The sequence below is a fragment of the Pelecanus crispus genome, chromosome 7 (genome assembly GCF_030463565.1).
Source record: "Pelecanus crispus isolate bPelCri1 chromosome 7, bPelCri1.pri, whole genome shotgun sequence".
In the NCBI taxonomy this organism is placed as follows: domain Eukaryota; kingdom Metazoa; phylum Chordata; class Aves; order Pelecaniformes; family Pelecanidae; genus Pelecanus; species Pelecanus crispus.
This window is the reverse complement of record NC_134649.1, coordinates 29,863,553-30,151,910: the sequence shown is the minus strand read 5'-3', so window position 1 is coordinate 30,151,910 and position 288,358 is coordinate 29,863,553. Positions and strand designations below refer to the sequence as shown.

The window sequence follows — 288,358 nt, the reverse complement described above, 5'->3', positions numbered from 1 at the left end:
TAATATGTTCAAACAGGATTTTTTTTTCCTTTTGAACATTTTTTTGTTATTTTCCTCCTCTTCTTATTCCCTTGCCTATTCTGTTAGTCAAAAATAAGAATTAGAGTATTTCCTGATTCAGTCTAATGTAGGCATTACGGTTCTGTACCTGGGCTGAAGTTTCTGTAGTATGACGCACAATCTTTCAGAGCAGCAGTCCTCAAACTGGCAATAGCCAAATGTATGGAAGACATTTTTATACTGTGTTTAATTTCTTTAAACTATTCCTCTCTTCATCCAGGAAAGACAGTTTAAAAAAAAATCTTCTTTAATGTATTTTAGTACTGTGTCAATCAACCTTTTATTGCTTTTCAAATTATCTTTAAAACTTGTACCAAAAAAAAAAATTTTAGTAGCTAAATAATTGCAGATTATCTTAGTATCTTCCTGCTTTTCTGACAGAGCAGTAGAGGTCACCAACATTAGGTCTTGGACCTACGCATAACACATCTTAAATATAACACTTTTTTGTTCTTTTACTGTTTTGTTCAATGCTTGAATTCAGTTTTGAGCCTGCACTCTACACTCAAAGCTGCAGTTTGTACCACAGACTTGCTAAGAAAAAGGGGACACGTCTCTGCTTAATATAACACAAAGTCACTGCATATATATAATGTCCTGGCATGCATGTAATTGCCTGTAGCTTTCTAATGATAAAGGCAGTTTCACGTGAGAAAAATCTGCACTGATCCTAGTCCCGATTTACATTTTACTTCATTAAAACAAAAAATTGATCAGCATAGATAAAACTCCCTGATCAATGATCCTAGCTCTTTTTTTTTTTTTTTTTTTTTTTAAATAGCTTCCATTTTGGTGCACTGCAGTACAGACTTTTGGTTTAACTGGCTGAATTGATATTCTGAGCAGCAAGTAAGGCAGGATGACAGAGCATCAGCACAGCTACTCCTATTAGTGCTCAGGGAGCTTACTTGCAATTTCCCACTCTGTCCAAGACAGAGTGAAGTCACGAACCACTGCTGTCCTAGGATACTATGGAAAATATTCCAAATTATGTATACTGTTTTACACATACTTCAAGAAAAGCATGATATTTTTCTGTGTTTAGTCACTATCAGGATTGAATGGTTTGAGGTACAGAATTTGAAGTTGCAGTCTGAACACAGTACATGTACTGATCACAATTTACTTTGAAAAAAATAAAACTATTACACAGAAAATGTTACTCTTTTTAAAGGACTGATGTCTGTCTTATTTTTAGTACTTGGATTTTTTTTGCACAGCCATAACACAGTATGCCATTGAAATAGACTTCTACATTTCAGGATCCTGCATGTGCTAATAATTCAAAATATATTTTTTTTAAAGAAATAACACAGAATAGATGGTAAGGGGCTCTAAATAAAATGCACTGATTCCTCAAACTGTAAGGCTGTCGTTATCATGAGGCAGAGTGCTTTATTTTATATGGTTTTTAAAAAAAAAAAAAAAGGCAGAAAGCTCCTGTGGCACGCATGTATGGTTTTACAGTGCATGCTAATGTGACCAGATCAGATTAAACAGGAGGATATTTTGCGTGCTTCTCCTGTATGGGTTTTAGATTTCTGGAAGGCATGACAGAATCACAAATACAACAAAAACATCCCAGCCCTGCAATAATTTTTTTGTCTTTTCATTATAATCAACATTGTTCTTACATAAACAGAGCAAGAGAGGGAGAGCAAGCTGTATCTTTGCAAAAGGTAATCATGAAGTAATTTGTAGGAGAGACGTCTGTTGCATTTGCTGTCAAATGTATAATTAGTTAGCGAAGCTAGAGAAATATTTGGTTCTCTTCACGTTGAAAGCCCAGCCGCCACAGCCTGCGCTCTGCTGTAGGGGTGCAGTGGATTTGTTGCTGCCCTCGGTCCCCTTGCCCCCCTTCGTACCCAACCTTTCGTTCCCCCCCTCTTCCTTCTCAAATGATGGTGATAGGACTTGACAGTCCTTGTCCTTGAAGGTTTCTCCCGTTTCTGAGTAAGTGGCATATTCCTGGTAGCTTGCCATCTTCCGTTTTTGTCATTATCCCAAGGGAAGTATTAAAATCACAAACAACAACATGGTGGTTCAGTCCATTTTTCTTTCAGAGAAACATTCTCTTCCCTTACTGTGCCTGCTGTTTGCTTTCCTTCTTTAGCAATCTTAAACTGCAGGCTATAAACATCCTCTTGCACTCTGGCAGCGAGATGCTCTGGCAGAAACCTCAGCTCCCTCCCCACCTGCCTGCCGGGATGGTACAGTCTGCAGAGGGACTCCTGTAATGTAGCTCAGCTTATCAATCCCTTACAGATGCCGAACGGTGATTACTCCGCTGTGTAATTGAAATCATTTTGGATTTGTGATGATATCTTAGCCAAGTAAGTAGCGACAGCCACAGCATGAGAATAATAATAATAAAAAAAAAAAAAAAAAAAAAAATCTTTCCCCTTTCTGTTCTGAGCTTGTTTATTTGGCAATTTGCTTCTCGTGAAGGCGCAAGCTGATGAGAAAATGGTGTGGAGACTGGGTCTGAGTGATGCGTTAGATTTTGGTTCATGCCCTGTGAATCTCTGGAAAGGTAATGCTGCAACTTCGGTGGATTATTCTGTAAGGTCAAACAGAAACTGCATAGCTAAAAGGCACTCTTGCATCAGAAATCATTCACTGAGATTTTGTAGGTTGAAAATTCAGTATGAGCTTGTTGTTTTTTGAACGTATGGGCTTGATTTTTATTAAATCTGTTATTTAGTGATGAGGACAACACGTGGATGAGCTTTTGCTTTTATCATTGCTGGTAAGAATCAGATGTGCCTTTTTTCTTTCAGAAGCGAAGTGCAGAAAAGACACAAAAATGTGAGCAGTGCAGCTTGACTTTTTTTTGTAACTTTAACTAATGTTCTCTTATGGTAGGCAAAGACATTTCTTGTTAGGAAAATATGTAATCCTCAACTGAGTTTGTTTATAGAGCTGCTTATAGTTTTTCAGTGTGTATGTTTGAAAGTAAAGGGCACACAGATTAAAAGAACCCAAACATTGCCTTTCTGTTGAAATGGATTAGAAAATGCTGTTAAAGGAACAGGGAATTTTATGTAATTTCTTCTAAGCATGCATGAGGTTTCCTGTGGTAAGGTGGGGAAAGGCTTTCTGTGCTGTATGGTACAATAACTAAAAATTCTGACAGATAGATTTTTTTTTTTTAATTTTTTTTTTTTTTTAAAAGAAGAATCGGCTCCAAATCCCTGAATGCTGCATGGAAAAGCTTTTGGCTGTTCATGAAACATACAACGCTTAACAGAAAACATAAGATTACAGGAGTCATTTCCTATTATGTAAAGGGAGATTCTGTGCGTTTGATCCCTGCCTGCGGCGCTGGCAGCTCATCTGCCCGGTGGTCCCGGGCAGCAGTCGAACTCTTCCCCAACCTCTGATTTACTGACTTTAAGTTGTCCTATGCAAGCTGGGGCAGTTGCTTGTGCGTTGCACATCGTTTTGGAGGACTAATGAGACGATGGCTGTAGGCAGTCCTGGAGCACTTTAGCAGCCAGGAGCAGATGCTTAGCCGGGTACTTCCCATACCTTCTGGAAGGTAAGTATTGAAGTTCCTAAAAGGGAATGTGTATTCTTTCATGGTAAAACTGTTCATTTACCGTTCACATGCATCCCAAGAGCTGCATGCTTATTAGGACTTCTGGTCATTTGACCTCCTGATTACATTCTGTTAGGGACTCTGCTAAAGGATTGCAGAGATATTACACAAATTAGGATGTCTGAAAGATAGCTGACACACTTAATATGGAAAAATTGCACTTTTGTTGATGGGATTTGTGGTTAATATTAGATATATGCAGTATGCGATTGATAATGAGGGCTTGTTGTTAGTCTTTGCTTAGTAAAAGGAGATTACAGATCTACTTCATAGTCCACATTTTTTTTTTAATGTTGAGATGCATTCCTGATTAGCATTTAATTTGTGAGAGGTCATCCATATGCATGACTAGCTCTTGTACCTTGCTCTGAAATAACTGTTTGACTCAGGTATCCAGCAGGTCTTTGATCACATACAGCTTTTACTTTGTTCATGTTCCTCTCATTTTAATTGAAATTGCTGCCTGTGAAGTGTTTCGTATTTTCCCTGTAGAGCTGGTAAAATGAATAAGTTTGTGAATACAGCAGTAAAATAAGGCTTGTAGATAAGTTGTGTATAGTAATGCAGCATTAATATTTTTTCCCTTTTTTTTGTGTGTGTGCCCCCTTTCTCATCCTTTTTGTATATCTATATTCATTTCTGTGAAGAATTGATTTTGGCCCAGCACATCAATGGTAAATCTACTTGCATTTTCACAGAAAAGGTCATTTTTTCTTGTCTGTTGCAAATTGAAACTGAATGATATTTCTCATGATTTCTGCATATATAAAAAGGTTTCATGCATGTATATTAACACAGCTTGGAAGAGTTTCATGCTTCTCAGTAGGATTACAGGTTACAGAAGACACGGTAATGATGAACTAGGTGTCATACTGTTCTTTTAAGAGCTTCCATGAAGTGACTTTTGTGAGTGCTTTTTTCTTTTAAATTTCATACCATGTATCTAGGAAACAGTTTTAAAGGATTATTTTTTCCCCTTTTCTCTTCCCCCAGCATTTAAAATATACAGCTCATGTTTTGCAGTGCTGTTGAATTTGGGATGAAAACATTTTTTTAATAATACTAAAAAAAAATATTCCCGTCTGAATACTGACAATGTGAGCATACATTCTGCTAATACATAAGAATGTTACAAGTGTTTTCCCTTTTTTATTTTCATCCTGCAGTTCATATTTTCAAATGTCAGTTGTGTGTGTCATAGTTCTTGTTACGTTTTGAAATAAATGTAGAAGTCATGACCTTGTAACTATCTCTCACACTCACTGAAACCCCATTATATACTGCAGTAGGACTCCAGCAGCTGATAGTTCTGTAAATTGAACCCACCTCCTTTTAATAAACATAAATACTTTCATAGGTTGGACTTAAAATAATGTTTTGAAGGAAAGAAAGTGGTATATTTGATTCACCTGACTGTGGAACCTTGTAGAGAATAAGCTTGCCTTTTGCCAGATTTTTCATTATGTTTTCAAGGAGAGACAAAGAAGGATATTACAGTTCACTGGAATTTAGCAAGTATTGCTGTGCCTTTCTGGCTGATTGTTGAAAGTGAACAAAATTTAATTACACTCATATTATACATTATCTGATCGACTGAAAAAACCTCCACGATTCAAATTACACCTTTATGAATAATTTTAATAAGTCAATTGAAAAAGGGGTTAAAAAAAAAAGATAAGGATGATTATGATTAAATCACCTGCTCCTAGAGAGGTGTTTTTGTTTAACTTATATATTGAAATGTGTTGCTAAAGCTTAAGACGGCTTCTCTCGTGCTTTTATTAAGGTTCTTTTCTTGTTGAGCTAAGGTAGCAATGAATCTACTCTGAATGGAGGCTCCCTGTCAGTATGGCACAGTTGCAAATCGAGCAACAGAGAAATCTGTGTGACCGGGATAGTTCTGCTGCCTCTGCAGCACCTGCAGTCCAGGCGTTGTGCTTATGATTAGGAAACCTCAGCTTGGATTCAACTTGCCAGGGCTTTATTATGCACAGCAGGGATGCTCAAGACTGTAAGACTGTTTAGAATTTATCCTTGTATATCACCTATAGATACATTGTGTTCCAAGATAATATATCCTTAGTGCAACGGTTGCATAATAGAACAATATTTCTTCCTAGATAGGTTATGTTTTGTATGCTAGATTTTTTAATATGCAAGTATATATGAATAAAGGATATATAGGCTTATATAGGTTATAAAAATATATAGGCTTTGATTTTATACATAAAGCAATGAAGATAATCAATAGTATTTTATTGTAATTTTTATTTTAAAGTTCGGTGCCCTTTTGTACAAAGCATAAACATCATAAACATATGGTACAATTTTAAGAGCTGCTGGTTTTTTTGTTTGAAGTTTTACTGGCTTTACTCATGTCTAGGGGGAAAAGCATGCTTTTTATGTTGATACAAGATCTTGTTTTGTGTATTAAACTGGATATTTACAATTGCAGAAAAAGAATAAATTTATAATAAAAGGGTTGGGAATGAAGCATATTTTAAAATAGCCCAATAATAGGAAAATAGTTCTAAGAGGCTGGCATCACTATAAAATGCAGGACATGTTCCTTCATAACAGTGGAGATTAGTGAAATATGAAGACTCAGAAGTGATGTGTGATGCCTGCTTAAATATCAGACTTTGCATAGTTGAGAAATGGTAACCAAGTTACAAAAGACTTCCCTTCTACCACATCGTATATGAACAAGTTCATCCTGTTGGTAGTATGTTTTCCCTTGCTTTTTAAAGTAGGCATTGCACAGCTAAAGCATATAAGGATTGTGCACCAGGCTATCAGAGATATCCTAGAAGCAGTTCATGTGAAAACCTAGAAGGGGACCCGCAGTAATAATTGTGATTTATTTGAAAGAGTTTGTGCATTTTTTACCTATTGTCTCCTTTCCACACATGGCGAAGTTGAAATGGATGGAAAAGCTAGCTGATTTCAGAGTCATAGAATCACAGACTAGTTGAGAAATAGAAATCGTCCAGTCCAACCCCGACCCTGTCCAAAGTGGAGTCACCTATAGCAGATTGCTCGGAGCTATGCCCAGTCACGTTTTGAGTATCTCCAAGGATGAAGACTCCACAACCTCTCTGGGCAACCTGTGCCAGTGTTTGACCACCCTCACAGTTTTCTCATCTTTAAATGGAATTTTCTATGTTTCTTTGCTCTCATTGCCTTTTTGCCTTTCAGCTGGCACCATGGAGAAGAGTGGCTCCATGTTCTTTACTCCCTCCCATCAGGTGTTTATACACATTGATAAGGTCACTGCTGAGCTTTCTCTTGTCCAGGCTGAACAGTCCCAGTTTTCTCAACCTCCAACTGACATGTCAGGTGCTCCAGTCCTTTTATCATCTTTGTGTCCCTTCATTGGACTTGCTCCAGCAAGTCCGTGTCTTTCTTGTACGAGGACCCCAGCACTGGACATGGCACTCCAGATGCCCTCAGCAGCGCTGAGTGGAGGGGAACGCTCACCTCCCCTCCATGCTGGCAGTGCTCTGTCTAATGCAGCCCAGGAGGCTGTTTGCCGCCTTTGCTGTGAGGACATGTTGCTGGCTCATGGTCAACTTTGGGTCCACCAGGAATCCCAGGGCCTTTTCTGCAGAGCTGCTTTCCAGCCAGTTGGCCCCCAGCCTGCCCTGCCTGGGATTATTCCTCCCCAGGGGCAGAAGTTTACACTTTCCTTTGCTGGCCATCCTGAGGTTCCTGTCATCCCATTGCTCCAGCCCACCAAGGTCCCTCTGAAAGGCAACTCAACCATCTGGTGTTACCAACCACACCTCCCCATTTTGTATCACCTGTGAACTTGCAAAGGGTGCACTCAGTTGTATCATCCAGGTCATTAATAAAGACATTTGGCTGTTGCATTGCAAGAAGTCAATTGGAAGGAGAGGATTAGACCTGGAACTGCAGTTTCAAGATTTAGCCCAGAACTGAAGCACCGTGTTACTAAAAAATGCCAAAATATGGTCAATATCTTGGATATGCTTACAATTAAGAGTGTGGAAGTTGCAATATTGGGGTCCAATCCTAGATGCACTTTGGTATGTATATAAACCTTTTTGAGGATGAAAAAGGAAAATCAATGATTTACATTTACTAAAAGCTTACTTTATATCTAAAGAATGAAGATTCACAACTGATGAAGTAATTTCAATTGATAATTTTGTTCGCTGCATTTCAGTTGAAGTGAGTTAAAAATAAAACTTTATGAAATGAATTAAAAATATAATGAGTTTTTGTCAAATCTTGCTGAAAAATCTATCACAAAAAATGAGGAAATGGGATAGGGAGGATGCTTATCTGTTACCTGTTGGCCAAAGAGATATTTCAGTACAGTCATCTCCTGTCCAGTTCACTGGCCTTCCTAGCTCCTGACCTCTGGAAATTAGTTAGGCATTTGAAGTCAATGACACTCCACACTTCATGTGAGAAGATTTTTACTTAGACAAGAACTGTCTTCAGTATGATAAGTTATCTTCCATGCTTTTACTTGGATTGTGCTCTGTAGTACAATTCAGTGCAAACTTTGTACCTCAGTTTAGGATGAGATACAGCATTTTAAATGTCTTCAAGGATTCCTCCCTCTATATACCCCAGTCAAAGTCTGGTAAGACAATTTCTACCTTGCTAGAGACAACAGTCAGCTTACCACAATTTTAAAGTAGTGGTTAAACTGCCCACTGGGTTGGTTTAACAGTTGTTTTAGGTGAAAGCTAAGTCCCTCTGCATACTACCATAGCGCTGTCAATTTATAATAGAATGGGAATTTTATACTGGCTTTTAAATGTAAGGTCAGATAGAGTCAGTCTTAAGCGTTCTGGGAAAAGTGTAAGTAGAAATACCTCAAACTTTCTCCATTAGCCAGCAGGCTAATTGAAGCTGATCCAGCATATGAAGAACCGCAAGTGTAGGCTCATGCTGACCAGGAGTAAGAGCTTGCTGTGAGGCGAACATCCTCTATCCAGGAGAGCTGAGTCAGCCAGCTGTCACAGGTGAGGCAGGAAATGACAACCCATACTGGATTTGGATACTGGGGTTTATTCAAGATCCAGCAAGTTTAGAGCTTTTACCCTGCTTGATCTCTTACACACAGGCTGTCCTAGGCATCCCCTGGCATTTGTCTCCATGCATCTCTCAGAACTCCAGGCTTATCTCCCCTTACTTCCAGGGTCTTTTTTCCAGTCTTCACTTTTTATCACAGGTGCCCTTCTTTTCTCTGAGACCATTTCTTTGGGGAGCACTTTTGTTCAGCCTCTTCCTTCTGGAACTCGAGGGCCTCAGTCTTCCAAATCTCAGTAATTGTCTTTGCGCAGAAGCACAATACGTGGTCAGCCTCTGTCTCATGTCTCTTCATTAATTGGATGTCCCAGTGTTATTCAGTCCAGGTATTATCAAAATTTGCAACCAGCCCATTCAGGTTGCAGCCAGCAAGAAGCAGGCTTATGCATGAGAGTCAAACAGTTTTGGATATGTTTACACCCTCTCACACATCCAATTATCTGCTGCATTCTGCATTTAAGCCATTTTTCACCTACAATTGTAGCATGCTTCTCTACAAATAGGAATGGTGAGGACCTCCATTCCTGTTGCCTTTATTGCCTCAGGCCATTGCCTTTCAAAAGCAGACATTGCCATCCACAGTCTTTGTTGCAGTAGGTTTCTGTGCATTAGTGGACCTTGAGAAAAGAGTTACACTTTACAGAAGTACTGTGACTGTTTATTTTGGCATGTACAATATATATTGTTTGTCTTACAGGATGGATGAATATATTGTGATGGTCATGCTCAGCATCTAACTAACCTTGACACAAACACTGATGCTGATGAAGCACAATAAAAATACCCTGCTACAATTACGACTTGTCTTTCAGAATGGTACACTTTGTGTCACATAGGTAATTAGAAGAGAACAGTGTTCCCAATAAACTGTTCCAGCCTCCTTGGGAAATGTGTGATCCCAAATATCAGGAGGCAGCATTGATTTGTGTCCTTTGTGAGTCAGTTTAGGAAGAAACTGTTGTCCTGGCTGAGGACAACTATTTAACTTTACACTGCATGCTTCCTATGTTCCTTTCCTCTGTTTGAATTATAATGAAGATTTTGCATGTTGTTCTAAAAATATATCAAATTATGTTTGATATTAAGGGACTAGTGAAATGCAGTTGCAATGGAATAATGATTTCGTGTTGCTGTTCACAATGAAATGAGACTGTCATCCTCCCTCCCCTCAGTACTTAAAGGAATACCTATTTATGAATAGTTTAGCTAACTTGGGAAGTTCGAAGAACAATTGCACACAGCTTCTTAGGTGCAATGTAAATTGTTGCATTACCTACCCAAGGAGGGCATTTGCATTACGGTAGGACTAGTTGCTTCTGTAATGCTGTAGTGGTAAATTGTTGTGCAGAGAACTGCAGGATAAAATGGTAGTACTAAATCAGCATTACTGAATAAGATGGCAGAAAATGCCATGAAAACAAACTATTGGAGCAGGAAGATTACAGAAGTAATGATATGACTAATTTCCATGCAGTATACCTTCCATCTTTCCGTATAGACTTGGGGGCAAACTCTTAGTTTTGCAGGTTATTTTCTTTGGTTCATACTAAATGTTTGGTGCTTCTCTCATCCCCACACTGCATTATTTTGCATTGGGCAGGACAGAGCTCCTTGTCACTGAGTGGCAAAGCAGAGGGGGCTGCCTTACGTGTCTTGGATTGACCTGAAAGAATGTGAAAGGACTGCCCTAATATTTCTCTTGCAGCATCAAGAAATCTCTTTCAGGGCATAGGGGTTTTGAGTTGATATTTTATTACTAAGCATATGTGGGGAGCTGTTGGTCCCCGGGGCACTCAATTTACGTGTATGCACCACTATTTGCAGAATCTTCTGTTCATTTGATTTTAAATCATATAATCATAGAATGCTTTGTGTTGGAAGGGACCTCCAAAGATCATCTAGCCCAACTCCCCTGCAGTGAGCAGGGATGTCTTTAACTAGATCAGGTTGCTCAGAGCCCCATCCAACCTGACCTTGAAAATTCTTGTTTTGGTTCATCAAAAATAGTATTGGGTATTTCTGTCTGTTCTATGTGGTGCTTAGAGATAAGTATAGAAAGTGGAGGTGTGAAATTTATTTACATGTTTGGGCTGAAATGGGAAGACAAAAGAGGGGAGTATATCTTTTCCAGGAATATGTGATGGAACAATGTGTGACATAGATAGAAACCACTGGGGTCTATGTCACGTGAAGTTCTTTCAATATGCAGGTGGGACCTGGCTTGTACCCAAGTTAGGGGGGGAAGCTTGGGTGGGCCAGGTGCTGTCTGTGGCTGGTAACAGACTTGACCTTGGTGAAGGGACAGTATAGAGACAAATTGTGCTCAGACTGTTAAAAAAGGTACTTTTTGCTGCAAAGATTGAATTCCTGCCTATTTCTCTGGTTATCTTCTTAGGAATCTTAATATAACTGTTAGTTTTCAGAAACTGTAGTTACTCTGCCATTCCCTACCTTGTTATGGATCCTCCCTCCTCTCCAAAACAATGTTTACAAAACAGTAAAAAAAGAACCGACAAGCTGAAGAGGGGACATACAAAATCTGCAATGCAGAAATAGGATTATATGTTTATCTGACTTCTCATGTAGACAGATGATTAATATAGTACCAGCCACAGGGTTTATAGCTTGGTATATCATTAAGGTTCCCTGTAACTCTAATGTGAAAAGATAATAAATTATGTGTCCTCTTTCCTGCCCTTGTCCTCCTTTTTCTAATTTAGAAATACACTTAAAAGTTTTAATCTGAAAACATGATTCTGATACCAGAACTGAAGATGGAAAGAAATGAAAAAGAAAATGGAAGACATCTGAAGTGTTTTTTCTTGAACCTTTTGAAGCATTGAAATTGAGTGCATGAGGTCTTCACATACAAGCCTCATTTACATATCTTCTTTTGGATTAAGGAGGTATCTCTAAAAATATTCCTAGGAAAGTATTTTGGTGTTTTGGGGTTTTTTTTCCCCCCACTTGTTAGAGAAAACTAGAATACAATTTCTTAATTGGGTCCCATTTCCTTCTAAGGAAATCTTGTTCCCCTCCTTTATGTTATCTGGAGCAGGTGAAAGCTGCAGATACAGGACATGTTATTTTTAAAGTTTTTGTTATCAATAAGGTAAGTAACAGTACTTTTGGAGCTTTAATTGCCAAACCCTGAGAGACAGATAATTACAATATTTAAAACTGAGTAAGAATGCTGTGAAAGAACAAATGATAAAGTACCTAGAAATATGGATACATGTTTTTCCTTTGAAATAAGGCACTTTATATTGGGAGACAGTACCACTGATCTCACTCCCGAGGTCCTCTTGCTTGTGATCAATGGGAATCAAAGCAAATTAGGGTCTGTGACTGTGTATAAAGTCTCTGTGCTGGATTTATTACATGAAGTGAAATATAGTGCTTCACTCTACTCTTTTTAGGCAGAAGCATGACCCAGGGGTTGTGACACTGGCGTAAAAATTGAAGTGGTGTGCTCACTGCTGAAACTAGTAACACAGAAACTGGAAATTCTGCAAAAGATTTTTCTGCTAATTAGGACAGTTTTCATTTTGAATCTTGCTTGAGAAGAGTTCTGACCATTGCTGGATTAGGAAAGGGATAAATCCTTCAACACAGAAAAGACAATACATATGTGTGTGTGTGTGTATATGTATATGTGTGTGTGTATGCATGTATAAAGGCACCCCAAATATAGAGAAGTTGCTATAAAATCCTTTTTGTTGTTTAGTTTACTATGTTGTTTAATTCCATTCAAAGTTATTCTTTCAGTGGTTCACTTGAAAACAATATAAATTTTGTACTCCCTCCCACACACAAGATCCACTCCCTTCCTCAGTAATTCTTGTTTGACCTTACAACTAGTTCTCTAGAAGCTTTCATACCAGCTGCCAGATATTTCTTTTTAGGAGTTACCCTCAGTGCTAGCAACACATTACAATGTTGGTCTGCTTTTTGCATTTGTTTGTAGTGAACACAGAGCCTCAAAGCTTGAGGTCTTAGTTAATTCAAAATTTTATATGGATTTGACTTTCTCTCCCATGGCTCTGCCTTTTTATAGCAACCAAGTCCCACTACAGTAATGAAAAGACAAATATGGGAACACTTGTGATTGCTTGAGATAAAAATTTCTTGGGAGCTATGGGATTCATTCCTGCAAAAGACTGGACAGACCATGGAATGAACCTCTTACTCCATTAAGTCACACAACACAAAACATCTATGGTGATGCCATAAGGGCTTGATGAAACTGTTTTTAATTCACTTTAGGAAGGAAGAGGGAGCGTATCCTACTCTTTAAATCTGTGAGGTGAACAAACCCAATATAAGTCTAGAAATAGGGACTCTCCCCCAAACCTATTATTATATGACTTAAAGATTGTTCAGTTTCCATGGGAAAGGCAGAAGGTGTGATATTCTGTGCTTGCCCATGAGAACCAGTCTTATAATGAAAAAATACGCAGACCAGTGACACTGGTTTGGAGGTTTTTTGAGCTGCTTAGAGGATAGAAAAATTCTTGATATAATTAAGGTATTTCTGAGGGTCTCTGTTACTGGTGGCAAATTCTTCTGTCTGTCTTGCTGCAAACTAAAGTCTTGACCCTAGAAAGCCTCACAGTTGTTTACTACTAGAGTTTATGACTGCCGCTATATGACTCTGTGATGCTGGTGTTGGAAGAAGGCTTTTATGGTACAGCTCTTTGGTCCTTGTGTACAGGCATGACAGTAGTTGTGAGGATCTTACCCAGGGAGTACAGTAAATACATAAACAACTAGAGACAGGAAGATAAACCAACTAAAAAGCCTGTAAGTCAGATTTTAAAATCTCTTACGTGCATTCTCACAATGTGTACGGAATACTACAGCTGCTATCAATCTGTCCTTCATATATCGATACAATCTGCATGTCCCAAAAGCCTTCAGCAATGACTTGCCTCCCTTGAGCCTCATCATCAAAGCCCAGCAAGGTTGATTTTAGCTCTTCATCTCTCTTAAATGTATACCCATAGGAGAAATGTAATTTGCTGTGTGTCTTTGCAAGACTTTTTGAGATGAGTTATTGAGAATTGAGGTCATGCTAGTTCAGCCCAGCAGCTGAGTCCCTGTGCTTGGTTTTCTCCATAACCAGTGTCTCCCTAGAAATCTTTGTCTCAGATTTTTTGCTTGACTGAGTCGCACAGTCTTTCCCCTTTTTTCAGACTGATGGTTGTGTTGGTTGTTGTCGCTTGTTGATCTTCAGCATCATCAGCTTTCATTAGCATTTTTGAACAAAGGAATGAATCAGGATAAATCACAACTAATAGAAATATAGGAACAGATGATCATTTTGCAAAGCTGAACTCTCTGAAAGGAGATTACGTATTTAAATTGAACAAATACAACTTCATAAATAAACTAAATTAAACATCATCTAATTTTACTTCTGAAGCCAAGTAATTTTAATCCATACTCAGCTTCTCATATAAATATTTCCCAACTCAGTTTTATTCTTTGAAGCATTCTTATTCATATTTAAAAACCAAAAATGTGCCAAATTGAACCACAGTTGTGTATGCTGAATAAATGTAAAAGCTTGGGTCTATTACATAATAATCTGAGAGTTGGCAAAAGGAAGTGATTGCTTTTGTGAGTGTCCAAGTAGTAGTGTAAAAATGTTTTTGAGGACTTAAAGCTATCTGACTGATGGCATGCCTGAAAAATCCTTTTCATAAATCCCTTATGTATAGTTCAAAAGGAAGCAGTAGATGATTAGAAATCTATATACTTCCCTAGGGAAAATCAATGCAAAAACTCTGGTGGTGCAAGTATTGCACAGATGGTGTGCATTTTGAACAAATTCTTGTTCATAGATGGGAGAGTTGCTTCTACTGCATAACTAATTCTTAGAATTGGGAGCCTTACACCCCAAATATGTTACTTCGTGTTTGGAAAGGCACTTTAACAGTCATCTTATTAGACAAGAAGGAAGCTTTTTAAAAAATACATGGTAATAAGGTTCAAGAATTCTTGTTAAATGTTTCAAACAGTGGCCACAAAGCTGGAATACAATTTTAGTCCACCCTATGTTCAGTCTAAAAACCATGATCAAAACCCATTCTCCAGAAATAGACTTAAATGCAGCTCTTTCTTCCATGTTCATGAAATTGTTACATATAGGTTGCAGATCTGACCTGTCCAATTACTTCAGTGGCTGAAAGTAGTTGACAGTGGTTTGCAAAAATACTTAATTTCCAAGTAAATCAGATTTAAAATTATAAAAAACTTTTTGTTGTCTAATATCTTGAAGTTCAAAAAAGACAAGAATACTGAAGCAAATGTCTACAGTTTTTTTCTGGTTCTAATATTAACCCTTTTATTTATGTTGTAACACAGTAATTCCAACAGTAGAAAAAAATCTTACATGTAAGATTTCTTTTCATACTAAAATCACTAATATTGATAGTTTTAGTAAAAATATAATTTTATTACTGCACTTAGATTTTTATGGTAATAGCCAAATATAACTTTCCCCAATATTTTAATTGAGAATTTGCTGCTTGTAGTAACAACAGAGTAGAGCTTGCTAACTCTCTTCAGTGATTTAGAAGCATTGTAGATTAATGAGTATTGTGGGAAAAATGCACAGTTAAGAAATATTTGATGCACACTGAAGTTTTTAGTTTCACTAATGAAAATGGCTTTGTTCTAACTGTTTAGGACTAAAGTCTGTAGCAGCCTTGATGCAGAGACCCCCTGTTAGAAATGCAGCCGTCAAGAGTCCTAGGACTTTTTTGCTGTATATTTAAACTGCTGTGCCAAATGATGTGAGCAAGAGCACTACAAGGACGCTCTCACTCATGCAAGCTGTATGTACAGTGAAGGTCTTGCTGGCAATAAAGCTGTTTGCAATCTGGTTTTTGCAAGTACTGCTGAAGGGAGGTGCGGGGCCCAGTAGAAGAGATGCCATAGGCAGGCCACTGCTAGTGGTCATCTTGAAAGCCCAGTGGTACAGAATGAACATGAATTACTGAATTTCTTCCTCAACTGAAGTGCAAAGCAGCCATCAACAGCACGAGGAAATGAAGGCTGGTTTTATTGGGTCTTCCTTCACAAATGGGAGTTCTGGACAGGTCTCCTGGCTAGGAATTTTCTTGCATGGCAAACAAAAAATATGATCCTGTTGGTTTCTAAATGCGTACAGTTTAATCTGAAATAAAATAAAATTGCTACTTCTCAAATTAAATGTGCAGCCAGTATATTTTGTTTGTTTGATATAAAAGAAGATTTGTGATGATGGTATGAACATTGCTGCATTAGTGCTGCTCTGTATTTTCAGGATGTCCTTGAGTATGTTTGCAATGATGAAGAGATAATAGGAGAGAGAATTTCATTAGTAGAATGCAGCAAAAGAGTGGTTCAAGAGCTAGATGAAGACATTTTGCAAGTGAAATATTTTCATAGTCCTGCATGTTAGAAATACCAGTAATGCACAAGTACTTGTCCCTAAATATCTATCAATACACTGTTGATAGGCGTATGCTCTTCAGGGTGGGAACAATGAGAGAGGTCAGGTACAATCATATATATTTAAAAAACATTAAATGAAAACTGTTAGTATTTTCTGCAAATAGTAGTTACTAGATTTTGACAATTCTTGCAAAGCCTGATGCATAATATTTGGCAGAATAGCTTTGGTATTTTTTGGTAGTACATCCTCCTGCAGAGAAAGAAACATAAAAGCATAATTTAATGCAATTTTTCAAAACAATATTTTGACTCTTGTCCTGTGGATTGTAATAGTTCTCTCCCCATTGAACTCCTGGATGCATTCCAATCTTTATGAATATACCTGTTATTTTGGACATGATTACATTCTATCCTTCGTCTCAACTATCTGTTAATTGTAACAATGGATTTTTATGTATTCAGATCTTCTAAACATATTGCTTACAATTAAAAAAGACTGATCTATCCCCCCCCCATTTTTTGAATAGACAAAATACAATCTGATCTTTAGTGGTTCAGCCACCATTACACATAATGAATGTATTAATGTCTTAAAAATTTGTACTTCTCAAATAGCGTTTTTTATTGGATAGTTTGACAAGGATTTGATATTTCAGTAACTAAGGCATGGAAAGTATGGTGCTGCCTAGCATTCAGACTAAAATCTTACTTGGTCTAAAACATTAAATATTCTCTTATGCACAATATATTAAAATTTTTATTAAAATCTGTGTGCATGAATCATTCACAGTAACACAAGGTAATGTACTTGGTTCCAGCTCAAAATAACCTGATTCCAGCAATCTTTCTAATCAAGGGGAAGTAGTCTGGTATGATGCTGCAGAATTGTTTGCTAGTGTTGTGCAAAGAGTATTTTTAACTGTGTGTTGTCAGGAGTTAGTGGGGTTACTGTAATAAATCTAACAAAACAGAGCTTGACAAAATTCAATCACAGCAGTTCATGCTGTGTACCATTCTCTGCAAAGGAACTGGCAAGCATGGTGTTGAGTGAGATTGCCTGGTGCCCTTTTACTGGGATACATGTGCATGAAAACCAACAGAACTGAATTTCAGGATTAATGTGAGTATCGGTTCTGCTAGTGGAAATGCTAGTAACTGAATGCCTGTGACTTCTCATGTTATGACTAAGAATTGTCACCAGTAGATTTCTCTAGAGAGAAATATTTAATAGCAGTCCTCAAGAGGCTATGTAATTTGCCCTGCTTGCTGTCTAGAGAAAATGTTTCCAAAGCTGTGTAAAAGTGGAAGTCCTAAATATAGTGAGTCAGTATCTTTTTCTTGAAAGATTGCATTAATCCCATGGCCTCCCCAAAACATCCTCTAGTTCTGAGGTACATTATCTTAGATTTTGAAAAATAATATATGCTACATATGGTTACCTATCATTGACATCAGTTGGCAGTGTCCTACATAGTAATTAGGACCACAACCAGTAAAATATTCAGAGGTTAAAGAAAAAGAAAGTACCTGAATTAATTAGAATTGCTTATTTTTTTATAAATTTTTTTATTAGGTCTATTTAAAGTATTTCAGCCTTTATTTTCAGGTATATACAACTAAGTTATTTGCTAACTGTTTGTTATGACATGTTTTTTTCAATCACATCTGTTTTATAGGGTTTTAACCTAAATTACTTCTTTCTAGTGGAGCTACTCTAGATGAGGCAGCCCACATATATGCATCAGGTGCATCATGGCTAAAATAGCCAAAATAATTGAGTGAAAAATTTACAGGTTATCCATTATAAAATCCGTATTAAGAAACTGGATGAACAGAGAGGGAAATAACTCGGCCTGTATTTTAGGCATGTCTCTAGACTAAAGAGAAATAACGGGTTTTGGTTGACACAGCTGGGTTTCATTTCATGTGCTTCCTAGAAAACTCTGTTGTAATGTCTTTCTCAGTTAACAGATGCAAGAGACTTCCATTGCAGAGTTCTCATAATAATTATTTTATTAAAGTTTGTAAAGTGACTGTTTTTTGAATGGATGGTGCTTGCATATTTGAATATTGTTACAAACCCCACTATGCTGTTTTTGAGAAGCGTAATTTGAGTGTGTGACACATGCAGTCTGTATGTTAAATAAGTATTGCACGTAAATACATATCAAGAAATATGAAGAGGCAGGCTTATGTGGGGCCAAGAACACAGCAAAGACCTGGGTAGTACAGGATGTGAAGACAGGATAAAAACACAGAACCACCAGACTTTAGAGTATTAAGAGAGGGAATGGCAGGTGAAGTCATTGCTACTTATTGAAATAAATAGAGCCTATGTCTTGAGAAGCATTTGGAATTATTAGAAGTTTCTGTTTTATTGTACACTTTGTTTCAGGTACTGAAGGACTCTCTAGTCTCCCTTTTCCTTTTAAAGCAGTTGATTGAAACTTTTTTTGTAAGATTGAACTGTGATGAGTAACTTAGACATCTGCTTATAGGTATCACTTCTTTGCATCTGAAGATACTCCAAAGCTCTACACACATTTTGAAATCAGTGCAAGCCTTTTCATGTATCTGCTCTTGGCTTTTTCCTTTTTCTGAATATTTTGAGATATGTAGACTTTTCCTAGTAATAGAAGAATCTCTAATTATTTTTAAAACATACATAAGTTGGCTATCAGATATCTCTTTTACAGTTATTTCTTTTTAATAATATTTTCTGCAGAAAATAGTGTAACTACCACATGCATTTCTGCAATGGAAAAAAGCCTGTGGAAAGCAAAACAAGCAAATGGTAACGGACTATTAGTCAGATCATTCTCCAGATGAGACATTTAATTTCATGCAAATCTAGGACTGTAGTCTATATAAAGTATGTGGTCATAATACGTCTGTTGTGGTGTTCATTTTTTAAATGTGCAAACATCATTAATATAATCTAAAAGCTTTATGTGGTTTTTTTAATACTTTGAAATGCCATTACTTTTCTTTCTTCTTTTCATTTGAACGTTCAGCAGTGATGCCTGTCTGGACAGGTATATGCTTTCAGAAGACCATTCTCATTTGTCTTTATCACTTAGTCCATGAAACACAGAAGCTATTTGCAATTTATGATTATCTCTATTGGTCCCTCTTGGTTTCATGCTAAGAATACAGTCTATTACAGAGGTAGCAGATGAATCTTTTTTCTTTTCTTTGACCTTAATTTTATTTATGTTCTGTGGAAAAACCCTGGGCTGCTTCAGTTCAATCAGACATATCTTATCATGAGTTCAGCCAATGCGGTAATACATGTTTTTTCCAGCATTGCATTTCATCTCATGTTTTATTGTTCTTCTTAGTTTCCTTTTTTTTTTTTTTTTAAATTCTCTCTCCTTTGCATGTTTGTAAAATTTAACTAGAAATTTAATTTTAAAATATGGAAAAATTGTCAGGATCGAAGTTAAAGGTACGTGTTTTATATGGCCAGTAGATGACAGACAAAAGGGAAAGCCTAGAGTACATGTTGGAGACAGAACTGGGTATTCTATAAAGCTAATTTTTTAAATTTTTTTTTTTAGAAGTATGTATTTATGTAAGCAGGCTACTTTTGAAAATGAGCTGAAGAAAGCATGTACAAATACAGGTAATAGCTTATGATGGCTTGAGAGATCATTTATAAGGTAATATCAATTAACTGTGCTTTGGTAACACCTTCTATATCTTAGTATGTGTTCCTGAAGCCATACTACTTTTTTGGAAGGTCACAGAATCATGATTCCTCTTTGACTTTAATCATTCCAGTATAATAGGTTTTTACTCAGCTGTTGGACATGATGAGGATTAAAGCTTAGTATTTGAAAATAAACATCTTGGGCCAGCTAACCTTAAAATTGTTGAGCTTTCTATCTGCCAGGAGATGTGCTGTTCTAAAACCCTGCTTAGACCATGGGTGAGTGCATTGGATTAGACCCTGCAAAAGATGCAATAGATTTCATCGTCAACTCTACTGGCATTTGTTCCCTTTTGAGCACTCAGTTTTGCGCTCTTAACATTCCCAGAACATTTTTGTGTGTGTGTGTATATTTATATGTATTTATATATGTGTAAAAGATTTTTTTTTTTTTAAAGGAATGCCTACTGAATTGCCTAACCGGGTTTGAATTGTGAATGGTTTAGTGGAGGTTAATTTAAACATTAATTAGATAAAACATAATGAAGGAGTAAGTAAAAACTTTCTTAGCAACAATGGCAAAGTGGCGTAAGTCTATCATGTACCATTGTTGTGCCTTTTTTTTTTTGAGACAAAGGAATGAGGTTATAAACAGGAGCGTTTCTCCTATACTGGCTTCAGTGCTGCTGTCATCTGAACGTATTTTAAGGACTATGAAGGAGCACTTCAGGCACATGTTTTGTGTTCTAAATCTGCAGTTGTTTTTATACATATATTTGTATGCAAGTTTGTATTTGTCCAGGAGTGTTTTTCAAGGTAGCCATGGGACTACTCTGTCTACAAAGGTTGAGAATTTTTTTTCATGCAAACCTTTTGACAGGTTTTGTAGGGAAGAACATGTACATGAAAATACAAAAATAGTCATGCAGTTATTTGTAGCAGTTTAAAAGACTGACAAAAATGGCTTTGAGAGAAGAGATTAATTTTTTTAAAGAAGGATACTTTAAAAGGTATTGGCAGTTTCTTTTCTCGTTTCAGTATTTGTCGTCCCACTCTGTGACAGTTGCTGCTCAGCATTTTTCTTCCTCTGCTTAGTCTTGACGAACAGTGGTGGTTTGTTTGGGTTGTTTGTTTTTTTTTTTTTAAACTCCTGTTGGGCTTGAGCTGAAAACAGTTGGTACTTATGAATATCATTAAAGCTGGTGGGGGAAGAAGCAGGTAATGCCGTCTATTTGTTTCGAGCTCTGATCTTATTATATATTTTTTCACAAGATTAGGGTCAACTATATCCTCAGTGCAGGGGTAAAAGGCTAATTAGGCAAATATGTCTTTCATTAGGGATGGGTAAACCAGTCTGGAAAATTTAAACACAGTAACAAAGAGTGCTCCAAACTGAAGCTAAGCAGAAGTCTTCTAAATTGAAACCAAATCTAAAGGAGCTGTTCTGCTTAAATTAACATTCTGAAGCTCCATCCAGATTTTACCTGTTGACAATCATATTGTCATCTTTCAACTCATGTAAGAACATTAGCAACATTTTAATAGTAGTTCTGTTTCTTTTGTATCTTTTATCTGTGGTTCATTCCCAGTGTGTTAGATTGTAGCTGACATAACAGAACTGTTCTTTCATATAAACACATGGCTAAACAAGTCGTTTTACAAGCAAAGCAATTTCCAAAATCAGGCTAGCTACAAATCTTGTGCTATGTCCCTAAATTCTTATGCCAGATTGTCCCCATTCCATTGCAGATATTGTTGTGTGCTTCCCCTGTCCTCTTTTGCATTTATGTTCATCTCTGTCTCTAAGCCACCCTCATGATATCCATATCTTACTGTGGTACGTGCACAGCTCCCTTTCCCCTCTCCTTTCACTGTGCAACACCACCACCTGTCCCTTCTCACCTTCCTTGACTGCTGTCAGGACCAATGGTTGCCTCTGCTGTTGACGTGTAAGGACTGACCATTGGGTAAGCTAAGAAGAACTGCCAAGTTACAACTTTTCCATCAGTATCTGTGCTAATGAGGTTTCCTCCTTCTAATCAGACCCAGAGAGATACTCAAATACTCAGGAAAGTTGTAGGACCTAAATACGTGTGACTTATCTCTCCTCCATCAAATTGGTTGTAACTGGCAAGTGAATTCAAAATTTGTCAGGGGAGATGGGGATAGGCAACAATACAAAAGCCTTATCTCCTGGGAAGAGCACGCTACACCATAAGGAAAAGTATTTTAATAAAATTATGGAGAAGGAAACTTGTTCTATGAGTATAACCTCTAATTTTGGCAGTGCATTTATAATAAAAACTGCAAGAACACCAAGCATCTTCTATGATAAAGTGTCAGTACTGTATTTCAGAAGGTCTATACTTTGTTGTGGTGTGTTAAATGCAGAAGTGTATAATGCTTTCAGATACTTATTCATACCATGTATGTTATAATTCACCTGTTAAAAATGGGAAATATCCTAAATTATGCCAGTTATAGTAGGCCAAAAATAATTTAATTATTAAATTAAAGCACAATTACTTCTGTTATAGTATCAATGAGTAAAATAATTACTTATGAAACATTTTTGCAGCAGATGACCAAAATGTTTTATTGCTCAATACCAATCATTGGATTAGGAAAATGGATTACAACTGCGAGTAATGAGTTCTTAAAGCCCCTGAATGATATGATTTCTGTAAGTGTCTGCTTGATGTCATTAACCTTAAGCATTCTGAGAAATAACTGACTCCATAAGATTTGCCTTTACCTAATATTTTGTACTGAATTTACTCTGTGTATTTATTAATATACATGTGAGATTTAACTGGAAGTCACTTAAAGGAATATGCTTGGTTTCGAAAAAGATGTAGGAACTAAAGAATTGCTATACTTGAGCAGATTACAAATCTGCTTAGACCTGTGTTTACACAGTCCTATTCATCAAGTGAAGAGTGATCTTGTAAAATAATAGCATGAAAAATGCAAAGATTGTGTGTTTAAATGAGAGCATTACTTAGTATTTAACACAATCCTTACCTTATGTTTTCTTGCCAACAGTACCACTTTTTAAGGTTTTGCTTGTAGTGGTCTCTCACTCAGTGGAACTTTAGCTCTGAAATCAGAGTGCAGCTGCCATTCCGAAGCCTTTGAATTAAGTCTCAGTGCTAGTCACTGGAGTGCTGTATTCTTTTCCAGTGAACCTGTGGAGAGTTCACCATAGAACTAGTACAGGAAAATTTATTTATTTCAATTTTATCTGTCTAAAATAACAACTAAGCCAGCAATAAATTATGAGTGAGATGTAGTACTTCCCCTGCCCTGACCTAGAAGGTTAGAAATTTTTTTCTCAGATCTAAAATGACACATTTTAACTTCAGTATTGGTCCAACTGGAAAACCAATTGTGTAGGCGTAAGTTCTCTTGCTGGGTGTCTGTTTTAAGGCACATGGTGAAAAATATGCCATCTGGCAACGGGAAAGAAAAGCCTTAAGAATGGGGTTGGTATTTGTCCTGGTTTCAGCTGGGATAGAGTTAGTTTTCTTGCTAGTAGCTGGCATAGTGCTGTGTTTTGGATTTAGTAGGAGAATAATGTTGGTAACACACTGATGTTTTAGTTGTTGCTAAGTAGTGCTTACACTAAATCAAGGACTTTTCAGCTTCTCATGCTCAACTGACTGAGAAGGCTGGAGATGCACAAGAAGTTGGGAGGGGACACAGCTGGGACAGCTGACCCAAACTGACCAAAGGGATATTCCACACCATATGATGTCAGGCTCAGTATATAAACTGGAGGAAAGCTGGCCGGGGGGGGCCACTGCTCGGGGACTGGCTGGGCATCAGTCAGCGGGTGGTGAGCAATTGCATCGCGCATCACTTGCTTTCTATATTCTTTTTATTATTATTGTTATTACTACTACTATTACTATTTTTTTTTATTTTATTATTAAACTGTTCTTATCTCAACCCACGAGTTTTCTCACTTTTACTCTTCCAGTTCTCTCCCCCATCCCACTGCTGGGGGAGTGAGCGAGCGGCTGCGTGGTGCTCAGTTGCCGGCTGGGGTTAAACCACAACAGTAATTAAATTGTTAACAATGATAGTTTTGGGTAATTGTCTAAGTGGTAAATGATCTGCAGTACCATCAAGCATGGTATATAATTATAACTCTCTTTACATATCTTTCCAGTTTGGTGTATTTTCCTTTCAAAGTACTTTTGCTGAATAGATGAACAATATAGCACTGAAAAATAAGCCTTTAGGGGCTGGCTTGTAATTGCACGTCAGCTTCAGTGGGCTAACTCACAAACCGGCCATGGGAAAGGTTGCCATGTGTATCCTGCTTTTAGACCAGCCTGGTACTGCTGTGTTGATTTGTGGGTGGTTTTGGTTCCAGTGCCTCACAGAGTGAGGTCAGCCATGGGCAGCTTGGCTTGGAATGAAGACTCTTGTTTTCCGTGTGCTTAACATCTCCTGTGACTCTGCGAATGGAAGGCTGCAACTTTAACTGCCAGATAGCAGAAAAAGGAAACATCAGTGTGCTAGCATGTTCCTCTTCTCTGATACCCACTGTCTGTATCAACTACATTACACCCACAGATACAGCAATTAGGTAGAGAAAATAAAAAGTATGAGTGACACTGTGAGGAAGACAAAACCCCGTGTCATCTAGACTACTGCAGCCTTTTCAAAAAATTTATTCTGGACTTCTGTGAAGAAGGTTATCAGGTAATTCAAAGCAAAAATGGGCATTTGACAGCAACATAAGAAGCGCAGAAGATGGATGGGCTTGCAGGACCTCAGTTTTTTTTTTCAAGAGATATGGAGTAAAGAGAGATCTGTTGAGATGAGTGCTGCAGGGACAGATGCCTCCTATCTACCTTGTTGTCTCAGCCCTTGGTTCTTGCCACTTACTGCAGCTGTGTAGCAGACACCAAAATGATCACACTTTTGCTTCAGGGTTTACCAAACATTTCTCACGAGAGACCTTGTCCTAAGGGGGGGGGGGGGGGGGGGGAAATCCCCATTTGCAGATTTCTGTTTCTGACTCCTGAGGTTTGCTGTTGGCCTGGATTAATTTCTAGTCTTTGTTGTCCTGTTAGTCAGATATTCTTTGTGCAGCTGAGTGGGAAAGAATGGGAATGAGTCTTTGAATAACTTCCCAGATTTGTGTGAGAAACCTAAATGAAGGGAAATATGCTCTTTCTGATGTTTTGTTTTGTGCAAGAGCTGTACTAAAATGAACATAGGGTGAGAAATGCATGTCCTACTTCTGGTTATTGATTTAATCTGTAATGTTGTTCTATTTGTGCCCTTTTTTCATGGTTCTGTTTTGTGGTGTGTGTTTGAAAGGTTTCGACTCCTGACAAGATGATGTATTATTTTTCTGTCTAGCTGGCTAGCTTCTCTTCCCAACTTCTTTTCAACTTTACCCTCAAATCAAATATTGCTGCTTCCAAATTTCAGCCTAGATTACCTGGTGGTAGTGGAATTAATAGTAACGGAATTTTAAAATTTTTTTTAGGATCTTCTGTCTGATGGTTTATTAAAGAGACTAAAAATGTACAGTGAACTCTATGCAGATTTTATGTAAAGAAAGGGACTGAGCTGAACAGATAAGATCTTATTTGGATGCCATCAGACTGGGTTTAAATTCTGGACTTTTCTGATGGACAAACGGAAGTCAATGTAGCAGGAAGAAAGATAGTGAAAAGAAATAAAATGGTCGCCTGTCTTCTCATCAAAAGATATTGAATTGCTTCAGTTTACAATACAATATTTTTAAAGTACTCAGAAACAGAACTGTTTGCCAGATCAGTATGATTAGATTTGGAATTACTGACCTTTCCCACATAAAGACTATTTGTTGTCTTTGCAAACTTACTGGTGGAATATTTTTGTGAAGACTGGTGTAATTTATGAGGGTTCTTGAGGTTTCAGTCTTTAGAACTGTTTTCTCCTGAGTGATTTCTGTTCTCTTCTTAAATTTCTAAAGATTCCTCAGGTGAGGCATTCCTGACAGAGGAGTTAGCAGATGGTATAACTTTTTACTGTAGTTACTTTTCTGCACCTATGGATATATAATGACACATTTGAGTAGGTGGTTTAATATTTGTGTCTTGTTTCTTTTGGGTTCTAAATGTAATGGTCTTATTTTAGCCATGACTTCACACTTTGATTTTTCCAAAATTAATTTAAAATTTTGTTTGTTTGTTTGTTTGTTTTGGCTTTTTTTGTTTTCTGAGCAGTGTGAAAATCTCATCACAGAGTTCATATAGGAGATAAAATCATAGAATGCTTTGGGTTGGAAGGGGCCTTTGAAGATCACCTAGTCCGACCCCCCTGCCATGGGCAAGGACATCTTTCACTAGATCAGGTTGCTCAAAGCCCCATCCAACCTGACTTTGAACAATTCCAGTTATGGGGCATCCACAACTACTCTGGGCAAACTGTTCCAGAGTCTCGCCATCCTCACTGTAAAAAATTTTTTCCATATGTCCAATCTAAACGTACCCTCTTTCAGTTTAAAACCACTGCCCCTTGTCCTGTCACTGCAGGCCTTGGTAAAAAGTCTTTCTCGATCTTTCTTATAAACTCCCTTTATATATTGAAAGGGCACAGTAAGGTGTCCCTGGAGCCAGAATATGCTACTTATTTGAAATGTAGAAGCAATATTCACAGGCATAAAACCCCCACTTTTAATTTTAAAAGTGGATACAGCCTACATTACAGTGCAGGGGAGTACAGGAATCATGATAGTTTTTCATACTGTACCAATCAGTATGCCCCATGTGGACATTGTAAATTATCAAAATACTGTGTGAAAGAGAAGCGTGTAAAATCTATTTGGTTATTCTTTCAGTAAATCTACCTCTTTGAGTACTGGCAACAATTCCTTGAAGTTATGGTGTCTATGGTTACGATTTCCTTGGAACAATAAACAATGGTGACTGAATGGCTTTTCCAGCCAGAAACAAGATATATTATTGTGCATTCATTTCCTTATTAGTAAGGCAGTTTCAAAGATTGAAACTCAATGCTATGTTAAAGTTGCAAAAAATAGAAATAAAAGGTATGTTTTATGTTTATTCCTATAAGAACTATGCTCTCAATGGCAAACACCTGGAATAGGTGTCCCCTACATACAGGAATTGAAGTATCATTTTCTTGATTGAAAATATAAACAATTTAAATGAAGCTAAAATGGGATGTGGGTTGTGAATTGTGGAAGACCAGTTTTAGGCTTGTGTGCACTCAGGCGTGGTAAGTCTTGCTGGCCTAGCCCTTTTACATAAAGAATGTCTAAGCTGTTACGGATGCTTAGTACATTCTAAACTGGATGAACAGGATGTAGTAAACAGATTACAGCAATGTTTATTGGTTATTCACTCTGATGTGGGAAGTAAAGGAACCATTAAATAGTGTATAAATAGGGTAAAATGAAGAGGTGCTGTGCAGCGTTGAACAGTTTGCAAGTTAACTGAGCAATAACTCCAGAGATTTCTCTAAGGAGAAGAAAAAAACAGTCAGCTTTGCTTAAGTAAGGTTGAGATAAATATGCTTTCAGTTTGGAAGGTATGTTTTCAGCGAGAAGGATTAAATGGATTTGGCAGTTCCTTTGAGTTTGACATTGATATTGTAATGAGCTTTAAATAGCGGAGTCCCAACACCTCCTGCTCCCTATGCCAATGAGGTCAGCCCCAGGGTCAGACTGAATACCAGGGAGGTTGGCTTCCTCAGGCCCTGAGGGATATGTCCCCAGGTGACACTCAGTCTCTTGAAAATCTGTCAGTTCATCATAAATCACTTGAACTGCTACTAGCTGAACAGAAAGCACAGATTACGCCATTACCATCTGTTAGAAGCCTCCTGCTGCCTCATGGCTGAGGCTTGAGATATTCTATCATTCTATGATTCTATGAAGATGTGGAGCAGGTTAGCAGGCAAGATGATATAGCAGAAGATGGTGAGAAGATCCTCTTCTGCTCAGTGTGAAAAGCAGGTGACCTGACCACACAGTCCTTGTGCCATTTCAGTGACCTCCCGTTTCTCTGCTGTAACAGTGTAATTTCTTAACAGCAAGTGCAACTTTCTCATTATATATTTGCACCATTTTCTTCCAGAGCACCCAAAATAATTTTAATTTCTGCAGTAAGAATGTGGTGGGTTGCATTCTTTTTGTCTGAGCAAAGCCAGCTGAGCACTTGAAAATATAGAAGCAGAACTGGACTGGTACCTACAGTGTTTAAAAAGATATCCAAAAAAATCATCATGCTTGTCATATTTCAAGGACATACAAGACCTTGACATTTCTGCAGTGAGATCATTGTGTCTGACATGTTTGCATATTTTCATCAAGAATGTAGGCAGAATCAAACAGAAAAGAGAAATACGATGAAAATACTTAAAACCAAATAAAGTAAATGCAAAATCATTCAAGTTAGTGTAGGGAACAAACCTAAATGAAAACAGTTATTCTCAAAAAACTTCGAGCTAAGCATGAACCAGGCATTTTTATTCTGAAACAAATCCAAATCATTGCTATTATTCAGGAACAGTAATTCTGGAATAGTAAGTTCAGATCATCTCCAGTGTGGTGAGATAGAGGTAGCTCTGAAGGCCTATGCTCCCAAGTTAAGGATCAGCAGTAACAGGTAGATGTAACATACAGGGAAGTTTTTCAGCAAGAACCTCCAGATGGTCAAAACCATGATTTTTCATACTAAGGTGGGAAGTGACAGTTTCACCTTTGCTGTCTGTTTTCTTCCTGGTAGTACAGGATATGAAGGGCCAAATGTGACAAATTTTGGGGTCTGTTTTCTAAACAGTGTAGGCACAAGCTCAGTGTTGGAAAAAAATCCACTGTTAAATTGGTATCTATCAATGATGAGCGATCTAGATGCAGTTCTGCATTTCACTTTTAACATGTAAGCTTATTGTGTAAATATGTTCTGAGTTTGCTGAGGATGCAACAGAGCACAGTTTTATTTTGTTTCTCTTCTAAATTAGAGGCAAATTACTGGACTAGAGCCTAAGTAAGAAATTCTGAATCCTGTGACTAGAACCAAAAATTTGTCCCATGACCAACGTAACTACTTTTCAAGTCATGTGTTAGGATATTTTTTGTGTTGTTTTAATAGAGATTATTTTTACCCAGACAAACTCAATAGTTTGCAAAATAATAGTTTTCTGTTGTGGATTAAAAATAGCAGATCTTTTCAGCACATTTTTAATCTTTTTCTCTGGGCTAAAATGTTCCTTTAATGAAGAAAAGTCCACCCCAGTGCATATTAGAATTGGGAAGAGGGTTTCTTCAGGCCATTGTAAGAGAATTTATGTCACTTTGCCTCTGTGGAAGTGATACAGGCCTGTATGAATTGTCTTGAACTGCTTCTCATGTTGAGCTTGTGATTCAAAGATGAGAGTATCTTTATTCCTGTTCAACACTGTCTTTTCTTATTTTTTGTCCTTTTTGTGCATAAGATTAAATATAAAAAACATTAATACTGTTCACTGATGCTTGCAAAAGCTTTCTGTATCAAAGTCACCGACTCATAATTTATAAATAAATTTATTTACAAATGTTTTATGTTTAAGTGTTCTTGATAATGGTAAAGCTTCTACTTTTCTAAAATACTTTCCACTGTGCATGTTATAAGCAAATGTATTACTTCAATTTTACCATGTCTTAAGCTGTCTACAAATCATTTTCACAAATGTACAAAAATATAAAATGCTCTACAAACAGTGAAGTGAATTTTTGAGAATTGCTAGCTTGTATTTTTATAATATTTGTAAGTATTACAATTTTTGTCTTTCTACTGGAGACCTTTATTTTGAGGTTTTCAAAATTATTTTAAAAAAACATTGGTCAGCATTTTATTTTCTATTTTCTATTTCTATTCTATTTTCTATTACTAAGATGCTCATGCAACTAATACAAATATGGATTACATTTAATCTGGGGGGATAAATAGGAGCAAAATAAACTATATTATTATTATTACCAACATACTGAATTTTTAGTCATTAATATGGAATGGTTGGCTTCATATTAATCTCAAATCTCAGCAAGAAATGATCATCTTGCGCATTTCTGAATTCCACCTGGTGAAGTGCGAATTAACTCAGTTGTTAGAGTGTACTTACTGAAACCTTATTACACACACTGCTTAGTCTTAAATTCAGACTGAGTAGCAATCACTAGCAGAAGAGATTGGTGGGTTTTTTACAGATGCACAATCGTGTCTTATCTTCATACATGTATGTTTTCCTAGAGTCAGTCTGAAATTTGAAGAATGACTTTGTACTGTTTCATACTTAGAAGATGTAATGTTTGAATTGTGTGTTAGGTATATATAGTTTAGGTTCTGCTGGACCAATAATATTCAAATTTTCAGGCTGCTGAGTGGCCTCCACCTTCCACTGAAGCAAATGATTTGATGCAAGATGAGACACTGGCGAGGAATGAAGAATAAATCTCTCCTCCTACTAATTTGCATTAATGTGTCACTGGGGCAGAATATTTTCCCCCGACCCATTATCTGTTTCTCAGGTCACTTGTAAACAAGAAATAGTTTGAAAAGTGGCTCTGGAGAAAGCATTCTGGGATTTTGGCATTTGTGGCCTAGTGCTACCATGATACAGTAGTGCTTGAATAACTATTTGTCTGTATGAAACGTTCACACATTTATGAAGTAGTGCCTATATTGGTATATACTTTTTTAACCTGAGAGATTTTGTCATTTGGATAAGGGCAAATAATCTGTTTCTTTATTTCCCTGCTTCATCTTCTGAAAAATCTGTGGGTAGATGTGTGTTTTAGTAGTCTGAAGGGAGAGTTCTGAAGGTTACATTTAGCTTTAGAAACTGCTTTGCACTGATGGTTGTTATGCAAGCTCTTCTTATCCTTACAGGATACATGAATTCAGATGAACAGTCTGTGAAAATAGTGTAGTCTTTGTGATCTCTCTGGCCTTTGGTGCTCTGAGGAAAAAGAAGAGAAAAATTTTTATTTTGATGACTTCTGTTTAATGATTTTAGTGATATGCCTGAATTTCAAGGAAATGCAATCATTTATTAAACAGCAATCACCCTGAATCTGTAAAATATAAAGAACCATGGTAGGGACACTACAAGTCTTGGTTATACCTGATCTGGCAACTAAAGAGCAAAATGTCCCAGTACTTCCATGCAAAGACTGAGGAAAGCTTAAGCAGTGTGTTCAAAGAAGCAGTTGTACTGTACTTGCTAAAGGGTAAGCAGCCATTAGGCTCCCTGATCAACTAAATATAAATATTTTAAATAGAACAGTTGCACCACTCAAATAACTGTGAAACTTGTTTTTCCAGAAATTACATACATTGAGACGTGTAATTACCAGTACTATAACCAGTTGTAAGTTCTCTTTTGCTAAGTGATCTATTAAAAAGTTTGCCTTAGTTTTTTATTCTGTGTAGGTTTGGGGTTCTTTTTCTCATTAAAACGGTCAGGATTTCTTTCTTAGAATGCAACTGGCACTTCATACCAAAACCAAAGCAGATATAAAAAAATGCAGACTTACTTTTCTGTGTTCGTTTAGCTGAACAGACTGCATAAAGCTGTTTAAGTTTATTAGGATATACTTGTTTGCAAGTTAGCATTATAGGGCTGTCATGTTTTAACCCCAGCCAGCAACTAAGCCCCACACAGCCACTCACTTGCTCCCCCCCAGGTGGGATGAGGGAGAGAATCAGAAGAGTAAAAGTGAGATGACTTGTGGGTTGAGATAAAGACAGTTTAGTAGGTAAAGCAACAGCTGCACACACAAGCAAAGCAAAACAAGGAATTCATTCGCTCCTTCCCATCGGCAGGCAGGTGTTCAGCCATCTCCAGGAAAGCTGGGTTCCATCATGTGTAACAGTTACTTGTTTGGGAAGACAAAACACCACCACTCTGAACATCCCCCCCCCTTCCTTCTTCTTCCCCCAGCTTTATATGCTGAGCATGACATCATATGGTGTGGAATATCCCTTTGGTCAGCTGGGGTCAGCTGTCCCAGCTGTGTCCCCTCCCAACTTCTTGTGCACCCCCAGCCTACTCGCTGGTGGGGTGGTGTGAGGAGCAGAAAGGGCCTTGACTGTGTGTAAGCACTGCTCAGCAATAACGAAAACATCTCTGTATTTATCAAGGCTGTTTTCAGCACAAATCTAAAACATAGCCCCATACTGGCTACTGTGAAGAAAGTTAACCCTATCCTGGCCAAAACCAGCACAAGGGCTTATTGGCTTTGTAAGCTGCATGTCTTCTACAGTTGCTAAAAGCTTTGAGAGGAATCAAAGCTTTCAACAGCTTGCATAGCTCCTGCTATTCTTGTAAATCTAGGTTAGATGGGCTGTGCATTATATGCTGGTCTTCTGACTTCTCAGGTGCTGGTACAGGAGGATTTCTATCAGATGTCTTATGTATCTTCGATTCTTACGTGTTCAACCCAGATGAGCCCTGCTTGTGTTTGGATTATGAAAATAGAGTCTCACTTTGAATTTTCTGGTATACAAGTATATTTTTTATATATATATGTACATGTGGCGCTGATTCTGTAGCTGGGATCAGAGTATAACAGTTTTAATATGTAAATTACGGGAACTTCCTACTTAACTCATTTTGGAGAACATCTGTTATCTGGGATTACTAGTCCTTCTTAAATGAGAGGAGGATATTTTTAAAGCCGTGTTTGTGTTTTGGTCAAACATTTGGGACATTCTTATTATAGTTTGTATATTTTCATTGTCATAATTACAGAAAAACTATGGTGGGGAATGAATTCAGACTGTGAGAACCATCTGAGCACAAAATACACAAATGCAATATTTAAATCCTGTTATCTTGGTTTAGGCGATCTAACATAGAGTGTAATTAAATGGTAATTTTACTGAGTTTGAAAGGGGTTTTGCAACTAAGGCTTCTGCTGTTCTACCTACTTAAAAAGCAGATGAATTACTTAAAAAGACTGTGTGGTTCTTCTGAAAGAAAAAAAAAAACTTTTACAGAGCCTTAAAAAGTAGAAAATACTTACTTTTAAAACTTTCTTCTCAAGCAGAAAATATGTTCTTGTATTAAGGAAGGGTTTGTCATGACACATGCATTTGGATAAATTTAGACTAATAAAGTTGCTTGAGAGAATGTTTGATTTGATACTAACCAAACTGTATTATGGACATTGTCCAATCTTACAGATAAAAGAAATGTGCATAGATTATAGAGACGATGAAATAGATTCAGTTTGTTCCCATTTTATTCCTTTGTCTTATTCTGGCTTGAAAATTGCTAACAGCCAGTGATTAATAAAACAATGAAGATATTGTTGGGTCAAATTTTGGGGTCTGCCCCTTGATGGGTTCAAATTAATACATCTCTAGAAATCAATGGAGCAAGACTGTTTTGTCTTGCTTATGCACCTAAGTTTATGGAAAAAAAAAAAATTCTTGCCATGCCGTATTTTCCTGTAACATATATTGGCTCAGTACTTAATTGGCACAGGGAGAAGGGGAGAATACTGCTGCCTGGCTTTCTGCATGTTTTCAAACTACAGCAAAGAAGTTGCTGTTGCTAAAGGAGGCCATTTAGTGAATACCTCCTCATACCACTGACTTTGGGGGCATCATTCATGATGTGAGATATATTCAACCTGCATAAAGGTGTAGGGTTTTAAACATTTTTGTTTGTACGTTAGTTTGTATTATAATGATAGTCAATGCTGTATTATAGGTTTTTGCAATTGTCTTTAAAATCTGGAGACATAATGGCTGTCTTGCAGTTACCTTTGGGGGCAGTAACTTGACACCTTCATAAAATATTACTGCTCAGTTGCTATCTATGTATCTAAAAATGTGCTGCAGTGGTGTGTCTTAGACACTGCTGCAATAGCACAAAAAATCTGTGGAGTTGAGTTTGTTTTTACCTTTCTGTAGATGAGGTCGATTTTCCTTTAGATGTGCAGATTTTGTAGCACATTGTTTAGGAGAGATGTCTCTGAAATACTGAGGTACAATGGAGATTTGTTTATTAAATGCAGAGCCAGGAGGTGATTTTTCATAAGGTCACTAGCTCATGTGGTGCCTACCTAGTAGCTTTTTTCATAATTTGTAGTTCTTGCACCTTTTTCAACTCTGCTTGTAGAGAATTGGTGTAAGCAAAATTGTTCAGAAGTTGAGAAATGGAAGATCTCGTGTAAAGGTCACCTCTGAAACTGTAATGGATGCAATCATATTGATTTCATCAAAACCACTTTTTTATTTCAGGCTTTTGGTAGACAGTTTTTCTTTAAAAATCCTAGTTTCTTTGAAATGTTCTTTTAAATGAGCTGGCTTATTCTTAAATTTGAAACCACATTGCTAAATTTATGGAAATACAGGTAAAGGTGGCCTCCATTTTCTATTACGCTTTGCCAAATTCATTGCTTCTCAGTTTTGTGATTCATTTAGTTCTTATTTCTCCTGCATATTTTTTGAATGACATCACAGATTTTAAAATGTTGCTGAAAATGGCCTTCTAATTTCCTTCCATCATCTCCATTCTTCTTTATTCGTTCCTTGAAATTATACTCTCCTTTAACCTTGTGGTGCTATTCTTACAGATTTCCTGCACGCTGCTTGGACAAGAAACAATATTCTATTTGTTACCAAAGTTATCTAGGACAGTAACTTAAATTTATGTACAGAAAAATGTGCATATATCTGGCTAATGAAGAGATTTTTATACTATAATGCGAAGATAACATTCAATTACTCTGAGCTTCATGCAAATTTTAGAGCAGCGGCAAAAGGGGCTTTCCTAAAGTAGTATCTTGGAATGGTCTTGCATAGGCATTTCCTACCCTGTGAACCAAGCTTCCGTCATTTCGTTTCTATAATTTTTAAGCACCCCCCTGTGTAGATTTTTGGCTTTTTGAATTGATCACAGTAGTAATAAATAAATAAATACTCCCCATCCCAATTGACTTTTTTTTCTCTATAGATGTAGATAAAACAATTTCAGAGTTGTTCAGGATGGAAAGTATAATAAAGGTAACGTAAATAAGTTACTTTAGGAATGAAATTTCCACTCCTCTGCTCAGGTTGAGAAAAGCTATTAGTAAACGCTTATGTTCTTGAAAATGGGAATTACATTAAAAAGTGTTTATTTGTATAAATGTTATAGTGCCAACAGTGTTTGCTTTGAAGTGACGTTTACCTTTTGCCTGTGTGGGAGCTACTACTGATGTACTCTTTCCCCCTGCTTTACTCCAAGCACTCATTGTTCATATGTGTGGACACAGTTGCATTTTTGGCTGACTGTGCTTAGTGCACTATGTACTTTTGCAGGTCACAGTGCCATTTGGGCTTTGAATAATTGTGTAATGCATTTATTGGTTACTTTTTGTCTGCTCTAAATAAGCTCCATAGTATGCTGTACAATATGTGCAAATCCTTGATAAATCAAAGAGCTACTTTTCAGCAAAACCAGTTAGAAATGAACTGTAAGTTTGGCTGTGTACCGCTGGAGTGAATGGAGCTTCTTATGGATGCATGGAAATGTGTTGCTGAGCTAACTGCTTTGATTAACAGAATAGCTGTAATTTTAGAAATTGGGCTGGAGCGTAAGTAGCTATAAGACAGAATTGTAAGTATATTTCAGGATACACCTGGATTTTTAAAGCTTAGTCAAATCACTGCAGAACACTTGCAGGACACCAGTAAAAGATGTGCTTAAAATGTGTATTTTAATTCTGCCATTTAAAAGGCAGACTTGCTATAACATTCTGGATTTATAAGAACATGAAAACCAGCAATTTATTACAGTTTCAGTGCTTGCTTGCTCAAGTTCTTGTTTGGACATGAAATACGAATAAAAGTCCATGATTTTTAAATAGGTATTTAGACTGAGTCCTAACAAATAAATCTTTATCATATTCATCACTTTGACTTAAGAAACGAGTCATCTTACTAACAGCAATTTCTTCTCAGTACTTACGAAAAAAATTTTATGGATGTTGCACATACTGCCTTCTTGTTCAGGTATAATTTTGTTTTATTTTGGATTGTTTGTGTGCCTCAAATATACTTTTTTAACAGCTTGTACAGTGCCGTATTTTGTTTCTGTAATATTTTTAAGTGTTTTAATTACCTAAATTTTAACAATTTATTTTAATAGTTGGATGAAACTATCTCTAGCTTTTTTTTTTTTTTTTGAGTCTCTTTTTACACTCACAAAACCAAGAACCTGGGACTGTTTGTTCTTCACCTCAACTGTGCTGTTATGGAGGGTCTGTACATGTGAAATACTGCTTTAAATTCTGATCAGTCAAGAACCCATTAACTCATAGAATTTGATCTTCTAAGATAAAAGTCCAACAATGCTTATTTTTAAATACAACATTATAATTCTTCTAGACTGTAGTGCACATATTTATGAGGCCTATAGGAGAAAATGTTATGCTTTACAGGTACAAAGACCTGTAATGTAAAGGAATCAGCAGGTAATTTCATCACTTTTTCATAGTGTGACAGTGATAAACATAATTTGCACCATTAAAATATAGTAACTTCTACTGAGATAAATAGAGGATAATTAAAAAAAGCTGCACTAAAAGCTTGCTTTCTTTCAGATATTTTATAATGCTTTTTTTTCTAATCACAATTCTGTCTTTTATTGATGGGATAGAAAGTTTATCTGTGAGAAGTTAATGGGTTTTGAAATCTTAGCGTTTAGTATTAAAACAGTATGATGTGATTGTTCTGTAGAACCAAACCTTTTCTGGGCTTATGCAGATGCACTCATCAGTTTGTTGTTCAGGTGCATTCTAACGTGAGGAGAAACAAGGACTAAATGATGGGTGTTCAGAACAGATGTATAACCAATATGAACTTTATGTGTGTGTGTGTATGTATACACATCTATATATCTATCTATATATTCTCTCTCTGATAAAAAAATTGTGGGTTTTTTAATGTGGATTACTACTCATTTATTTTTGTGTGGACATTTTTTAAAATTGAAGCTACTGAGAACTTTCTTTCCCTTTTCTCTTTTCCTTTATTTCCCCCTAGCTTGAAGTTGAGAACAGTAGTGAAATATATTTGTATTCATCATGGAAAAAACCTGTTACAGTTCAATTCAGGCAGGTTTTACAAAAATAGAGAGCTAGGCTTACACATGGTATCAAAACCTCTGAAGAGAAGCTGAGAAATAGGAACAATGACTTAGCTGCCTCCCCTCTTTTGTAATGTTCTAGTGGTTGAAGTATTCAGAGTGAGGGAGGCTGGGATTCAGTTTCGTCTCTTCTCCCAAGTAACAAGCAATAGGACAAGAGGAAGTGGCCTCAGGTTGCACCAGGGGAAGTTTAGGTTGGATATTAGGAAACATTTCTTCACGGGTAGTATTGTCAAGCATTGGAACAGGCCGCCTGGGGAAGTGGTTGAGTTGCCATCCCTGGACATACTTAAAAGATGTGTAGATGTGGTGCTTAGGGACATGGTTTAGTGGTGGACTTGGCAGTGCTAGGTTAATGGTTGCACTCAATGATCTTAAAGGTCTTTTCCAACGTAAATGATTCTGTGATCTTCTGCTTGATCACATTTAATCCACTACCTCTTACTTTCCACAATACTTCCATAATAGATAACTTGCATGGTATTCTGGGTTTGGTGTGAAGACTTTCTTTGCTACTGCTTTTCCATTTCATATAAAATACTTAAAAATAAATAAATAAAAAAAAAATGGAGGCAGTGGTTGGAACTCTAATAGCTTCCTGTCTTTTCAGTAGCATTTCCTAATAGTGGCTTTTAAAAGTCATTATTTCTGGTTTAAGTGCTTCTAACTTGAGTGGATCTTGTTTTGCTTAATTTTGCACATGCTTACATTTGTTTTCTGAGTAAAGAACTGTCTTCGCTCTGGCTCACTAGCCTGAGGTGTGCACAAAGCCCAGGCTTTATTTTCTTGAGTAGGCATGGTGCATTAAAAAATTAGGAACACAGGAACTGACAGGGCAAATGAATGCTGCGGTCCACTTTCTTTGCTGTCTTCTATTGCAAATGAGTGAATTCTGCAAGAGACAGTTTAAATGATCTGGAATGGAAGACTGTAGAAATGTAATTTTATTTTTCAAGATTTGTTAATTACAGAAAGCAATTACCTACTTTTGTTCCCTCCTCCGTGTTTTATCTTGTTCTGTGCTGTGCGTTTTGCATTCAAGAGTTCAGTGCTTGTCTTGCCTGCCTTCCTCAAGACAGTGTGCAGTCAGCTAGGAAAGGGGAGAGGGAACGGAAGGGGGGGTGGGGGGGAGAGAGAAATCTATAGGGGGTGGAGAGAAAGTGCTCCCCTTACAGGAAAGGTGTGTCTTTCCTAACACATGTTCAGACCACTCTGGAGTTAGTCTTAGGTAAGTACATCATATCATGGTCATTTGTGCCGCCTTGTTGTAACGGGTAGCTGTGTCTCACTTGCATAATTTATCTCTTGGTTCAGTAATACAATCCCAGTGGTTGGAGAATTTCAGGTATGGGAGACTAATGCTTTTAATGATAACTTTCTCGCTATACTTTGCTATCCATCAGGATAGTTTTATGCTGTCGAAACAATATTTTGTTTTCTGAGGGAGGGTACACAAGTGGTGTGTATAGTAAGTAGGAACTTGAGTTACTTTTACGTCGTAAGGCAGATATGTGGGCTTCTAAGAGAGAGAATGTCCATTATTAGTTTGCACAGCCAGAAGGCAAATGATAATTGCTTCAAAAACATCCCCTATGTTTTAATTTTAGAAAGTATGACAATAGAAATGATTCATTATAATAGAACCATGTATGTAAAAGGAAAACTAAACTATTACTGGTTTTGCAGGATTGTGCAGTGATGATGTTGTACCTGAAATATTAATCAACTGCTTATATTTTCATTAACAGTTGTCACATAGTATACTTTTTAGCTCATTACAAATGCAATGTTTTGGGATGAATTTCACAGATAACAGTAAATGTTCAATATGACATGAAATTGAAAGAAAATACTTGGAAAGCAAAAAAGCAGCTTACTAATGAACTTTATCCAATAATGACTGTACTCTGTATAGATTTCTATATTGAAAGTTTACATCCTTTCTATTTAAACATAGTCTTTTTAAATTGCATTCAGGACCAGATTTTGCCTTGTCAGAATTTCATATGCACTTGTGTTTCATTCTTTTCTTACTTTCAGACCCGTATAATAGCTGTGAATGTTATTTGTCTTTAACTTGAGCTTAGACACCAATAAACACAATATTCAAATATTTATTTTGGAGGTTATAATATTTGTTTCTGAACTAACTAAACATGTTAAATGAGTAAAATTAGACTAAATATTTGAGTAGAACATGTAATGCATCGTATTCCTGCTCCTTATTGGAAGTAGGGATAGAGGAAAATAGATTACAGAATTATTTTTTATAAAATACAGCAACTTTTTGCAAGTTGTCATGTTTTATGTAATCAAATTTTGCTTATACTTGAATTTTGAATAGATTCACAGTGAAGTTTTAGCTGAAATTCAAATGGTGCAGAATGCCTGGATAGGGTGATATATTTGGATTTGCAAACGCTTATATGAAATGTATAACTTCCCTGAAAGGAATTAGCTGAAAAGGGATTCTCAAAAAGACTTTTTTTTTTTTTTCTAAGGATTCAAGTTACATCTGAAATATTGGCAGGCAGTCCTCCACTCATCAATTGAGCTAGAAATGTATCGAAGACCAAAGCTTTTTTCATCCCCTCTGAGAGAGACAATCCATACTTTTTAAAATGTTCATATGTGGGCAATTCTGTGAAACTGAATTCTGCCTGAAAATACCCAAAGTTGGCAAAGCATGGTTATGTAACTAGTATTGCATAAGAATGCATTTAATGATATTCTAATAAGAGTTTACTTTCATTACTGTTTCTTTAGGAGAAAAGGTTGCAGGGATGTGACTAATTACCCTCCTTCTTTAAGGTTATCAGGTGTCCTAATTTTCAAGGAGTGTCCTTGCTAACAGGGACAATCCTGGAATCTTGGAGGCTTTATTGAAAATGGGGCAATGTTCTAATTTCAGAAAAATCCCATGTCAACCAGATACCTGAGCAACTCCAGAGCCTCACGTGGACTCTGAGGACACCGCATCTGTCTCGGGTAGTACCAGTGCTGGATGCCTCTCATCTTATGAGAAAAAGATGTGAAATATAGAGCTGCTCCAGCAGGCAGCTATCCCATTTCTGGGGATGAGCACTAGTGCAGATAAAAAAATCTTCCTGGTCTTAGATGCAAAGGAAATAAATTGTGTTTTCTGTTTTGAAGTGTGTTCAGTTTTTCCTTTCTGTAACTTCCCTGTAGCTGCAAAGCTAATAACTAGTCATGAGAATGGGCCAGCCAAATCGGGTTCATTGTCCCTTTCCACTTGAATGGAAAGACCAGGCAGCAAATGTTGGAGCATTGGAAAGAATTTGCACAGAGGTTGAAGCTAAATGTAAAGGAGGAACAGCTCACTGTACTCCATGTTCTCAGACAGTTGTCAAAAGAAAAAAGTGGGTTTAAGAAGCATTCAGATTTGTTTGACTACTTTGTTATCTCTGTACTCAAACTCAGAATATTTTATATATATTTTAAAATAAGGAGGTCCTGAGATTATGTAAGAGGTGACCCAAGTACAACATAGAGAAATCTCTGCCTTCTGGAGGAAAGATTGAAACCTGAATTTACTCTGTATTCTCAATGTGTGCTAAGGCACCTCTGATTGCAAATGTATCCAAAGGTTCCTTCTATGGAAGAGATCATTGTGATACCTCAGTTCTGCCCATCTAAAATAGGTATGCATGTAAGGTCCTTATTGGATTTCACGGAAGTTTCCTATACTTGAGAAAATCCTGTGTAATTGTGTATTTTATTTGAATAAAAACTTTCTAGTTTTTCTAGCACAGAGACCTTAATAAGTTTGAGGACCTAAACAGGAAACTGTTAAACTCCTTCACTCTCCTCACAATTCTGGTGAGTGATTGCTCCATAGTCTCTATGGCATCTAGGACTTCTGCATATTGGGTTCCACAGTTGCCTAGGTATGCAACTCTTTCATAAATGTAAATGGCTTAGTAGGGTATTTAAATACACAGTCATCACATTTGGCCTTGTAATCTAATGTGTAAACTAAATAGGAAACTGCATGCATTTTTCATGTCTGGTGGTGTGTCAGGACACATGGGAAAACTTCCCTTTATTGGGTTTGGGGTTTTAAAACGTATCACAAACGCATATATGCTGTTTGTCTTTGTATTACAGTGACAACTGTTTTTAAAAATAAACAGTTATACTTACTGTAGCTTTATTTTGTAACAGTATAAATACTTGGTGACAATTGATCAACACCTGAATGACTTTAAAAGAATGTAGTTTTTTATTTACAACAGCTGACTCTTACCTGGGTAAGTGACAGTTCTAGTATTTCATTACTTCTCCTTCTGTCATTTTGCAGTATAAAATTTCATGCATCTGCCATCTCAGTTTCTTTTCTTTGTTGGAAAGATTTTGTGTACTCCCACTTCTTGTAATTAGAATAATGATGCAAAATTTTCTCAAGGTTAAGAAAACTGCTGGAACCACAGAATAGAACATGAGCAAGCTTTAATTGCCTAGTTTCTTAAGTGAAGATATGAAACTTCCAAAGAATTATGATAGTCTTTTGTGGGGAAGGTATACTGTTAGTATCAAGGGAAATGTCAGTTTTTAACAGTTGCTGATAATTAAGGGCCGAGGTTTCAGCCAAGGTGAAGGAATGATTTTGCTTAAGTGTTGGAGCCCACTTGCACCAGTAACACCATTGTGGAACAGTTTGTAAGCTATTTAATGTTGTAAAAATCCACTGAAAAGAGCGTTTGCATTTTCTTTATTAATTAAATAGGGAACATTTCAATGATAATGCATCATGTGGATTAAGTCCTACAGTTCTCATTGCTGCTAATGGGATTTTTAAGTGTTGCAAAATCCATATCCATCATAATGGAAAATTTGTTTCAGAGTGCCTTATAAAGCTATTCAGTCATTATTTCTGAAACTTTGTTTGGAGAACTTTAAGTTGCCCAAATCCAATCTTAATTGGATTTGCCTTTAAAAGACTACTGCTCTGAACTTCACAGCCCAGTCATTTAATCTGAATATACATACGTATTTGGTTGGCAGGTTGTGAAGGCCTGTATCAATACTAGTCTTTCCTTATCTTCTCTATTGGGTCACAGCTATCTGGAAGAGGTTTAAGGGCTTCTCCTGCTCTCTTTAGACACGTTCATGAGTCCTTAATTCTCCAGTTTTCCTGCTTGTCTATCTTCCTTGACACATGGTATGACAGCAGTGGCTCCACTGGTGCCACTGACAGAGTCCCCGTCTTCCCTTTACCACAAACTACATCTCTGAGGGTGCTTACAGAGTTGCATCACTCCTCCTGCCCAACTGCTGAGTATGAGACAATGCTGTAGGACATTTAAGAATTACATTAACATCCTTTCCTGTGCTAAGAGATGATACCACTTGTTATCTGTGCTGCCAACTGCTTCCGTGTTGCTTTTTCTAGATGTGTCCTGATTTTATTTTGATTAAACATCAGAGGGACTGAATTCATGCAAAAGTTCCCTCTTTGTTAACATTGTGGCTCCACTGAAGTACTAATTGATTTGGTCCTTTGTTTTTCCATCACTTTACACGATTCCTACCTACCTCTTAGTACACATTCAGACCTTTCCCCCAGCAGTGCCCTTCTGGATAAATTTCAGTCTTTGGAAAGTTAGTTGAGTTAATAATCTCTGAATGCTGCTCTGATTTGCTTTTGTTTGTCTGTATATGCCTTTACCAAAGCCTCATTTTTCAAATTGTATTTATGAAACTAATAATCTGATAGTGTCTTTCTTTGACCCTAAATGTTCATGTTCAGTTTTAGGTATTGCATTCTCTTGTATACTATAAAACTTCCAATACAGCAGAAATCAATATTGCTCTGAGTATTTTTGGGAATTATGCAACCTGCTAAAGCTAGTAAACAGATTTTTTTTTTCCCCCCTGACAATCAAAATTAATTCTTTTTAGCAAGGCTGGCTTGGTATCGTTGTGAATGGAGATTTGGAAATGTATCAAACTCCTTCACTGATGGGAATTAAGTCCCTTAATTCCAATATTTTGTGGACTGAAGGAAAACAGTTTTTAAAAGAATCTCTCTTATGTGGCTAATCCTATATGTAAGAAATTTAATTAATCTTTATTTGCAGCCTTTGACCTTGAGGTTCAAATGTGTTTCTGCAAACGCACTCTAGGTCTAGTTTTTTGAGCAAATGGATGTGCTTCATTATATGTAAAATGTTTTTTGGTTTCCCCCTGGTGCCAATTATGAAAATTTATCCTTGATTCTGAAAATGACATTTTGTTCCCAATGACTTTGGCAAATTATATCCAAACTCTTCATTTATTCTCAGCAGTATTGTATAAGTGATGGCATTGTATAAGCAATGAACACAATTTAGTATGGAGGTAGAGCTTAAATGTTATGTCTATGATACTTGAGCCAAAATCTGGTCATTAAACTTTTTAATAACTGTCACCTCCACTCTTTTTAACTTCCTCCCTCTGTTTAAAACTTGTGAAATTGCATCTGGAGTGCTGTAACCGGTCTCAGACTCCCCAGTAGAGGACAGATACTGACAACTGGACGAAGTCCAGTTGAAGGGCCACCAAGGTAGGGAGTGAATGGCATACAAGCAGAGTCTGAGTGAGCTGGGGTTGTTCAGTCTGGAGAAGAGATGGCTTAGGTGGATTTAGTTTTGTTTCTTTCTTCAGTTACCCAGTGGAGAGTTATAAAAGAAGGCAGAGCCAGACTCATCTCCGAGGTACACAGGAAAAGGATATGAGGTAATAGATATAAGCTGCAGTAAGGGAAATTCTGGTTAAATATAAAGAACTTTCTCACCAGGAGGATGTTCCAACATGGGAACAGTGGCCCAGACAGGGGTGGGAATCTCCATCCTTGGGGATAGTCAGATCTCAGGTGGGCATGACCCTGAGCAAGCTATTCCACATTTGAAGGTGGCAGTGAGTTGGACTAGATGACCTTCAAAGATCCTTTCCAACCTAAATTATCCTATGGTTTTGTTAAGAAGGTAAAAAAAAAAGAGAGAGAGATGTTTGATTTGAAGTTAATTTTCAAAGCAGAAATGCATGGAAGTCTGAGCCTGCATTTTTGTGAGTCACATACAACTCTTAGTCTAATGGGACCTCTATGAGTGTTGTGCTGTGGAGTCAGTGGATCCTCTGGCAGTCTTGGAACACTGATTTGAAATGGCAGTTCATGCTTAACATTTATTGTGGGAGGTTGTGCTTTCAGTGTGGCCAACTTGCCATCCTTTTTGATGTTTTTACATTTTACATGACAGATTTGTGATTTTCTGTTGTTCTCTCTAATTGATTCCAGCAAGTGGAATTCATACAGGTAAGAGTGGAAGATGCAGAAACAGGGGAGGAGGAGTGAAAGCAGCACAATCTTGTCCTGTGTAAGGAATTTAAAAAATGTTACAGGTGTAGTCCCCAAGTTTTTCCATTTTAGAAATTATTATGGAGTTGCTTGCAACAGTGATAAGTGACCTGCCCCACATTTCTAGATGAGTTTTCCATTTACTGTGTGAAATTATATAAAAGTTAGGGTAATAAGGAAAAAATGTTGACTTAATCTTGACTGCTTGAGTCCATGTACTTCCTGCTATGCAAGAAGTTTGACACTTGTTTCTGCAGTGTTATTACAGTGCTTCTTAATGTTTCTGTTGTTAAAGCACCCTTCCTTGGAAGTGTCACCTTCCATTAGGTGAGTTATGCTACAGTGGGATTAATGAGGGATGCACCATAAGAAAGTAAGCAATACATCTGATAATCATTTTGATAATGGCCTGTATCTGAGGGGGAACTGCAGAAAAAGAAGAAAAGGAGCTATGATAAAACTCATACTCAGTTAACATGAAGGTGGCACTTCTAAAATGCAGGGTGGGCTGATTAAGGTTACAGGGATAAAAACTAGTAGGTGACTACTACTCCCTCCCGTGTTAAAAGGACAATTGCTAGGGGAAGTCTCACTATAACTTTGTGGCCTTACAGATGTCTGTCTTCATCCTTCAGAGGCCTTAGTGGATAGGATCAGTCAGAGCAGAGGTAGAGATCAGCCAACTTAGGTCAGAGTGGGACCAGAGTGCAGGTTGGTTCTGAAGCTAGAGATCTGACAGTCAAAAGACTTCTGTCCTAATGTCAGGGTGTAAAAAAAAAAAGGGGGGGGGGGGGAGGATTAAAATAAATAATTGTTTACAGAGGCAGCTTGCTGTGAGAGTGAGATACTCCTTCAGACAGGAGGTTTCCAAGACTTCTAGGATATAATTGTTAAAGGGAATTTTAGCTGGATAAAGCCTGACAGATTTGAACTGCATTAACAGCAGTTGCTGACTTATCTTCCTGTTAAGTATCTGTGATGCGCTATGTTGGGGTTACTCTTTTTCTGACAAGATTTTTTTAAAATGAGTCTTTCAGTACACTCCTTTCATTACCAGTGTAGTATTTGCAAATGTATGTTACATAATGGTCCTTCCTTCTGTAAAGGTTGAAAAGCCTAAAATACTGCTGTTCCTGCTAGATAAGTAATTTGATTTTGAAGTTTTGATCCTTATTTGAAGGGCTATTTTTGTAGTGTTCCTTTTCAATATTTTATTCTGATAGAGGATTTGCAGGTACATGTTTACTTATAGTTCTGATGCCTAATGTATAAGCTAAGATGTTGCAGAACACTTGTTCACAAATGGAAGTTTTCTTGATGCAAAGTTGCTGGTTAATGCACTGCTAAACAAATGATCTCTTGTCTAAAGTGTCTTGGAAGGTTAATTCTGGGAGAGAATTTTAAAAAGTCTCTTCCCTGTAACAGGGAGGCATAGCTCTCAGGCCATAATCCAAAAAGGAAATCTATGTAATTCAAGTAAGAATCTGGGGATAAGACACAGAAGGTCATGAACATCAGTAATGCTGAGTGAATTATTTAGGATGGCATGGGAAATGAAAAGATTATAGAGATAAGAAGTAGAACTAGAGTTTGAAATGTGTCTACATCAGCAAGTCATTTGCTGCATTAGAAGCAGATCAATAGCTTGAAGCAATCAGTGTTGAGGCCTCTATATCTATGCAGGTTTTACGTTGGACTAGACCTAATCTGAGCCTTTGAACTGAAAGTACTCACTACATGTGAATGGAAGCTTTCCAAAGACCTGTGATTGTTTCAGATCTGTATGTGTTGAATGCTTTTGGTGTGAACCTGCAGCGGGGCTTCCGCTTTGTTTCCTCCAAAAGAAATTTAGTTCATGAGCACCAAAGCTGTTCTGCAAACTGACCTAACAAACAATAAAAAGGGATGGTTGTAGGAGTTGCTTCAAAACTGCAGTGTTGCTCAAAACCAAAATGTGAATGTAGGGCATAGCAATGTCATCTGGCTGTGGAGCGTGTTGTAAAAATACATCATCTTATCCTCTGATGGAGAAGCAGAGGTCCTTCTCTCTTAAAGTAGAATGTATCAAAATGAACTATATTGGGTTAAATCCATTTTCTTTGTAGTTGATGGTAAAGCTTCAGCTGATGTAAATGGGAGTAGAATTAGGCCAACACTGATCACTTAAGGGAAATCAAAATCTAGGCTAGAGAAAAGGCAAAGATCAACTCTGTACAGATACAGAAATAGTTTCTGTGTGTTATTCCACTGGTGACTCTTGTGTGCTTTAGTATGAGTTGGAGGGCTCGTTTCTAGGGCAAATGTCACTTAAATCATTGTACCAAGTTTTAACACCAAGTTAGTGGTTATGAGCTGGTAGGATGCAGCTGTTGTGCAGTTCTAGCTGCAGCACAGCATTTCTGTCTGTGGACATTTTGCTTTTAGGCATTGTTAGACTGGCAAAGCATTGCCTGTAATGGTATGTTTTGATAAGCCCTTTTTGACCACTAAAATTTTAGTCTTTGTGTACTATTCTTCAGACTCTTACAACAACTTGTGAGTTGGAAGGAAATACCTTCCAATTTGTACTGCTGCGATACTGAATAGCTTAAGTGAAAGTAGACTGAAAGACTTCAGAAAATGGATATATCACCAATATTATTTTACTTTTTACTATGCCATCCGTGATAACAATGTTCAGATCTCTACAGGAGGATGCCCGCTGTAATCCACGTATCTGTTTTTTCCTGTACTATGAATAGCAATGCCAGTTTGGTTTGCTGTATCTCTGTGCTAGGATTTCATTCGGGTGCATGAAATGTCTCATGCAATGGAAATATAGTTCTGGTTATAATGTGACTCTGGGAAAAAAATCTGTCAAAAGGAATGACAAATCCACCAGTGTCTCTTGTGCAATTAAAATGGCAACTTATCTTTGTGTGATTGATGTTTCTTCCTTTCAAAGTGGTGAACTATTCTGAAAAGCAAAAGCTCGCATCTTTAGGTCCTCTGGCTTCTGTGCATCTCTGATTTGGGTGCGTGTTTATACTGATATAACCCTGGGGATGTTTTAATCATAAGAGAATAAGCGCTTTGCAATTCCGGCATGACTTCCTGTCTACTCTGAACTGCATCCTCAATTATATTAATCTGACTGTTGCCTATTTAAGCATTGTACTATGTCTTCAATGACAGTGGGGTAAACAGATGCAGCAAATAAGCTGTCGTTCCTGTGTGCTCGCAAATGGCAGATCAGGTCAACCAGAGAAACAGATAAACAGGAGAATACACACAGATTTTCTTGTGTCCTTGCCTTTTGACTGTGATGTATAATGAAGAGCATGGGTACGCAGAGTGCTACAAGAATGTTTTTTCAGTCTGTTAAAATGAGGTGTATGTGCTTTTGGCAGTCACAGGAAGACACTGGGGAACTGCAGGTTTGAAAAATGGTTAAATAAGTTTAGATGATAGATGTACATATTTATTACTTTTATTATTTCTTGAAGGTCACTTGAGTTGCTGTTACAGAAATGGAAATGGGTCTGTTCTCTCATTGCATTTCCATAGGTGCAGAATCCCAAGTGCTAAAAATAATTTTTGACAATGGGAATTTAGGTATTTTTTTAAATGGTTATGCTAGAACTTGGTAAGTTTTGTTCTTGCAAGAAGTTAGAAAAAGCAAGGTAAACACCATGTTATTAAGGAACACATCTGAGGAAGTATTTTCTGTTCATTTCCAAAGAAGGCAAAACAATAGACACATGAACATATGTGAATAAAGCTGTGTTTATTTAAAATGCTCACCTATAAAAACTTGACATTGATTTACATAGAGAGCACCAGGTTTAAATCGGCTGTAGCAAGAGGTAGTATCTTGTTAATCCACAACCTGGCTGAGCTGCTCACTGAAATCAAGAACAGACTGGATATGCATTTTGCAGTAGCATGTGGGTTAGGTGCATGCAAATCAGAGACATGGGTCATGGTTTGATTAGTTTTGCTTAATTTTCTAAGCTTGTGTTTTTATTTTTAGGGGTTGTATTCAAACGTGAAGATTGTTGTTGGCGAATTGACAGTTTACTTTTATTATTCTAGAGATTGTGCTGGGGAGTGCTATCCCCATAAGATTTCCCATTTGAAAAACAGATTCAGAGATTCCTTATTATTAGAAGTATAGTAATTTTAAGTCTCTTTTGTGTCAATTATTTCAGATGGGTCCACAAAACATAACTAAGAAAAACAAATCTGTTGTCAGGAGGTGTGAATTTGCTTCTCTTGGAGATGTATAGGAGTTGACTAGTATGAAGACCTTGGAAACAACTGGATTACATTTTTTGTTTGCTTGCAGATTTCAGGTATTAAAACCATGTGGGGGTTTTGAGTCAAACAGTGCTCTAAGATTAATCACAGAACCCCCGATGTTTAAGACTTTATTGTATTAAATTGTTACACCTTGTACACAACGCGCTACAGATGTGATTAATAATATTACTGATTTTAGCTACATTACAGATGTGTTCAACACTAGTGTTGATCTTTGCAGAACTTGTGACAAAATATGGGTAGTTCCTTGTTACCACTTCTACCTGTAGAGGGAGAATTTTATTGGTTCATTTGTAGACGTATCCACATCTGTAACATGTAATACATTTCTTTTGGAATCCTTTACTTGCCAAATATTTGTGGACCTGGTGTCAGATTAAGCGACTTGGCTTTCTAGCAAATCTGTGACAATCATTTGTGATGGGTGAATTTCAAAAGTTTAGTTGTGAAATGAAGAATTCAGGGACTTATCAAAATCATTTTGGTTTAGAAGTGGGAACCAAAATACTGTAGTAACCAACTGATTTTTCTGTAGCAGCATTTATCCCTGAAAAAATTAAGAGCCCAACAAACCAAGAAAGCAATGTACTGTGGTACTAGATGTAGCTTAAAAAATGGGAGTAAACAATCTATCTTGGCATTTTGGGGGGTATTTCTTCCAAATGTCTCAAGATACTTCTTCCAAAAATTCCCTTTTAGGCATTTATTGATACTCTGATAAGAAATGACCACAAAACTTTATTTCTTTTTCAAGTAATCACTTTGTAGTCAAAAGCCAGAACATTCTGTGTTGGATCACTTTTTGAGAGGTATACTCAACAGAGTATCATTTTCTTCCCAGAAAATTTATTTAGATGAAGAAAGGTGAAGGAAAAATATGCTAAATTTCTTAAGATCTCAGTATCCCTAGAGTAGTTCTACTAACAAAAACAGTTGTTGGTTTTACTCTTCGTTTTCAGATCTGCTTGGAATCTGAAGTTAAAGGTGTCATTTCTGGTGAATGCATAATTAACAGCACTTTAACTACTTTAAACAGAATGTTTCAATCTGAAATTTTTAATGGTGCATTTTGTCTGAGTTATTTTGGTGGAAGTCATTACACACGTACACACCCACACACCCCAAACCCAGTTTTGGTCTCTTCAAAAGTAGTCATGTAGTTTGCTAAAGATTGTAGAATTTGGATTGTTTCACAAAGTGTTAGTGCCTGTAGTCTTCTGATGTGGAAGAATCTGTGGGAACATAGGGACTTTGGGTTCAGTTCCCTGTTCATTTTATTTAATTCAAGAATTGAGCAGAAGTCTCTCAGCTGTCTAGTGAATATTCTAATTGTTAGTCTATAGAATTATTTTCACACTTGATTTTGCTGACCATCAAATATATGGTGGGTTTGGGGTTTTTTCCCCTATAAAGTAGAACAGTTTTAACTTGAGAGACTCAGATCATGGCATTATGGTCTGCATGATCAGGTGTAGACCTCAGCTGGGAAATAACAGTGCAGTTTGATATTTTCAGCCCACTGCTGTCCACTTATTAGCATTGCTGGCAGAAAGGAGCAGCAGGTAGCGTGGAAGGCCCCTGTTTGGTAGCATCAGAGATTTATGCTAAGCTACAGTTGCAGGGTAATTGCAGACAAATGGTGCAGTTTGATTGAGTGACGTAAAACTAAGATGCTTATCTAACAGCTAGGTAATACTGAAAAAGGCAGTGCTCTATGAAGCTGTGGGAAGAGGCGTTTGCTGCTCCATTTGTGCTGTGCTGATATGTGGGAAGTTAAACTACAAAAAAAGAGTAGTTTTTTTACTTTACCTCCCCAAATAGACTCATTGTTTATCTTGCAGAATATATACAGTGTCAGTAAATTATATATTTAAGTTTAATAACAATATAGTTGTCCAGTACTCATTTACAATTGAAAAATGTACACAAAGAAATGCAAATTGACCTAATGCCAACACCATAGAAGACTGACAAATTAACTACTGAATTCTTTACACCACATGTGTGTAAAGAAAAAAAGGGGAAAAAAAAGGAAAAGAAAATTAAAAAGAAAAAAAAAAAAGAAAAAAGGGGGGGAAGGCCAAAAATAAAAAAAAAATCCAGGTCTTAATACAACATCCAGAAAGTTGGCACCTGTTATGTAGTTTGTGAATAAATGGTGGTCATATTCCAAAATGGAAGATTTCACTGAGAATGCTTGCTGCCAGCCTCTTACAAAAAAGACCTTTTCAACTCAATTGTCTCTGCTTATCCCCATCACCGTGGTTAAGAGATGAGGAGGGAGTTGTTCCCAAAACAGACAAGTAATTTGCTGGAAATAAATTTTAGATCAACACATTTGATTACAAGGAGAAATCAAGCTGAGCTAGTGCACTTCGTGCAACACAGGTCTGTGTTCTCTGCAAGAGACACGGTTAAAATCAGCAAACAATCATGCTCTGTAGCAGCTGAGACATCCAGATGGTCTCAGTTTATCCCTCATTAAAACACATTTCAGTGTTCCAATCTTTAGATAAAGATAGGCTTGAATAGCTGTGGCGAGGCCTATATCCTAAAAGAAGGGTCGCAAGCGTTTAGATAGTTACAGAAAATACATCTCAAAGCAACCCGGTGTCTTGGTGGTATACCAGTTTGCGTAGCAAAACGAGGCAGCTTGCGAATTGGGAAGCTAGGCAGGTCGGAGAGATGCATGGAAAAGCCCAAGTGCAGGTCCTTCCAGCACTGTTTGTGTACAATAGTCTCTTGCCTGTCTTGCATTGGTGTAAGTGGACGTCAAACTGAAGTTACTGACTTTTTGCTTTTCTGCAGATATTAGGGTTCTCTGATTTTGTTGATCGCCTAGGGCTTGATATCACTGATTTAATTTCTTGCAAGTGAAAGCAGCACTGCACTATGATGATAAAAGTGAGTGCTGCAGCATGTGTACTTTGTATTAATCGTATTCATACTAGCCCCAAGAGAGTGTTTGTGAATGATTTTGTCTGTACCTTCTCCTTCTGCTATTACTTGAAGGAAGCAGCAGAAGAAAAGCAGCTGGAACAATCCGATCCATGTGTGTCAGATGGCCACAGAGTGCCATGATACTCATCTCTAACTTTCCATCTTCCCTCATTTGCCAGAGAATTAATGAGGACCCCAGTTGTGCTGAAATTTGAGTATCTGCTGAAGGGCTTTGCTGGATAGGAGTCTATGTATCCTGCAGCTAATTATGTCATTAATTAATCTATTATCTATTGATGACTGGCAAGAGAGTTACTGAGAATGATTCAGAACCTACATAGAAATTCTTCAAGTATTTATTTCCTGTATTTTGATAACTCCTTATTACTGCTGTGTAGACATGATAAATCCTTGTATAGAGTTATAGTTAAGGTATTCTTAAAGAAAATTCATCTTTCTTACTTGTTCTTTTGATTTTTTTCCATATATGCAGATAGCTACTGTAGTTTAAGAGATGCGGAGTGGGAAGATTAATCTCTCTTCCCCCTTGCAGCTCCTGAAGAAGCTGCAGCTTTATAGTTTCAAAAGAGAACATTTTATTTTTAAGTTGCTATTAATAGAACAGAAAATTAAAAGCTCATCATCGTTAGGATGAGATCCCGATTGAACTTGACAAGGAAGAAGATATTTAATAAAAGTACCAGGCATGGTGATGGCTTTAAAATAAATCTGTGTGTTAATAGCTAAATTATGAGGCAATAATCTGACGGTCTATTTAAAAATGCGTTTGTAGGGCAATTTTTAGGATGACCCCATACATAATGTATGGTTGTTAGTATGTCCTGTCCTACTGCTTATATTTTTTGGCTAATTGTATGATTTTAAGGTTGGGCAACAACATTCTACAAAGCTGTGATCACTTTTTATCCATCAATTGATGTCTGCTGCTGTTTTATCAGCTTATTTTTCTGAGCCACCAGCTAGGATAATGTGCTTGAGGGAAAATTATACCCCACATCAGTGGTTTTGTTACAGCATGTTGTACATTATTGGTAATTTGAATGCACCCAGATAAAAATAGAAAGGTTAAGTAGTTTTCCAAATGTTGCTTCTGTGAAGCAGAGAGTAGTGTCTGTACCATATACATTTTTGAGGGAAGAGGGATATTTTTTTTTCCCTTTCCCAGTTTAGCTTGCTAAAAGTAATGCTTTTCTTAAAGCTGAATGTAAAGAAGAATTTGCTTTTGAAATTTCTCTCCCCAAACTCTTTTTATTCCTTCTGATGAATTTTTAGGATTAATGAGCCTGGTATGTGTCAGCTTTTGTATACATATGCATGTCCAGAAAGTGCCTTCTCATGGGACACGTGTTATGGTTTTTTTGCCAGTTAGAAGGAGTTGCAATCAAATGGTGATGATTGCCCTCTGCTACCATCTCCTCAGTCTGTCAACTCTAATGTAGTAGGTTTAGTTTGCTCATTTATTTTTCTTCCAGGGGTGTTAAATGTTTCTGATCTTTCTCAGGTGTTTTCAGTAGAAAGGAGCAATGCCATTTTTGTAGCTGATACATTTATACAGTGTGTATCTGTGATTTCTGTAAAACTAGCATGTAGTTTCTCTTCCAAATCAATTTCTTGATTCTCTGTATATGAGAATAATCCATGCAGGGAGCTCCTAGCAAAAAATTTGTATTTTGATAGAGTTGACTGATGTGCATACACTTTTAATCCTTTGTGAATGTCCTATTTAAAATCACTGCAGAACATCACTGTATGTCTTTCAGCTAATGCCCACTGAGATTTAAAACCTCCTTTTTGGCTGCTCTCTTTCTTAAGAGTGACCTTGGCTCACAATTTCTATTGTACAACTGAGTCCTGTGGGGATTTTTTTTTTCTCTCTCATTCTTTCACATGGGTTTACATGGTGCTGACTTATCTCTCCAGTAGCTCTGCTTCTATTTCATTGGCGTTAAGATGTTCATAGTTACAAATCACTGTGGAGAACATATGTTTAGATTGGATTTTCTTATAGATGAAAAATTTCATGGTAATGTTAGATTCTATCTTATATGAATGCTTCCCTTTCTTCTCCCCTGATTAAAGAGAAGAATAATCACATGCAGTTTTTGTGGCAGGTGGTAGAAATAAGCCTGCTAATGACCTGCCATGCAAGCTAGGAGAGATGTAGGGGCTCTTGGCCTTGCTTTTGGGAGGGGGATGGACTAGATGACTGTTCACTCTCTTCCAGCTCCATTGTCTGTGCTCTTGAAAACCTGAAAAGAGACTCTAACCAAATCATAGTTTCAACTGCAGTATATTGTTCTAGTTTTATGTTATTTGAGAAATCTGTGCATGCTCACAGCTGAGGGTGTTTGCCTTTGAAGATGGAATTCTGTTAAGGTTTGGCTCTATATTTAGTAGCAAAGATAGGTAATTTAACCTTTTAAAAGAGAAATTTTATAAAGCTGGGCATTTTGGTGTGACTATAAACTTATTTATGTGGATTTTTTTTTTGAGCACATTACAAATATATGTTTTTGAAGAAAGATAGCTTTTGTATTCTACCATGTAACTTGTTTTCTGTAAGATGTAGAAAAGCTAAAGGATTATTTTTCTGATAGAACCATTTTGTGGTTCTATCCAGGCAAAGTGGAAATGGTCTCTTGCCTTGAAATATACAGACAACAACAAAATCTGTCTTTGGTGGTCCTTATAGCACCAAACACAGCTGTTCATTATAATTTGGTCTCTTTGCTCTCATTTTAGAGAACTGCATCCCATCTCAAGAACAGAATAGCCTGATCTTACGTAAAAATCCTCTTTTGGCTTTTTTTTTTTTAAAGAAAAAGGTACAAAAGATCTTTTTACTGTCAAGAAAAAGAAAATATATATTTGTTCAGAAAAACAGATTATAGCATGCAGTTTTCCTTTACAGCCATTTTGGCAATAGTGCATATGAAAAATGTGCATGTTTCAATTCCACTTGTATATATTTCTATTCACTTATTAAATAGCAATAATGTTGTGGGTTTTTTAATAACAGATGATTTTCTTTCATATTTTGTGTTCTTCCTGTTTCATTATTCTGCTTATAGTTCTTATGCATGGAAGCTGGATTTTCTGAATCTTATTAACAACCAATGGTGCTGCCCTAAAAGCTTCAGTATTAGTTTCATGGCTTTATATCTTTACTGGTATAATAAGATGCCTCTGATAGTGAAACCAAGGGGGCAGAAGATAGGGCTGTAAATGCAGACAGCAATGTAAGTTTGTTTGGGGTCATTTTTTGGTTTGTGGTGGTTCCCCCCCCACCCCACCGCGGCCCAGCTGTTTGTCATGGAGATCTGTATCATGCTCCAGCATTTCATCTGCTGAACGGTCATATGCCAACTGCTGACTGACAATAACGATGTATGACTTAAGCTGCCACTGTGTTTTCTTGTACTCCACACTGGCTGCCTCTGCTGCTAGCAAAGGATTTTTTTTTTTTTTTCCTTGAGTAACCCCTGAAAAATATAAGGAGGGAGTACCTTCCCCTGCAAAAATGGATTTTGCTGCTATCAGTTTTGAAGCCCTCTTAGGTAAAAGGCACTATTGTATGTGTAAGGCTGAAATAGAGCATTTTTGGCTAAATACAGCAATGTGATTCCATTTTTGTATGGCTGTGCTGTGGCTCTCCTGTCTTTTGGCTAAAAGTCGTTAATATGCTCTGATTTTCTTCTTTTAAAGAGTGACATGGCCAACAGTAGTCAGCCAGTCTTTTTTAGTGCTAATGTTTGGTTGATTTATATGATAAGTGCTGACAGAAGAACAGAAAAAAACAGCATAGCAAGTCCATTTTTTTTTTGGGGGGGGGGGGGGGGGGGGGGGGGGTTGGGTTCTTTTCCCTGAGTGGTTTCCCTTGGGTTGCTATGTAGAATGTTGAATGTCTGTCTTAGGGATGTGAGCATCAACGCTGATCATACTGTAGTAGTTTGAAATTAGATGTTAAAATAGGAAAGGTCTTTTCCATGAAAAAGGTTAGGATTTAATCTTGTCCATAAATTGTATGTGTTGTGCAGTATTTTCAGTAGGTTCTAGAACAAACTGTTAGTTCCTAAGTAATCATCCATACCAGGAATATTGCTATTTAAACAGCCATTTTTAGTAAAATAGTCAGCCGCTGGATTTTCACATGCTGGATGCAGTTTCTATCTTCTTGTCCTTTTAAGAAGCACTAACTTTTCATCAGGTACAAAAAACATTGACCGGTATATCATGTTTGCTGACGTAGGTTCATTTTTTTATTCTGGTTTCATTGTTGCAATTTGAGCTGATGTGAAGAAGTGCCAGTTGACCAAGCAAGATTTGGTTTGGGCCTTTTAACCTCTGTAGTTCAGGACAGGACACAACAAAATGCATTTTGCTGCAGCTGACTAGTTATGGATTTCCTCAATTTTTATTCTCACTGTTATGCTATAGATCCATACTTACGAAAAACATGGTACCTGTCAAGTTTTACTAAAAGTAATCCATCAAAATTATATTTCACATTAATGAATGCTCTTCCACGGTGCTTCCTCAGGAGTATAGATATGCTCTTTTTGATTCCATCTAAAGCAAGAAAAGGCCTCCATTTATCTCCAGCTTATTTAAAAAATAATAAAATTCTGACCTCCTCTAAGTATTTGAGTATCTGTTATGACAAAATTCTAACCAGTACTGGAAATATTTCTGCTGCCATTTAAGAACTCTCAGAACAATTAGTGGGTCGATGCAGCCCCCAAGGTAAGTGTCAGGAGGGCAGACGTGCATTGGCAGAAGAATAACGCAATGCACTTCCAGAGTTTGGTTTTCTGAAATTTACAGGCCAAAGAAGGATTGTGGGTAAAAAGTGTAGCTTATTGATTAAAAGGCTGATAGATGGTTCAGACTTAGATAAGATTTGCTTCATTACTCTCAATTTTTAAGATAAAAGTTTCTGTAAAGTATTGTTCAAAAATCTGAGAAATGAAGGTGAAATGAGGTTAGGATATACAGGTACTTATCAGGAGAAATGGCAGTTTCTACCATAGTATTAAAACTTTGAGTTAGTCTTAAGATATGAGGATTAGATAGAGAGGCCAGTTAATATTTCTATAATGAAATGATTAGTAATGGACTAAAACCAGAAAAATTAGGAACCAAATTCAGTGTCCCTTCTGAATAGAGACTGAACAAAAGTCCAAAAATTTTTGGTAGTGTGGGGTAGAGTAGGACTGTCAGCGGTATTTAATCAGTCTCTATCAAGCTGAAGATCCTATTTGTTGTAAGGAGCTAGATAACCTATTTCTTTTAAGATGTTCTGGAGAATTTGCTGATTAAAATGAGATATAATCATATATACCAGGCACATAGACTGTAAAAGCACAGACTTCTCAAAATCCCTTGAAATTGCTTGCTTCAAGCTGATGTCTTCTCAGCGGTAAAGGTCACACAGTAATTCAAATTCTAGATATAAGAAATATGTAAAATGCATGAACAAAGGACAAATGTAGAATGCCCGTCTTTTTTGTGTTTATGTGTCCCTTCCAACTTGAGATATTCTATGATTCAATAATTTGCTTTGAATGAAGCTAGTAAAGAAAAAAATCTGAATTGGAGTTTAGTGAGTTTGGGCTTTTTTTTGTATAGGGTTTTTCCTCCTTGTCCCCTCGGTTGATACTGTAATGGACTATAACACAACATTAATTTAAAAAGGGGGGGGGGGGGGAGCGTTTTAAAAAAAAAAAAAAAAAAAAAGGCACCTCAGCCCAGTTGAAGAAATCTTGAAAATTTTGTCCTGGAGATGATGCCGATGAGCTTGTACCTGATCAGTAGATCTCTCTACTACATCACTGGATAATGCATCTTTTGTGTGTTTTCTGCTAAAGAAAGGCTTTTTTTTTTTTTTTTCCCCTCCCTCCCACCTCCACATTGCTCTGTAACTGATGCAATAATGTGTGCTGGATCCTGGGTCTGTGCTGGGATATGTTCCTTAGCTGATCAGCTATTGCTTTTAGTGCATTTAACTTAGATTTTTTTCACATCTACTTTATTTAATGACATCTGAATATCTGAAGTCTGAATATCCTTAGCTTTTTTCTAGCTGTGTTTTCAATTAAATTGATAACATAGTTTGGAAGTTGGCCTTCCTTAGAACAACTGTGCTGTGTTAGTCTCTGTATAAAATCAATGCAGCTGTACATGAAAACATGAATGTTCTAAAGCATATATATGTGTAGAATGGGTCTTTGTTCAGTGCCAAAAGTACAACCCTGAAGAATAGGAATATGTGTTGTGTAGGAAGGTAGTGAATAAAAGAAACCCAATAACTGCTTTGCAATGTGGAATTAGAGTCTTGGGAGAATAAATAGCTAATGAAAAATAACCTTTCATTTTATCACTGAAAATAAACCAAAATAAATTAATGTTAGTATGAGCAAGGAATGAGAGAGGGTTCTTAAATCTTGTGGCTAGTACAAACTTTATTGGAAAACCTCTTTGCATAGGAGATCACTTTTCAGTAAGCATCTCTAATGATGTGTAGGGCTCTATACCAGTTGGAGCCGGTAGTGCTGGTTAGCCCTCTGGTCACATACAGCAGTACCTGAAGTAGGCAGGTGTTGATGGTGTTGCATAGCAAAGCCAGGAATATGTTGTAACTCAGACAAGTGCTCAGTGATGAGAGATAATAAACATGATTTGGTTTCTTATCGCAGTCTGTCTACTACCAGCATTCATAACGAGTGAAATTCTGCTGTCAGAGAAGGAAGGATTTCATCTGCAGGACCTGATCCAATCACCTAAAAGTCGATAGAGTAATTTCATTGACTTTAACGGGACTGGATTCCTTTAATAGTATTTTTGTTCTTGTCAGTAGTTCATTTGGCTTTGTTGTAACCATTTACATGAGTAATGGTGGAAAACAAACTTTGTATCAAGTTATAGACTGAATAACTGTGCACTGTAACAGGGCACCAGAGGCAGTTTTACTTCACAATTGTTTTAAATTTCCTTCAGTATACTGGTACAGCATGGAAAAAAACCAACCTACAGCAAATTTGTGAAGGAGTTTGATTCTGTTTGGCAGAGGTCCTACGTAAATAGGCTTATTGTGTAACTGAAATGAATGATATTTTGTGCCCCCTTTAATAAAGATTTATTTTGTGGCAGTGCCTTTTTTGTCTCCAGATAATCAACAGTATCTTACAGGAGGCATGGAATAATTTTTATTTATCCTACCTGATAGCAAAACTGGTACAAGAAGTCCAAGCTGACTAGAGGCATGGATTCGCACTGAAAGGACTGAAACAATTGTTACTTTAGGGATTATAATAAATAGTCACCCGTGATTTCTTTTTTTTAAAAAAAAAAAAAAATCATCTTGCAATCTTTTTAAAATAATACCTTAACTTTATTGTCTTTATGTCATCCATTATCAGGGGTAATATATTTCTGTATTAGAACAACAACCGAATAAAGCATCATAGAAGAAATTATAATTTTTTGTAGATGGAATGTACAAATGTCTCGTTCCTGTGTGCTCATCATGAATGAATTATGTATGAGGTAACTTAATGCAACTTGAAATTCATTAAGAAGTGTAGTGATGAAGTCAGGAATATTTTCAGACAATACTTAGGTACAAAGCTCAGTTTCCCTTTCTTTATCTACTCTCAGCTTCCTGGTATTAAACAAAAATTTCACAGTTGTGAAGGTGCCAACCTGCTTTTATGGAAATGGTGTTTTGTCTTAGTTCCATCTGCATCTTGTGCATTCCTGATAATTAAACTTCAAAGTCAGTATTTGTTTTCAGAGAGTGTGAGTTTGAGTATCTTTGGGTGCATTTCATCAGCTTTGTTGGCTGCTTGGATTGACAATCCATTTCTCATTCTGGTCTGTGAAAATTATATTCACAAATGGATGGACATTTTGTGTTTGACATGGAAAGAACAAGAAATTGTAAAAGGTGGTACAATGGGGCCATACTTGATTTATTTTGCTCATCTGGAGACTTCTACAGACCAGGTTTTGGATTTCTTTCTCAACTGTTTTCACCTTGCAAAGGGCTGCCATGAGTTTTTTATCCTCCGAAATGTGTTATCAGCCTGTTGCTACCTCACATCAAGGTTTGAATAACTGTAGTCTCAAAAAAACCCTCTTGAGCGATTTTACTCAGACTCCAAGGAAAGTTCCCTTAAATCTGCTTCCAATCCTGTTTTATCAAGGAACGGTATCTCTAATGCAATGAATATAGATAAATCTGGTTAAATACCTACTGCTCTCTAGAATGTGACACTTCCAGGGTTTTTTTTTCTCCCCCTTGCTTTGGGGGTTCTCTATAGGTCCCAAGGGACCAGCTAGTATTACATCTACAGCCAAATAATGATCCAAGTGGGACAGTAATGCTACATACAGAAGGCTGGGAACTACTAATTCCCTTATTTTAATTCAGGGGGAATGAGATCTGTATGCCTTCTTCCCAGCTGCATGATGAGTGAGTAGCAACTGGGCTTTGCTGGTCTCTCTGCCCTGGCTGTTCCTCTGCAAACCCATTAAGAAGTGATTACCTTTTCATCCTTCCTCCTGTAATGCAAGCAATTCCTTCATCGTGAGATTTTGAGATCAAAGTTAGCATAATCTTAGATGACAATTTAGGAAAACAGTCAGATTATGAATATATCCTGAATTTTTGGAGTCATCATGCATCCATTATTTGTCCAAACCTTTAAGGACTGTGAAATGCAAGTCTTGTGATTCTGACCTGGTGAAATCCGATTTGCTACCTTGCTGCTAGTTTTTCTGCCAATAGAAGTCCAGACGAAATCAGACACCAGAATAGATGGTGATGATATCTACTTACAAATCATTCTAGCACACTGTGAAAACATTTACAAGCTTCCAAGATGAGACTTTTCCTGATTAGCAAAATCAAAGAATAGTTTTCCCAGCAGGCCTGCAGTTAGCTCATCCAAATTGCTTCTGTTTTAATTGGCATGCATTTCCTTTAAGCAGCTGGAAGATGAAAAACATTTGGCTTGGGCTCTACAGGAATGGAAGCCTGTTCCCCAAGATGCAGCCACTCTGGGGGAGAAAAACCCCAAACACCCAACCAACAAATAATTTGAGTTTGCAGTGCACTTGTACGACAAAAATCCATGACATCTTTGACAAACAAAATCCCAGATCAAGGTGAAGACTTGTATTCTGCCTTGTTAATGAGAAAAATAAGGATAATATTTTACTCGGGTTTTCTAGTAGGTGAAGTCTTTTGCAACGTGAAGTGAATCTAGATGGTCTGCTATTTTGTCTTTTTGTCCATAGCATACTGTTGTTTTCAAACTGCACTTTAGGAAATTTTTTACACAAATTTCTTGTTTCTACAGCTGGTTTCAGAAGCATCGGTAAGAATAAATAAAAAGAAATAACCTTCATTAAAAGTTACTGCTTTTGTCTGGAAGAACAATGTAACATTGTGTGTGAAATTAGTTTTCAGTTACTGGAGATTTTTATTTCTCTTTTGCTGAACATGTGTGTGTGGAGGACTGGTTTCCCTATAAATTATTGTCATAGGGAATGGTGAGACCAAATATGTGTAACTGAGGATGAAATGATTGTGTGCTAGAATGGTGTCAAACGCTGTGCTCTTGGTTTTTGGGGATGGTGGCTTTTTGTGGCCTAGGAGGCATTTGGTTATAAATTAAAGCCATTGAAGTACACTGTAGGTGATGGTTTGTGGACTGAAAGAGATTGAGCATACCTTGGGTTAAAGAGGTTGAGAAATTTTGGCCTGGAGGCCCTGAGGGACCTAGGACTCCTGAAAAGAAAGGGAGAAGTCCTTGAGCTCCCTGGCTATTTCCCACCCTTGGCGCAGTGCACCTGCTGCTGCTGAAATTTGTGGTTTGCTCAGCCTTGTTCCCTTCGCCTGCTGGAGATGTTATTCCTCAGATAGCTTAGGTCATAGCAGTGGGATTTGTTTCAAGTGCCATTGGATATCTTTTTGTGAACTAGTTATACAGACCTGCCCTATAACCAGCAGGCACCCCTAGCTTGAAATGTAGTTCACCTAATTTAGATGTCCATATTAGAAAGAGATCAGTCTTAGTTTAGAAGTGCCTGTTTCTCTGCAGAGAGTGTCTGGATCTGCAACTCCTGTGAGGCAAAAGAACAGCTGCATGGTAGATCTGAATCGAATCGGTGAGGGTTTTTCACTGATATTGTTCCTGAATAATATCAGCTGTTCATTTTGATTGAAAATGAACAGGTATCACCTGCTTTTTTAAAATCAGGGTTTCTTGGTAGTTCACCTATAATACATCCACATCCTGAAAATATCAAGTGTTTTGAGTGTGTGTTGTAAAATAATCCCTTCCCTAACCTCCTCCCCCCAAAAAACAGCAAACAAAAAAACCCCACCCAAACCTAGTGCAACACTTGGATTTCTTGTAAAGGAGACTTTAAATTTCACCCCCTTCTAGTAATTTGATCTATTGTGGAGATGCAAAGCCTGTAGCCCCACTGATGAGGGAATATTGCCATATACAAGTCTCAAGTTTTCTATTCCTCAGCTTTTGTTAAAGGAATATTAACCACTCGGGAAGGGTGAGGTGGTCATGTGTCAGTCATGCTAACCTGGTATGCACTCTGGCAAGGTTCCTGGACTTTTCATAAAAGAGATTCAAGGATCAAATGAAGCCTGTGTATCTCATTCCATGGGATGAGAGAGATGCATTATCAGTGAATAATATTAGTCGTGCTTTCTGCTTTCTATACTTTACCATCTGCCTTTCAAAAACTTGAGATGGTGTTTGCGTGGAGTGGTAACATTAGGTGAATCATGAAGAGCACAAACTCAGAGTGATTTGTTTTTGCACTGAAGGAAGTGTAAACTTCATATTTGTTGTTTATTGATTAATATTTAATTGAAGGTGTAATAAAAAATTAAGCAGGCAAATGACTCAAACATGCTAAAAAGCAACAACACTGTCTTGCCGTTGCTGCCAAATGACAATGAATTTCTAAGAATAGAAGCAAATATGTTAATGTGTGGTGATGGCACAGTGAGTCAAAAGAGATGCTTTGATTGAGAGTGGTGGACACATCCCACAGAAAAATAACACAGAAAACATCTTTGACACTGAGTTTAGTACTCTTTGCATCACTAATGAAATTGGTAGGTGGTTCTCCTCAGAAAATACTATAGTCATTGTTTTTTCACTGTGGTGTTATGGAACAGTTTAAGACTAATTTTATTTTATTAGAGGAATGTTTAAAAAGCCCATAGGACCAGCAAGGCTCTATAAAATCTCTGTTAGGTGAATAGGGTATTTTGTTTGTTTGTTTGTTTTTTGACATCATGGCTGTGTTCAAGATCTTGAAGTGTACTTATCTTAGGAATAGATTCTTTTTTTCCCGCTGGAAGTAAATAGCAGTCTGTAATTTTAGCTGTTCATTATTATTATTATTGATGCTTCATTTTTTCACAACATTCTTCTGGGTATTCTTTTTCATGATCAAATCTGAGTCTGCTTTTTGATGAAACCAGGAAGAGTCTGAAATGCTGATTTTAGGAAAGGGGGCGATATCATCAGTGGAGGTTGTGGTGATTCAGTGCCTCTTGGGATGAAGTGTGTTTTACTAGACATCTGTGATGTTTCTATCCTGCAATTCTTTCAAAATGATCTACAGGCTGATGTTATATCTATTCAGAATACTGATCCATCCTGTTCAAAAACAGGTAAAGGAACAGTGAGTAAGGTCTTTTCTGCATGCTATACATAGGGAATTAATCTAGAAGTGAATTGGTACTGCAAACACTGTCCTGCATGCAAGCATGGAAAGTTGAGTGTTGCTGCCAGAGCAGAGTATCTCCTCCTTGTCTATTGCTTGGCAAATAAAGGCCCTTTTTAATTACTACTTCCAGTTTCTCTTTATTGCTCGCTGTAAGCTGCATTTTGTGCTGAAATTCTTCTCTTCTTGTCAACTTGGAAAAGCAATATGTGAAATCAAGTTTGGCAGTTGCTAGCACTAGAATATTGTATTGGGTCTGGCTGAGATGGAGTTAGTTTTCCCCATAGCAGCCCTCGTGGTGCTGTGCTTTGTATGGGTAGCTAGAAAGGTGTTGGTAACACAGCAGTGTTTCGGTAGAATCGGTAGGCTGTCCAACATTTTCCCCCCATCACAAGCAGGCTGGGGGTGGGCAAGATCTTGGGAGGGGACATAGCCAGGACAGCTGACCCAAACTGACCACAGGGATATTCCATACCATATGATGTCGGCTCAGCAATAAAAGCTAAAAGAAAGGAGGAGGAAGGGAGGACATTCGTTATTTACGTTTGTCTTCTGGAGCAACTGCTACGTGTACCGAAGCCCTGCTTCCCATGAAGTGGCTGCACATCACCTGCTGATGGGAAGTACAGAATAAAAAATTTGGTTCTTTTTTTTTTTTTTTTTTAAACTAAGCTGCCTTTATCTTTACGCATGAGGTTTTTTGGGGGTTTTCCCATCTCATTTTCTCCCCACCTGTCCTGCTGAGGAGGGGAGTGATAGAGCGGCTTGGTGGCACCTGGCATCCAGCCAAGGTCAAACCCACCACGAATCTATGTCAATAAATAGGGCGCGTAGAAGAAGCATGTAGCAGTTGACTGCTATTTTAATTGCATTCTGTAATATTGTAGTGAAACTTTGGTACTTCCCTTTTTTTTTGTTCCTCGACAAAAATCAAGTAATGTTGAGATTTTAATCTGTGAATAAGAGGGCTGGTACAGGTTCAGTTTGTCTAATTGAGTAAGGTATATTAGACAGCTCCAAAGCAGATAATGTCACTGTGGGCAAAGAGGAATTAATGCATGCAGGGGGCCTGATCTTTATTGCATGCAGAGCAATGGCAACGCAGTTAGATCAGTGGAAACACCAAGCCTCTGTGTTATGTTTACTGCATGTGGGCAGGAGGTCAAAATTGTTGCACAAATATAAAATTGGGACATGAAACACTTTGGGATCCTTTTTATGTGTGTACTCGTTTCTGCTGTGTATTACTGTACCTAGAAAGTTCAAAATATGCACTTTGACTATGACAGGTTTGTCAATCATTAGGCTGGTGGTGTGCTCTTTTAAAGATCTTTTTTGTTGTGAGAAAACTATTCTGAGACCTATAGATTAGACAGCGTGCATGCACCAACCTGCTTGAGGCAAAAAAGAAACCTTTAATCTCTGTTAAAACTCTGTGTGCCAAATATAATAGCTGGTTTCAGCAGTATTTAAACCAACTTCATTAGAATACGGGAAGAGGAAACAGGTTTTAAAGGCTGGTTTTAGCAAGTAATCAACTGTCTCCCAGATGGTCCAAATAGGACTTGTTCAACACTGCACATGGTTAAAAAAAGAAAAGAGAGAGAGAGAAAAAAAACCAACATCCCCCTGTGTGCATGTGTATTTGTGTGTGTCCATTGGTTCCAAGATCGCACGGTTTTAGCTGTCAAGGCGAAGCTGTGCCGGCTGTTGGTGAGTGGGCTTGCAGGCAGTGCTGAAGGAAAGCAACCCAACAGCTGCCTTACTTACATGAGACATAGCTGTGGCTGTTCAAAACACTCAAGTGTTTTATCTCTTTTCTGGGGCATGCTTACTTTCACAGAAGGCAGGCTGCAAGATGTAATGTATTTAAATGTATTCTGAATTTGTAATGGTGGCTTTAGTTTTTCCACAAGTTTTACTGTCCTTGCACTGAAAAAGAGTTTTACTTTAACCCATTATGGCAACTAGTAGTGTTTAGCTGATTTTTGTTACCTTTATCAGACAGTCTTTGTTCTTGTCAGATGAAAGATTGATATGGCTGTATGAACCAGAGCACATACTGAAGGTGCATCTAGCATGCTGGACCAGTCGCTTATTTATTAATATTCATGAGCCATCTCATTTAGCGGATGCTCTTGGGACTTGATTAAAGTAAGCAACCCTACTATTGGTGCTTTAGCTGTAGAGAGCTTTTTCTAAGACGGAGCTAGCGTTATTGTCGATGCTAGCTCTGACTACCTGCAGCATTTTACAGGACATCTGTATAGTGTTTCTGCATAGCTTTTCTTAAATGACAGGTCAAACTGCAGTGATAGAATAAATTCGAAATCATCTTTGTAAAGTGTTATTGCTCACACTTGTAATGAGTCCTCTCTGTTTGTTCCCAAAGGTCCAGAGGAAGAAATGACCATGTAGATTCTACAGCTTGGGTGCAGCATAATGGGAAATGGTGAATGGAGTGGAGCTGGTCTGCAGCCTTGAAAGCAGCCGTTTTGCGGACCACTAGTCAGTCAGGGACACCTTGCACACCAGAGGCATTCTTCACATCGCTTGCTGGACACACACTGGATTCTTTTTAATTTATTAGGTTGGAATTCAAGATTCCTTTCCTTCAGTTTTTAAACAGTTTTAGGATTGTATCAACTGTAACAAGTGGAGCAATATAATCAGCAACAATGGGTGACATGACAAATAGTGATTTTTATTCCAAGAACCAAAGAAATGAGGCCAACCATGCAGGAGAGTTTGGGTGCACACTGCAAGAACTGCGCTCCCTCATGGAACTTCGAGGAACAGAAGCAGTAGTAAAAATTAAAGAGACATATGGGGAAACAGAGGGGCTCTGCAGACATCTGAAGACATCACCAACAGAAGGTAAGCATATTTCTCTTCAGTTGAATCAGGGCACTTTGTATAAGTACTCTCCAGATAGTGAAAGAAAGAGGTTTTGTTTCAAGCGTGAACACAATTCTCATGGCACTGCCATTATTCTCAACAATAATAAAACAAAAGAAGAGTCTTCAGAGAAAGAAGTTAAAAAGTCTAGCTATAGCTAAACTAGCATGAGAATAAAAGAGGTGCTATTTATTCAAACAGATAAATGCATTAATTCTTCCTTGAAAGGCAGACAGAAAAATCAGCACCTGTTTTATGGTATTATAAAGAGGCTTTAACATTTATGCTCTTGGGGGTAAGAAGGTGCAGACTAGTTGCTTCAGAAGAATTTCTAGGTATTTAGACATCTTGCGAATATGAAATGACCTTTTGAGATACACATTATGTTTCTTTGTAGATCACTGTGTAATATATATATTGTGTGGTTACTAATCTTGACTTACTGTATTACCATAGATAGTTTTGCTTATCAATATAGAACTGTATCAATGTTTTTATTAGTTGGACTTCTTTCGTATGTAAAGTTAAACTCCTTACTTTCTTATGTTTAATAATACCAATCATAACTTTTCAATATCTATTCTTCTAAGCATTTTTGGAGTTCTCTACCTGGTCATTAGTCTAGTTTTCAACACTCATCCCATAGAACATTGACAAGGGTGAGATGTTTCCCTCTCCACATGCAATTTTTCTGTTCACCAATTCTTTCTCTTTTAGTGCAAGTAAAATTTATTTAATTCTAAGAATTGTATTTTCATCACTGTATTTTAATCTCCAAGGAATATTAACGCTTTTTAAAATTACAGTCTTTGAGTAAAGTGGCCAAGATGTTAATTTTTTTTCTTTTTCAAGAAGATAGAAGTGTTGGCTTTATTCCATTCTCTGCTTTTTTAAATGAATCATTTAGTTACTTCCTCTGTTTAAATGCTTGAAAGTCTTGAATTATTGGTGTAACCATAAACATGTCAATTGTAGTGTCACATAGTGTGATATTATAAATTACGCTAGTTGAAGAGTCCCAAAGGAGCAGCTATCAATGCCTTGTCTTCAAGTAAGTTCTTCATGGTCCTACACTTTATAGTATACAGTCTCAGTATTGTTTAAATATTATAAACTATAAAGCTGTGAACAGTACCTTCTCAGCAAAGGATTATTAAGCTAATTCTGTATTAAAATGAGCAGTAAACTCCCAATAGTGCTTCAGCATTCATGTGCAGTCTTGTATTCTAGAGTAACTAGTGTCAAATGGAACATTTTGTAACAGATCTCTCCCCTTCTCTAGTATTGCCCAAATATCTGATCTTTTAGACAGGACCTCTTTTCCAACCTGGAGTTTGCTTCCAGTAGAAGTGCTGAGGTAGGAAAATGAGACCATGCCACTTGTCTGGGATTTCCAGATGTCCGTCAGCCTTTCAGAGAGTGGCCTAATAGCTCTTGCACACGAGAGAGTCAATTCTTCAGAGAATATGCAGCAATTCTGACACATCCCCGATATATCTGGGGAATTCCAGACAGAAGTGCAGGATCTCTATATTTACATTGCAGAATAAATACTGATTTATAAATATCCCACTAGGGATTCAGCATCTTAAATACCCCTCAGCAGTTTATAGAATGTCAAAGCTGAAGTCCCAGTCTGGGTGAGCCGAGATCACTTCAGTGACTCGAGTAAAGTTTTGCCAACTCATTCTAGCAGTTACTTGGTCAATGTGAACTTCAAAGGAGATGTTAATTGCATTATCTGTTCAATTTGTGACATCAGGGAAACTTAATTCCTTATATTGGAACAGAGTGTATGGATCCAACTAGTGTGGCATGCTGACTCCAGCAGTAATCTATATCTGATACTTCAGATAAGGTAACTTTCCTCTAAGCCTTACATGCACTTCATCGCTTGTGCATTAGGGAAAAACAGTTCCCGCTTCAAATGGCAATCAGCATAGCCTTGGAATCATGAAGACTCTGCTGAGTTTTAATTTTAAATTAGATCACATAATAGGATTTCCCAGTCACACTAAGTTTTCATCTTATTTTTAATTGTTTTGCTTGGAAAAATCATTTTAGGAGGGAGTCTCTCTGAAATATGTCACATCAAACTCAGAAATTTTCATTTGAAAGAAAGTATCCATAAAATTCAACAGAAAAACTTTAAAGGCTTATGTCAAATATAAGCATATGTTTAGACCTAAGTCCCTAGCCATTGCTTTTTTTTGTGTCCAAATGCAGTGAAAAAAGGTTAAACTGCAGTGAAGAGAATATTCTTGAAGATGTGACTATTCTTAGAGGAAAGAAACATAATAGTTTCTTATACGGAAATGGAATTTTAACATGAAGTAGACATGATTTACAAAAAAATTATTGACATACATAGTGGAGGCTCCCATAGAGTTTTATCTTTTGGTTTTTTTAGCAAACCATGGGTTCCCTATGGAATATCTTTATGAAATCCCATAATTTGCCACTATGCCTGAAAATCTCTTTTCCAACAAGCCTTTTTTTTTGGTGAAGCAAGTTAACTGAACTTCCGCTATTTTTTATAGTTTGGAGTGCTGCACATTTTACAGTTTTATGAGGAATAACAGAATAAGCATTACTGCAGGGCACTTCTTTCAGTAAATCCAATAAACTCTTGGCTGAGCGAGAGTCCTGGGTGACTATGAATGAAACAGCAAAAAGGACTTGACTGTAGAATTTGGTTCTTCCCAGGCTTCTAAGCTCTTTCAGAATTTATTTTCATAAGGTCTTTGTCATTTTGTGGGGTATGGCTTAAGTAGTTACTGGAACAGAGGAAGAAAATGTATCCTGGAAGCAAGCACGTTATAATTTGGTAAAATGTGGTCTAATCTGAATTTACTGGCTTACTCAATATTTAGAAAATAAGAAGTAGCAATTCATTTCCCATGTTAATTTTTGATGTACCACCTATGGACTGGTAGAATCAATCGCTTATACTAAAAATGCCTTTTTGAAGCTCTGTTTTAAAGGGCTTGAACTCCTCAAGGTAAGACATTTTATGCATAACTCAAATGTTACTTATACTGTTGTGAAGATACACTTACCGGTGTTTTCTGAACTCAATGTATTAATGTGGAGCTTCAAAAGTCTACTCAGTGTTGAGTAGAATAATACTTGCATGATGAATGGATTAATAACATTATTATGGATTACAAGGCTTCAGTCTCCTTTTTAAATTTTCTTTGATTGCTTTTCTAACTATAGATGCAGTGTGGATCCCAGCTCAGTAATGCCTGAGGGATTTCCTGCATTAAAATGGTTATATTATAATGAAAAGCTACCATTTAAGTGCCCATAAAAAGAACGTCCCCAAAATCTATGGAAATACTCTATATGGCAAAATACGAATATGTGTCTTCTTGAATTTTCTTTAAAAATACTTTTATTCAGATTAGTTTCACTTTCATTATTCTAGTCATACAGAAAATAAGCAGGGTCTAGCTCTGTCATTTTGCAAAACAATGCTGAATCCCCCACTGGGCAGAGCGGTGATGACAGTTGTATAATTTTCCATGCAGTCTGAGTCTCTGAGGCCCACTCGAGCATTAGTGATACCTTATAAAGGACAGCTGGTAAAATGTGAGGAGTTAGTTGGATGAATACCAAATGAGACTGGAATCCACTCTTTCCAATGCTTAACTGTATTTTACCCACAATTTTATGTAGTATGCACCAATTTACAGTAAGTTTTTAATCTACATTCCCTTTATATTACAAAAATGTTTATTCCTTATAAGAAAATGTTAGTGAATTAACTTAGATGATTTCTTGCTTAAAATACTTGGATGCAGTAATTTCCAACGTGCGCGAAAAGTGAAGCTGTGTATAATGATGCTTCTTTCATTTTTATGCAAAGAAAAAGCTTTTCCCTTGGTGATACCTGTGTGATCAGGCCTGAAACAGCAGCTCCAAAAGATGTCATCCATTGGTGATAGTTACAGCACTATAGGAGAAGTTTTTCTGTTGGTGTTTAGTAGATACCCAATAGGCCAAGCTTCTAGAAATGGTCTGGTGGCGTGCAAGAACATTTCAGATGTGACATTATTCCTTGAGCCAGTGGAACCTACGTTTAATATGAAAAATGCAAGTTTGGGGTTTTTTTTAGCTGTAGTTCTTTTAGGGTACTGTAAAAAGGCTTCATGGTAAGAGAAAGTATCAATTAGGAGTTAAGTGATAATATTTCTAGTGTAGAAGTTGACTTTTGAATCATCATAACTGCCCTTAGTTAAGATAGATGAAAGATAAGTTATGCTCTCTTTTCAAATGCATGTTTGTTATGTAGGAGATATGGACTGAGTATCAATTAAGCCAACTGTGTAGGTGTATTTATTTTTCATTATTACAATCTAAAAAGCCTTTTACAATTTTAACTATGAGGTAAAAGATGAAGAAAGACTGAATACAACAAAATTAACCAGTTGCTTTTAGTACTCACTAGTTTTGGTTCCTCAAGCTTGCTTCTATAAAAATACACCTTTAATAACTTAATAGTTTTGAAACTAATCTTGCTAGTACATACTGAATTTCAGTTAGATGCACCACTATGTTGTTACATGTTAAATTAGCTACAGATATGTAAAGAATTTAGAAACAAATTGTGAAAGGAATGAAAGATACTTGATTCACACAAATACAAATGAAATAATGGATTGCCAGAGATTGAAATCTATAAAACCACACTGTCAAAAATAGATTATGAAAGTAAAGAAATTGGTAATAGTAATTTTAGCTGCTGTCAATACACTTATTCATGCATAAACCATCAAATATTATGTATAAGTTTGAGATTTTCTTAAATTATTTTAAATGCAATGTTCGGATAAATATTACTCTACTCATGAAATTATTTTTTAAAAGCTGTGTTGCCAGCTCTCCTAAAGTAGCTTTTAAGAATTTGGTTATGAGGCTGAGCTGAAGCACTGTGGAAATCTTCAAAGCAGCATCTTAAAAGCACTGTAAAAGAAGACCCGCTCATCCTCTCTACAGATTGCCATGCTGTCTAATTCCTCATCCTTATTTGTGGTTCAAAACATAACTTGTAGTTCAGGCCAATTTGCCAACACACCCAGGCCAGAAGCCAAACTCCAAGTACACATCTAGTCCTTATTTGTACATGTTCTCTCCACATGGAAGGATTGGTTTAAACAATGAAAACAGCCTTCCCCATGAAAGTAGCCTTCAGTATTGTCAAGACGAAGACCTCTAAGGGTTGCATTTTGCAACGCTTTTTCCCTACCTTGCTTGGGAAAAAGCACCACCAACAAACTTTAACCTCATATTTCACCTAGTTACTCATGCAGCGTGAAGCACGGTTGAGCTGGTAAGAACTTGTGATAACATTTTTCTGTAGTCACTTCAATAAACACTTGTTGCCTTTGCTGGCCTGCTCAGGTCCCCACAAAACCCCTCTGAATGCCCCTGCTTGCTCCCGGGGAGCTGTGCTTAGCCAAGTTACTGACTGCTTCAGTGAGAGGCTGGTTAGCTAAGAAGGAAGGTGGGTTCTGGACGCTCCTTCGTTTTGAAGTTGCAGTTGCTGATCCCCTGACAGGTACCACAGATGGATTTGTACTGCCTTTACCTTTGGGGGCATGCCTGGAAAAGCCACGATGGTGCTTGCCCCGCTGGGACCAGTGGGAAGCACAGGAAGGGGGACACAGTGTGCACCCAGGGGCCTCCCCTTCTGCTCCTTCCCCGTCTGCACCAGAGGGCTCCTCCTGCCCCTGCTCTCTTACTGCAGGGAAAAGTGCTGATGCAATTATTATTTATCTGGCTCTTTGCAGCTCTGTTCTGTGGGGAAATGCTGGGTCTGACCCAAGTTCACATTAAACACCGTTGTCACAGTAGGTCTTTAAAGATTGTGAACAGATGGAAAAAATCTAGGCAAAATGGTTGTGTGTTAATAACTCATGTGAGGCAAGGAGTTTTGCTTTGGCATACAGTACTGTCTCAAAGTCCTACATAATGTGCCTGTTAAAGTTGTAATGCTTGGCCTTAGTGAGGTTGAAGTTGGCTCTTATATTTCTGTATTTGACATGTGTATCCGCACAGTGCCATGCAGATGTGCTGGTTCAGGGATTTCTGCACCACACTCCTGGGACCCATGCAAACTCAGGGGTTAGATGAAACGGTTCTGTACATCTGACATTCCTGCTGTCCACAGTATGTTATATATCCATAAAATAATATCTACATGTTTAATGACTTGAGAGGAGTGCATGGAGCATTCTTGGCAACTGCAGTTATTTTTCTTATCTAATATTTCTATTGTTTGTGTAATGGAACAGCAAACATTCTTCCAAAGGTTACCCAAACATAAGCATCTCAAATGAATGGCTTAGATTTTTCTAAGTGATAAGTACAATTTCATTGCTCGTTTTGTTACTGGGTTTTGGCATGTCGTGCCACTCGCTGATTTACTTTGGCTTTGTTCATTTACTTGTAGAAAACTAGAGAAATATTGCATGATGCATTTTCCCTATGAAGCTTTTAAAATAAATATAAGCTAGATCACCTGCTCCTTTGAGAATCCTAAATTGCTTGCAAAAAGCTTCTCTGTGAGTAACCAGCATTGCTTTAAAGTAAGGTTGGGAAAGGAAGAAAACAAGTGAATGCTTTCTGTCTGTTGTTTTAGAGATTTTCTGAGGCCAGTGCTGATTTATTTTTGTGATTACCTAAGAGGTCATCTTCCTTTCAATGATTATCTTACTTTAGCAGGTGGAACACTTCTAGAAAGGAAGCTATTTTCTTGCAAACTGAATTCCCCTTCCCTTTAAGACAGTACATTAAATACATGCAGGCAATGTTTACTGACTACAGACATACATTCTGCTGTTGCACCTCAGATTTCGATGAACAGAATAATAAATGGGTGTGAGGTTTTGCACAGGTCTAATGTTGTTCATTGTAATTAGCCCAGTTACCAGTGTGTTGTAAGTCAAAAGAAAGACTGGCCCAGCAACTTTAAGTAATTCTTTCCTTCTTTCTGAAGAGGTTATCGTAGGTTAACATTTGCCATAATGTATTGTGCCATCAGGGTTTCTCCTTGACCTAAATACAGTGATGCAATGCAGTATGCCAATCCCTTTTTACAAAATAGTAAGTGATGGAAAGTGTTGCCATTATAAGGTGCAGTTGATAAATGTGTAATCCCATTCTTAGAAATAGTGGTTTCAGTTTGTTGGCATAACTAGCTCATTTATTGTGTGAAAAAAGATGAGGCCAGATCTTTAACATAATAGCAACAGTGTACATAATGATGGGGGAAGTAATTTTTAGATTTCATAAACTCTGGCAGTTACGTCAGTTGTCGAAATTGCAAAGTAGGATTACGTTAGTGGTGCTCCCTTAGAAAAAGGCTATTAGTCCTTCGCTTGGAGGATCAAAAAGGTATTCTGTTGTGTGTGCTTTCATGCACATGTATAAAAGTGGCTTCTGCGCTGGGAAAGGAAAAGCTGTATGTTTTATCAATAATGGTAAAGAAAGACCTGAACGGAGGAGAGAAGCATGGAGTTGGCTGCTGAGCTATGTTGCAGCCTTTCAGCCTTTCCTTTACAAAGCATGTCTATTTTCTGTGGAGCCTACGTAAAAGTAACAGTACTGCAGAGAAAAAGAGTCCTGTAATGAATACATTGCTTCTATTGTATTGCGGGGCTTAGAAATCCATAAATATATATAGTGTGTCAGCCTTGAGTGAGAGCTGATTTATCTTCATTTTGTTCTTGTTTTGAAAAAGCTGCAGGAAGAAAGCAAAGTCCATTATACCAAATGAATAATCCAATTGATGTAGCCAGTTTGCCCTTGATGAAATTAAGCTTTGTCTTTGCAGTATTTCAGAGAGAGTGAAGAGGTTTTTTTGCCTTATTTTGTCAGTGTCCTATGAAAGTAAACAGTTGACATGCAGTGGTTTTATCCTTTTGTGATTGGCCCTGCTAGAGAAAACATAAGAGCACAGCCCTTAATCAGTTATCTCGGCTGACACACGTAGGGGTGCAAAAAGTGCTCCCTTTAAAATGCCACCTTAAAATTTAAAGATAAAAAAATTACCTGCGTCTGTTAGGCATTCCCAAACTTTTTGCCAAGTGTCCTTGCTAGCAGCAATGCTGCTTCCAGCTGAACCATGGTGTCATGGTTTAGCCCCAGCCAGCAACTAAGCACCATGCAGCCGCTCGCTCACTCCCCCTGCCCCAGTGGGATGGGGGAGAGAATCGGAGGAGTAAGAGTGAGAAACACTCCTGGGTTGAGATAAGAACAGTTTAATAATTGAAATAAAGTAAAATAGTAATGATAATAGTAACAATATTATAATAATAATAATATACAAAGCAAGTGATGCACAATGCAATTGCTCACCACCCGCCGACCGATAGCCAGACAGTTCCCGAGCAGCGATCGCTGCTCCCTGGCCAACCCCCCTCAGTTTATATACTGAGCATGACGTCATATGGTATGGAATAGCCCTTTGGTCAGTTTGGATCAACTATTCTGGCTGTGCCCCCTCCCAGTTTCTTGTGTACCTGGCAGAGCATGGGAAGCTGAAAAGTCCTTGGCTAGCATAAGCAGTACTTAGCAACAACTAAAAACATCAGCATGTTATCAACATTCTTCTCATGCTAAATCCAAACCGCAGCACTATGCCAGCTACTAGGAAGAAAATTAACTCTATCCCAGCTGAAACCAGGACACATGGGAATTGGAAAACTGCTACTAAAGTCTTTGTATAGACCATCTGTGTATTGGACAGATGATGACAATGCTGTTCCTCACGATAATTGAAATTTTGAAATTTTTTTTTTATTCAGCATTGCATTTATATTTTTTCATGAACAAGGGTTCTGTTATTTGTTGGAAGACAAAAGGTTTTTGGATAAAGTATTGAAAAGTCTTGTCAGTGGGGCAGCGGCTTTCAATATGCAAGTCTAACTTAAGTAGCCTTGCAAGTGCAGTTAACATGACTAAATGATTGGTTGTTTTGATGGTAACTAGTATGAACAGACTTGGGATAAGAACAGTGTCAGATGCAGTAATGATTTCCTGCCTCCTGTCCCCTTTTGCAATTGCTACTTACCCTTCAAATCTAGACTGATCAAATTTACTGTTTCCATCTGTTTTGCAAGAAGTCAAAGGCTGATAGTGTTTGACATGCCTGTTATTTATAAAGGTGAGGTGAGTGGAAAATAAAGCTGAAGATGTATTTTTGGCAGTCAACTCACTGTGCTTCCAACGCAAACATAACTGCATTTCGTCAATACTGATTTCCTTTAATGTGATGCATTCATAATTTCTGACTTGCCTTCTAAGTATCTCTAGAAATTATTTCTACCCTATCTCCAGTAATGTTTTCCACATCTGTCTAGGTGTTCTAGAAAATATGTTTGCAGTTGCAGATCGCAAAAAGTTTAAGGACAAAGGTCTCCCCACACGTCTTGAAAAATTGACGATCACCTCTGACATAAAGAACCTATTTTCACTGATAATAGATGACATAGTCTGACATAGCTTGTAGCATAGTATAGTAACTTTCTTGTTAACTTTTAAAGAAAAAAAATTCCTTTCTGAATGCTCATTAGGAATCCCATTCCTTGCCCTTGCCTTGGAGCTGGTAAAGCGATGCATTTTAATGTCCCGTCCCTTATTGCCAGCCCAGAACTTGGCAACACAACCACGGATTATATTAAATGCAGAGTATTTCTGTTGCATAATAGAAATAGCTGGGTGTATGTAGCTGCTATTTCTGTAACAATAGCATCTACTAGCCCTTGTTTCCTCTTTGCTTTCAAATGAAATTCTTTAGGGACTGCAGATAGTCTTTTCCTGTGTGGATTGTGAGCTGAGTCAGTTCTGTTAAAAGACTTGAAAACCTGAGCTTCCATGGGTTGTGCTACTCCTTTGATTATTCCTTTTGCATTTTATGTCAATCTCTCCTCCCCACCACTTCCCACAGAGGAACCGTCTTTTTCAGTATGAGGGCAGTTAAGTATAGTCCTCTAAGGTACAAAAAGACTGAAAAAAATAATACTAGGAAGGAAAATGGACCAAATCTATAGAGTAGTTTAAAAGCTGTCATGATTCTTTTTTCTGATTAGCATTGGAGGTGAGGGAAAATAGGGAATAGCCCACTTCTTTACAGGTGTGCTTGAAAGGAGAGCTTGCCCTTGAAGTAGTTACAAAAGAATAAGAGGAGAATTTTCTTAATGCATTCAGTAAGTATCCTATTAACTGCAGCAGAATTTCACTTTGACTTCATAAATGAGGGCATAGCTCCTCAGATGCTATAGGCTGAATACTATTTGTTCAGGATCATATCAACATTAATGCAGGAAGACAAATGTATGGTCATGCTCTAAAATTACAGTGCAACTATTAAGTTATAATCTTAGCACTTAGCATAAGCATTATTCTAGGCATTTCAGTTAATTCTTTGCTTAAACAATACAACAAATCTACTTGTACTTTTTTCACAATTTTTTCTAGCAGTTTCAAGTGGCAAATTGCAGCACCATGAGTTCCCTTGTGCTTGCCTCACTTTAGCCGTGTGTTGGCCACCACCCTTTCCCAGGCACAGGGTCTGAATTTTAAAGGAATGATGATTGCTTTCTGAGCCACTGGTGGGTTGTTTTTTGGGTTTTTTTGGTTGGTTGGTTTTTTTAATCACACCCTGAAGTGGTTTTGCATTATTTAAAAAAAAAAAAAAAAAAAGACCCAAACCCAAAACCTAAAGTGGTAGAGAATTGTTGCATTACATCATCATTCTGCTTTGCCAGTAGGGTCATGACTTTTGCATGGTTTTGCATGCATAGCAAAGGTCATCAAGTTTGACATTTGTAGTCTTGACGCACCACAGCCAAAATATGTGCCTCTTCTTGAATTATAGTCCTGCAGCTGACTTTTAGCCCATGAAAACCTTGGAGTACATAAAGATGATTGTCTTGGTGAAAATCACTCCTGTTAGTAAGTGATAATTGATTAAAAGGGTAAAACAGCAGTGAAGTCTGGCCAAAGTCAGAACCTATTATCTTCACTATGCAGATTGTCTAGTGTTTGCTTAAAGAAAAACCTCAAAAAAACCTTTGAAGCCACCCGTTTCCTACAAAAGTATGGTGTAAATTTGGAAAGCTATTCAAGTGTTAAGGTGTGCTCACCTGCTGACTTTGTACACATCTCTTGTGATGACGGTGAAGTCCTTGGGCTTTTCCTTTGTTCTATTGTTTTCTCAAGTCAGTGAGTTTGTGCAGTTGTGTTCCGCAGGTGCAAGGGCAGTCTGACAGAGCTGACCCTGTCTCTTGGTTCATTAACGTACATCGAGTAGATGTGAAACTAACTGCAGAACAGCGTGCTTGGTTAAGAGCTCAGAACAATTGCTTTTCAGACTTAAGAAATAGTATGCTGAAGGAAACCATAAAGCAAATTATTGGTGATTACCAGCATCAAACAGGAGTGATACAGTGCTACATGAGGCTATACATGAATGCTGTAGCTGGCCCTAGGAAGTTAAATTTGCTTGTTTCTGGTGCTGACTCTGGTGCTGGCCTTGTCAGTCACTGATGTTTCAAAGCTATAGGTGCTGAGGGACTCTACAAATAGATTTTAAAAATTTACAAGATAGCTAAGGAAAAAGGTATAAATATGTTATTGGTTTTGTTCCCAAGGAAGTCTCTGTGGTTGTATTACACCTTCTGCTACTTCGCCTGCTTATAAACATGAAAGCTAATCTGCTCCAGCCCACAAAGTAAAAACCATAACCTGAAACTACAGAGTGAACTGTCATCCAAACCCGTCATGGACACTGGACCATAAGATGGATATGAATAGTACATTGTATTACCAGAGAAATGAAAACAGTTTTAGCTGAGTAAGTGTATTGACTGTGCAAAGATCAGTTCTGTTTTCTTCAATGAGTTGTTCCTGATGGTTTGTTTTTGTTTAATGCTATAGCATAGCTGAAGTCATTTGCTTAAATATGAAATATCAGATGGGAGAAGTCATTAAGCTCAAATTGTCTTATTGACTTTTTTAAAGTGACCTGTCAGTAGAGGACAAAGAATACACCCAGTTCATTAACATGTGTGTGCACTGCTACTCCAAAATACTGTATACAAGCTGAGAATAAGCCTGTGTTAATCATAGAATCATTTAGGTTGGAAAAGACCTTTAAGATCATCCAGTCCAGCCATTAACCTAGCACTACCAAGTCCACCACTAAACCAATTAAGGGTTTCTTTCATGTTAATAATTTTTATAATTTCATAATAATTTCATGTTTCATGTTGGTTGCTGTATTATTTTTTAATGAAAGTAAAAACTAGGACTCATTAAGGTTGGAAAGGATCTCTAAGATCATCAGTCCAACTGTCAACCCAACACCACCATGCCCACTAAACCATGTCCCAGTGGGGGATATGTTTGTATTGAATGTTAAATAAATGTCTTGGAAGAAACAGATATTTTTTGCCTTCAACCCTGAAGAGTGTGCATGGTAAACGATCTGGAGAGTTTGAAATGATTTAAAAATAACTGTTTACAACAATAACTGTTTCAGCATTACCAACATGCAAAGACTCTTAAGGTGAAATCAGTGGTGGTGGTTTTTTGTCCCCCAAACCTAGATGTTATTTTTAATTCCTGATATTAATCCTGTTTAACAGGGATATCAGTGTGGCATATTTTGCGATGAGATGCTGGCAGTGCTTTCTGCTGCCCCACTTTTCCAGGGGTATTGATGCTGACATTAACATTGCCGCAGCTAGCAGCTTAAAATTATGGAGAAAAAAATATATTGGTTCTTGCTATGCAGTGGTAATCAATACCATTTCCTGGATGTAAAAATCTTTGCATCTCTTCTGTTCTGCTCTTCTCTCCTGTAAACCTTCCCATGCTCAGCAGCTGCTACAAGGGACACCTCACCTTGCTATATGGACGTGAAACGTCCCTTCAGGGATGATGCCAGCCGTGCTCTTACGAGCTACTTGCAGCCACTGTTTACTGTGCAAGGGTGACTGCTGGCATCCTTCCCTGGAGAATCAATGGAGCGCTTTTGCAAGCCTGTCATCTTTTCTATCTAGTCGTGTTCATGTAGTGACAGCAAACTGAATTTTAAATGAGGTAGTTAAAATTAATGCCCTGAGTCTGGGACCCAGTTTGGAATCCTCTAGATTTCTTGTTTGATCAGGTCACTATTTGGTCATGATTTAGTGAGACCTTCCTCCTCTCTTACTATTATTTTGAGCAGTTTAACTTGCACTGTTGCTTAAAAGTCCTGAATTTTATTTGGGGGATTTCTTCAGTCTTCCTACGTGTCTTAGAGAATTCAGTTGCATGAGGTTGCCATGATACCTTTAAGAAGAAATTTTCACCAGCTTCATTTGATTTTGGGAGGCAGAAGGAAGGGAATAGGCTTAAGCCTGTTTTCATTTGAGACATTTTGAAAAAGTTCATTCTATTGTTAAAAACTGATAGCATGTCTTATCTGCCTGGGACTGTCCATGAAAGTTGTGGTAGCTTGTTGGATTAACAAGTGACTGCTGGTGGCTGACTGGAATAAAATTATGCTTCTTGCTGATGTTGCAATGTAAGCAAAATCCCTAGCATATGTGTAGTTATACAGGCAAAGTGACCTTTGACTGGTACATCTTGTCTGCTGGGGGAACAGGTTTAAGCTCCATTTGCTGAAGCTGCTGTCTCTCATACCAGAAGAATTCCCCTCCAAAAGAGGGATTCCCAGTGTAGCAGTATTACATTATTTCAGTCATTAGTTAGAGGTTTTCCCCTCCATTTGTTAGGTATATATTTTACAATTATCTCTTTCAATACTTTTACTACAGTAGAAAACAGGGGGAAAAAATAAAAATCTCCAAAATTAATTCCTGTATGCACAGGAGCTTTCTGAAAAGTTACTTAGTTTTACTCCAGAAAGAGGGTCAGATCTTCATGAGAAGGGGCCTGCAAGCCACCTGGGGAGAGAAGAGGGCACGGAGAGCAGAGCCTCAGGAAGCTGGTCACAGATTCTCGCTTCTGAGCTCTCAATTGTTAGGAAAATACAATGCATGTTAGCAGACATGCATGTTCAGTTTAGCACACCTGCCATGAGAAAATGGCATTCTAGCAGATTATAAGTAGCAAACATTAATAAATTTCCTCATACATATGTAATCTCTAGAAGGCATTTATTTGTACTACAAATTATCCATGTTTTCTTGTGTTACTGAATAATTACGTATGTTGGTATGAGTGGTCAATAATGATAGAAATGTTGCCCGGATAAATTTAAGTAATCTAGTTATCCAAATGCGATTATTTCAAGACAAAGCAAAACATTAAACTACATGTACAAAAACTGATTGGAAATGGATTTCCTGAAATTCTGCTCGCCCCCCCCCGCCCCCCCCCCCCGCCATGTGTTCAAGCTTGCAGGCAAGGTCGTGTATCCATTCATTTGCTACATATAAGTAGCAGCATTTATTCTGGGAAATCTCTAGTGAGGTATGGAGAACTGAAAGGAGCTATAAACCCTTTCTGCATTCTCCAATATGTAAGACTTATATGGCTATGCAAATGTATGCCCTGCTATGAATATCTGTATTTTTCCATATTTAAAATTCAGCCTACTGTTCCCATTTGTGGACTTTTCTGTATCTTAATTTATGCTTATAGACAATCTGAAAAAATTAATGCCAAAGTTGTATTCTGTCATGGTTTCATACCAAACCATTCTTTGTTCCAATTTCTTCACCTGCTTCCATCATCCTTTGACTTTATCACTTTTTTCCTGATACATATTTCCTTTATTGCTCATTTGATTTTTGTTCTAGATCTGATATTTTTTTTCTATTCTACTGCTTCCTGGAGGTCTTTCTCAAAGATCTCTACTTTTGAATTGGTTGTGAAATCATCCTTGTGGCCTCAGGCAGTTCCTCTTTTATGAAGAGAGATACCTCTTCTAACCAAATTCTTTGAGAAGAGGTCATGTGTTGGCCATTTATCCTATTTGAACTTGGGCCTTTTGGAAGAATTATATCTTTTTTATCTGCTTAGGTTGCTCCACATAATAGTGGTGATCAATTTAATATTACTTGTACAACTGGTTGATTATGACTGCATTAAGTATTAAATCTTGGCAGCAGATTTAATGTTGACTATTAAAGGGAAATACTTCAGCATGACTCTGAATTAGTATATTTGAGATATTAAATACAGTTGATGCAATTGAGCTAGGTGTATTGAATGAGTAACTAGATGGTCTTCTGTAAATGCATATAAGTTTCCAGTTGAAACTATTTTAAGACCAGCATTTATCTTCAAACTTGGCTTGTGGCTTTTAAAAAAAAAAAAAAATTACACAGTGATTTTCATACCATTTAAAATTGTATCAGTTTTTGGTTTTGGATCTTTGAAAAACAAAACCAAATTAAAGTTGCTCTTGTTGGAAGGGCTTTCAAGAAAAATGCTTTTGCAAAAAGTGAATTTTTAAAGCTTCTGCCACTTTTCACTGCATGAGATAATTAATGCTAAAACTTACAGGCTGAAGTTCAGTATTTTAAATGACAGGAAATATTGGCTACTTGTGTTTGTGTTTTCAGACACACAAAAATTGTTTTTTGTTAAGTTCTGTCTCCTGACTTAATCCTTACTTCGTTCAAGTCAATGATGAAATTTCTATTTCCTCCTTAAACAAGATAATTTAAATTTTGAGGTTTGGGCATATCACAAGAATTTTAAATACTTTCTAGTAAAGGTATTATTAATTTAACATCCAGTGTATTTATGACAAAGTAATTTTAACTGATAAAGTTTTATAATATTGCTAAAATTAATGGATTTTGGTGCTTTGACTCCTTAATCTAGTCTAAGAAATCAAGATGTAATTATTTTAAAACAATTAGTTGTCAAAAGACTTTAATATCATGATCATTGTTTTTGGTAGGAAATGTTGAAGGTGATAAGGTATAATAATATGAGCAGATACTCTTCTATCTAAAATATCTTTGTTTAAAGACAACTGTTTCCTACTTAAGGCTTCATTATACTTATTGAAAAGTGCTCAAGATAGTTTTGGTTTTGAGCACTAGGAGGAACTCTGGAATAGCAACTTATAGAACTTTAGTTAATTGTACTGAGTTCAATGTGTAAATTAAGCCAGATAGTGCTTCTGCTAGTCAACAGACACATACTCATAAATGAGTTCTTTACAAATCCAAGTTTATAGTGAGAACTTTATTTCTGCCTGAACATCAATGCTCTTACTTTCCCATTCAGTGTCCAACATCATAAAAGACTAATTGTATGTAATCTTCAAAAATTTATAAGCATAAAATTAAAGAAAAAAACCAACAGCTTTAAAGTTGCCAAATGTGTTTAAAAATACCACAGTCTGTAGAACATTGGAAATGTTCTAAAGACCAGGAAACTAGAGAAGAAAGTGTTAGGAAGTGAAAGTACAGTAGCACCCTCTAGTATGTCAGTAATCTAAGGATTCAGACACATTTCTATTCAGCATGAACTGCATGAGAGTCTATAGCACGTGTTGGCGAGAGTAAAGACTAGATAATAGTCTAGCAATGAAGTGTTAGGCTCAGTACAAAATAACCTTACTGAAAAGCCAAACACTGGTTTATTCAATAATCCAACAACTCATTGAAGGGAGTTGGCAAGCAAAGCTAATTAATAAGCATGTCCATGTCTCTTCAGAGGTGAACACAAGATGTTCTATTTAATATTGAGTCAGTATGTGCAAGTAAGGTGAGCTGGCAGGCAAAATTAATTAATACATTCATTCAGTTTATCAAAGGCTACAGTCTTCTTATATAGCTCATGCTGAGCTGGGAGATATTTAACAGGAAAGGTAATGGCAAATTTTACACTGCACCAGTTTTTGTTTCTATTTGGCTGTTATTTTACACTGGGTAAAGGGAGCCCAGTTCATGCAAAAAGAGTCCACCATTAGCATGATCTTCTCTGCAGTAGGTATAATTAATGTAGGAAATTTTGGGGGGGGGGGGGGGGGTTCTTTTGCTTTTTTGGCTTAACGCTTAAGACAAAATTGCATTCCCAGATATAGTCTATTAAGCATATGGAGCTAACTGTGGATTTGTAACTACTATCAACATTATGATAGCAGGGTCCTTAATAGTCTGTAGACTTCCGGAACAAAACATGGTCCAGTAATAAATGCTCTTCTTAATAGGCAATGGTATTGCCCAACATTTATTCAGAATAACTCTTCTGTACAACAGGGCTAGGTCCAAAGGTGCCAGTGGCTCACTAGGAAGGAGAGAAAGAGTTTGCTTTTCAAGAAAGGCTTATCTGTCAAATAAGAAGATGAAATAGGCCTAAACCTTTACATACAACTGTGTTTATCATCAAAAGACACAATACTGCCTGAAGTAACTATGTGAGAGTTTGTCGCTTGGATCTACTTTTTTGCTGGGAATCTGTTGCAATTATTGCTTGAGTCTGCTGTTCATACTCATCCTTCTGGGCTGTATACTCAGAGTTTCGCTCTAACCCTTTTGGAAGGAGGGAAAATACAGAAGTTTCAGTCTACAGAAACACTTACTCAGCAATGTAACCTTTCTATAAATCTGAATCAGCAACTGATAAATGCCACCTTGACATCACCTGAAGAGCTGACAACTTTATTTCAGTTATTTTAATAAAAGAATCCTAAATGACCAAGTTGCCTAAATAAAGTGCTGAGAGTGCTAGGCTAGTAGACTTACAGGAAAATTTTTAGCTATGGGTTAATTGTAGCAAAAAGTATGTCTGACAAGGTTAAAATGGATTTTCCTCAGTGTCACAGTAACTTAGTTGTGTGTGCTCTACTCACTGCAATTTAATGTGGTATCAACTGTCCTTGCAAATCGTTTCAAATATGTATTTTTTCTTCAATTCAGGTGTGTATGTTTAGAGGTCCATGTTTATATTGAGTGAAAATTTAATCTTTCACTCTGAATATCTTCTGTAAACGCTGATAATGCTATTAATTTTGTGTATATGATGTTACAGTATCTGGCTCTGAAAAGTAACATTTTAAAGTGAGTATGATCACAGTTACTCCTTTCTTTCCCTCCATCTTTTGGCAAAAAAACCCTCCGAATCTTCATAGGCAGCAATAATACTCTTGGAAAATAAAATTATGCTTAAGAATCTTAGGAGCTTCTGGGAACCAAAATTGAAAAGAAATTTTATTAAAGCATATGTTAAGAAAAAAAAAAAACCAAACAAAAATAGAAAACAGACCACGTTACCATTTCCAACTAACTAAAAACCTGGAAGTTATTTTATTTCAAAGCTTGCACAAGGATGAGGGAGACAGAACCTATGAAGGAAAGAATGGATTCCCAAACTATTTTCTTTAATATAAAACATGAACCACAGCTCTTCTAAAGGACATGGGATATTTAGAAGCCTGTGTTAACAAAGTTAGACACATTTGAGGAATACCATGTGTTGTGGTTTAACCCCAGTCGGCAACTAAACACTACACAGCTGCTCACTCACCCTCCCCCCCACCTGGTGGGATGGGGGAGAGAATTGGGGTGGGGGGGGGTGTGTGTGTGTGTAAAACCCATGGGTTGAGGTAAAGGCAGTTTAACAGGACAGCAGAGGAAGAGAAAATAATGACAAAAGAATATACAAAACAAGTGATGCACAATGCAGTTGCTCACCACCCGCTGACATCAATTTCCATGATAAGAAAGAGTTCTGAATGTGACCCGTGAATTAGATCACATCTGAGTGGGAATTCAAACTTTTGAACCATGATTTTCCATATCTAAATTTCAGAGCTCTGGCTAGTATAGAGCATAATGGCATTAATTCTGAAATATAATGTTTTGAGAAAGATCAAGTAGAAGTAGTGTTTGAATACTTGATGAATGGGAGCTGTCCTGCATTACTGAATAACTTAATGATGGCTGTCTGAGACTGCTTTATTTCCATGTGCACTTGTATTGACCTGTAAAATAGAAGTTAGGCTCATTTACAAAATTCATAGCAGTCCACATGCAAGTAACCTGCTTTAAATTTCAGAGGAACGTGTTATCTTTGAAATAATCCAAGTTCTCAAACTGGTCTGAATACAGTTCGGGGTAGTGTTTGGCCTAGCTGGGTAGGAACAAGCATAGATCTACGTATGGATATTTCTTCTTGTCATAGACAGAAGGGGGGACTGTCTGCCATTTAGAGATCAGATTTTCATCATGTGGGATCAATAGGGATGGGGCACTTGTATTGGTAAGATCTGCAAAAATCCACTTCAAGTATAGGCTTTTGGAAATACTTTTTTTTAAGGTCACACACTAGTCTAATGCATTGAATCTGAAAAGACTTCAAAGGGAAAATGGTCAAATTATGTATCTGCATGACCGTATGACATTGGTTCCAAGATGTTGTCATTTTTACTTTGTGGTTTTGTAGGGAGTAAGAAAAGTGCTGGAAAACTTTGAAGTTTTCCAGCTTTCATAGATGCTAATTGTGTTGCAGTGAACAAACTCAGCAATGTGGTGATTAGGAATTACTCTCAAGAGACTTCCCTGGAAGAAATATCTTATATTTTGACTATTTTGTTCAGACCATATTGGAAATTATTTTTTTTCATCTGTTGTTTCAAAACTAAAAGCAGTTTTACTTCCTTCTTTATTCCAAGTAACTGTTTAGTTGCTGTGCATTCTAAATTACGGATTTATGAAGGGAACTCTACTGAGTTTCAGGAACTGTATATTTAAATGTACTGTTTTTCTAGCCATCAGCTGCCTCTGTTCAGCCAAAATTACACATGATATGGTGCCCTCCACTTCTGTCCATTGTCTTGCATGTAAGAAGACGGTGGCAAGCCATTGTGGTTTTCACTTTAAATGTTGCCAGCTGAAATTCTAAATGGTGAATTATAGATAAGTGCACCTGAGAGGGCTGAGGTGACCGTTCCCAGAATTTTGTGATGAAAAAGATGCCTGAAAAAAATTGTGCCTTTAATAATTTAGAAGTCTTGGTTTGGCATGGGGTGTTTTTAACATCAATATTATTACTTTATGTCAGAGTATGTCTAAGGCAACTACAACTTGAATACACCTGAGGAAGCTGTAGTACTCTCTTGGAAGAAGACAAATTATTTTTGTGTAGTCTTTTCAGAATACCCACCTATTGCAGCTGGTTGCTTCTTGAAAACAGAGAGAGATTATATAAGGTGTGTGATACAACAGGGATTGCTCTTGAATCAGGTATTTCAGTGTTGAACAGTAAAATATTTTTAGTGCCACTCAAGATTGTCTATAGCTGTTTTGTTTGAGCATTCTTCTATTTTGTTAGTCAAGCAGTGACTAGTTATATTCCTCCAATAATATTGGATTTGAGGAGATCAGAATTTGAAGTAATTTATACACAAACATATATGTTATGTTCATGGCTTAAAGTCAGATATTGGGTTCTATTGAAGGTACAATAGAATTGTCATGTTCTCTGTTAAACTAATAAAGTCATTTATGTTAGGTATATGAAACATAAATGTTGCTTTCTTTCACACAAATTTTTAAGTTGTTCAGTAATAAGAGAAGATTCGTAGGTTTACATTTTACTGCAAAATATGGAAGTATTTTTAAGAAACCCTCTTAGCAGCATTGGAAATGAGTAGGTAATATAACCCTGGTGTATTATTACTAAACCTTGTGTATTTTTATTATAAGCTATGGTACCTGCAGGAAAGGTGAAATTTTTTGCATCCCATATTCAGCATCATCATAGTTACCAGCAACCTAACAGGATATTACTGCCAGATGGAAGTACTGTTTCTGTTCTTGTCATAGAACTTGCTCCAGAAGTTTTAATTCTGCAAACATGCGTGTAAGACATAAAATTCTTAATTCTGATGAAACGTGTAATAATATTCTGCTTTGTTTTGTGATGTATTCCCCAATTCCTAGTTATTTATAGGTAAAAGGCAAAGCGGTAGGCCAACAACATGGTAAAAATGTGACTAGAGTTACAGATTCTAGTGCATGACATGGATGCTTGTGTTTTCTATGCTTCATAATAAAAAAGATTATTTCTTTAATTCATTTCCAGGAGCAATTTACACTTACTGTTATTCTAGTAAAAAACCCCTCTGCCCTTAGCTTCAAATTTTGTGCAAAATTCCAGCTGGAAGCTTTTTATGTAGAAAACCAATTGATCTTTGTGTATTAGAATTCTTATTACATTTGACAGTAACAATGTTCTCTTTATTAATTTCCTTGTTGTACCTTTTGATTTATAGCCCTTCATAAATTCTCATTTTAAAATAACCTATGATCTGCCTCTGATCTGGTACTTTAAGTTTTCCAATGCTGATACTAAAATGTGGGCTAAAATAATAGAAAATTTCAGTTGTAATCCTGAATCACAGTAAATGGAATTGTTGAGAGATCAATACTGAATATGCAGCAGAATATTTACTGAGGGGATTATTTTTTCAGGATTTTAATATTCTAGGACAGCGTAATTTTTGTTTCCTTTCAGCACCTTTGTTCAAGTGTTTCCATTGAAGGACAATCTTCAGAACAAGTAGTGAGAGTTTAAGGCCAAGATCCATGCAGTTTAGATCCTCTCTTCACAGCGTAGGGTATTTAGGGCAGTATGAGGCATTTGTACTTAATCTAGCACAAGACCTATGACTCCATTGCAGGCTACAAAACTCATCAAAGAAGCAGAAGTACTTGAACAGTTAACCTTTGAGTCTATTGCCATGCCATGCTGCTATAAATACCTGAACTAGTTAAAGAAAGGCAGCTCAGGTGTACTGTGTTGGAGCATTCCTGTGACTGCAGTAAATATTGATGTAGTCTAGAGCATTTGACAAGTGGAAGAAAGGCACTAACCGAGTACCTTCATGAAGGAACTTACCTGTTGCCACTAGTCTTCATCTAAAATAGTTAAATAGCTTTTTATTGATGCTTAAGTGTAACAGAAGGGTTTAGTTTTGGATGTTAAATGAACAAAACAAATGCAGAGTCCCAAAAAGGAAGCAGAAGTCCAGGTGAGCCTCAAAAAGTCCTGCCCAAGAATGAAAACAGCTGTGGGGAGGGTCTCTTGCACATGTTGAGGAAGAGGGCTGAGTATCTAATGAGGAGGCACTCCATCATAGCACTGTTTCACAGATACTCGTGAAGGGAAAAATGTGGTAGAATTGGGCCTCAAAGAAGAGATGTTTGCTTAGGGGAATTGAACATTGCAAATGGTGAAGGAGATACTTTTTTCTTACAGACTTCTCTTGATAGTTACATAGGAAAAAGCAGCTATCTCTGAAGCTGGACAGTATTTTAAAACTTGACTGCTTCGGCTGACTATTCACAGCATTCAAGGCATTTTTCTGCAACAGCTATAGGGGAATAGAAGAGAACAGTTTTATTTCACTCCCCCCAAACCTTACCAACAGAGGAGGAAAAATTAGAAATTGCTTGAAGCAGAGACTGAGATTCTTATAAATCTAATAAAGTGGTGGGGAGAAAGTGATGTTTAAATTTATCTCCTTTTAGCAACACCTGTTATTGTATGGTAACACTATGGTACTCTGTGAATACTATATCAGTACCTTTGATTCAACAGATGCAAAGCTCTTCTGGAGATTTCCACATATGGCTTTGCTAAGGACGAATTCTCAACTCCTCCCTCTCCCTCCTTCTCTCTGCTTTCCATTAGGATTTTTAGGGCAGAGTACACGATCTATTTTGCAGGTCTTTTGTGCCACCATTTAGCTCCACAGAGGCAACATCCCAAACATTGATACAGTTGTAATTAAAATACCACAACACCATATATAGTGAGTAGACTTACAAAAAACAAAGCAAAAGCCCAGATAGTGAGAAATAAGATCTGACTTGCAAAATTAAAACTGTTGACGGCATCAGTTGTCCTGAATGCGTTTTACCTTCTCCCCTAAAGTAACTAACCAACTACCTAGAGAAGTAAGCTGAATGTCATCTTGAATATTTACCAATTTTCTTCTAACCTGGAATAAGAGGACAACAAGGGAAAAACCTGTGCCTGAGGACAAAACTTGCCTGTTGTCATGAGTTAACAGTTAACTGGTGAAAGAACGTTCGAATACTTAGAAATCATGCTATATTTGGAATTTATTCTGTGCAGTGGCAAGGTCAATGCCTCATTCCGTGTGCAGAACGCAGAAGTACCAGGGTGTTTTACCATAGGTCACAGCTGAACATATTCAGGAGGCTTGGTAGCACAGTTCCCCTGAATGCCAGGTAAGGAAGATAGACCTTGTAAATTGAGCTGGGTTTCTGAAGAGGAAAGAGATGCTGTGTGTAGAAGTCAGTGGTTATTTCAAGGCCTCTGGGGAAAGCATTTACATAGTTATTCTAACAGAGGCTTCAGAGATCCTGCTTTAAAAAAACCAAGCAATCTAACCCCCCTGCCAAAACCAAAAAAACAACCATGAAAAACCAAAAAGGTGCTGCTAGTAAACGGTTTAAGAAGGCTGCTTGTGCCTGGAAACGTTGGGGCTGATCACAGGCATGCTTTGCTCCTGTTTCCAACTCCTCATGGTGCATGTGCATTTTACCTTAGAATTTGGTTATTCCAGAGCACGAAGCAAGGCAATGTGTTAGGGGATTATCAAAATAACTGGCAATTCATGTGTATAAATGATAGCATCTGTTGAAAAAACATTGAAGTTTTGTAGATGTGCATATCTATTATGGATAGACTTTTCTGAAAAGCAGTGCAGCATAACATGTAACTGTATGGAAATTGCTCTTAAGAATATGGGTTGCTGCCTGCAACTTTCTTTCAACCATGGTACTTTATTCTGCTTTTTAGAATAGCAGCTTCACAAATTGAAGTGCAATTAAAAATTCATGATAGTGAAATGTGTTCACTCAAATTTGCATTTGGGCATTCTTTAGCATTTATCTTATTTATATTAATGGATAATAAATGTGAAACAGAATGCTTTTACTCTTAGCTGATTCAAAATTTTCTGTCATGGAATAAAATGCTGATCATCTACATCACAGAGCAGTTATGGAGCGGGTTTTATGGTATAACCTATAGGTATTTGAAGGGATTGCTGTGCAAGTAAGCTTTGTGAATCCTTTTCATAGTTTCAAAGATTTCTATGGAACTACTTCTACGCATTTCATAATGATAAAAAGAAGTGAATAACCCTCCTACCCTGTCTTTTGACACTGCTGTATTTCTTTAACATTTGAATCCTAATTTATACTGCAACATACTTCTTGATTCACTTGTTCATTTGGCAATCTCAAATGAAGCCAAAGGATTTTGAAATTAATTTAACTTTATATTATTAGAATGTTAAAAGTAAAATAATGAATAAATGAATTTCTTAAATTAAGTTCCATCTTCATAACAGGTTGATGAACCCAGACATAACACTATGAGTTAGGAAGTCTTGTTGACCCAGTATTTCCTAAACTGTAATGCTGCTAATATGAATATTCTTACATATATCTGACATAATATTTGTGCATTTGTGATAAATAATTTGCTAGTTGGTTAGATGAGAGAGAGCTATTAAGACAACTAGTTTAAAAAAAAGAAACAACCTACTCATTAGGTATCATCCCACCAGTTTCCTTAGTGAAATAATGATTTTAATGTGGGGAGCCATGTCAGTCCTGGGGAGTGGCACTGTTCTGCCAAAACCAAGATCCTTGAGGTGAAAAGACATCCATTTTCCCAAGATGGGCCTTTTAATGGAAGGAAAGAAAAGTCAGCTGCTGTGGGCAGAGACAGACTGAGAATGTCTTTTCCAGGCACCCATACACCTAGATATTGTTGGGATATTGAAAAATCATCTGATTATATAATCATCAAGTTTAATGACAAAGAATTTTCATATAATTCTTAGCATGCTTTGACTTCTAATTTGGTAAAATATACTAAAGTTCTTGCAACACTGTTGAGTCAGTAGCCCAAGTACCTGTGTAGTTTTGAAAATATCAGTATTGTCTGATAGTTATTTGTAATGCTGAATTTATAAAATTGGGCTTCATCTCATGTTACCTTAACAGGACAAGCTTGATACTGAATGTCTTTTCTCCTGAGTCTTCATAAATTTTATACTCTGAAGGTTACACAGTTATTGGTGAAAGTGAATTCAAAAAGTTGCTTATGAGCAGTTGACTTATAAATAAAACATAGCTAGAGAGTGCAGTCCTGGCATGCACATTACATAAGCTAAAAGGCAGACGGACACTTCTGTATTTTTGGTGAGGCCTTGTTTGCTTGTTTTGGTGCGGACTTATTGCAGAATAACAGGTACTATAAAAATCTGGTAGGAAAAGCAAAATTTGATTTAAATTGTTTTACTTGATAGCATAATGGACTCATGCTCTTACAGATTACTTACTACTCATTAATCTCTTTGAACAGCAAAGCACATAAATACAATTGCCTCTTCCTCAGTGTGATTTACATTTACAGCTTTAGATCATGGGGTTGGATAGATAGAAACATCTCCATTGTAGGGGGAGCTGGTAGAGCTCTAAGCAAAGCCCCAAGGGCCTAGGGAGTTCTGGTGCATCCTTCACCTCACTGCACCCATTTCAATGTTTGTTTCCTGCTCCAAGGCTCTGTAGTCAGTTCAAATACTAACAAGTGTCTTTGTGCCAAAGGCAGCATGGCATTCACAGTACAGAACCATGAATTTTTTTCAAAACTCTGAGGTTGTTACTGTGACTATTTCTTAGATCTCTCAAATTGTATTGGGCACAACACAACACCCTACAGTGTTGAGGAAGTTTAACACGTGCAAGATCACAGGCTGTATGTGGTTCGTATTAGGCATGCCTTGTGAGGCCTTCAGAAAGTTTTTAAGCATTTACTTAATTTAAAGCATATCATAGAATGCTTTGGGTTGGAAGGGACCTTTAAAGGTCATCTAGCCCAACCCCCCTGCAGTGAGCAGGGACAGCTTTAACTAGATCAGGTTGCTCAGAGCCCCAGCCAACCTGACCTTGAATGTTGCCAGGGATGGGGCCTCCACTATCTCTCTGGGCAACCTGTTCCAGTGCTTGCCCGCCCTCATTGAAAAAAATTTTTTTCTTATGTCTAGTCTAAATCTATTCTTCTTTAGTTTAAATCCATTATTCCTTGTTACTGAATTTGCTTAAATCCAAGCATATGCTCCAATAGTTCAATTTGGAATTGGATTCTCCATATATAGAGCTAGACTGGGTGTTAAGTAAAAAGAAGGCTGTGTGTTAACTGGCTCTGTTCTGGAAAAGAATTAATTAGAGCCTGAGAAATGTTTCATCTGTCATTTTGTTAAAGTCTTGCATGCTCTGTACTACGAGCAAGGACACAAAATCAAGACTCTATTCATCCTCTTTTGTTACATGGTGATGTTGCTTAGTGTACAGGGAGTTTTGCTATTATGCTTTGACTACAACAAATGAAAACTCCAAAGCTCTCCTGTCAAGCTGTTTGAAGTGTATATACCTTTAAAGCTAGGAATGGGAGTATTTAAAAAAATATTTATTGTTTGACATCGGAAAAAGTGAAAATGAAGCTGCATACGCAAGTTTTTAAAAGGTAATGGAAGGGATTCAGAATGTTGTGAGGTCCCAGTAATCTTTTGTGACCATTCTACAAAGCTATATAGAAAATGTGATGCCCAAGAACGTCATTAAATTTAAATTTTTAATCATTTAGTACGTAGTTTATTCCTTGGTAATATGCAGTTCGTTAGAACTTTGACATTACATTGAAAATTACTGATTTAATTTTGTCAGCTTGACTTAGTTTTCTGTTCCATATTTGCAATTGGTGTTAAAGGTTACACCTTACAAGACACTCTGGATTCCTGAAATCACATTAGTGACAAGTTATTTAATCAACAGTACTATTAAAATGTGTTAGAAAATAATGTTGTGCCACTGCAGTTGTGAGAGAGTTGGTAGTGTTAAAGACACCATGCAGTAGAGTAGCTATTAAAAAAAGCTGTAAGTCTAAAAAGGGCAGTGGGATGCTAAAAATGTAGGATGATGGAAATCAAAGAAAGGCACTAGGTGCTTGCTGCATTTGTGGCAGCTACATCTACTAATGATCTTAATTGTTGCTGTATAAAATACTGTGTACCACAGATCCTCTGATCTCCACACTCAGACTTCTCCATCTAGCCAGGTTCTAGATATGTATTTAGCTGCTGCTTTGCTTACTGCTAGTCATGTTCACTTGTTCTGTACTTTGACATCTTAGACCTACCCAGGAAGAAGTGCACTGTTGAAACACTTTTTCCTAAAAAACAGATATGAATATGAAGAATCTTCAGTGTGTTCTTCATTTTTTTAATCTGCTCTTTTGAGCATGTGAAACTTTTTGCGCTGTAGAAATCGCGCTGACTGTTGTATGCACCAAAACAGAGCACATCCTGGGTAGCAAAAGAAAAATTGAGAAGTTTCTTGTTGGTAGCTCAGATCTCAATTATCCTTCCCAGTAGACTACGCCCATGTGAGAACAGAAACATTTTATTTTTCACTAGCACTGTTTTGTGCATGTAAAACAGAGGAATAGATAGAAAATTCTGATAGTGTTTATAAAGCTGCCTGGCCAATTGATACTCACTGAGAGGTTGTTACGAAGAACCCTTAATGGCTTCATTGCAAGATTAAGTAAAGAGACAGCCTTCTAGTCTGCATTCTTAGAGGTACATTCACAACTTTCAGAAGCAATCAAAACCCTGGCCTAGATGCTTTAAAGAGTATTTGATAACTTATTATGTATTCAGCTTCCATGTGGTGCTTCATATGTTTGTTGTTTGTCTGTCTCATGACATTTGTGGGATAAAGGTGACAGTGAACATGGAAATTATCGTAAATACTGTGCATATTTGAATGGGAAGAGCAAATGAATGGCACTGGATAGCAATGTTTATTGTGTCAAGTCTTTGGGATGTCATTTGTATGTAACTACTTCTAATTAGTGCCATTCAAACCAACTAAAATGACTCCAAAGCAGATGTCGGTTGTTGCAAGGGATGAGCCTGGATACTTGTCATTTTGCACAGTCAGCTGGCACTTACAGCGCTGACAATGCTTTAATATTAGACATGGAGGAAAGGTTTCAGTAGTGGTGCTTACAGTAATTTTTAATAGGGAACATTTCTCTTAAACTGTAATTAGGAAACTGCTGCTTCTCAGATGAGAGTCACCATTCCCTTGGGTCTTAGTTACTCCTGATGAATAGTAATAGCTTACAGTTCCTCCTTCCATGTCATGTCTAGAAAATGGGCGCCATGCTTCATCCTCATTGTGAGAAGTGTTAGAGAATGAGATAACATCAGATATTGGTCTAAGAAGGGAGGACTCTTACACTTGAAATTTTGGGATTTGCTTTTTCTTTGAGAATACATGCTGAAAACCATAAATAACATAAATTAATGACTACCACAGCCTAAATTCTGGTGATATCTAACTTAGAATCATTCAGCAATAATTTTGCTTTTGATTTGATTGCAATTTATAAACATAATCCAAGAGTGATATAGCTTATGTAAATTGACATCCAAATAGCAAGGCTTCACTTTGTAATGATATTCCCCCCACCCTCTAAAATCGCCTTTTGTTCAATTAAGACTCTCCAGGAGGCTGACACTTTTCTGTGGCTGAAACAGCAGCTGTACTGCAGTGATGAACCTCAGAAAAAGCTAAACATCTCTGTGATTGCTGTGAATCTTGGCAGAACAATGGAAAAGATCCTCTTGGTATTCCTAAGAAAACAGCCTTCTAGCTTTTATAGCAATTTTCTCAGTGATCACCATAATACTCTGCAGTGGGGGTTTTGATTTTAAAACTACTAATTTTGAATGTTTCCCTAATGTAATTTAACTTGCTCTTTTTCACAGAGGTATTTAAAGCCATGCTCAGAGGCTACATTTCCCAAGATAGTGATGAGAATAGCCTAAATAAGATTAAAACTTTACATACTTGCTCCTATTAAGTGAACTCTAGCTATTATGGGGACAGACTAGGTGTAGATGCCAGGCTGTGATCCCAAAGGCCAGTGGGTTTAACCTCCCTGCCTCATCTATCCTTTCCCTTGTTTATTAAGTAGGTTGCAGTGGCGGTACATTCCAGGTATTCTGATGTTCCAGAGTCAGGCTGATTTCTGATTAATTCTTCTATGCTGCAGTCTTCTTATACTCATATTGAAGGATGGACTCTTGAAACACAAGTTGATGTGATAACATTAATAGTACTGAGAAGCACAGGTTTACAAGGATGACTTCCATAAGAAGAAGGGGTGGAGTAACTGAGATGTTAACATGTCAGAAAATAATGAGACTTTTGCTTTGTGTCAAAGGAGTTTCCTTGATTTCAAAGGAGCTATGCCAGTTCCTAAAAGTCTGTTTCCGAATGGTTGCAGTCTGATTCAAAACCTGTTTCAGTTTGCGCTCAGGCACTTCCCTAGTCTCTTCTGGCCATGCTGAAAATAGATTCCTGTTTAAGATGCTTAACTAGCATCCACCAAAGGTTGGTGGAAAGTAGAAGACAATAAATTAAAGAACAACAAAGTTTTACCTTTAGTATGCAGTGTTGAGTAGTTATGTGACACATTCCTCAATTCTAGACAGATGGCTTAGGAAAGTTCAAAAAAAGATTCAGTGGCAAAGTGGTCTTGAAGAGAGGTTAACGCTAATAAGCGCTAAGTCTACTGTTACAGAGTTCTCCACGATGCTGAAAATGCTGTCCTGATGTGCATTTAAGAGTGCTGTCCTATCAGCACAGTGAAGGACTCTGTGGTTACTTCAGGTGAACATTTAGAACTGAAGGAGTTTGGAGACATTGTTTGGAGACATTGTCTCCTGAACTGGTGGGACTTTTCATGCTCACATAGAGACACTTAGCTTTGTGCTAGTTTGGGTTCTTAGTATGTCTGTTTCTTAATAAGTGGTAGCAATTACTGGTTTGAGTTCTGTTCCTCTGTACAAAGTAATTTAAAAATAAATTTAAAAATTAATATATGACATTCTGTAACCACTGTGTATAGCACAGTGGTTATAGAATTTGGATGAATAATGATTTTTAAATAGGAAAAATTGCAGAATCCATGCAGTAGATGGAAATTTGTCTGAGATGCTCTTTCAAAAATAACTGTTGGGTTAAACGTAGACAAAGAAGACATTTTGTGGTAGTCGTGTTAGATTTAGACATGAGGATTGTGTCTCCTGCTGGCACGTGGACTTTGAACTCCATAGGGAAACTTCAAGTAGCTTCAGGAATAAGCTATTTACATAGCTTAGCAGTAATCCTTGCATCCTCTATGCTGAAGTCAGTGCTCACTTGAAAGGGGTCGCTTGAACAATCCAACTATTAGATGGTTAAAGAATTCTGGGCATTTTGAAGCATATGAGTGTGCAAGAGTAGTCATTTATAAACTAGAGTGCAATATCATTTTCCCAAGAGGCAATAAATCCTCACACTTCAGATGATAGACCTATTTCTACTTAATGAGGAAAAATTCACTCCTGGCTTAACCTCAGTGAAGTTATTTTTTCTGACAATAAATTTGGCCCAATATGTCAATAGAAACTTAACTTAGTCGTGTTCATAGAGATTAACTCAACAGCATCTTATGTATGCCCAGAATAATTAGTTTACTGTCTCTTGAGGTTTATTTAATTAATTTAGAGTGCTTTCCATTTAGAAGATACTTACTGCAGAAACAGGACTGTTGCAGATAAGAAGCTATAACTACTCCCTCAACCTTGTGCTTGACTTGTTGGAAATAAAGTACTTGGGGCAAGGAAAGTCATGTCATTTTGTTAGATCTGCTCTCTCTGAGCCTTTTTTATAGAATCCCAGCAACCTGGAATGGTTTGGTGCCTTAAAATAATATTCAAATACATGTTTTTTACATTTGAATAGTACTGTGCTTCCTCTGATCAGCTAAGAACCATTGCAATACTTTTTGAAATTTGTTACAGCTGCAGAGAAGATAACTTATTTATAGGAAAGTCTTTTAGATCTGCAGTCAGATGCTGAATTTTTAAAGGGAGGGTATGTGTCAGAAGCTAAATAATTAAGATCCATGCCTTCTCAGCATTTTATTTCAAATATTAAATATTACATAAGAGATTTTTCCCTGTAGAAATCAAGCCTTTAAAGTGGTGCAGGCTTGGCCAGAAAATCACTGTATTGTACAGTTAAATTGATACATCTTGAATCCTACAAATAGTTCAAAAAAGTTCTTAAAATATTTCAGCATTCTACGTACTGGTTCAAATTGTCCCTATTTAGAAATGCGGTGCTACATTGTGATTTTGACATAAACTCACCCTTTCTGAAACCCCAGACAGTGATCATTCTAAAGCTCCGGGTCAATTTTAAGCAGACGCTGGTGTTTGGATTAACACAGGTAGAGCCCAGGCTGGGGCTTGCCATAGTTAGCTCACATAAAACCTGGGGAGCATGTATCTGTGCATTGCCAACATGAGGAAACAGATAAGTCGCCAGATGAAATGCAGCCATTCAGTTCCTTCTGTTGTAAACCGCTGTCCTCCACTGGAAGGAATTCAAACTGCACAAATTCTTCTCAAGACCTATACTGCAAGTCCTTTGCTTGGAGAGTTTGTTGGCAAAGTGCTCTATCCTTACATCTTGCATGAATTTCTTAATGTGGTCATCATGTTTAAAAACCTGAAGCTTTGAATACTTACAAGTAGTTTCCTAAAATTTTGCTGGAATTTAAATAGATTCATTAAACCTGTATGACACAATGCCTCAGGAAATGGCTGTGCCAAAGTTTTCTTCTCTAGCAAAACCTGTACAACTACAGGAACCAGCACAAATTTCCACACAGCTCAGGTTCCAGTCCTGTCTTTGTTTACCAGGTCTGCAGCCCAGCTGTAATGCTATATGACTGCAGAGGCATCACAAGCTTATGAATATACTGGAAGTGAAGACTGCCATTATCTTCTGTCTCTCCTCATCAGAACTGCAGTTTGTTACCTGCTTGCCAGTTTTTCTTAAGCAAAAGACTTAGTAATCTCTGGTTTCCGTGAGAAATCATGAGATAAGTCTTTGGTACGTTGGTATAGAGGCTGGAGCTAGTAACATTCTCCTCTGACCGTGACCTGCTTTAACTTCCATAGGCTGTGCATAGACTCAGGCTGCTATCTCAGTAGGGTGGAAAACCAAGGCATCAGGTTCAGCTGATTAATTACTTTCACTTAAAATTGTCCCTATCCTTTTGCATCCTTTCCAAAGGGATGTGGGGGTATTTGCATGGAGTTGGTGTCTGGCTCCCAGCTGGAGCTACTTTCCTGCTTCCACCTCCCAGCTCAAGCTGTGATTCTTTCCCCTTATGCAGGTATTAAACTCCCCAGTGGTCCTCTTAAACCTTCCACATGTTTTGGTATTCTTCGGAGTTTCTATCAGCTAGACCTCTAACCTGGAAACTCAGTACCACATTCAATATATAAGCAGTTATTTTTAAGTCGAGCAAATGCTGACCTGTCAGTGATATACATACTTCTGATGACTTTGGGTTTTCTCCCCAATTTATGTTCATAGGAATATAAATGGATGTGCAGAGAAAGATCACGTTCACATAATTTGAAAACTTCCTTCTGGTATTGGGAGGGTTTTGGTTTTGAAAGTCTGTATATATGTGTGTATGTATGTGCTGTGTGATTATTTGCCAGGATTTACTTCACATGGCAGTTTTAAGAGCAATGAAGTGTTGACAAGCTATTTCTTATTATTTGCAAGTTATTTATCGCTAATTATAACCAATGCAGATGAAATGATTGGTTGACAGTGTATCAAGGTTAATGCTGAGCAAATCCCAAAGAGCTTACTGCAATTACCTAGAGTATAGGTGCACTGTCATTCTTGACTCTGGCCAATCCTACACTGTCACAGTCTTTGTCCATCATTCCCTTCTCTTGGGAATCAATTTTATATCCAGGGGAACTGCCTGGTGTACGAGACAGATCTCTGTAGTAGGAGGAACCTGTTTTTCACTGAGTTTTCAGCACACTTAGGATTATGAACCATCAAAGGAACTTGCATGAACCAAGACAATATTTTAATAACAGCCTGTGCCTGTTCTGCAGAGGCTGGAGCAGCTTTGGAGAGTATTTCCGTCACTCCAGGAATCAGGTATAACTTACCTGCTTGTATATTCAAGGATCATTTTCCATCCTTCTATCAGCTGTTTGGGGTTGAATGAAGGGGATGAATATACAGCAATATCCTCAATAATGATAAAAGCCTTTCAAGTGCAAGTACTGTAGGGTGTTCTGGAAGCAAGGAGTCAGTTTAGACACCTCAAGGGATGCTAGTTCAACACCAGCTCCCATAGGGCCCCTGTGCTATTGTGGCTGCCCTCCTGGCCGCTCGCCTCACTGGAAAGCTGATCAGCACAGAAAGCGTGATCCAGCCCACATGTGGCCTTGCAGACTAGCAAAAGTGCCTGTAACCTGCAACAGATCCCTTGCTGGCTCTACAAGGATTCCAGTCCAGTTTGTCGGGTGCTGCACAAACATAGCTGTGCAGCAGTAGACCTGCCTCTCTGGTTAAACGTAACTCCCTCTTCACCTGCATGTCCCTGGCATTCTCAGAGCACTTTCTGTCTTTGCATCTGCTGTACATTGCAACTCTTCATACCCGTTTACTCCCATGATCATAGTGTTAGTCCTTAGGTTTGTAAATCAAAGCTTATAAGTAAGTTTCTTATATCTTGTATTTTTAATGGAAATGTTGAACTCAAATTGGATGATAAAAACACCATTTATAAGTAACATCTGTATGAGGACTTACGAACTCATGCCTGTTATAGGGCGTTTGTTTTCCCTATAAATAATGTCTTTTTATTTCTTCATTTCTGTTTCCTTTATTTTTCCTTGTGGCCTTCACCACAGCTATCTGTTCCAAGAACCCAAGAGATTATATGCAGGAATATTTGCTTTTTACTGTTTTACTACATCTTGTATTTCTACAAGATTTTGTGGCAGTAACATCTGCTGTAGCATATTCCTAGAAATTTGAGCCCCCATTTCAAGACTTTATTGAGGTTTATGAGTGTTCAGGCGCTACAGAATTTGGCCTTTCTCCCTTCAAGGTTTGATACCCACAGTTAGTGCTGTGAAGCCAAATAAAAGCTGATATCAATCTGAGTTTTGACAAAAATATTTCAAATCCTTTTCATTGGCTGTAATGGTAAATGAGCCAAGGAGAAGTATTTGGTGGTTCTCATAGTCATTTTCAATTTGTTGTGTACTTAAGACAACTTGTCCACTGACTTAATTGAAAGGAGTAAGATGAGCTGGGTCAGAATTGGTTTATATACTCAAAGATTGCAGTGATTATGTGTTGGTTCTCTGTATGCCACAGAGTTACAGCTGCAGAACTCTGCATCCTCATTTTTAGGATCTACAAGATTTTACTGTTCAGCTTGTAAAAATCTTAGGAAATGAGATTTTTTTTCCTGAGCCTACAACTTTTAAAACCCTATGCAAGGGAAGTTGCAATGTCTTGCAAAAATCTTCCCAGACATTGGGACTAAACCTGAATGGTAAGGAATATTTGAAATGAACTTTACACTACAGATCTTTAAAGTTAGAAGTGTTTCTTAGGGTTTTTATTATAACCCATTTGCTTAATTTAACTTTTGAGCCAATTTTTTTAAGCAGCGCAATTAGACAAAATAGATGGATAATTTCTTTGTCAGTTGCAGTTTTTTGCCTTGCATGTATATATATATTTATACAAAACTGTGTAATTACCTTTATTGAAAAAGAAAATAAAGTTAATGGTTTAGAAATTAGCCTAATCATGCAGGACAGTTTGGTAACCTGTAAGTGCATCTTGTGTTTTCTGAAGTTGCCTTTATTGGGATCTGTAAGGGTATAATTGAAATAGCATTGAAAAATCCTTGAGGCATTGTACCTCAAGGCAGATCTGTTGCTCTATGACTTGTTCCTACTGCTTATGATATGTGGATTCTCAAAATAAATTGTAAGGCTTATTCTTTAATTGTAACTGTGTAGATGATGTCATTTACTCATTTATGTAAGAGTTCTGAATCTGATCTAATTTTAAGTATTATTCATAATAATATGGATACATATTATTGGATATATATTATTTGGATATATATGAAGTCCGCAAAGGCTTGTATGACTTCTTTCAATGGTTTGACATTTACATGAAACCTTTGGATGAGGCAACCTGGGCTGACATGCTTGGTTTGTTTGTATTCAGCTCAGCCCTTCTTTTATGTCAAACAAATATCTGAAGAGTGGGAATCTGGGGCAACACTTCTGCAGTGCTAGCCTCATTTTGGTATCTACGGTCCATTCTTAGGTCCATGTGCACCCTGAAGGGAGAGCAAGGAGACAGTCTATCTTGGCATAAGCTGTATTTTTGGCAAAATTTGTATTCAGACTCCTCTGAAAAATTATCTAGGAACAGAGACACTACAGGCCGGATCATACCTGAAGTTCTAGTTAAACTGATTTGCTTAAAATTGAGCATAAAAATGTCAGCATGTAATAGTCAACTAAAAGGGAAGATAAACAGGAGTCTGTTTGCTTTCTTATGGTTTAGACCAGACTGTGATTTTTTTTTTTTTTTTTTTTTTTTTTTTTTTTTTTGGTGCAGAAGTATTTAATTAAATCTAAATATAATCATCGCTGTGGCATCTTCCAGCTTTTTTATGTTGCAAACTGCCCAGAATGGTTGGGATTCATACATTTTATTAGTTTGCTGATAATAAAAAAAATTTGGAAGGCCAGGTCACTTGTAGCATTTCAAGAAAAAGAAATACTGCCACTTGCTTTTGAAACATTTTTCTTCCTGGCTTAGAGTTTTTATCTGTTGCAAAAGTGAGTGTGAGCTATGAGCAGGAGCAGTCAATCTGCTAAATAGCAGAATAATTAGAAATCTGCATTAGAACTGAAATGAGAATTACCCTGAGATGTAAATTAATGTAAAAACCCTACGACATTTAGAATGCTTCCACAATTACTTAAATCCCTGTCTCCATGTATGTTACTTTCTCAGCATCAGATCCAAAAGTCAGTGGTTATTTATTTTCAGACATTATTTAAAGATAATGCTTTTGTACTTATCATTCCTAGAGGTCTGGTTTTTTACAGATCAGAAGATTATAGCATGAAGAGATCAAAAACCAAAAAAGACCTTTAATGTGTTCTTTCAACTGTATGTAATTTTAGAAATAACTGGAAGGTAGATCACATTTAATTTTCTGAAAGTTTCAAAAGCAGTTATATCCTTTCTATCCAACAAACCCTCAACAACAGAAGTGCCAAACTGAATCCAACATGTCCACGAAAATAGTATCTTTACTGATCCTTAATTTTGTGTTGCATGTTAGAAATGCGAGCTTTAAAAATCATGCAGACGTGTCCTTTTCATAGTTGTCCATTAATTCTAAACAGACTCTGTTACATTTCTGCGTTAAATCAGTTTGCTGGCAATGAACCATAGAAGCTGTGTGCTGGGAAAAAAATTGTATCTACCGGTGTAAGCCATATAGGGCAGTTCCATTCTCCGGAGATGTGTTTCTACCAGAGTCTGTTCCTTTATTTTAAAGATACCGTATCTTTTTGTGCAAGTATAATTTAAAAAAGGAAAAAAAAGTTACATGCACTTAGGTGGGTTTTGCCATATACACACAGCTTTTGAGTCTAACCCAGAGCTCTGTATCTCAGCTTTGTGTTTCATGTTTCTAGTCAGTGTTCGCATTTATAGTTTACACCTTCCCTTGCATCATCACTGTGGTATCCCTGACATGTTTTCTACATTTATGTATATTCTTTCTGTCTCTGTATACATAAAGGGATAATTATGTGAAAGATATGTGTGAGTTAAGCAAATAAACAGTTTTGATCTATGTTTTGACATTTATTGTACAAACTTTATGTAATCCATGTAGATTAGTTACTTCATTTTTTTACAGAAGGTTTTACAAAAACTTCCTGAGATTTGTGAAAATCCAAACATTTGAAACATATAGGCATGGAAGGGTCAAGAAGTATTCTGCTGTTAATAGTTTGAGCATTATGTTATGCAAACATTAGAAATGTAAAAGCAAAAAGTATGTGGCTGCATTTTCTGTGAGGATAAACAATCCTTGCTGTGAGGATAACCAGAACTTTTTGACCATCACTGGGTTTTGTACAGACCATAAGCATGTAAAGCTATGGGTGCCACTGTAGTGCTACAAATTAATACTTTTAATTTCAGTAATTTTCATAGCACTGATACTATGTGAGATAGGTGCTTGTAAACATACACTGAAGACTTTTATGTTGATGCTAAAAGTATTGTTTAGCAGTTTAGATGCTTTAAGCTGTGACTATTGCCACCCTCTCTAGTTCCCAGCTACTTGTTGCCACTGTTTTTTCAGTGTCAGCACAGCTGTTTGTGTAACTGTGCTAGGAAGTAGATCTGGAAAAATGCCTAGTTGGCTTAGCAGCTGACCTTAGGGTGGGCAGGGGAAAAGAGGTATTTTACACTTGGCTTTTGTACCACTATTGTATGTGAATTTCGGGGAAAATGAATGAACTTAGATATCCATAATCACTTGTATATAGTATGGCATATGCCAAATTGAGATGTAAATTGCTTTATTTTTTGGTATGTTGGTGTTTTGCTGGTCTTCAATCATAATTCAAATCCCCAGTATGCCAGATAGTGGACTAATGTCTAGTCATAATTTGTAAACCCTGAGTGGACATAGGAGAGGGAGAGAATAAGAGAAGCTCAGATGATATCACACAGATCACAGATTATTAACAGTTATTGGGAAAAAAACAACCTAATGACCATGCATGGTTTTCAGGTAAATAAATATGTTCCAGAAAGCATCCTGTGTTATCATTCCTGCTTCCAGACACCTTGCTTAATCTATCTGAAGGCCAATTCCAGACAGAATTTTACTATTGAAACAAATCCTCATGGTCTACTGGAGAACAAGAACACTTGGTCCTATATTTTATACCACTAGGAAAATTATACCACAGAGTTTCCAGAAATACAGTACAATATTAAAGGAGTTTCTTTCTGAAGACCAAATATCCAGTCAGTTACATATCAGTGATGTGGTATGTGAAGAGCAAAGTAGCTTGCAAACAGCTTAATTACCTGCCTGTTTGCAATTTGTTATTTTCTCCTAATACTTGTATGATTCAAATACTTCTTGCTGTGCACTTTTCCCCCTTTAAGTGCTTGTAAGGCAAAAGCTTGGCTGTACTATTTTTTTCCTACACATAAATGAAATTGTGAATTGAGAAAGTGCTTTTGAAGCCAGAAAAATTGAATTGTAGATACCACTTCTCTTTGTTTTTAAAGAGCAAGAACAGTGATCTGATTGCTTGATGTTCCTTCTTTGTGCCCCGGGAATCTCTCTGCTGTCCCTCTCCATATAGAGACATCCCTCCATGATTAACTCTCTGTCACTCAGCTCAGTTCTCTGACAGCAGAATGAGTGCAGAGTAGCAGAGTGAGTCATGGCTGTAGAAAGCCATTTCAAGGACAAGCCAAGGGTGTTGAAGGCAGCAGCTTGATAAAGCCAGGATTCAGGACCAGTTCAACTGTTTTGAGCCTCAAAGAATTTGACTTTAAGAAGCTGAGGCCTCGGTAGTTGAAGCCAGGCTCTCTTAAAATCAACAAAAGCACAATCTTTAGATGTAGTTTCCTGTTGAAATTTTGTAGTTAGGTCCTATGATGTTGCACAAAGCAGCATTACATAAAGCACAGCAGATGCAGTCTGGATTCAGGTGCAGGGGGAAAGCGTGTAACAAAAGCCAGTGTGGAGTGCCATAGTAGAGGAAAACAGCTTAAAGATATTATACAGAAAAAGACTTTCCAAGTGGGGAGCTGACATGGAGCCTTAATAACTGCCTCAGCCTGGCATTGACTATTTTTAATGTTTAAGAAGATTTTAAATAAGATTTACAACTTGGCATCTGGTTTCTGTGATGTGTCAGTCCTAGCAAGTGCAGAGTGCTTCTCTGTCGGGGAGGAAGTGTGTCTCTGCCCGCGCATGTGCAGGGAAGGGGGCACCTTAGCAGCAAGAGACGTGGCAGGAATCAGCACTCGGCAGCAGCTTGGGCTCTGAACTGTCTGCTTACGCCTGCAGCAAAACTGCGACTTACCCCAGAAGTGGGATCAGGTTCTAAATTAAGTGTTTATAAAGTAAAGCAGTACTGGAAAAATCTGCATCTTCACTGCGGTTGGAAATACATGATGACGGCATGTATACAGCTCTCATTCTTTGATGGTTAACCACTAGGCTGGGACACCACAGGTGTCAGCACTGGTTACCTGTCTGCACGGGCATGTAAAGGATCCTGCTGGGGCCTATACAGCTATTGCTGAAGCCCGAGGTCCTGTGGCTTTACCGTCATTTGTTACGTGATTAGGGTTAGATGAGTTCAGTGCTGCTGATGTGGGCTATGTGTATGCTGAAGTCAGAGGCATTAAGTGCCTAATGCTGCAGCCAGGCAGAACAAAGTCCTTACTAGAGAGGGAACAAGAGAATCCAGCAATGAATACACTTTCAAGGCATCATTTTTTGCCGAAGTTGTTCTGTATTGGTTCTGGTTAGATGTTGATTGCTTTAGTTGCTTGTCCTGGTTTCAGCTGGGATAGAGTTAATTCTCTTCCTAGTAGCTGGCATAGTGCTGTGGTTTGGATTTAGTAGGAGAAGAATGTTGATAACACACTGATGGTTTAGTTGTTGCTAAGTACTGCTTATGCTAGTCAAGGACTTTTCAGCTTCCCATGCTCTGCCAGGTACACAAGAAACTGGGAGGGGGCACAGCCAGAATAGTTGATCCAAACTGACCAAAGGGCTATTCCATACCATATGACGTCATGCTCAGTATATAAACTGGGGGGAGTTGGCTGGGGAGCAGCGATCGCTGCTTGGGAACTGTCTGGGTATCGGTCGGCAGGTGGTGAGCAATTGCAATGTGCATCACTTGCTTTGTATTACTCTTATTATTATATTGTTATTATATATATTATTACTACTATTTTACTTTCTTTCAATTATTAAACTGTTCTTATCTCAACCCAGGAGTGTTTCTCACTCTTACTCCTCTGATTCTCCCCCCCATCCCATCGGGGTAGGGGGAGTGAGCGGGTGGCTGCGTGGTGCTTAGTTGCTGGCTGGGGTTAAACCACAACATTGCTGTATTTGGTTAGTTATAGAACATTGTTACTAAATAATTTTGTATTCATAAGATAAAAGCATATTTGGTGGACTGGATTGATGGTTTTGCATCAGTTAATGATATCACCTGTCTTCTTCCACCACTAGCAGAGGAAGCATTTCACATTTTACAGATCTAGTGTTTTGATATGGGTGAGGACGAGAGGACACATAAGCTCTATGAAGCATTCTCATGCATATGTTTTCATTAGTGCAGATGATGGTCTTTGTGTGCATCATCCTGACTGCATGTAAGAAGAGTGCAGTAGATAGTTATCTATAGATGAAGAGCCTATGTTTTTGTAGTATTAGAATTATAACAAATGAACAAACTGGATGAATTAAAGATCATTTTCAAGACCCAGAACCTTTCATCTCAGTTCACTGTGAGCAAATTCAGCATGACTCAGGATTACTGTTTCATGGCAAATCAGTCCAGTCCAGAAGTAGGGGGAAAGGTGAGGGGATCAAACATAATTGGTACCCTTCTTCAATGAATTGCTCAGATACCAAGATCTGAATGAAATTGTAATATCTTCTCACTTACCAGACAGGACTAATAGGTCAGAGTTTGGTAGGTGAGTGTAAAAGGAGCTTGAATTACCCATCCTGGGCTGTATCAGTCCTCTGATGCTTGGCAGGTAGTGAACTTCATATGCGCTAAGCGTAATTGCAGATAAAGGCTGTGACACAAACAAAGCTCAGGAAGTTAAAAGATTAATGCTGCTGGAGTCTTTTTATGTTGTGCAAGCCTGTTTCCATAATAACAGGAATTGTTCATTTATCCAGTAAGTTCTAAAATCTTGAAGGTACATAAATGGAAAGCAGTATTGGTACTTGGTATTAATAGTCTCATGTAATGCCTTTTGAAGTTTTTTGTTGGCTGCTATTTTTCATAATCATTAAACAAATAGGGTATTTTTCTTAAGATTTTTAAAGTCTTGCAACACAAGCAATATCTTGTTTTCTTAAAAGGGCTTTTCTTCAGTGTCATTCATAAGCCTGCGAAGTACATAGTATTCTGTGGCCATCTTTGAAGACATCAATTCTGACCATACGTAGATATTGCTACGTGCTAATCCCCCCAAATTTTACTTACTTTGTGCTCATGCTTCTCTTTTTTAAAAGCAAGCAAGCAAGCAACCACCCCACCAAACAGGTGTGTAACGTTGAATAACAGTTGTGGCCTCAGAGGATAGACAATTTCTGTAAAGTGATTAAGAAGTTTCAAGGAGAGAGTGAGTGTATGCTGAGTAGTAGAAACTTGAGAGGGAAGAAGGAAGAGATACCTGATATTTATCAGTGGCATTGGTTTCTTTGAGATAAAATTAAGGGGAAAATAAGAAATGTGGAAAAGGATTCACAGGGAAGAGGGAAGATCTGTTAAGGTGAGCTTCAGGAAGAGCAGTAGACATAGGAGATACATAGGGAGACAGGGAAAAAGATAAATATGTTTAACAGAAGGGATAGCAGAATTAGGGCAATATAAAAAAAAGTCTGCCTTTTGGAGTCCTCAATATTTCAGCATGACCATTCAGTTCATCTCTGCTTATCATTTACATAACCTGTAAAAACAAATGCATGCTCAAGATGTCTGCCAGAATTACTTTATCCTTAGCTGTGTTATTTCAAGGTGTTTGCACTTTCTGTATTAATAAAAATTGTTTTGTCATATACTAGTATGTTATCAGTGCTATTTAAACTGATAATGTTCTCTAACATTGAAAGTGTGTCTGATTTTTTTGTCTTTTGTCTCTTGTTTAGTGTTAATGTGTGTCGTGCTTAAGGGATGTATTAATGAACCTTTTTTTTACCCTGCAATGACAATCCTCTAGGCCCAGTCTCTTCATTAATGAATAATAATGGAACAGAGTAGGCAGTTGGGTCATTTTATCCTTTAAGTGCGATGAACAGTCCTGAAGAGAATGCTGCATTGCAGCTATAAGCAAAATGTTAGTACAGATGACAAAATACTTTTGAATTATAGTCTGCATTTCTGGAACATTCTGGGTTTTAGGAAGATTGCCAGTTTCCCAAAACATTTTTCTTAGGAAATGAATCTTTTTTTTTTTTGCTACTTAAGACAGACTTGTTCCAATGCCTTCTATTCTACAAACTTGGAAACCTGAGCTTCAATAAAAATATAAAGTCACTTGTCATGCTGTGTTCAACAGCCATTGAAAAGGACTTGGGAAGGCTTCTGTTTCATAATATTTGTAAAGCAGTTGGCTAGTACTAATTTGCATAAAATTTTGGACACTGACCTTACCATAAATTTGGACTGATTTTCCCCAAAACATCTTGTGTGAGGCAGGAACCATACAAGAAAAATAAGCTGACCAGTTAAGGTACTATATAAAGGAAAGCCTACTCTGCTACCTAAACAAAGCATATGAAAACCAGAATAAGATTTCCAATTGAAGTTACTAATGGGACAAACTAACACCTCTAGGTTAAGTCATGTAAAAGTTTTAAATGCTCCTTTTCTTGGGGTGAGCATAACTGGGATGACTTCATTTTTTTCTATCTCTTTCAGTGTAAAGAATGTAATTAAGTCCCTACATAGTGGTTATCTAAGTCTGTGCCTCTGTGTTACACGATAAAAGGTCTTTGAGTGTCTAGAATTCTGCTCTGTTTTCATACAACAAGAAAGTTGGGTTTAGTTGCTTTTCTTTAATCTCTTTTTGCTTCTTTTCTGTTTCTTGGTCTTTTTGTTTCTCTACTTGCAAGAATTTGTTTCTAATTTGACAAATAAATTACTGTGTTCTTTTGTTGCATGATGTGTGGCTTCAACTCCAAATTCCATATTACCATAGCTGTGGGATGAGGAGGTACATGTCTGTAGCAGCAGCTTTGGGAAGCTGAGGTGAAAGTGGTCTAAATCAAATATGAAGACAGGCTGAGAGAGTTGGGGTTGTTCAGCCTGGAGAAGAGAGGGCTCTGAGAAAGACCTTACAGCAGCCGTCCAGTACCTGAAGGGGGCCCACAAGAAAGCTGGAGAGCGACTTTGTAAAAAGGCATGTAGGACATAGGACAAGGGGTAATGGCTTTAAACTGAAAGAGGGTAGATTTAGATTAGATATAAGAAAGAAATTCTTCACTATGAGGGTGGTGAGGCACTGGAACAGGTTGCCCAGAGAAGTTGTGGATGCCCCCTCCCTGGAAGTGTTCAAGGCCAACAGGTTGGGTTGGGTAGGGCTTTGAGCAACCTGGTCTATTGGAAGGTGTCCCTGCCCATGGCAGGGGGCTGGAACTAGATGATCTTTAAGGTCCCTTCCAACCCAAACCATTCTGTGATTTACCTATTCTCAGCCTGTGGATTTATTCTGGAACATCTGTTCCTGATTAACCATTATGGATTAACTCTTTGTATGGATGTTCTTACTTTGGATTAAGAGTACCTCTTCCCAGTTGAGCTGAATTAACCAAAGCAATGAATTAATGGGCTGCAAGTAAAACAAAATGGCTGGCACAATATAAAAATAGGTAACTGCTGTGCAAGGAAAATGGTTAAGCCATTGTCCTGGTTTTGGCTGGGATAGAGTTAATTTTCTTCCTAGTAACTGACATAGTGCTGTGTTTTGGATTTAGTAGGAGAAGAATGCTGATAACACACTGATGTTTTTAGTTGTTGCTAAGTACTGCTTATGCTAGTCAAGGACTTTTCAGCTTCCCATGCTCTGCCAGGTACACAAGAAACTGGGAGGGGGCACAGTCAGAATAGTTGATCCAAACTGACCAAAGGGCTATTCCATACCATATGACGTCATGCTCAGTATATAAACTGGGGGGGGGTTGGCCGGGGAGCAGTGATCGCTGCTCGGGAACTGTCTGGGTATCGGTCGGCGGGTGGTGAGCAATTGCAATGTGCATCACTTGCTTTGTATATTGTTATTATCATTATTATATTGTTATTATTATCATTACTATTTTACTTTATTTGAATTATTAAACTGTTCTTATCTCAACCCAGGAGTGTTTCTCACTCTTACTCCTCCGATTCTCTCCCCCATCCCATCGGGGTAGGGGGAGTGAGCGAGCGGCTGCATGGTGCTTAGTTGCTGGCTGGGGCTAAACCACGACAGCCATAAATTGGTTATATGACTTTGAATTTGAGATCTCATTTTAAATAACAACTTAAGCTTCCACATGGATAATGAAGGTTAATTAATTACTGTAGGGGTTATTTTGGGGGCATTAAGAAAACATGATTTTTGTTTATTCACTGAAGGATGGTTGTTAATATGAATTTGGTGCTTCTATTATGATACAATATAATATTTTGATTTCTGCTAATGTGTCTAACACAAATTCATAAGTATTGTTACATGAACACACTTCTGCTAGAGCTTTGATGCAGAACTGCCTTATTACATTCTCTTGAATATGCACTTGCCAAAAGACACACAATGTTTTCAACTTCTGAAACCACAGAACACAAATTAAAAAGATGGAAGAAGTAATTCTTAACATAAGAACGCTTAGATATTAGGACCAAATAAGTGAATGGATTTGAATACAAATCCTTCCCCACTTTTGTCACCTTGAATAGAGCTTCTTTATAGTTGAGCAATTTTCCGTGGCTTTTTGGATTGCTGGAACTCCATATAGAATCCCTAGTATCCCTAAAGTGTTTCCTACTTCTGTCATTAGTGACAACTGGGTTTTGGATCTGAAGTCTCATCCTTTCAGGAGTCTCCCAGGGTGAGCTCTTGCTACATGCTTGCTGTTTCTGTCTCATGCTTGCCTCTGCTACCTTGCATTCCCACAGGTTTGAGCTAACCAAGAGCAGTAGCTCTAGTTATTTAGATGCACCTGCCCAACTGAAAGGGTTTCCATTTCACCCCAGTGATGAAATGCAAGATGTGAGGCAGGTCAGACTCAGTTTTCTGCAGCATATACAATGAAAGCTATGTACTCAATAAAGAGTGAAAAACAGACTAGTGAGATACACTATTCACCTGTGGAGAAAACTTAACAGAAAACCTTGGTTAAGTCTTACATGTTCTAGAATATATTAAGATTGGATTTTGAAGTGGGACTGCTTTGATGTGCATAAAAATCTATGGTGTCCTTGACTGGTTCTGACTTGCACTTACTACAGCTGGTGACTAGGAGCACCTTCCTTGAGGTACTTACTTTATAATTTAATTTAGTATCTGATTTGCACTGGAAAAGAATCTGAAGAACTTCAGTAGTGATTATTGCATTCAGATTTGGTTAGTTATGTTGAGAGCTAGTCAACGTGATTGACAATATGTGCTTCATATTAGAGAGAGTCTATTCTTTGGGGCTTTTTAGTGTGCTAAAATAGGAGAGGTCTGTGGGTGTTGTGCTCCTGACAGAGTTCTGTTGCATGTGGGTATAAGAATAAAATAATGCTATATTCTACAGTACATCTTGGGATTGCTTTGGTTGCAGTTTATATTTTCTAATCGTTCAAAGTAAAACAGGATCAAGAAAATGTCACTTTTCATAGTATTAAAAAAGGCATCTGTTGCTATTACCCCATTTTTATTGTGCTCTGTATAAGGCTGAGAACTCTTTGGAGGAATAACTTTACATCTGTTCCAATAGTGCCATCATTCCCACTAGACACTGCTACTGCTCTACTCTGCTGCTCTTTTACACCTAGGTAGTTTTTGTGGACTGAATTAACTAATTACCAGAAGACTGGAAATTCTTGAGATTTTCTTCGCCATCTTTTCTCCACTAATCTGGAAAATGGGGCAACGAGGAGCTTGTTTGACTAGCTAAATGATCAGTGCCCAGTGAATCTGAACTTTGACTGTATATCTATGTTCAGCTATGAGATATTCACTGTAATAATACTCATGTTGGCACCTTTGGATGAAATTTTACAGCTTCTTTCACGTTTATTTTTCCTCCAAGTCTTTGTGGTATTTAAGTCCACAGGAAAGGCAGGTAATGATCTAAAGGATGGGTCCTGCTTGTTTGTGAAGAGGATGGAGCAAATGGCTAACGCTGAGTGCAACAGTGTTACGCAGGTAAAAGTGAGCACAGCAGCGTGTGTACTGTGTTAGGGGTTTCAAAGGTTTAATTATTTGAATGCTCCCGAGCAGTGGGATGTAGTCCATTGGGTGCTCAAAAAGCATCTTATTATCTTACTGTCTCCTCACAAGCTGAGCACTGTGGTTTTAGGTGACATCATTGTCACTTGCAGGAGCGATAGTGACATTTAATGTTGCCTCTGATGGCATAATGATCATAGCACTTTGTTTTCTTCAGCATTCTCACTTATTTTTTTAGATACCTTGAATACGCTCCTGAATAAACAGCAGCATAAGATACACTATAGCAAATGCTGTGCCTCTTGGCAAAGGCATCGCTTGAAGTGAGTACAGTTGCTGTGTAGTTGACAAGCTGACATTACTCACAGGAAAAGCAGATGACACTGACAAAGATAGCAATGAAATTAAGAAGAGTTGCCAAGCAGCAGCATTTGGAGGTAACATCTCAGAAAAAATGCAGCTCATTGCTATCGTTTATTTGTTGTTTTTTCTTAAGTGAGGGTGGGAAAGAATCATGCTATGGAAGCAGATTCGACAAAGTGGGTTTTGGTATTTTCATTTTGACTCTCTTATAGACATCACAAAAATGTGTCTCTTTTCAGAACATAAGATTTCTTCTTTTGTTATTTATTTTAATATAAAAGATTGAAACATTTAAATAAGGAATTAGCTACCTTAACCTACAAATTCCTGGCCTCATCTAGGAAAAAAGCCTCTTTTCCATGCTGTTGTTGTTATGAGAACATATGTTGCTATGCTGTGTTACTTTTAACCTTTTCAATAGGCCCCATCAAATAAATATGAGCTATAGACCCTTGGAACTGCTTATACTAAAGAACTGATTGCAGTGACAAATAATAATAGTAAAGATCCTTCATATAAAAAGAGAGATGCATGGCACTTTCAGGATCCTGCATAAAAGCCTCATGCTGTACTGACTTAGAAGTCTCTCTAATGTGTCTTCACCTGCGTAATGTCTTCTTCTCTCAGCCCATGCTTTCCCAGTTGCACATGCTTTATTCCTTGGGCATTTGCTTTCTCAGATTACTGTGACTGTCATCCTGAGTGGACATGCTCTGTGGAATCAAACAGAAAATCATGAGAAGTCTTTAGCAAGTCTAGGCCGTGTCAGCCTAAAAGTACATTATAGTGCGGAGAAGCCAGCTGAGGCTCTCCTTAGTATATATTCAGCTGTATTGAATTTTAGTCAGATGGCCTTAGTTTCTGGGACATTTCATTGACATGTATATCCTTTGAACATAGTGTTTTACTTGCAAAACTTCAAGTGACATGAAGTTGTACTGTGATAAGAAATGGGAAAAAAGTTGAAGGCATTTTATCATTATAAACAGTAGACAGTCTAACAGCTATTTTTGTAATTGTGAATTTCTTTGTTGTGGTGTTACTCAGCAGCAGGAGTCCCCACGCTCAGTGTCACCGGTCACACTCACTTGCTATTGATGGTAAGTATAGGCCTGTGCACAGGTGGACATGTGGCTCCACCCTTCTTTTCTCTCTCTTGTGCCAGGAGAGGATCCCAAGCATAGCCTTCATGTTATTCCCTGCTGTACTGCTTGCCCATGGCTAACTCTGGTCCTGCTGGTGGATCAGTGGTGGCTATCTGTTTGGCTGCACTTTCTCCAGGACTTAGTGGAGCGCCTGCACACATGGAGCTCCCAGCCGGCAGGAGGTGCCTTCATGCAGGCATTTATTTGAGCCATATAATCAGAGCCTCCCTATGGACCCTATGGCAGTGTTTCTGCTGGGGGACTTGTGTTTCCCCAGGCTGTGCTGCATCCACACAGACAGACAGAAGCTGCCTCTGTAGCAACCAGAGTGGTTTGCTTGTCAGCAGCACTACTCAAACCGTGGTTTGGGAACAAAGAATCACAGATTGATTTCAGCGTCTTTTTTCCCTCCCCATCCTCTGTGGTTGCCATTAGCAATACATATGAAGTGATGAATTTCTTTGTAGGGTCCAGTGAGTGTGATGGTAAGTGGTTAGGAAGGTGTGCTAATGAAGGAAGGCTTTCCACTTTGACTTTATTATGTGCTCATTTATCCCTTGTTCTTTTCATTGATTAAGACCTTGGATCTCCTCAATTAAAGTTACGTAGTTGCTCTTCTTTGCCATTACCCGATTCGTATGTTAGTGCTTTTCAAGCCTGATTCTACAGAATAGCCAGCATGTGTCTTAAGCTGTAGTCAGGGTTGGTTGATTTGATTTAAATATTAAGGGCAAGAAAAAGCTTTCACATTATCTGGAACAATGATATTATAACTCAGCACTGTAACAGCATGGTTTTGCTACTATTTCCCTCATACTGTCCATCAACTTCACTGAAATGGTCAGATCTTATACATCTATGTTTCAATAGGAAATCGGAGCTTTGTGGGTAATACATAATCCTGTGCAGAGGGCATTTGTACAGTCTACTCTACATCATAATCTTACCTTCTGTGGGAGTGAAATCCTAGCTTTGTTTAAATAACCAGAAAAGATGGTTGAAGAAACTGTCTCAAGGCTTTGACTGCCTTTTCAATTACATGCCTATATTTTTCTGGAGAAAGTGGGGAGGGAGGAAAGAACCATTACATTCCTCTGTTCCCTCTTTGCCTCTTCCAGAAAGCCCCAGTACCAGTCAACTGCTGAGGATATGTGATGCCGAACAAACCCAAAGTACCTAGCATCTGTGGGGTATCCCACTGGCTTGGGGTTGGTTGGCTTAGCTGCAGTAAAAACCTTCCATAACTTTGAGGTTAACTGTCTCTTAATGCTAGGTGAAGATCTGCACTGTTGCTGCACTGTTGTTTATATATAATGTAACAAGGAATTTTTAATGACTTCTTTATTATCTGGTTGGTAATGGGTGGGAGTTGGATGATGGATATACGTACTAGATTATTAGTATTTATTAGTAATGCTGCCCTGAATCTGTAATGACTTTATTGTACTTGATACTACATCAAGATAGAACAAAAGGAAAACATCTCCAGGAGCCTGTGGTATGCAAGATGAGACATCTGAAAATAGTGTAATGATTATTGAGTGGAGTAAGATCTCAAGAAATAATTTCTGGTGGGATGATTATCTTCCCTCTCAAGAGCTGTACTCCCACTGACAGCAGTACATCTATAAAAAAGAAATCCCAATTCTTCTTTCTTCATACTGGACCTTCAACTCTCATTGAATGCTTTGTTATCAGTCTTTGCAGAAAGATTTTATTGTCTGTTTAGGCAAGAAAAATATTAGTCATCTGTTACGATGCATATCTTGCCTTTAATATTTGATGTCTTGTCTGTTGCCTTGATGTTAGCTCATGATTATGCACTGCACATAGTCCAAGTCCAGTCTTAGATTATTATGAAATTGTAGCATGTCTTTCAGATGAGTGGCTTTTTTCTGGGCTATGCTTACAATCACTGTTGCGAACCATTTCTGGTTCTGCTGTTATTAGTCGTCTTATGTAAAGTATTTGTTTCCTGGTTAATAGCTTGTTTTCAGATCAATTTTACTTTAAAAAGAAATTAGAAGAAGATAGAAGAAATAAACCCAAAATGGCTAGATGGGGAAATTAAGCGAACATGTCGTGAAGCATTCAGTGCTTCTTGACAGTAATAAATCCTGCATGATATCTTGCAGCTGAGTGTAAATCAGGAATCCCAGGAGGTGTGAATTTACTCCCCTGAACTGCCACCAAACTGTCTGGGGCAAGAACTTCAGCCTTTTGCTGCCTTATAAAATGGAGATAAAGTTGCTGATGCATTTCTATAGCTAGAAAGAGAATGAGAGAAACTTGTTGTAGAAATGCAAGCTGTTCCTAACATTTACATTAGATGCATCAGTCTATGAGAAAGAATGTTAAGCTCCTCAGTTACTTTATTTTTAAAAAAGTCATGGATTTAGAGATGTATTTATGTACTTTGTGTGACTTCAGAGTGATAGTTTTGATTGCAACCTATAACAGGGAAGGTTTATGTAAGGGTTTTTGTAGAAAGCTTGCTGTTTTTCAGACACTGAAGGGTGGTCCCTGTACCGTGGGGTGGCAGCTAAAGCCACAGCAGAACTCAAGAGGGCAGGACACCATGACTTGGCCAGTTGTTGCTGTTAGATGTGAGGAAGAAGGATGATTAATGAGGAAATGGAGGGGGAGTTAATTAATTTCCTGGTTCTACCACTTCTGTGCCCCTCTTTTCTGTGTGTTGGTTATTTAGATGTGGCTGCAAAGCATTTGACTCAAGGAGGTTCTAAATCCTGCAAAGGTCCGTTGGCAGCACTGCCAAATGGACTCGTAGAAATAGTAGCACCAACAACGTAAAGCTTACAGGACATGTGCTAGATGATTTGTAATTCCAAAGGCTTTTAATTTTTGGACAAATTTCTTAAAATTTATGTAAACAAATGTAAGCAAGTGATATTAATGAAAACATGTAATGAGATTCATTACACTTTACAGACAGCTTTGTTGTTCTGAGATTAGAAGGAAATTATTATTTGTTGAGGTTCATTCTCTAGTGAAATTCAAATCCAGCTTGCTGAAACTAGTAAATGCTCTCATTAAATATTCTCCTACTGACAGACTGGATTCTCTTAATTGGTTTTATTTTAATATGGCCTAAACAGAATTTTAATGTAATGCATCCAGAAGTTTTTCAAGCAGCATGCATGATAAAACTGGGAGGCCACAGAGGCATACGTTCTAGGTGTGAATGTTTGGTGTGTGTTTTAGTTTAAAAAAAAAAAAAATTCATCTTGTGTCAGTAAAACAGGTAGTTTATTGCAACGTATATTTATGTGGCATACCTGGTACTGAAGGAGGTGTTTGTTTTACTTAGATACCCTTTAAACAAGTGTCATGAAGACTTCATGACCTAATGAAGACTGGTGTTGGATTACATGATAGTGTGCTTGATGACATCATTATACATAATGGACAGAATAGACCTTCCTTAGCATTTGATCAAAACCCTAACAGTAATCACAGTTTACTGTGCATGTCTCCTTGCCTTCTCCAATTTCTTAGGTGGGGACAGTTTCCTAAGGCAGATCTCGGCAACTGAATCTGTTAGTTACTAGCTATTCATTTGAATTGAAAATTTTACTTTTTCAGCTCTTTCACTCGCTAGATAGGTAATACTTCTTAGATTGAAGTGGAAGAAAAAAAGGCCTGCTGTCATTTCTAGCTTTTTCAAGAGAGAAAAGCAAAATAGTGCACAGAAATTTGCTTCCAAAGCCAAAGAATAAAATCCCACTAAAAATGCTGAATGAGATTGTGGGTATGAATTTTCTATATTACAACAGCAGTAACTGGGCTAATATTTCTAATTCATGTTACGAAGTTCTGAGAATCTGTGTGAGAGCTATGGAAGTTGGTGGGTCTGGGCAAGTTATGCTAAAGCATTATGTAGCAGTAGTAATGGCAGGGATTGTTTCATAGTTAAATGTGAAATAAATGGAATTGGTAAAACAAGGCAAAGAAAATGAAATAATTGCCAAGGTGATACTTTGTGGTGTTTTACTTTCTGGTTTCTGTGAAGACCTAGGTAATGTGATGCTAGAAATGTTCGTCATTTGAGAACAGAGTTTGAGACTAGGGTGATAGGAGCTCATGAGATAAAATACAGGTTTGTGTTCTCACAGGAAGAATTTATGCGTGTCATATCTAATTGTCATTAGAGTTCACTAATCAAAACTGTTGGTTTACCACTATGCCTTAATTTCAACAGCAGTTCAGCATCACTGTGAAGCCTTTACTTCCCTTGCTGAACAATTTTATTTGCTTTTGAAGTTACATATGCTGTGATTTTTAAATTACATTGCTTACAGTTTTTGCTATTTGAAATTTTTATCTACTTTTCTGGATGCATCAGAAAATGTACAGAAGAAAGTTATTAAGTAATGAATGGTTTATTTGCACAATTAGTGCAACATTCTTCATCTAACAATTTAAGCAGATGTGCTTAAACATTCTCTTAAAAGTTTTTATAATGGTTTTAATGGTTTTTTTAAATTGTTGCTTTAGTAGTGATGTGCTTTTGCTATTTTTGCAGCATCAAAATAGTTCTCTGTTTGTCATGCTCCATTTGGTGGCAGTGGAGATGACTGTCAGAGAAATACAATTTTCCAGGAAGCATTAATTGAAATGATGTTTTCATATTCAGCATGTATTAACTGACAGATGTAGATAAGGAACAGAGAAAATTCACTAAGTGGCAGTTCTCCAGTTTTTTAATCTTTTTCTCCCTCCAAAAAAGCAACAATTAAACCAATTTCTGTATAAAAGCATGCCAGATGAAATCAGAAATGCATTTAATATACTGCGCAACATTGTACAAAATGTTTCCTATGCAGTCACTTTCGTTCTCCCACAAATTTCAAACAAATATTCAGGAAAATTTTTGGAAACTGAAACCTTGAGAAATTATTCAAGTGCTGGAAGCATCAATAATAAATTTTTGCAATATTTCCTAAATCTGTGCATACTATTTGTATATAAATTTAACCCAAATCTGCATAATCATTCTAAAACACTTGGGTCAAGCAAAGAAGTGTTGTGCAGCTTCAACATAGAAAAGTACTTAAAAAAAAATTCATGCTTGTGTGGACACATGCACACAAAACCAGCCAGTCTGTGGCTTATTGGCATACAGAGTATAACACAGAAGGCTTCTTTTGCCAGTAACATATGAAGTCTGAAGTAATATTGAACTGGTATCTCCATTCATTTTTTTTTAGTCCACACTGGTTCTTCTTCACTTCCTTAGATGCTTTATATCTTCATATAGAAATAATACTTCAAATTACTTTTGTTTGCAATGTTCTTTCATTATTGTCACTCATAGGACTCAATACTTAAATTAAGGGACAAACGAGAAATAAAATATTCAGGAATAGTAGTGAAGTCAGTATGTGGAATATGGAAAAAAAAAAAAATCTAGCAGCAGGAAAGCCATCTCCTGGTTAAAAGTACTGGTGAGGACAGACGTCCACTTCCAGATCTTGCTGTGCTAATTGACGTTTTTACCATCTGTACTGCTTGTCAGCATGCACTAGCTGGGAAGCAGCATCCCGCAGATCTGCCAGTGGGACAGAAAGTGTGAGTGACCTCTAATCCACTTCAAGCAGCTAAGTTAGGCTTGGCGAAAACACCTTTAGGACTATTTAAAGTAATGCCTCTGAATAAAGCAGATTATTTGAAAAAGATAAGGAGTGCCCCCATTATACCTTCTGCTGGCAATAGTATTGAGAACTAATTGAAGTTTTTGCAAAACAAACATCTTGCGTTGCCTCAGCTTCTCAATCACATTTCCCTTAGCTTTGTATAAGCATTTCCCTATCCCTTTGTATAACTTTGGCTTCTCGATGTATTTTATTGTCCCTTTCTGACTTTATCTCTACAGTAATGCTTGGGACTATTATGTGATTTCACCTATTGGTCTGTAGATTTCTTCATTCCATCCTTTCCTTTCTCTCTCTGTAAATATAGGAGTTTGTTACTTTCTGGCATTCAGTGGGAGAAAAAAAAAATATTGCTGAACAGGGTTTTTTTGAGTGATGGCCAGATTCAGGAGAAGGTAAATTTTTTCATTTGAACTGAACATTGAATTTCATTTTCCAGCATTTCTAAATGATTTAGAAGAAAATACGTTTGATAATTAAAGATGAATATGCTCTTATTTTTAGGTGAGACTGACTTGGTTATAGAAAAGAATAAAATCACACACGCAATTTACCCTTGTCTATTTATGGGTCTTAAGGAAGATAATATTTATTACAAAAAATGAAAGAGCACAATTAAATAAAATTTGTCTAAATTCCAGTGTAGGTTACTTAGACTATAGTTGGGAAGATAATGGTGACCACAGATGCTTTAAACTCGGTGTCATGGTTTAGCCCCAGCCAGCAACTAAGCACCACGCAGCCGCTCGCTCACTCCTCCTGCCCCGGTGGGATGGGGGAGAGAATCGGAGGAGTAAGAGTGAGAAACACTCCTGGGTTGAGATAAGAACAGTTTAATAATTCAAATAAAGTAAAATAGTAACGATAATAATAACAATATAATAATGATAATAATAATAACAATATACAAAGCAAGTGATGCACAATGCAATTGCTCACCACCCACTGACCCATACCTAGACAGTCCCTGAGCAGCGATCACTGCCCCCCAGCCAACCTCCCCCAGTTTATATACTGAGCATGATGTCATATGGTATGGAATAGCCCTTTGGTCAGTTTGGATCAACTATTCTGGCTGTGACCCTTCCCAGCTTCTTGTGCACCTGGCAGAGCATGGGAAGCTGAAAAGTCCTTGACTAGCATAAGCAGTACTTAGCAACAACTAAAACATCAGTGTGCTATCAACATTCTTCTCATGCTAAATCCAAAACACAGCACTGTGCCTGCTACTAGGAAGAAAATTAACTCTATCCCAGCAGAAACCAGGACACTCAGTCTAGTCCTCAACCTTAGAGTGTCGAAATGAACAACTTCTATGTTAGAGAAAAAGCAACTCTTTGAGTTCCACTATGTCTCTTTGCTTCGGAGGCTTCTCGGTAGGTGCATGTATTTATATGTGCATTATGATCAGTAACATAGAACAGGATATGCATGCTTTTTATGGCTTCCTGACAGTAAAGTATATAGCATAATTTCGAAGTTGTGAATTCATCATGTCTAGGTAAATAGAATTGGGATTTTTGAGAAATACTGTGGCTGTTTTCCTGTACTATTTCAGCCATCCCTTTCATGCTGTTGAGTACCCAGTCAGCTGCTTACCTGTTGGAGCTGGCCCACCACTGTGCACATATGTTCTGTATTGGAAAATAGACATTTTTCAGACATTTTTTCCTTCCACTTTCCAATGTGCTTTTGAGTTTTTTTCTGTTTCAGAGTTTTGTATTGCTGCTTGTAGATGCATTATATGAACATTTCTGTCCCAAATCCCTACATTATCCATGCTGTCAATGTACTTTCCTCTTTATGTATGAAGTCACTGCTGTATTTGGAGTAGGTTGTGTTTTGGTGGACTAGTGCAAATTGTGCATGCCATTTGGAGTGAAAATCCTTCCTTGTATTGAAGGGCTTTGCAGCCCGCTGAAAGCTAATCAAACTGCATTTGTTTGGTCTCTGCTAAAGGATTGTCCCTGTGTCGGACCCCATCAGTGGTTAGTGACTCCCCTGATCTCTCACATGCATTGTCATAAATTCTGTGATCTGCATTGGTTCACAAAAGGGCAGCTACCCAAATGGATCATACCTTGCAATTCATATTTCATAGCGGAAAGCGTTTCCCCCACATTGGAAGCTGACTGGGAGCTCACGGAGGAGCTGAGACGTTTGACATGTTATTGTTTGAATCACGAAGAATAACACAGACAAACATCATAATAGCTGGAACTTGTCTGTTACAGTGTCACTAAGTACTAGGTACTGAAAATTAAATGAAGTGAGGTAATCATAACTACAGCATGCCTTTATCTGGGAGAGAAGGATAGAGTTTCTTAGAAGCTGAAGGTGAAATGAAAGTTTGATGAGTTAACCAAGAGCCAGAAGCTACCCAACAGCTGTAATTATATACCTTAAGTGAAAGATGAGTCAGTGTCTTTGCCTGTACTGTGGCAGGATTGATACGCTCAGAAAAGCATTGCTTTGGTCTTGAGGAAATTACACTTGGGCCTGGTGCTTTCACCCGAGAGGTGACTTCCTGGCACATGCACACTGCACAGTTGCGCCAGTCCTGAATGAATGAGACATAACACCGAGTACCATTAGCACATTAGGATCATGATTTCCTTTGCTTGGCATCTTGAAGATGCTATTAATAGGGCTTTCCATTCCTGAAGTATCCTATAGGTGCTGATATGCTTTGGGGGAGGCAAAGGCTTACCCTAAACTGCGTGAGGAGAGGAATACCTAAAGCGTGGGATCGATCATTACCTCTTGCTCTTTTGCAGGCACTTTTGTAGCTCTCCGAGGTCAACTCTCAGTTTAAGTATTTTCATTGTGTCATGTTAGTGTGAATAAGCATGAATAACTTTATGTTGCTGATCACATTCAAAACCTACAGTTTTGTAGATGTTCCAACTGATGTCAAATATTATTTGACAGATATATGTAACCGCTTATTTTATTGCAGTTCTTTATGCTGCTGAGAGTGGTGTATGGGCAGTTATTCTACCCTAACACTTGCAAGTCTTGTCTTTTTTTTTTTTTTTTCCTTTGTGAAAAGGCGCTGGACATGCATACATTAATGTAATTAAAAAATAGGAAAAAAACCACCTAAGTGTGGTTGTTCAGTGCAACCCCACATTCTTACACTGTATCCTTAAATTGAAATGTTCTTAAGTTGAAGTATCATGCCAAATACATGCATTTTTATTATCGATTTAAGGAACCATATTGTTTCCTTTTTACTTTCTTTGCATATATATATCCTGTCACTTTGGCTGTCTTTTCCCAGTTAACAAAAATTTGATGCAGTTCATTCCAGTGATTGTGTGGCAGTACCTATGCAGCAAGAGAGGTTGCTCTGAAGTAGAATATTACATGCTTTATTGATTTATCCTTGGAGATCATCAACCTGAGGTCATGACAAAGACACGTATGCTGCTTCTACCAATATTACCAAAAACTGCCAACAGCTATTCCAACTTCATCTCAAATGTAATTTATTTGTGCTTTATGGTCTATTTTCAGAAGTCATTGCATACATGTATGTATGTATCTATATACATATGTCTTATTAAAGTAAACCTGCTAATTCAAAGACTTTTTTATGATTAAAACTGGCAGGAATTAGTACTAAAGAGAGTCCATAAGGATTCTGTTCAGAACATAAGGACAAATCATCTTCCAAAAGCAAAATGTAAGTGGAAAATGTACCTATTTCTTAATATGCCATAGGTGGTACAGCTTGTAGTTGTTCTTGGAGAAATAATTTATAGAAATGCAGATATAAGGGGGCATTTTCTATTTTACTGCAATTTTAATTTATTTTATTTTATTTTATTTACAGGATTAGCTGGCACTGCTGCAGACCTAGAAAAAAGAAAGCTTATTTTTGGAAAAAATTTTATACCTCCAAAGAAGCCAAAAACATTCTTACAGCTAGTCTGGGAAGCGTTGCAGGATGTGACTCTTATAATCTTGGAAATTGCAGCCATCATATCTTTGGGGCTTTCGTTTTATCAGCCACCTGGAGAAGGGAATGAAGGTAAAAACTTTGTATAGAAATAATATGTGTAAATTTAAGTAAAACAAGTCCTATATCTCAAATTAATTCCATCTCCACCCTCCAGAAGGTCACTAACAGAAAATTTCCATGTGGTTTGTTCCTATTGCCATTACATCTGGTACTGACATATTTTCTGTATGTTTGACATTTCTTTATACAAATAGCTGAACCTCGTTACATGTGCTAAACAACTTAAAGAAAAATCATAATATTCTTATAAAATTGGAGTATTTTTGTTTCTGTTTTCACCTTTGAGCTTGTGTTTGGTGTTTGTTTATTCATCTTTTCTTGTTGTTTACCACATTATAGAGGAGAAATATGTAATTGCTTATAGAAATAATGGATCCTATACACATAAACATGGACTTGAACTTTGTGAAATTTTTAGTGATATAGCTAAGGCTAGTGAGCCTGGTTTTAAAGGGAATATTAGATGCTAAGTCATGTTACTTATAAACTATATACTGCAGAAACCTTCTGTGATATCTGTAGAAAGCTTTAACACCCTGTCCCCTCTTTTCTTTTTTTTTTTTTTCCCCCTTTGGAAAGTGCTTTTGAATTAACATGCTTAAAATATTCATTCCTCTACATAAATGCAAGATTTCCATTTCTGGCAACTGATCCAGATTCCTGCCCCCCCTGCCTTATAAAGCTGGATAAAACATGCTGTGTGAAGTGACGTGAATAGCTTGGCAAATGTATGAAGAATGTCTTCCTCTAAATATAGCCTTGAAATGCTTTTTACGTTTGCTTCAGTTTCCTTTGGCTACTTTCCTTGAAGACCCTTCCTCCTTCCTTTTCCATTCACAAGCAGAATAAGCACGTAGCTATGCATAGCTCTTGTAGCATATTTATGATTCTTTAATCCTTTATATATATATAATCAGGAATCTTTCATTGCTTTCTCACTGAACTTTGAATACATGACTATTGATTCAGCAGGTGTCTGATTTAGGCATGAAAAGATACAGGAGTAATTTTTCTTTTTAACTGAAGAAAACATTACTTATTTCATTACTTCATATAACTGGACGTAGTAGAATACCTTGGGGACATTGTAAACTATGAACGATGCTTTACAAAATTAGGATTTAGTTCTGCAAACTTTTCTTAGGCATAAAACTGCAGACTATCCTCTTTTTTTTAATTTATTTTGGGGGAAAGGAATTTTGAAAATAGGATTGCTACAGGTTTTAGGAAGAGGGGAGTTATGTTATCAGAAGATTTTTTTTTAGAATTTTCTTCTTATTATTTTGATACTGCATTTAAAATGTTTCTTTTCCTATGGTAAGGTATGACACATCTGAGATTCTGAGATAATCTGAAAAGCTCAGCAGAACAGCCTGGGAAAAAGTGTTTGTGTTTTCCCACCACAGTGCAGTATTTTATTCAATGATCACTATTTTCCCTATGTTTTTAGAATTGTTTTCCTGGAAGGTTTTGCCATGTTTTACACAGGGAGAATAAATCAAGTTAGTGAATATCTTTTAATCCAACTTTTTGAACACATTGTAAAGGTCCTTTACATAATTTTTGAGTTCGTTCTTTGAGCAGCTGTATAAACATGGGAGATTATCTTCAATTTAAAATTAGTATATTCTAAACTGCTGCAAAGGATACCTATAGTTTATTGGTAGATGTCCTTTTTTAAAGAGTCATGTCAGTTTTTCAATGTTTATATTAAGCTTGATTTTGCCATTGGTGAAGTGGGGTGTAGTCATACTTGAAGTTGGTTTGATGGTTTTGCTTAACCTTTGGTAACCAATAATAAAATAAAATTATATGTAGACTAATGTTGACTGAAATGCAAATGAACTTTTTATGAAGAAACAAATATGCTGTTTTGCATACACTTAAGCCATTTAGTGAACAATTTAAACTATTTCTTGAATTGAAGATGAATCAGATTCAGACCCAACATAGGCCTCTCTGAGGAGGCCGTAGTTCTTTGAAAGAGCAGCAACTCACATGCTTTCTGTCATGTGAAATGTCTGCTTATCTGTCTAAATCTCATATTCATTATAAATTGCTTTAGATTGGTCCATCTATGCATTGCTGTTGTAAAAGAGAATATGGGAAAAAAATGATATATTATGTAACGTCCTCACAGCAGTCTGCGTTATTCCTGATCTCATTTTCTTGAGGTGAGGGGGCAATATTGTCTGTGGGATGTAATAGGGAATCCCTACCCCATGACTGGGATAAATGACAAATGCTCCTTTGGGAAGCATAAAAACCTGTATTTTCCTTTTCTGACTCTTTACAGAATGAAAATTATTCATTGAAATTTATATTTATTTGCAAGTTTTATGTTTTTTCTTGAATATATTTTCTTCTGAAAATAGAGCCTAATATTAGGAAGGGGAGCTGGCATTTCTTGCTAACTGTCTGCTCTTGAACTTGCCCAACTCCTCCACAGCCTATTTCAAAAGTTTCTCAGACAGTTTCTGGACGAACTTAGTAGTTGTGCTGTCCAGCCCCCTGGATGATGCCTTTGTGGGGAGCAGGTGAGAGGCAGTGCCACTCCCCAGTCCTCAGATCTCTCCTAGATCTCTTCATGGTAGCAGTGTGGAGCGGCTGCGGTGCTTGCTCACAACCGCTGAAGCTTGGTCTATGGGCTGACTAGCTAATCCTCAGCTTTGCTGAAAGTTTTAGAAAGAATTTCTCTTTCTAGGTGATGCTTTCTTACCATTTTGTTTGTTTGTTTGTTTTTATCTGTCCCTAAAAGTTGTTGGTATTTGCTTTTCCTGATCAATGGCAATGTGAAGTATAAAGGTGGTGACATTCAAGTTTGTCTACAGCTCAGCAAAAAGTCCCTTGTGTAAGAGGACACTACTTTTTGATACACGGTTGGTTTATAGCATATAGATAGCCTCCTCTCCTGAATTCTATTTTTATTTTTTGTTTTTCAAATTGAAATGCATTTTCATTTTGAAAATGAATCAACAAGACTGTTCTCCTTCCCACACTGGTTTGCCCAGTCATCACTGCTGAACTCATCATCTGAACTCATCAACTTATTACCGTTCAGAAGGACCTTCCAGAGCCTAAAAACAATTGTAAACATAAATTCAGTACTGTTGCAATGTAAAAGACTTAAAGAAAAAAAAAAAAAAGATGGAACCTTTATGAGCAGACAGGTGTGAGACACTGTTGGTAAGTGGGATGGCAAGGGGAGATGATTGAGAACAGCCAATTCCAACGCTGGTTCAGGGTGTACATAGTGTTTCTTATCACAGTGGAGTTTGTACTGTGAATTGGCCTTACGTAGCGTAGGGTAATTGTGCTGATTCTTTGGTCATGGCTAAAGGTGCCTGTAATCATCTTACGGCTTTTTGATGACTTTGAGATCTGTGAGTAGGACAGGACCGTGAACAGGGCATGAGCCTTTCTGTTGGAGACAGAACTACAGAGAGGCCTGGGATTTAAAGCGAGGTGAAAGGGGATGTTTCCACAGAAATAACTTTGTTAACAGCAGAAACATTAGCATTAGCCAAATGCTTTTTTTCCCTTTGCTCAGAAAGGCCTTGGTCTATGTTCAGGAGCAACTTGAATGAGAAGTCTGGCCGGGGAGTTGTAGCTGAAGCCATAAAATGTGATATGTCTTCAGAAGTATCAGAGAAGGGTTTGGACAGGCTGGAGTCTACAGTGAGAGCTGGCTGTCTTTTATTTTCTATTATTGTCAAATACACAAAGAAAGCTAAATAAGAGATGACAGTTGTGTAGTGCAAGTTCATTAGCAGCCACCAAAGTGGGGTGGAAGAGCGTATGAAAAAGCCAGTGGAAAGCAAGGCTGTGATTTGATTTAGCCTCTTCAGTCTTTATTGGGAGTGGAGCCTTGTGGATTTTACCCAGTCGTAACGAGTGGTCGTGCTGTGCTGACTCGCATTGCACAGTAAACCCAGACATTTGGTATGTCGGGGCTCTGCCAGGCTTTGTGGCAATGCCTCTTCCCTGAGCCATGTACCTTGCAGCAATGGGGAGTGAGAGTAACAGCTGAGGGAAAAACTGGATTTCTCTCATGCCGGACATTTTGATATTCAGCATTTTTTAAAAAAATACTAACTTTACATCAAAGCTCAAATAAGAAAGGGATAATGGAAGTAAAATTTTGCAGAATGTTTAAAACTGGCCAATTGTTTTCTTTTTGATTGACACAGTACTGTCTTGCAATATTTCATTTGCTTATTGCTTAGGACTAACTTGAAAAGCTGTGACTTTGAAAAGCTGTGTCTAGAATGGACAGTCTTTCTTTGTAGGAATAAGGGATAACACAAACATAAGAGACTTTAAGACATGGTGTCGGGGAAATACCACCTTGCGTATTTTTTTAATCAAGCGTACGTATACGCTGCCTTTATATTTGATATATTTATATGTGCCTTTCACATATACTAAACTTTTATATACCAATGACCTTATTAGTTAATATAAGAAGTTAAAGTCATCTTTATTTTTTTAGAATGAAGACACCTCTTTGGACACTTGAAACCTACTTCAGTTTTTGAAGCTGTATCAGAATTAGCATTTAACAGGTTTCTGCAGTTTAAGTGTAAAATATTGTTTCTCCTGATGCTTTTGAAGGAGGAGTGCATGATAAAATCCACACATCCAAAATTAGAGTTCAGTAATTGCTTCAGGAACCTTGTCTAAGGGTATAGTCTAATGTATGTATATGTTAGTGCGTTTTGCTGTATTAGGCAGTTACAAGCTCAGAAGTTCATTTTCTATGTGTATTCCTAGAATGGCTGTTATTTCCCATTTTAAGCTATGAATGTTGATACATTGCCAAGTTTAAGTCCTTTGACTGTAGCATAATTGCATTTCCAAACATCTGTAACACAGTTTGGTATTGAGAAAAGTAAGTAGATTATTATCTTCTGAGTTGCATTCAGTTTACACTATTGGAAACAGTTGACATTTCTGCAGTTTTGAAGTATCAGTAGCGACCTTTCTCAACCAGTCTTAACTGGAAGAAGTAGTAATCTACTGCTGATAGTACACGAAGTTTTTGTTCTACTGCAATTCTTCATTTAAGATGTGGGTGAATCTTGGAAAACATGATTTCATTTTCTGCTGCAATCACAAAATCTGATCTACACGAATTACTAGATTATAGTGTAGTTTGCTTTTATTGCTTCTCCAGAAGCCACTTCAGTTTCTGTATTTTCATATTTCTTAGCAAGAGTGAAAGTTTCAAGAATTTTGTTCTCAGAAGCTATGCTAGAGTTGTTTTTATGATCTGCTTTGCTTTCCTTTTTACCATCTGACAGGCCATTAGGAGCAATTGAGAACTTCTGCATAAATTATTGTCAGCCCTGTGGCAATTACTGCTTTCATTACTGATCCACACAGAATAATTTTTCCACTCTTTCAAAAAAGTGCAAAACTGCTGCTGCATTTTAGCAAATGTATTTTGAGAGAAAATTGCCAGTGCAGATGTAGTCTCTGCTACAGTGATGATCGCATAGGGATGAGACTTAGGCAAGTTAAAAATACTTCATTCCTCAGAAAGAAATCCTTCTGTGTCCTGGGTTAATAGATTACAGACTCTGTTCCCTGAACAAAGAGAATACTGAGCCTATGATATGTAAAGAGTTTTTAATGAATATGTGGGATGCTGGCTTAATTTTTTGTTGTTGTTGTTGTTACATAGATGAGAAAGAGTCTTGGGACCGTATTTGAAATATTTGTCTTTCTGTATCACTGCATGGTGACATCATTTTTGTATACAGTTCATAAGGTATTGTGTCCAGTTTTTAAAGACAGTATATGAATAGAAAAAGTTGCTTCATGAGATCAAGTACCTGGACTGTGGTCTCAAATCATCACATTGCTTGTGGAAATGAAACAACCTTTGGAAAAGAGAGCTTAGACTCAAGTGAGAAACCCACCAAGGGAGTGAGAAGTAGCAGTGCTTCTCTGTCACTCCTAGATCTTTGCATCATTTTGGCTGTACCTCTGAAGTAATCTCCCACATATTGTTTTGTTCTGGTTTGTTTGTTTGTTTGTTTGTTTTTAAACTTTTTCCCCTTAGATCTCTGCTGAAACAGTTAGTTCTTCTTGCAGGAATGACTTAATTGCAATTTGTAATTCTTCTGTGTCTTTCTGAAGCCATCTTCATACAGTCTGCCCTGCAATTCAGAGGAAATCAGCAGCGTTGCCCAGCTTTGGTGCATCCCCATCTATACCATTGTTGAACTGCTTAAAAATTTTCAGTCTTCTGCTAACACCCTCACTAGGAATTTCTGAGTCTGCTTGAATCCTCTCCCTTGGTACTATCTTTCAGGCCTTATATCACGTGTCTCTTATTACCCGGTTGCAAAAAACACTAACATCAACACCTGACAATCATTTACTGTTTACATGAATGTAACAAACCTTTTAACTTTTTCTTCCTTGAATTCGATTTCCTTATGTGGATTACAAAGGGGGAAAAAAGTAGCCTGAGGTAAGATGTTTTAACATCCCAGTGTTCAGTGTGAAGCCGCAGGCATGATGTTTGTTTTCAAGTGTACAGATCTCTGCAGTGTAGTGGGGGGAAAAAGGAAAAGTCTTTTTGGTTGAGGCAGCCTCTTGGTAAAATTCCCAAGGCAAAGCTGTATATTGAAGACAAAGTTAAATGATCAGTTACATTGCTTAATACTGCTCAGCAGAGGTTTGGCTGGATTAGCCTTCCTCTTACTCATGCAACAAGTTAATGAACAGGAAAAAATACAGAAACAGGGAATGGTCCCCTGAAATTTGGTCCTCCCAAGCCACTTGCATTAAGCTGTTGGTGGCATTGATACGCTGCTGCTTGGTGCTGTGGCTGGGGTGCCTGCTGACCTCTCATGACTTAGTTTCCTTACAAGAGGCTATTTCCTGGGGTTCACCACTCAATTGTTTCCTTATCATTCCTATAATGTGCCGCATTACTTGGTCAATGGGGACGTAAGTTGGATATTTAAATCTGAAAGGGTATCCGTATAGTTGGAGAGAAGATAGAGCTGATCCACAGCTCCCATGAGGATGGTTGCTTATCTTCTTTCTGTGCTAAGCCTGTCTGTTGACATAGAACTCACTTGTGCTCATGGTACAACTGTTCTGTGTCTATCTAGCAAATCTTACGCTCATATGTGAACCTGAACAAGTAGATGTGTATGGATTGAATGGACAGCAGGTCACAGCCAGACATGGAAATGCGAGAGCCAACATGCTCATCAGTGCTGGATTCGCCAGATAGCTATAAAGGTCTTTGCTACAGAAGCAAAGGCGGTTGTGTGATGTTTAGACAAAAACCTCTATAAAAATCAGTCAGAGGGGCAGGGAACCCAGACAAACAGTCTACTCCCCACCTTGTCTGGATCTATTGCTTGGGATCTGAAATGCTGTACTGTTCTCATCTTCTCTCATGTTACTGCCTATGAAGTTATGACTGAAAATATGTCTGTTGACATTTCATCAGATTGAGCAAATCTGTAGAAATAAGTCACAGTGGGAAAGATTTGGACCAGCCATTAGTGCAGGTACCTGTGGAAGGAAGTGGAAAAAAATTAAACTTTCATATAGCTATTAAAAAGAATATATATATAGATACACACACGTATATAAAGAATATAAAGCAGCTGGTGACAAACTTATCTTTCCTAGTTAGGAGTGGAAGTGCTGAATTTAGTACCAGCTAGCATGAATTTCTGTACAGTTTGTTTTCTGTACTGGTGTACTTTTTAAAAAAAAAAATATTTCCATTTACTTGGGTCAGTCCAATCCTCCTCCTTGCAAGTTCCCTACCCTTGATGCAAATTCTGCTGGAACAGAACAGCTGCAATAGGCTGTCTGCTGGGTTTCAGCTAGACTCAAAGACAATGTCATGTTATAAAGATATGTCATCTGTCCCAATTCCCCAGCACTTATTATAGGTATTATGGAATCTCTTGGATTAAAAAAAAAATATTGCAGTAACATGTAATTAAGACATTGCTCCTTCAAAACATTTCAAAATTTTGTTATTATGGGCAGTATCTTTTCATCATTCCAGTTCTCAGCTTTCCTTATATCAGTTTTTGGTTTTATTGGTTTTCACCTGACATCTAGCCTACTAAAGGGAATTTTACCCTAATAACATACAGCAGACATTCAAGCATTCACCTGCATCCAGGGGAAAATAAGAAATACCACCTTTCTAATACAGCTCTAACGTCATGTTAAGAATTTCATTAATTGTTCTGTATTTCCATGTATAAACAGCTTAAGTTTCCCATCCAGCTTTTAACGTTTTCCATAAGTTGTTTTTTTTTTTTTTTTTTATTTTACCCAAAGGTAATTCCTCGTACCCATCCATTGCCTATATTTGCAAATCAGCCAAGCTCCTATACCAGTTTATTATTATCTTCAGATTCATGTGCAGAGTTTGTCTTCTGCTCTTGTACACATTTCTCTGCATATAGAGAAATTTTCTCTCCATTGGGGGGTGCCACTAGAAATCTCAGCCCGCTGTGCTGAATCAGCAGGTACCAGTCACCATCACACAGTCTAGCAAGATGCATGTTAAGAATAAGGGGGGGGAGGGGGGCAGACACCAAACAAAACCACCCTAAAAACCTTGGCACCATCATGAGAAGTAATGGCTCACAGCTGTATTGCCCTGTGGACAACTCTTGGAGGTTAATTTCTTCAATTTACTGGCATGCAAGAGATATGTGTTTCCTTTGTGTTTGGAAGGAAAGCAGTGCATCGCATTCCAATTTCCCCACAAAGATGAATGCTGGGACTTACAGGGAGAGCTAGGCAGTCTCTGCAATTCAGGCAAGGTGGGACAGAAAGGAAAAAGACCTTTCCTGTGTGGCTATGCATGATGGGACAGCTTAACCTTAGATTTGATACAATTCTTCTCTCTTTCACCATTTTTAATTGATGATTTTCTTTCTTCTGTTTCTTTACCAATAGTTGTGACGTAACTACACTCATTTTAGGATTTTCAGGTAGCTGATATTTGGAGTCTCTCATTTGTTCAGTATTCAATTCTTAACAATTTTCTTCCTACTCTCACAGAAATATTTTTCTTTTCAAGAGTTATTGCCCACATCATAAACTTCTTATATTCTCTTTCCAAGAAGTAATGTCTTAGTAGATTGATCTGCTTTTCTCTGGGGATTCTAGAAATCTTACATTTTTCTGATGAAATCAGCTTATTCTTAAATTGTATAAATATACCAAATACCTGCTGGGGAAACCTTGAAATAGATTCTTGCAGATGCATATTGGCACGGGAGAAACACACAGGTGTCATTCGGGCAGGAAGCAAACATTGGATATAAAATGAATAGCAGGATTAGCTCTGCAGGAGCACTATCATCTCATCTGGTGTTGGAAATGGTACCCAGCATTATGAAATTCTGTGGTAGAGTTCAGTCAGTTTCTGCCAAATGTAAACATACTGGTTTTATTCTTTGTATCTTTATTAATATTGATAATTTGCATTACCTTAACACTAGAAGTGAGCACTAGCAAATCTATGCATGGCTCAAGATTTCATTTAAACAAGAAATACCCAGGTGCCCCCTTTGCTTAAATGATCCTAGGGGATAAGCAGTTATTTCAAAAAAGTTTAAAAAAGTAAGAGCACTAATTATTGAGGAACTTTAACCAAATTTAATTAAACTTAATTAAAAGTAACCTCAGATAAATAATCACATGAAAATCTTGAGCCATCCTCTGAGGAATTCAGTTCATTTACTTCCTAGTGAGATGCAACGAGTATAATTGAATATAAACTAAATGTTTTAATGCAGCATTTATCAACTTGTACCTTGTCTTTACCCATGCAGTCCACATCTAGGATTTCATCATACATTTTCCTTAGCATTTTAATTTGGTAGGGCTACTTACATGGCTAATGAAGCACGCTAATTTTTTAAGTCCTTTGACAGACTTTTACATATTGAGACTCTTGCAGGGCCAATTCAAGATCCTAGGACACAAAGATTTCCATAGGAAATTGTTGCATGTGTCTCCCTGTCTCCCTGGATTTCATTAATATGCACTTAATATATTTGACTAATGAGTGAAAGAATCAGAAATGTCAGAGATGAGTCAGCTGAACAAAGTTAATTCTCTATTCTTTGTGGCAGTTTTAGATCTTAGTCTTTTTTTTAAAAAGCATTTTACATGTGATAATATAGATTGCAGTAAAAAAACATAAATGGAGGCAGCATAAAAATCTAGTTTGTAAGGCCAACATTAATGTTATTCTACAAATCTCTTAAAATCATATCAGTACATAGCAATAAACAACTGTAAGTCTTTTGCCAGCTCTCCCAGTTATGAATCCATCATTAAGATGAAAAACTGATTCCATAACCTATGTGTGTGCACTTTATATTTAAAAAGTATTATCAAGTAATGCTTCTGGTACATTGAAAAGCCATTATCTCTATAAGTCCTTTCCATAATGCAAAATAGATTGTAGAAAATGTGAAGCCTTTTTAAAATAAAATTAGCTAAATTTCATTCATTTTAATACTTTTCAGTGGTTTTAATCTTACATTCCACTCTACCACATGAACTATGTCAGTAAAAAAGCAAACCAGCTGAGCATGCCTGAACAATTACTTAAAATATTTTCAAAATTTTGTTGCAGTTGCTGAAAACAACAGTAATTAGTAAACATCTTCAAATCTCCTGTATATTTCAAAAGGTCAAGGGAACAGCTGAACTGTCTTGTAATCCTGACTGTCAGTGTCAACTAATCACCCATTGGCATGGCAGGGAAACCTAGCTGCCATTTCTGAGTTCTTTATCTGTACTGTTTGCAGTCTGTAAGCACTGGTTTTAATTTTGCAGGACTGTCAACCATTTGTATAGTACAACATGATCTTATATCAACCCAGGTACTTCTTCAGAGGCTTTTAGTTCTGATCTAATTTCATTTTAGCCCTTAATTAGAGTAGATTTGGAATTCCATGCATGCCCCCATTTGTTTCAGAGTGCTTTCAAATGACTTTGACTATAAAATAGTTTAGTATTTTAGTATGTGTATAGTATTCTGTAAGTCTATATAGAGTGTGTTACATAACGTTCCTCAGGCACTGAGGAATACTAAATCAATAGAAAACAGGTCGCATATAAGAGGGTATAAGGGCAATGCAGCCTTAAAAGCTGATATGTCCTAATAGGAATCCTTTATCATCTTTGTTGCTAAATAAACAACACTGATCCAGCTATCACTGTACTAGACGTTTTTATTGTGCTGTCCAAGGAAGAAGAGTTGCAAGAGAAGCTGAGAGAACAGAATTGTAGCTATTAGAAAATAGCATTTTTATATAAAATAGTAGATATATAAAATATATCTCCAAGTATAGATTAATTTCAGAGATATCAAAACACAACTTTTGAGGAGTGTTGTTGCACACACTCAAATACTTTTATAATTCTTTGTAAAAATTAACGCATGAGATTCCCAAAGGATTTTTTAAACCAGTCTCAACTGTCTGTCAGCTGGGGACAGCAGGGATGAAACAGTTGGCATCCTGGAAAATAGGAGAAACAGAAGTATTTTCCCTCTTAAAAACAGCTTGTTCTGCCAGAACCCCACCATTTAACCTCCTTCCTCCCAAAGCTAGGATGAGGTGAAGCAGCATATGGCTTCTAGTGACATTAGCCCAATCTGTTTTGTTAAATAAATTAGTTCCTTTAAGAATTTGCTGAAGAAAGTATCTCACTTGTTAATTCCTGCCCTAAATCATACTTCAGTGCAAGGTCTAAATATCCAGGAGCAGAGAACAGAACAGGTTGGAGTGTCCACCTCTTACACGTGTGTCCGAACTCATGCATGCAAATTATCTTGCTGTCTTCCAATACTTGTATAAGGCTGTTTTCATGAGGAGAAAATTGTGCACATTTGAGTTGTCATTACCTGGATACGCCATTTAATTTCTGAAACGTTTTTGCTTTTATGTTGTTTTCTAGATTCAAAAGATGGGACAAATTTAGGTTTAGGGCTCCAGTACTAGATGAATTGGCGAGAGTCCTGGGTGGTATGGGGTCTTGGAGAGCATGATGCAAGGGTGGTTTGGTGGATTGTTTATAAAGCCAGATGGAGCCTGGCTGTTGGTGTTCAGCTGTAGCTGACAAACCCGTCAGGACATAAACTGAACCTGCAGAGCCTCTCTGGGGTTTTGTACACCTGTGCTCAAGATGACCCTACTGCGGAGAATGTAAAAGCTCCGACAGCGCCACAGCAGCCTCCTTTGGTGCCTCTCTGCTGGATTGTGCTAGGAGAGTAATAAACCTGGCTACGCTGGCATATTTATGCAGATTCATGCTGGCTGATTCTGTAGATTTTGGGAGAGTGCATTGTCGCCTACACCCAGCGAGAGTCAGGAGGACTGTGACCGCAACAGAGAGAACAAGCCTTGCAGGCCTTGTTTTCAAGCTATGCAGAGCAGCAAAGTTGTATTTACTTTAGGCTCCCCAGCACTCCCTATATTAGGAGTGCGGTGCTGAGACGAGTGCTGGGTATATAAATCAGAGAGCGCTCCAGTCTCTGTTCCTCCCTGGCCTGATTAATCCACAGCCTGATGACAGTATCCAAAGGCAAACAAGAAGAGGCAGGACGTGAGAAAACCTTGAGAGGAACTTTTTGGTCATTTAGTCTGTCCCCATACTCAAAAGCACTATCAATGTTACTTAAGCCACTCTTGGCAGAAATTTATCATGCTTATTTTTAAAAGGTTCCAGTGATGGAAATTCTGTGTCTTTCTTAGATAATTTGCCTAAGTGTCCATGCAGTGAGACAGTTATTCCTGGTATATAACCTAAATGTCTCTTGTAAGAATTTAAACTTATTGCCGCCTTGTTATATTTTTACATGGATGTGAAGACCAATTTCTTGTATTGTATTGACCAGCCGGGTTAGCTCAGTTGGTTAGAACATGGTGCTAATAACGCCAAGTTCACAGGTTCAATCCCTGCTTACTGCAGGGGGGGTTGGGCTCGATCTCTCAAGGTCTCTTCCAACCCAAAGCATTCTATGATTCTATTTCCAGCCATATTTTGTCTACTTGAAGACAACTTTATTATAAATACCACTATATAGCTGTTTATGGGAACTTACCCATCTTTTTCAATAGGCATTTGAAATTTGAATGACATGTCACTAATACAGAGGAATACAAGTATTGCACTGAATTTGACAAAGGGAACCAAAATATTATCTTAAAATTATTTACCTGGTGGTTAAAAAAAAAAAAACAGAATTCCCCCAAACCAATGAAAACCCCAAAGTTCTGAAAACATCTTTATTGTCAAAAGCTAACATTAATAGCTTATAAAAGAAACCAGAAATACAGGAGTACCGGGTGTTTTCTTATTTGATTGTGAATTAAAAAAATCAGTTCTAATTTAACAGGTTTAAAATCTCAAATATTTTTCAAATTTGCAAAATCACCTGTTTATTATGTGACATTTTTTAATTCAAAGTATTTTTGGATCAGGTTATAGGATTGTTTTACAGTTGGCTGTTTGCCAGCTAGTCTGCATGAGTTCAAACAAATGATGTGAAAACCCAAAGTCTGCATGCACTTACGGTTCATATCTGTTGGTGTGTTTGAATTAGAATAGAAAATTATTATCAGGAAAAAAATGTTTGAGCACAGATGACTGAAACAAAATAGGTATACCTTTTTGAACACCAAAATTGTGATGACAAGGTAGATGTATAGCACTTTGCTGCTTTTTTTCCTGGAGAAACCAGTAACAATAAAACAGGCCTTGGAGACGAAATATCTAAAACTCAGTATGAAGTATATGCACATGCATGTGTAATCAGGCATTGAATTGGGACCTTGGGAAACGAATCTTAAAATGTCTCAACTTCAAACATTCATAGATGCACTTGAGGGATATTTCTAAAGCTTATCAGACAGAGAATAGAACAAGCCCCCACCCTGCTGAGCTCCACCTTCAGGAATGAAGCACAAAGTGAGTGTTTAGTATTACAGTCCACATCTATTACATCTGATGCAGTAGAGTACTAGGTGTAATGGCACTGAATTGTACTATTTTTTAAGTACGTTTCCGTGCGTGCATATGCATACATGTGTTACATGAAAATATGCATATATATATAATCTCTATGTACATATATATCTCCTATCAGAAAAGTAACAATTTGAACAGTTGATTCCAATTTATTTCTATTATTGCATAAGGAGTTCTGCCTTTTCTGTCTAGGATATGCTGGTCATCTTATTTCAGTTAAGCATGCATAAACTTTTAGAATCTTAAAAACTAGATGAGTTGAAACCAAAATTAATATGCAGAATATACAGAATTTGTGTTCTAAATGGAGGTTATCCTAATTACATGCAACTTTAGCTTGCTTTGGATGTATCTACATTAACAATTTAGTTTGGATCTAGAGTATACTTCAGAAATTACATCTCCTGTTTGTCCCTAGTTAATATGCTTTGGTTCACATTGCAGGATGCTCTTGGGGAGTGCATAAACTGGATGTGCATTCAGATGGGATTTCATCCCATCCTTTGGGATGAAACTAAACTGAAAAATATGGTCTGGAAACATGTTTCCTTAAGCACATAGATTTGCACTGTAAAACTACTTTTACAGGGCTGCGCTATTTGCTAGCATTGATAGAACTTTTTAATGCCTTCTGGTGCAAGACATTATGATATAATGTTTAATCTTTTACTGACGTGATTTTTCACCTCTATAGCACAAAGTAATGAAGATGAGAAATTTAATGAAAGTAATAAACACTGCAGTTCATGAGCTGGTCTTGTGACTGAGGTCTATAAATCTTCCGTATCTTTTTCAACTTGGTTTTCTTGTTCTCATGAATATGACTGATGAGTGGGGGAGTAACAGCATCAAAAGAGATGAGGTGTTTCAAGAACAGGCTCTAGAGCACATCACCATAGACTAAGCTCAATAGAGCACTGGTTTAATTTTCTGGTTTTGCAGTATCCTAGCTGTGTTAGGTTGCTTAAGCTACTTAGTTGCAATTGTATTAATCAGTGGCTTTCAAGGTGTGTTCTGTGGATCTCTGAGAAGCCATGAATTATTTTAAAGGGGCATATTAAAATCAGTAACCTATTCTTACTAACCTCTCTCTGCAGGGCTTGTAGGTTGGAAGAAGTTGACAATTACTCTTTAAATGCTCTAGATGTATGAAGTGTATTAGCCAGCAATCATAACTTCGTGCTATGCTCCAGTTCAATTTTTTAGAAGCGCCGATGAAATGTCTGTCAAGATTTCCAGGCAAAGTCAACTTTTTTCAATATTGTCTTGCAAATTTTTGGTAGCATTTCTGTTAAATACAGTCTTTCTCTAAAATCATCTTGATTAAAACATCTTGTTGTCAAGCACAAAAAAAAAAAAAAGAAAGAAGGGAATATTGTTGGAAGCAAGTACATTTTGTTTATTTTAGAACACAATCGAGGAGTGACGGAACAGTACAAATATCCATTACTCAGGCAGATGCCACACTAAAAACCTTCTTCAGTGATTTGCTCTTCTGATCATTCTGCTTCAGAAAGAAAGAGAATGGGCTTTGCTTATAAGGCTTTAGTAGATGAAGCATGAGTAAGCCAGCTCTCAATCTGATTATGTATTTATGAAATATTTGGTACTCTGTGTTAACATTAAATGTTTTTCTTTGGTCAATCTACAGTCAAGTGCCTTGATGATAGCCAGTTTGCTTTGAGCATTTATTTATTTTCATGGGTTTCTGTGTTTCCTGGTGCTTTCAGTGATGTGCATTGAGAGTGGTAGCTGAGGAAGTGTCCAAATCCTCCTATCTATCCAGCTGTATTTAGGAAGTACTGGAAATTGTCAGGGATTACTACATGAGAAATGGGAGCATTCTTCCCGTTTTTAGAAACTAACTGCAGCTTTAGCTTTCCAGCATGTTTGTACAGAGTGCTGGGATAGTTGGAGTTCCAAATGTACCATATTTTCTTGAGATTATATTTTTTTTTTTCTTCATCTGTGTGTTCAGGACCTAGATGGGCCATTCATGTTTAGTAAGGGTCTCCTAAGACAACTCTACCACAGTAGCTGCAGTATTCCCTATGTGGGTTTTTTAATAGCAAGGTTAGAATTCTAAATCAAACTTAATTAAACTTATCCAAGTGAATAAATGTCAACATATGGACAACCACTTCACTGCTAATATCAAGCCAATGGAAATTCTAATTTCTTCCTATGAGTTTTATTCATAATGTTTTGTTTGTATCAGCATAATAACCTGTTCCAAGTGTGGTCTTACAATATATGATCATGAAAAAAGATGTTCCTTTCCCTCCTTATTTTACCCTGAATCAACCAATGCCATTTATATTAGTGTTCATTTATGTGATTCAAAACTCATGCAGTTCTCTGGGATCAGTCTCCTACACTGTTAATCCAATTCAGTACATAAATCTTTCAAATTTAGTTTGTCTTTTACATTCAGTTTTGTCATAGTTCTGACATTTAAATAATATCATCCAAAGGAAATCCCTTATTTGTGCTACGTGTTCTTCATTGCGGTAAGTTGGTTTGCCCTGTTGTTGATGCAGTCTAAACTTACCTTTCTGATATAGTCAAATCAGTTGAGTTATCCCCAGAAACCCTAACTGGAGGTATCAAGGCTAGCCACTAAACCAAATTTCACTCCAGACTATTGATACATATTTCTATTCTGCATTGGAACTGAACCAAGGCCTTTCAGCTTTTTCCCGTGAAAAACCCTGAGAAAATAGCCTGAACTGAATGACTGAGCAAGAGTGTTTAAGGTTAAGACCACGTACACCTGGTCTGCACTCTTGGAACAGTGACTTAGATTTGGAGAATTTTATAACTACATTTTTATACATCCTGGATGACTACAACCTTAACCAGAATTTTCATTGTGTGCTCTTTTATAAGTGTTTTGATGAAAATATATTGCATTGATTGTTTTATAATATGCTATCCTGGTTTTTACCATATTCTAAAATGCCTACAAATGGCCTACTTCTAGATTATTCAAGGTTGCTTTAAAATGTTATTTAGTAGATACTGTCTTTTCTGAAGCTTCCCTATTACAAACTTCTTGATTCTTAACTTCCTGCTTTTCTGTCTGGGTATACAGTCTGTCTGTCTGCCTGTCTGACTCTTTCCCCTGTTTCCTTTGAACCCATCACCTTTTGAATGAAATAGAACAAGTGAGGTTCTGCTCATCCAGTAGTGGTTTGTGGGTTTTTTTGTCAACTGATATTTTTACTGTAATGTGGAAATCTGGAAATACCATACATTTGGTGTCTCTGTAAGAAACAAGAAAGAAAACATAGGTTTATACACCAATTCTCAGATTCAGCAAGGAAAGCCTGAGTTAGGTATCACTCTCTGCCTAAGAATGGATAACTCTAAAGGAAGTATGGAAATGATACTGTATGCATCATGGACTCAGAAAAAAGCATATGTATCACTTCTAAAATACAGATGGGATGAAATAGAACGTCAGTTTTTGGGAGACAAGCATTTGTCCAAAGAATGGTTTCACTCTGGTTTTGCTCGACTATATAAAAACTATCAGTTCTATACTGTTCACCAGCACAAAGTGTGCTTAGGGAGCAAATTCATTACTGGATGTCCGTGATATTGATGAATGACATACGTTTAAGACTTGAGCTGACTTCAGCAACAATACATGAAGAACTTGTAAAGTGCAAAATGTGCACACTGTGTCATATGGGACCTGCAAATTAAATAATTGTTTCATTATGTAAAGTGACCCACATCTGGTTTCTACAAATCTGTGTTTGACTGCAAAAACTTAAGTCCCATGGATACCTTCCCTTCATTAGAGATGTGTAGATCATCAACAAAACTGGGTTGCTTTTAGGTATTGCTCATTAGATGGATTTCCAGGTTGCCAAGCACGACTTAACTCTCAACTGGGGACATGAGGTAATGAGAATTAGAACTTTGGGATGGAATATAAAATCTTTTCACGTATTTTCCAGGAAGAGATTCTCCAGAAGTATTAATTCCATAAGTAAAACTCAGCTAGGACATGACCTTGCAAGCATTGTTGAGTAACTGCACTTGAACTCTTATTAATAAACACAGAGAACAACTTTCAAGGTCTGATTCTTACATTTGAAAACTGTATTTTACCTTTTGAATATGTGGCTATATTTACCAGACGTTTTTAGCTCTAAGCAACATACAATAAAACTATAGCAATCAGATGTCAAGGTTTTCTCTTGCAATCCCTAAGAGCAGGACTTGTGACTAAATTTCCCCTGTTGGCCTTTGTCTACTTAAAGTGGCAACATAAGGAAACAAAACTGAGTATAAACATTATAGAACTAGCTGTATGGTCCCGTTCCCTTCCATTGCCTTTGGTGGAGTTAGGACCCCGTCCTTTTGACTGATCTTTACAAAATGCACTTCTTTGGAGGTGCCAGTCAGAAGAATCTTGCTCGACATATTGCATCTCTTGAAGTTGAGTGAGTATTTTAATTAACATTTCTCTGCTCACAAATGTTTGTGATCAGGCTGAGGAATGTGTGAATATATATGCTTTCAGGGCTTATAGATTTGTTTCCTTGCATGAATATGTCAAAACTGTGTAAATATTTAATATTGAACTCTAAAGTTGATAGTTATATAACTAACCTACAGGGACAGTATATTTTCTTTTTCTCCACCCCTCCCCGCCCCTGGGTGGAGTCCTTATATAACTAACTGATGTATCACAAAGAAAGGAATTTCAGTATTGTTTTCAAATAAGTATCCAAAAATAGCTTTTAGTGGATATACAAGCACCCTAAACCTGAAATGTGTGTAGTATGAATGTCTCATGTTAGTAAATCCCTTCTGCTTGGCTGGTCACAGAAACAAATGTGTTTCTGAAGAACACAGTCTGACTTAACTACAAGTAACTAGAAAATGTTTTTCACGGTTGAATAAGTCCTTGGAGAGTATGAGAGAAAGACAGAAAACTTCATTTTTGAAGTTCTAGTAACTTCTGCACCTTTGCTGCTACCTATGGCACTGCAGTGACGCTTTGAGCTTTGGCCAGCCTGTGGCCTTACTGCCTCGTGCAGTGCCCTTACTGGGAATGGTTCAACAGCTGATGATGCATCATCACACAGAGGATTTTGGGAAGGAATACTGGCACTTCAGTAACTGGCAATCACTCTTTGGACTAATTCTGTAGCAAATGATACGACACAACAAGGAATTTGTAAAAATAAATATTGCAGTATCTGTTACAGCTTTAAAAATCTTGTTAAGGAAGGGAGATAATGATATTTATTGCATAATTTTTGGTTACTGTTCCTTTTCCTATCCAACTGAATACGTTTGATAAAATAAGTAATATTACTTATAATGTTAGTAACAAGAGCCCAGCTCTACTAATGAAAAAGCTGTAACTTAGAGCTGCTCAGTTTGCTTCAATAACATCAGTGCTGGAGTTGCAGCTAAGGAAAAATGTCTTTACAGAAAGCGATGAAATGAAAAGTTTTTATCATGGGAACTGTTGGCTTTCTGATGACAAAACCAGTTTGACTGACTAAAAAAATTACCTCTGGGGGCGGTATGAGATTTTCCTAGGGAATTTAAATGCCACAAGGTATTCTCAGCTTAAAAATAGAAATGTGTAGGTTGAAATGAGTAGCTGAGAGGTATGTGCTGTAGGTTGGGACTTAGGAATACAGATGTTCACAGATTTTTAAAAATCTACTTTTTCTGATTTAAAAATTACCATGCTGCAGCTTAAGACTGTATGGTTTGTAATTATAATTGTTATCCTATTCAAAGCAGCTTTAAGAATCTCCTCATAACTATTTGAAATCTTAAACAGATATTCTTATCAGCTGCACAGTGCTTGTACGCTTCTTTCTGTATTTGCCCTGCATTGATTTGGTTGATACTATGGGAAACATGTACTGAAATGGTGTCTATGACCTTAAAATATACCATTTTCCAATAGGACATGAGCCTGGTAAACTGTCAGATGATGCTGTCTGGCTATTTGTGGCCTTTTCCTTTTTTTTTCCTTTCGCCTTTTCTGGCTTTCACCAAACTGAAACGATTAATAACATCAACCAAATTATTTTCTCCTGCCAGTTACAGTGACGTTTCTTGCTTACTGTCTTCCTGAAATGCTTTAACCTGCTCTTGTAACCTTCCTCTCCTTTCTTGCCTTCCCCTTTTGGCACAAGTGTGTTCAAGTATTTTCTATCATACAGTTCCATTCCCTTTTAATGTCCTAGGCCTGCCTTTCTTATTTTTTCTTTCTCAAGCCTTATATATAATTAAAATACTGCTAAAGCAGAGTAGGCTTCTCCGGCTAATTTTGAAATTACTGGTAATTAATTAAGTGCATAAAAGGGTCCATCACAGGCTGAGCTTTCTGGGTTCTTGGGCAGGTTTTGTAGCCCATAGCTCTTGCGCCCGGGTTGCTCACAATCTCTGAGGAGATGGAAACCCAGGTCACTGCACCTTCAGATGGACTGAATACGTGTGCTGGTTTGAATTATTTTCCACTCTTTTTTTTTTTTTCCTGAATCCTCATTACCTTTGGATTCTATGTTCCTTTCATCTCCCTTCTATAGAAAACTTTTTCAACAGTATTTGCTGATCTATTTCTGGTCAAATTTTAAGCTTTTAAAATTCTGTTGTGCTTCCACAAGTTTTTGGTAATGTACTTCTGAGATATTTTATGGAGGACACAATCATATTAAACCCCTTTTGTGTTTCTGAATGTTCTTTGAGGCCGTGCTGTCAGGTCCTCCCATTCCTCTGTGGGACATTCAGCTCACCTGTATATTCCTGCACACTCTTCTGGAATAAGCTAATCCATTTTATGACTTCAACTGCTTTTCTATGCCAAAGGAGTTACAGCGCTTTACAATCTTGACTTGCAGTCAAATCTTTATAATCTGAGTTTCAAACTGAGTATGCATTTTCTGTCTCATGAGGATGAGACTTTGGGGAATGACACATACATGGCATATGCTCATAGTTATGGTAGAAAATAGCTTCATATTAAAAACTTGTTTACTTTTTTGAAATTGAATTTTCTGACAGATAGGACCTATGTTAAATACAATTTTAAATGAGTGCTTCACAATTCACTGTCTTGGAATAAAACCCTACCACAAATCACATATGCATTTTAAAAATTCTTTTGTGATGCTTTCAGTCTGTGCCTTTCAGTAAAATCACAGGCATATTTTTTGGCAACATTGGGAACCAAGTACTATGTTGTGAAAGCATAACAGTAATCTTAGACCTTAACACAATTTTTTAAAGCTTATATGAGCATTCTTAATAAATGTTAGGTGCTTTAAAATATATTTTGCTGCTTAGGCATATTATTTTTCGGTCTTTTGCATGTCTTATTTATATTCCTAATTATTCCCTTATCTGTAAAGTCAATGCTGTGTAGTACAATAAGGAGGACAGATAGTATAAATGTACAGTTAAGAAGTATGTGGGTTTTTTCTCCTATGAATACATACAGTTTCTTCCTGTAAATTCAGATAAGTCTTTCTAGAATTTCTGGAAAATCCTATGTGATATAATGGCAGACGAAAAAGAAAAAAAATGGGTTTTCATTAAGTATATAAGAAAGAATTCTACAAACTTATACAAATGGAGATGCAAATTTCCTTTTTGGTTTTTTTTTTTTTTCTATTAAAAGGGACTACTTCTAAAATAGTTTTGAAGCAAGAACACAACATAGTTCAAGAAAATGTTTCCTGACAGATAGGTCATCTTTTGAAGGGCAGGTTGCGTTTTTAAATCCTGCTTGTCTGTGAGTCTCTGTTTAAAAAAAAATCTGTTCTGAAATCTTACTTTTGTAAGAACTAGATAGTTATTTACTCCCTTGAAGTTGCTAGAGTTTATTCCTATAATGAAAATGATGTGCACATTTTGCATTCATTTATCTAGCACTTTTATCCCATTTCATTTCTGTGGGACTGTAAAAAGCAAGGACAAAATTCTGGGAAAGTCTGATGATCAGCTTGGTTAATCATTTAAAGAGCCTGGTTTTAGTTATATTAGGCTAGATCTACAAAAAGTGCAATTTCATTTCTGAACCGTTGTTAACAAATATCTACCTTGGAAATCTCAGATACTGAGAAGCCTTTCTCAGCTGCTGCTTGAACTTGGAGATACCTAGTCCTTTATGTTCACACTCCTTACATAGCTGAAATTCTGCTTCCTCGTAACCTGAAACATACTGATAATTAATGAAGTACTGTTTTTTTCTGACAGTTTAGGACCACCATTCATCTGACGTGGGATTAAATGAGGGAATCAGCTAGAGCAGATAGGAACACATGTGTTCATGGTGCTTAGGAGAGGACATGGTTGGGCAGCCTGCAGGCTGGGGATCTGCAGGGCAGTAAGATTCCCATTTGTGTACTATCAACCTTTTTGTGGTCTTTTAAATTGTGGTCCTGAGTTCTGATCCTTTGGGGGGGTGGGGCAGGAAGAAAAATTTGTGTGTCCCATCTCCTGGTTGACTGTTTTAATTTTGAGTCACATTGAATAAAAACAGTGTGAGCTGTCTGCTTCATGCTAGCCCTCTATGTGCAAATTTACCTCTTAGTGTGTCAGAGAACCTGGACCATAAGAAGCAACACTTTTTATTTTTTTAGAAGCCAGATTAAATCTTAACCAATAAGGATATGAAAATCCGTAAAGCAACTCACTGTTTCTTCCATCCATGTAAGAGACTAACTTCTGTTTTGACCATGTCTTTAAATTAATTTCTGTACTCCTGGCTCTCACTCCAAGAATTCCTTCCTCCCCTTCATATACCTTACCCCCTTCGGAATCTAGCATTGTCTGATTGAATGAACAGAAAATAAATGAAATGCATTTGAACTTTTGTTGTATCCATTGGGTTATGGAGAATTTTCTCAGGATTTTAAAAGTTAAAATCATGAATTGTTACTCAGTGCAGAAGCTTGTCAAATTTAGGGACACTTTCCAAGAACTTGATTTAAGTTCAGTCTGTTTTCTCCGGATTTTCTTTCATTCTTACAAACATTTTTTCAGCTGTAGTATGAAAAGTGAATTATGTTCTTTGGTTGCGCATAATCTATGAGACAGGTAAACACAATTCCTTTCATCTTAATGATAACATCTTGTACTATTTACATGCTATGTTAGACTATTTTGTCTGGTTATATGAATATACTAGGAATGGCATTATTTATAATAACATGGAAATCTGTTCTGACAACACATACACACAAAATTAATTTCATTACTAAAGTCAATGACTGTTTTTATTTTTTACCTGTTTTAACTGGATCAAGAAGTTTGGGGTTTTTTTCCTGAAGGAACACAGAAATATTACTCTCCAAGCCATTCAAGGTACAGTGTGTTAGCACTGGGTTCAAGGGCACAGACTAGCTGCCGTTTTATTTCTCCCACACATCTTGGAGGCAGTCACCAGACCTATTGGTTCTTTGGAATAATAGCAATGACTTTCTCAAAACTGGTAGCTTTCTGCTGTAGAGAGGATATTCTACTCATATAATATCACTATAAAGTTTACACACAGAATTGTCCAGAACCATAATGGGATCCTTATAATGAAGGACAAAGCACAGCTTGTGTCTTTCAAATGGCTAAATTTTTTGGGAGTATGCTGATATAGCTCAAATTAAAAACTTGTATTTGAGTATTACATAATGCTTATTCTTCATTTTGTAGAAAATACCATGGTATAAATTATCAGTAATCCATATGCAGAAGTCAAAGATTTTCAGTGAAAGCATAAGAAGGCATGCTATAGAATAAAGTAAATAAATATCACTCCAGTGGAAATGCCTAAAAGCACTGAAGAGCTGAGCTGCCCACCTCTATGGGTCAATCTGCATTTTACTGTTGTCAGTTAACCTGGACCAAGAGATCACCGTAGGAAACAACACCTGTTTGTACTTTTGTACGAGCTAGACTAAATTTCAACCATCTATGAAGGAAATAAAATCGGTCTTTGACTGTGGCTAGATGAGGCCATGTTTCTTCTGTGAGAAATAGAAGAGGAGGTATGCCATTAAAAAGAATAGGATATTAATGATACTTAATTCTACATCGTATGTAATGAAAAATGAGTAGTGAAGTTTTGTCTTATGTTTGCCAAAACAGAATTACTTGTACCAGTAAAGCACTTAATCCAAACAAGGCAAAAGTTAATCTACTGATTTGGAAAAGGAATCTAAAATCTAACATAGACCAATGAAGATGATTAAGGTTAAACAGAGCAAAGTTCATTAGTCCTTCCCAAAAGTAATGTTCTGCTGAAGGAAGAAATTGAAGATGTAGTTTGTAAGTTGCATTTGGGACTGGTTTTAAGTAGCTTAAGGTAGTGAACTTACAAAAGGAAGGTTACTTTCTTTCTTGGGTGCTATAAAAATGGTTTCTTCAGCGAGGTTCTTGTACTGCAGATAAAGGTTCACATGGCCCATCAGTCTAAGGGCATCCCTGCTAGGAAGGCTCCGTCTCTTGGGAATATGCTCTGCCTTTCAATTAGGTTAAGTCCAAATTTAAACTACAGAGAACATTGGTAAAAACTCGATTTATTTTAATTTTCTTCTTTTCACTTATTGAAGGTTCAGTCTGATCTTTCTTCCTTTGACTTTTCTTAATTTTGTTACTGTTCATATGCAAGAGTAATTACTCAGCTGGTTAATGAATTATGATGCTTATGTTACAGGAAAATCTTTGTAACTTAAAAATAGAAATCAAATTGCTTGTTAATTCCCTCTAGTGGCAGGTGACGAATATACCAAAATTAAACTTTAGTCATAGATGGAAGCAACACGGTTGCTAAGTTGCTAAACTCCCTGGTACCTGGAGAAGATGGAAAAGTGATGTCAAATGCCTACCTAGTTCAGTTCTTCATAAAAAATTAAAAGACTTGTTTTCTTCCTTGGTCACTAAGGAAAGGAGGCTCTATTGTTCAGACTGAGTTCTTTTTTTCTCTCCTGTCAATTGGGATAGCTCTGAATTGTGTGATTCTAGTATGTGTACTTTGCTATCTTTTTTTAGGTCTTATTTCATTAAGGAGGAGAGCTATATTAGTTTTATTTTGTGAATACTGTCTAGGAAATATATTAGATTTTAATTGCATATGACTGAAAAAAATAATTAGCAGGTGTGTATAAAACAATTCAGAATTAACACTTAAGAATTAATACATAGAATGTATTATTTTAACACTGTTTTACTTGTGACAGAAATAATATACTTGCAGTTCTAAAAGCATGCCACTATATTTCTCTGTAAGGCAGAATGATGAATTAATATTAGGCTATTATTTTTACTCAGTGTTCCCTAATACATTTCATTATCACATTTAAATACTAATACACTTAGTTCATCTCAGTATTTTTTAAATGAGTGTTCCGTATAAGTGTGTTTAGTTGAGAACATTTAGAAATTGTATTGAAAATTATTTCTTAAATCTGTTTTAATCTGCTTTCTTTAGTCTTAATTTGAAGTCATTGCTTTCAATTGATTGATGTTGCTCAGTGTTTTAGTCTTTCTTGCTACTGTTAGTAAGTTCTCCTTATTTCGGGAAATGCTTGATGGCTCTGGTGAAGCTATCAACCCTTCTATTAGATAACAGCCTTCGTTTTCCATTTGTTTAGTTTGGGTTTACCTAGGATAGCTTGTTCAGTAGAAAAATTAAAAGATCTAAAATTTCTATTGATTTGTTTTCTTTCTCTTTTCCTCAGACATCTTTATTTCTACTTTTTCTCTATTCTGCCATGTTTCATTTAGCAGACAGTACTTTGAAAAGCAATTCTTGACCTTGTTGTCATTTCACAGCAAGTTTTTCTTCTTGTGATAAACATGATAAAGCTGATCTTTGCCTGACTGAATGATTCTTAATGTTGTCTTTGCAGGATGTGGTACTGCAACAGGAGGCGCTGAAGATGAAGGTGAGGCTGAAGCTGGCTGGATTGAAGGTGCTGCCATCCTACTCTCTGTCATCTGTGTTGTACTTGTCACTGCCTTCAATGACTGGAGCAAGGAGAAGCAGTTTCGTGGTCTTCAAAGTCGCATTGAGCAAGAACAGAAATTTACTGTTGTCCGAGGTGGACAAGTTATCCAAATCCCAGTGGCAGAGATAGTAGTTGGTGACATTGCACAGGTGAAATATGGTAAGTTCCATCAAATAGATGTCTACTTTTCTGCGCTTTATTTATTCTCCTTTCCCTTTCTAGCAGAATAGATTCACTTCACTGGAAGTGATTTAAAAGACAGAGAATTATGTGGTGTCATTATTGTCCATAACAATTTCGCTGTTAGGGCAAAACGAAAACCTAAGATACTTGCTATAAATTGCACTAGGTAATTAATTTTATTTTTGTAATCTTCACTTCCTTTCATTGACAAGGACAAGAACTGTTTGTTCTCTTTCATGGAGGATTACACTATTTGGAATTTTTGGTTTCTGTCCAGTTAGGAATAAGAGGAAGTATTTTTAAATTATCTGTGAAAGGGAATTGTACCTCTGTGCTCATCCCACTTGGTAGGCTGCTCCAGAGCTATGGATCCTGCAAGTCCCTCCAGATCGGATGCTTCTAGTAGGTGGATGCCTTATAATTCTATGCCATAGGCAAAACCCTATGCTCCAGTGAACAGGAAGACTTTTGCAGGAGCTCTGTGTACTCTGTGTTTGACTGAGCTGGCAAATTCCAGCAAAATGTGTGTTCTATCAACCATCAAGTTTCTGCTGGACTTAGCTAAGGGCTTCCTGAGAGGGGAAGGGGAAAGAGCAGCTTGACTGTTTATTAGCCACTGTTAATTTCTGTGAAGTCTGATAGAGATACCTTCATGTCACATTAAGAACAGTACTCCCCCTGCCAAATCTCAGTGATTATTATGTTCATCGTATGTTAAATGTGATGCATTCTGATTCTGGGATAGTACTAGACAAAAAATATTTGCAGTACAAAGGCCCTTCCCTATAGGATTGCGATAATGTGGCTAATATGGACTGCTATGGTAGTACTTTCACTTTTGCTTTCATTTTACATTTTAATGCAGTTGTTGTTAATTGTGATTTTATAATAAAAATCATTATGTAATTATAAAAACAGTCTTACTAAACCACTGTGGTTTTCCATGTTCTTACTGAAAGGTGATCTTCTACCTGCCGATGGGATATTTATTCAAGGAAATGATCTTAAAATTGATGAAAGCTCTTTAACTGGAGAGTCAGACCAAGTCCGCAAATCTGTTGACAAAGACCCAATGCTACTGTCAGGTAAATCTGCCTGAATTCCTGCTGAGTTATCTTTTGTGCACTGCTTTGTTCAGGTTTTGTTTTGTTTTTCCACACCATCAGGTTTTGGTAACCTAGACACAACTAATCTTTTGAACACAGACACTGGCCTTGTCTGTTTGTCATTCAAAAGACATGCCATTGTTTTTTGATTGGGTGCCATTATTTCTGATCATCATATTTATTTTGTAAAGTGAGAAAGTAATGAAACATTTTCAGAGGCAAAGGAAAGTATTACTTAGGGAAATAACAATTGTAACAACACTTAGGGAAATAACAATTGTTTCAATTCATTGTATGCTAGTTTTAATTTAACCATTAAATTTAAAAGCCTTTTAAAGTCTCTTTAAACACTTTGGGTGTATACTAGATACAACAGAAAAGAAACAGTGTGCTTAGAAGGAAATGGATATACTAAAATATTGTTGGCTTGACTTCTGTGGTAAATTCAAGTTATTTGTATTTTGTAATACAATTCTATACAGTAAATCTCTTAAATAGAATGTGATTTTTTATCTTTATAGATAGTTTCTAAATAGGTTGGATGTCAATAGATTCCAGCTGGGAATTTCCGTACTGGAAAAACAGTAATTTTCAAATACATTTGAAATTTTTATTCATGGAAAGGATTTTCTTTGCTGTCTTGTTGTACAGTCAGCCAAGAGTCATCCCAAGGAGAATATTTATGTTGCAATGCAGCAGGTAAGTATGCATTTCTGCAGAAATCCTGCCCCCATCCTGCCTCACCGAGCTGGCGTTTCCCAAGCAAAAGCTGTTGGGAGATGCTTTTTGTTCAGAAGAGACAAGTAGCGACAAGTAAGGATATGTGACAGTTTTTATTGAATTGATAGTGCAAATCCTTTCCAAACTTAAAATCAGATAATTAGTTCACCGACTATGAGATTATGAGTGTTTATTAGGTAAATTATGGGATTGCGTCTGGTAGAACAACCATCAGATTTCAGTCAAAAGGTGGCTGCGTTAACTTAAGATGAATAAATTGCTAATGTTATTTGTGGACTTGCCATTGCCATTTCATGTTACAAAAGACCATGTTAATTTTAACTTTAGCAAGGTTCAAGCATCTTTCTGCCTGAAATGGTGCATTAAAAATTATTTTTTTCAAATTACACAAAAAATTTCTGTTGCTTCTGAGAATAAAGCAGCAAAACAAATTTATTTTGCTCTTTTAGGAGAAAAATTCCTTTGGTTTCTTTAAAAATAGTCTGGGTTTTATTTGTTAAATGTTTTTGCTGCAGTGTCCTTGCCAAGTATATGCCTTTTGCTGTTCATGTTGTAAAAACCCCAGTTTTTCCAAGTCATCAATGTCTGAAAAATGTGTTTGCATATGTTCACTAGAGGCTAATAAAGATTAGTGGAGTAGCTGCAAATTCTGAAGGCTGCATTTGTGCAGAGAAAATACAATTAAGAGTGCAGCATACACTGCATTAAGAGTGCAACACATACAGAAATGCTGAATAGTGGAGACAGTGCCACTTTTGAATTCTTGGTGTCCCTCTGGCTCCTTGATATACTGTAAGGTAACTTAAGGAAGTGTTCTGACTTTCATGAGTAGTGTATGAAACTACTGACTTATTTTTGCTAGCTTCACAATAATTTGATTTATCCTAGTAGTGCAGATATTTAGGCTTGATTGTAGATTAAGAGTTCTCTTGGAGATGCTTTCCAGTGTGTAAACAGGGAGTCCTGCAGTGTTTTTTTGAGGAAGGGTAGCTCACTGTTGCTGTTCCTAACAAAATTTGTAATCCAATGTTGTCCTTGAAATATTTGTGCATTTTTTTTTCCATTTCTTTTTTCTTAGCTGATATTTGTACTGTTTTGTAAATATAACTTCATAATGGCATAAAATTTTCATATTAAAAAGATAGTTTTAATAATGATATTTTCTCACAGAAACTTCTGTCATGAAATATCATAGACTTCTATAAACTAAAATATCCTGTTGCTGAATTCTAGAGTTTTTCTGATTAGGAGGTTTCCATTGATTCATGTACTCTCACATATTCCTAAATTGTATTAGATCTTTTTGAATACCCATAGATTTCAGTGGTGGCTGTGAAAAAACATGAAGTTATTGCCCTGAAAGGCATGATGGGAAAGCAGTCAAGTTAGGAGAAAAGATGTTTTTGTCTTGCTTCCCAAAACTCAGATTTCTTTGCTATAAGGAGAGAAATTTGTCTTTATGTTTTTATTGCAGAGCTAAATAAAGTTTATACTCTTTATTTCTCTCTGTTACTGTGTAATCTCTATTGTGATTACAAAGAAGGTGGCAAATTAATGTGATATTTTAACAAGCACTGCACGCATCTTTATTCCATGCTTATACTAATGAATTTTTACTCATGCCATGTTAGAAAATCCCTGAACTCTATTTGCTCAGGAGCAGAGTTGATGATTTGAGGTTCTGTTATGCAAAAAACCACCTTCTTCCATAGATACAGTGTGAGTGTAATGCCAATGATGCAGGAGCTGATGTGCCTGCTGGAAATTGTTAGTAGTCCAAAAACTTGGAAACTACCATGTCTTTCAGGGTGGGTTTGACCTGGTTTAAAAACCGAGTTCCTGTTGGATGTTAGCCTAGACCTATATTTTTATAAAACTTGTTTAAAGAAAAAGAATCCCAAACCACGCCCCTGCAAAAACAGCAAACAGACTTTAAAATTTCCTCATATCTTTGCACCTGAAGACATCAGTAAGTTATCTCTGAGTAGGCTGTTGGAATTTAGACAAATATTGTCAGGATATTGCTTGCCACTATTCTCCCTTAATCAACTGTTGGAAATGAAAACAGTCTACGTTTGACAGAGGAGTAACTGAAAAAGGGTAACATTTGAATTGCAGCTACGGTTTGTTTTGTGAGTCTGAATTTGGTGAAAGATAAACACTCTGAATCAGGAAGTATTATTTTCACCATTGGCACCTGAAACAACATTTTTAATATTCAATCAGTTTCAATGACAACTAAATGTAAACTAAATGAGTTTCTGTGCTTAATGTCCTGTTTAATCATCCAGATAGTCATTTACTGTAGCTGAGAAGCAATTCTAAGAGTACAAATGCTGACTAGACCAGATGTTTCATTTCCATCTGTATATATAGCACATTTGGTACCACCTAGGAAGGCAGAAATGGAAATACAGACTCTGATATACTGAAACAAAAAGAAGCAGCTTCTCTTCTATAGTTCCACTATACTTCTGACTAAAACATTTTCCTTCTTTTAGTTCATTAACAGAGATTTGCATGCATAGTGTAGAATAAGCCATTGCGTCAAAAGTCATCATCTTAAACAAGACTGTGGTGATGTTAAATTTCTTTGCAATGAGCATCGGCATGTATCAGCCAACAGATGAAGACAGCTTGGGTCTGACTGCCACTCAGCTGTCTTGATTGAAGCTGATGTGCCCTTTAAGTTTTGTATAGTTCAAAGTTTGGAGAAATCCATGATTCCTAAATACAGAAGTTTTGAATATGAGTCTGGCCTCACTGTTGCACACAGTGAAGTATTTTGGAGTACTATGTGATAATAGTTAACATTGTAAAAAAATACCTTATGAGGCTTACTGTTTAAAACTTTTTTCCCAGGAATTTAGATTAATTTGATTAAGGTATGAAAGAGTTACATAGAGAAGTTCAACTAGTGTAGTTCTCACTGAACTGAGACTGACAGATCATTACTTTATCCTAACCTAACTTTTATAAATGCATATTTCTGTCAATGCACAGCCAGGATTTGAAACAAAGAAAACTCAGCTTATTTGAGAACAAATAAACAACATAAATCTCTTGGTCATGGTGCTTTGTTAGGTTTTGGAAAGAAAAAGGAAGCTTGATTAAGGAATCGGGTCAGTTATTGCCTGGAGAAGAGTAGTTCTGATTCTGTCTTAATTCCCTGCCAGAAAATATTCCAATCTAGGCTTCTAGCACAGCAGAAATTTTCAGAACAGAGCAGCTAACTTCAAATGTTCCAAATTATTTGGATATGTCGAAATACGTGTAGATGGGTTTTTTTTCTGGAAAACATTTTTGTTCATAGAGGATATTCTGATGGTTGGTTGACTTTGTTATTAACTTCAGTTACCTCTTAATAATTGCAGTGACTACAATTGTTGTTTAGATACGCAGATAGAGAATTCTTGTTCACCACAAGTTTGCTAGAAGTAGCGTAACAGTATAAAACCCACAAACTGGCATGCTCTGCTTTTCTTTTCTTGGTTTTCGGCCCTATTTCCAATCTACTTCACTAGTACTGTTATTAGATTTGGGGATTTCTGAGCAGACTCATGTTTAGTTGCATTTTTGTCTGGAAAAGTGTATGCTGTAATAGGTTCCTTATCTGTCTAATCTGTTTACCTCTTTTCTTACTAAACTAGACTTCTTCCTTTTCTATCTTGGAATATTCACCATTTATCAACTTCAAATTAAATATTCAGTATATAAAAAAATGTATTCTACTAATATTGAAAAATTAGTCTTGAGAGAGAAAGAAGTCAGTAGAATTGTTCAACATGAAGTTGGAATACATGCTTAGTTTTACAGATTAAGTGGAAAACATGCATTTGTTCCAGAATTCCATTTATGTAACAATAGCCGATTGAAGTCACAGAGCCCATTTCTTTACTCAAGCTAATATAATACCATTTAAACGGTGAAAGTGCCAGAGTTAGGTGGAAGCAGGTTCAGCGCTTTGGTTTAGCTTAGGTGCTGAAGAATTTTTCCAATAGTACTAGTGGAACATAATCTGATAATAAATTAGTACCTGCTCTAAAACATGCTTTTTATGCACCTTAACAGTTTTGAATTATGTTTTACAAGACTAATGTTAAGAAAAGGTTCAGAAAGACATTTCAAGTTAAGGCGTTTTTGCCCTTTCCAGGTGTGCAGAGGTAAGCTTGAAATCTGGTGTGTGTGTGTTTTCTTCATAAAGCTGGTTTTGAAATGTACATGCCATTTTTTGGAGGCCATTTCTACCCACCTTTGTAGTCCAATACAGAAGAAGATTCCTTCAAAACAAAACATAGAAATGCTAAAAGCCAGTTCATAATTAAAATCTATTTTAAATGGTGTTACATCTTAAAGGAGGTTCTCTAAATTTCTGAGTTAAGTTTCAGACATTTTCTTTTTTTTTTTTTCTGAACTACTAGTACAACCAAGGCTATTCTGTTTTTTAAAGATCTTTACTGTTCCTTTAGGCTTGAATCTAACTTGGTTTTTGTTGTTTGGGTGGCAGTCCTAAATTGTATGTTTGTGATGTTTTGCTCTATCATGTGAAAGAAATCAAATGACTCTTTAAGGAATCAAATTTTATCTCAGAAAGCCATAGGAACAGTCCTCAATGCACTGAGAAGGTCTGCTGCTTTTTTAAAATTTCTTCCTTTTTTTTTAAACTTGTATCTGACCATTAACGCATTTTTTGTTTTATTTGGCTTATTTCTGCTGAAATTTTCTTAGTGTTCTGATGAGATATTTATGCTCTCAAATTAGGCTTAGTGTTGACAGATGTTGTCTCTGCTCTGTGTTTCTGTTTTCCTTTTAAGAACGTGAGAGGTTTTGATTATTTAGAAGAAGATATTTTGATTATGAATAGATAGTTGCATTGCTTAGTATGTTCTAGGGCAGCAACTGGATGAGCAGTAATAAGAAAATGGGATTTTTTAAAAAATGGGTTCCAAGTGTGTGTGTCTATGTATAAAATATTGATCTATTTAAGGACACAGGTCCATAGATCTTTCCTTTTTTTCAGCTTTTGAGATAACTCAATGAAATGAATATATGTAGATGAGGATGAACCCCCAATAAAATGTTTTTTAAAAAGGGAGGGGAGAAAGAATCTTTCCATGGCTGTTCAGGTTTAGTAGATCTGAATGCCCAGTAAGATTCTCCATGAGAAATTAATTATATTGCTCATTTGCTCAATGCAACAGGCTCATAATTCAGTTGGTTAAAAGCCATTTTGCAGGAGTCTCCAGAAAGCTTGTTTGAAGACTTCTTTTATTTTTTACTGTGGCTTCAGCCATGCCCTGCTGTGGTACGTTTCAGAACTACAGGTGTCAGTGAACAACTTCACTTTAGTTTTAAAATATTAAGCGGTAATTAGTGATGGAAGTGGGTAAGTGATAGGGGCAAGATAGTTGAGAATAAGCATACCGGAATTTTTACCTTATTAGCCACAGAATTGTTTAGGACAAGTCAGTTAATGATTCTACCTAATTCATGCTGTTACAGAATGAATGAAACAGTGATGTTGTCTTAAGGAAAGTAAATGGAGAACCTTACATTTATGGCAAACTTGATAATTGTAAAGCAGTAATGTAACTTTTGAAGTGAGGCGAGGATCTAAGGAACAACAGATTAAAACCCAGCAAAGAATAGTAGTTTGCCACAAATACTGCAGTGACAAGGCAAAGATTAAAGTCCGTATTGTAAGCATTATAAGTGGTTTATCACAATGATCAAACTGTTTAGTTGACTTAAAGACTCTTAAACCAAGAAATAGCTTCAAAAGAAGAGTAAAAATGCCTTCTGTCTACATGCCCCCATGCGACTCCAAAGGAAAATGTAATTGCTGGACTGTGTTCTGATTCCATTTAGTCTCATTCTTCTGATGTCCCACAGCTGCCAGTCTGGGATAATGACTGGTCTTAAAATAGAATTATTTAAAACTATAGCACCTAGGATTAAAAACAATTGTTAGATAATAGCATACTTTGTGAGCAGGTTCTAGTTAACCATGTGTCCATCCATAGTTCACTTGGAGGTATAAATACATGTTTGTGGTCTTTGTATATGGTGATTTTTTTCTCAAGGCTAACAGTTTGTGTGTTACAGTCTATTTTCATAGTTTGCAGACTACTTCCTTCTTCAAATACAGGAAAGAGTACTTAAAAAAACCCCAAGCGCAATAAACTTACAATCCTATTTTGCTCTGTCAACTTTCTGTTAAGAAATGATTGTTTTTCCTCTGTGTTCTCACAGTGACTTATACTTAATAGGCATATAATAATTTTCTACCACTAAAAGATAAAATATAAAGTCTATTTCAATGAACAGCTTTATCTATCTATCAGTAGTTTCTGGTCATTATGGTTTTGGTTTTTATCTTTTTCATAGGAGCACTACTGATCTGCTTTATATCTTTTGAAATTAATTACCTACTACGGATATCTCCCTACAAACTTTTTAAATATTACTTCAATAAGGAAGTTTTTAGATTAAGACTCTGTCACTATATGAAATGACATATTGCACAATTTGAGACCATCCTTGGCACGTTTGTTCCTATGTTTCAATGACAGGTGTTTTTTAATAAGCTTTTATTAACTGGCCTTAAATACATGTCATAACAATAGGTTGTTCTTCAATTTCAAAATTTTTAGAAATAGTCAGTGTGCAATTGCGTAGACTGATCTTTTGCAAATCCTCTGTTATAAAATTTTTCCAAAATGTAAATCAGAATACTTTTGATCGTTTCTAGGAATTTCTATTTGTGCTTCCACAACTCCTAGCAAAAGGTTTCTAAGAGGCTATGATCTTTAGATGCACCTCACATTTGGTTCAATATAGGAATAAGAGCTGTAAATAAACAATTTCTATACAATAAAGCCAGAAGTATTGCTCAAAAGCAATTTACTTAATATAATGATATAATTACCTAGTTAAACGATCATTCTCAGAAAAACTTAATGTATGTTTTGATTTGTTTTAGAGTAATAAAAATCTCTGTACATACTGAATTTGTTTTCAAGTGTATGTCAGATTCTTCTTGCTATTTGGGAATCTCTTGATTTAATTAAACATCCCCTTGAAGATTTTTGTCTGTATTGATTTTTCAAGTTCAACGATGTGAAATTGTCTTCAAAAATATTTTTTTCTATGCCTGTAAATCAACCATAACTGAGAAAGATTAGAGAAATTGCACACATACTTTCACTTCATTTATGTAATAGTATTCCAAGTTACAAGAATTAACTGTATGAAGCTAAACTGTTGTCTTCCAAGATTATGCAAACTTGGTTAGTGACAACATTTCTTTTTAAAAGGGAATCTAATGTGTGTGGTTAATAGATGTGCAGCCTAAGATTTGCAATTAAGCATCCATTCTTGGCTGAGAATGATATACAACAATAGGGATTATTTTTGGTATATAATTGTATTGGCCTCAATATAGATTTTTAAAGTGTAACAGAGCTCTCTCAGTACTATAATAAAAGTCTTGCATAAAATATTTAATAGCTGTTCTTTTTATTTTTTTACCTATATATAACTTACTGCATATTTTCAGGTACTCACGTCATGGAAGGCTCTGGACGAATGCTTGTAACTGCTGTGGGTGTGAATTCTCAGACAGGCATCATCTTTACTCTGCTAGGTGCTGGAGGAGAAGAAGAAGAAAAGAAAGATAAGAAAGGTAAATTTCACAACACATAAGGATGCTCTGAAGAAAACTCTTGAGCTTTGCGTAGCCAGAGCTCTTCTCCATTCTTGACAAATAAATAAGATTTTAAAAACTTCCTTTTTTGTATACATTTTTGTCATTACATGTCACACAGAAAAACAGCAAAAGCTGTTAACCAATAAATACATTGGATAACAAGATGTTTTTCCAGTGTGAAATTGCAGACTCTTGGTACATAATTAAATGCAAGGGAATACATGGGATACTCCCATTGCCGTGTCTTTACATAAGTCCATACTCACCTAAAATTTACTAACGTTTTGCTCTTGTGCATTTACATCTATGTAATATTTTTTTCAGAAAAAAAAAACTTGGCCATGGAAATAGCGTCTTTCTTTGAGCTTCAAAAATAAAATAAAGATGTGGCTTTTTGCTAGCCTAGTTGTTTAATGCCAGTGAGTGACTTTAGAGGCATTTTAATTTCTTAAGGAGCAAGTTCAAACTAAGAATAGTAAAAGAGAAGAAAGTAACAGTAAATGTTAACAGAGAGTTTAACTTTGATGTCCTGTATCAGTTAATGAAATCAAGAAGTCTCTTTAGACTTTTCTCCTTATTATAGTGTGATGTCATAAGCCGTTACTAATTTATGGGTTGCACACTAAACAGAAACATGATTTGATGTGTGTCCTTTCCAGTTTTTGTTCATAGTCTTGTAAATTGTTCACGTCTACTTTCAGAATTCCGTTCCAAGTTTGTTCTAAGAATATTTATCTTTCAGACATGATTAAGGGCCAATTAATATGGGTTTTTTAAACATTTCCATTCCTTTTAGTGGTTTTCACTATTAATAAAAAAGAGTAGTTATAGCCTTATTGAACATTTTAGTTAGTATCTGTCAGGCAGTGTGATTCCACCTTTTTTTCATTTCCATCCTTTTAATTTGAAGCTGCAGATAGAAGGCCAAATTTAAATGGTTTTCATGACCTACAGTTTCCATTTCTGAATATGTTCAAGAAGTGGCTGCACTTGACTACATGTTTCTCTGAGGAAATCCCTTTTTATTTCATGAAAGACTTTATGAAATGTTTACCATTTCATTTCTACACAGAAATGCACAATACCTGCAGGCATGGTAAGTTCTAGGAACATTAAATGGAGAAAGAATGAAACTTTCCAAAGTAAAAGTCTCATGTCAGACTAGTTTTGAACAGTATCTTAGAGCTTGATCTGGCTATCATTAAGAGAAAGGCTCCTAGACACAGACCTTTTGAGATCTGGCAGCATCTCTTTTGGCAGTGTCTAAGGATATTGTAGGTGAGAAGGAGCAACTTCAGTACCTCTTTGAAAGTGACAGCTGTCTGCCTGGAGGTCCTTTGTTTAACTAGGTTGGCTTTCTCTGTATGTTATTTTACTCAGGACACTGGTGATTCTCTTATGTTTCTTTGTGGGTAGCTTTGAAAGGCAGGGAAAGAGAAATCTGAGATAGCAGAGTAATGCACTGCACCGTGGTCATAACTTACTACCCAGAGACAGAAATACTTACAGAGGTGTGGAAGAACTTTTTATGCAGACACTGAATCTAATTGGATATAGATACAATACCAAGAAAATTCCTTCACATTTTCTGATGTTGCTAGCAGCCTTGTGCTAGTGCAGAGGAGTGCCTGGGCAGAACTGGTTGCAGACTGAGGGCCAAACTCAAATAATGTAATCTCATATATATAAACATGCAATTCTCTGAAATCCTGCCAATCATAAATGTTTGTTTCAGTCTTATGTGGGTGTATGCTTTTATCATTCATTAACATTTTGTAAAAAATCATCATACAGGTGTGAAACAGGAGGATGGACATCAGCTTCCAGGTAGAGTAAGAATTGTACCACATCAAATAAAAGGATGAGGCTTTTAGCCAGCAAGCTTTGGTGCAAATCAGGGTTGAACTAATGATTAAAATAACTGTCTTTGAATCGGTCCAGTTAAATTAAAGAATAATTTCAAATCAACAGGGTTGTTTGTGGCAACCATTTCAGTGTGCACGCACTGTTGGTGTTGCAAATCTTAATGTTGAGCTTGAGTAATCAGTTATTCTCCAGAAGTAAATTACAGTATATTAAATGTTGAAATGCATGATTTGCTGTTAGCGGTTCATGCTGTGCTGGTTAGTATGAGTATCCAAATGGAATGAAAAATAAGCATGAGTAACCAAAACAGTTTAAGTTATTACCATCACAGTAATCAAATTTGCAATTGAAATTTTCATGAATGTAGTTACACAGGGTATGTTTTTAAATCCTGTATACTGTTTATTTTCTTCTCCCAATTTACCATTTGTAAATAAAACATGACCATTTTTGTTGAATAACAAACCAGTACAGTATGAAACAGTCACTATGGGTCAAGTACTGAGGAAGTTCAGGAGTCTCAATCAGGATTCACTGTAGGACTTTTGTGTTCTATTGTGAACAATTAATCAACAGAAACAAAACAAAACTTATTTTATCTATTATTTGTAGAGACTAATTTTTTGAACTCTAATATAAAAAAAATAAAATAAAATAATAAAACCTTCTTTGAGTTTTTCACCTTCCTGTTAGGAAAGATTACTTGACCAGTTTCTCTAATATGCAGATAACTGCTGAAAACAAAAAGAGGATTTTTTTTTTCCCCTGGTACTTTTTTCATTTTACACAAAACAGGCAAATACATAATGTCTATTCTTTGGATCTAAAAATCTTGTTATTCTCCTCAAGACTATGTTTGCTATTTCCACATATAATATTGAAATGTTTATTGTTTCTACTCAGATCAATGTGCCTGTTAACTAGGTTATGGCAGGACATAGATTAAGCCCATGGTGGATTGGGATGTATCAGCAGTAATACATCATAATGTGCAACATTACATAAAATACAAAATATATATGTTGTATATACTATATAGTATGCTGCATATTTTAAAACTACCCATGCATTGTGTAAATTCATTAACTCAAGGGAAGTATTTCAACTATTTTAGTACTTGCATACATTATATTAAACAAAATTACACATAAAAGATCCAAAGCAATGTACATAGTACTGTGTACAGTCAGTTCTCACCAACTCTGTTAACAACTATTAACTGTCTTTCATATTTATTTATTTAATTATTATTATTCCATGTATGCATTTTTGCTTACTTTGTAACACCTTTGTAATGACATTTTGCTTTTGAAAATTATGTTAATTAATTTAAAACAGATTGATTTTGGAGAAAACAAAGCCATAGCATACCATACATTTTTTTTGTTTTGACATGTGCATTTGTTCATGTTGTTGTTGTTATTATTATTATTATTTATTGGTTTTTTTTATCCATTATTACTCAGTAGATTCTTCCCATCCCTCCTCCCACCCTCCTTCAGCTACAGATGGTGCGGCAGGTGCAAATGCCACCGATAATGCAAATGCCAGCTTAGTCAATGGTACGTCAAGAACACCTAGCTTGTTTTATTTGATAGATTTCTCTCCTGACTATGTAAGATTCCCTCTTCCTTTTATGAACTGCACAGATGTCGTATGTGCATGTGATTGCCCCCTGAGAGATCCTTCTCCATAAACTCCATTGTAGCTTATAAGAGATGCCACAAAGATGCTGCGGCTTACTTTATTCACACAGAATTAAGCATGGGAGAGGAATAAGTAGGAATTATGATCTATTTGCCATTAATTAAAACTGCAATTAAAAGGAACAGTTAAGTAAGGCTAGTTTCAAAACTTTTGAGTTGCCTTTACATGAAGTTTCATTGTAAAGCTCTTTACACATTTGTCAGCATGGATTTGAAGAACACCATGGTAAATGGATTATATCTTCTTTTCTTCTAATGTGGCACTCTCATAAGTTTTCATATAGTTTTCATGTAGTTCTGAGAAATAGTGCTGGGGTCAGGAATCTGGCTCAGTTTCAACTAACTTTGCTTTAGGAATAACTTTTGCTGCTTTAGGTATCTTTTTTGGAAGAGACTGACCAAAAAGTTATGTTTGTGGATACTTGTGTATGCCCTTAGTGATCATCTAATGAGCCTGCCTGTATTTACTAAAAAGAAAAAAAACCACACCATAATCAGTTTTGACTGTCTCTTAGTACAGATTCTTGACCCCACTTCTTAGCATGCAGATATTTCAGTATCTCTTCTAACAGTCTAATTCCAGTATTAAATGGAACGGGTCTAGGAAATTGGATATAATGGAAATTAGTCTAGGCATCAGCTGTGTTTTTCTGATAATCAGATACATTAGTCTGTATTTGTCATAGAAACCTTTCCCTCTTGTACAGCACCAATAATACTGAAAAAAGTAATTCTACTTTTCATTGTCTTGGTGATAGAATTTTTTTTCCATGCAGGTCAGTAGTTGTTGCATTATGCATGTGAAACTAGAGTTTCTGACACAGCAATACCAAGTACTAAACAAGTACTAAGATTTACTAGTGTAATATCTTATTTAAAACAAAGACATAGGAAATCTTTGAGCCTGTTTTTAAATACTTTTATTATAATTTAAAAGAAACATATAACCATATTTTGGTTGATTTTGCTGGAAAACTTGGATTTACGATCCCTACATCTCACTGCATGACAGGAACCTATATCATCCTCTCAAGGTCCTTTCCAACCCAAAGCATTCTATGATTCTATGATCCTGGTTCTAACACCCCAATTTCAGATTCATTAGAGACCAAGAACCAGGAAATTAATGATGAATATTTCACTCTCCATTCTTTATGCTCTATAATTCTACTCTGTTGTGTGTAAAACAAACATATGCATACAACAAAGTCTTGCTAGATATCCTCCTTCAATCCCACTGGAGACCACAGTATTACATTTATTCTCAGTCCTGCAAGTTGCTGAGTACTAAGTTAAGCATCTGCTGAAGCGCTTTGCTGGATGAGAACCACTGCTCAGCAAGATGCAGAAATGAGTCCTAAATTGTTCTAATCTGGTCTTTCTGTTAGCAAGTTTTAGTTGCCTGGTAAACATCTGTTGTGTTTGGTCTTAATGCCTGAACTTAATATGGAAATTGAGTCCCAAGGGATATTAAATTGGTGTCTTTTAAGTATGTGATTTTTCCATCATCTTCTCTCCCATCACAAACAATAGTTACTGTCCCTGTTTATCTTGGATTTGAGAGATACCTACTCAATTCTTTTCAGTGCACAAAGTGTAGAAGTCAATTTTTTGTGCAGCTGAATATGTTTTTGCTTTTAACTTTTCTGAGGTGAGGCAGTTGAATTAATTCTGCAGATCTTTGATCAACATGGAAAGGAGATACTTTCCACAATTCAACTTATCTGATGTTGTGTTCAGAGGAGAATCGAGACTTGGCAAGTAAAGTTCGATCTGAGTGTTTTGAAATTGTCTGGGAAATTGCCAAAGCCTGATTTCTGTTTATGCTACACATTTTTCTAGTCAGCAGTGACAATAAGTTAGAGAATACTTAAAATGTAGATATGTTTTGGAGGGTAGAAAGGAAGGGAAAAAGAAAGTTCTAAAGCAAGGAGACAAAGTTCATGTAGATATTTTTTCAGTCTGGATGAAATGAATTTTTTCAATAATGTCTGAGAATTCTCCCTGAGATGTGGCTGGAAACAAGCATTTTTACCTGAAGTCTAATACCTCTGTGTAGAAAATACCTTCAAATAAGAAAAAAAAAATTATGTGCTTGAATAAGTACTTAGCTCAGGAAATGCTTGTTACTTGAAAATCAGCTCATTACCATTTCAAATACAGTATTGTTATTGTCTTAGTTGTCAATATACATTTGACACCAAAGTAGCATTTTGTTTTAAGTCAGTGAGCTTACAGTGATAAATTTATATAGGTTTGTGACACAGTCTGTTTGTTATGTGGTATATCGAAGGAGCTATTATAAATTCTATTTGGTTCTAGTAGTTGAGATTAAAATACATAATTGTTTGATGGTCTCTGTTAAAACTATGGACAATATATTCAGTTTTTAAAAGGTTACAAGTTAAGGTTATGAGCAGATCAGAAAATTTCACAGAAAGGTAGTGATTAATGAAAATTCATCTAATTTTAAAGTATTGTATTTAGAAAAGGTAAATTTTTTAAAAGAAAGCATGGGAAGCAGCAATTGCTGTTTACAGGTTGTTTACCCCAAATTTTATTTTCTTAGAGAAAGGAGTGCTTATCAGTGTCCAGTAGAGCACTACCCAATTCCTAAATCAGGATTTCCATGTTGGGTTGTTGGGTTTCTTTTGGCATTTGGTACTCAGAGAATTTGTTACTTAAAATCATATTCTGATGTAGAAACACCATACCAGACTCGGAGAAATGTCTCAGCTGAAATACTTCACATCTACTGTTAATTCTGTCAGTTCTGGCATATGTGCACTACTGTTCAATTCCTGCAAAGCAATTTGCAGTTTTAAGGTTTTTTTTAAAGTATTTTCTGAATTGTAAGTGAAGTTATTTAGTGAGTGCATAGAAGAATTATCTAGAACTTCCTATTTGATACAGTGGAATCAGATTTGTTCTTCTGTAGTTAACTTGTATTTTACTAATGCATTGTCTGTGATATCACACTGCATGAAAGAATTCCTAACGATTCACTTCAGATATGTTTGACGTCACTTTTCCCCCTATATATAGATTTGCAATATGCGTCTGTTCTTGCTAGCTGCAGAACATAACTGACTTGGCATAAGGGGGCTATAACTCATTTCTATTGCAAGATGAGACATTTTGGAAAATCAGTAGGGTATTTTATATTTTTTGCTCCATCACAGCACATGAGAACGTAACTCAATTAGCTTCTTCAGTTCATTCCAAGCAGTTCCTCCAATGAACACATAATTTCTAATGCCAGTGATAGGTCTTTGTTATTATCTCTCATTGACTCTTCATAAAAGGGAGTCTTTCTTGGAAAGTTTATTTGAAGAAGTAACTGGATTTGGGGGTAAAGAACTTTGGCAGTAATGGTGCCATGGATATGTTCCAGAACACAGAAATTTTAATAAAGCAAAGACAACATGCAAAACATTTTTACATTCAAACTCAAAACCTTCAAAGCAACTGCAGAATACAGCTCTCATTAGGAGGCTCTGTATTCTTTTCCAAACTTTCTGATTTTTCATCCTTGCTTAGAAAAGTGATAAAAATAAACTTAGATGAATTCCTCCAGATTTCAGGGCCCAAACATTGTTCCTTTTACTTACTTATTTCTAAAAAGAAAAGAAAACATTTGCAAAATTATGTAAAAAACAATCATATTTTTGAAGAATGATGTATAAAAATATTATAAAAATATTAATAAATTCTCATCCTTTTAATGTTTCTAAACAAGGCACAAAGGTCAGAAAGATGGAATAGTATTTCTGGTCCTAGTACTAACTGAAAAGAGAAAGGATTTCTCAGCAGCAGTGATTCTATCATCTTAATTTCTTTCTTCATTCATAATTTATAGCCAAGTGCAGGCTTAAAATTATTTGGAACAGGAGGAAATAAATCCTTTACAGCATTCTTTTCTTTATCATAGTTACCTAAATTCGCTATTTTAGTTATTCTATCTAAGTAATTGGAATATAACTAGCTGTGGTGACTTTCTCCTCTCCATCCCCCAATAACCTAAGTGCAGTAGCTGTTCAGGTTAAGAATATATTTCTTAAATACTTACGTTTACATTGTTGTTAACGATTGTCCATTTTGTGTACTGGTATTTTTAACTAGCCAGGGCAGATGAATTGGTAGTGTAATTCATTACGACAATTATGATACCCCTATTAAATAGCAAATGTATATCATAAAGTTAAATGCTTTGATTTACATAGAAAAACAGTGTATTTTGTGATTGCCAGTTACAAAAGCCATGGGTTGGTTTTTTTTCTGGTTTGGGTGGGTTTTTTTGTTTGTTTGTTTGGTGGTGGTGGTGGGGTTTTTTTAAGTTGAAGAATCTTTGATTATACTGCCTTAAGGTTTTGAATTGTATTCTGAAAAAGGAACGATAGAGCAGGACATAGAGCAGACTGTCTGCTCTAAATTAATGTTTTCCAGTTCTTAAGAAAGGCTTTATTCTCTAGTCAGAAATCAGAATCTGTTGACATGTTTTATGTCTTCCACTAGCTTTATTAAAAACCATTCTAAGAAAAATAGCCATTAGGTAGATAGCAAGTTCGACTGTGCACTGTATGCAAAAATTTTCAAGCAGATTTCACAATGAAACTGAACTTGGTTTTGTTCAGGTTCATAGATTCACATCTCATTGCAAAACTAAGTCTTTGGAAGATAGATACCGCCTTTCATTCAAAGGTCATGTTATAGCCAAGGTGGAAATAGAGTTCGAAATACAGACAAGCAGTTGATGCTAAATAGTTTACTTCAGCATACTTTAGCAATCCATCTGAGTACTAAGATGATTATATGTAGCAAAACATCCTTTCCTTTACTGTAATTCTATGCTTCTGAATTTCTCAATGCCTGTAGCCTGTTAGTATGGAGTGAAATGTTACAGTGATAAATTTATGACAGATTTGGCCATTTTTGCTCTTTTTGAGAGGGAAGTTTTTAGTGATCTCCCAATTACTGAAAATACAAACATGCAAGAAATGCATCTTAGCTTTTTAATTTTGCTACTATTTATTGACAGCAGAGTGAAAAAAATTATACATCTATTGAAGCATAATTTCTGCTGCTTTATTGGGCATGTCAGTACCAGCTATATTATTGCAGGAAGTTGGACGAGCAGGGCTTAACTGCTGTCATATTTTTTTAATAAACTCTAATGATACATTTCTCCCTAGAATGTGTCAAAAATCCTGTAAAGGTGTTTTAACTATTAATTTTCTTTGCATTATTTTTTTATTGTGCATTATATGTAACTACAAAAAGAGAATGTCATCCATTCTGAATGTAATGTTTATAAAACTCAAGTAGTCTTTTCTATGAGATAAATTCATAAATCACTGTGAAAGTTTCATAAGGGATCCCACCAAGAAATTTTGAATACATTTGAAATTGTTCACTGGTTATTCTGAATACCAAAGTTTTATATGCTCTAATTTGTATTTTGCCATTTTTATTTCATACACACTTTCAAATGGTATATTTTCAGTTTAAAAAAAACAAATAAGGACTTTGGTATGGTAAGACTATATGTAGGTAAAATACTAAACTGGAAATTACAGATGCACTTGGCAAATCTTTCTTTAGGCTAAATCTGAATATAGGGTGATCACTTGGCACTTGTATTTACAGGAGTAACTTACTAAATAATACAACGAAGTGAGCAAGGTATGATTTTAAAATCATATCTGATTTATGTTTTTATTTATTTGTATTTATTAACTGTATTATTTATGTTTTGTCCTTATTTACTAAAATAATGAGTTTAATTCTGGAATACATTAAGAAAGTAATTTTCTATACTGGTGTGTGTCAAAATTATACCTGTGGCTTTTTAAATCCCAGCTGTCTGAAATTTCAGTTCAGGAATATTACTCAGATTCTATTTTCCACTGGATTCTTTTTATTAGTTTCACGCTCTTAATTTATGCGCTTTGCTCAAAAATATATGCTGATATTTATTATTTTACATGTTACAACATTGAACTTGACTGCAGTTCTTTGAATGTGTCCAGCTAAGTTGTCCAGGCTTCTAAGTAAACATATGGTAACAATGGCTACTGATCATAAATAAGTATCTGTAACATGCTCATTACTTTTGTCTGCCCTTTTTGTTTAAGTTCCCATTTTCATGTTCTGTCTTGAGTGAAGATTGTTTACTGTCTGTTGTCTGTTGAAATTTTTCATCATATAGGCAAAATGCAGGATGGGAATATGGAGAACAGCCAGAACAAAGGTAATCTTCTTTCATATTAAGGAGGTTGTGGATTTTATTTTTAGCATGTAGTTAAATTCTGTTAAAAAATGAAATGAAAATTTGTGATTTGTGCCTGCGTGAAAAAATGGCCCTATTGTTCAAACAGAATGTTAAAAAAGGCCCAAACAACCAAACCCAACAAAAAAGCCTGCCAAAGAAATTGCACTTACAGAATTTCGATATATCAGATATTTAGGATAGGAGAAGATCAGTATTTCTAATAAGCTATTTATGGATGATACTTTCATGTCACAAAGTTAATTTGATTTCATTTTTCTTGTGCAAGTTATGTATGCTATGTATTGTTAGTGAATTTCCAACCCTATTTTTGATATGTCTGGTCATCTTTAGTGTTTAATGGCATTGTACAGACATATTTTCATTTGCAGGAAGAATGTAAATCAATAACAAAAAGAAACTTTAAAGCCAAGAGGTTACTTAGCAATATAGAAGTGTATTATAAGGATAAATAATAGCAAGATTAAGAATCTGAGGAGTTTCTTATTTAATGTACACTCTCAGGAAGGAATTGAAATAAATATTTTGCTTTCTCTGAAGCAAAGTCATGGTTCCCTTTTCATTATATGAGACACAACTATCATGATTTCTTTGGGTTATGCCAAATAAGTAAATTAAACTATAACTTTCTCTTCTCAGAGAATTCTAAAGATTGCAAAGGTGTTGGATCAGAAATTGAACAGATAAACTCTTTTGTTAATGGTATAAAACTATTAAATAAAATTATATTAAATGAATAAGTTTTAAGGTTATATAGACAAATTAGATTTCCGGGGCAAATAAGCATGGTTTTGTACAATCTGTTCACGAATGTCGAAGCAAAGCTGTTTCATGTCATTCTATTTAATTTACTTATGTCAGTGTTCAGTACAAAACAGACACATATATAAATTGGAATGTCATTGCTTTTAAAAAACATGTCTTTCTCTTTGATACTAAAATAAAGTTTCCTTATAGCATTCTTTCAAGAAAGGAAGGTTTAGCCTTTAAATTATGTGTGCTTTCTATGGGAGACTGATGATGGTATCACCATCTGATCGGACGGTTAAGGTACTTGAACACTGAATGCTAAGGAAACTTTTTAAGTCTGGTATTATCTAGAACAGTGGTTTGCAAAGTGTGGTCCACTGGTCACTGAGAAAGATGAGTGTGTCAATATGGATAGACTAGTAATTTGTTAAAAGGTGGAAGTTAAAAGGGCAGATAAATGTTGATTTGCCAAGTCAAGACATTTTGTTGATTTGCAGTCAAGAGAAGTGGTGCATGGATCATCTGTGGAACCACACTGCCTTTAAAATGTTTTCATTAAAAATATGATTAATAAGGGTGCATTGTAATCCATGAGACGTACCAAAATTTAGAGATAAATAGAGTGTCTATTTGCCAAAGCATTTGAGATCTGCTATTCTAGGAAATCCCGCACTACTGATATACTGTTACTTGCCAAGTAATTTGCAAGACATTGTGATATATATGTGTATAACACAGAATGTCATTGGTGGTTTAAAAAAATAAAAAAATAAATACAAATCAGTGGTTTTCATGGTACTTGACAACCCGTGCATTACATATCCCCATATGTATGGAGTGCACATGGGTATGCTTGTACATTTGTGCCCCTGCAGAACCCCACTGGGTCTCATAGGGGCATCTGGCCGCCATGGGAGTGAAGTGTAATTCTGTGCATAGTTACAATTATCTGTGTTGTAATCAGCCACTGCTACAGGTGTTGCTGGTTGAATTCAGTAAATATCAACGCTAAGATAAAAAGAATGAATAGTACTTTTGGAGTAACAATTTTGTTCTGCATTATTAGCCAAGCAGCAGGATGGGGCTGCTGCCATGGAGATGCAGCCATTGAAGAGTGCAGAAGGGGGAGAGGGAGATGACAAAGACAAGAAGAAATCCAACATGCACAAGAAAGAAAAATCTGTTCTTCAGGGAAAGCTGACCAAGCTGGCAGTCCAGATAGGCAAAGCAGGTATGACTGGCTAACTGACCGAATAGCAGTGTGTTACACTAGCAACAAAGGGGTTTAAAACAAATTATTCTTAAAAGGGATAGGCCTTTTTTACTGCAGTGTTTAGAAATAGGTCATCATAATACCATTTGAAGGATAGTATGTGGTATTGAAGATCGTTTATTCTTCTAAAACTCATCTTTGACCGTCAAGAAACTGGAAACTTTGTGCAACTTGGATTATAATGAATATTTGAATCAAAATGAAATGTAGCTTTTCTCATAAGCAATATTCCCAAGTGTAAAATTACCTATTTAATTTCCTCTCCCCTTAGAACTTCTGAGTACAGAGTTTCAGAATCTCTAATATCACCTCAAACTATCACTTACACAGTATTTCCCTCTTACGGATTCTGAAATCATTCTGTTCTCTTAATATCCATGTTCCTGCCTTCTACCCCAACATGACACATCTGTTGACTCTTGTATCCAGTACCATCTGGTCCCTACTGTTAGAAGTAGCACTTCTTGTCCAGCATGTAGGTAGAAAGTGAAAATCTTTCATAATGACATAACGTTCATTAGGCTTATTTTTCTAGTGGTATTAAAGAGATTTTGATCTCTATCCAGGTCCTTGGCTGAGGCCCTACAACAGATTCCTGGCTTCACGTCTGTTCAGTCTCCTTTATCTTTCTTTACCAGTCTGATTTTTACCCCTGCTATTCCTTCTCATTCCTTTTTAAGTTCATTGCACTTAGCTGATCACATAACCCCGTGATACCGCTTCTATTTCTTTGCCTGGACAGCGCATGACTAGGAATCTATGGTTGTCATCTCCTTAATATCCAGTTTCATGCTTTGCCCAGTTTCATATTCCTTAAGCTTCTCTGCTTTGTTGCTAGTTGTACAACAGTATGCACTGATACAGAAACACTTCATTTCTCTTGATGATTAATTTCTTAGATTAAGTACCTTTCTACATTGCCTTCTGATTATTACTCTCTTTGGTATTTCGTCAGGCATGTGGATATCACTTTTAAAGTAATTGTATAGGGATTTGTAACCATAATGTGGCAAGTAATATGAATTAAATTAATTAATCATTGCCTCATTTGGTTTTTCTTTGTCACTGGGCAATCTATGGGGATGTCTTGTGTTGTCATGAGTATTTGCCTGTACAATATTTTAATGGATTTTCCTTTATCCTCTAGCATTTAGCAGTCTCCCTGACTCATCTGTTTCCTGTCAACCTTAGCATCCTTCAGCTTACCAACTTTTTTTTAACTTCAGTCAAGACATGAAATTCACAGCATTCACCTTCTACTGTATGATCTCATTAGAGAGAAATTAATTTATTTTGAAATGCAAGCTTAACTGCTTCATAGAAACCTGCCAAAGAGCAGTAATCATAGCAAGGCAAAACAGATGTTCTAATGGAGTTTTATTTGTATACTCAAATCCAGGAACAAAATTGTGAAGGAGGAGTGCTATCTGAGCAAAGTCTGTGTCATTGGGAGAGCATATTAAGTCCCTGGCATCTTTTGTGAATTCTGTGAAATATTTATTAGTGTCTCTTGTACTATACTGTCAGTGTTTTACCTCTTTTGAGCCTCTCCTCGTAAAAATATGCACTGTTTGCATGGGTCCCTTTGAAAAGGGAAGCCTTGGAAACACTAGTATTTATTACATTTTCAACAAAAACAATTAAACACTGCTCTGTGGATGATTCTGCAGTATTGCCTCGTATTCAGCCAGACACATCAGTAGTGCTTTTCTCAAATATTTTATACAGGAGCATAAACTACAGGAGACTCCTTTTCTCAAGCCTCTTAAGATAAACTTATTTAAAAGAAAGATGAGTGTGTCAATATGGATAGACTAGTAATTTGTTAAAAGGTGGAAGTTAAAAGGGCAGATAAATGTTGTACCAGGAAAAGTAATGTACTAAATTGAAAAAATTTAGCTTAAGCAACAGCGGAACTCGTATTGAACTGAACTGACTGAGAAGTTTTAAAGGCAGCAGTAAGATGGTGCTTAAAAATTAATGCAGTATCATTCAGCTGTTCTCTAGAATTCAGTGAATGTGTGGCTGTTGTAAATGTATTATAGTAATGTTTTTTCTACATTGTAAAATTTATCATTATCATCATTATTGGTACTGGAGAAAAATGTCATGTAGATTAAGAAAATAATATATCAAATTCAAATAAATTTCTAATTGCACATGTTTTTAAAAGTGTTTTGTTTTATAGTAATTGATTATTTCTATTTTCAGGTTTGGTGATGTCTGCCATCACTGTAATCATTTTGGTACTATATTTTGCCATTGACACGTTTGTGGTCAACAAGAAACAGTGGTTGCCTGAGTGCACTCCTGTCTATGTTCAGTATTTTGTTAAGTTCTTCATTATTGGTGTTACTGTACTTGTGGTTGCTGTTCCTGAGGGACTTCCACTTGCTGTCACTATTTCTCTGGCTTATTCTGTAAAGGTAAGAAATGTTAAAAATAACCGTGGGAGAAAAATGCTGTTTGGTTGAGTTTGCTAGTAAGTTATTCTTCAGGTTTTATGAGGTGTGATGAAAGTTGGCCTGTAAATTAATGTGCACAAAATGTTAATGCGAGTGAAATTTCCTTAAAGTGTAACTTTGCTTTATGTTGAAGGTATTCCTGACAAAAATGCAAATTCATATGTATTCTAATACATAACTTTAAAACTACACATTGCAGTAATATCGAACAACAGAAATTCCTACTTAGTTTGCAAGGTTACCAGGAATGTATTGAGCAGAATTTACTATGAGAATAGTCCAGTCTTTTGACGTAGAATAACTTTGTCCTCAAATTTTCTTGTGCAAGTTTTAACATGGATTTGAAGTCTTCAGGAACACTTTTCAAAGAAATTACAGTTTTACTGGAGCTTTCATTTACTTTTCTTAAATGCAGTTGCAGTTGTTTGTAGCTGATGTAAATGATTCTATTAGGAAATTAAAGGGGATTAAAATCCTGGACTTGTGGATTAGTCCATTGTCTATCTAGGAGCTTTCTCAGGTTGTTTTAGCAATTTAGTCAGATGGGCCTTATTTAAATATTCTGGGATTCTTAGATGAAGATTTTGTAAAGTTTATTTCCATCTAATGTGTAAATAAATTCACATATGAAAATTAGGAAGGAATAGCTTGATTTATATGTAGCCAAACAGTATTATTATTAGGAAAAAAGAGCGCATCTCAAACATGGGATTTTGCTAATAAAGACTATAGCTACTTTTAAAATATTTTTCTGTTCTCTCTATGCCCTTCATCTGACACATGTATCTATATTTGCAGTATCAAACTGCAATACAGCTTTGTATACAACTGGTGATTTTGTACCTGTGAGTATAAGATAGGGTCTGAAAGTAAGGGTCAAGTAATCAGGCACAGAATTTTTTTAATATTGAAAACATGTAGAATCACAGAATTGTTTAGGTTGGAAAAGACCTTTAAAATCATCAAGTCCAACCGTTAACCTACCACTACCAAGTCCACCACTAAACCATATCCCTAAGTGCACATCTACACGTCCTTTAAGTACCTCCAGGGATGGGGACTCAACCACTTCCCTGGGCAGCCTTTTCCAATACTTGACTACCCTTTCCGTGAAGAAATTTTTCGTAATGTCCAATCTAAACCTCCCTTGATGCAGCTTGAGGCCATTTCCTCTCATCCTATCGCTTGTTACGTGGGAAGAGAGACTGACACCCACCTCACTGCAACCTCCTTTCAGGTAGTTGCAGAGAGTGATAAGGTCTCCCCTCAGCCTCCTCTTCTCCAGACTAAAAAAACCCAGTTCCTTCAGCTGCTTCTCACAAGACTTGTTCTCTAGACCCTTCACCAGCTTCGTTGCCCTTCTTTCGACACACTCCAGCACCTCAATGCCTTTCTTGTACTGAGGGGCCCAAAACTAGACACAGTATTGCAGGTGCGGCCTCACCAGCGCTGAGTACAGGGGCACAATCACCTCCCTGCTCCTGCTGGCCACACTATTCCTGATACAAGCCAGGATGCTGTTGGCCTTCTTGGCCACCTGGGCACACTGCTGGCTCATGTTCAGCTGGCTGTCAACCAGTACCCCCAGGTCCTTTTCTGCTGGGCAGTTTTCCAGCCACTCTTCCCCAAGCCTGTAGCATTGCACGGGATTGTTGTGACCCAAATGCAGGACTCTGCATTTGGCCTTGTTGAACCTCATACAATTGGCCTCGGCCCATTGTTCCAGCCTGTCCAGATGATATAAACAAGAATAATGTGTATTTCCAGGATGACTGTGCATCTTGTGAAAAATATGCACTGTGGAATGGAGTACTCTGGTGGGTTTTTGTGGGTGTGGGCATTTTTTTTTGTTTGGTAGGAGGTTTTTTGTTTGTTAGTTTCTTTCTTTCTTTCTTCTTTTCTTTCTTTCTTCTTTTCTTTCTTTCTTTCTTTCTTTCTTTCTTTCTTTCTTTCTTTCTGTCTTTCTGTCTTTCTGTCTTTCTGTCTTTCTGTCTTTCTTTCTGTCTTTCTTTCTGTCTTTCTTTCTTTCTTTCTTTCAAGTGTGTAGTCTCTCTGTGTGCTGCAAGATAACATCCTGGCATTGGAAAGAGTATTAAAAAGAAGTCTATTATTTGCTGTAATGATACTGTTTAAGAAATCCTGTTATATTCAGTTTCTTTAGCTAATCTTTGCTGTTCTAGCTGTTCCTTAAAATGTATATATACTGCAAAAAATGATGCAACTATATCAGTTTATCAATGGCAAAATAATTTCAGGGATGGTCACTGCTTGGTTGTCTGTTACTAGGGCTCGGCTTATTGCCCCTGATTAAAGTTCTAGTTTAGTGAGCATTATACATGCTTTTTTGCTTTTTATAATTGATGTTAAAAATCTGTCAAAGCAAATCTTGAAGGTTTTTTTATTCCGCTTTTTCTCAGAAAATGATGAAGGATAACAATCTGGTCCGCCACTTAGATGCTTGTGAAACTATGGGTAATGCTACAGCCATCTGCTCTGACAAAACAGGGACACTAACGACCAACCGGATGACGGTCGTCCAAGCCTATGTTGGTGATGTCCACTACAAAGAGATCCCTGATCCAGATTCTGTACCCACCAAAACCCTTGATTTGCTGGTTAATGCAATTGCTATCAACAGTGCTTATACTACAAAAATTCTGGTAAGTAGCCTTCTTCTGTCAATAAAATGAAACGTAGCAGAAGGAGTTGTAATTTTTTTAAACATTGTTAATTCCTTAACATCCTGTTGTTGATTATGAAGCATTAAGTACTGTTGAGGTCCTCAAAATCAGAACAGGTGCTGTAAAAACAATCTATTTTATGCTTTTCTTTTAAGGATAGGTATGTACTTATAAGTACAAGACCATGCTACATTTTAAAAACTCCTGCTGTTGTTAGACTGGGATGGCCCAGTCTTGGTGCAGGTGAACTTGCTAACACAACTAGTTTTCACTGAGACTTCATATGTATAAAGTTATTTTTGTGTGTTTAAGAACTTTCAATTAATTCTCAAATTCTCAAATAGGACAAATTGGATTGGTTAAATCCAGTGAGGTTAATGATCTTTTGTTCATTCTGGTTTCAACTGAATTGCATCCAGAAATATTTCATTCAGTCTCTAAAGGAGAGCAAAATGGAAATATCTTCTTTGCTTGTGACATTAGATTCTTCTGATAGACCTAATTAAGAGGCTGAAAACTTTTGCAATTCCAGTAGATTTGTTCTTTGAAAGGTCAAGCTTAATCTTAATATTGCAAAACAAACACATTTTTTTTAGTTCATGAATTTACGTGTTGTCCTTTTTATAGCTCTGTGCTGAGCTGTGTAATAATCTTGTGTGCACTTCACGTTTGTTTTAAAAGTAGCCTTTTAAAATACAATCATGGAAAACAATTGGTGAAATACTACTTGAATGTTGGAGTATATGTTCTTACTATGTAAATATCTGGATATTAGTAACAGTCAACACTTGGAAGAATGTTTAGAGAAACCTGATGCAGATATGCAAAGTGTGTTTGTGGCGAAGGTGTTTTTGAAATGAATGCTCCTGAGGATTGTTTAGCCAGGGTTAGTATCTGAAGTCAAGCCACAGCTTAGGCACGCTTCAGACAGTCATCTGTGCTGTGGTGCACTCACTCTTCTGTTCTCACTGAAAGCTCTCTGGAAAGGGAAATGTGGGGAGAACCAGACCCTGAGGCAGCTTGAGCTGCTTCCTACTTTAAGAGTGGACGGGGACTCACACAAAGCCTCCGTCAGCTCAGAAAGGTACTGTTAGTTGCCACCTTCAAGCTGAAGTCAGCCAGCAGTGTGAGCGTACCTCTTCTGTTGCACTGTACAGACAAATAGCTCTAGTGAACTGCAGCTGGAGCTAGCTGTTTTGACTTTGAATTCAGATACCCAGGAAAAGCAGAGCTCACTCAGCTACGCACCAGTTTCAGCTGTGAGCATCCAACTAGCAGCACCAGTTCCCAGTTGAATCCTGGATCTTATTCTGTCTTTTTCCTGTGGTCTGTCCATAGGTCAAAATCAACCAGCTTAGCTGAAATGAAAGATGTACCTTCCATTTTCAGGTGGTTCAGTATAAATGCTGTGTAGTAGCTCAGTGTGGATATTGTATGGCAGTGGCTTTTTGGAATATAATTTGCATATTTGTAAATTAGCAAGACTATTCAGTAAAATAAATCAGTATAACATTTGATTGTTGGGGAGAGGAACGTACATCTTGGTTATTTTAATAGTGTTACAGCCTAAGTAAGGTTAGGTACTTCTGTAGAAAGAGAAATAGAATCAAACTCCTCCTCAACACACAGGCTGGGATTAAGACAAGGTAATACAGACAAACTGGGATGAAGGATAATAGGTAGCTTATATAAATTTGTGTTTGTATAACTGCTACAGTAGTAATGCTAGTCACCAGCATTAGTCCTAGCTGATGACTTTGGGAGGGCTTTGAGAAAATGTTACCAGTGTTGGCAGAATTTTCCTCATTCCTAAGAAGAAACAAGGCAGAGAGCAGGCAGATTGGTTGGTAGTTAAGTCAGGTGTAAGTGGCAGAGCAAGACTCAATGTCAGCTGTGCTTCATTTGTTTTATATTTTGCTGTTCATTTTGAATGCTTGAGATCAAACACAGTAACAAAGTGTTTCTGTTCAACTTCCATACCAGTTTGCCCTCTCTGAATCTCAGAATAGTTTTAGGTTTCTGAGTAAGGCATGGGAAAGCATCAGACTTTCCAGGGTGATGCATCTGTAATATTAAGTTTAATGTTCTGTCTTTCTCTTGTGGTAGTAGTTTCATTTGACTGAAAAATTTCTGGTCAATAGTAGTTCTAAAATTTTACTTTGGTCTCAATATAATTTTGAATTTTTTTTTTTTTCCTCTGGTTTGACTTCATTGCTTCTTGTTGAAATTAGTTATGTGTGCTTATTGAAAAAGGTCAATGTTTCACCATTTCAGTTCTTTTTTAGCTTTGCACAGAGACTGATTCTCTGTAAAATTTATAAATGGGTGAAATCACCTTTGTTCTGGATGCTTATCAGATGACTACTTCAACTTATCTGTGTAAAATTAATGGTGATTTTTTAGCTATTGTAACAGCATCATAAGATCAAGCCTTGCAGTATGGACCCCACGAGAATAACAACTCTAATGTCAGAGAAGTTAATTTTACTCATTGTTTATAACAAGCTTAAGCTAAAGTTTAAGATACAAGGTGTTGTTCCATAGCTCTCATTCATTTTAAATCGTAAATAAATACAGTAAAAAATACTTAAGGGAGTTGTTTCAGGATGAAGTGTACAGAATTATTTTTCTAGCTGCTAATACTGAATGCATACTTGTGCACTCATTCTTAGAGCATATTTAATAAAATTGTGAATATCAGCTCAAGCCCAAAGGGCATGTAAGTGTTATGTCGCTAAGATTGAATTTTACGTATTCTATTTTTAGTTATCTAGTTATACGTATGCTGTAGATTATGCTTTGTATGAACTTCTGTTCAGAGTGATCACATATGGGACCATAAAATTAGTCAAAGATGTCTGCTGAATGAGAAATATTCCCTCTTGCATTATCTTTTGATTAAGGGGCAATTGAACCATTGATAAAAATATAAAAAGAAAATAATATCACTGCTTGGGATAAAAGATTTGAATTTCCCTGAGAAATTAAACACAAATTATTCCAACTGAACAATAGCATCATTAAATATAGTTCTTTTCAGTGCTTTCCAAGGATTAAGTTACTGGGTGAGCTGATTTTGCATTCCATTAGCTTCAGAGCAACTTGAGTGCTGCTTTTATGTTGTTTATGTGAAGCTGTTCTGCAGAAAACCTTTCTTTTCCAGTATTCACATTTTAGATAGCTGTCCCACATGGAAGTAAAAATTAGACTTCATACATTTTTGCATGTAAGCTGTGATGAGGACTGTAAAGCATCTCTTACTCTGGAAACAAAATTTGCATTTTGGAAATACTTTGATTGCACTTGGAGCAGAAGTACGTTCATCTTGAATATCATGTAGCAATAATGAGATAGAGACTCCAAATACCAAAACTAGTCATTTGAACTCTTCTGTTGGGCTCTTGCTTGCATAAATTCAGTTTTAATTAGAAAAGTATTTCTTCTTCTAATTTCCTGAAAACTTTCGGAGGGCATAGGTGACATGCTTGCCGGATGGGTATGATGTGTTCTTATTAAGAAGAGATCACAATTAGTATTTACTTGAGTGATTTTCAGCACCAGTGGAAAAGACCCAGCTGAACACATTATTGTTAGGATCTAACACAAGCATTTCATTTGGTACTTGTTAGGCGCCTAGGGAGCAAAAAACCTACTTATACCTGTATTAGGTGAATATCTGGATCTGCATCAGGAGGACTGTTTTCAGTTCAGACAGTCTGAAGTATCATTTACTGCATTTGCACAGTATGTGGCACAATGCAGTGGTGTCCTTTAACCGAGGATGTTGAAGTAAAAAAAGGCAGAGATGTCACAGAAAAGTGCAAAACATTCACTCCCTTCTACAGCTTCTGCCAACTTAGGAAATGAAGTAAACATATGTTAGTCTATATGTTACTAAATGTTACTCAAATAATGAATGTGACCTTGTAAAACTTCTGGAACAGAAAGGTCTCTATCAGATGAAACCAAAGGGGGTGAATGAAGGAAAAAAAAAGAGAAAGCCAGAACAGAGAAAGCAATGTTTCTTGTTTATCATATGGCAGAACACCTGCATATGACACTATAACAGATGTCTACAAAAATAGTGAAGTTGTCAAGGTTGCTGCCAGCACTCACATTCCAACCACATTCCTACCACAGCCCTAGATGAGGGTCTTCACTGTACACGCAGACAGACCTCTCCTCGCAAGGCTGCAGGGATGGCTTTGAGGGCCCCAAATAACCTCAGCAGGGAGGAACAGGGATTCCCTGCAAGCTTTCCTGAGAGGAGATTTTTCTGGGGGAGAGCAATGGTTACCTTCCATGGGAGAATGATGCTGAGGACGTAGGCTGGCTGCAGGGGTACATGGCACACAGCAGTAGGACGGAGCTGCAACATAGACTGGGCCATTAAGATTTACTAGGAGAGAAAGGAAGGTGTTAATATGTGTTCTTGCTTTGCATAATTACTTTTTCCTGAATATATAATAAAAGATCTTATTAAAATAAGTGGAACAAAATTTCTAACTACTTTATACTGAAAGCAGTTCAAGAGACTTTGGTGTAGAATTTTGTTGTTACGAATAAGTAGTTCTTTTGACTGATTGATGCAGAATACTGGAATGAATGCACTTCGTACTTTCTTGGAGGAAAGGGGTGGAGGGAGGCTGGCAGAGCAGGTAGGTAACCTATAATATATGAGAACCATAAGAAGAAATTACATTCTACAAAAGTGAAATGGTAAAAGTAATGGATAGTAAGATTTTAGCACAACAGCTGCTTTGCTGGAATAGATTAAAATCTGCTGTGGATTTTGAGAACATGGATGTAGTAGCCAGGTGAAGCGTTCTTTTTATTTGTGAGGAATACATTTGCGTCCAAAGAAGTACAGCTATCTGGGGTTTTGGGAGACATAATGTTCCTGTCAGAAATGGTCTTTAATAAGGTGTGCAAAGTACAAAATACACTTCTCTCTTACAGATTTTTTTTAAAAAAAATCAAATTTGAAGACTGTATTTCATTTCTCAAATACTTGAATTAATCTTGTCTATTTTTTTATTTTTTAATTGGATGAAAAATTGTCTCAAGAATTATATATATACACACACACACACACATATTATTTAGCCAACAGACGTTTACTGTCATTTCGTTTTACCTTTCATGATTTCATCACTTCCCATATAGTAAGGCCTTCTTGAAAACAGCTTTAAAGGTGTTTTGGGAAATAGGGATATTTGGAAGTTTCCTACTGAATCATTGAAAACCTTGAGAAGTAGTAGGTTGGTTTATGGGTTTTTCCATACATTTCCCCACATTAATGTGTAAAGTTATCAGTTGATGGAAGAAAAGGATTGAAATGTCATATCTTGTTAACAGTAGTTGCTTGCAGCTCTCTCATTGTTGTCTCACAGAGCATAGACTTTTTCTTTTATCTGTCTATATATATATATTTATGTGTCTTTGTATTTATATGAAGTCTTGTTTTCAAAATGGAATGGAAGGATGAGACCCTAACTGTTTAGGAAAGATTGTTTATTTCATTTCTTACACAAGGCTCAAAATCCAGTAGATCAGATTATGTCATACCTATCATCAGAAAATCATCAGAAAATCATCAGAATTTATATTTCCTGAGGCAACAGCAAAAGAGCCTGTACTTTATTGTAGCTGTCTGCCAAGGCCAGTCATGCTAAATGAAACTGCTATTGGATGTCACTAGAATTCTCTTCTTTATTCAAAGAAGAACCATGAGAAAATAGCTTTTATCCTCCAAACTACATTTTTAGTTATTTTGGTATTTGAAAGTAGAAAGATATTTTTGCACTCAGGTACAGTTTTCTTAAAACCTATTCTCAAGCTATTCTCTTTGTTTCTTGTCTTAAAATACAGATAAAATTACCATTTGTTTTTACTGTACGTGAAGGTTCAGGTCGTCTCTTATTTTAAGTTCACCCATTGCTGCTAACAATGTTCTAAGGTAAAACAGATACTTTAAAAAACCCCAACAAAAACACAAACACAAAAATTCAGGACAGAAATGGGGACAGAAGTGGTAAAAAAAAATAATAAGGGTAGATTGAGGAAAGCTTTCATTTATGATAACATTAAATGACAACCCAAGTAAATGGCCTGGCCTAAATTCTGTTTTATTCCTTTTGTAGTTCCCTACCATTAACGTTAAGCTGTAAATATAACTGGCAGCTCCAGCTGTTGACTTGAAGTCTGTGAAAAAGATCAGTCATTTAACAGACAGTCCGGTTGTCAGTCAAGGCTGACTTGCCTATAAGAAAGCAGGTCAGCTTTGAGGAAAAGAATGAGAACTCCAGAAAGCAGAATGTCTCAGTGAGGGCACATTGAGGGGAAATAGGGTGAAACTGAAATGTAAGGAAGAAAGATGATTATAACCTGGCAGCAGCAGAGCTTGCACATACTCTTCACAGTGTGCTCCCCTTTATGGCTGTGCAGCTTTCCCTGTTTCACTGCATCATATTTTCTCCACATACAGTTGCAACCTTTGTCCACAGGGAGGTTTGCACTAGTAATTCTGGAATGGAAGGGTTTGAGTGAATTTTGGCAACTATCTGAGCAGAGACCGTCCTTTGTAATGGTTTTCTTACCTCTGCTTTCTTTTCTCCAGGCAATGCTGAAAAATAAATTCCACCTTTAGATAATGTGTCAAGATTTCAGTAACTTGTGCTTACGGTTGAGAAGGATGGGGAGGAGGAAGAATGCTATTTAACAGCCATTTTATGTAAGGATAGATCTGTGGAAGGTTTTATCCTTACATAATAAACCTGGAAATTGGTAAACGGTGAGAAACTTACCTGGGATGCATTTTTGCAACTTAGCCCATGTAATGACAGTGGACTGGCTTGTTGTCGGTGTCATCTGGCTTTGGATTAGGGAGGCAAGAGGAAGGAGCAAAAGGTTTGAATCGTCTTCCTGCACTGTCGCTGTGGAATACATTTGGAATGGCAAAATCCTCTACTTCTAGTGTACTTAAAGCCATTCAGAAAACGTCACAGAAAAATGTACTGAGAGGAGGATCCTCAGCTGGCAGATTGACAAACTGGTGTAGGAATTCAAGATACTAATTTTTTCACTGTCTGTAAGAGTGGAATTGTATGAACTCATGAAGCTCTGCTCCAGGTTTTACAGTTTGTGCTCTGCAGTCTTAGGGGTACAGTAAGTTACTAAAGATATGATACGAGGAGAAACACAGAGGAAAATCTGCTTTGCAGAAAATCAGTGCATGATTTTCAGGGTAGCATCTTCCAACTCAGTAGGGTTGGATTTAGGTCAGTAAGGCTGTCTTATGAGTCAAGTAACTTTGAGGATAGTACTTTAAGTGTTTTATTGGCTGCTTTCAACACGTTAGTTTGGTAATGGAAATTTGTGAAAATTATATATGCTCTTGTTTTTTAAATGCTTGGGTGAAGGCGTTAAAATATTGTCTGGAGCATTTCTGAGTCTCCAGCTAAATGGAGCATTTGATCCATCTAAAATTAAAAATTTATTTGATTTGATTGACATTTGATTGAACAGATTTCTAAAAATCTGTATATTTTGTAAGAGTTGTTAAAAATCTGTATATTTTACTTCATAGGCAAAATTATTACCATTATAGGTAAATTTATATCTTTATCTCAATTTCTGTATTTTGTTCCCAGAGTGTTATATGACAGTATAATGTAGATATACATTATAGATGGGACCAGACAATTCAGGCCGAAGTACCTTCCTATATATAAGCAAGACAATCATCACAAAAAAAAATTCCAAACAATGTTTTCTTTAAAACTTGTTCATAAAGTCCTTGATAAGCATTTTCTCAGAATAAGCTAGGCAGGAAAAAACGAACATATAGTGTGCATATTATTTACTGTGTAAATAATAATTATTAGAGATAATAGATCATGTAGTTAACTGTCTCTGCTTCTAGGAATGGTAATTAGCAGAGAGTAATGATCTTCACACATCACTTGCCATTGAAGTTTTCTATAATAAGAGGTACAAATACAGCTTTTCTCACTAAATTAGCTACTGAGTTAATTATTGAAATAACTGTGTTTAGGAAAGACTGCTTGAATGTGTATAGCGTAGGACATGTTGTTATCCCAGTCATGTGCTTTCTGCCGTCAGGGTACAGGGGCTTTGTCTGGCTAGCAAAAAGCCTTTTTTAAATGAAGTCGTCTTTTTTGAGAGTTGTATGTGAGGGGTAGAATGGAATCAGCTGCCGAGAAAGCATCTCAATAGTTGTCTGTGGGATGGATTTACCTAAGCAAAGAGGGATTAGGGAGCAGAGATCAGAGCAGTGCCATCCTGTAAATCTGCTGTTGACATTGTTATACTCTCTGGATGGTTGCGTATTTCCAATAGTGGCCAGGTTGTCAGAGGCAAGGCAGGTTTCCCCCCAGTATGGCAGAAATGTTACAGGTAGAGAAGGTGAGATGAATGTGCTCAGATGGAGCTACTTCTTTCACTGGTTCTCATTATACAATAAACTGTAGTTGTAAATGAACTTGGCAATAGAAGGACTGCAGCTACTGACAACTCTTTTCCTTAGTTCCTAGTCTCCTTTTCTGTCAAAGAAAGGGGTGACGGTCCTGCCTCAGCAACAAATGAACATAGGAAGAGAAGATGGATAAATAAAAGTCTTGCACCGTAGAATGTAGCATGACAAATTATTCCCGTACTGGCTAAAATCTTATGATCAAGTTAAATTATATTTCTTTATTTTCTTCCTTCATGTGACAGAAAACAGGGTAATAATAACCTCCTTCACACTAGCCTTCTTTGCCTTCACAGTTTGGTAATTGCAGATTCCATTTATTCCTGTTGGAATAAGTAATCACTGCAAGATTATAAACAGGACTAACAGTCACTTGGAAGCTTTTTGTTACTATAATATCATTTACCACATTAGCTTTTTTTTCCCCTGCTTGCTTGTATGAAAATGAATAAATTAGATTTTTAACTTGCTATGATGCAACAACTGGTTTTCCTATTACCTTGCATAGGATTTTCTTTTATGTTATTTATCTTACTTCCATGTTCTTATTTTCCACTCATCTTATAGAATCATAGAATCATAGAATCACAGAATCGTTTATGTTGGAAAAGACCTTTAAGATCATCCAGTCCAACCATTAACCTAACATTACCAAGTCCACCACTAAGCCAATTAAGGGTAGAGTAGCAATTTCGTCTTTCCTGGCTCGGTGGCTGGATTATTTTTAATGAAAGTAAAAACTAGGAATCATTAAGATTGGAAACGATCTCTAAGATCATCATTCCAATCATCAACCCAACACCACCATGCCTACTGCACCATGTCCCAAAGTGACACATCTACCCATTTTACACTTCCAGGGATGGTGACTCCACCACCTCTCTGGGCAGCCTGTTTCCAATGCTTGACTACCCTTTCTGTGAGGGATTTTTTCCTAATATCCAATCTAAATCTCCCCTGACGCAGCTTGAGCCCATTTCCTCTTGTCCTATCACTAGCTGCTTGGGAGAAGAGACACCCTCCTTTCAGGTAGTTGTAGAGAGCGATAAGGTCTCCCCTCAGCCTCCTCTTCTCCAGGCTAAACAATCCCAGTTCCCTCAGCCGCTCCTCATAAGACCTGTGCTCTAGACCCTTCATCAGCTTTGTTGCCCTTCTCTGGACACACTCCAGCACCTCAATGCCTTTCTTGTATTGAGGGGCCCAAAACTGGACACAGTATTTGAGGTGTGGCCTCACCAGTGCCGAGTACAGTGGGACAATCACCTCCCTGCTCCTGCTGGCCACACTATTCCTGATACAAGCCAGGACGTTGTTGGCCTTCTTGGCCACCTGGGCACACTGCTGGCTCATGTTCAGCCGGCTGTCAACCAGCACCCCCAGGTCCTTTTTGGCTAGGCACCTTTCCAGCCACTCTTCCCCAAGCCTGTAGCATTGCATGGGCTTGTTGTGACCCAAGTGCAGGACCCAGCACTTGGCCTTGTTGAACCTCATCCAGTTGGCCTCGGCCCATTGATCCAGCCTGTCCAGGCCCCTCTGCAGGGCCATCCTACCCTCCAGCAGATCGACACTCCCACCCAGTTTGGTGTCATCTGCAAACTTACTGAGGGCACACTCAATCCCCTCATCCAGATCATTGATAAAGATATTAAACAAGACTGGCCCCAAAACAGAGCCCTGGTGAACACCGCTCGTGACCGGCCACCAACTGGACTTAACTCCATTCACCACAAGTCTCTGGGCTCCGCCACCCAGCCAGTTTTTTATCCAGTGAAGAGTATGCCCATTCAAGCCATGAGCCGCCAGCTTCCTAAGGAGAATGCTATGGGAAACAGTGTCAAAGGCTTTACTGAAGTCCAGGTAGATGATGTCCACATCCTTTCCTTCTTGTACTAGCATAAGATGATTCACTTATAAGGATAACTGCCAACTGTATCCAAATACACCTGTTGATGAATGCAGGCTTTAAAAGTCAACATTTCCTGCAAGGTATTCCAAAGTGTTTTCATCTAGATATATAAATATTGCTTATTGTTGTCCGATCATTTCTAGGACCAATTTTTTAAAATATGTTGGCACAATGAATGATTTAAATATGTACTCCTTTCCTACCCTACTGAGATAAAGTCACCACACTTTGGAGCTGATTGATATGCTAGTTAGAATTTAGTGTTAACACTTTGTAGGGGTTATTATCAGGGAGCATGTTTTCCTGATGGGAGCTTTTGTTTTTACATGAGTAGGTGTAAACCACTTACTTCAGGCACATCTGTTTTAATGCAGGTTTTCTGTGTGTTCTGTATCATCAAGAATAGGAAGATAATATTTTCAAATGTGATAATTTAATACCAATTTTATAGAAAATGGTAGTGGTTTTATAATCAGAGATACACAAACAGGCTTGTTAGAAAACAATGCAGTGGGCGAATCACCTCATGATGAAATATGACATTCATTTTCTTTCAGAGATATGTTACATAAATATATAATATATACTATATAGTTTTTAGTAAGTTTTCTCCTTACTCTCAGAACTCCAATGTGGTTTATTCCTCTGGGGGAAAAAAAAAAAACAACCTAAAACCTCCTCAACTGGTACAATGCCTAAAATACAACAGATCAGCAATAAAGTATATGACAGTAACATCCTGCTAATTTCAGAGCAATAAATGTGCAGGACCTTACAGACTTGAAAAAGACTTTAAATTGACTTGTCATTGTTATTCTTTGTGAATGAAATTGCACTTAATAGGATATATTATATTTCTGTTCATGTAAGCAAAATGTTATTTTTCTGTTGAGTCACAGCTGGTCCTAGAAACTTGGTATTAAATACACAGTCAGTAAAACAATATGCTTCAAATTCTAGTTCCTGCTTCTTCTGCAGGTAGACTCCATTACTAATTTTTCTTTCAAACTTCTAGGTTTCTCTTCTTGTATGTGAAGCTCTTGGCACCTCTGCATTCCAATCAGTCATATTTCTGTATTATTTAAAGTGAGTGTAGGAATGTGTCCAAAAATGGTGGCCTTTCTGCTTTTAGAGGTGGTGCCAGATAAGCTGGAAAAAATCTCTAGAATGGATGGGATTCTGAAGAATTGTAACCCCAGATTCTGAGCAAACTGCAAGGGGCACTGACTTCTCAAAGGTATATAACTTTGATGGATGTGACTTCTCAGGGGCATATGATTTTGATGGACAGAAGGCAGAAGGCATCTATTACATAAGATCTTTTTCCCAACTGGAGTCTAGCAGAGGAAACGGGAAGTTTTTAAAGGAAAGTTTGCTAGAGTATTCTAGTGTAGTCAAAACTATACTGTTACTTAGCATCATTGAAGAAATGACAGACCTTTTTTTTTTAGCAGACACCCTGCATGGAAAAATTAAGCTTCTAGAAGGAAGTTTTAAAAATTTTGGACAACTTTAATAAGTACTACTACAAACCTGTCTCACGTGTGTAAGTGCAAACACACACAGCAAAAGAGTATGGCTGTCTACTGGCAAGTCTTTATGGAGACACTGGCACATCTCATCCATCTGAAATTATGAATGAGTGTTGGGCAGTAAATGTAGCTCATTGTTGATAATACTGAATGAAAGTATTGAGCATGTTAAAGAGTTCCACTGTGTATTTCTTATGCCATTGATATTTTTCTGTGGTTTCTACTTTATTCAGGTGAGCAGAGAATTAAGTTACCTTACACTTCCGTTCACTCCATAGGAGAAGGGTTGACAATGCTCAGTGCTGGTTTACTAGGGGTTATATATTTGGAAGAGGTGAGACACAGGTTCTTCTGGGAGAATTTTCCTATAAAGAAGGACAGGACTTTCAACCTCTCCATTATTCCTGTCCCGTTTCCTTCTGAATGAATAATCAGATGAAAATTGGCTGCAGTCTCAGTCTGCTATTCTGCCCAGCAGAGGCATCATTCTTAGTATCCTGACAAGGAGAGGAACTGGCCAGAGGACTGAATTTATAATGCATCTCAAACATTACCCCACCAATCATGCAAAAAAATCCCTCTGAGAAAATATTAGATAAGCCTTGCTCTAACGTATTATATACACTTGAGCTCATGCATTTGCCTCCCAAAAAAACAACCCCTAACTAACTAAAACCAATTTAAAAATTATTTCAGCTGATACATGCTAGTATAGATTTAAAGAGGAGTACATTTTGTATGATAAGTGAAATAGCTGCTGTTAGTGGTTTTAGACTCATTTCGAAATGGATGCTTGAAGAATCCTTTTCCTTACTCTGGAAATGTGTACTAATAACAGACAAGATCTATAATTATGATGGGCTATAATCAGTAGCTTAAGTCAAGTGAAAAAAAATGCGCTTTTACGTTTCATGTGGCTACATTTGCTGTGCACTTACTAAATTTAGCTTCTTAAACTATACAAATTGTTTGTAATCGTGCTGCAACCAGAAAGGCAGTGAGCATTAGGACTGGTTTTTGCTTTGGTTTGGTCTTTCTAGAAATGTAGTTTCCCTATCTTTAGTAGAAAATTAGAAAATCCAAAGTATTGATAAGTTTTATGCAAATGAAGACTGTATGCACAGATCAGCTACCTGTAAATACTATTTCTTTTGTTGAAATTCAGGATTTTGATGTGTATATGCATCTTCTGTTATTTAATGTGATGATAAAACACTTGTACGGTATGGTCATTATCACAGTACACATTTTGCAGGTAGTGGCACAGGTTTTTTGGTTTTCCTTTTTTTATCCAATTCATTAGCCTAAAACAATGATTCAGTGTCTACAGTGTGCTACAAGATTTCCAATTAGCAAAAAGCATAGAGAAGGTTATGCAAATTAAATGAGAGTTGGTATATTTAGATAACATGGAATAGATGGTGTGCGTTTCACAACTTTGTGGCTGAAATTCGTGTACAATGCCTAGTAGAAAGCATGCATAAGAAGCACTTCAGACTACCAGTGGAGGTGTTTCTAAAAAATGTGATTAATTTTAATTGAGAGTTAACTAGTTAATTAAAAGTGAGGAAGATTATGTAACTAGAATTTTGATGATGACGTGTTCAGAAACAGTGAATGAGGTTTTCATAGGCAACCTTTTGGTGAGAAAAAGTCTTGAGATACTAGGGAGAAAACTGTTGATAGATTGCTACAGTGTGTATTAGAGTGACTCAAGGGACATTTTCCAAATGTACAATTGCTCATTGGATCACTGCTGTAGCTGAAGAAAATGTATCTCTGTTTCCTCAAATCTAAAAGATGAGGTTTCAGCCCTAAAACGGATGCATTAATGCTTTTAAAGATGGCAAAAACATGTAAATCCCTAGTATTGGTTCTAATTTGGAAATACACTTTTCAAACTGCAGATGTTGCTGTGAAATTGAATTTTCACTACCTGATCAGCTCAACATTATGCAGTTTCTCTCCTGTCTACGTTTTCTGTGTCTGCAACACTCATGAATCCAGTCTAATATCAGCATGCAGTAAAACCTCAGTTTAATAGATCTAAAACAAGGTAGCAGATGTTTGGGTTGTCATTATGGAGGTACCAATTACAATTCTGCAATTAAGTGCAATTTCTCTTTTGCACTTAAAGAAAAATGTTCAGCTCATTTGTCTTTCATGAAAATATAGTAAGCTTTTGCCAAATATATGGAACAAATTATCAGAAAGTTATAAAAATCTGTTAATCTGGTCTTAATTGTAATCTATTTGGTTTAGAAATGGCACATTTGTTACTGATCTGTGTTTTAACGATACTGGTAATAGGGGAGAAACATGTTCCTGCTTCTTTCTTTATAACTAGCTTTAACTGAAACTTTGTACTTAGACTATATTTAAGGTAAATTGGTTGTTAATTAAAGTAACTTAACAGTTGCTGTGTCTAATTATTTTGATTATATAGGCTACTTGTCAACGGTTCTTCTTGCACTTAAACAAAGCTGGAATGGCACTAGTATAAATCTAACAATTGCAAGTTCCCTGTGAATGGGACTGTACAAAAGGACAAGAGTGAAGATTTTTAGTGTCCAAATTTGGAAACAGAATACATAATTTTCAAAATTTGAGAGCCAAAGGGTCATTAAATTATATGTTATAATGGAACATATGAATGGTTTTTTTGATCAATAACAAAAGGAAAGTCCCTACATACAGATGAATAACATCTTATAGTATAATAAATATACCAAGACTTCTGGGGAAAATGTGGAGAAAAATCTGTGTCTGTAAAATTCAGTTTAATCTAAACTGGAAACACTTAGGCTGGAGTATCCTAATCACAAGTATGATTAATCAGTAGTGTCATAAAAAGGCAGAGTTCACTCTTCGCACTGTAATGTGGTGTCTTAATGTACCTCTGTTTAAATTCAGCCATGAATTGTTGTCATTTAGAATTGAGAGATTTTTAAAAATTATTTTTATTTTTTAAATTAAGACATCCAACCTTCCATTTTAATTGTTTTAATCTTGAAATGTAGGCTATATATTACAAAAGGAAAAAGTTCAAATTAAAGAAGCAAAATGGATTGGGAGATGAAAAGGAATAACTCATGTGGCACATCTTTTGATTACAGAGTCGCTAATGAACTGTAATGTATAAATATAACATACATGTCAATGTTTGGTTCCTTAGAATAAGTATTGTTCAGTTACATGTGCAGGATTTTATGAAAAGGTATTATTAATTTTAAAAAGTTACCAATTAATGTTTTCATATTTGAAATCAGAAATCCTTGCTCTGGGCCCAATTAAATTAATTACATAGATAAATGTAGTTAAATTTAGCTTTGTTAACGGCCTCAAATATTGCTTCTACTATAGCTATCCCACTTTTTCTCTGGTTGTGAAGCTGAAGGAAATAGCAATTTTTGTTGTAGTTAGTGCTAACGGGTTCTTTATATCTAGGAATAATATTCTCATATGAATAGTGCATGTTGCTGATATGTGTCAACATTTTGCATGTCTGAAAATTTATGCACAGGCAATATAAATGTTTTGTCTGTATTTTTAACTTGCATCCTCTGTTCTTGAGAGTGAATTGAAAAACTGATGAAGTATGGACTAGCAAAGTGGACAGTGAGGTAGATTGAAACCTGGCTGAACTGCTGGTCTCAGGGGGTTGTGACACCAAGCTGGAAGCTGATCACTAATGGTGTATCCTAGTGATCAGTAAGGGGAGCCAATACCGTTTCACATCATTAATGATCTGGATGATGGGGCTAAGTGCCTGACATGCAAGTTGGAGGTTGCAAAAACTGGGACTGTTCAGCCTGGAGAAGAGAAAGCTCAGGGGAAACATTATCAATGTGTGTAAGTACCTGATGGGAGGCAATAAAGAAGATGGAGCCAGACTCTTCTCAGTGGTGCCCAGTGAAAGGCAAAAAGGCAATGAGAGCAAACTGAAACACAGGAAAGAAATTCCATTTAAACATAAGAAAACATGTTTTACTGTGAGGGTGGTCAAACATTGACACAGGTTGCCTAGAGAGGTTGTGAAATCTTCCTCCCTGGGGGTTTCAAAACCCAACTGGACACAGCCCTGAGTGACCTGCTGTAGTTGGACCTGCTTCAGCAGGGGCACTGGGCTTAGATGGTCTTCCAAAAGAGGGAGGCTGGTGCCTGCCAGCCTCAACTGCTCTGTAATTCTGTGAAAAATGTATACAGGACTGATAGATCCATCTTTTTTGCCTTTTACTACTGAGAAGAAGAAACAATTTTCCTGTTTGCGGTAGTATTTTTTTTGGCATTATCCTTTTATTATTCAAATGAATCAAAGGTAAATTTGTCCTTCAAACTAAAAGGGTAATTTAATTATTTGCTATTAAAATTAAGGACAAAGTATTAGCTCTCTTTGAATGTAAAAATAGGTAACAGTCAATGAGAGAGGGAGTAGAGACTGTCACACCAGCTTTTCAGTCTGTTCTTCATGCATGATTTCATCTTCTTTCATAATCACTCTTGGGGGAATTTATGGATAGTATCATTTTTTCCTTGTTCCTGTTATGTGAGCTGAAACGAGCAAGAGTCCATATTCACTGAGCCACATCAGTGCTGCTCTCTTAACTTTGCCATGTTGAGAGGAAATGTCACACTGATACATTACATAATTACAGCTGGCCCCTTTTTATATGATTATTGTCTTGCTATTATTTGAGGGAACACGAGATGTTGAAATGCACTGTTTTTATATAATGTTATAGCTGAATAAACTTGTATCCATCCCAAGTGCTAGCAATGAGAATTACATGGTACCACAGCATTGCATTAATTAAATAGATTGTTGCATCATTTTCAGGTCTGTCTTCAGATAATAGAAAAAAAATATTAACTAATTACCCTCCTAAAAATTAAATAATTACCCTGCATCAGAGCTAATTGACACAGGAAGCTTGGATTTGAATATTCTCCAACTGTTGTGATAGATCTAATTGTGCCAGTTGTACCTAAATAATTCCATCGTTCTGGCTACTGTACAAATGTTTTGTTTCTTACACCCTATACAGTAATGAGTCACAGATTTCTGTTACCAGTTTCCTAGGAAGTTTGAGCAGATCTGATAGCTGAATGGTTGTTAAATAACAAGATAGGGGCCTGTGCTGGGGAGCAGTGCCAAACGACACTGCTGTCACTCATCTGAGGATCCTGCTTTGTGTCAGCTGAAAGGTGCATCACATATCTGACCAGTGATAGGGAAGGTGTTAAACTCCTTTTCCATTGCTATTCATTTCTTGCTGAGACAGCATAACTGAGCTCAGTAGGATGTGCTGGTCAGTCTCTAACCGTAAGAGATATGAAGGTTATCTTATGGCTTTAACAATTTGAACTGCCAGCAAGTTGGGGTCCTGACTTAGGCTTGACAAGCAATATAAATATATTTTGAGAATACAATTTTACTGTAGCATAGAGGTCTAAATGATATGAGACTGCTGCCTGCATTCAACATGTAGTAATTAAGGGGCTGTACAGTAGCTGGTTCAGTGAGAAGGCAGCCTCACTAGCCACTAACATTAAGAAACAACTTAAAAATGTATAACTTTACTATTGAACAATGTTGTTTACATTTCTGATTTTAGTCTTCAGATTTTATATCTCTTGTCAGTGCTGAAACATGTTTCAATTGCCTTTGTTTTAGGTTGTCTAAATCTGGGATGCATAACTGTCTGGCTAACAAATCAGTGCCTGTCAGTCAGGATTTTGAATAAGTTGCCTTGATTTGGTAGGCTTATGATGGTGGCTGCTGGTGCCTAGAGTAAATAGTGAGAACTTGATGTGACTTATTTGGTGCACATTTTCCCAAGAAATGGAGCTGCTGTGGGTATTAGGGTTTTGTGGGTAATGGGAAGCAAAAGGATTTACCTGTTGTATCCCCCTTTTCCAGTCTTTTCAGAATAGAAATATGGTACACACATCAATTCAGGGAAGCAATGGTGAAATTTCAGATATTTATTTATTTATGTGATCCATTTATTATTTCCCTCTCTACATTCTCCTTTGTTTTAGTCCTATTTTATGCTAGGGAATACTGCTGATGTGCTTGCTTACCAATACACATCTGTGCAAAACCATTTTTTTCTCTTAATCCTGTTCCTTCCACTGATTCTGGATTCAAGCACTCCATGTCCTCCTGTCTGTGCTGGAGATGTTCAAGTGTCTACATCATGTAGGAAGTGTTTAAAGAAAAAGGGAGAGACTTGGTAATAAAGAGGGAATTTACAAAAAACTTTCCCTTCTCCCATTACTGTCTGTTTGATTCTTCCCCTCTGATTCTTTTTCCTGCAAAACATGCTGTTGATAATCCCCAAGCCCAAAATATATGCCACCATTAGAAGTTAATGTCTTCTTTTTTCCCATGAGTCTCCTCTCTGTCAGAAATTCTTCACAATCAAATTTCTTGTTTAAGCCTGTAACACTTTTCTTTTAGACGAGCTGTATTAGTGTTCCTCAGAAGATGTTGCATACCACCCTACAATATTTTTCTGGCTTCTGTACAGCACTGTGTAATACCATTATGTACTGTGTGAAACCGTGTGAATCCTGTTACATTCAGAAAATATGGCCAGTCTTTGTTACCAAAGCATGTACAGCATCTATTAAAGGGTTCCCAAACATTTTTTGTTGTCTGGTTTAGAGCAAAGTTGCAAATGTACGTACCACAGGGCTTTGAAATGATGGATGTGTAATCATGGGACGCAAAAAATGATGCATTATGGAGCAAACTGATCAAAGTCAGGAATTTAGAAGCTCCCCATCCTTAAAGCATGTGGACTTTGGAATTGAAATGCTTTGCTTGAGCTTGAAGTGAAGGAAGAGATCTGTATCAGTTTAGTGTATAAAAATTTTAAAACCTTTGAAGGTAAAAAGGAGATAAATTTTACTTTCTGATGAACAGGCATAATATAAGTGAATGGGAACACCTATGTTAGACTACTCAGTGGTGTGCGTAAGAATAAAAAAAGAAATCAAACCTTTAAACTTTTAAATGTTGGGCTTTAAATCCAGTGAGTGACATCAGAACTGCGTAAACTTAACGCAGTCTGTTTCTTCTGATGCCAAAATGATTATGCAACCAGCTCCAAGTTGTTAACTGTTCTGTTTTCAATGCCTTATGCTGACCCCAATTCAGACTGACCTTTGACTTAACTGAATTTCAACAGCATTGTACTTTGCAGTGATGATTCTGAGTTGTAAAATAACATGTATATTATCAGAAAGCATGTTGCTTTCTGTGCTCTGTATAAAACAGGGCTGACTTATTAATCATTAACATGATTTAACATTAACATTAATTAATTAGAGCTGATGCCAGGTATTTGTAGTGAAATTTATCTTTAGGATGCTGTTTTGTTTTTCTTTGGTTTTATCTACAAAAAGATTTTTCAGGAATTGTAATAAAATGTTTGGAGTTTGGTTAATTAGTATTATCCTAGTCATGTGTATAATAAATACGCCAGTTGTGGTCTTCCTGGGAAGCCAGCAGTATGCTATGTACTGAGATAGTGTTGAAAGTATAATCTGGGCAGAAGTTCAGTAAAACCAAAGGAAAGTTCCACAGTATTGTTTGGGAAGAGAAAAGTCAGATAGGATTATTAAGTAAGCTTTCTAAACAATAAGTGAAAGTGGAAAAGAATTTTCTGTAAGAGAATCTTTGCATATCAAAACCAGCCTATTTCCAGACAAGCTTTATCAAAGTTTCTATTGCATTCTTATGCAGGAATGTGCATTCCTATGTAGTTATGCAGAGGTGATACAGCTAGAAAACAATAAATACTCTTACAACAAATAGTAAAGAACAAAAGAGAAGATAAAGCAAATTCGTTTCTGGTGTTTGGCAACCAGAATCAAGATTATAGCTGGGGTGAAGGATCTGTGGAAATGGTCATACTATGAAAGACAGAAAAAACAGTGCTGCTGTTGAACTTATGCAGTTAACAGGATCCCAGAGAAATCATGAATGAAAACTAGAACAGCCGATATCTAGTATTATTGCTTTTATTTTCAACATGTCTTTTGAAACCATTTCCCATTTTGTAACTGAAAACTTTATTTAGTTAAGCAAAGTTGTAGATTCTTAATCTTTGGCGAAAAAAGAACTCACTTCATTTATTTGTTTCACTAAGATAAACAGTCATTTCTAAATCTGTCTTGTTTAGCTTGAAGTCAGTTGAATAAACCTGTATCTACAAAAAGCTGATACCTTTGATTATAAATTTAGTATGTTTTTTGACTCAAATTGTGTAATGAGGGAATATCTCTGATAGCACTATATTTTTTTAGTAGTTCTCCTTATTACAGTATTAGGAATTAAAAAATAAAAATAACATACAGTTTGAACAGCATTCACCCTTCTTGCTTATTCTACATTTTACATAGACAATGTTTGAATATACAGAGAAAATTCCTGCACATCCTGGTCCATTTTCTCTTTTTTGAGTAAATGAAGTATAGAGTGGAAATTTTTCACAATTTAATTTTAAAAATGTATTTTCCCCTGTCTGCCCATTGTGAATGGAGTTGAAATGGAACATTCAATATGGATATAATATTCTAGCAAATTTCATTTTTTATCTTAATAAAACTGGTATATTTACAATCATCATTATTCTAAAGGAGTAGTTCAATCTATAGAATGGAGGGGAATAACATAAAACAAGTGAAGACTTCAGAAAATGTATGAAATTCTGTCATTTTAATTTAGAAAGACTACTTGGACCTTCTTGCCTGGTCCTCTCTTTTCACCTCAAAAGGGGCAATGCGAAAAATGAGGCTTAGTAAGTGTTATGGTGAAAATGGAAGCATTGTATTTCCTAAACTATTTTTGAAAGTTGAAGCACCTCTTTAAGTTATACCCATAGTTTTATCTTTCTTCGCTCTTAACCCGTTTTATTAGTCAATTATATTCCAGTGAAATAATTCTGAAAATTCCTTTTGTAATCCAGATTCAGTATTAGGTCAATACTAGCTTTCGGGTTGGTATTTTGAAGCCTTAATAATACAGCTGTACTTTGACCTAGAAACCTATTTTGATTTTGATAGTTGTAACCACTATTTTTTTAACATCTGTTTGCAGTTTGTTTACATGTAGGTATTTACTTACAATTGAAATATTATTACATAAATAATATAAAGACTTGGAAGAAACATTTGAAAACATTTTACAAGGATCAGTGGAAAGTAGTTATTGGCGGAAGATGGATCAGTCTCTTCCTAGTAGAAGATTGTACAGTATGTAGCTGTCTTGTGACTAACGAAAGATCTTTCATTGAGCTCTTGAGAAACAGTGCATTCAAAAAGACTAAGTTCCTATTTGCAAATCACAGTTTAGAGGCTTTCCTTCATATGTTGTCAAAGGGTTTTCATTCTCCAAGGAGCCAATGAAGTTGTTCCTAGTTAATTATTCAAAAGTAACCCCTTTGGACTGTCCTTTTAATTGTTTTCCAGGTGCCATATAGTGCAGATTTCGGCAAGAAATAAATTTAGATACACCACAGTAGGAAGTTTTAAAAGCCAGCAGCTTCTGCAAAGCACTGTCAAGAACAGTCTGCAAGGAGACTAGTTTTGGCATATAGATTTTGAGCTGAAACACTACAGGAAAGGAAGTGCTACTTGCCAGCTCTCACCACCATATGCTTTATTATAATGTAATGTACAATGAATATGGAGACAGCAGCTGCTCTAGAGGGAGGTGGCCACTTGTTAGATTTTGAAGCCTTTCTGAAATGTCTGTTCATTTTCTTTTCACTGCTATTTTCTCCCCTTGCTTACGTATTTGCATTCAAAAAATATTCACTAAAAGAAATCTATTTTTAGACCACAGTAGGAAGAGGAGAGTGTTATCCACTTTCTGTTGAAATAAAAATAATTTTAGAAGGACTTTAACACTTAGTTTTATATATGGCAAAATGTGGGTAGCTTTTTATTTTCTCAATATCCATTCACATCAGGTCATGATGAAATCATATGTATAAATTAACTATTGTATAGGATTGTATGTCTTTGATGGAAAGAAGTTTATGTCTTTCACTGATTTCCAGTGTGTGTTTGCTAGTGGCTTGATCACGTTCAAATTTAAGTCAATGCTGAGATTCACTGACTTCAGTGGCAGAGAGAACCGAAGCATAAATGAGGGTTTATATCTAAAATGGAAAGAGTTTGATGTGATGCGCACAGAGAAATCAGCCTCTCCAAGCATCACTACCCAGGCAGCGAAGTTGATTATTCTGTTCCTTTGAGAAACCTGAAGTTCTTAACATGTTTCAGGAACTGTGTGCCTGCAACGTCATGAAGATGAACCTAATTTATTTAAACAAAGCTGTATTTTAAAAGGGGTTTTCTTTTGACTCCTAACTGAGATTTTCTATCCACTGAATGTAACAATCCTTCCAGATACACATAACTACAAGCTCTTGGGTTTTAAATTAGGGATTCTTAAGTGAATTTGAGAATCCAGAGGGAAGTTACATCACAGTATAATGGGATTATAGCAGGGCAAGTTGTTATAGTATATAATAAAATTAATATATTGTATTAGCATTTTTGCTGAGTGTCAATGTTTTACATTGACGCTGGAGTAATGCTGAAATGTCATAGCAACACAAATATGACCCATTTAACTCAGTAAAAATTATGGTTCATATAGAAGAAAGATGTTACAGTTCTTTTTGGAAGGATAAATCTCTTTGAGACAGAGATTTTTAGATTATTATGTATTGCTTGCCATAGATGCATCTCTCTGAAAAAGAAATGACATTAATCTGTCTGTCACCAGGTATATATTTTCCTGGTGATAGAAAGATGATTCTTATGGAAAAGCCTGTGTTTATTTGCTTACTTCAGTTCTAGATCAGTCAATTATTATCTATATGACCTTCATTTTTTAAACCAGCTTGGTTTAAAAAAACAACCTTGGTGGTTATCTGGAATACTTACTTTTTTGCTAATGCTTACTTAAAGGTCCCCTTTTTACATTTTGTGCCTGTACTTGTTGCAAGAATTCAAATCCAAGTAGCATTACTGATTTGCAACTTTAATCATTCCCTACATTACCCCTCATCCCACTGAGGGGCAATGTAGGGAATTCCATCTGCTTAGAAATCCTACTTCCGAAGCAGACTGGATTTTAAAGTCTATAGTGAAATTAAACATGGATTCTGAATATAGTCCTGCAGTCCTAATTCTGCAAAATGTGAGGCAAAAGTTTAAGTCATGTTGAAAATTATGACTTAAGTCATGTCTTGAGTCAAATCAAAACCTGTTTTCAATACAAATTAAAGTTGTGAAAGGACTTTCCCTTCTTTTGGTTTCCATAAGTATAGTTTAGCCCTAGCTTAAGTACCGCTTTTCTAATTCTACCGACTACATGAAAATTTAAGTTAGCCATAGTCTGTAGTTCATACATGGGTCACTTTAAGTCAATCTGGAGTCTTGACAACACAGGAACTCTTTGTTTGGGGTGTATTATACCTCCAAGAAAGTTTGTAAATGAAATGTAGGGGGTTTTTTTGTTTATATTTTGAATGGGAAAGTAAAGCCTTCCTTGTCCCTAGAAGGACTGAGAATTGTCCCAAGTTGCAAAATGTTGAGCCTACTCCATCTTTTTTAACATATAAAGAAGGCATTTATTGTCTGAAGCAACAGGCTAGAGTATGGTAAACCTAGAAACAGGTACTTTTAGATGTAGAACTATTATTTTACAGATTGTTGGAAATACCTTGTTCACTGAGATTTACTGTTATGATTAGATGCAGATTTATTTTTACATTAAAAATGCCTGGTAGAAAAAAAAAAAAGGGACATCTTTCTTTAACTCACCGTTATAACCATGAAAGTCAGCAAAACAATATAATTCTAAGCAAGTGAGAAAAGGAAATACTCTGTGACAAATGAGAATTAATTATTTTTGACCCTAAAGAAAGTGACTTAATTTTAATGATGTATTACCTAACCATCACAAGCTATTCAACTGCCAACGGCTAATTTAAAAGAAAAGGAATGCAAGAGACCAAATGTAGCTGTTTGTCTAGAGAAATGTTCCTCACTGTGGGAATAGATGCTTCAAGTCTGTTAAGGCTCTATGGATTTTTGCTGGCTTTTAAAAATTGGAAGACACATGATTACACAGTTAGAGTTTCAGATCTTAAACTGCACACTGTAACTTTGTTATTAATTATTCAGAAGGCTTTGTATACTACTTATCATTAGAGAGATTAATATCTAATTTTTTCTTCTCTTCAGCCACCAGAAAAAGAGGGTGGCCTACCTCGCCAGGTAGGCAATAAGACGGAGTGTGGCCTCTTGGGATTTGTCCTGGATTTGAAGCAGGATTATGAGCCTGTTCGGAACCTCATGCCCGAGGAGAAACTCTATAAAGTTTACACATTCAACTCTGTCAGAAAGTCAATGAGTACTGTCATTAAAATGCCAGATGGTAGTTTCCGAATGTACAGCAAAGGAGCTTCTGAAATTGTTCTGAAGAAGTAAGTTTAATAGATTAGTTGCTGTGTTTTTCCAAAACGCAAAGCATTCTGACACTAATAAGACATATGTGGGAATTTCGATATTTGGAATTTGCTACTTACAGTAAAAATATGACACATTTTAGTAGTATAAGCTATTATTGTTCTTTTCTAAGTTTTTTTAAGTGCTCCCTCTCGCAAAACTGTTTGGCTTATTTTTCTTATCATTGGCTAGCCAAAGAATTGGGTCTTCATTCAGTAGTTTACAAATGGATTCTTTACATTCAACCCATTTGGAAAATAAGGGTTTTTCAATTTCATTGTAAGTTACCAGCTCATTAATTACATGGGTATTGAGGAAATAAGGGATGAAGGGCTCTTGGTGTCTCTGTAATAAGTTACAAACAAATGCTGTGATATTTCAGTAGTGAATCTTCTTGTTTAATCTAGAAATTTACACTAGAAATTTAAAACTTGCCATCAAAAAAGGAAAGTGTTGAATAAGCTGATATAAGGAAATACTTTTCAGCAGTCATGCAAATACACAATCAACTTTCTCTTTTTCTTTTTTTTTTAATAAATAAAAAAGATGTTCCAGGATCCTTAATGCAGCTGGTGAACCTCGTATCTTCAGACCACGTGACCGAGATGAAATGGTGAAGAAAGTGATTGAACCTATGGCCTGTGATGGACTGAGAACTATCTGTGTTGCTTTCCGAGACTTTAACAGCAGCCCAGAGCCTGACTGGGACAATGAAAATGACATATTATCTGACCTGACTTGCATTTGTGTTGTTGGCATTGAAGACCCAGTAAGGCCAGAGGTATATCAAACTCAAATGTTATAAAGCATTTCTCAGAGCATAAATTGAACTGCATTAATTAGCTCTGTCAAAGCAGATGGAAATGAACTTTAGAAGTAGAATTTACTTGATAAAAAGTCAAATAACTTGATAAAAATCAACTATTAATCAACCCCTATTTCAATAAAGCAAAATAGGGCTTTTTGAACTACAGGGTTGAGATGACTTAACCTTCTCTCGGGGAGTAGTATACAGGAGGACTGATCAGCAGAAGTTTTATTATGCTACCAGACATTAAAGAATTTTCATCAAAGTAATGCAGTGATACGCAACTCTGAAAGTAGAGATGTGCAGTGATTGCAATTGCCATGATTATAACTGCAATGTCCTTGCTTTCCAAAGAAATTGCACACATTCTAGGAGTTTTGTATTTTACTGTAACAGTTGCCACTTTACTAATTTTCTTAAGATTGTAACTGGTGGCTACTCAGGGAAACTGTTTTTAATGTTCTATTTGGACAAGGAAAAGCTTTGCCATGAAAAGGCTGCAGATTTCAAGTCATTGAAAGATAACTCAGATTTCTCTTGCATGAAAAGAATGAGTTCTGATGCTGTAAAAAGTAAGTAGTTTGGTACCAATCTTTGTCTTTTTTATCATTCTGTCTCGCTTCGCAGTTTTGCTGGATATTTTTTTAATCACATCTAAATCTTTGTATTTGATTCACTGAGAATTGGTGGCAATGCTAGACATGTTAGGAATTTTTTTAACTAAAACATCAAAAGTATAAATTAATCTGGTTTATTTCACCGAGTCCTTTATCAAGTAGGCTTTTACATACTCCTGGCTGCTGTAACTTTGGAAACTAGGATGATATAATTACAACTACAGGTACCGACTGCATAACTATGCTTTGCATGATAATGGACTTTCTTGGGGTTTTTTTCAGTATCAGGAAGGTTATAATATAAAGTAAATCTTGCTCAGGTGAAAGCTGTATGATAAACTCCTTATCTCTGCAATTATCAGATGAACAGCATTTGCTTTATTTGTCATCAGATGGTCTCTTGCTGCTAATCCATGTGCCCCTACACCTGACATTGCAAGTCTTTAAAAATATTTAAAAACATTCTTAAAATGTTCTGTCTGCGGTGTTCCCTTAATGCTCTAGCTCACATATATATTAAACTCAGAATGTTTTTAACTGTCAGTGACCACTGGAACTGTGAATCACTCCTCTTTCCCTCCAGAACTGATTCATGTTCTTAGAAAATGGCTTTAAGAGGGGTTATGTGTGGTATGACAGACTGAAGGAATGGGTAGCAGTGGGATTTGCAGTTATTATTGAAATAGCTGCAAACTATTCTTTCATGTGATTATTATGAGTGTGTTTTATAAGAGAACTGCTCTCATCTCATAGGGGATAATTTCTTAGGGTAAAAATTAATAGTGTTGCTAAAAATAAAGAGGTCAAGTCTGGCTTCTGTGTAAAAGGATCAAAGAAGATGAAGGCAGGAAAAAAATTTATTTCTAGATAATTATTTGAATAATGTATTGAATTTCTTGTAGTTTAACACCAGAATATGCAGTAACACTTCTTACTTCAGTGCCAGACACACAATAAAATGTTTATCATTTCAGAATTTTACCAGATGCTAGACATATCTGCAGTTGTTTTTTGGGTTTTTTTTCTCCTTGTCCCTTTCAACTGTTTTAAAGTGTTAAGAACATCATGGGGACATTTAAAACAATGTTTAAGTTACTACTCCACACATTGGTAAAAAGCAGTAGCGGTACCTTAGGAAAATGAACCAAAAAACCCCAAGCCAAAACAAACCCATAAATTTCAGAAGAACTGTCTAGGTATGAAATATCTGACTTAGTGGGAATATTGTAATGTACATATATTACAATGGTGACATCACCATTGTAGATGCAAATAGTAAGATGTTGAGCTGTTATAAGGGACCTTACTATTTTGCCAGTATTAAGCCCATTTATGTAATAAAGTCACCACTGGAGTTTATGAATTTTCAAACTGCTTTCTGTAGGGAAAAAAGAACATAAAAAAATTACAAATATTACTACAACTGCTGTTTTAATATTCTCAGTATTCATGGCTATCAGAAGTTATTCTGACAGAAATGATAGGTTAGGTAATTCCAATGAAACAATCCAACGTCACCACCCTGGCAGCCTTTAGTTTCCCTTAAATTACATTCCCGTTTTTCCTGGGGAAGGCTCAGTTTTTTTCTTTTCCCTGAGATGATTGTTGGAGTTAACACATGGAAAATGGTAGCCTCCTTGTTTCCACAGAGCTCCTGTGGCACATCGCTCGTATGCATCCTTGGAGTGTTTAAATATGTGAATACCTGCAGTGTCAGTGGTGTCATGCTAGCATGGTTTCAGAGATAAGAGGGCTGCATCTGTTCTGATGATACTACTGGGAGCTTTCTTGCACTTGCATTTCCTTCCGTACATTAAAAGAAACTATTTGGATGAATTATTCAACAATTATATTCAGCAACTGACGAGCTTTATCTGGAGTGTAATCACTGGACACCCATGACTTTTGCATAATTCCTAGGTTAATCCAGACACTGGCTTATTCATTACCAGCAGCTGGTTTTATCAAGCACTGAACTACCTACTTGATATGTATCTTTGGGGGGGTTGGGGGCTTCTTTGATAAATATACAAGAACAGAACAAATAGAATGATGTCTTGCTCTTGCAGAGATTTCTGTGTTGATTTTGACAGTCTTTCTGGATGACTTTAATGAGTCTGCACTGGCTTATGCTGATTTGCCAATGTATGCCTACAGTCTGTTATTTCTGGGAGATGAGCGTAAATCACTTCCAAATGTCACCTATTTATTTGTCACCTGATATTGGTAGATATTCCTGCAATGGATAATTTATGCATGCATGCATGCATTAGAAGGTTTTCTTTGCAGAGAGAAAATAAACCAGAAAATTTTAAAATGTGTACTTAAGCTCTGCAAAACTGATGGAAAATATCTGCTTCCACTGCCCACTCAGTCTGCCAACACTCTTTCTTCCTTACAGCAATGAAAAATATGAACAATATTTTAACTGTAATTACTGTACACAGTATTAAATCAGATACCACCCACCAGCTGTCCAAAAACTGAGAGAAGAGGAAAATAGAATTTTCTCTAGTTATATGTGAGTTTGAGATGTATTTGAAACTAGGTTGTCCTCCCATGACCTTGTTTAATAGGACTGGCACTTTCTGTGAATAGACCTTTTTTTCTGTTTGCACTGTAATTTATTTTTCTCCTTCATGGCTCATACACTGTGCTGGTTTTACAGATAGTCATCTAAATCTGTCATATCCTATGCATGAGGGTCACCACAGTTAGAGTGGATACTAAGGGCATTCCAAATTGGCAAATGGGATATACTCAGGATTATTAATGTGGAAACTGGGTAAATGAAGAGTCACTTGGTTAAGTAATAAATTTAATCTGATTATATGTCCCCCATAGAAGTCTATTTCATAATGTTAAAAAGCTTCAGGTCCAAATAATGTTTCCAGGATACAACTTGTGGAAAGAGTATTCTCAGTTCATAGAGATGAGGAAATGGGAAAACCTCTGTCCCTTAATTTTTTCTTAGTTCTGTAATCTGTATTGACAGAGTGTCATTCTGCAAACAGCACATTCTGTGGATGCAGTCTGAGGGTGGAGTGATTTTCTTCATAGTCATGGGAGAAGTACTAGTGTGATCCTCAAATTAGATGTTGGTTTAGGAGGCATTTTGGAAGATAGAAGCTTCACGACTGCCTTTAAAGATGCAGGAACAGGGTGTGAAATTGTATTCACTGATTAGAATAATCATTATCTACAATATGGTTTAAGGGTGTATAATTTCAGTCTGACGTGCAGTCTGAGTTATATATAGCGTTTCTGGCCCCGTGAAATTTTTAGAAGCCCAGTATTTGCCATCCCATCCAACCACTGGATTAGAGCAGTGGCTGTCAAGTAAAAGGCAGTGTCCTGCCCTCAGCAGTGTCACATACTTGCAGCTATAGAGGAAATTAAAATATCTAGAAATGCACAAAATTAACAGTGTAATGTTGTAGATGGTGGCTCCTTTTCTTAGTATTTGTAATAATCTGTACTTGTGGATGAGATTAATCCACTCTGTTTGGCACTGAACGGGCTGTAGAATATAGTGAGGCTTTGCTGTTGTAGCCAGTAATACCCATTTTGATACCCTTTCTTAAATAGGTTTTTTTTTAAATTTTTTATCATTATTTTCATAATCATGTCCTTAGCTTACTAGTTTCTGTAGGAAATCAACAGCTCTATATACATGATTGCTGACATAATTCATCACAGACAGACAATCCTGTTACATTACATAACTATGTAATCTGAAGAAGCTCAGCTGATAATATAGCAGCAATTTGCAGTCAGTGGTCAAGTATATGCATTTTGGGAATTTATTCAAATATGGTTTATATATGTAAAAGTGTTAGGCAGTATTGCAGAACAAGCATCTAGGGCCAGGTCTTTGGAGCTATTTTAACTTGTGGGATAAATTTCAAATTGCCTGGAGGTTTACTTAGGATCACTGCCTAATATTCAGATGTTTATCTAAGTCATGCTTATCTTTTGGGAATCTTTTTCCTCTCAGACTGTCACTTACCTACTTCAAGTACCTCTCTGTTGCCCGACATGTAAGAACCAGTGCAACCTATAATTGCTTTATATTTGTCCTTTGCTATCTTCTGTAGTAAGACACTTCAGTTTCTCGTAGCTCTGCGAAGGGTTTCTGTCTTCATGAGGAGTCCTGGGATGCTCTTAGTCTCTTCTAGGTAAAAATGAAATCTGGATAAGTGGTGGTGTGCTGAAGGTAGTCTATCTAGGCTGTTCTTGAAGTGTTAAACACACTTCTTATTCTTCCATGTGAAATAATACTTTTTCTTGAAGAAATAATGCTTTCATAATAATGCAAAAGTGTGATGAGACTGCTTTCATTGGTTAGAGTGGTATTTATTAATAATTAATACATTATCATTAATTATAATATAGTTTAAGGGAATGGAATGTTTTCCCCATTGAGCTATAGACATGTAACCTTTCTATAGACACTTCTATAGGAACTTCATCTACCCAAGTAGTTGTGTTAAAAGAGCTTCATTTAATTATTAGGAATCAATTTCCTAGCTCTTGCACATTTTAATTACAAAAATCATGGTTTTTTTTTTTTTAAATAAGCAGTATATGATGCTAAGTCAGTATATAGCTTCTACATTAATCTCACAGACCCTGTTATGCACTAAATTCTCTCTCACTGGAATGTATACTGTGCAGAAGGAAAAGTTAGTCTCGTGCAGAAAGGAGCATAACTAATTTTTTTTTACAGTTTCAAATTATGTAAATTATTAATGAAATTTTACACTCGTATATTTAGGAATTCCACCTGTTGATACACATAAATTAGTGTAATAGTGCTAAATTACAATAACTTTTTAGATAATCTTATTGAAAGGGAAGTTTGGATCAGAAGTTAGATAATTTTCTGTACAAAAAACGTGTATTCTCAATTCATATTTACATGTATGTTGAGTATGTTAGGTTCAGCATGTTGTACCTTGATACTAAAGGTGAAAAAAGCTGCAAAGAACTCCTTTTTATTAAAGGCAGGAGAAGCTTTAGGCAACTGATCTAAAAAAATGGTTTGTGTGCTTCTTGATACAAGATTTGTCTTGCCTGTGGTGTAACCTCAATTCCGTAATAGTCAGGTAGTTATAATATGCCATGAATTTCTTAGCCTCAAAATATCCTGATTGGAAACCCCTGACTTATATTTTATCTCTTATCTAGGAATTTTCTTTCCCGTTATGTTGCTTTTGTAGGTCCCAGAAGCCATAAGAAAGTGCCAGCGAGCTGGAATTACAGTCCGCATGGTCACTGGAGACAACATCAACACAGCACGTGCCATTGCCATAAAATGTGGAATCATTCATCCGGGAGAAGACTTTCTCTGCCTTGAAGGGAAAGAGTTTAACAGAAGAATCCGAAATGAGAAGGGAGAGGTAATTCATGTACCAAATCCATACATATTATGAATATGTTATTAAAAAATAGCGAGAACACTGAAATGTTGTTTCTCCTGCACTGATGTGTACCTCATTATCAGTAAAGACTACCTGGGGAGACTGCTCCTTCTTTCTACTATTAGCCTTTTGCAATTCAAAATACCATTGAAAATGCAGTCTTTACTTTTCATGATGCAGAACCGCTATCAGTTTAGTGCTAGCCTAATTCAGCAGTTTTTAGAACCATAGCACTAGTCTACAAGAAATCAAAACCAAGCACATTAAAAGCAGGTTTGTTAGCAAAGAGAAGGAACTCAACAGCAGTTTGCAGGTCTGTCTCATAAAAATGCAATCTGTACTGAGAACCAGCTCCTCTCATTTATTTATTTTATACCACTTTATCTAATGTACTGCATAACTCAGAAGATTTTAACTCCTCATAAAAGATGGAGCTAACACACAGTCTATTGAAGTCAGCTTTAAAAAAGTTAACTCTGTGCTATGTCTTTGAGTCCATCATTAAGGAATGGACACAGTTGTCTACTCCTTGCATTGACTGATTCAATTCTCTGTCCTTGTTGCTATTGGTATACAGAGAAAATTCTGCCTTTAATGGTGCCAAAATGAAGAACTTGGATTCAAATGTAGACTAAAACAACACACTTTTACTTGTAAACATGTTTGATCAGCTTTGAGAAACTCCATTATCTAGAGTCATGATTTTGAGTGGAATTGTCCATAAAGATGCTATGAAAGGCTGATTAGGTACTGTGGCAAAATTTACCTATGTTATCCAACAGCTGAGCTTTGGTAGTAGAAAATTGCCTTTTTTGACCTTGCCTTCATTTGCAGCAGGTGGTTGTAATTTTTCTGTGCTTTTGGAGAAAAGTTGCAGACCTGAGTAGTGAAGTGAATCATTGGACACATGGACACAAATATATTTTGCATTTTGCTAATCACAGGCTAACAGTTTTACTGTTTTGGGGATTTTTGTGTTCTCTCCCCCTCCAGATTGAGCAAGAGCGGATTGACAAAATCTGGCCAAAGCTTCGAGTGCTTGCTCGCTCATCTCCCACGGACAAACACACTTTGGTAAAAGGTGCGTACAGACTACATCTGCGTGTGTGTGTAATTAATGCCAAAGTTATTGAACTATCTTCGGCACATCATCTGCATTGTAAAAATTTTACTGTTAGAAATATATCTGAGTTGTTACCTTTAATTGCACATCTATACATAATGCAAGGAAGTTTTCTCAGTAACCAAGTCTCTTCTGTTTGTGTTCTACCTGAGCCTTCAAATGGAAAATAATAGGAAACTGGTTGGCAGGAATAACAGAAATACCAATAAGATGTCTGGCAAGTAGGTGTAGGCAATCTATATTTGCCTTGTGACTTTTAATGGTACTAGAACAAGGCTCTAGCTGGGAAGGGAAAATGTGTGTTTGCTGGTCAGAAAGAAAATATTGTTGAGAAATACGTTGTTCTTCATATAAACAAGAGGGGGCTTAGATTTTATAGTCTTTGCCTATACCTCTTTATGAAGAAAAGAAGAACAAGCTCATTTAGAGTAAATCAAGTCACTCAAGTGCATCTGTTCTCCCACAGTTATGTTTGAAGAGTATTCCAAGACAAAAAACTTTTCATATTACAATAGCAGTTATTGGAGATCATGTAACTAGGAGCTGTCCTCTTTAGCATTACATGAATGGAGATACGTATTTTAAGCCAATTCTGTTTTACTCTAGGCACACTAATTGTATGATTTGCATTGGCTTCCTTTAGATTGCTGGCCATATTTTTAGAGTCTGGTTTTGCCCTATAAAAACTGCACCATTCAAGTTATATTCTCTTACCATGCTCTCTGTGGATGGAATGCTCTATAAAAGAGGGGTTTGTTTGCAGTTTTCTCTATAAAGCCTTTTTCATATCTGCAACTCACACTTCTTGATGACTTGAAATCTTATTCTTTTGACTTTGAAGCTCATGCTTAAAAGACAGCTGATGAAATCAGAAAATTTCTGATCAGGAATAACATAATTTCTAGCCATGATAAGATGGGGAGCCGGCACAGGCGGAAGCCCCATCAGCAGATGGCTGTGTTTGCTGGCTTCCTGATGAAGAACGAACTGGATTATTTTGCTAGGGCCCTAGAAAGTCGAGAGACTCTTCTTAGCAATTCTTGAAAGAGCTAAAGTTCAGGATAACATTAAGCTGATCAGCTACATGTTTTCAGCTGGTTGACTACTTAAATAATAATTCACATTTAGGTATGAATTCATTTCTGGATCTATCCTTTTGGTATGGCAGAGATTTATTCATATGACTCCATACATGACTGATTACAATGGCTTTTGAGCAGTATGTAATTTTTTAAAATGCCTAAATTACTTTAGAGCGAAAGTTCCATTGTGAATTTGAAGATTGCATCAGTTGGGTCCTCTGGGATTGGGACCCCAGTGTATGTGAAGAGCTCTGGAAGCATGGATCATTCAGGAGAACTAAGATATCTTGTAAGCCCTGGCATGGGGCAGCTGGAGACATACTGCTGTTACTCACCCCCTCCAGCCACTGTTTAGACGAATGGTCTCCAAAGTGGGTTGCACACATATCTGGGACAATCCACTGGGGTGCAGGAAGAAAACATTCTTTACCATTATTAAATAGAATAATTTTACCATTATTAAATAGAAGAAGTTTATTTCATCTCTATCTCATCCTTTTCTAATGTATGTTGTATAATGTACATAATATAGTATTACATATGTATAATTTGTAAATAATATGCATATTTGGGGGGCGTGTGCTTAAAAAGATTTTACTGATAGATAGTCATGATTGAAAAGGTTTGGAGACCGTTGGTTTGGACAACATAATTATTAGATCCATAGGTCAGTATTAAAATCTCACAAAGTTAGCTGAAGTCTCCTCACTTCCCTAGTGCATGTAAAATACTGTCTTATAGCTCTTAGAGGACAGGAATTGTACGGCCTAATAGTTTATTTGTTTCAGAAACACATAACAATTTGTGTTTCATTAAGTGGATTAAATAAGTCCCTTGGGACTACTCATTTGAATCATTCAGGATTTTCCCTTAAGAGAAAAACGAAACCTTTGCCAGAGAAAGTGAAATCAATAAAGAGCTGAAGAAAAAGAAGCAACAAATTACTGATGTTTTATAGCATGTGCACTTTGACAATCCAAAAGATATTTACTACTACTGAATGCCTTATGCAATTAATACAATTAATGTTTTAAAGATGTGACAAGGTCAAATGATAGAGCAATTAAGTATCTAACGAAGTTCAAGAACAAGTCTGTGGAAAATCATGATGGAATTTTTTGTCTTGTAATACTCCAAGGGACATTAAAAGTTACAAGGAACTATTTAAATGTTCACTAGTTTTGGGCCTCTTGTTAAAATGTTATGTTTTTCTCAGACACTTGAGGGATCAAGAGGATTTTCTCTTCTTTGATGTATTCTATCTGCTCTAGGGTAAAAACACACATCACAAAATAAACTTCTTTTATATTTAATTTTTAATGACGTACAGCTGCTGAAGGGAATATTTTTTTCTCCTTAACATAGCACAATCCCACCCAGAAAAAGGATCATTTTTATTTTGCATTTTTGTTTTTACTACTGTTAAGGGACTAGAGAAAGGCATGGTTCAGCATTTTAGGCTGGGCAGATAGTTTCTCTCAAATATTTATGGCTTTGAAGTAGATTGAATTTTGAAGTAGATTTTAAAAAAGTTAAAATGGTTTATCATCACGAACTGTTTCAGTGAAACAAAAATGTTAGATATCTCAATCCAATTGAAATACAATTTCTTATGGATTTCATCCATCCATCCATGACATCCATTGGGTTTTTTTAATATATTTATATTTTTTTTACCCTATTTCAAAGTAAATATTCATATAATTTACACTGATGTGGCTTTATAATACTATTCCTGACATACTTAAATATTGTCATATTGTTTTTTAAAATACTATGGGAAGCAACTGTTTAGTATCGATGGGAAATATCATCATCTTATCAGAAGATATAGAGAAGATCAAATAAATATTCAGTTTACCAGTTAAAGAAGCCGTGCATTCCAATGTTTAAATTAGGCTGGAATTACTTTTCTGTGATATTAGAAACAACTATTCTCATGTAAGGCTGATTTATTAACAAGTAGAAAGGGAACTTTAAGGAAGAAAAGTTTTTTTAATAATTACACTTAATTACTAAAATATTTCAAATATTTTTGCATGGGATGGTATTATCTTCACGACCTCATTAATGTGGACATGCCATGAGACTAGGTAGAGTAATAAAAATATAGAAAAATGTATTAATTGAAATTCTGAAATTAAATATCAGCATGTTGCAAATGGCAAGTGGTTTTGATTTCCATTTGAGAGAAAATTTTACTATTTGTTTTTATTCGAATTCATATGAAGAAATATTCAGGAACTTGACCTGTTCCACAGTGTAAAAAGTCAGCTTCAGCCAACTCCTTCCTGAAGCAAAGAACATAGAAATAGTTTAAAGGAAGCAGGAGGTATTCTGCATTTGAATCTAGAGTTTTATACTCTGTAAATGCCATTTAGGTCTCTAGTCTGTGTTAAGTGTAACTTTGTGGGAGGCACCGATGCCTTCAAGGTTCCCCATTAGTGTTTCAGTCTTATAATATAAAGCACATTGGTGGTGCATGCTTAGTACAGAAATCCGTGCTTTTTAGCCGTGGTGTTCTCTGCCATTCTAATATCATGAACTTTGTGGAGCACTATCCACTTAACAATTACCAATGCTGTCTGTAATGTTATATATAACACTTTTACATTAACCTTTACAGCTCTATTCCTGCGTATACTTAAGCATGTAACTAAAGGGAATTTAAAATTTCTTTCAGACAGACTTTCTAAATTTATGTTAAATCAACAGCGAGCTTCAAAAGTTTGGAAGTATTAAAAATTAATCTCGACAGAACGTGCCTATGAAAGTATATTACTGTATCTATGTTTAGTTTGTCGAAGAAATATAAATTTGTGTAAGCATATGGGATGATCAACCTTCCTGTATCAGTAACACCTGAACTGGTGTGCATATTTGAAATGCTCTACTGTAGCTAAGTTTTTCCTGTCTGCCTGTTTTGAGTTAATCAATTGAGACAGAAAGAAATATCTAAACCAGGAATTTTTTTCTCCCAGAACCAGCAGTTTCTTACTGAAGTGACTCTAAGGGTGACAGTGCAAGTAAGAATTGTTTAAATAAAGTGGCATTTGTTCTGCAATAAAGGGAGAACCTGAGGTTATACTTGATGTTTTTGATCTGAGCCATGAGTACAGGCAGCTCCTTGGAAAAGAAATGGAATGCATGTTGTTGGTTGATATTCTTTATATTATTATCCCGAGTGGATTTGATTTAACACTTGCTTAATGTTACATGGGAGGAAGGTGGGAGATGTAGGATATATTTCACTTTCAGCTGTGTATGCAATGCTGGTACCTTTTATAGCAAGCCTGTGCATATAGCGCCCCTCTTGATAGCAATACATAGTTGTTTTAAATACAATATTTTCCCTCATCAGAAACAAGCTGCTTGCTCTGAAAAATTTCTGCCTTACGCAAGCTACGTGACTCCTCCCCAGATTCCTGCAGCATCAGTGGAATCTGTGTGTGGAACACACTGTGATGTTATGCTCTAGGTGTATTCCTGTGGCTGTTGAATAAAATTGTTTTTGACAGAGGAAAGTCATGGCCAAACACCTTAAGATGAGGGAACAGACCAATGAAACCGCAAAGGCTGTTTGGGGAGGAAGCTTTGCTGAGTTTTAGGAATTCCCTGGCTATCCCTTGCAGACCTGTTTTTATTAAAATACTGTATGTAAGTGTGCATCTGGAGTAAAGCAGTTTATTCTGAAGAAATTTCCTGGCTGTTAGACATGACAAATTAACACTGAAGTTTCTTTTTAGCTGTTTTGAATGAGTGGAAAGGCCAGTGAATGTTAAAGTAATGGGCACTCTCTTTATTGTCAGTCTGTCAGCTCATGCCCTTATTTAAATTTTCACTGATCACTGAAGCATTTGTTCTCTGCTCAAGTTGTTCCATAGCTCAGGATTGCAGAGGGAGAACCCTTCCAATGCGTCCCTTTTCTGTTTGGTCTCCTTACACTGTTTGTAAAATCTATACAGACACATTACTTGATACTGAAGAAAATTCTTGAGGTGAAACCTTATCACAACTATTAACAGAATGGTATCAAAGAAAGAAAAAAAAAAAAAGTAGAAGAAATGTGGTTAGGAAGGAGGCAAGTGCTGGAAAGAAGGCAACCATTCAGAAATGTGAGGAAGCAGGGAGGAGGAGCAGATTGAAAAGAGCATGCAGAAGCCAGGGAGCGTAGGTATAACTATGATAAATCCTCTGAATCCCAAATAATCACTACTACTCCATGTTAGAAATTTGTCTGATGTACAAATGAAAGTTCCACAAAGATCTTCGCTCTTCCTATGAATAGCACTGAAGTCCATCCACGTACTGTTGTGCCATGCATTGACATATTTCTGATGACACTAGCAGTGGCCACGGTGATGAAGGTGTGTGGCTGAGATGCTGATGGTAGTTGAGACCATTTTATCTCTATTTTTTCATGACTGCTGCTGATGCAGTTCTGTGCTCTGGAGGGTGTTGGGTTTATCCTGGCTGCATAGTTTGCTTTTAGGGATAAAAATGACTACTAAACCTTGTGAACAGCTGCTAAACCTTATAAATTACTTAGCTGCATCCAGGAATTGGCTGATGGGGGGCAGTTGGTAATATAGTCATTGACATTAGAGTACTGTTTATATCTGTTAGGAGGTCATTTGTTGGAGCCTCTTCAAATTGTTTTGGTTGTGCTCCCGTTGGGAATCCAGTTGTGAGAGGATGCTATCTACCTGTTTGGAGCAGTTAATACCATGATATGTCAGAGATTTTAACAATTTTTTTCAGAAGCTTAAACTATTAATTTAACATCAAGGGATGTGTTAATAACAAGAAAGGAAGACCAGGATAAATGCTTTTAACAGTAATGGCAAGTGATGTTCCTGTTTATTTAGTAATAGCAAAGGCAAATCACCCCAACAAATTCAAAGCTCTAATTATAGATCTTATTAAGATCTTATCAGAATAATATGCCATTTATCTGAGTTCATACTGCCAATGGAAAATGAATAGGTTTTTTTCTGGCTTTCATAAGACTGAAAAATACAGGACACTGACTGCTTCCATACTGCATTGCAATCTTCTGGGTGCTTGATAAGCCTGAACCTTGCCAAGAGGCAGCTATTGCTCTGTAACCTGCAATTTCCTATTTCTGGTTAGTTATCTGATATGTGAGTTATTTTTTTCCGGAGTAGAATAAAAGCTTTTCACACTGGGTAGGTTTTGATAATTGTTTTTAGAGGTTATGACTTTGTGCAAAATGTGTTAGCAAAAGGAATTTTGTCATTACGCCCTCCCTAAGTTATTAATATGGAGAGGTGTTCTTGTATCGTACACAACAATCCTGTATTCTGGACTCTTATTCAAATGGACTCTGATATGAAAATAAAAACATGAATGGTGAATGATCCCCATCCTGTTAAAAAACAGGGCTTTTTCTGTAATCTTAGAAAAATTCTTTATTTTTTACTTTACTTTCCCAATCTGCATAAGTGGAAAATACTTCCCTGCAGCCTAGTTGCATGAAACTTGATTCACCAAGTGAAAAGTGCTTTCTTTTCTCAAATGATCTCAAAATGAAAGTAGAAATTACTTTATTATCTCTATTTATTAAAATGTTTGGTTCCAGAATTTAAAGAATTATTTTATATCTTCTTAATCATTGTTTGGCAGAATTGAACATGTCTGTTAAAATGCTAATTTGGCTCCAGCTAAATAAAATTCATCAATGGCATTTGTTATCTTTAGGTTAAACTGATTGCCAGAAGGCATCCCAGTAAAGCAGATACTACAGTTCAGTCCCAGTTTAGGAGAGCTTTAAGCATGAACTTAAGTCTTTGGCAAATCCTTGCCATTGGTGTTTAATCAGAGAGCTGGGCTGAAATGGGTTTACTGTGATGATAATTTTAAACAGTAGAAATCTTCCAAAAGAACATAATGAGCACATCTCATTCACTTTGAAGTCTGTGCAAGTTGAGTTGATGTTTTGATGGTGCAGGATCAGAACTCTCCATGTACATTCTAGTAGTGATGTCTAGTAGTGTATGGTAGTGATGACACTGCTTTCATCATTATTTTCCTTAAAAATCAACTCTACTAATCTCTGTAAGACTTGTGTGGTATTATGTAGTCTATGTTACACAGACCCTGCTATTTTTTAGAAGGAAGTTTTATCTTGCTAGTTATTTTTTATGTATGTATGTATACACACACATATACATTTTTTGCAGGTATTATTGACAGCACACAGGTGGAACAGAGGCAGGTTGTAGCTGTGACTGGTGATGGAACCAATGATGGACCAGCACTTAAAAAAGCTGATGTTGGCTTTGCAATGGTATAATCTTGAGTATATTTATTGATGTTTGTGTCATTATGAATTTACTGTAAGAGGTTTTTCATTCATTAAGTGTTGAGGAAGTTGCTTAGTTATTACTTGTCAGTGAAGCAGTATATTGGAGAGGGCAAGTTGTGTTGCTTCAGAATCCTTTAATTTACTCTGTTAGATTCACTGGTGTTGCTTGTTTCGATACTTTTTCAATATTTTGTCTAAGGTAATTATTGGCTATATGCAGAATCCTGTGCCAATACAGAAGAATGAACTCTGTGTTCTTCACAACAGTGGAGTACTATTTTGCTTTGGTAAAGTCCATCACTAATTGTAAAGATGTCTTCCCAATGTACTCTGACTCTGAAGACACTAATATACTAGACTATCTATTAAGATACGTAATTCTAATTTTTGTTAGCAGTTCTGTTCATGTATATTAATAAAATATCATCAATGATAAGAATAACTCAGAAGATCAGTAGTCATTAAGCTGATAATTTAAAACACTCAAAACTATCATCACATGAATTCCACTGCTCTCTATCACTTCCCTTTTCTGTGTCCTTATTCACTTTCAAAAATAGGCCAAATTAGCTAAGTTCCTAGCAAATATAAAATGCAGAATATGCTCAGCAGTTACTGTTACTATGCTGGGAAGTCTATGTATAACAGTGGACTTTAAATATGAAGATTTGTATTGTAACTGTCTCTGTACTTTTTAGGAGGTAATTTTATTCACAATTAATTTTTCCAGGGTATTGCTGGAACAGATGTTGCAAAGGAAGCCTCAGATATCATCCTAACAGATGACAATTTCAGTAGCATTGTGAAGGCTGTAATGTGGGGACGTAATGTCTATGATAGCATCTCCAAGTTTCTGCAGTTCCAGCTCACTGTTAACATCGTGGCTGTGATTGTGGCTTTCACTGGAGCATGCATTACTCAGGTAACTTCAGGTGTTGCTTAAATTATGGGGCCAAATCCTACCAAACTACATTTTCTTTTAAGTAATGGTGGCTTACATTTGATTCTTACTTCATACAACAGAAAGTATGCTTTCTGAAAATCTTCTGAGCATTAAGAGTGTATTTAGGATCAAGCTGCTAAATGTTAAATAGCTGCTGACATAAGGAAGTGTACTAATCTATCTTCTGGGCGTAAATTGCTTTTAGGAGCTGCTAGTTTTTGTGCTGCCTCCATACAACTCCCTGCTTTTGATTACATATTATTGTCATGACTGAACCTGTGATGATAGGACAAAAAAATGTCAGGGATTGGGAGAAGAAAGAGGTTATGTGACTTTGCCTTTTCCTCTCAGAATATTTCACTATTAAATACATGTTTCTTGATGGATTATGGAATGGGATTGTTATTTTCAAGAGAGCAGTGCTGACACACAGAAGTAATCCCAGCACGGGAGCTTTTTGACTGGTAAAATTATTTTGTTGCTTTCAGGGAATTCCTTTTAATTTCAGATGCAAATGACAAACCAATTAAATGACACATACAGTTGGACTTTGATCTCTCTTTCTCCCCCTACGTTAGTCCCTCACTGCAGTCCTGATGTATATGCAACATGACTAGGTCTTTTACAAAAAGCATGTGAAAGCAAACCGCATTTTTTTCCCTTCAGATTACTACTTTTTGATTAATAAAATTAAATTTTCTTGTCCCTAGAAAGAAAACAGAATGTATTTAGTACTGTATGAGGTTTTTGTCCTTCATTAGAAAATAGCAAAACGTGCAGTTTTTAGTGCTGTCACTCCCTAAAATAATGTATATTTCAGATGCTGCAGATAGGTGCTGTTACAAAATGCCTCTTTTGATTGAGACACGCTATGGGAAAGCTGATGCTTCCCTCTGTTGTGCATCATACAGATACATGTACCTGTTTCAGCAGGTAAATTTCACCTCCTGCACACCTGAGCAAAACAATGAATAAGTCATTAGCTCTGCTCCAGGGTAAACTTACATTGTAATCATGGAATTGATACTTGAAACCAGAAACCCAGGTTTGGGTTTACAAAAGCCCCTGTACAAAACCATGAGGTCAAACTTCTCCTAAGCCTTGACTGACATTTGGAGGCCTTTTTTGTGTTGGTATGAGGAGTCTGCAAGCTCCCAGCTTCTGCTAGCACCATGCAACAGCTGGGTAGACACAACTGTCATCATTTAGCTCCTCTGAGCTAAGTGAGCATAAGGCTAGTGCTAGGGCTGGGATTCTCAGAGAAATCAGAAATGGCTGGTTTTGAAGCAAGTAGAAGTGATCTTAGCAAATGAAATAATTATTTTATTCTGTACAAAGGAAGCACTGAAACCTCAATTCACTTGTTTTCCGAGAAGTAAAAACTGTGAGCTGCTAAGTGTTAGATCCCTACCACGCTGCCCCCAGATCTTGATGATGCTTTGTTGTCACAACTGAGCCTGTGCTATGGGACAAAATTCTTGATGTTGCGGCAGAAGTTAGATAACTTTTTCTTTTCCCTGCAAAATATTTCAAAGCATATTGAGAAAATGTTTAGCTGTAAAGTGACTGTTGCTGGTAACAGAAGGTATGTGAATAAGGCCTAAAAGTCTGGGAGGTCAATCCTCCTGGATTTTTATCAGTGGCACAAAAACATACAGAAAAAAGTGCTAACAGCAACATCGTAAGAATACCATAACTGGAACTGAGGCGAGTGCTTCCTTTTAAGACCCTGTTCTATAGACATTCAGTCACTGGCTACTAACATTTATTTAAGGTGATTTTTTTTTTGGTTACTGTCCAGCATTTTCTCAATTGCTTCATGAAAGCATGAAGGGAAATATATTTGTTGACTAAGGAATTTCTATTTTATACTTGAAGAGGTTAAACATTACTGAATCAGTGTAAAGACTATTTTAAATCCAGTCCAAGTGCATGTGTAGTGCATAATAGTGCAAGCATATTCCCTTTTTTAATTCTGGAGGTTTCTTCATCCTTTGAATCATTCCACTGGCTTCTAGAACGATTTGGATCAGGCCCAGTGCATTTATATTGCCCCACTGGTCTATAGGACCATCACTGAGTCTGTCAAGTCTGTTGTCCCTGTTTACAGTTTTTAATGTACACCTCCTAGAATTCCTGTATTTCTGTACAAATAGATTCTTATGCAATTCCTTAATTTGGCAGTAAAAATACAAATCCAAAGGAGAGGTCTGAAAGGAGCTAAAATTGAAACTGTAGCACAAAGGCAGCAGTTATTTCCATTGTGGCTCTGTTTACACTCAACAGCCTGACTGCTGATAATCTCAAATAGCTCTCAGTTCTGTCTCATTCAGGAAGGATCTTGCCTTACGAATGAACATTATTATGTTAGGCTTTGACTCAAAGACTCTAGCCAGTGAAAGGACATTATGTTTGTTTGGCTCATAAGCTTTACTAAAAATTGAACTTGAGAACGTACTGTACCCTCTGGTTGCTATGAAAATAGCTCTAGCACAAAGTGCATGAATATACCAAAAAATCTTGCATACAACAGGCTAGGTGCACGCACATAACTCTAAGTCTGGAAAACTGTACGTGGGTCTTAAATTACTATTTTGACTGAAACATTTAAGTTCTTAAACAAATTAAGCTAAAATCTAGAATTTCCACAAGGCGTCACAGCTTTCTGTGGCCTTCAAAATGAATGTAAAGAAGGTCCACATTGGACTGAATTACAATTTGCTTTCAGGTAGTCAGTTTGGCTTTCTTCGACACACAGAATATGATTTTAGTTCTCAATTAATATTCAGGTTAATGAATATGACACAGGCTATCCTTTTGGTGATATTTCATCAAATCTAGAATGAGAAAAATTCTATGTAGGTAGTAACATTTCTTTCATGCTTCTTAATGTCACCTCTCAAAAAATCTGTTCTGTAATTCAGAACCAGCATACTGGGATGATTTGAATATGAAGCTTCTTTTATGCTTACCTACTCTTTTTGCTGTTTCTACTGTTTGTGCTTAAAGGAAGTAAAAAGATGATAAAGTCTTTGTTTTGACTAATTTTTTTTAACACCTGGCTTGTGCTCTGCAACTAAATAGACAATTTTATTCTGTCTTCATCCTGCAGTTGCAGTGGTGTACATGTAGATATGTATATGTGGTCATATCACTGCAGGACTCCTAGTGAAACCACAGCAACTCTATATTAATGAAAGGGTCCAACTGTGTGAGTACTATTATGAGTGAAACTAGACCTCCAAGGAGCACCCAGAGAATGTATTGCCAAGTAGGAGCTGATTTGTTTGGTCCAGAGCACCTTAGGAGTGCCATGGAGAGGCTTAAAAAAAATATTATGTAGAACGTGTGACCATTAGTGGTCATTTTAAGAATATGCTGCTTTTTTTCTCAAATACATAATTAAAATCAATGTCCTTGCTAATTCCACTCCAGGGAACTACTGTTCAGCTTGATTGTGTTAATTTTAGGCAAATAGTATTTTATTATTTATCTACCCAATGCCTGCTTCAGCAAGATGTTGTTACAGAGACTATCTACCATATCTACTATTTCTATTTTGTCCTGGTTTGCTATTTCAATAGATGCTTAACTCCATGTACAAAGTGTATATGACCCTACATGCTACCCCGATGTTATATAAGGATTATAAAGGAGTAGCAGTGGGCTATTAAAGAAGTTACTATGCAGACTAAATGGGACCAGTGCAGATGGTCATTTGCTATTCTCTGTCATGGGTCCCAGCACGAAGTCATGTGAAGGTGACAGATCATATTCTAAGTAGCATAGGAATTACAGATACATTGACACCTATTGGCAAGCTTAGCACGGCTGCTGCCAAAGCTGAGCTGCCCCTCAGAGGGATCTAACTTACATTGGGTCCTGTTTCAGTTCACAGCAGCTCAATGTATAAGCCAAGAGTTCTGAATTTTCGACTAATTATGGACTTTCGTGTTATGATTCTATAATTATGTAAAGCACTGTGAGATCTAGGTCATACAAGAAAACCAAGCTTAAAGAAGTCTCTAATTAAAAGTTGAATCAGGATCACTCAGTCTATGGCTACATAGGTGCTCTTAATTTTATGTCCAGTGTGCACATAGCACCCACTAATGAGATCACAACTATTATTTCTGCTAGTCCCATGTCAGTGCAGTTTGTGTGGCACAATGCAGCTGAGCTGTATTAATTCACCTCACCTTTCAATTAATCTAATTTATTTACCTCTTGCTTCCTTCTCTCTGTGTTGTCCAATGCATACTTTTAAAATGATCAGGGTCTGGTTATCTTGACCAGTTTGCATATAATTGTCCTTTCTGTTTAGCAACCATTACCTCAGGTTAAACTGGTAATTTATTTTTCCAGTGGATTTATGAGATATAAACTCTTATATTCTGACTTTGTTCTGTGAATAACATTTTTGCAGAGCCCTTGATTGACTCAGTGAGGGTTCTTCTTTGGAGCTCTGCCCACAGTTACTGTGAATTTTGTACTTCAGATGGGTTGTTGCTCCACATCTCTAGGTATCATACAGAGTTCTATACGTGCCTTACAAAGCCAGAAGGTTCATCCTGTTTCCTGTCCCCAACATATACATGGTACCAAGAAAATATTAGGCCATTATGTTTGGAGCAGTTAAAACTAATCTGGGTATGTACAAAATAAAGATTTTAAAATGCATTTCAGCCAAATGGAAACAATTTTTTACTGGAACTATAAAGCTAGCAGGTTTATCCCCGTGCCAAATTTTGCCTGTCTCCAACTGTTGAGGCAATGTAACTATTCAAAAAGGTTGCATTAAAGACAGACAAAGACTGTGTTTTAACATTTTACATTCAAATTATTATTCTCATACTTTGAGAAAGACTTAATGTTTTAGCAGACATTAGGAACTGAAAATAGTGACTCTAGAGGACATTATGTTTGGAAAATTAAATGTTAATTAAAAAGCACTGTAGCAGTGAACTACCACATGAATCACTTATTGTTTTTACAGATCTTGTTCAAAAAATGAGGATGATCTATACTTACATGTATAAGGCAATAATTTACATGGTTATAATGTTTTACTGCAGAACTGTATTTGGCAAATCCTAAAATAATAGCATTGGCAAATTTGAAAAAGCTGTAATATAAAATCAAAGTATGTACTGTTTAGCTTTGTTTTGGGAAGGCATAGAGGCCACTCCCATACAATTAGTAGACAGTGTGATCTAGCAGCAGAAGCAAGGGCTGACTTTTTTTGCATTAACGTATATAAAGTTAACCTACCAGAAATGCTAATTTTTATGAATCCATGAATCCATGCATATGTTCTGTGACAAGTGTGAGTAAAGAGGTAAGGGTGAAAATACCTTTTCATTCCCTTACAGCTTGTCATCTAAATCAAAAGTAACAAGCTCTAAAATTTGTAAGGCTCCGCATGTCACAAAAGATTTGTAGTTTATTTCCAGCCTTTGGTGATTTGTACTTTTAAGTGTTTCCAAGATGAAGTGTAACATCACTTGATTTAAGGGACATTTTCCTTTTACCTCTAGGCCAATGCTAACCTATTCCAAGGTCAAGTGGAAACAAATTTGACAAATAAGTGGTGATTTTGGGTGGTTTGCAATTTGAACAGCTTTCATCCCCAGAGTTTTCAGAAAGTGAATTAAGAATTCTTAGCTAGTCAGTTAGTGGCCAAAATGCAGTGAAAAGAACATTGAATTTGCATCCCACTTGCATAAGTGACCAAAATCTGTAATGGAAGACTAAGCTCCTTAGCTGATATGTATTTTCCTCAGTTTCCACCAACTAATCAGAAATCAGATAGAGTTGCAGTGGAAATTTCATTCCATTGCCTGCCCAGACTAATGTGTATTTAATGTTTTGGCTTCAGTTTAGAATGAGCTTTCACACTTGACTGAACAGTGTAGCACTGCCAATAATAGATAATTATTAGGGGCACCATAGCCACCCAAGGTGATTGGCAGTGTGAAATGGTGAGAACATGTTGTTGCCAAAACTGATGACTGCCAATTATAGTTGTGTGATTTAGAGACTGAAATAATCTGACTTTTCATTACGCTAGGAATATGTCAGGCTCTGATAGACACCTGAATATTTGACTCTATTTATTAAGCATAACAGACAATTTCAGTTTTATTGACATAAAAGTCAGCACATGAAGTGGAAATTCAGCTATTGTAACATCTCAAAGTGGAGAATGTTTGTCAAGAAAACTTATTAACTAGATGGGTAAAAATACAAGGAAAATTCTTCAGTAGAAAACATGTTTCCTTTTTCTCTGTAGACTATGTCCAAGCCTAGGGTCTCTGAGCCCTAGCAACAAACTGCTTTTGGTGCAAGTACTGTCCTTGTTTCAGCCATCAGTATTAATAAAAAAAAAATGAGGTCTCAATTTGGAACGAAGTTTTTCCTGATTGCTTTTAGTTTTTTAGCCACCTCTAAAGACAAAGATGTTTCCTGTTTCTGCATCTGAACGTCAAATGAGTGAGCTGAACTCTCCAGATAAGCCAGTTAATGCAACCCATAACCAAGAGGTCAAGAATCTGTTAATGTTAATCTTCCTCCCTTCCCTGATGTAGCCAACCTGTAAGACTTAGAAACAGTAGGTTGCTTTTCTCCATCCCTTTGAATAAGCCAAAAATTAGTATTTTCCAAATAAACAAAATGTATCAAAATTTGTGTAAATGTAAGGGTGTTAAAAATATGTTTTCAGGAGGAAATAATATTTTATCTCAAGGGAGACTTGGAATATAAACTAGATCCACAAGAGACCAAACCACTTACCCTTGTTCTCCATATGTCCTTGGAATACTAAATGGATATTGGCCCTCATTATTTGATAATACTTCATTAAAAATGAACATTTAACCCTTTGAAGAAAAAGGCAGACTTCATAAGGTGGTTTTATTGTATGCTGTTCCATAAATTGCTTTGCTTTGCTACTGAAGCACCAGGGCAGTGTAATGCATAAAAATAGTGCTGTGATCTTCCAACTTTCACACTGTAGATTAACTCCCATTATAAAATTTGTCATACTGATACTTTATTACTTTTTGAGATTCTGTTTTCCTAATAGAAAACATCTGTTTGAAACAGGAAGCAGATCTTACTAATGCTGCCCGATACAAAAAGAGAACCTACTTCATTTTTCCTGATATGGCTCCTTGAAGCAATTGCATCTATCTATCATTACAGCTGCCCCAATGAATTACAAATCAAAACTTTATAATAGTCATCTAGAGTTCTCCTGAGATCTGTATTAGTTTGCCTTATTTATTTACTTTTGTTTTATTTTAAACATGATCTAAAGTCCTCTTTAATATGACCATAGACTCTTTCTTGAATTAAGTGGGGAAAGAGCTCCTTCTAGCGGTTGGCGATCTGCTTCAGAAAGTAAATCATCCTGACAAGTAGTGTTTGTTTTGGTTTGGTTTTTTTTTTTTTCTTTCCAGTTCTGTAGTTTCACATATGCTATCCTGTTACCCAGTAAAATAATAAAGATATTCTTACTTTTGTACATTTGAAATAGTTTAATGAGTTTCAGATTTTTTTTTTAAATTCAAGTATCAGGCTTTTTTTTTGTCACTACTGTTTTTCAAAGGTGTTACTTGAGGTATTAAAATGTCTCAGTAATTGTTTAATAAATTTTTAAGAATTTCAAGCTGTTTCTGAAAAAACAGATAGGTAGGTTAGAGTAAAAAGAAACATTACTTTTTTAATTGTTTCAGTATATTTTTTTCTTCCAGGAAAGAAACTCCCACTTGTATCATCCAGTTACCTAAATTCAGCTGAAAATTTAAGCATGATTCATGAAGTAACAGAGGGTATTCTAAAATGTATTATAAAGTGTTAATGTTATGCTTTGTAAGAATTGTGTGATTGTAAATATTCCTGATTTAAATGACTGGACAGAAATAATTTATGTTTGCTCAGATCACTGTCCTTCCTGTGATTCTGGTCTTGCATAAGAAATATAAGAAAGGTCATAGTAGTTCAGACCAAAGGTCTATGTATTTCAGTACCCTGTCTTCAGCATTGCTTGCAGTCACACAGGAAGAAATGAAATCACAGTAAATGACCTGACACCAACTATTTTTGTAGGAAATATGTAACTTTCTAAATTGTCTCCACAGGACTCTCCTCTAAAAGCTGTACAGATGTTGTGGGTCAATCTAATTATGGACACCTTTGCCTCACTTGCTTTGGCCACCGAACCTCCAACAGAGGCTCTGTTGCTAAGAAAGCCATATGGCAGGAACAAACCTCTTATATCCCGTACCATGATGAAGAACATTCTGGGCCACGCCGTTTATCAACTTACTCTCATATTTACACTTCTTTTTGTCGGTAAGAAAGTTTGTTAGGCTTGTTGCTTAGTTTAGAAGCATCTGGGTCTTGTAGCCTGACATGTCAAAATGCATTATGTGTAACCACTTAATGCACATATATTAAGTCTGTCACAGTTAAACAGCTAGCAGGACCAAGCTGTTTAATGGGATCAGAAAAAGTAGGGGAAGGAGAACATGCATTAGAGGGATTTAGTCACCTTTCACATGTTGTTTACATTGAGAATGACCTCAGTGAGCTTTTTTGCCTCCTAACAGAATGTAGGTGTGGGCTTTGGCAAAAGTTTATGTTAAAAAGTAGCATAGAAGGTTACATTTTAATCTGAGTATCTAGCCCGCTGCTTCTATACTGAAATTTCATTCTGAGACTTGTCATCTTTAGTAGGCATGTAACAACAAATTAAAGAAAAACCCACAACAAAAATAATTTATCCATTTTACCAGTATCTGGAGAAGCTCTAATCGGGAGCAAAAGGTTTGCCATACTCAGGAAATAATGGTGATCTTAAGTAGTATAGATAAGCAAGTAATCAGTATTAAGTGATACAAATAACGCTCTGTTTTGACATTTAATATCTAGAATGGATATTAAAAGGGGAAAAAATCTAGTTTATTAGATTACTGGACTCTTCTTCAGGCCTTGCTAGCAATGGATGCTTTTTATGGGTTGTACTTTAGAGAGGGGAGGGAAGGAGGAGGAATGTTTCTTTCTGTGGGGAATAGTAGGGGCTAATAATAGATTCTGTTGCTCCACAATAATAAGTGAACTTGCTCAAAGGACTGATAATTTTGTCAACTGGGTATTGTGTTCTTGTCACTATGTCATCACTGTTAAATTACATGTGTTGTCTTTCAGATTTTTTTTTCTTTGTATACAGGCTTCCATATAAGCTGTAAATGTAAATTTATGTTCTCAGGAGTTTTTTGAGCTCTGCTGTGAAAGTCTTGCTCCACCTTACCAACAACTGTCAGCTTATTTGGAATGCTCAAAGGAGGTGGTGGTCTGTTTACAGTGGAGCTATTTAAACCAAAATAATTGCCAGGTTTTGAAGAGGGATGGTGTGTAATATTGTTAGGCTTACAGTGTATTTTGAGAATGTCTAACGAGTCTAAGGAAATTGTAATTTCAGATGCTCTAGATGTAGAATGTAGGATGGTGTAGAAAGTCTTGGTAATTCATGTGATATGAATCTTGGAATGAGAACTTCTGTGAACTTTATGGGGAGCTTTAATGGCTTTTTGATTAATTTTATGGTTTGTAATACTTTATACTGAGCCCTGATGAAAAGAAAACCAGGGTTTTTCACCCTATTCTAATTACTTCTGTGTGTCTCTGGAAAACCCATGCATACTTTGAAGGATGCAGCCCAACAAATTTTCTAATAAGCCTAGGAAATACAGTCTTTTCCTTTCTAAGCTCCATGAGGCTCAGCTTTGCAGTGAGATGGTGTTCTAAACTCAGTGTTTCAATAAACAAATTCCAAATTAATGAGAATTATATATATTTTGATCAACTAATACTTCCTTTTTTTTTTGTAGTAGGTTTCTATAAATACTAATACGTCAAGTTTTTCTATTTTTTCTATGATGTAGCAATAAATACATTGTGTTTGAACATACAGTAATGCCTTTGAGACATCAGGCACATCAGAAATCCGGAAGTCACTGTCTAGTTCTGTGAAACTGAACTAGTGTAGTATAAAAAAAACTTAACCTCAGCAACTAGGCGTAATAAACTTAAAGTTGATGTACTGTAATGCCTTTTAGAACGTGTTTGGAAATAAAAACTAGTTATGGGTTTAACCACCGCCATTCCACAATAGCAACATGTTATGCTTTGCCAGTTAAGTGATGCAATGCAATAATAGATTCTTAAGGACAGGTACTTTCACTGAGGAAAACATTCATAAATTTGTGTTTGTGTGTGTATTGAATGAAGGCAAATAGGTGTAATACCTGTGTATGTATATGTGTGTGTATCTATAAAAGATAAAATTGTGACATCTGTTTACTTTCATTAATTTTTTTCCTTTACTGTTTGTATGTAGTAAGGAGAATGTTTTCCAATACTTAGTTATCTCTCTGGAGATGTATAATCTTCTTAAAAATCTCTGCTCTCTCACAACCTAAGTTTTGTAGCCTCTTATTGTGTTACTGATATATTTGTGATACCATAATTACTTTCTGTCAAAAGACTATAAGCCAAATTCTTTCTTTGGAAACATGCTGATTATTCCCAGTGACTTGAACATGAACTGCTCAAATAGCCCAAGGCAAAAAAACGCGTACTGTTAACTTAGCTGATGGAATTAACGACCTCAGGAGAAAACCTGAGGAAACTTTTCTTCTTCTTTCTTCAGAAATTCTGAATATAATGCTAGTGGGGTAGCAGGAAAATGTTCAAGTTTTAATTTGCTTTTATTAACAAAGCACTGGTTATGAAGATGAGTTGTATTGTGATAATCCTATTTACTCTTATTTCATTTGTTATTTACACTTTCATGTGAATGCCCTATCCTTACCTTAAGACAATGCCTCTTTCAATAACTGTATGCTATATAAGAAAGTGGATGAAAAATTGGACATGAGGTGTCAATGTGCACTTGCAGCCCAGAAAGCCAACCATATCCTGGGCTGCATAAAAAGAATTGTGGCCAGTAGGTCGAGGGAGGTGATTCTCCCCCTCTGCTCTGCTCTGGTGAGACCCCACCTGGAGTGCTGCCTCCAGTTCTGGTGTCCCCAGTACAAGAAAGACACGGACCTGGTAGAGCAGGTCCAGAGGAGGAGCCACAAAACTTCTCAAAGAGCTGGAACAGCTCTCCTGTGACGAAAGGCTGAGAGAGTTGGGGAGAAGAGCCTGGAGAAGTCTGTGGGGAGACCTTATCACAGCCTTTCAATATATAAAGAGGGCTTATAAGAAACACAGAGAGAGACCTTTTTACCAAAGCCTGTAGCGACAGGACAAGTGGCAGTGGTTTTAAACTAAAAGAGGGCAGGTTTGATTGGACATAAGGAAGAGATTTTTTTACAGTGAGAGTGGTGAGACACAGGAACAGATTGCCCAGAGAAACTGTGGATGCTCCATCACTGGAAGTGTTCAAGGTCAGGTTGGATGGGGCTTTGAGCAGCATGATCTAGTGAAAGATGTCCCTGCCCATGGCAGGGGGATTGGACTAGATGATCTTTAAAGGTCCCTTCCAACCCAAACCATTCTGTGATTCTATAAGAAAAGAGGTCCCCCAGATGCAGGTATCTTTTCAAAACTTAGCTCATTTTTACAGTTACTCATCATGGGTTGTATGTTGCTTTTTTTATTGGTCAGATCTAAAAGTGATAGTCAAATTATCAAAATAAAGAACAATGCCTGATGGTGTGCTTTCAAAGCAGAATAGCAGAATGATCAAAACCAAATCTATTTAAAACCAGGAATGTCTGTGGGGTTTATCATTAATGTCCTTGAATGCTTGTCAAGAGTTATGCCATACTGGATTAGCAAATGGGTGACAACTGCTGAACAGTGGTTGCTTCTAGTTATTGTAGAAAATCACAAACATACTGTCAATGGTCTCAAGTGGTCAGTACATCAGAAAGAATTGACGACTTAGAATAATTGCTCCTTGGTTAGAGGAAAAGTACTACTGAAAACTGTTGGTGTAGGTATACTGAGTTATTAGGTAAAAGTCATCATTTGGGAAGCTTCTTGCTCAGGAAGTTTAGACATGTTTTGCTCACTGGTGTTATAAATTCTGCCTATATTATAGTAAGTGCAGAAAGAAAGCTGGTAAAGCAGAGCACAGGAAGCAACTAGCTAAAGCAAACAAGGGAAATATAAATTTAAGTTTGATTAATTTATTCTAGTGGAAACCTTTATTTTTGTCTTGTACCTAGGTGAGAAAATGTTTAAGATTGACAGTGGGAGGAATGCACCGCTTCACTCTCCTCCTTCAGAGCATTATACCATTATCTTCAACACATTTGTCATGATGCAGCTTTTCAATGAAATCAATGCACGGAAAATCCATGGCGAAAGAAATGTCTTTGATGGCATCTTCAGAAATCCTATTTTTTGCACTATTGTACTGGGTACATTTGCTATTCAGGTAATGATTTGGGCAAGAACTGGTAACTATTCATCAGAAATTTACCTTAAGTTTTTTTTCCTGTGTTTTTTTGAAATCTAAATGCTGTAGGAGGCACACTTAATAGTAAACCACCTGGTTTCACATATTTTCTCAAACAATACAACTGTCAGTAATGGAAAACGTTACATAGCCATACTAATACAGGAGAAATTTTGATAATAATAACTAGATCAAATCTTAAATTAATCTGAAGATGTACAATAATATCAGCCATCATGATTTGTTGATATTGTAACTGGATTTTTAGAAGAAATTATTAAATAGTATACCAAAAAATAGCAACAAAGCATTTTACATGAATTTACTACTCCATGAATAGACAATTTGGCCTTCAAATAGTTAATGCTGATCTGTTCTTCTGAGGTTAAATGCCACTGCCAAATGCTACTCGATGTTCTCAGTAATACTACTTCTTGGTAGTGATTCTTCATGTCCATCTTGTGAGTTTGTCCCAGTTGTATGTGAACATAATTACAGAAATAAACACTTTTCCCAAACAGTTGTAATTTTTCTTCTGTAAGAACTCTAATTCCTCCTTCTGCTCCTGTATCCATCCATTTGTTGGCATCTATCCTGTACTTGATACCATTTGACATTACCTTTTAGAACTCTACTGCAGCCCTCATAATTGCTTAGAGTTGAGCTATTTCTATCTTGACATTATTGCTCAATTCTGCAATGGCATCCAGGAAGCTATTAGTATTGGGACCTTTCTCATGGAAGGAGTGAGGAGGAAGACAGAGCTATTTGAATCTGGACTATAGTGGTTTGAAGCAGGAAAGGGGAACCACTCAATAAACAAAATATGGAAGAAAGGACACCAGTGATTGGTAGTAGAACTTGATAGTGATGGTCTTTAACAGCTAGTTCAAAACCGTGGATTTACTACCATGAAGTAAAATGCCTTTAGGAGAGGCCTGACAAATTCAGAATAATCTCTTTTTTTTGTTTTTGTTTTTGGTTTTTTTTTTAATTGTGGCTAATGTTTGAGGATGTTTTCTTAGTTCTAGGCATTACTGTACTCAGTTGTCTGGCTGAAGGAAAAGTGTCATCTAGCTGCTAGCCACATTTGTGAATCAGCCACTGATTCTATTCACTCTTCCCTGCTTTCCTAGTAGCTGAAATACTTAAGTGCACAGTTCAAAACACTAGGTTTGCACTCTGGCAGTGAATCAAAAAGGACATTGTAGCATAAGAGTACTTAAGCTGTGACTCTTAATTGCTTTTAAGTCTCTTTTTAAAATCAGGTAATTTTTCTTGGGACAACAGAAGGTTAATCTTTCTACTAATTTTCCACTTCGTTTATTATGTTGTAGAAATATAGCTTTGCATAATGTTGCTTGCTGAAGCAATGTTGGAAAAGTATTTATTATTTTGGTTGTGTGTTTTAATAGCTGGATGTGTGAGCCAAACACTTTATCCTAAAGAGAAAATTATTGTCTCTAGGAGCTTGGATTATGTAGATGGATATGGGAGATTACAGAAGTGTTTTTATTTCATATTTTAAACTTTCTTAGTTCCATATGTATTTACTACAGTTTCTGTGAAATACAGACTAATTGGCTTTGATATTTCATCTTTGAGTGCAATAGTTCCATTAACTATTAGTTAGTTTAATTTAGTCCTCCTTGTAAATCCCTCCAAAAAGAAAAAAGCCAGCAGCAGTGGCCAAATTTTCAAAGTAAAAAATATGGAGACTATTACAGTACATCCTTGACAGGGATCAGAAAGTGCTTCTGTGAGAGCTACAATGGCTTGAGAAACAAAAGGGTAGTTACCACTCCTGTTCTCGGACAAGCAATAGCTTTCTTTTATTTTTTTAATTCCTTTCTCTGCTTTCAGAATAAATAAATAATTTTCACTGTGAAGGAAGATGGATTAAAATACACTATAGCTACCATATAGCATTTAGAAATTTCTCAATGTGGAGTTGTAATTTCTTTCTTATAATTTTAGCATCATATTCACACTTTTGGTTTTGCCTCCTCTTCTTTCCTTACTCTGATCATTTTCCCAATTCCTATCCACTGCCTTCCATTCTCTGTCCCCTTCTTTCTTCCTGCACTTCCTGCACTTCCTTCTTTCTTCTTGCACTTCGTGTGGAATGAGTTTGTGTTCATAATTTGTTTATTCACGCACACAGGAAAGCAACCACTTTATTTATTAGTTTTATTTTATAACTTAGACTGCACAAATTACTTCAAACTTCTGCTTTGCACTCTTTGACAGTTTAAATCTCTGGCTTGTGATTTCAGGTCCCTGGTTTTGCAGCAGCACTACTAACAAAAAATATCAATAATATCTGATTTTCAGTTAGCAAAACCGTCTCAATCTAACCAGGCTTAGAAACTTGTTCAGATTCTGTGTGTGTTGGTTATCCTGCTGTGAGGTGTGTGGTTTTCCCACCCTTTTTCTCCAACAGGACTAGATTTTGGTATACTATCAGTCTATCCATGATCGCACATCTGTAAGTGTACAATAAAATGTTAATTAGAGGGAAAAATCTCTCATGCCGTGGACATTCCAAAATAAACTACATCAGGGTCAACATATCCCCAGCTGAGAATATTCAGAAGCTGGGAGAATACATGGGGACAGTCCTGCTTTCTTTCTTCCTGGGCGTTCATATATGACTGTTGTTAGATATGAGTCTAAAGAAGCCTTAGTCTGAACTGCTATGGCTTTTTCTGACGTTTAATTCAGGGTGCGTAAGTTTGTGTGGTTTGATTTTTAGTGACCAAGATTCTGCAGCTTTTGCTGGATGGGTTCCAAAGATGTACTTCTGGTAGTTTGACTTAGTGCCACCTAAGAGTGTCAAATGACATATTTGGAATATAAGACAGTATTTTGATTTTGGGTGCTCTTTAGATTCAGTCCACTAAACAAGAGATTGTTAATAATATGTTTGACTATTCTACTGGTAAAATATGTTGGAATCAAACCAGCAGAGATGTAATATGTAGAAAGACAAAGTAAAATCTCAAGTAAAATATAACTGAAAGCTGGGGCTTTTTTGTGGGGTTTGGGTTTTTTGGGGGGGGGGATTGTTTTGTTTTGTTTTTTCCACAGAAAATATTTACCCCCTTTCTTCTCTGCTTTTCTTTGTAGATAGTAATTGTCCAGTTTGGAGGAAAACCATTTAGCTGTTCTCCCTTGCAGCTTGACCAGTGGATGTGGTGTGTATTTATTGGATTAGGAGAACTTGTATGGGGTCAGGTAAGCATTCAGGAATATGCAGATTTCTTTCCTTTGTTTTTATAAACCAATCAAAGATCTGATAGTGTTCATAATCCCACTCTACTGTTGTTTCCTTGATCTCTCACAATGTCATATTTAGCATTCATTGAAATACAGGGTGCTCTCTAAGTACTTCAAGAATAAATATGGTAGTAAGGATAATTTATCACACTGTTCCTTTTGATTTTTGTTAATTTTCATCTTTTCTTTCCCTAAGCAAGGCGTGCTATCACCAAGGTCTTCTTCAGTTAGGCTTTTTCATGAAAGACGTTTGATTCATAACCTAGTCCTCTAGTCACAAAAAAAGTATAGTAAGGGCAAATGCACTGTACCCTTCCCTGCAATAGAATACCCAACGTAGCATGTGTATGTTCAGCCATGGCAAAGTTTTGAAAATGAAAAGAAGTTCCAGTTCTATGTCAACTCACTCATTCCCTGGCTGAAACTGCCGTTCTATCAATCCATGGTAGGTAGCCTTGTTACTGACTTAGGACTAAGTCCAGTGTATTTAATACACACCCGCAGTGATCCTCCATCCACCTACTTCTGCGTGCAAAGGATGGAAGAGGGGGCGAAAGAAAAAGGATTTTTTCCTATAATAGTTGCAGAAAAGTGCAGTTTAATTCATGGGCCCTTTTAAAATTCTGCTATAAGCTGTATCATCATTAGCTAATATAAAATTATATATAGATGTAAAAACAAGCATCAGTGAGATAATTAAATAAGTTATGTGATTATCTGTCTGGAAGTAATAATAGAGATACAATCAGTATTGTTAAAATACTACACTTCTTTTATGTACAAACATACATTGTGAAGTTAATAATCATGTTAATTTTTTTCATGTTTGCATTATTAATGTGTTTAAGTTGATGCCACCTGACACAGTAAAAAAAAAAATGTGAAAAATGTGAAGTCACATTTTGCCTCTCAAGTGTAAGGATCAACTAGTTTGTCACTATGAAGAAACAGGCAAGAAATTGCCAACTGCAATTGAATTCTGAAATGGTTCTGATGGAATTGTAATGAATAGATGCTAGCTTTCAAAACTGACTATTTGTTCTCTTATGGAAAAAATTAACTTTTTGGACAGTTGGGCCTCAGATTTTTTTAATAGAAATAAGCTCAGAGTCATGACAGCTTGTAATGCGTATGTTGCTGAAAAACACCGGTGTTAGATTGTTCTACTGTAATTATTACCTGAAGATGGGATTTGATTTATCACCTTGCAGGAGGAAGACCTAAAATCAGTTTGATAATTCTTGGAAAGAAAAGATTTGTTTTCAACTGATTGTAAAATACGAACTTTGGCGGGGGAGAAAAGCAGGGAAAGGGAGAAAAATCCTATCTGTTTTATTAGATCATTCAGCTGTGAAGAATTTCCCACAGCCTTTGATCAATGTACTGTTTGGCTCCTAAATTTTGTTATAGGTGGTTATTGCACAACCATTGAAAACTAAGAATAACATCAGCATCTGTTTTCAAGTGGGCATAGTTGCCCAAGCCTTATTGCGACAGCGTAGCCATTAAATTAAAACTGGTATTGGAATACCTCAACAATTTTATCGCTGAAAACACTACAATTTTGCATAAAGCAAATACAGAAGAAAAAAAGGTGTTTCTCTTGTGGTCAGTATTTAGTGACCAGAAAAGAAAACCACAAGCTAAAAAACCTGCATTATTTACATATTTACATGATTTACAGTCTGTGGCAAGTAGAGCAAGCTCTTCATGGAGCTTTACGGTAAGAGGCACTTCTTTTCCTTTAGAGGAGGTGCTGTTCTTCCTTCTCAGCCTTTTCTCTCCTGCTATGACTAATTCTAGTTCAGCACAAGTTTATTATCCCTTTGTTTTATCAGTCTCCTGAACCTGCTGTTCTTGTGAACCACTAAAACCAATCAAGACTTTCAAGTTTAGATGTTAAAGTTGGCACTTTTAAAAGTGATTTAAGGTATAATTTCTAGGAAGCTAATCTGATGATATGCTTTGAGGGACAGTTTTCTAAAAGGTGGCTCTCATCACTTCTGGAAATCAAGTCTTTCTAAAATATTTCACGTTACATTCCCAGAATTATTGATCACTTTTTAAAACTGCGATAATTTTCCTGGGAATAATATTTAGTTCCTTAATCTATATCTAGTCTATTGAGTCTGCCATTACCTGAACTGGACAGGTGTCTCCAGATATGGAAAATAAATGAACAAACAAAAAGACATGTAAACACCCTAAGAAAAGAATTAGAGCAGAATCTATCAGCCTGGCTGAGAGAGGTCATGAATGAGAGGTATGTTCTATTGCACAGAATCACTGCCAAATACAATTGTTTCTATGTGTGCTGGCTTGCAAGTACTTCTTCACCATCAGTTTCATCAGATACCAAACAGTCTCAAGTAGCTGCTTTCTGTAGAGTGCTGGCATTATAGTGTTTTGAAAGCTGGGAAGCTGAAGGAGTTTCAGTAAGTGTTTAAATGACTAGCACTTACTTTTTCTTTTTTTCCCCTGTTCTGTCTTTGCTCTGTAGTAGTGGAGAAACTGGGGGGTTTTTTGACATTTCTTTATCTGTCTTTAAAAATAATATAGTAAAAGTGGAGTTGTAGATCATGAAATTCAAGGAGACCCTCAGGAAACTTGTTTATTTTCATACTGAAAATACTTGGTGCCTTTTCATGTGTCTTCACTATATCCATTCCAGTTTTCCAAAACTGTAAGATATATCCTCACCAGCTTTCCTGCAACTGTCTGATTCTATCTCCATCTTTCACACATTTGGGCTTCAGAGATGTGATTGCTCACTGCTGAAACAAAGACAAACAAAAAAGAAAATTGCAGCACTTTTTTTGCTAAATGAGTCTAATAGTTAACTTTGTAGGAGATTTTTTTTTAAGCATTCAATATATTCCAGGTAATGTCTTGTTTAAATAGCCATCTACTCATATTTTTATTCAAGCTGACAGAAGAAATCAGAACAAAGAGAAAATGACTGCCCAAGAGGGTAACACTGAAATGTATTTAAAATAATTGTGTTATAACATTGCCTAACTACAGTATTTGCAAATTTTTAAGATTATTAGCCATCCTCTATATTGGTGGACAAACACAATAAGAAGAGGGGCTGAGTTAATCAGAATTTATTAGTAATAAGGACACAGAGTACAAGATAGCCCTATGAGAAATCCAACAGGGAGACTGTCAAACCCACACCTTTCAGAAACCTCATTTTTGATAAATGCAGAGATAGACATTTCAACTTGGTGAAACAAAGGGAAGCTGAATACATGAACTAATGTAGTGTGAGAAGATTTATAAGCATGAAATGCAACTAATTTTTAGCTCGCATTAGCATACCTTAGATTATTATCAGTCATTAGAAATACATAAAGTCTAATTGCAGAAGTATCAGTCTCACTAAGTTTTCTTTAAATAATTACATTCAAATACTTACATCTTCTCTTAGTTTTTTGAGAAAGGACCACATTTTTTCCCAGCCTTAAACTTGCTCCATAGCTGTGTATTGCCAATGTGGTTTAAGGATACAAGTAATGCTAATTGTTTACCCAGTAAACTAGGTAATTTTGGACTAAAATGAAGTTGTGTAAGTGTAAAGTACTATTATAAATATGCTTATCTTAACTTTCCTGAAAGATTATAGATCTCATTAAAATATCAGTGTTCTTTTGTAATTAGCAGATTATTATACTATTGTTATTGAATGAGGCTTATGTTTTCAGTACTTCTTTATAATTTTAGGTCATTGCAACCATCCCAACAAGTAGGCTAAAGTTTTTAAAGGAGGCAGGGAGGCTCACTGAGAAGGAGGAGGTCCCTGAAGAAGAACTCAATGAAGATGTTGAAGAAATTGATCATGCAGAGAGAGAACTTCGACGTGGACAAATTCTCTGGTTCAGGGGGCTCAACAGAATCCAAACCCAGGTATGCTAAAAGTAAATGCTCACATGGTCTAGAAAAAAAAATGCTTAATCTTTGATCAAGGCAATAAGGAAAGCCACAGCATGTTTGTGTGTGTGAATGATGGTACTTGTTAATTGCTTTACTGTTTTCAAAGGAGGAACACATGAAAAAGTAAAATAGGTGAACTGAACAAAGGTGTGTGTGTGTGTAGCAGAAGAGATAAAGTGAAAAGATTATAAAATGATAATATGCAAAAATAAGAATCATTTTTTTGAGACTACTGTGAATGGACATTCTTTTTCTACTTCAGTGATGACAGCTCATAAAATAGTGCTACTTGGAAAATGCTAGATGTGACAATGGCTAGCAAAATCTTCTGAAGGCTTTCTAAAGCATACTGTTTTATTTGGTCAAACGTGTATTGTTACTGCCATTTCTGCAATAACAGAATAATTTAAATTGTTGAGTCTAAAGTACTATTTGATTTAAAAAACAAAAAAAATTTTTTCTGTTCTTGTACTACCATATATATATATCATGATTAAAAGGAATTGAATTTCTTTCCTATTAGGTAATGAAAAATGTGGTTCTGGATTTATTTTTAATAGTAAGGACCTAAGCATCCATTAAATATTGAAATGTATGTGTTGGCTACTTTAGAAATATCTACCTTTTTATTTTAAAAACCCTGAACTTTTGCTAAATACAAAAATCTATGGCATTTTTAATATACTAAATATTTGCACTGAATCATGGTACTAAATATAGTACAGATTAGGATATCTAGTAAAATTTGTCCTGTAGTATTAAAAAAATTACTTGAACTACTTAGCCTCTTTCATTGCAGTGAAGTAGCATGTTTTATAGCACTCTAGTGCTCTCTATTTGATCTTTCTAAGATCAAGTGTTTGTGCCAGCTTGCAGAAGAGAGCATCTCTGAAAGACAGATATGTACTCACCATATCAGATACAAATGTTTTACATGATGCTTACAAGAAAAAGAGGTGAATAATTAAGAAAATAATTTTTTTCTTTAAAGAATCTTTTAAAGAACATCTTTATCTTGGAAGATTTGTATTTTTGTCTTCATTCAAGCTAAACAGTACTTTCCCATCTACAAATTGGTACATTTTTTTCTGGAGAAAGAGATGCAGCCATGCATTTTAGAAAAAATGAGGAAAAGCAGTTAACTGAAACTAGGACAGTTAGGTCTCTTTAGTACATCTGCAGAGCAAAAAATAAAGAGGGTGGAAACTGCCGTTAGAGAGATTAAGGGTTTGGGTAAGTTCTCAAGGTTCTGTGGTAAGTAATTAAATACGGATCTTCAGCTTTGAGGTTATGTGTCTTGATTCTGTTGAGTTAGGAGCACTCATCATTAGAGAAAATTCAAATTGTCAAAGTATAAAGGTGACAAACAGGTGCCCAGGTAATGGTGATCTTTATGAAAAGGTGACTTCTAAATGTGCATTCTTTTCTTCCTGATGGCTATAGGAGGAGTGTTGTCTGTTGGCATTTCTGTCAGGATGTCTTTCTGGTTGTGGTGAGTGTAAACAACTACAAGCACAAAAAAGCAAATTACATCCTTGCAGTTCTTTTTCTTGTCTGAGAGGTAGCTTTTAGTTCTGCGTATCTTTGTCCACTTAATTCACAGATAAATTATTATTCTTTTATACTATTTAAAACAAAATGAACACTAATTATATTTCTTTGCTAACATCCATCTTCTTAGTTTCCTTTCTGCTCTTAGTTGTAGAAGTATCTTCGGTAGGATGTATTGTTGTTTCTCTTCTGCCAAGAGGCCTCTCTGGTTTTTTTCCTCATTTTGTTTATTCAGTGACATTGAATTTTACATCCATTTCACATTTGTGGAATGATAACAAAGAAAGGAAATGGGCCAACAGATACAAAAATAGTTCCAAAGTGTCCACCGGAGAGTGATGAACTTATATGCAGGTCAAATTAGATCCATTGCTGGATGGACCTTGAGTTGAATGCATTTTGATGCGCTATGTGTTGTGGCCCATCCAAATGAATTCATACACTTGTACTGCATTTCTTAGGAAGCCAACTAAAGAAGAGTTGATGGAAGAAGATGAGGATGTCTGTAGCATCCTTGGGGAGCTAGAGGATTTGCAAGAATCCTCTGATGTCTAATGCACTTCTGGAGATACAGAAGAAGAAGGTAGAGCAATCCCCTCACTTTATATATATAAGAGGATGACAGTAAGGTTAGGAATAAACTGTAGACTCTCTCATGACTAGACTGATCATTCAAATCCTAACAAGACCAGTTTCCACCATCATACACTTGTGCTGTATATTAGATTGTCTTTATTTTTGCTTATTTTCTATTCAGTCATTGCTGGACAGATAGCCACAGCACTCAACGAAAGTCTTCACTCCTAAAACAGTTATAAAGAATCTAACGATAGTTTTTTTTTTTTAGATAACTGACTCCCTTGTAATGCTCCAATAAAAACTCATCTAAACTGACAAAAACTTTGCAGTACTAAAGACATTTTTTTTTGTACCCTCTCTCAAAACAGAGCGTTCAAATATAGACATCAGAGAAAGGATTTCCACTGTTGATTCTTCATACTGAAATGTCAGACATTTCTGTGAAGACATGCATGAATTTACTTTAAAGAAAGGTGTATGAAAAATGCACATAACTAAGTCAAAGAGACTGGCTATCTACTTCTGATTTTTTTTGTCTACTTTTGTTCATTTAGATATTTTGTTGTCTTATAAATATACTATAGGCCTTCTCTGGATGGATACATGTTCTCCTTCTCTGAATGGCAGAGTGTTTCCTTACTGGGTGGCTCTCTCAGAAGACCACTGGCATATGAAGTTTCATAAATGACTCATCCTAGTTATGCAAGTTTCAGAAAGATATAAAGGTGGTCTTAAATTGCATAAAAGACAGGACTTTTCAACCTCTGCTAGTTTCAGCAATTTTTTCCAAGTCTTTGTTGCAGTTCTCACAAATTCTTCATTTGAAGGAAGAGACAAGACTGATCATACCATCTTGGCAGATCTAATAGCCTTTGGAAAGTTCAGCAGGTTCACCTTCAGGCAAAACTGTGTAATCTGAGTAACAACCAAAAATCATTGTATGTTTTTAATTGTATACTGAAAATTTCTCTAGTTACCTCACATTTGAATATGGAAAAATTGTGAAGTGTGGCAGTTTGAAAACGTTTCCAGCTACATGTCAGATTTTTACAACACTGAGCCTGATTCTTTCTTCCTCTGCTTCATTCATCCTGTAATTCAGTTTGCTTTATCTGCTTAAGTTGGGAAGTAACTGTCTAGAAATGTTTTGAGAATAAAAGCAAAACCTGAAAAATATACAGGTGCCATGTTAACTGCTACTGAAAAAAGATTATTCCTCTTTAGATACTAAAAAATGCATAGAGGTTCTGTACTGCATTTTCTTTGCCTTCCTTTCTGCATTAAAACTTTTCTCTTGAACCAATGCAAACCCTATAGCAGTGAAAGTCAATCCCGGCAAGTGATTTTGAAGTTAGATAAAAAGCTAGCAGCTCATTTTATGCCTTTCCGTATAGCTTTTAAAACAGAAAAGATTGCAGTAGCCCAGTGTAAGCAGAATGAAAACTGTTTTATTTAAAACAGAAAAGATGTTTGTTGTTATTTTTTTAAAAATAATATCCTGGTTGGATATTAGGTGAATGAGACCTAGGTCGTGTTAACATTAATGACAACAAAAATGCTTGCTGAAAATCTGTTCTGTGTTAAACATCAGAATAATGTTTGTTCTGCCAAGACTGTTCTATTAGTATAAGATCCGTTTGTGGTTTTTTTGTTTTTAAACTGCTAATCACTGATATTTGTATTGGCTGTGTGTACCTCAAAAGTATGGATCTTCTAGAGTATAGAACATACAGAAAAATGAGACAGGTGAAAATTTCCAACCTTACAAATAAGCTTCAAATGTAGGACAGTATTTTTTTTCTCTACCTGAAGGCCTATAATCAAATCATGATTATATCCTATATTTTGTTGGAAAATTTTCAAACTTTTCATGATGTATGACTTATCATTTACTTTCTCCTTTTTAGCAACTTGGAATGTTCTAAATAAATGCATTCTTTTGTAATTAAAAAATTACTTCTTAATTTTAAATGCATTATTTATTTATAGAATCATAGAATCGTTTAGGTTGGAAAAGACCTTTAAGATCATCCAGTCCAACCATTAACCTAACATTACCAAGCCCACCACTAAACCAATTAAGGGTAGAGTAATAATTTCATGTTTCCTGGCTTGGTGGCTGGATTATTTTTTAATGAAAGTAAAAACTAGGAATCATTAAGGTTGGAAAGGATCTCTAAGATCATCAGTCCAACCATCAACCCAACACCACCATGCCCACTAAACCATGTCCCAGAGTGCCACATCAAAACGTTTTTTGAACACTTCCAGGGATGGTGACTCCACCACCTCTACCCTTTCCATGAAGAAATCTAAACCTCCCCTGGCATAGCTTGAGCCCATTTCCTCTCGTCCTATCACTTGTTACTTGGGAGAAGAGACCAACAGCCACCTCACTACAACCTCCTTTCAGGTGGTTGTAGAGAGTGATAAGGTCTCCCCTCAGCCTCCTCTTCTCCACACTAAACAACCCCAGTTCCCTCAGCCGCTCTTCATAAGACTTGTGCTCCAGACCCTTCCCCAGCTTCGTTGACCTTCTCTGAACACGCTCCAGCACCTCAGTGTCCTTCTTGTACTGAGGGGCCCAAAACTGGACACAGTATTCAAGATGCGGCCTCACCAATGCTGAGTACAGGGGGACAATCATTTCCCTGCCCCTGCTGGCCACACTATTCCTGATACAAGCCAGGATGCTGTTGGCCTTCTTGGCCACCTGGGCACACTGCTGGCTCATGTTCAGCTGGCTGTCAACCAGCACCCCCAGGTCCTTTTTGGCCAGGCAGCTTTCCAGCCACTCTTCCCCAAGCCTGTAGCGTTGCATGGGCTTGTTGTGACCGAAGTGCAGGACCCGGCACTCGGCCTTGTTGAACCTCATACAGCTGGCCTCAGCCCATCGGTCCAGCCTGTCCAGGCCCCTCTGCAGGGCCATCCTACCCTCCAGCAGATCGACACTCCCACCCAGTTTGGTGTCATCTGCAAACTTACTGAAGGCACACTCAATCCCCTCATCCAGATTGTTGATAAAGATATTAAACAATATTTATTTCTATGAATTCTTTCTTCTTTGTTGTTTTCTGGTTTTGGAAGGTAAACTTTTGGGGCAAGTTCTTCTCTTTTTTCTTGGCTTCAGGCAGAAGACAGCCCTGTATGTTCAGCTTTTAAGATTCTGAAAAGGTTGTCATCCTCACCTATGAATTATATCCATGAAGATCTGTAGTTACTTTCTTCAGGAGAACAAGTAAATTACACGCCTGTAATTCTTGTTCTCTGGAGAAACTATTAAATACAGATCTTCCCTTATCTTTCCACTTTTATACTAAGGTCTTTCAGTTTATTAGGAAGACATTTGTACATCTAGAAATGCCCTTTGGCTTAGGATTTATCATCTGTGTCTTCCACAGTGATACGCACTTCATGCTCTCAGTAAGAGTCTTTAAAATCTTTTTTGAATGGTCTCTTTTGAAGAGTGCTCTGTCACCTGAGTTAGATCATGAAAACACAAGATCTGTATTTAATTCTACTTTTGTACATTGAACATTTCAGGTGAGTATTTAATATGCTTTCATATATAACCAATGGTTTGAGCCATATTTTTTTTTCTAGATGCCAATATGAACTTTAGCTAATGATTCACTTGTACCCCTATTCCATATGCTAACTCACCTCACATTGTGTTTTTTTTACTGCGATATTTGTATTGGACATGTAATTCAAAATAAATCTGCTGCAGAAAACATTGAGAGCAAAGTTATAAAATATTGTGATGACTGCTTAATACTGTACATCTATTAGTGTGCACATTTAAATGTTGTAAACAGGACTCTCAAACAGTGGTTCAGTGAACAAATCAGCTGTTACGTGTTTCTATAGTAAAACTTCAGTATGACGATTTTACAGCAGTAACCTTTAATCCCTTCTACAGCTGGCTGTGATATGATTATTCCCGTAAAAACATGCAGGAAAATAAACAATGATGTCCAAAGATAAGATTATGGGAGGGGATACATCCATACTAATAAAGATGAAGCCATATGAATTTGTTTATTCCTAAGACTGACCACAGCAGAAAATGTTAGCCCATTTATTATAGTGCTTTCAACTTGGAAAATTTAGCAGGGCTTGCACCAAGATTTGTGCTTTTTTAATTGATAAATATATCACTTTACCTTCTCCCAGCTACTTTCTAGGCTGTGTATCTTCAGAAATCTGGGTTGCAAGGTACAAATCTGGTAACAGTGGGTTACTTCAAATAAGTAGTTGGTTGAATTCTTTTAATTGATACTACTACTACTGCTTTGTCATGTTGTGGTTGTACCAGTGTAACAAAGAGGACATGTTGATGTGTAGGGATTTATAGCATCTATTTACTCCTTGATACTATGTTTTGCCAATCCCTGGCTTTATATTTGTACACTGAGCCTGCTTTTTATTGGGTTATACTGGTGACAAAGAATGCCTTGAAATACTCCGCTCTTTTTTTAACTCATCTTCTGTGGTGATGAATAAAGCACTCAGGAAGGTATTCAGGATGGATATATCAAACAGTGCATACAACAGACATATGAAAATATGAAAATGTTATTTGCTGCAATAGTCAATCCAGTTCCACATCATTTTCTGTGTGATTTTAAGTGCTTTGCTTAAAGATAATATATTAATCTTTTTATATCTGTAGTTATAAAAGACCAATATGCATTATCACTATGCTTAATTTATGCAAACTTTCATTATAGAAAAAGTCAGATAAAATATTGCAACACTTTCTATTTTATCAAACTAGTATACTGACAACCCTGGTTTTGTATACAAAATGGAGTCACATTTTGAATATTTTAAAGGGTTTTTTTGTTTGATTGGATGTCGTCCCCGTTCCCCCCACAAATTCCAATTAAGTGACTGAATTTTCCTCCCTCTGGAAGAACACCTAGAGAATAATAACTAAGTAAATTTTATTCTCAGTAAGAAAAAGGTGGAGATTAGTTATATCAAGTATTCCAGTTTTATTTACTTTATTTACATCTAAATAAAATGCTTTAAATTTTAAAGATTGTTATTTCAAATCTTCTAGTTGCTTAAACTGATGCAGCTCCACTGCGTCCTATGGAGCTGTTTCATTTTATCCAAGCAGAAAATTTGGATCATTTCATATCTAAAAACATTAAAAGGAACACTTAAAAGATTTATTTCAATTGAAGTAAAACTGTGTGCACGGTTGATTTATTGTTTTTCATTATTATTCCTGTCAGTTATGCAACTGTATCCATACTTTAAGCAACTTGTCTCATTCTTTCCTCCATTACAGATCGAAGTAGTCAATACTTTCAAGAGTGGCACTTCCTTTCAGGGGGCTCTAAGGAGACAGTCCTCCGTCACAAGCCAGACCCAGGATGTAACCAATATTTCTAGCCCTAGTCACGTATCGTTATCCAATGCTCTTTCCTCTCCTACCAGCACATCTGCTGCTGCGGCTGGGCGTGAGTGTGTATTCTTAATGCATCAGACCTACAGAGATGCCAACTTATGTAGCAGTCATTTGAGACTAAGCTACTTTGCCCTTTCCCATTTTGTCCTGTTATGTTTATTAGTTTACACATACCCAGAAACACAAAATATGATTACTTTGTGTACAGTAGATACTCTCCCTGATTCATTGCAAGTTTTGTTAACTTACTGTTAGGACAGGAATTTGTAGTCATTTTTTATCCAGTGTATAGAGATTCTGATTTTATTTGAGGCTTGTGTCATGTTTCCTCAATCTCATTGGATATGTTTTCTACTGCTTATAAAATATGTGAGTTAAATGATTCTAGAAATATCTTATAATAAGCAATACAACTTGTCAGATAAATCATCATTCCGTCTGGAAGACTGTGTGTAATGTAGGTCACTCACGTTCAAGAAAGATGTACTCTAATTCACACAGGTACAGGAAGGAACAAGGAAATAGAGAATCTAGTTTATGGTGCAAGGCTAAGGAATTAAGATTTACATGAATGGTGAAAGAACAGATTTGCTATCTCTAAATTCACAGGGAGATAATCATTAAGGAAGGAGGGAGATAGACAAGTTGAAGGACAGTGTTGAAACAATGAAATAATTGTGGTAACAAATTTCTTTGTTAGAAGAAGCAGGTTTCTAAACACTGAAATCCTGACACAGCTTTCTTTTAGATGCAAACAAAGCATCTAGTGAAGAGATAGTGAAGTGAATAGAAACTTTGAAGCAGCTAATAAGAAAGGGCTGCTTCACTAACAGTAAAATTCCAGTTTCTCAGGAAGACTCTTACAGACCTACTTTGATTTTATATTTTTATTTTTATTTATTCAGGACTGTAAGTAGCTATTTTCTTTTACAGCATAGCCAGCATTAAAAGACTATTTAAATTTATAGAATTCAGTTTACAAGCTTGTCACTTACTTTACAAAATAATTCAGTATATTCCTTATGCAAGTTTTAATGAAAAGTTGGCCAAACAGACAAGAATCATAGAATCATAGAATGCTTTGGGTTGAAAGGGACCTTTAGAGGTCATCTAGCCCAACCCCCCTGCAGTGAGCAGGGACAGCTTTGACTAGACCAGGTTGCTCAGAGCCCCGTCCAACCTGACCTTGAATGTTTCTAGGGATGGGGCCTCCACTACCTCTCTGGGCAACCTGTTCCAGTGCTTGCCCACCCTCACTGTAAAAAATTTCTTTCTTATGTCTAGTCTAAATCTATTCTTCTTTAGTTTAAATGCATTATTCCTTGTCCTGTCACAACAGGCCTTGCTAAAAAGATTGCCCCCATCCTTCCTATAAGGCCTCCTTTAAGTACTGAAAGGCTGCAATAAGGTCTCCTCGCAGCCTTCTCTTCTCCAGGCTGAACAACCCCAACTCTCTTCAGCCTCTTGTCTGTCTGGCCAACAGAGAGAGGGAAGGCAGACAGAGACTAGGCAGACAAGAGAAGGGAATAAAATTCCAGAACTCCTGGACAAAAAAAGGAAGCTTGACTTTTCCATTCAGTTTGAGTGCAAACCCCCTCAGTATTTGAACATCAAACATTTAGACATGCATTACAAGTTTTGTTGGAATTAAAAGTCAAAGGAGAAACTTTGCTTTTGCTAGGAACCCAAAGAGCCATTAAGGTTCCAACTTTGGCAGTTGCTCCTTGAAGGAAATTTGTATCTTTTCCTGTCTTGTCTTGGGAAGTTTGGCCTGCTAACTTTTACTCCAACAGCACCAACCGTTTCAGGGCACCAGCGCGATCAAGAGAAGCAAAGTCACTGCACTGCGTGCCACTGCTGTGCCACAGGCGCTGTAACCCGCTTCTGAGAACTCAGACCCCAAGTTTACTCATTTCCACACTGAACGGGACACAAAACACCAGACACAAACCAGCCTTTCATCCAGGGAATGATTTCCCATAATAGCATTTCTATATTTGAGCAGAAAACAGAGCGCAACTCATTCTGCTGTGGTAAATGTTTCAATAACATCCTGTAGCCAGCAGTCTGAAAGGATAGATCTAATAAAATTAAAATAGACAATTTATCTTCCCTCTCTTCTCTCCATTGCAGCAATGCACCTAAGAATTTAATAGTTTTGCGTCTTGACAAAGGCCTTACTAGGTTAGGGGCTGAAGTTAATTAATAGGAGAAAGCATAATCTGCTACAGTCTTTGATGTGCCGCCTTATTTGTAAAAATAAAACAGGTCTATAGAGCTCATCAGTGATAGCTACATAAAAGACATATGATTGATTTGTTAAGCTACCCAGAGATATGTATTGCCATTGTGGAGGACAGTTAAGATTGGGCCTTTTAAAGTTGGGTCTTTTACATTCTGGACTGTTAGTACTTTATTACCGCAATATAATGTCTGTTTAGCATCAACCCAGTGTGTGCTTCAAATTATAACCCTTAGGGAAAGTTTTCATTTATTAATACAATGACACGAACTGAATGCATGACAGTGAAAAAGCAAAGAAAAAAATTGGGTTTTTATTTTTAAATTGGGTATTTACAGTTGGTTGTTCATCTTCCAGAACCTGGAAAACCTTTCCTAATCCAAATTTCATAGAAACGGGTTATGTTTTTGTCAATTGGCATTTTCTGAGAAAGTTTCAGTTGCAAAATGCACACCTAGGTCTACTTTTCAGCTCTTGCTTAAAATGTATGTGGTGGGACAGGACTGACCTCTTTCCTCTTAGCAGTTCAGAATGAGTTAAACCCTAAATCATTACCTTCCTCCTATGAGGTGGAAGGAAATGATGGAATAATTGTACCTCTGATTTTGTAGCTTTTCCCTCTCTCCAGGAACCTTAAAAATATTGCATATGTAGATATATTATGGGGAGTATCAAGGGAAAACCTTAGGGGTATAGCAAAGACAAAAGGGTCTAATACTTGAAAGGGCCCCAAACGACATACTGTTTGGAAGGTTTATTTTCAGAGAAATGGTGCTCACCATGTTGCAACAATCCGGGTATTTCAGGTGTCATTTTGGGTGCCCAAAATGCAGAGGTTCTTATATCAATACTTTATAAAAAATACAAGAATCACATGATGCTCTGTCAATAAGAATAAGTAAGTCTAATTTAACAGAGCATTTATGCAGTTCTTTACTAATTTTATCGCTTTTTAATATATAGTTCATTGTGACACCTCACCAGTCTGAGATTTCTTCTGCAGATTTATAATAACATTCTGGAATTTAAAAGAAGTGTATTTTTTTCTAGTATTGTTGGGCAGATTAATGTTTGATTTAAAGGTTAGTGCATGCTTAAAGAGAAATCTCCTCGTCGAATGCAGCCATATCTACAGTAGTTTGTGAAACAGACTAGCAAGTTATTACCTGAAATTTTCAGCTATTCATAAATATGGCACATTCAAGTCTTTCATAGGGTGTGGAATACCTTAATTAAAAGCAATTTATTCAAAGGAATATTTACTGCAGTACTAAAATGTCCCTAGTTATGCTGATACTTTTTAGCTGTCACTGTGTTTTTGCCAATAACAAATTACAAATTTCTGGATGTCAGCATTAATTGATAACAATGAGGTCCATATTATGAGTCTTATCTCTTTTGAAAAATGTTGCAGCTTTAAATAAACAGTGAACATTTCTGCAAATTGAAACACATAATTTTATATACTCTGATAAAAGTAGCAAATTTATTTAAATGCAAACTAAATATGCACACATATTTAATATGCACACATTTAAGCTACAGAAAATGAAAACATGGGAAAAATAAGGCTCCGTATGCAATATGATCTTGGGCAAGTTCTCGGGTATTGTCATGTCATGTGCATGAACACACAGACACACATATACACACACAATCTTCCATCACTGGAAAGCTGTTACACTACAGAGTTAAAAGTGGATTTAGATACTAGGCTATCCCATACCAGCTTTGGTGGATATGTATTTTAGATGCATTTCTTTCTATGTTGTATTTTTGGAAAACAAAATCTGATCCAGTGGGGCAATGGAGCATCATTTTACTTTTGAAGATCAGAATTAGTAACGCAAAATATTAGCTTGTGCTTAAATATAATTATATATTAAAGCCTTTGCTACTACATTGCTTAATTAGGTAGAGGATGAGTATATCTAACTGTACACAAAGTAAACAAGTTATTCTTTATCCTAATCTGTTTATATCTGGTTCTCAGATGTTGTTTATATTATCAGTAGGTAACCCCTTCAAAACAACATGGTTTCAAATTTTCCCAGACAGACACACATTTAATATTCCTTTGTACTTGCTCTTTCTCCTTCCTCTCATTCTTATATATAGTTAATACTGTTCCTAAGCGCAAGCAGCCAGAAACTGCAGGTCCCTTAAAAAAAAAAATCCTTTCTTTCATAAAAGGTTATAATTAAAAAATATTGTTAAGTGTAGGAAACATTTGGGGAACAACAAACAAACAAAAACAAACCCCACCAAAAGGCAACCTCCCAGATCATGAATCTGCTGTAGTTTCTGTATTTGCAAGTTCCTTTTTCTTTGTTCTGTTGAGGTCTGTCACTTTTGTCTGAGATTTTTAGAAGTTAATATTTCATGGAATCACAACTTTTTATTATATTAACTCTAGCAACAGTGGCCTCAAACAAGCCACTTGTAAGGATGACACAGGAAAAAATAGAGTGATGACTCCAAATTTTGTAGCAGCCAATTAAAGTCTTACCAAACAATCACAAAACGTTCTCAGAAGTATTTGTCCATCATACAGATATCTGAAGGTTGTTGGGGTTTTTTTGTTTGGTTGGTTGGTTTTTAAAAAGTGTTTTCAAGCAAAAGAAGAGCATAGCACCCTTAAGGCTGTGTTTTTGCTCTGGTTCACTTTTTGGAGGGGGCTACAATCTTCAAAAGTAGGCCTAATTTGCATGGAAAGACAACTTTTTTCATTCTCCCTTTAATTAAAAAATAGTTGAAATTTATCAGACTTGCCAAGAAACTGTCATTTATAGCTAGAAGCTTTACACATGCAACATGGAGTGGCACAAGGGCATAAGCGTCTGCAAATTGTGTCAAACTAACATAAGACATTCAGCAAGCTTAATTCTAGTGCATACTACAGTCCATTTACTAATAGATAATTTTAAAAAGAGAGCTTAGTTTAGCTATTTTTAATCTGTTGTGTATGAAAATCAGATTATTTTGTATCAAGAAAAATGATTTACTGTTCCAGCAGCTTTTGCTTTTCTATATTTTTTTACATACTTAGCTTCCTATAAATGTAATCGTCATTCAGCTTGGACAGACTTTACAAGTAAAACTTAAGATCAAATCTTAAGTTTGGATCAGATTTTCTCATGAAGAAAATTGGGAACAAATGTCTTAAATAAAATCTTCTATTTTAATAAATGTTAAGGCAAAGATTACTGTCCAATATTGATCTATATTCAGATCACAGACCAAGTCAAGTGGGCATACCAGCCTTAGTGAAAATGTCAGTTGCTTTTTCTGGCAACATGGTGTAACTATCACATGAGGAAATGGAACAAGCAGAACTTAAATTAAGTCCACATCTAAAGTTATGTTTATAAAAGTTGATCCATTTGGGAACATCATTAAACTAGAGACAGAGATACCATACTAAAGCTTAGAAGTTCCCACTGATTATAACCAAGATTTCACAATCCTGCTGGGATATGCAAGATCAAAATCAACTTCTGTATATCTTCCCTGCAGGGAAACTAACTAGGTTTAAAGTGTAAATAGAAAAACAAGTTGTCAACTGGAGGTATGGCATGGCAAGACAGTTTAGACTCCTAACACAGAAATCCGTTCTTTTAAGTGGTTGTGTAATATATTTAAACTTTGCCAAATCTGATACAAAAATGTCAGACTCCATAATTTTGCAACAATCCTATAGTAAAGGAGGTATGCTACGGAAAGTGGAAGCCCTGCATATGGGTCTGATCTCATGTTCTAAAATTCAATGGAGTAATAGACAGGTGAACCTTTTGTGAAATGAGAATCAGGCCTGAGAATTTCACAGAATATGTAGGTATTCTATTTTCCTCTTGCTGCGTGTGGTTTGACTTTTCAGCAGCGCTTAATGGATTTATTGCATATTTATGTAGAAAGAGAGTAGCACAGATTATGTTACACATCTGTTTCACTCGTTAAAGCAGAAACTTAGAAATTACAATTTTTCTAAAATTTATTGGGGTTTTTATTTTATCTTTGCATTTGCTCAACTTCTGCATCATACAATCCAGAACATACTCGCCACAACATTTACAGGTGACTCCAATACATGCAATATCTCCTCCTGTGGATACCTAATCTGATTTTACTCACCTAAAACTGGGAGGATTCAAAACCAAACAAAACCAAACAGAGTAAAGATATGTCTTCTATTTCAAAGCTTTACATATGCAATTGTACCTGACCAAACTCATTTACCTTTGTATAGCTGTAGTCTTGGTATGGAATAGTAACAGTTACACATAAGAGTTGGCATCTCTTTGCAAAATTGACCTCTTGTTTACAATTTTATACTAATCACCTTACTGATCTTTCAGTATTGAATTTATTTGCTTTTGCAGTGCCCTACTCTCTACTGTCTGAATATTAAATGTGTTTGTTTTCCCAGAGGGCTAGAGAACATTGGACAAAAGGGTTCAGCAGGAGAGAGTGAAATAAAAAGAGGTTGTGAGTCTTTAACCTTGAGCCTGAAATGAATGTGAACCAAACTCAAGATACTTGGCTTATATGAAGCCAGGTAAACATTCGAGTATAAGCCCACACACTACCAACCATAATACTTCTGTTGATGCTTAACAGGCCTTGTGTATTTTGCCTAGATTGTTGTACTTAGGAGTGAGATTCTGAACTTCATCTTTTTCTTCTGATGGGAAAAATTTGTAGTATTTAAAATTCTATTTCTTTTATTTTTCTTGCCTGATGCAGTATAATAAATCTAACTTTCACCGTGGGATGAAACTGAAGAGTTTTTTCTATTACAGCTACAGAGAAGAAAGAAGTGGAAACTTATAGCCATGTCAAAAATGTCCTGAAGTGTTGTCCCCACAGTCTTTTGTTTAAAAGCAGTTCATTTTTTTCTGTTGTCTCCATTACTGTGAGAAAAGGGAGCTGTATCACACTGTTTGTCTTCCCTTGGCATTGTCAGTATCATAAAGAAATAATCATTACATGAACTCTACATAGTTCATAATAAACCAACACTTTCTAGGTTCTATCCATCATGGGTATGTCCCTGCTTTTACATGCTGAACAACCATAACAACATATGAAGTTCATCTGCTTTATTTTATCTTCAAAGAAGTAATGTGGGCTTTGTTTCAGCAGAGCCCCTAAACATTTATACACCAGCTATTACTTCAAATCTTAAACTTAAGCATGTATTAAAAGAATTTGTTGCCGTTGGGCCATGTAACTCTGGGTAAATAATATTTTTTCAGTTCTTAGCTTAAATACAGTAGTATTATTATATAGAAATTAAAATGCCACCTTTGTATCCAACAAACCCTCTACCTTTGTTTCCACTAACATAATGAAAGAAGCAAGTTTTGTTCCTGTAAGCAATAATTTGATACAATGGGGGGCAGACTATGAACAAGATTTTGAATTATATTGTAACACAGAAATTCTGTCACTGAATGAGGTGTGACACTAAAAAAAAAATGTTTTCTTCTAGATGCCAGCTAAATATGCAAAATTTAAACTTTGGGAGGGAGTTTCTCCTTAAGTGAAAAATTAATGGAAAACATACACATCCCTGAAACTGTAGAGAAATTTTAAGAAAATAAGGTAGTTTTCTACAGCTCCTTAGTGAAGAAAACGTATTAGAAAGCTAACTTTATGTATTCTCAGCTTTAGGGATTTGCCCACGTTTGGCCCTTACATTACCATTGCATTTAGAAGATAAACTACTTCAGGTATCAGCAGGTCTGACTAGTTCTAAGCTAATATTTCCAGTAGAAATCACTATGAACAAGTAGAAGCTATTCTAGTAACATCTAGATGTTCCTGCAAGACTCGAACAGTCCATGCTAAAACTTTGCCACAGATCTTCACACAAAGTGATGCGACTGCTGGCTGATTGTACATTCTGCAATTATATCTTCAGATTGTTTTGTAAACACATCTAAGCAAAAGATGTTAGTGTAGTGTTTTTTTTTCAATGGATCATTAGTTCAAGCAGTCACTGCAGAGTACCAAACTCGGGTCATGGCAGGCAGGTTTTTCATAACTGGCTTTCAAATACAACCTAAATCTGTAGTTTTCCCTCAGCTGTGTAAGATGTTAGTCAGCTAGCTAGATTGACTAAAAGTTTGGTATTAAATGCAAATTAGATGCCAAATTTTGGTATTAAATGCAGTATAGGTGCTTTCCCTGCTATGGAACCTGGAGCCTCATAAATTGAAATCAGTTCCTCCCTTGCTGACCTGTAGAGGCTTAAATACAGTTTGTGTGACTTGAAGAAAAGCTTCACTTTCCTTGGATTCTGCTGGATCTCTTCAAGCATAATACAAAATTGCAAACCTTTTTATTTAAGTAAAAATTTACTTTACCTTTATTAAAAAGAATCCAGCTGGCAAATAGAACCTAAATCTATGCAATAAGAAGTGGCTGTATTCAAGAGAATGAAATAATTTTGTTAGTTGATAAGATATAGCAAGCAGCTGCAACTGAATGAGATGACTGTTACTTTTATTTATATAGCAGAAATAATAGGCAGCTTTGCAGAAAAGGTCACCATATCAGCCCATACTATAAAGTAAGCATATTACAAAAAGTTTCCTGATATAAATAGGGCAATATAGTAATGATTTTAAGATTGCCTTGACAAAAACATACTGGTTTTTTCATTGTCTAGACTAATTACTTTGCACTTTAAAATACAAGATAGAAAGGCATAGATAACGAGGGAATTAGTATGTCACCTCTTCTCCATGAGTTCAAATCCTATCTTTAGTAATGCAAATGAATCTCTTATCCCAGTCTGTTTGTTCAGTATCCAGAACTTTGACACAGCACAGCACAACTCAAAGAGATTTAGCTCTCATAAAACCCTAGTTTATAATTCCAGGTGCTCTGTCAAAGAGGTGTTAAGTACACTATATGGTTGTAGTGTGTAAAATTTACTTATCTTCTTCTTGTCTTGCACCTCTGCCAATCTCCTAAAATCTTCTAGTGTCCCAAGATATGGGCAAGCTGTTCTGTACCACTCCAGTCCTCTTATTTTGAGCATAAGCAGCCACATGAACTACTTTTTGTACTATGCCCTGCTGTTACCAAATGTATGTACAAAGAGAAGGGGGAGTATTTGGACTGACAGAAGGCCACATACCCAAAGATTGCATGACTGACTTCTGCTATTAGGATTTTTGAAAGGTGATGAATATCCAAATTTAGAGAACATAAACACGGACAAAGGTCAAGGAGATCAAAATACAAGTCAGCCTCTTTCTCAAATGTGCTGAAATTCTGTACAACTTGGACAACTCCAACCACAGGATCTGCTAGGTCCCACAGCTGTAACACTGTGACCCCATGCCATTACTAAAATGCAGTCTGCCAGTTAAAATAGGAATTAAAGCTTTACAAATTAGTGGTGTATTAGGCCAACCAATAATGTGCAGCATATTTACATGTAAAAAGATACACATGCCAGCCACCAAACCATTTCAAATGTGTGTGGAGAAGCTTTCACAATGCCTGCTTGCACCTTTTCTGCCTCTGCCTGTGTTTTGGTCTCCCCTCTAAGAAATGCTAAAAATTCGCTCATGGACTACATGGAAGTAGAAGGATAGAACTCAGTCATAAAACATTTGCCAACAGATCACGTTTTGCCATTCTGTTTTTTCCTCTCTGCCCCCCCGCCAAGTTATGTTTTTTTCAGCAGTAAACCAGCACAAACCTTCACTTCTTTTCAGAACTGGTAGGTCACTGGGATATAGGCAGCATCCCTCCCTTTGCCCACCCACAGAGGACTTAGCGTCCCCACTCTACAATGCTCCTCGCTCTGTTCCTCTCATTTCCTATTAGGAAAGCAATTTGCACTGTCCATGACAGTCTAATGGGCTGAGTCTTGTAGTTTATTTTCACCTGTGTTCTTACTGTCAGGTGGTTACTGGCATTAGACTGACCCTGGCGTAAGTCAGCTGACTTAGTTTAAAGACTGCATATATGGCATAAATTGTGTCGCTTTCAGCATTTAACTTTACAGTTTTACAACTGGGACACAGAAAATGAAAAGGCTTGCTGTTTAACAATGTCATTCAATTCAACCCAACAATCAATATGTTATTTTATTACATGTTTTTTATATATTAAAAAGTTAAATGGCTAGAACAGTGGGTCTATACTCGAGTGTTTACCTCACATATGCATGAAGGAAAAATAAAAGTTGGATCAACATACTATGTTCACATTATCCAGGCTTCCAAGTGTAGTTGTTGTGTGCAAGTTATCTCTGTTCATGTGGTAACTGTGATTTTTTTTTTTTTTCCCCCTGTGGTAGCATGATTATGCTTAGTACTTTGTCTGCTTGGCTTTTTGTGCTCTTGGCTGCATTCATTTAGATTTTGCTTTAAAACATTGATGTTACTTATAGTTTTTACACTTGGCTCCTGTGTGTGTCTCATACGTACCCATCCAACTGTGTCTGTGTTCTGTGCTTTTCTGTTTGTAAAGTGTGATATGTTATGTGTAATGGTTTTTTAACAATACAAAAGAGACTTTTTTAATTAAAAAAGCCTTCCTACTTAACTCACTGCAAAACTATCAACATGCATGGTTTTACATTTGCATTACAATTAACATGGCTTGTCTTTTACTAGGGATGTACCACACGAGTGGACGTTCGCTTTCTTTAACCAGTACTTCCCATCAGTTATTTGATGGCTTTAAACCTGATTTATTTTAATATTGCAGTTGATACAGATATTCAAAATGCACATAACTGAGCCACTCGTTTATGCATATAACATCCAGAGACTATGGACTTCAGCTGCCTGCACTGCCCTAACCATATGCTACATTTTTTCACAAAGTATTCTCTAACACAGTGTTGCCCTTTGAAGGTGCTTCCTCTGACACCTCTTTCCTTTTCTTCCCCCAGATCCGCGTCGTGAAGGCATTCCGTAGCTCTCTCTATGAAGGTTTAGAAAAACCAGAATCTAGAACCTCTATTCACAACTTTATGACTCATCCTGAATTTAGGATAGAAGATTCCCAGCCCCACATCCCACTCATTGATGACACAGACCTAGAAGAAGACCCTGCTCTCAAGAAAAACTCGAGTCCACCGTCTTCGCTGAACAAGAACAACAGTGCTATCGACAGTGGAATAAATCTTACAACTGATACAAGTAAATCAGCTACCTCTTCTAGTCCAGGAAGCCCAATACATAGCCTGGAGACATCACTTTAGCTGAAAAGGTCACTGCAAAAAAAAATTTAAAAAAAATAAAAAAAAAAAACCCACAGCAACCGAAATATATAAATATATATATTAAAAACATTGCTGGCTGAAAAGCTGTTTGAACTCTTATTCACTCTGAGACAAGTGAATGAATTGTTGATCACAATGGTTTTGGGGAAAGAATGAATGGCTGATTTACATACCCCCCCTTGTTCCCTTTTAGAAAAACAAAAACAACAAAAAAAATCCTCCTGCATGTATGTACTGTACACTTCTGGCCCTTCTTTCTCTCTTTTTGTTTCTTTTTATTTTCTTTTTTTTTCCTCCTTAAGCAGGAACTGCAGAGGACTTCTTTCTGAGGCTATTTATCCAATTCACTGGTCTGTGAGTTTTTTGAAATGCTTGTGTGGCATGGACTCAATTGTATAGATTAATTTAAATAACTTTTTTGAAGTTGCAAAGCTTAACTTGCACAGTAGATTTGCACCAGTTGGACAGAGGAACTTAAACATTTATGAGACTATATATAGAGATATATACATATAAGTATATACATAATTAATTATATATATGTATATATCTATCTATATATATATAGTTATATATATATAAAAAGTTTCTTTGTTGGCATGTTGCCTTGTTTCTGCTCAAATTGCTCTGACTATTTTAACTTATTTATGTCCTAAAAAAGAATGTAATTTGTTTACAAACCTGTAGATAATATCTTTAACTATTTGTAGGGTTAAGAAAGCACTTCCTGCCGAAGTAGTATAAAAATGGCTCAGCTCAGCTCATTGAAAACATCTGTAATACTGCACCCTGGGTATTTTATTACAACCATGTTCTGATTTCTGCCTGATTTTTTTTTTTTTTTTGTTAAATAATGTAGATACTGCTAGTAAATAACAAAAGAAGCCAAAATATAACACATTGGATGTAGCATTGTGATCCTATATACAGGGAGGTAAAACAGGCTTCCTTTGTTTCAAATAAAAATCAAAATTATCAGGTTCTCTCTTTTTTTTTCCCCTTTGATGATCTGCTTGGATTTGTTTTGGTGCAACATACAATAATGGAGGCTATTTCATTCTTTAAACATATGGCAATGGCTTCCAAAAATATTTTTAGAGAAATATTATATGAAACTGAGTTGAGTTTATAAATATAATTTAAAATAACTTATATTTGAGTTGTCTATATGGAGATAAAACTAATGTTAAAATATTGTGATATATTGTGTTAATCCTTTTTAGTTAGTAATTTAGGCATTTATTTCCTTATTACTTGCAAAGTATGGGCTGTTGGCATTTTGGATGAAAATCACTGTAGGTTGTTGCTTTGATTTTTTTTTTTTTTCAAAGAAAAATATAATTTCTGCAGTATTAGGTCTGAATGAAACTTTATTAATTGTATATTGAGATGTGCTTTGTGTGATTTTTTTTAACCAAGCTTGTCTTCCTGTAGTCACAAAGTATACTGTAACACAGTAATACATTATTTTACCTTGAGCTTTCTACGAAGAAAGCTATTTTGAAAACCTGCAGTATGGAGTGTGAAGAATATTTTTCAAGATGGTAACAGCCCTGATAACTTAAAATTTATGAGCTTATATAATTGCTATGTCAACCACTTGAATGCTAAGCACTTTGTGGATCACAGATTTTTCATAAATAATTTTTGTATTTAATATAAAGTTTGCTTGGAGACTTTTCAGCACATGATCTTTTCCATAATTGTACAGTGCAAAAGACATTTTGAATTACACAATTGATTATGCCAGATGTGTTGAAAAACACTCTCAAACTAGCCTGATAAATTGATTTGTTGAGGTATTACTGGTTGTCTTAAAGTTGGCTCATAAAATGGTGCATCTCTGCAGTCACAAGAACTAAACCAAGCCAGAACTCTCCAAAACAAGATTAGACTCATGGCCAAACTGCAGACTGAACTGACTAAAATGTTTTCAGGGTGCATCAAGACTATTCAGCCAGGTAAAGCTCTGATCAGCTTGAATTGCCAGCTTCCGGACTTTTGTGTAGAAGCTTGAATGTTTTTGGCTCAAACTCCTAGTTCGATATCTGATCCAAACTTTTCACTGAACAACCGAACAGGTCTTTCAAGGCATATACAAGTCTCTTTTCAACAGATAGTGTGACCCATTTCTTAACAGTAAAAAGCTAGCATGAAAACATAATTATTTTAGCTAACTCCTAGCAACAAAGTAATTGAAACTCAGTCAGGATTGTTTGCTTTGTAAATACGGTGATTAACCTTTGTATAACATGTATTGGGTTTCTATGGCCTATTTGGGATATCATACTCAGAAGAAAAAAAAAAGTGTTATCTATTTACAGGGAAGCCTCTAGCTTTGGACTTGAACATCTACAGAAGCTATTAATACTGGAACAATTTATTTTCAGCATCTTAACACTGACTGTTTGCCTTTTTATTTTCAAACACTCTTCATATTTTTTCTTGGTTTCATTTTTTTTAAATTTTCCTGTAGGAGTACCCCTCCCTAAGGTACCATTTGCAGACTTGAAAACTGTTAAGAAAATGAACACTGCATTCTGTGTATATATAGTAAAACATATATAAACTGAGATGCATAGAAAACTTGGGCTTTTGTGAGCAGAGACTGTGCTTTATGTATATGATAAATGATAGACTTTTTTTTTTTTAAAAGCAGAATAGCTATGACCTTTCAACTACAAGTCGTGCATCACAATTCCTTTCTTTTTTTGCTTGACCTCTCTGTGATGGGAACAATGGATCAAAAACCAAAATGATCAGTTTGTTCAAATTCCCTGCAATATATAAATGCTCGCTCTCTACGTACTGTACTTAGCAGCATGAGATTTGTGGACAACAATACAGTGGTACATTGGCAATCCATCCCACTAGGGGTTATTAATATATGTTCATTCATCTGTTTTTATGAATTTTTTTATCTAGACAATAATTGTAAATAAAGAACTTACTCTGTCTGTTCATTTAATACTATGCAAAAGGTTATGCTTTCTATTGTTATTCTTATTCCTACAGTGTGATGCTGGAATGTTTGTGGTTTCAAAAAAAAAAAAAAAAAGACAAAAGTAAGTAAAATATGTGATGTAAATTATTTTATAGTTTGAAACAAAATGATAAAGTTTTACTCTTGCTGCTTTCTGTCTAATAGATCTCTCTTGGCAGGAGCACAAGTGGAAAATTTAAAGAAATAAATTCACAAAGCAGCATGAACAATAATGGTCTGAACGTAACAGCTTTCTTTATTTTCACCTGAAGTCATTAGATCTAGTTCTGGATTCCCACTGGGATATGTTAATGTAAAGGTGTATATAAATCTTCTGGACTGGCAGTAAGAAGCCTGCTCACCAGTCAGTGGCTACACTTTCATTACACCCAGGCGATGAGTCAGCCCAGAGTGCTTTTCATTTCTGTCTGACTATGGGTCAGTGCAATGCTTAGAAGGATAGCTTGGTCCATGCTATGGTGGTGGGAATGGCTGATGTGAATGCTGCAGTGAAGTCAGCTGAAATTACCAAGTACAGAATAAGTAAAATGGATGAAGCACCTGTGAATCTGCATATGAAACAGTTTAATTTTGGTCCTAAGACTAACAGACATTGAAGTCTGTTTTCCTATCACTTTGGCCCATATGACATATCCCTCCTTTTTTTTTTATCTCTTTCCCCCTCTGTCAAGATTAGAAAAATGATCTTTGAAACTTTCTAGAACTGGGGAGTTCAGTCCAGGACTCATGTCCTTCCACTTAAAACCTTAAAAACTGTGCATATGCAGTGCCAGGAAAAAAATGAGGGAATTCCCATTCTGGTGCTCAGATCCTCAGCCCAGAATTTCCTTCTTTTTTTTTCAGCTTAGACTAATGCAGTTGTTCCATAAACTGCAGTACAGCCTGTGATAATACAGTATTACTGCACTAGCAACAGCAAGGTTTAGAAGTTAGCCAAACAGACATACTGGGTTGAACTGAGTAACTGTCATATAATCTCATTTTTAAAGGTAATGCTTCAAATTAGAGATTTACCTGTCTTCTCACCTAGATTTCAAGCTTTTATCCACCAATTCTCTATGACAAGAAATACTTGATGGCAGCCAGAACTACAATGAAATAGTACCATGCTGGGAGAAAAGTTACCAATAAATAAAAATGTATTTAAGAGAGTAAAGTCAACAAAAAACGTACAGAAAACAGTTGTTAGTTAGACAGCAGATTTCTGGGCTTAATTGATCTTTACAACTACTTTGGAATTAAACTGCTTTCTGCTTTGATTTTGTGAGTTCAGTCCAGGTAACAATCTGAAAATATTTTTAATTCTCTGTCACTCATTTACCTCCTTCCTACACACATAACTTTATTTACAGCCCAAGTGCATTTGACAAGACTCTTCCTCTCTGCAAAAAGTATGCATGTGTTAAGGTGTTAGTAAGAAAGAGGACTGGGATTGTTCAGTGTGTTTTAAGCACTGTGTGTATGTTAAGCTTCTGTCAGCTTCAGAGATCTATTTTATGAGTTGCACCTTTTCAAGAGTGTTTGTCAAATACTTTCGTAGCACTGCATGGATGTGAGTTGTACTGGAAGAGTAACAGGGATGAGATTTCCCACTACACTAACTTCCTATTTTTGCATCAAATTGAAGATCCAGAAAGGCTTGTAGTATTTGAAGTTACTAGTCCATCACAGCAAACTGATACCCTGATTCAAAGTAAGAATGATAGGTTTTAGTCTTGCTATTCTTCTTTTTTCCATACTAAATATACTTCTAAGAAGACAATGAAGGTAGTCATGCATGCCTAAATAGAAAAATCAGGTGCTGATCTTGTATGCTGATGCTATACTAAATGCAACTGTATGTATTTCTCATGAGATGCTGCACTGATATGGAATGGGGGAAATGGTTCATAAATAATGAATGAAGGAAAGGCAAAAAGAGAAAAGCAGGGAGAAAGAGGAAGAAAATGCAGGTACATACATAGTTCACTATATACTGAAATGAAATAAAATCCTGATAGCTTATTATCGGCTTGATCTAGGCATTGAGTTCTAATACAACACATGCTCAAATAGTATGCTCTGCCTACCAGCCTTTTCCAACTAAAATCAGAATTCATTAATAGGCTGAGGTTCCCAAAGTGAGGTCTAGACCTCTAGCTGGAAAACACTGATTTACAAAACTCTTGCTCAGCTGTTACCCCAAACCTGATGTCTGTCTGACCAGAAGGTTGACTAGAAGTAGATGATCTCCAGCATCCCCTTCCAACTTTTTTCTATTATTCTACGATATGAAAACAAATGACACAATTTGTAGTATTGGTTTACTTCAATGTAGTAGCACACTACTCACACGGGCTGTGAGAGGACCAGCATTCAACACTTCAAACTTCCTGTTGGTATTATAGTAGTAGTATAGTTGCTTTTGAGGAGCCACAAAAAGGTGAGCAATGGACAACATTTCCTATTTATGTTTGTATTCCTCCAACAGTGTGAGAAATTGACATCATAAAGCATAATAAAATTTATTCATGACCTAGATCAGGACTAGGGTCCACATGTAAATTGCCCTGGATTATAAGGTACAAATCCATATTTCTAATTTTATCAGTACATGAAATCCATTTAGGTAATGCTCAGTTTTGTTCACCAACACATTGATGTAAGAGGTACTGAATAAGACACGGAAGTATCTGATTTGGTTTTTCTTTTTACAACCAGGTATTAACAGGCATATTATGATCTAACCTGATGGAAACTGAAGACAAGTTATTAAACAACTTATTTATTAAACAAGGCAGACTATTGAAAAACACAAATCAAAGATTTACAACATTTTCTCCCATTTGTTCAAATAAACTTTGATTATCTGTGCATCTGGGAGACCATCTTTGCCTGGTACCAACTGAAGTGTTGAATTCCAAGTAAGGGAACGTACTCCACTTATTCTGTCTGTGATGGATTTATTCACTTTTTAGACAAATTATAAAGCACCTCCCTCTACCCCTTGTGTGTGTGCATTTAAGAATCATTAGGAGTTGAGCTGGTATAAGCAGTGTTGATGCACAGGCAATGAAATTACTTTCATTTTTATAAGATAGTCTATGATTATGAAAATTAGAAAAGTTATCTAGCTTTCTCAAAAAAACTTTATAGAACATTGATGCCATCTGTTTAAGGTGACCCTATATGTATTTTTAAAGCCTCCTAGTGCTTTCATCAGTGGGTTATTTCAAATTATTTCAGATTCAAGTTTCATGAGAGGCATTTTAAATTATTTTCTAAAAATATTAAAGAAAATAAGATAAAACATTATTTGCTGACAAACCACATGAATAAATTACCAATACTTTCTCATCAAAGTACGTCAACTAGGAAAGCTTTCTTATACTTACTTTGCATATGTAAAATTAATTATAATTGTTAATTTGACCTGTGTTCGGAATTCTTTTATAAAAGACAAAGCTTACAGGAGTTATAGAACATGGCTACCTGTCATTGTGTACATAAATAATGCTTTATGTTTGGGAAGTAACTGAATAAAATAGAATGCTTTCTGTTATATAGCTACCTATGATAAACTTGCTATTTCACCAAAAAGCATCATGCACTCTTTTATGTGCCAGCACTAATGTTTATGTAGTTACATGGTGCGGGACAGACTGCTTACCTACTTTTTTTTATTATTATTGTTGTTGCTGGATCATTTCAGTTGCTTTCTAGCCAGTTCCATGACTGGACTCACCATATGATTTGGTGGGGTCTAGTGCTGGGGCAGAGAAGCAGCAGCAACAAGCTTGATCAGAGAATCAAGCCACAAGTATTTCAGATTAAAATGACTGTTCTACCAAGCCTACAACAATGGGAATTGAACAGATGCCTCTAGAGCTCCCCATCCCCCAAAGACAGAGCATTCAGTGCTTTTGACTGTCTTTCTGTCTGTCTGTCTTACTCTGGGTACCAAGCCAGAGTCACTAGCATCTGCTCAGTGGCTGCTGTAAAGCAAGATGATTTTCTGCCAGACAAAATTGACATCTTGCATCTGACAAAATACCACCACACTTCACATGAGCTGACATTCTTGCTGGAAGTACAAGCAAGGGTGGGGAGACTGACCTCTTTACAGAGCTGTAGGATGTACAACATTGGCTGTATCTAGGAAAGCCATTTCTGATTATATATGTACCTTTTTGGTGGAGTTTACCATCAAGAATTGGTTGGTTTTATTATCCTATTTTCTCCACTTGTGAGGGATTTGGATATTTTCAGTATTTTTCTATTACATTTTCTGTGTTATTACCTATAAGCCTGAGGTGATAAAAATGGTCTTAATGAAATATGCCTTTTTATTTCCTTGTATTAATATAAATAGCCTCCTATATCCCATGACTCCTGGATATAAATTGTATTTTCTCCGTATGTGAAAACACAGAGAAAAACTGTATGGGTTGAGTATGCTGTAGGGATGATTCAATTGCCTTTCTTTTCATTTTCATGTTTAAGGACAGAAGCACCACCTAATAATGACAAAGCATTTTTCTCCTCAGTGTTCCTGCCCATCTGATGCTGCCAGTACATTTTGTTCTTGAAAATTTGCAGGCTGATCTATGACATGCCACTGGCAGAGCATCCTTATGCTAATAGTGAGCTAGTACAGCAAGTGGAAATCTGCCATCCATCCAAACACCAGACACTAAAAATAATAGCTGATACAACTCTTCTGATACAACTTTGAATTACCTCACATCAGAGGAATACTTTGCTGCCCAGTTATAGTCAATAAAACGTTTGCTTAAGATTTACATTCTTTATCAATGGAGAACCCCAGCAGTCTTGCCATATTTAACTGTTCATTTGTATTCTTGAATCCTGAAATGGGATGAAATTGTAGTTACAATTTGAGATTCTTTTGTTCAGTAGTTCACGTAATGCACATGCTACATTGTACAAACCATGTCATTATAAAAAAAATCCAAAAGAAACTTTCTCCAAGTTCCCCAGCAATCTGAGATTTGGTGGGGAACTCAGACATAACTCCCTATAAATTAGTTCCACGAAACATCATTCAAAAAACGTTATCAAAGCAGAAAAAGATTGGGCCTGGTTTTAGAAAATAGCAACTAGCCATCAAATTACCCTGGGCTCAGAAAACACCTACTTTTGATGATAAGACTTTGCAGGCATTATCACAAAGGAGAGGAGAAGAAATCCTGTTTTTACTATGATAGCAGCTTTAACAAAATATTGTGTTTGTTCCTGAGGCTACAACTAAATGGTGTCAGAATGGAGAAAAGTCAGTATAGCTCTCTCCATTTGTTCTCATTACTGTGGCCCTATGAAAATGAGCTTTGAAAACGTCACATGAAGAACACTTTGAGAAAATTTCTATTAAGATCATTTTAGTACATAGTTACAAAAGTCCTAAAATAATAGGCAAGTTTGCTTAAAAAAAAAATCAAAACTCTGTGTGCTTTATTTGAAAATTAATGTTGTTTAAAAGATACGTCTCTTTCTAAGAAGTCTTTTTTAATAACGGTCTTCACAGAGTTTATAATTTCAAATACTACTTGCAAGCAGTCATACTGAACTAAGAATGAAACTACTGCACTTGTCCTCCCTTACAACATATACAGTTTTACTATGGTTATTAGGCTTGCAAAACTGAAAAGCAAATTTTTCTTCTGTTTTTAAACAACAACCTTCTCAAAAAGTCCTACATTATTTCAAAGCCACTAAAGCTCAAACACTGATCAAGATAATTTCAACACAGAAAAAAGGTTATTTTTTTAAAAAGAAAAATGTAGCTAACACCTATTAAAAACTTTTTCAAGACTTAAGTGGCTGAAGCTCAATTACAGGCTAAGCCAAAAGGTACAAGTGTTGAAATCTTGTGATGAGGGGGACTGTTGGCACTTGCAAACCAACAAAACCAGCAGGTGCAAAAAGGAAATCTTTTGAAGTCCCATTCTGCAGAAGTACTAGGTATCCAGAAAGTATAATGTTGTTAGCAGTCATATGTATCTAAGCAATTACTAAAATCAAATCTCTGAGCTATATTATTTCTACTACTAACAATGACAGATTTATCTAATTTGTAGATATAATGAGCATTGAAACCACCAAAACTGAAGGTCAGCTTGAATAGGTGTAGTAGTTGCAGGTGTCTGAGCTACTTAAGATGAAGCATTGATGTAATAGGAAACAAGCACATAAACAGAGAGTACTTAATGGGGGAAGAAGGGGAGAAAAGTTTTGCTGTGTGATGGTGTTATAAAATGAGCTTGAACAGCTATGCACTGTTTTGCTGACAAGGTAAAATTAATGAGTTGAGAATGTGGTAAAGGAGGGTGTACACCATCTTATTTCTTGGAAAGGCTCAGTGGAGTAATTTACTTCTGTTCAAATATTATGTCTTTCAAGATTATTTTGAACTGCAGTGTGTTACTAAGCAAGTTTAGAAGAGACTAATGTAGTGTTGGTGAAGTTAGTAAATGCTGTCTACTGTGTCAATAGACACTCCCTCCACTCTACCCCAGCTTTGATTTATGGTCTGTCATATTCTTGCTCTTTTTGTTTGTCTCTTATTCTGCTGTTTGTCATTAGAGACTTTCAGAAACTTCCTGGTAAGATTTGGGCTTTTATGGGTCAGAATAGTGCAGCAAAGCTTCACTGAGGAAATACTGCTGTTATTCTCTCATCCCAAACCATTATTACCTTTGATGGCAATGAGGGGAATTTACAACCTATTAGTATGGATGAACAAAAATTATTTCACTTCTTTAGAATGTAATTTTGTTGTCATTGCTTCTCACTTCTGTTCTAATCTGTTATGTTTTGAAATTGTGCTTGGAGACCTATAATTGAAGTAATTTCTATAAATAATCAAAAAGTACAGTGTTCCACGTTGTGCTCTAGCTTTCTATATCTCACAGTTACTATTACCACTACTTTGTGATTGAAAAAACTGGTACTATACATGTAATGTCGCACAAAGGCTTGTAAACCTGTCAGATTTGTACAATATCCTTTAACCTTCATAAGACATCTATACAGAGAAAGAGTTGCCACAGAAGAAGGCCAATTAAGGGTGCAGGAGAACTATGGACTTGTACTTTAATTTTGCATTTTTTTTGCTTTTTAGGATATCTTCACTGATAGAGTATCTCAGTGTGAGAAGCCATATTCTGTGATTAAAAACAATCCTTGATTATAAGCAAAGCATAAATTAATGTTGTGATGTATTACTGTCTAAATAGGGAGGCAGAATTAAGATAGGAATTACCTATAGTGGAAATCAATCAGATATCCTTCTGATACATCTTAAAATTAATTGAAAAAACAAACTCCATGAGACTCTGTTACTGCTCATGTGCAGTGCTCTTTTGTGCTTAATCTTAATCTGTCTATCTCAGTAAATGATGATGCAAGCAGTAGTGTGTTTAGTATTGATGTTAAATATTTTAAAATCTGTCATGCAGAGGAAGGACACTGATGTATTTTTTTTAGCTTTAAGGAAGATTTTTGGGGTGTTTTTTTCAGAACCTCCTCTTACTTAGTGGATCTCCATTTCCCTTTGCAGTGATAATTTTCAATTTCAATCCATCAAGTCATAATCTATTTCTTGGAGTAACTTCTTTGTTAGGTTTTTCAACCTATTCTTCAGATTATAATACTGAAACTAAGAAAGCATGCAACTAATTTTTAATGTGCTTCGTGTGGCATTAAAGACTGAGGTAAAAGTATAGCGATGCAGTGAATTGTTGCCACACGTTTAATTGTTGCCACACGTTTAATGTCTTGGTTTCAGACATATAGAATTCCCAGTAACAGTTTTTTGAATAAAAAATAGCTAATTTCCAGTCAGAGTACACAGATGTGCTTTTTGATATGGAAAGCTGAAAAAATGAATAGCAGTGGTACATTTCCAAAAACTATGGTGATCTGTTCTTGTCCCGACAAACTCTCAGAGGTTTGTGATTGAAAAAACTGGTACTATACATGTAGTGTCGCACAAAGGCTTGTAAACCTGTCAGATTTGTACAATATCCTTTAACCTTCATAATACATCTTATCGTGGCTTAGCCCCAGCCAGCAACTAAGCACCACGCAGCCACTCGCTTGCTCCCCCTACCCCGATGGGATGGGGGAGAGAATCGGAGGAGTAAGAGTGAGAACCACTCCTGGGTTGAGATAAGAACAGTTTAATAATTCAAATAAAGTAAAATAGTAATGATAATAATAACACTATAATAATGATAATAATAATAACAATATACAAAGCAAGTGATGCACATTGCAATTGCTCACCACCCACCAACCGATACCCAGCCAGTTCCCGAGCAGTGATCGCTGCTCCCCGGCCAACCCCCCCCCCCAGTTTATATACTGAGCATGACATCATATGGTATGGAATAGCCCTTGGGTCAGTTTGGATCAACTATTCTGGCTGTGTCCCCTCCCAGTTTCTTGTGCAGCTGGCAGAGCATGGGAAGCTGAAAAGTCCTTGACTAGCATAAGCAGTACTTAGCAACAACTAAAAACATCAGTGTGCTATCAACATTCTTCTCCTACTAAATCCAAAACACAGCACTATGCCTGCTACTAGGAAGAAAATTAACTCTATCCCAGCCGAAACCAGGACACATCTATACAGAGAAAGAGTTGCCACAGAGGGATGACAGAAGGGACACTGGACAGAATATTAATTCAAACAGGATCTTTTAGAAACATATTGTCTCAAGATTTGGATTGCATTGGTTTCTAATGTTATAGAAAGGCTGTGCTTTGTATCTGAGAGTCACAGGAGAAAAACATTATGCTACATTGGAAGAACAATGCCTGAGTGATGTACTTTTAAAAATTATAAGCTGCTTTGTTTTAAGTATTGTACACTGTAACACAGCCCAAATGCTCCAGGATCTAGGGACTATGGTAATGCATGCGATAACTGTAATGATTCCCCATACTCAGTTTTCATGATGCAGAATGCAATCCTCTGATCTGGCACCAATGGGGGAGAGGGCATTCTCCACGATGTTAATGAATTTTTATTTCTATAGAATAGACATTGTGTTCATTCACCCATTCTGGATGCCCTCAGCGTATATTAAAATGGAGCTATAAAAGACATACGACATTAGAACTGAATCTCATTAATGTGATTTTGTGCAGTCCACCACCACCATGAAAATAGCAGATTATCACTTGTAACATTCTTCAAGCTTCAGTAATTCCCAGAAAATTGCTGAGCTTTGAAGCAGTCTCTTATGTGCTAAGTTATTCTGATCAAAAGGAAGAAATGTTTCTAAGAATTGTTTTTGCTTTCTGATAAGTTTTTTTTTTCTTTTCCTTTTACCTGTTTTTTGTTGGTGTTTTTTTGGTTTGTTTTGTGGAGTTTTGTTGTTGTTCTTTGTTTTAAACTACTGTGGGTGGTATTTTGCTTTTGGCTGCTGGATTATCAAAATAAACCAACAAAAAATTAGATTATGCACCTATTCAGGAATCGGAGGGAGAGGGTGTGGTTTTGTTTTAAAATAAACCAAACAAACCATGCTCAACAGCAATGCAGATGGTGATATAAATTTACTTGAATTTTCTTCTTTTTCGGGATTCTTGTTTTCCATTTGGCTTAAGCCAATGGCTGCAGAAAAGGCTAGTAATAGTCTAATGACCGAGTAATATATTTTTAAATCTTTAGGAATAATACTCAACACTTTTCTACACAAAAAATAAATCAATCGTCTATCTTGAGGATAAGAAAGAAGAACAAACAAACAAGTTCATCAAACCATTCTTATTTTTACATTGAGCTGAAAGACTAGTCTTTCTCATATCCAGCAATTCCTGTATGTGATTCACAATCTTTTGCAGGAGCACTCAATCTGCTGGCAACATAGATAAGCATAATACACATCACAAACACTACTCCAGAGGAGGGAATTCTGTTACTCCCCCAGTGAATGCATAGGACAAATCACAGAAGAACATTCAGAGGCATGACAAGGAGGATAGACTAAGAAGTTTGGGAAGCTGCAAGCTGTTGAGGCAAAGGATCTTTGTCAAGGTGGAGAATTCTTTATTGGCTTGCAGAGTGTATAGGACTTGAGACTGTAAATTGGGTTCCTACAACCAAAACTTTGTGCCCCAGGTACAAGAATGCAATGTTTCTACATATATAAATGTAGCTATAAGGTCAGAGTAGGAATTCTTCTGATCTCTTTCAAAGTATGGGAATAGCATACCCTCCAGCAGGTCTAAATTAGTTTCTAATAATTTAAACAGACCAGCTCTTTTCTGATCATCGTTTCATTGTATTTTCTTATCATATTTTTAAACGCATACCTTCAAACCTACCCACAAATCTACCCACTAGTTATGCAGATTGTCAAAGCTTCATTTAACAGCTACGCTTCTGATTTCACACCTTTAAAAAAGCAAGCAGGTTGCTCTGTATAGTTTGCTGAAACCATTGTGACGAGGAAACAGAGGGACAATACAGCTTCCTTCTAGTGGTAAACTCAATAGGATACTTATTTTTCTCATTAGCAATACAGTTCATGTGAAAATTTAGGAAAATGAATTGTTGGGCTTCCAGCATATAGCTTAAAGTTGAAGCTATAAAAATGCAGTCGAACGTGCATCCAGAAGAGGGCCTGAATTAGCTACGTTTAGTTCTAGGCCTTGAAATGTTGTTGAGAAGCCTGCCATCAGTGTAGGTGGGAAGTACATGGATTGGCTGTAGATGGTTGAGATGAAAACTTCTAGGAGAGGCTGTCAACCAGATAATAATAAGGACTTGAAAGACAAATTGACAACTGATCAATTTACTTGGCCTGTGACTTACAAATCATAATCAGCAGAGAGCTTCAAGGGCAATAATGTTCCAACAGTTTTTCAAAATTGTGTCAGAACTTGAATTTGTCCTTACAATAGAAAAAATGCCTGTTTGTGGAGAAGACAGAAACCAAACACTATAAGCTCTGTAAAGTACATTTCCTTGACCACAGAAATGGTTTAAATGATAATTCTAGCTGGCTGACTGACTAGTAAGCAGGATCACCTCAATTCCTAGAACGATAATGGGGAACATAATGGAGTGCTACTACTGAAAGGAACTGGACAGAAAGAATCCTTCCTACTTTAAGATAGCACTTGGATGCTCTTTTATTATCTTAGTGAAAGCCCACCTGCCAGAGTTTTAGGAGGCTAAACTTCAGGGCATAAACTTTGGATGTCTACCTTTTCCTTATGCCTTGGATCAATGAAATACATAGAAATGTTTTGGCCCAACTAAGAAAATACGAGACCAGACCTATTTCAAAAAAGTTAGGCATTACTTCTACCGACCCTGCTACCAGCTCCCATTAGAAATAGCTAGGTTGTCTTAAATGCGATTGTAATATGATGATGACTTACAACTTCTAAGATCTAATTTTTGTGTTAAAATTCAAGTGAGAGTTACAGACAACCAAAATAGTCAGGTTGGCTTTTACTATGTAACTATGAAATAAATGCAAAGAAAGGTGTCTAGCAAACTAACTGTAGGAATTGCCTTTGGATAAACAAATTGTTTGGAAAGGAACTGTTCTGCTGTAAAAATATTATCTAAGGATAGAAAATCTAGTAGCAGCAGTGACAGCTAAGGAAGTGACTGAAATCTGGTTTAAGAGTCAAAATCTCAGGCGATCCTTAACCAGCAGAACTTTCATGGCTCTGAAGGAGGCATAGCCTTATGGTTGCTGAGTGTCTCTGACAAGCTGAAAATAATGAGACAGGGAACCGTGGTCACAAACTGCATCAGTGGATGTGGTAAATATTGGTATACAAAAAAGCTATGAAGAGACAACAAAGAAGGTCTGTTCCCAGAAGTATTATTAGATCTGTTCCTGCTGTGGGTTTAGATATGGGACAAGTACAGCTGCTGAGGAGACAATCTGGTTTAGGACAGTCCCTGAATCCAAAACAGACTTAGGTTTCTTCTAAGGGAAACACTACAGCAAATTGGGAAGAGGGCTGGGCAAGCCTTTGGAGAAATTGCATCAAAGAAGTACAAACACTATTAAAATTGCCTCACTCATAGTTTAAGTCAAGAGAAGGGGAGCCGGGGGGTGGGGGGGGAAGGAAGATCAGGATCTAATTATGTAGAGATTACAAAAAACTGCTTGAACTAATTATACAGTCCTTACTGTTGTTGCAATAGATGATACCTGGACATTGTAGCAGGCTCAAACTGTTTTCTACCCTAAATTTTATAAGTGGATACCTGAAAATAAATGGAGTTACATCTGAGGGGTAACAAGAGAGTTGCTTTCATAGCAAGATAAGGCCTGAGGCAATTTAAAGTGATGGTTATCTGTCAGGTTGAGACACTCAGAGGGTGCTGCACAGTATGTCACACTCAAGACTTTCCCAGATGATATGCTGGTGCATGCTGAAAAGCTTTAAACCGGAACTGATATATTTAAAGTATTAAAAGCTTATGGCTGCCACTCTGTATTCAGCGTTGACTCGTATAAAGGGAGTTTTCTTTGGACATGGAACAAGTTCACAAGCTGATGACTTTGAATTGTTAACAGGTAGAACTGGTGAAGCCTTGTTGAAATCTGTGGAATGATGAACTACATTTCATTCAATATAGATGAGCTGAAACAGAATGCTAGCCAAATATGTGTGAGGCCAGCCATGAATATGAACTGTAGGGATAAAGAAGGTTGATAAGTATCCATGCAAATAAAGAGATCTGGTATTATTTGCAGAATTAGATTGTGCGTGTACACATCCATATGAATAGGTAAGACAGAAGCAGTCATTCCAGCAAAGGGGGAAGCAGCAGAGGGGAAAGGGGGCTAGGGACAAAGAAAACAAAATTAACTTCAGGCTAACAGGAAGGAGATCAAGATGTTGGACTAGGAATATTGCCTGCTTTTTGTTTCCTAATGACCTTAGGAAAACACAGCCAATGATAGATAAAGAAGACAGTATCAAAGAACTTGTATAAATATTTTTTTCCCTTTCTAAAAGGGTTAGACCACAGGCTAATTCTTCTATCCCTTTTAAGGCAGAGTATATATACTTTCAGCATGATCATGTCTTTCATTGTTGCATATAGTTATGTCAAGTGATTCACTGTGAAGGTTACAGTTAAGAACAAAAAGTTCAGACATGCTCACCACTTCATATGACATATTCATAAAACCTGATATGCTCTAACCTTGCCTGTTTAGCATTAGAATTAAGATGTTAGATCAGTCTCTGAGTTATTCCAAGAGATAACTTGCAATTGGTATTTTAGTGCTCAGATTAGCCACACAGTGTCACCCTACACCATCAAAAAGTCTAATAAAAAGCATTCTGCCTAATCACTAGCTTTGAGAAGCTGTACTAGAAATAGTCTGGAGAAATATTACTAGGGCTTACAGTTGCCCCATATGGCTTTCATTTAAAATGAAGTTTATAATGTCCAGATTTAGACCTAGATAATAAAGAAGTCTTGAATGAAATAAAATATATTTTTTTTTAAAAATAAAGCAAAGTTATGCATGTTTGAGATCATAGAATCATAGGATGATTTGGGTTGGAAGGGACCTTAAAGATCATCTGGTTCCAACCTCCAAGAGGAGATCTAAATCAAAAAATACCAGAAAAAACTTCCTCCAAAACTATAGTAGCATAAAAATCCATCTGCAGACAGAAGGTTATGGACATCTGGATGTGGAGTGAATTGAGATTCAAGCCTTTTCTCACTCTCCACAGCAGATTAATTATTAAAAATACTAACAAGACATACTGCTTATAAAAATTAATAGACACTCATGGTTAAGTAATTGGTACATAACAGATAACACCTAGGGCACTCTTGATAGCAATAACTGATAACAAACAATTAATCACCAGGTATTTTTGATGGCATTTTTGATGATATTTCATTTGTGACCTGTTGCATCTGCTAAATTAATGAGAAGATTAAAACTATCACCATAGCCTGGCACGGAGACAGACAGGAGCAAATTTCAATTTCAGCCACAGGAAGAAAATCAGAATGTTGTTAGTAATGGGGGAATTCTAGAACTGAGATTTACTGGAATCCTGCTTCCCCACTATGTATGGTCACACAGACCAATGTATTTCAAGTCTAATACAGTGATTGTACTGGATAACAGAAGCTCCAATTGGTAACTTCTTCCAGAGTGACATGAATCTCCTGAAGAACAATTTTTGATATTAAACTCATGGTATTTTACATTGCAGGGCCCCGTTCAAAGCTGTTCCTCACTACCAGGATACAAAGTGAAGTGACAATTTAGAAGGGAATAGTATTTATAAAAAGAGTTCACCAAGTTTCAGCTTGTATTTTGGACAAGTTCTATCTTCCGATAAACAGTACTATATTAAAATAAATTAGTTAAGGTTAAATCTGACTCAGCAGTTCCAAACTATGGGTAATGATGGATGCGCAGCTTACTTTCTCAAAATATTTCCTAGTAGTCTTAAAAATTCTGGATTTTGCTAAATGTTCCTTAATTATTAGCTATATGCTCAAGGAAATAAAGAGAAAGCTCTGTTAACCTGTTTATTAATTTTTACAAATGTTAGTGAAATAATGATGCCATGGAGTTAAGAAGTCACCTTTATCTTGATATTTTGGCCTGTTTTCCCTTTGAAAAAGATCGATAGTGATGATAGCTAGAATTTAAATAGAACTTTTTTTCTCCTTTCAGCAATAAAACCACTCTCTTCATTAATAAACAATCATGTTACCATGTTTAAACTACCAGTTCTGTTATAATTGCTCCTAACAAAGTACAAGAGATGACAAAGCCAAGAGGCAGCAAAATAGTCAGCTACTGGGCTGCTGAACTGTGCTCCAAACAAAAATGAGATGATAATTTTTAGCACATCCCAGAGACTCCAAAACTAATTGATCAAAAGCCTGCTGCAAAATTCAGATTTACTTTGTGCTGTATCTTTTTTCCTTGGGGACTAGCCTGTGGAAGCAGATGAAAGAGGAATGTAAGGATTTTGCAGGCTGGGGGGTTTATTATTTGTTTGGTTTTGTTTAGTGGGTTTGGGATTTTTGTTTTGGTTTGTGTTTTTGAGGTATTTTGTTGCCTCAGATGGGATATTTTTGGTGAAAGAAAGTCATGTGTGTATATTGAGTTTGTAAAGGCAAGGACAGAGACCCGTGAATGATGGTTAACTGCACTACTGATGCATACACCACAATAAGATATTCTTGAAGTCTGTTGACATGGAGTTCAACTCTGAAAAACATCCTTGGAAAACTAGAAAAGCTGCAAATGACTGTGAAAAGCTTCTTATCTACCTCTGCTTGCTGTCAATCCCACCAACTTCTTGCTGTCTTCTTGTTATCTCTGAAGTGCCTGCTCCATTTCCATTCTCCACTCCTGTCTGAGCAGCCGCCTTTTTCACCATGGTTCACCTCAGAACCCACAGCTCCTCCTTGCCTCCATTCCTCCCTGTTCAGCTCTTGGTTGCTTGTTTGCTCCCTGAACTTCACACCAGACCCTTTTTTTTTTCAGGGGCTGGGCTGGGCTGCTGTTGAAAATGACTCTTTAAAGTATCCTTTGTTAAGTCTTGATCACACTGAGATTGCTGGGAACAGCGTGTGCGAAGTCTTAAAAGCAGGCTGAGAAAGGTGCAGGGATCTCTGCAGGGACTGGCTTGTCCCCAAAAATTGTGCCCTCACTACTTTCGCCTCCTGACTGCTGAACCTTTCTTCATGGTATATCCTTACATTCTTCCAATCTATTGATTCTAAATAAATACATTTTTAAAACTGCAGTTACATAAGACTTAAATCATTATGGGTTGGCCAGTGTCTATTGAGTTCACCTAAAAACTAATTAATACTCATAAAATATGAAGTATGGAGGGAAACTAGAGAGCATAGATTTCTAATACATAGAGGCATGCATGTCCTGAAGACCATTCAGCAGCTGAGCAATCCCACACAAGACTAAAATGTAAGATGTCACTAGAAGTGTCATATGCAAGGAATTAGTATAGTTAGTTACCAGAATTTGAGTTTCAAATAACATGAAATCAGTATCTTGTATAAATTAGACCTTTACTCACAGCATTTGGTAGGAGTGCTATTGCTTACAAAGAAAGGTTTCAGGATGTGCTTTGGTTAAATAAATGAACTAGCTTTGGTAATAGTTGTGTGTCTAAGCTTTTGTCACTATTCATTTTGACAAATTTAATTATATACAATAAATGTCTATTTATTTTTATTTCCCCATATTTATGTCTCCAAACAACAAGCATGGAGGCTGTTAGCTTTTGTAATGACTCCCTCTGATTATCAGTTTTCCTTTTCTAAACTGCTGGAGTGCTCAACCTACTGTCTTCAGATTAATTTGGTTCAGTTCTTTTTCAGCCTGTCCAGACAAGCAGACTGAGCAGCCCTGATCTGTAATCAATATACACACCAAGAAGTAAAAACAAATAAGAAAACCTCACTACTGGGAGAAAATTCTGAAAGAAAGGAAGTGTCTCAAAATTACTTTTCCTCAATAGCTGGAACTGCTGAAATGAAATCTTTTGGTATGAACAATAAAACATTATCCTCTTCCTCGCTTTATTTATTTTTATTTTAAAATGAAGCCTCTTTCTAAGAAGTCTTAGAGCAACAGTTGCATATAATGGAAGGAAAGCCTGAAAATTTTCTACTATGATTAAAACATACCTTAAAAGAATATAAACATACACATAAGAAAAAGGAATAGCTACAATATGAAGAATAAGATATTCTATATATGTTTCTTTCAGTATTTAATGAAAACAAGGTAATCTGAGCATTTCTCTTCTTATCTAGAATGCCATACAGCAGGACTAGTGCTTACAGGAGAACTAAACATTTCTTGTCTTGCAATATATTTGATTTGAGTGGGACTGGGAATTAATCAAAGTCCCCACTCAGTGCTCTCCTGGGGCTTTCTGGTAATTCATTGCCAGTTCTGGGGATCCTCATCACAGACAATGTACAAGAAGAAATAAAGTAGAAACTCTGGAATTTTTTTTTTAAATATATTTATTTATGTTTAAGAAAAAAAGCATTAAACATACACACACACACACACAAAGGATTAGCAGCTTTCTGACAAGATCAATGTCCAAAAGTTGTAGACTTTTAAAGGGAAGATTGCTTTGGAGCGCTGTGTTCCTGCCAGTTTGTCCATGCTCTCTCTATGTTTTAAAATCAATCCACGTTCAATATATTGTTCAAAATTGGGTAGTCTAGAGATCTAGGCCCCATTCAAGGTAACACTCAGCAGGATAATCTTTTTGACAGAGGGCTTTTGCAAAACTAAAATGAGAATAGTTTGCTGGTGGTGATGTTGTAAACCTGGACTAGTTCTATTGTCTTCAGTACTGAAAAAGGAACTATTCAGTATTTAATAAAACTGATCAGAGCTCCTAAGTGTGGATATAATGTTTTAGAATGTTTGTTCTTGCAGCAGTTCTTTGCTTGTTGGTTAATAAGGCTCATATTTGATTAGAGATACTCCGGAAAGTGTTTTGTTCTTGCTGACTTTAAATTAAGTACAGCTAGTTGGATATCAGAAGGAAGGGGGAAGACAAAACAAAATATATGTCTTAGAGGGAAGAGAGATTTAGATTTATCAAGTTCAGTCTTTATTGTGTTACATCCATGCATAAGATTTTTCTAAAGGAAATGAAATGTTTTTTTAAATATTGCACTGTACACAGACAGGTAAAGCGATGTTTACATTTTCCCCACAAAATCAGTTTTGAGCAGAACCACTTTATCCTAAAAACCCCAAGGTTTTCCATGGAGTTCTCAACCTTCAAGTATCTATTTTTGAGTTTGTAACCAGAATAACATCCGTAAAAGAGTTTCAAACTTTGAAGAGTTTTCTGATTTCCATGCCACTGCAAAAAACATTTTCCTCTTTCAATTAAATTTTAAAATGTGTAACATAAATGTAATTAGCAATGTTGATCCCTTTTAATTTTATTTTAAATTTCAAGAAATAGGAACTAATTCACAGCAAAAGCCCATCAACCCTACCCTTTCTAATAGATTAGCCAATGAAGAGAGTATGCAACTCAACGCAAAGGGATGGGCTTAAAATGTCCTTAATTCCTGAAAAAACAACAGAAATTCCAGCTGTTTACTTTCTTTCTAATATGTAGTCTGATGAAACAATCTGTTGACAGTTTCAACTTGAAAAATTACTGTTAAGTTTTGTTTTCCCTTCATGTTAAGTTTTTCAAGCATTTTTCCACTAAATAGAATTTTGGGGTATCTCTACTGCTAAGGCTCATTCTCACTTTCAATCTTCAGTAAAACCAGATGAACAAGGCTTGACTAATATTTTTGTCTGTAAACCTCCACAGAGATATCTTCATTTTGTGTGTGTTTCTCTGCTTATGAATAGCATATATAAAGTAAGACTTTCTCTGTAAAAGACTTTATAATCTTCATCACAACAGGCTTTAAAAGAGACAATGAACTTGTTGAGGGATTCTTATCTTGGAGTAGAAAGATATTTAACTAGGTGGCCTATTTGGATCCTGATTCAAGTAAGCATCTTTACTCAGAATGACAAAAGAAGTGTGTGTTTAAAGTAAATTGCATGTTTAAGTCCTGTGACTTAAACATCCTTTCCTAAAGCACAGACATAATTCTCTTCTTCCCTGACTGCTAGTTAATAGGGGCTGGTTAATACTGACTACAATATCAGCTATCAAATTGGAGATAAGCCAGGAAGCATTTGCAGTCAAATGCGATATACAATAACAATGCCACTTATAAAAATGGAAATTCACTCTAAGGCTTGACAGATATTAACTTATTTAATAGCCTTTTGTGCAGTATTCATCTTCCTTAGAGTAATTAAAAAAAAAAAAATAGAGACAGAGAAATAATTTAAGGCTAAAGGCTACAAGTATTGAAAAATACAAACTAAATATGCTGACAAGCTGTGTGTGTCTTGCTTGATTTTTAACATGCCAGAAGACACGATGTTCCTTTTCATTAAGTGTGCAAACATAATCAGCTTAGCCTATTAAAATCCCTGCTGCTATAAAACACATTCCCAGGAAGTATTCTCCTAAAGACAAAAGGAAAGGGGGGAAAAGAAAAGCAAATTCAGTCAGTAAAAAACCCACCTGATGAAACTAGGAGAAAACACATCTCCTGGGAATCTAAAGAGGTATTTTTGGTATAGATGTTAAGCACAGAGCTAAACTGCCTTCAAATAGATATGGTACTACCTCCACAACAGTAAATGTATGTCATCAGCCTGGTTCATGAGTTCCAATCAATTCTTGTCAGTATATCATAATGGGTTATTGGAAATGTTTTAGTCATGGTAATTTTATGCTTGTGAGACTCCTTTAAGAGACATTCCTGGTTTTACAGCTAAACCAGAAATGAGTCGTCTTTACACTACATTACATACAAAGGCTCAACACATCTTTTCTCTGCGGTCACCTCCTGTATCCTGTCCAGGTATTGTACAGTTTGGTGAAACCCAGATGGCTTCAGCGAAGCTCAGGCTGAGCAGAAATGAAACAGATGGATTTTTATCTGTCCCTTCACATGGAGATGCTAGACTGTTTTTGCAAATGAGGTGATTGCCCACTTTACTGTTCATTCTGTTGCCAGTTTGAGATGAGTCAAAGACCTGAAGATTTCCAATCTGTAACAATAATTTCTTTTTGCATTTAATTCTGAGTGCTAGCCATCCAATTAGATGTGTCTCTCCCCTCACTCACTAATGCTTCTCTTATGGCTGAATTAGGAAAAATATAGTACACTTTTCCTTCAGGGTTAACTTTACAGGACAGTCAAGGCTGCACCTAGATCGGAATATGTTTGTTTAACTCCATTTCTCTCGCGAGTTACGGTAGCTATCACACCTAATAGTGGTCCTTGCTGACCACATCTGGTAACATCAAAGTACTGCTTCCTATCTTTAGTGCTATGGCCAGATTTTCTGTCAGATGATGCTGACTATTAGCAGTATCTTTACCTCTAGGGCCACATGAACAGCTGTCAGAACTGCAAGCTATACCTGCTGAACAAAAACATTGTTCAGGCAGAAACTCCTTTAAGCCAAAACAATTACATTGAGAATGAAGGTATGGCAAAAAGCATCCTAGTTTCTGTCTACCTCTGCACAGAAAAAATCCCAGTTGTTTGGTTACTTTCTACTTCTGTCTTGGTGCTTTGGTGATCTCCTGAATATTTGTTTCCAGGTTGTAAACACATCCTCTGTTAAAATGAGCAAGGGCCTGGATATCTCAGAGCCCTCCTACAAATGCTCAAAACAACAGAAATTATAAATCATGTATATTTGTCTCTTTTCAGATTTATAGACTTATTAAGGTTTATTTGCACTTTCTATTTATTTCTGTTTCAGTGGATATCTTCACCTTAATTACAATTTAATTTGATACTCTGTGGCAAATTTAATAATGTCATTTATTATACTAGTGATGCTCACACAAAGGAAAAAAAAAACAAGCATGCTGGAAACAAATAAATGAAAAACCACAGTCCATAGCTTAGGATAACTCAATAGGCAACTTACCCAGCCTAATTACTGCAACTCTACAATCATATTTAAAGAAGTTTTAACACCATAAAAACAACCCTTTGAGTTAGACTCCAGGCCTGAAGACTTTACAGCTGCTTAGTTAGTGGTTAGCTGACTAGCAAATGGAGAAAGAGTGTCCTTCAAGAATACCCTTATCACTGTATTGAAATGTTTTCTGTAGCTACTGTAAATCCTTTCTTCTTTATTTTAGCAATCCACATTAACTGATAGATAAAAGCACCATTTCCTTCAGGTGTGCCATCCTTTCTATGAAGTTTGTTCCCATCTTTTCAACATTACCACACTGCTACCCTACGTGCAATGTCTAGGTGATCTAGACAAGTTTGCTGGAAGCAGCTGCTGCTGAAAGCAGATGAATTTGAATAGTCACTCTCTGACTCTTTTTTTAAAAATGATAAATCAGCTATAATGCGAATTATCCCTGCAAAGAATCAAAGTAAAAGCACCATCTAGAGACAGCAATTGTATAACATTTTTGTTCCCTTGTAAACTGGGCCAATTCCATCCCAAATATAATTAAACTAATTTGACTCTGCTATATATTTATTGTAGCTAATTTCAACATAGATTTATAATCCCTTCTACTCATCATATGCTAAGAATTATATATTTGTAAATATAAATCAATGCCATCAAGTGCTGCAAATTGTTTCAGATTATGTCTTAAAAATTATCTGAGGACAAAAAAAATCCTGCAGTTCGTGATAGGAGAGTATGCACTCAGCACCACAGTTGTTTCCTTAGAAACAAGGAATCACATGATGCACAGTGCTAGTGGAGCATGCTCAATGCATAAATAAATCAGGCTAATTTTTCTTCTTTTGTTCTGAAATCTACCCCAGATTTCCTGCTGTCAACTGCAGCACTGACAGCTGCTTAATTTGCCTCTCATGTAAAAGCGCAGTACAGGTGATTTGCAGTGTTGTGTACCACTAGTGCTAAAATCTTGATTAACATGGAACAAAACAATATACACTTTGTCCTGCCAGAAAGTTCAGCCTTCCTGCATGTAGACTTTCAAAAGAAATCTCAGCAAAATTAATTTCACCCAGTTAGAAGGGAAAAGTTAGCCAAATGACAGCTCACAGCATCAAGCTATTATCTGTCAAAACAGATAAACTAAATTTTTTTCTCCATCATTTCAATTCTGTTTGTGAACTGCTTGTTTTTCCTCGTTTATAGCCTCGGTATTCTGGCAGTACTTTAATTGATAGAAGGCAAAACCCCAACCATTATATGAGGGAAAATTCACAAAATAAAGTACTCGGTCTTTGCAGGAGTTTTTTTTTTTTTTAGTATGTTTTTAGAAAGGAAATCACTGCTTTAAGATGGAAAAAGAATCTGATCTCTGTACTGCAGCTCTGTTGGTTGGCATTTGTACCTAACAGTGTGTCTTGAATACATGATGAGCCATTCACAGACTCCCACAGGCTGATGGAGTTTAAATCTGAATTTATTCAAGTCCATACCCAATCTTATTTCCCTAAAGAATAAGACCTCTGTTGGAGCTCACTTGAATCACACTTGTTTTTCATTGCTAAACTGACATAGATGTTTCTGACAGTCCTTTAGAAATAGTCAAAACTGGGACCCTATATATTAAAAAAAATTGTATATATATGCTTTTCTATACAAATATATATAAAAATGTATATACTTAAAAAAACCCTCATAGGTTTGAGGTTAGAATTCTTTTGTCCCTGTTTCATGACTGGTGGTGGTGTTGGACTACAGTCTTTCATAACTCTTAACATTGCCATACCATATGCTTGGATCGTAATAAGGAAACTAAGAAGGAACTCCTAAGAAGGTTTTGTTTTACTTGAAAAATAATTACCCCTTCTCTTGAACTTTTTGTTTCTTAGCTCTTCCTTAGAGCTTAAAAGTATATCTCTCCAACTGCATACAAAGTGCATAGTTTTATAGATAAACTAGATGTCAGAAGTAAAGTAATGGGGGGAAACTCTTTGTGCCTTTCTTCCTATCCCCAGTAAGCTAACCATGAGGGCTTTCATATTCAAAGGCTATTGAACATGCTGAGAAAGAGGAAAAACTGGAAAGATTAGTATTGCATAATAGCCACAAAGGAGGGAGTTACAAGAAGGTTACAGGGCTCAATGCTGTGACAATTCATCAGATGCCTATGTACTTGCTTCATGGGGGGTCCCCATTTTGTAGTGCAAGCTATAGCCATTGCTATTCTATATAGCACAGCAAGTTTATAGTGTAAACTGGGGAGCACCATGAACTGCTAACAGAAGCAGCATTTCCTTTTCTTGTCTGACATTGTATTCCCAGCTTCATGAGCCATATTGCTCCAACAATCTTGCTCATTGCTGGGCCAAGAAGATATCCAAATGAAATGAATGGGAAAAAAAAAAATGGATTTAGATTTGTCACACCTGCCAACCCACACAAAGTTTATCACAAACGTCTTTTATTATCCCATGTAGTTCTTTCTATTCTATAAACAGACATGACAGATATATTGGATAGAAGGAGCTTTGTTTCAATAAGCTATGTCTCAATCAAAATCAATGTTGCCATTTTTGACTGAAAGTACAGGAAACAAAAAACAGCTGCTATACTGCAGAGCCTGGCAACAGCTAAATGCATACTAGAAAGGTCAAGAACTGTCATAACTCTTTGCATATCCTATACTGACCAATGACCCAAAACATGGCCAAAAATATCTCAAAATTAAAAACGGAGCTAGAAGAAGCATTTTGGGGGCAATGGTAATGTTTGTAAGAAAAAAAAAAAAAACACCAACTTATTCTAATACTCTTTCCAGACTTAAATTTCCTAATAAATTTCAGCTAAAGAAGCAGGTTGTACTCCCTCCACCACAAAAAAAAAACCAAAAAAAACAACAAACAAACAACAACAACAATAAAACCCACAAAAAAACCCCCACAAAAAACCACCAAACCAACAAACAAACAAAAAAACCCAAACCAAAACCACAAAAAACCAAGAAAAAGAAAACAGTACCCTAGAATTACTGAGTAAGAAAGGAATAAGCATATTCATCACAAATATGGATACTGAAATTCCACCACAGCCTCCTGTTATGGGTGCTGTAATTCGTACCTTTTCTGGTTATGAAGCAGGCTATGGATGTTGAGAAGGGAAGCCTCTGAAATTCTTTCTGCTGGAGTGGTGTCAAATTGTGTAAAATACTTAAGATTGTCTTGGCCACAAGCAAATGCAGAAAGCCTGTCCAGCCTTTCTGGTAGGACTTTCAGATGGGAGGTGAAATCTGCCCATTTTCTGGCCCCAAATGCAGTGTATATCTGTTTGTACACATTACATAGTAATGTCGATGAATGACTTCTAGTACCTTCTTTTTCTCCCTAGCCCTTCAGAATGCACTGTAGCCTGCAGATTAGGGTGTATGTACATGTAATACGTAAGTATAATTCCTCTCAGGTAGAGGGATTTGCAATTACTCTGGGCAAATTCTGTAAACACTGTGAAGCGAGATCACAATTCCCTTAATTGTCTTATTTCCCATTCTTACAAAATATTTATTGACATGAACTATGTAGGGTCCAAACCAGATATTTTTAAATTTTTCTTTTTCCAATGAGGAGACAATTTTTTAAATTCAGTTTGTTTTCTGTCTGTTCATTTCCGTAAGTAAAAACAAACAAACCAAAAAACCCACAAACCAAAACTGTTCTAGTTATACAATCCTATAACTTTAAATAGAAATTATAATTGCTTTCAAAAAATTTCCACCCATGATGGCTTGGCACACTTCCCTACCATATTCATGGATTTGCTACATGCAATTTGCAATGGCCGCCTTCTGTGAATCGATGCAGTGGCCCAATAAAAACGATTGTCCATAGAGCATAACTGAATGGGAATATAGCCCTATATCAATTAATCAAAAAGAAAAGGCACAGTTTTACTGTTGCTCCAAGTTTCTCAAACTCACCAAGGTCCATTGCTATACTCAAGGGTCACAAAATACATAAGGACTGATAACAACAATGTTAATAATGAATTAATGATTTGTGATGCTAGCAGCTCAGCTCCAAATATGAAGCCATTTATGTCTGCAAAGCTCAAAAGGCATGTCTGCCTTTGCAGCTGATTTTTGTTGTCATTTCTTATCTAGCTTTAATGATTTGCTCTGTAGATAATGATATTGTTCTGTTCTATCTGTACTGACACCTGTAATTTTACAAAACTATTTTCAACTTAAACTTGTCATCAGCAATGAAAACTTAAATTGCACATATTGGAGGGTTGTGATCTTCAATACATCAAAATGAAAGCAAAGGAAAATTAAACAGACTGTCTAAAATAAACAACACAACAGTTTAGTTAATGGAATGGTCATAGCCTTCTGTCAATGAGTTTTAGCATAATCTGCAGTTAGTTTAAGTCTTGCCTCAGCATAAGATAATTTATCCAATTAAAGACTCAAACATTTTAAGTTTTCAAAAAAATAGCTTAGTCTTTTGGGCTTTTTAAATCAAGTGTTCAAGAATATTCAGCTGTTAAAGCTAAGTGATTTTTTTTTTTTTTTTTTACTTGGTCTTATCCAAAGTACCTAGTTTTGTACTAAATAACAATGGAATTAGTACCTGCATTAATAAAGGCAATATAATGTATTTTAAAATAAAGTATGTTTTGTGCAAGTTAATTTCCATTTTTGCAACAATTTTGTTGTTGTTGTTAAGTTGCTCCAACCGACTGAGGCTATCAAGAAACCTTTCTATATTTCTGATGTGGTTTTCTAGCTTGGACAGTATCTTTAGCACAAAGTAGGCAGGAATTGTTGCTCATGAGGTTTTTAGGGGGTTTCAGGGGTGAGAGTTTCCTAGCATATCTTCTTGAGGAAGTTACCCATATATCTGAGCACAATACATATCTAAGCTTTACTGCCTTTTCAAATTGAATGAGAGCAGTACTCTTCCTTGTAAATTGTCTTGAAATATAGTGAGAAAAAGCATTCTGTAGAGGCAACATAGTGGTATGACTAAATGGCAGCAAATCAGACTGCTTTTCCTTGGCTATAGGTTTCACTGCACTCAGTTTTGCCAGTGCCAGCCAGATCTGCCACTGGTTAGTACTGGACCCTAGTCTGCATTACCTAAGTCAAAATAACTTTCCAGGACTAGAACTTATCTCAGGTTTAGACTCACCATTGTAGGAACAATTCTGGTAAACATCTAAAATGTTTATTTCTGTTACTTACTGCTTACAAACTGTTAAAAACCAAAAAGGGTGGGAATCATAAATAACTTACACATGGCTTGACAAATTTCATGAAGTATGGACATGATTCAAAAATTTCTAAATTTGAATGATTCAGAAAGGAATTTTATGGGAGCAGGAGCATTTCTGTCAGCAGCAAATATCAAGCCTTTCTAGTAAGAGAGTGACAAACCAGACATGAGACACAGAATTGTCACTGTGATGAAGATCAAATTTGTCGCTGGCATATATAGAGATATATCCCCCAAATATTTGCATTATCGAGCTCAAAACCTAATATGCAGAAGGAGAGAGTACACATTTCTTTCATGATGAAATTGTCTTTTCTGGAGGTATTATGCCCAAACAAAATCCACAGGTTCTCATATGGCATAGTAACTCTTGGGACACCTCTGCTTCTCCACTCCATAGAAAACAGATTGGACAATCGTTTTTTCAATTATTGTGCTGCTCATTCACCTCTAAATCCTGCAGAGCACCATGGCATGAAATGCAGGGATCAAATTTATGATCACCTCTGGAAATGGTATAGATCTGACTCTTCTATCTGCCTCTCTGCTCCACTTGAGCTATACTTTCCTTTTGCTCATCTCTTCAAACTTATGCTTCTTTGTATCTTACAAAAAAATTGCCTGATGAATGGGAAAGTATTTCTATATTTTACTGAATTATTATTTTACTGAATGCTCAGACTAAATGTAAGAATTTGGGATTAGGACAAGCAAAAAATAACTTTGACAGGTCAGGTCATCAAAAACTCTGAAAAAAATGGAAGGAGATTTGTGTATGTACTTGGAAAAAGATTACACCCCCCCCCCAAAACATGTTTTTTAATATTTGTAGAAGTTTTCTCCCATCTGCTTCACATAAAGACTTACTCTTTCCTTCCTCCTTGGCTTTGTAGGGTAGTCAGTCTTTCTCTGCACTCAGAAATATTATACTGGAGCCTACTACTGCATAAAAAAATGTATTAATGAAAAAAACTAGATTTGGGGTTGCAAAAAAATCACATTCAAATAAAGGAACAACTTGCCAGTGTCACCCAATCTGTGAGAAATTCATTAAGTTCTACCTCTCTTACACTTGCATGTTTTAACTGGAATAGAATATTTTTCCTAAAGCTGGTGTATAACTCAACTATCGGTTATTAACTTTGACGCAGTACTTACCAGGAAAAAGATATAGCTGTGCTACCCACTTAAGTTGTCAGAATAGATTATCATATTCTGGCCAAAAAGTCTATTATTTAACATTTCACAATATAAGTACAGCATTCAAATAATAAACTTGGGGGAGGAATGTTTTCATTCTTGGAAAACTTCCAGATATATTTTTGGAAAGAATTATAATTTTATCTTGGTGCATGCCTGGGTTTGCTCCTAATATGATTGACTGAGGTACCGTGCAGATGGTGAAGGCTACAGTCATTCACTGGAGTAATGTATTTTGTTGCCATGACCTTATTGTGCTCCAAGTTAATATGCAGTTACATTTTTAATTATTATAAAATAATTTGTAAATCTGAGCTATTACCAGCACCCTACAAATCAATAACAATTGCATTTCTAGTGCTATTCTCATCACTAGTTATTGTTCTTATTCCAATACAAATTGAAATAATTAAGATTCAAGCACATGACAGATTGTCACTGGCATTTGGCAGGTTTGTGATACTAAGCAGGTGCTGCTGCATAATCAACAACTCTTTGAAAAGCCAGCCTCTGGTAACCCTGTTTTTACTAGCACAGTACACCAATGGAAGCTGCTGCCTTAGTTACACCTGTAAAGTATTAAACATTTTAAAAATGAATGCTTATTTATAAACATAACAGAATAGTTTATCAGATTATCACATCTTAAAGTGCAAGTGTGACCTATGTTCTTATATTCCTCAATTTAAAAATTAATTTCAACAGAATGGGAACTCTGATGACAATCACAAATAGACCACTGCTGCCACCACTATTTATTTTGCAACATTTCTGATAGTGCTATTCCCCCATTTATTGACACATGCAACTAATACAGGTGGTTTCAGAGCAAATGTCTCTCTAAAGACTGGAAAATATTAATAATTTGCTTTGCTTTGTTTGAATTAGTGTCCTGTTCAGGGGAATTAGAGACTGAGTAATGACATAGCTGGAAATTTAGCGATTACAAGTGCAAAAACGCTGAACACAGCTCTCAACTCTGGGTAGACTTCATCTGGCAGCTCTCAAAACATTTACTGAATGGCACTAGTGATGCCATAATCATCCTGTTCTGATACAACACTGTTTCTGTTCTTACTATTATCTCTTCTTCCACCTGCTTCTGTTTCAGTTGAATGCTGCATAAAGTAAGTGCACACTGGAGCAGGAAAACTCACCCTCCTTGATATTACCATAACTGCAAACTCTGATTTTCACAATGGAGGTACTTCTCACCTCATCTCTGCTTCTACTATAATTATTATCTATTACTTTTTCATACAGATAGGATTAATTAATGATAAAATATAAAATTTCATCTGCAGGGTCTCCTTTATGGCTCTAAATACTGAAGCATAAAATGTAAAATCACAATAGTCCTGAGAGTTCTCAAAGAGAATTGCAGCCTTTTATTATGTGTGATGTACTTTTGATTTTGATTTGGCAGGCTACCTGCCTTCCGGGTGGTCTTAACATCTCCAAGTCCTCTGGCAACTGAGTGGACTTTTTTTCCAAAGCAACTGGCCATATCCTCTTTTTTTGAAGTTATTATTCAGCCACTTAGTCCTTTCAGTTTCACTCAGAAACTCTATTCTAGAGAGACTTTTGGTGGTTCGTAATTCAGATAGACAGAGATTTTCTAGTAATACTGCACTATGCAAAATCTTCAACAAATACAAAGGGGAGGAACAAGTTGAATATGTTGTTAAAGGAAGAAGGATGTTTTTAAATGTCTCTGGAATGAGTTCAAAGGACATTTCAATTCTTATACACACTGCCTCTTAACTGTACCTCTGACAAATTTATATTTTGCTTGTGTAGTTCCATCTCTTAAACAAGAGAGCCATTAAGGTGTTAATCTTTTTATTCTGGTGTTTTGTGCTTACAGTGAGATAAGGAACATCACATAAGCATGATACTTTAGCAAGGAGTACTTTAGCACAGAAATATATCCTGTGATGAACATCACAGGGGAATTCAGGAGAGGGATTAGGAGCACAGGAAAACCAAGTCTTGGCAGGCGTTGGCAGTTACAAGCACACCAACAAAATAGTTGAACAGATTTCTCAATGTGCAGATTTCATTTTTCTTCAAAGCTGACAGGATATGCAATACAGATAAAGCAGCAAGTGAGGTGATAGTTTGAATGCATTTGCATACTACAGTCCTGTTTCAGAAAAAAAATGTAGAGAAAACTCCTATTTGGCTGTACAATAAAAGAAAAACCTGCAACAGTTTTCGTCCCTTAAGAAGAAACCCCTGAAAACACTGCAGTGTTACAGGCCTTTT

The 288,358-nt window shown here is 36.5% G+C and overlaps 1 protein-coding gene across 15 annotated transcripts; it reads left to right on the top strand.

Annotated features, from left to right (window-relative positions):
- The first annotated feature begins 66,041 nt into the window (after positions 1-66,041).
- ATP2B2 (ATPase plasma membrane Ca2+ transporting 2) lies at positions 66,042-256,028 on the top strand. Of its 15 annotated transcripts, none has more exons than XM_075714565.1 (22): positions 66,042-66,240; positions 123,521-123,718; positions 149,653-149,910; positions 150,894-151,019; positions 159,340-159,465; positions 164,965-164,979; positions 169,270-169,311; positions 171,167-171,331; positions 173,585-173,799; positions 176,256-176,498; positions 200,725-200,966; positions 201,535-201,769; positions 207,636-207,815; positions 208,830-208,917; positions 216,245-216,351; positions 217,100-217,291; positions 225,454-225,667; positions 229,555-229,766; positions 232,917-233,024; positions 236,793-236,975; positions 244,435-244,521; positions 255,717-256,028. In XM_075714565.1, the coding sequence occupies exons 1-22, from the start codon at positions 66,042-66,044 to the stop codon at positions 256,026-256,028; spliced, it is 3,747 nt and encodes a 1,248-aa protein (XP_075570680.1). The 15 variants fall into 15 exon arrangements, with proteins under 15 accessions (XP_075570680.1, XP_075570681.1, XP_075570682.1 ...); XM_075714566.1 differs by lacking the exons at positions 164,965-164,979; positions 244,435-244,521 and adding exons at positions 161,284-161,316; positions 162,858-162,917; XM_075714567.1 differs by lacking the exon at positions 164,965-164,979.
- The last annotated feature ends 32,330 nt before the right edge of the window (positions 256,029-288,358 follow it).

Coding starts and splice junctions, on each gene's coding strand:
- ATP2B2 (XM_075714565.1), top strand. CDS start 66,042: ATGGGTGACATGACAAATAGTGATTTTTATTCCAAGAACCAAAGAAAT. Junction 171,332..173,584: donor AGTCCAGATAGGCAAAGCAG/GTATGACTGGCT, acceptor TTCTATTTTCAG/GTTTGGTGATGTCTGCCATC. Junction 244,522..255,716: donor TCACAAGCCAGACCCAGGAT/GTAACCAATATT, acceptor TTCTTCCCCCAG/ATCCGCGTCGTGAAGGCATT.